Raw genomic sequence first — 288,358 nt, forward strand, 5'->3', positions numbered from 1 at the left:
CACAGCTGGTTATTCTTATTAATCCCCAGGAAATAGCTCATGTCCTAATTTATTGATTTTTACATACAAGCTGAGCAAAGTCCTTTTAAATGCGATGGTGTAAAAATTGAAATCATACTTCATGACGGATGACATTCATGAAGACGTACATACGTGGGGGGGAAAAATAATACCTTGGGTTCACCTCTGCTGTTTATTTTTAAGTGTCATGGTAAATGTAAGAGGAGAACATAAGCATCCCAGACACCCTTCTTAATGAATGCAAATGCATTTTTAGTCTGGCTGTTGTTTTTTGTCTTCACACGGGAAGAAACGTCATCACAGAAAAGCACAGAGCCATTATGACAACTGGGATTAACAGGCCAGAAGCTAGTAATGCCGTAAAGCAAGAGACTGATGCTTTATTTTAACAGATGTTCAATGCAGTTGAAGAGGGGAGCTCTAGCACTATTTCATGAAATATGTGAAGTTTCGTACAACTATCAACCCTAACAGTGAATGGTCAGCAGATTACTGCAGTTAGAGCCCATTATGGAGCCTGTGTGCTCTCTAGCCAGAGATGCCTGGGTAAAAGCTGCTTGCAGTCTCTAACTGTGCTCCTCAAGGGCATATTCTCCAGTTGTAGACTCTTTGCCTGGCTGTCTTCATTGCTGTGCAGGTCCTCTTAGTTCACATGCCCTAGGTCTTAAAACAGGTGCTAAACTATTCCAGCTTCTTTCCCTGCTGTTTGGTGGTTGGCTTTTTTTCGGACTTTGGATTACCTGAGCACTCTGATTTATCATCCTGCTGCTCCAGAACACGTCCTAGTTCAAGAAAGAAATGCATGCTTGGAAAAGGAACTTGCTAAAATCATACGCTTTTCTTATGAGCAATGTAAGACATAAGAGAACTGACCACAGGGGAACACAGTGTCACAGCCCTCACCCTACTGCCCCAGAGACTTCGGAGGGCTTGGGTCACTATGCCTGAGAAAAATGCTCTTCTCTTTCTATCTTTTGGTGGGTACTTTTTACTGCACCAACTCTTCCTTAGTGACAGCTAGGCAAGGAGTCGGGTGCTAGCAGTGTCAAGTCCCTTCGTTTCCCTGCGGCAGAGGTGTTCATCTGGTGGTCGCCAGCAATGGCCCTGTTTGACTTCACCAGATGTAATGAACAGGCTACACGTCCAGTGCTTGCTGTCAAGGGGATGCTTTAACACACAGTGATTTTTGTAATTGCGAATGATATTTCACCAGAAAAGAAAAATGAAAGGATTATTTTCTAAACAGTGTGAGACTATTTTCTTCTACGTTTTTTTGCCATAACAAGATTGAAATATGGCCTTAAGTATAAATACCTTCTGTCCTGATCTCCCCATCACTGAAGATGCTAAAATAGTTGGGCACTAGGAAGTAAAAAGGCCTGTGTGAGTTTAGTTTACATCTGCACTGTCTCCTTGCCCTTCCTAACACGATTACATAAATGAAAAATGAAATATGATTTGCATCTATAATCACAAAAAGGTCTTAATCCTCTACATTTTTCAACAACTGGGCATGTGGGCACATAAAAAGCTTAGGTTAGGAAACACTTGATCAATCAAAATTTCTCTTAGAAGTCTACTCATGTATGGAATTTAAAAATAAGGACAGGTAGTATATTTAAAAATCATATGCTGATTTTCTTTGGTACCTGCTGTAAAATATATCTTTGAATTGTTTTGAGCTAGTAAGTCTTATTTTTGCTCTCTTTAGTGTTGTAGAGCAGCACAGTAATCGGAAAATTCAGTATCCGAGCCTCATCTGTTGTAAAAGTGTGGCATCCTTCATTTTCTCTCACAAAAAGTCTAGCCTATTAATTGTTTTGATTATAGTGATTAAGGTACTATGTGACTTTTGAGAATGTTTATAGTTCTTGCATGAAGGTTTTGTTTGGGTGTAATGGCAGAAAAGTCTAGTGACTTATTTCATTCCATGCTAGCCCATCTGCGAGGGCAAAACATAGGGTGGGTGCATCTCTATTAGCATTTTCGTTTGGAGCAGGGCTGTGCTTCTGGAGCATACCTCCAGATCATCCTCTCATGCTGTCTTTTCTTCCATGTCTTGGAGTATACAGACTGGGTGACTTTCACAAGAAACTGGACTAAAAGCTGCACTCCAGGAGGGTAGTGAATGCACTCTAGCCACTGACTAGTTTTCTGCCCATGGGACCAGACCAGAACTATAGCAAAGTAAAACCGCCTTGAAATGTGTATAGCATGGACTTTGGGTCCTTAGCGCCAACAATTTGGGGCTGCACTACTTGTTAATGTAGACATAGCCAGAGGCACGTGAATATGAAATCCAAAACAGGGAAAGAGAGCATGCGTGTTATTTAATATGTCTACCTTATTCCTATTATAGTCATTTATCTTGAAAGTTTAGCAGCTGAATAGAGGATGGGTGATATATAAAACCCAGCACTGCAAAATGCTGCCCTGTCCTCTGCTTCAAAGAATATATCAAAGAACTTGTGTGAATTGTCAAACAGAGATAGCAAAACAGGGAGAGACATGTTACTAATTGTAAATTAGACATAAGTGTTCTGCTATTGTCTGGGTAGGGAACATCTGTATCTATTGTTTACTATTAAAGCATTAAGAGTGCTTGCAGCAGTTCCTGCAGTGCTAGTTCAAAGGCAGTTATTTACATTTGTAGGGGAAAATCTTGACAGTGACACCTTCCATTTGGTTCAGTAGGACCAGCACTTACAACTAATTGCTTCTATTATTATATTAACTTCTTTTTTGCATGTATGCTTTTGTCCTCTGGTTTACCTCAGAAACTATCCAACATCGGAGCTGATTTTATCACTGCTGTAAATGGAAAGAGAGTAAACTGAAGATATGTTCTGCACCCAGTTTAACTAATTTAGTATTTGAATCTCTTTTATATAATTTAAAATATTATATAAGATACACATGTGGACATACATGTATAATGTGTGTAGGTACATACACGTAAGCTCAACACCCTAGAATATCAAGTGTTGATCATTAGCCTTTTAAATACTGTTGATACAAATGGAGTAATTCATTTTTAGGTGGTGTGCCTTCAGCACACTTTAAAAATACAAGCTAAATGAGTGGGACTCACTTGGTGTTTCTGAACTGGAAAAGTCCAGATCCAATCTTCCTGTAGTTTTTGAGAGAAAACAATTACTTCAGAGAAGAAGCAGTTCAAATATCCAACCTATCATTACAGTGCTATGTTTGGAGCTGGCCAGACTTTTGCAAGCCAAGTAGTTAGTCTTCTGTAGTGAAGTTCATCTTGCAAAATTTAGTGAATCAAATGAAAAAAATCAAATGAAAATTTGATCTGTCTTTACTTCAATTTATACCGTAAAAGGATTTAGCTAGCTGTATAATAGCTAATTACCTGGTAACTGCAGATATTAGAAAGCTGCTGGGATTTTAGATTTTTGTATGGCTTTTATTTGAATTGTAGTCATATATGAGGCAGTACAGTGATTCATTAGAAGCACGGTTCTGATGTAAGTCATCCCACTTCTCAAGGATACAGAAAAACAGATGAGTTTGTCAGCCTTTTGATTTATCTTTCCCTGAGTGTAATACTAGAAAGTATGGCTACATTTCCCTCTTCAGGAAGAACAACTCCCCTTCCCTGCCATCACTAGAGCAGTTTTGTCCGTTCTCTACAAGAAAAATACGCTGGGCCAGATCTCAGTAGAGGGTATCTTTATATGCCTCTGTAAAGTTATAGCCTCTGTGAATTTAGCTGTCCTTTTCTGCTGTCGTATCTCATGGTTTCTGTAGTATCATTCACAATTCCTCTTTTCTCTTCAAAGCTAGTTAACCTTGAAATCTTGAAAAACACTAATTTTCCTCTTATTTGTCATGACAACATATTCTTGGCAAAAATCTGCATTCCTTACGTTACCGGCTGCTCCTAAAAAAATAAGTCATGAGATTGTTTGTTTTATTTTGTGGGAAACAGTTTTTGGAGTGCCTAAACTGAGGGCATCTTTACATAGTCTGACACTAACAAATACAAAAGTGCTCGTCTTGTGTTTTAAACTAGCCAGTAAAGCCCATTTCAGTTCAGATGCTTTATAGCCTTATTAACAAAGTGCCGCGATGTATGCACTGTATTTATTACTCCATACCTTCTGTCAGCATGGCCTTTTGGCTCCGGCAGAGCAGTATTCTCTGTGTCTTTGGGACAGGTGCTGGCATCCTTGGAGTGAGGTAGAGAAAGCCTTTATCCTTTTTTTTGCACTCTCCGAATGGACATACCCTGAAATAACTTGAAGAGGTGTTACTTAAAGGAGCACTGAGAGCCTATGCAGAGAAAATCAAAACCCTTCTAAAATATCTCATTGAGCACTCTGAAACAGGAGTACCTGGATCAGTAAGTAGTTTTTGAAAACCTCACACTAAGCTTAACTATTCATTTTTTGTGTCCTCAGTTTCCAGACTGGGTAATTCTACTTTATAATACTTATTAAATGATAACAATACTAATATGTGTATAATTACAAAGCCATGCTACTTCTTGTCCAAAGAAGAAAGAGGTAATAAGACAGACTTAGAAGCAGTGATATTGTAAGTCCTACAAAATTATGAAAATAGTCATAGCAAACCTTAAAAAAAGAAAAGAAGAAAAAGAAAGGGATATATATGTGTAGTTTATAGCTTTAATTCCTTGGGACATATGCATGAGCTATATATAGCAAACTGAGAAAAAGATAACACTGTGTTTTGCAGTCTTTCACAATGGTTCTGTCTATTAAACTGTACAAGGGAAATTTCTGCTTGCCTTTTATTTTTTGGAGATGGGCTTTTTGTGTTGTCCTACTGTCTGGTGTTAAAGTAAGTGCTGTGGCTTTCAGTGTTCTGATTTCCGTCAGTGTGGTTTACTCGGCAGCCGAGTTTTCTTGCAGCACTTAAAAATAACAGTACCTCAGCCACACAAAAAGTGAATTTAGCTTTCTCTCTCTAGATGGAGGAGGTATACCCCCAGTGATAAAGGAATGTGGCTGTAGATTAGGAGGGATATATTTCTGGCATACACCATCAAAACTCTCTGGAAATAAATAATATTAAACTTATTCTGTGTATCCATTCTCACAATGCAGGGCACACAGAAGTCACATGCCTGCAGTCTTCCTCTGTATTTTGTGCTGTTTACACAGCCTTGAGAAACATACCATCCTCCCTTGTCCAAAATGCTCAAGTTACATCATTTGCCTAACCTCCCTTTGGGTATCCCTTCATCTTGGCACTGGCCTTTGCAAGACTGACTTTGGCTCCTTTCAATGACCTGTCTTTATGGAATGCAGCATCTCTTCAGGGCAGAATCAGTCAGGGCACAAGAAGAGAGCATGGGATAGGTTACCAGAAAAGTCAGTGCAACATGGATACTAGGCAAGAATCTTCACCATCAACCGGCCAAGCATTTTGTTTGCATTTCATTTCATTGCTGTATTTGTCTTTTGGGAAGCAATTTCTTAATCACAGTGAATGTGTGCTATATCTCCCTAGCGTCATCACAGCCCTGATGGTTGCAGCACCCAAATATTTGGCATCTTCTGTATCTTTCAGGGAACCTTGGTTTTTGTATGGATGCTCCATTGCAATGGCAATTTCTTCCCACTGCTTTTTAGGAGGGATAGGGGGAATTGCTTGCAGTGAAGTTGTGTGTGCAATTCAGGTGCTCCACAGAGCAGACACAGACCTTTTGTGGCTTAGAGAGTCTGTCTGCCTGCAAGGTTGTTCAGGATGCAGACTAGGAGTTAAAAGGGTTGTTTGTAGACCCCTGGCTCTACAGATATCCTGGAGAGGTTGGTTTTCATAGTTATTCCAGCTCTGGGACTCTACAGTAGTCACTGCTGTTGGTCTACAGCTGGAAGAAAATTCCTTCTTTCCTGCCATTCTTGAAAGGGATTTTTTTCTTTAAAATCTGTTTCTGGAGTCCAGCATGTATGGGCATCCATGAACAAAGAATCTGGGTCCGCCTCTGTATCCTCTGATGTTGCCAGCTGTTTTTTGATAGCTGCAAGATAAACAGCGCTATGCCACTAAACTATGAAATCTACTGTATTAACGTTGATCTGAACTCAAGCATGGGAGATGAGGAGTGCACTGCAGAGAACTGTCTTTGCCTCTAATTCAGAAAATATTTTGTCCTGGATGACCTCTAAGTTTGTTGGCCGAAACACTCTAGACCTCCTTTGGTACACTACATTGTGCTTCCCAATTCAGACAACCGGGTTTAATTTTCAACACATAATTATTCTACACTTCTTTGTGCATTCCCTCTTCATCTCCCCAAAATTAGATGCGTTTTGACAGTTGCCACCAAGAGATAAAAAATGTTATACTCCGTGTTTCATTGCATGCAATATTGGAAAGACAATCATTCTTTTCCTTTGTAAGTGCTACTATAAGCTGTTGTATTGACTGTTGATTTGGAATATATAACTGTGTTTTGCCTGATCCTGTTAATCCCTAGGTATCTTACAAGTTTAGAGGCTCTGGCTAGTGCATATATTCTAACACTATTAGGTCTGGTCCACAATGAGCGGCTTAACAGCCTTAGAGCCTACTACAGGTACAGTCCTTTTTAAAACCTGCTTAACCACAATAGTTGAACCCTCTTCTGTGGCTTTCATAGATAGAGATTTAATACCCGTGAACTCTTTAATACTCTTAATATACTTGGATAATCTTTTAGCCAAAGCATACTTTATTTGTTTCAACTGTTTTTGAAATATGGGTTTGGATTTTTTTTCCCCAGATTTCTACACCTGATATTTTTTTCACCACATTCATACTGCAAGCTTGAATAAAAAGTTAATTTTGTATCAGCATCTTCTGGTACCAGTTAGGGTGAATTTATCATGTGTTGGTGAAAAAATCTTAATAGTCTTTTAATCTAAATTCAATTTGCAATGCAGGTAGGTGTTTAGGCCTATGCAGCTGTTGTTGGCTCAACATTCCGGAAGTGCTCCTTTTTAATATATTCCAATAACTAGTTTCATGAGAGATCTGTATAAGTATGTATTAATCTGCCACAACACTGGAACCAACTCATATCCTGCAATATTTTTCCCTTCTTTCCAGGTCATTTTGGAACTCTGTCTTGAGTATCTTAAGTGTAAAGAGCCAGCTCTGCCTGTTTGTATGTCAGAGCTTTTCTACTTCTATACAAGGGCACTTTCCTAAACAGCCTGGAGCTGTTTGCCTGGGGCAAAGGCCGAGGTGCTCACTTAAAGATTTAGGAGACCCGATTCATGACTCCTATTACACATGCTGAGGCACAGGTTTATCCACTGAATAAAGCTCTCAGGAGGTGATGGCAAACCTGCATCAGGAGAGAGTCTTGTCCTCTCATTGCTGCCTTGTGTTAGAGGACAATGAAATGAGCAGGAGAAAGTGAGGAGTGTGGAAAGAGGACTTATCAGGCTAGGGGAGAGAAGAATTAAGGTAGCCTGTAGAACTTTTTGCTCTGCCCTTTTTAATATCCATTAATGCTTAGAGCTTGCTACAGTACCACTCACTAGTTCCCCAACAAATTGTTTAATAGATGTAAAAATATCTTATGCAGGTGTTTAGCATATTGCAGTCTTAAAGAAATGGATGTTACTAAGCACATAGTGCTGTTAGTGAGAAATGGAATACTGTTGCAATTTGCTCAGACTATCCTATGACTTCTCCCTGCAGCCTTGAGATGTAAGTTATACCCTCAAAGCTAAAAACCTTTGAATGTCCACAGTGGTATAAACAGGCACTGATGTAAGTAAGAATGGGTTACTTTGTCTTCTCTTGGTTATATTTTTATACAGCTGATAAAGACAACTGTGTTAAAACTTTTACTTCCTGTTTAAATTTCTTAATTTATGAGTTAGATTTCCAGCCAGTTTAATTTGGTGTAATCTCAATGGTATGTCAAGTAAGCTATTCCGATCTACTGGCCCTATGTCTCTAAATACTACTTAATTATAGGGTCCAAAGTCCTGCTGAATGTTATAATTCAAATAATTTCTAAATGAAACTGAAACATTTGAAAGCAGGATACATGATTAGCCTGTACTTATGAACATATTTATAGTTGTTTGATTTTTTTTCCCCACTATGTTTGGACAGATCTATTGAACTTGATAATCTGTTATGAAATACTGTAGTCTGATTTAAAATCAGCTTCACAAATGAGAAAGCTGGTAGTAACCCCTTCTGCAAAGAAGCAAATGATTGAACAAAGCTCAAAGACCTCAGCTGGACTAAATGGCAAACTCTGCACAGTGATCAGGTTGAGAATTTGCCAGGCAGGGATTTGAAAGCATGGGAATATCTCCCTTGCTTCATCCAGGACTCAAGTTGCTCCCATTGAGGCAAAGCTGCTTCTTTTGTGTAATGTATTTGTAGATTTTAAAAACTGGGAAAGTTTGACTTACTATGAATTAAACTGTGTGCTTTATTATAGACAATAGACATCACTGCACTTTTCCTATTAATTTCTTTTGAAAATAATGCCTTCTTAGTTCTGTGCTACAGACAGTGAATGGGTTGAAAAAAAAGTGACGATTGCCTAAGATTTATATGTAAAGTTTTCTAATCCAAATCTGTTGCTTAGAATATTCATACTCCCCCCCACCCCAATTCTGAATTAGGCATTCAAGGCAACATAAATTTCCAAATAAAAGCAAACAGTGTCCTTTCATCCTCCCCCAAAGCAGCTCTTGGACAAGCTCTGAGAAAAAAATGTTAACAATGTTTAGAGCTGCACTGACCCCAAACTGAAGCTTTCCTGGGTTCACTGCTGCACAGTCTAACTTTTCTGCGGTGTTTTGTAGGAGGCAATTTCTGTGCTGGTTATGATTTGAAAGAGCTGGCCCGCAACCCAGCCTCAATCAAATTGGAACAACATGTCACCAAAGGTCCTGGTCCCATGGTATGTGCTTGAAAATAGCACTCCCCAGTGTGGAGAGGTTTCTGGTAATTCAGTGAAACTAAGTTCAATTTCCATGGTTAGCAATTGCTGCAGGAACATTTCATTGTGTTTCAGTTGTTTTGCTCACTATGTTTGTGTGTGCGGGGGGGGGGGGCGGTGAGTGCACGTGTGTGTGTGTGTGTGTGTGTGTGTGTGTGTGTGTGTGACCACTTTACTTTTAACAGTTAGGACAACTCCAGAAGTTTGATTTGTGGAGAGAAATGACAAATTTCTGTTAAATTATTGACGCAGAGGGGAAAATACTTCTCTTCTTTGAAGTTAACTAAAACCAAATGGGATTGTTTCCCCAAAGGAAAAGTAGGAGTTTAGTTATGATGCATCCCCTCCCAGAAATCTTTCAAATTATACATACTGTACCCTCTGTTTATATAAATATGAATTACATGATTGTGTGTACAGGGTCATTTGTAGTTCAGATGGAAATGCAGTGCTGCTAGGCAGAGACTATTGAGAGATAGACAGGATTATAAGATCTACCATTTAACCCTTTTCTAACATGGTCTGCTAACTGGCTTTGAGTAGATCTGAAAGAAGACTATGGCCCTGTGTCATATGGAGGCACTGTAGTTTTGCTGGCAAATCTGGATTTCCATGAGACTATGAATGGATGTAGAGAGGCTGGTCATTTCTTGTTTATGTGGTGTGCTCTGGTCGTACATTGTTGCTGATGGTGACAACCAACAGTTTATGCATTACATTAAATTTGCTTATGTGTTTTCATCCAGCTGTGAAGTTCAGTTTTTGCAAGGAATGTTTTCCCACATGCAGGATAACAAGTTTGTCAGATTGACCTAAGGGTTATTCTTTTCCAATTTGCCAGCAATTTCTTTTTTCTCTCAGCTAACTGAGTAACAGTTGCTTCAGATGTCATTAAGCCAAATAAACTGTCTTCTGATGCTTTTTTCCTTTGTTATATCTTCATGTTTCTGTATGTCAGTGGAAATACCTATCTGGGTTGGGCATCTTTCTATCTCTAAAAGCTGAGAGTGTATCAAATTTAATTTCAACATAGAACATTCAGCTATATTTTTGCTCTTATTGGCTATATCCTTGGGCTTCAGTGTCTGGTGCCTTATCTCTCCTGCAAATTCTCTGAGGAAACTTGGAAGTGATGGAGTTCTTTAACATGGTAGCTGTGTGTGCTCCAAATAAGACACATCTAAAGCAGGAATGTCACGACTATTGCCTTGTAGACCACAAGTTTTGTTCCCAATTTATTGCTCTTTTCCCACCCCCAACAATTTCATCAGAACTTTCCGCAAAGCCCTGCAAACTTTGAATAATCTGGGGCTTATTTCGTCTCGAAGAATGCCTCCTCTACACAGAAATTCCTACTTAGATGAGCTTTTCCACTACAGATGGGAGGTGATCACCAGTGGATATGTTTGGTATCCCCCAAAGGTTGTCAGGATCAGGCTGCTGTATATGTTCTGTCCCCTTGGGAGTCAGAGCTGGACTGAAGCCCCTGAAAAGCAGACCATATTGATTTGGAGATACTTCTCAGTGTGGGCAAAGAAGATGTCATGTCCATCAAGAGCTCCTGAACCAGTTCTTCAGATGACTTCTTTCTGCAGTCTCAGTGGTGAGTAGAATAGGCAGTTTGTCCGGCATGTTAAAACACAGAATTCACTTCCTTACTCTTGTGAGTTGAGTTCTTTCCACTGCATCTGCTGCAAAGTTTTTAGCAGAGCTGTCTCTGTTTCATAGGGGAATGAAGGCTGACTGTAGAGCCAAATGAATCATCCTGCTCCTAAAAATAGTGACCCATGCTTTCAGAGTTGCTGTGGCTGGCAGCTGGGTAGTGAAGGACTCCAGTTTACCAAAGAGGAATGGTACAAGTTAGCCTATTATAGGCAGGGAGTGTTGGGCAAGTGACTTTTTCCACTGTTTGTGACCTCTCCACTGTTGCATGTCCCATGAATTGTGCCCAATTCTATATAAATCATTTTACACAGTATTAAGAGAGATGTTTACATTTCCATTAGCAGTGAATTTGCCAGAGGCACAGTCATAATGGCCTGTTAATAAAAAGCAATGCTCGTGGATACAGTTTCAGAAAGCAAACAGTTGAATTAGATACACAGGTATCAGTATTGGATACGCAGGTATCAGTATCTATTGACCCAACACTATATCTCTTCTGGTCTCACCTTATGTAATGTTAGAGCCAGTAAGGTCAGTAGGCTTTTCCAGTTGAAATGGAAACAAGGCAGTTGTATCATCTGAAATTTGTAGCAGCTTCTCTCATTTGGAAATCGTTCTTAGTTTTTTGACCGACAAAGCTATGTAACTAATACAGAGAGTTCGCTTCCTGAAGGTACATTTTCCAGCAGCTTTAATCCTGTAATACTAAGAACCTTAGCCTCAGCATACAACCACTGAGCAAAATAACTGTGTTGTTTGAAGTCTTGCAGGATCATTACAAACAGCATTTCACCTCTGTTCTCCCCTCTTTTGTTAAAAGAAATAACAAATCTGCTGCAGCCTCCTAGAGCAGTTTGAGGTCATCCAGTGAAAGGTGCAGCCTGAGAGCTGTAAACTGTTTTTAAAGCCCTGTCCTGTTGAAAATATGGATTGCATTTGGTGATTCTTTACTCTCCACCTGCAGAGTCTGCAGTATCGAATGAGAAGCATCAGTACAAACTGGTCATGAACAACTTTAGGCTGGAAATAACCTTCTAAACATCAGAGCTCTGGGCTTCTGGAACAGCTTTCTGATAGGAATAACTGTGGCAAGAACAAACTGACTCTAAATACTTTAAAGATGAGTCATGATAAATTAATGAACAGGACAGTATGAAATGAGTATACAGATGTCACAGTTTGCCAGAAGTGTAGACCTCCATGGGCTGGTTGTGGGGTGTAATCACAAGGGTTATTTCTCTACTAAGTAATTACTGATGCTCAGTACTTAGCACTGTCTGTTTATGCCTAATTATTGCAGAGATATTGCAGTGTGAAACTTGAGCACAGTGGGAGAAATCAAGCCAAACTGTTAAGCAAGATGATATTCTGTCAGTTATCACTCTGGCTTTCCTTACTGTAGCAACAGGGTTATTGGGCTATGATACACAGGTAAACCATAATGAAGAAGGGAAATTGGTAATGTTAATTCAGCCAGTGGTCATATTAGTGTTGTTCGGTATTTTTAGATCACGACCCTACCATGCCCTTTATATTTTATATAAAGACTTTGAGCCCCTTCTGCACAGCACCAGTATGCAGCCCTACAGTGTTCCCTGCTCCGACCCATCCTCTCCACTTGTCCTTGCACTCAGAGATCAGCAGGAGTAGCCATGGCCATGTTCAGCTCAAATCCTCTGAAACCCAATACTTATTTCCCCTTACCATTTCCCTCACAGCTTCTCTGGTCCCCTCCAGCCCCAGCAAAGCTCACCAGACCCCAAGAACCAGCTCCACTGCTGCTCATTACCCTGCTCCCTGTAGACCCTGTGGTCCCCTCACCTCACAGCCCCACTTGCCAGCTGGGTGAGGAGCAGGAGGAAACCCAACCCTGCCTTTGGTGCTGCCCTGGCACTGCGGTACATCCTCTCCTTGTGGCTCCCCACTGCTGCTGGAAGAAGAGGAGGTAAGGGAGGCAGGCTGTGCCCAGCCTGGCGGTCCCACCACACTTGCTGGGCGCACTCATCCGACCTGCCTTGCTGGACCTGCCTGGTCCCGCTCCCCCAGCCCTGCTGTTTCACAGCAAATGTCCTTCCCACACAGCCTGGGACGACTTTTCAAGGAGGCTGATGAAGGATGGGGCAAAAATTACAAGAGTCTCTTTGTGACTAAATAAATGTCAGGAAAAAAACAGGAAAGGTAGGAAATAGGGAGGGAAAGATACAGGCTTTAAAAAGTAGTAGCTGAGCGTTTAGAAAAAAATGTTCCATTAAAGCTATAGAGTTAAATAATGAAGGAGATGACAGGGTTAAGATCCAGTGTGCTACTGTGCAAATGTGAAAATCTTTTTAATGAGCCACATCAGAAGAAGTCATTACTTTTGGCTTGGTATTTATCAATGGCGATTTCAATGTTGTTTTGTCCTTTGTCAGATTTGTACATCAACTCAAAGCTCAGTTCTGTTCTAAAGAATGTATCAATGGACAAGACAGTGAGAAGGCGTTCATGTGCATTGACTTTCTTGCTCAGTTTACAAGTAAAAAAATTTTTTTTTCTAGCTACTAGCACATAAAAATCTTAACCTGGGCTGTGAAAGTCAGACAGGTTCTCTCTGCTATCTACATGACAACCAATAACAAAGTCCCTATTGTCCAAACTATGGTTTGTGCAGCTGCCTTGTCTGAAATAGAGATTTTCAACTCATGATACTCAGATCTTAAGGGCTCCACAGAGGGCTCCTAAGTCTTTGTGAAAGATAACTAAGAAGAATAAGTCTGTCAGTAGGCTTAAATTTGCTTGCAGAGCTGCACTTTTCCTGCTGGAAAAACTTTAACAGGCAGCAAATTAAAAAAAATTGAAAATCACTTGTCTAAAGTTTATCCTATGGTCACATGGATGTTAACAACCAAAAGACTAATAGATTTTACACAGCTGTTACTGGGAAGAGATGTGGGATTGCATAGATGCACCCAAGGATGCTTGCAGTTCTACTAAGTCTTGCAGAAGTTTCTGTGTTTGGAGTTTAGAAATACATATCTGTTGACTCTTGCTTAAACCTCAGTTAAATCCTTGGTACTGGATGAATGGTTGTTGGGATTGCTTTTTCCCTAACACAGTTCTGATTAAATGGGAGTTGCTATCATTCAGTTTCATTGCGCTGATCAGATGCTTGCGCATGCATTACCCTAGAGCAGTCTCCAAGAAATCAAGCAAATTGTACTAATAAAAACATAAACAGATCAAAGCAAATCCAGGATAAGTGGGCACAGCTGAAGTCCAAAGACTGCAAACAGAACTACTTTAATGCACAAGCTTGCAAGTAGTCCAAGCCAGGCACAGGCCTGACATCTTTGACATCTTTGCATCTTCATCCTATTCAATGCACTAAAGCGTGTTCCTGCAGAATTAGTCCTTGTATACACATAGTATATAAATGTATATGTATGTATGCATTTTAAAAAAAATTTCAACAGCTTTCCTCCTAACTAAAGTTTTTCTAACCTTCGGCTGTTGTGGTAAGCAGGTATGCAGTGTCAATGGCCCTGGAGAGCTCTTTGGGGTGTTCTTGGTGCACTTTTGAGGAAATCTCTATAGAAAAGGTAAATGCTGAATATCTAAAAATGCTGTTAGATTCACTGTTTCTCTTATGTACATATCCATACACAGATTTTACATATGTAAAACCTTTATCGTGTTGCAAATTGCATTTCACTGTCTGGTTTATGTGTGCTCTTGGTTTGCAAATGTAAGGTTACAAGCCCATTACAGAATATGGCCTGATTACTTATGATTTGCCACCCTTGCTTTTTCTTTTGTCTGTTTTTTTGGTTCCCCACTTTTTAAGACAAATTTGAAAAATGAGAAATCTTACATTGACTTGAGTTACTTAAGTGGTAAGTACAACAAGGCTTAATTTGAATGGACAGTGAACATGCACTGGCAATACTAGCAAGGGAATTTGTTAATGTATAGTAATCCAAGATGATTGTAAATTACAATCAGTCAGAGCCATCAAGAGAAAAAAGAGACAATTTGCAAATGCTGTTATGCTGGGTTTGTGAAAGGATGTGAGAAAAGACCATCACTTGGTTTTACTTCTATAATTCTTCAGTGGACTGAATGAAACCATGATGCTGCTTAAAAGGCCAAATGTACTAAAAGTGAAACAAAGGATTTTTTTTTTTTGTCAGTTAAATACTCTAAGTAATTAGTTTGAATACAGTGATAAAAGTATATTTTAAAGTTAGTATTTTGTACAAACCAGTTTGCAGTGGCAATGAATAAAAGGCAAGTTTTTAAAGCTCCCTAAGTTCTTGTGGATGGAGACACACCCATAAGCATGGGTATATTTCTGAATTTCTTAGATTGCCTAATTCCAACTTAAATTGATGGGAGTAGGCCCTGACGTGTTTTTGGAAATTCCTCTAATGCCTCACAGCATGTTTGGTTCTTAAATACATTTAAAAATCTGGCCGAAATGACTGAATATTGAACTAACATTATTTCATCCACTTATTTACTGTCTCAGAAGTGTAAATCATAACATTCCTATGGATTTTATGTCTGTGGTTAATATAGATACAGACTGCAGATTACAGATATCAGGGGCTACCAGGACAGGTGTTGTGGTGAAGGAGAAGCAGTGGACTACTGGTGGCTTGGCCAAGGACCATGATGGCGAAGGGAGGTGAGTTAGGAGATGCTGCTCTCCCACGTGCAAAAGATGGGAACTTCTGGGTCCAGTTGTGAAAAGCCAGGGGAAAACGACAGGTTGCCCAAAGCAGACCAACCAGGCTTTTGGGTAAGGGTAATAGCAGGAGGAAGTGGTGGGGGCAGTTTTTAAGAGACATTTTGAGACCAGGCTGTGATTTCAGCTGTTGGTTCTATTGAACCAGATTCACAAGCACCCAATACATCTCTGGCCATAACCACACTCTTTTTTTCCTTCTCCTGTGCCTGTCCTTCCTTTTTTTCCCTCCCATTAATTGCATCTTATTGATCCACTGTAACCCTTCCCATTTTTTCCACCCTCAAAAGGATTTAAAGGCATTTGTAAATTAAATAGTTCATGAGCTATTGGTAGCTTGTGAACTTAGCTTTCAGTGATACCGTGATATGAGATGAACTACCTAATACCTGTTGGAGTAGTGAATAGCTTGTTTCCAAGCTATTGCTCATTAGTCATTTAGCAAGAAACTTTATAGATCCTACACTGTTTTGCTCTTGAAGAAATAATATTTGCTAAGAGCAAGAAGGGGAGAATGGTAGGTTGTCTCATGTCCTTTGGTGGGGAGTTAAAGGGAAATTTTGATTTGTTGTTGTTGCTACTACTTACTTAGTGTCTTACTTAGTTGAATTCTCTTTAATTCATGCCTGGCTTGAACTAAAAAAAAAAAAACGCTTATGACAGTTGTTATGCTGCAGTTGTGCTTTGCAGCCCAGAGTTGCGCACTCTGACTTAAACAGCCAAAGACTGATTGATGACATATTGTAGTAGATTCAACATACATGCCTCTTTGTAAAGGAAGTAGTTGATCAAGGACATATCTAATTTGTTAGATTTGTTAGCAGCATGGTTTATTCTAATAGTTTCTTGGATCTGGCTGCTGGTCAGATATTGAGGAAGATGACAACCGTAGAATGCATGGGAATATAAAGCACTTTCACCACACTGGCTTCAATATGTTCTTGTGTTATAATTATTGTAGTTTATTCGTTGTCATTAACCTGTTTAAATATTTGAGAACAAAGTGATGTGGTTATATAAAGCTTCGGGCGAGAAAATGCAACTTTTAAGATATCTTAAGTACTGCTGTGTCACATGCAATCATCTTTGATCCCAACTACATATCCACATAGTAGCTCTGAGGATCTGTGAACCATTTCTCCCTTTCTCCTCATTTTGAATTGTGGCTGATGCTCATTAGAACAGTTTAGAATATCTCTTTGAAGAAATGTGGTGGTGACAGTGGCTGATCAAAACCCAAATGCTCAAAACCCTGGGGAAAAAAAAAAAGCCCTTATGGCAGAATCCTGTCACAGCTTGAATCTCTTATTGGAGGAAAATTAGTCTAATGTTCAGGGCACTGGTTGGAAATCAGAAAAACAAGATTCAGCTCTCGGCTTCCCATTTAACCTTGGAAGAACTGTTTCATTCTCTCTATTCCTCAGTTCTCCAGGTGCAAATAGGTCTTTTCTTCCTCACAGAGTTTTGTGAGCATAATCTCATTAAGTGCTGTCTCATAAGCGTCTGGTAGTGGATGGTCTCTGTAGGAACTCAGATGGGCACTGTTGAGACCTAAAGTGGGGACATCTTCTGCTGTGTGAGTGCTTCACCTCCGAACAACCGCCCTTTTGGGGGACAGGGTATGGCTGAGGGCTTACTGGTTTTAACTCCTCAGAGCTTCAGTGGCCGAGTGAAGAGTGGGGTAACTTCTCAAGTCACAAAGTGGACACATGAAAGACAGCACTGATCCTAGGGACTTCTTCCCAGTAACATTGGCTCATCTCAGTGTGTAATTATAGTACAGTTCTGATCTGGAAAGTTGCTATGGGAGAGCAGACCTTACTCCATGGATTATATAGTATCCCAACAGGTCTCAGCTGTTCTTTACTTCTGACCATTTTGTAGAGCCAACAAGGTAAAGAGGGAGCGAGCTGGAAATCCTACTCCTTCTGCAGCACTGGCCCAACAGTTTACTAAATTACAGCTTCTGTACAATGCTGTTGATGGCAGCAAGTCTACACAAGCATAATTTGGAGCAATGATGATGTATTTTCAGTGATGGAAGGCTGTGAAGGAATGGGCACTGCCTGAGTTGAGAAAGCCAGGCTGCGTTCATAGTACTGACAAATAGCTGGGAAATGAGTATCAGATATCACCCATGGGAGGAAAACACAGAAGTCAGTACTGTCATTTTCAGAGTTATTTCTATAAAATGAACTGGCAACTGACACTTTACACAATTTTTCCCTCTTCAAATGTGAAACTGAAAGGCAAATACTAAAAAACCCTTCTAAAGATAGTGCTCATTTGTGTAGGGTGTTCCTGGCACTAACTGAATTCAAATGAGGAGTGGATAATATCCATATGCTTTTGTTCTTGGGAGGGATTCCTCTGATTGCCAGTGGCACTGTATGACTGCCCAAACTAAGTGATCCCATGGGAGTTTTGGATCTCAGTCCACATGGCCAGCCTGTTGGTCGTCACCTTGCCAAGCAGTGTTTCCCACAGCCAAGGTTACTGCTGAACAATCTGGGTAGGGAAATAAATGGGTCTTCATGTGAAACTTTTGATGCTACCACCTTCAGAGTTGCTTTATGAAGACTAGCATATACAAAAATATTGATCTAGATGCTAGGAATAACATGTCATTTATGTTTATGAGATCTTCAGGTTAGGAATTGAATACTTGTTTGCAGAGTCCAGCCTAGTGGGGCCCTGAATCCAAAACTGAGGCCTCTTGGCCCTTTCGTGATGCAAATAATAATTTAAAATATACATCTGGTATAGTACGAAGAGAGAACATCCAACATCTGTCACATTCCATTATCTCGCCTTGCTGCTATTAAGCTATTATTAGTATTTAAACTAAATATATCTTCCAGCAGGCTGCTAACCATAATACCTCATTCAAGTACCCATTCCTTTTATTGCAACAAACTGTTCTGAACATCACATAAATGAAACTAGAACATCATTTGATGGACTGCTATCATATTTTATTAATTTATTTTCTTTTAAAGGGAGGAAACAAAACTTGCTAAATGTTGTTGTATGGTTTGAAAAAATGGAATGGATTTCCCTATCTTTTCGGATGAGGAAAGTGAACAGAGGCTTTTCTAATGGAGATCAGGTGTAGGCACTTGATTCCACACTAGCGAGGGCCCATACACCCTCACTAGTGTATCAGTTTTGTCTTGGGGATGTAGGACTCTGGAATGACTGATTTTTTTTTTTTTTTTTGCTGTCTTTTATAATTAATTATCTGCCTCCTCTATCTCTTAAAAGCCGAGTGAAATAAAGACGTTGTAAGAGACTAGAATTACTCTAAGCAAGAAGTTAGCTTAGAAATGTTTCCCTCCTAGATTGAGCACTCTTTCCACTCACAGGGAAGATCTACTCGGCCATTACAAAAACCTGACCAAAACCTCGGGCGTCCTTTGGAAATGAGTAGTGTTTTTAATTCACACCAGCACAGATCCCAGCTCTTGCCTAAGGGAAGCAGCACCCTTTCCTAGGCTGCCGCTAAGGCTGCTCGCAAAGCAGCTCGTCCAAGTCACAGCTCTGCAGGCACTTGCCCGATGCTGTGCTAGTAATCGCAGGGTGCCTGGGCACTGGGGAGGGATCATGTGCACTGCTAAACACAGTGCTCTCAGGCAGGATTTTGGCCTGGGCCAACTCGCACCAGCTCAGATCATTGCCTAGATGGGTGGAGGCCACAGTGGCAGGGCTGGAAGACCTGGGCAGAGCATTACGCTAATGCAACTGCACAGCTTTTGGGGTTTGAACTACCTGGTTCAGAATTACTCGGAGTATCTCAAAAGTGCCTAGAAATGACCTTTTTAGTTGCTTGTTCCCGAGGCTGCTTTTTGCTGGCTGAGGCCTCTGGCCCAAACCAGAATAGGCTGTTGAAAGCTGGCTGTGAGTCAGTGCGGCAGCTAAGGGTCAGTGAGGTGCAAAGCCCTTCGTTCTGGCCCTCGCTCTGCACAGTGCAGAAAAGGGAAGGCGGCTTCAGCTGTAGCAGCTCCCCCTCTACCCAAAACTCCTCTGAGCCGAGGTGTCTTCTAAGAGCAGGTAAGTTACTCCTATGCACTGGAGGTACTGGGCCCTTGTTTTTAAGCTAGTCTTACTTTCTAGGTGACATAATTTATTTATCGTTTTACATTATTTATTATAGAATGGTGCTTGTTAAATATGAAAACAGTGACGATACAACATGTGTTACTCTCTCCACCCTGTGCAAGTTGCCTTTAGCATATGAACAAGACCCATGGGGACACACAGCAGATGGGCCTCCCGCAAGGCTCGCAGGGGATGGGGCAGGGAAGGGCAGGTGTTACCCCCTTTTCCAAGCCGCCACTGTGGGTTGGCGTGCACGGTCACACTGACCTGTTTAAGTGCGCCAGCTCAAAAGAGAGCGGGCACCCTGCAAAGCAACAGCCCCACAGCATGGAAGAGCCACATCCCCATGTATAAAATCTTTGCTAGCAGTCTCTAAACATGTCCTGTAGAAAGAAAAAAGATGACTCTCTCTTCTGAGTTACCTCATCTTGAACTGGCATGAAAACTCATTTAACACGCAATAGCAGCTGCTTACCTTAGCTGTTCTCCTGACTTGTTAACAAAATAATTATTGCGATGTGTACCTCTTAGAACTAGATTGTAAAACGGTGTTTGGGAACAACTCATGTCCTTTTTCCTGCTGTTTGAGAACTCTTTTCCCTGGAGAAACAAATCTGTAAGTCCATTAGCTACGACAATAAGTGCAGGTGTTGAAACATATCCTCTTTTTGGGGGTGAGGGGGTATTTAAATTTGTTGTTTTGATCATGAAGTATGAAAGAAAAGAGAAGGATCAGTTATAACATAGTAGGTCATTGAAACTTCCTTAAACTGCTACAGTTCATGTCCAAAAAATGTCTTTGTAGACTTGCTGTCATATCCTATGTGCATTCTGTTATCTTGTTTTTTTAAAAAAAATGCAAGTGTTTGGGTTGGCACTACAAGAGGTGTCTGTTAAAGAGAGTGTGAATGGAACTGCATTTGGTTTACTGAATGGTATGTAACCCGCAAAGAACTATAGGAAATGTGCTTCACCCATGAGAGTTCAAGTTAATCTTTTGATTATAGAGCTCGCCACAAGGCAGAGAAAACTCAGCGGTAGCTCTGTGGCACCGTGCGAGAAGAGGACACGCTTCGCCACTGCTTTGAGAAGTGCCAGAGCCGGCCGAGGAAGGGAGAAGGTGCAAAGCCGCCCTTCGTGCCCACCACGGCGGGACCCCCGGGGCAGCCGGTCGCTCACACTGGAGCGAAACAGCACCCCTGCCACCCGCACTGGCTGTCAGTGATGGGGCTGTGGGTGTAAGGCTGCATGGTGACAACCAGCCACTGAGCCTTATGCAACAGAGGATGAAGCCCCAGACACTTATTTTTGAAGGATGTCTTGGGATAGTCGTCTTTGGCATCACAGCTTTGAAGAACTGGCCCTGTGGGAGAATAGGTAGGCTACAGGCAGCTCTAACACAGCTGCCTCTGAAACGGGATGTTGCTGGGAACGGCGTATATATTTTAGAAAACTTAAATCTGGCAGTCCCTGCTGTGGCCTTATGCTGTTTGGGTCTATCCCAATTTTATTGAAAAGTGTTGTTGAACAGACGTATTTTGCACGCTGGTCAGAGCAGAGCCCGTCAGAGTGATTTTGAATAAGATTTTAGAAAGCTTTTTTTCCCCTATTTTTGGCCTCTCCAGGAAATTTTCCAGTGTCATTCTTGCAATATTTGTTAGCAATTTTAACAGATATTCTTTCCTTAATTATTATAATTGATATTGATTCTTTTTTCCCTCTGTTTCAAAGCAAAAGATAAAGACCAGGCCCCTGTTTCTCAAAAATAACTTTTTCCTTCATCGATATATAAAAGAGTCATACTGGGGGGAACTCCATCCTTATCACATTAAGATAGAAATTATTCACTAATTCTAATACAGGCCAGTGCAGATTTCTGTGCTGTCTTGCACATCTTTCTCAAGAAAATGTGAAGAGTTAAAATGAAAATCCAGGGGTGTTGGGCATATGGCTTTATAACGGATAGACCGTTTGTATTAAAATCTTCCTAAACCTGTGAAGTTGAACTCTAATTCAATAACCCACAGCACATTCTGGTGTTAGAAGTGGTATTTGAATCCATTCATGTTGTTCCAACTTTCCAGCATTTCTTTACTCACTTCCAACAGCTTTTGAGCTCACAGAGTTCCCTATCTGAAATATCCACTGGCACAAGGGCAGAAATGGCAGCTTCTACAAGCTTTGAAAGTTTTCAGTGTTTGAAAGAGGGCTCTCATATATTATCCCCTCCTGCATTTGCCAAAGTTAAAAACTGCACTGACCTAACAGAAAAGCTTTCTACTTCCATGTGGCTCTACTTAAAAAAATAAATTAATTGCTAAACAAAAACATAAGCCAGAGTTAACATTAGTAATACTTGCTCATTAATTTAAGCATTAAAACATAAGTGTAGAGCAAATAATTGAAAGTGGAGGGCCTGGTAGAGCTCTACACTCAGACTCCTCTTTACCTCTGTATCCTTTCCCAACCTTAACCTGTCATCTAGGGATTTTACATCTGTTCATTGTACTTCATATGAGCTACAGATCATGATCTACCTGCTAAACAAAGCTTCCAGTTATGAGGTACCCAAACCAATGCGTAATTTTTCCTGCTCAGTTCGCCAGATGATGTGGCTGGACGAACATCTGCTCACAGCCCTCCAGCTGACACCAGCAGAGGATTTGTGAGGGCTCCCCTTTCTCTCATCATATTTTTACAGCACCGAAGTGGTCTCAGCAAGGCTCCTTTCTAGCTTTTGTAGCCCAGAAGAAATGCAGATTTTCCTCTGACCTTCCACTCACTGACACCAAGCTCTTCACATGGGCTGGACACGGGCATGGCCCAGCCTGCAGGGGCTGCAGACGAACTGCGCCTCGTGTAGTCACATATTATGCAGCACACATGGGCACGTCTGCACAACTGGAGAAGGTGTGATTGCAACACAGGGATGCATGCAATCCAGTTTATGCACATTACAAGTGCAAAGATATGTCTTTGCTACTGCTGTTACCCATGGCAGCCATGATAATAGGGGACTATCTTTATTAAAATCATACCTTTGCTGTATACAGGTTAAAGGTGGAGTCTTACCTCATGTTGGCTAAATGCATATATCAATCCTTATAAAAATTTCAGTTACATTAATCTCAATTCCACTTATAAAGAGTAATTATTTCCTAGTTTACTAAGTCTAATTTACAGCCTGTATAGAGCAGATTTCACTGTTTTCCCTTATATAGTCAATGATACTGTCCTCTGTTTAAAACAGAAAAAAAAATACTTGTCAAAATAAAAAACAAATACCACAAAAAGAGAGAAAATATATTACATGTGTGTATATATATATATATATGTATATGTATATATATACACACATATATTTTAATTGCCAACATTTCAGGTCAATTTCCCTTAATACTTGATACTATTGCTTGAATAAACTTAAAGCTATAATTTTTAGCACATAAGTATATCCCAGATAGGGTGGAGGTGGTAGTGGATAGAGCTGGAACAGAGTTGTAATTGTTTGTGAAATGTAAGCTATGACTTACTTCACTTTTAACTGCTTGCTTTTTCAAGGATAGTGGTCCAGTTGTGTTATTGAATTAATATTTATAGCCATCTTTTTTGAAAGTATTTTGATCTGGGAAGTCGTCATTACATATTTTTAGATGAGATTTCTAGGTGAAGAAAGTAGTGGTTTGGTACGTGCAAATAAGATGATGTTACTATTTTTCAAATGCCTCTACTTGCAATGGAGAAAGTAAGTTCATCAATTGAAAGGAAAAACCTGAGCATTCATAGCAAACACTGTTTTTAGGCTGCTTCAGTCTTTGAACTAAAATTATACTAAACCACTCTTTCCCATTTCACAAGTAGACCTTGAAAATGAGCACACTAAAATTAGTAGGCATGTTTGCCTTTTCAACCTCTCCAAATGTAGCATTGCAAATACTCCATTCCAGTTACATCATTATTGTAAAGCATAAAAGCAAACGTTGTTCTTCACATTACTAATTATAGCTTTTCATGTTTTACTGAATTGTTTTTTTAAAAAAATTTCTGCCTTTCCTTGGCAATACAAGTGTGGAGTCACTCACTGCAGTCGCAATGTCCTTGATGGCCCCTTAATCAGAGAGGCCGTGGCACTGGAGTTTGTCCCAGATGCTTGGAAAGTCTGCCTCTGGCAGTTAAAAGTTTAGCTTTCTGTTTTCGGGAGATACAGAAAAAAGGGAGGAATAATCTGATCACTAGACTAGAAAATTCTACAGCATATGTGAAAGAATAATATTAGTCTTGAATAAATTAAAGGTGTATCATTTTCCTAGGGCTGTGTAATCCTTGTACCTAGGAAGTTGTACACTTAAGAGCAGTGTCAAAGATTTTCCTTATGAATAAAGATGTGATGGTATATTTAAGCTAAGGCTCTGTGCCTTAAAATAATAATGGCATAGTGATGGGACATCTTGATTTTTACAGTACTATATTTTCTGAAAACTTCCAACTTAAGATAAATAACCTCTCTTCCGTTTCAGTGCTTCGCACGCTTGCCTTTTCAGCACAGGAAGAGGGAGGAATTGCTCTCATGACTTGTGTATCAAACAACTAAGAAACCTAATTTGCTTAAATAAGATTACTGAATGATTTGCTAAATGAGGATGACTGGAACACAAATGAATCATTTTTAAACTAGAAATAGATAGCACAGCTTTAATTGCTTACAACCTAAACACTGGCATTGCCAGAAGAAATTAACTGCTGTAGTTAATCCTTGCTGGCAACGCGCCATATCTTGGAACAGGATTCCTGGGGGTAACAGGTTTGTTCTTGGCCATATTTACAATACAGTACGAACATAGCACTGAGCAGGTGCAGGTTTTCTAATGCAGACTGAAGCTTGGCTTATGGGCAGAAAATTAAAGAAACGCTTTTCTGGGGGAGGTAGGATACCTGTTTGGATTATTGGGTTTTTTTTAGAGAAAAAGAAAAAAGGTTTTATTGCTCACTTGCCTGCAAGGAAAGCTTCCAGAAATAGACACCATTTTCTGCATTTTGCCACCAGATGTCCTTCATGAGCAGGGAAATACGGTGACCTGAAAGATACCCAGAAGACTGTATCCACAACATTTTTGAAGATATGACAGTGAAAGGAAAGTTTGAGTGAAAGTAAATGTTACCACGGAGTTCTGGATGGCTTATATGCTATGAAGGCTCCTTGGAAAGTGAAAAATTCTGTCAGTGGCACTACAATATATGTTTAATTAACTCTTAAAAATGTGTGTCACAGCCTCCAGCAGTTACATAATACATAGCCTTTATATTCCTCCAGAGAATTAGGTATTCATCTCTCTTCCAAAGTCTTAAAATCCTTTGCGGAAACGTTCACTTTCAGATGGCAAGAATATCTGAAATCTGTAGCTGGAGATAACATCTGTAAGAAAACTTAATTCTTTTAGTCCTCAGTGAATTGCTGAGTGCTGCAGTGACTTTTCTAGGTCTGATATTAACTGGAATCCCAAGTAAAGCATTCACATCTACATGTGGGAGGTATTTCCAGGGATATGTAGTCTATATCTCTGGGGAGCACTGCTGAAAAAGTCAGAGATTTAAGTTAAACCAGCATAACAATAAGTGCAATGATTTATTCGGGAGGTTGGTTAGTTTCTTATCTAAACATGGAACTTACCTTAAGAATAAGGTAACTTAACAGAGAAGTACTGAGAGGTTCATTTGGTGTCCACGTCCCCAGACTGCATCAAGCTCAGATGCCCAAATGTTGCCAACTGTTATTACAGCTGCTATTTATTGCAGTACCCCATACGCAAATGGAAATGTTTCAAATATTTTTCTTTAACAGTAAAAATATATAGATGATACACATTTGCTACTGATTGTCAGAGAAGCAGAAAAGCATGACAGCTGCCCTGGAGCCTAATGCTGTCAGTTGTTAAACATATAGCTGTCAAAACAGGAAGCACAGGCTACTAAGCTTTGCTGGAGAAAGTGACACAAACTACATCTAAGCATCCTAAGAAACTGGAAGGCGAATGTCACAGAAGTGGCTAATCGCTTCCCCGACCACCTTCACAGTAAGCACCTGCCTGAGAAACCTCCTTTGGCAGCTCCGCACTGAAATCAGAGCTCCTGCATTACTTCCTCTCCAGCCTCCAAATAACCCTTCCAAAAGCTGCCGCAAAAGGCCTTCTTTGCAGGCTTGGGAGGGCCGCAAGAAGGAGCCGGGACAGCTTTCGCATGGGGCTGTCCTCCCGGGAGCATGGGTTTTCCCACCATCTTGCCCAAGAAGGCAAGCACTGCTCCCCTTTTCCCTGGGAGCCATCCCGCCTCCCCCCATTTAGTCAAACCAGCCCCATTGCTCTCAGCTGCGAAATGCAGGCAAAAAAAAATTTCCCTGGATGTTGCCTTCCCCACTCCTTACACAGACTTCTCTCACAAAGGCAACAGGGTCCAGTACAGCAAACAGAGCATGTTGGATGCACGCTGCCACATGTGCACTCACTTTTCAAAATCTGAGTATCTGCACAAACTGAAAATGGGGAGAGCTGCAGAAACAACTAGCCTTTCCCTTCCCCATTTTTCCCTCCCACCCCAGAAAGGATGGTATTTATGCACAAACCTCCTTAGAGATGCATTTTTTCCTTCCAAAACAAACTTTAAAATAACCAATATTATGGTGTTCCTTGATTGGTGTAGTTAAAATACCCATTTCCAACCTTACTTTCACTTAAGTAACTGTTTGGTGTAATCCCCACTTTTGAAAATAACATATTCTGTCTTGAATATTCTCAGCTGTGTCTCTGGGAAACTGAATATGAGCTTAATGCCAGATTCTGATTCTAATAAATTTAATGGAAATTTTGCCAGTGACTTCAAATGGTCCAGATATTATTCTCAGGGCCAATTCCTACAAAATTATCCCAGTTCAAACCCAGAGCAATTCCACTGATTTCAGTGGGGCTAGCCTGGATTTACTCATCTGACCCAAGCACGATCCATGAAGTCAGACCAGCATATGGACGAGCTGCTTCTCGGTCAACCCAACAGCCATTATTGAAGTGTTTTTTCCCTCTTTTCTGCAAGAGCTGAAATCAGAACTGATCTAAGACCTTTACTGTAAGAAATCGTATATTCTTTTATAGCAGTATAACCTTTTCATGCTGCTCATAGGCAAATTGTTACTTTGTAGATCAAGGCCAGAGAGGGGTTGCTTAGCCTGGCTGCTTACCCAATGCTCTCTGCTCAGTTTGCATGATATCCCAGGAAAAGATGTATAATGCTGTAACCCACGAGAACGAACTGTGAGGCTCTTTCAGAAGGCAGAATAATCATATTTATTTTCATAACAAGGTACATCCTATAAGAGTCTACAGCGGTCAGGAGTGCGAGAGATGTGACAGTTTTGATGGCAAAACTTTTTTTTTTTTTTTTTTTTATGAATAGAGACGTAGGGCTAATGGTGCTAACGCAGCCGCTTCACTGAGCGCTGCTCCCACGGCCGCAGCCCCCTAACCCCGCGGGGCAGGGGCTGCTTCAGCAGCTCCCCGGCGGCCCGCGGCGGGGCCAGGGAGGGCAGCGGCGCTCGCCTCGCACCTTCCCCGCCGCCGGGGCCCGACGGGCGGCCGCGGCGGCCGCGTAGCCTGCTCGGTGCGGCTCGGCGGGGCAGGCGAGGGAGCGACCCCTCTCCGCCCCCGTCCCTGTCGGCGCGGCCCCCTGCGCGGCGCGGAGGCGGGCGCGGGGCCGCGCTACCTGCGGCGGGCGGGGGCCGCGCTCCCCGCCCCGGGAGGAGCGGCCGCCCGCCCCGCCGAGAGGCGGGCGCGCTGGTGATTTGCTTTCCCTTGCCACCAGCCCCTCTCCGGCCAGCCCGCGGGGACCGGGGCTGCAGCCGCAGGAGCCGCCAGCTCCCTCGCAGGGACGGCACGCTCGGGGGAAAGTTTGGCTCTTCCTCCTCCTCCTCTTCCTCCTCCTCACCTCTCCTCACCCCCCTCACCCCACACAGGCACACGCACCCCGCCGCCCCCTCGGCGCGGCGCCCCCGGGCAGCGCCATGCCGAACTGAGCGGGCCGGGCCGGGCCGGGCCGAGCCGAGCGGGGCCAGGGCCGGGGCCGGGGCCGGGGCCGGGGCCGGGGTCGGGGCGGCCCCGCCGCACCTGAGCGCCCGGGGGCCGGCGGGCGTGCAGCGCGCTGGGGGTGCCCGGCGCCGCCCGGGCGGCCATGCGGGGCGGCGGGGGGCAGCTCTGAGCCCCTCCGGCCCCGCCGGCCCATGAAGTAGCCCGCGCGGGGGCAGGGCTGGAGGGGAGCGGACCGCCCCCGGGGACAGGGGGGACGCGGGGACCCTGCCTGCCGCCGCCCGGCCCGGCGCCATGCCGCGGCGGCTGGCCTGGCTGTGCTGCTGCTGGGCGCTGCTGAGCGGCGCCTGCCGTCCCGCGGAGCCTGCGCTGCCCGCGGAGAGCGGCAGCCGCGGGCCCGCCGCCGCCTCGGGCTTCCTGTACCGGCGGCTGAAGTCGCACGAGAAGCGGGAGATGCAGCGGGAGATCCTCTCGGTGCTGGGGCTGCCGCACCGCCCGCGGCCGCTGCCGCGGGAGCCGCCGGCCCCGCCGCCGGGGCGGCTCACGGCGGCGCCGCGCTTCATGCTGGACCTCTACCACGCCCTGGCCGAGGGCGCGGAGGGCGCCGCGGGCGCGGAGCGGCGCGGCCGCCCGCCGCCCGCCGCGCCGCCGCCGCTGCCCAGCGCCCAGGACAGCGCCTTCCTCAACGACGCCGACATGGTCATGAGCTTCGTCAACCTGGGTGAGTGGGGGCTGCGCGGGCGCGCAGCGGCGCCCGCCTTGCGCGCCCCCGCTTTGCGCGCCCCGCGCGCCGGCCGGGACGGGGGTGCTGCACGGGCGCGGCGCCGTGCGGTACCCGCGTAGGCTCCGCCGGGCTGCGCGCGGCTCGGCCGGGGAGGCAGCTCTGCGCGGCGGCGGAGCAGGTTTCCCTCCGTCCGCGCAGGTGCCAACAAGGGAGAAATTCCCCCAGGAAGAAAGAAAAAACAAACACAAAAAACCCAAAGCGGCCAAAACGGAGGGTGTATTTTCACGGTCGTGTTGCCCCGTATTACTGTGGCGGTGGTCGGAGCCCTTCATTCAGCGTTAAAACTGCTGCGCTCCGGTTTCTGCGCGGCGCACGGGAGAGCCGCCCGGCTGCCGCACGTGGCTGCGCGCTGCCTCCGCGCCGTGGCGCGGTCCAGCGCTGCGCAGCTGCGGTTGGAGCTGGAGCGAAGACTGTCCCGTGTTACTCCGTGGCGTCCCTTTTTTTTTAATATTTATTTTTTGAGGGGGTCTGAGCTAGTCCGGTGATGCCTGTCTGACTCCGTGTCAGAGACTCCTGTGGCTGAGCCCGGGAACATGATAAAAATCTGTATCGTGAGAGAATCCCGAAATAAGTTCTGTTAGATGTCAACTTGCTCTTCAAACAAATCATGTTGTCAGCTAACCGTTACTAATGGGAAGGGCTCCGAGGTGGGAATTTCAGTGGGAAAACCATTATGCTTTTTACTTCAAGGAGCCCTGAGTACTAGACTGCAATTATAAGGAAACAGTGTAATTAGATTCAGCCTAATGTGAAGAATGAAAATATTTCAGTTGGCAAATTGCAGTTCCTTTTTTAGTGAATGCTGGTGAAGTTCAAGTGTCTCAGCAAGACAGCTCCAAACTGTATCTTTTCCCAAATGGTTCTAGAGCTGCACATCAGAACTATGGTATCTGTGCTTGGAGATATAGCCTGTATTGTTAAAAAATATGAATTTTGCATTTCATGTGTTTCCTAATATAGAGCAATGATATGTCACTGCAGCCGGAAATTTGTCGGAGCTACTACCAGTACTAGTAGATGTATTCAATAACTTTGTACCAAGGTATAGGTATTTAGAACAAGTTTTGCTTTAGTACCCGGTGCTGTGTGATTTTCATATCTGACCAAAATCCTGCAATAGCTCAGAAGTGCCCCCCGCCCCTTGCACTGTGAATGTGTATTGAAGGGTTTGTCTACATTGAAATCAGGATGACTCCAATTCCTGCAGACACAGCTGAGCCCCTCGGGGTGCAGAGTATTTGCAGCAGTCCAGAGCTGCCTGGGTATATGCTCTGTATTGCCATCAAAATCTCAACCTTCTTGTTTAAAATCAGCTCGGGTGTATTTATGTGGGGCTGGCATCTCTGTGCTCTGATGCTTTAGACTGATATATCCTGAATTTGCCCGGCAATGAAGCCAGCAGTGTTTGGTTAGATCAGACCCTGAGAGATGTGGAAATATTGTATGGATTTTGTATCAAAAGCGCAGGTACTTGTTCTCCCTTTTGTTGTGCTATTCCCCTTCAGCCTCCCCAAACCCATTTTTTTGGACGAGCACAAAACTCCTGCCAGTGTCTGTCTCTTTTCTTTGCCTTGGGACCTTCAGGATGTGTACCTGGAGCACGTGAATTTAAGACGTGCTGTGTCGGCGGTAGCTTTCTGTAAGCATTCTCCATAGCAAGTTTTATTTAAAGGGTGCTGGGACAGGTGCTTGCAAGGTGCTGGGCAGTTCCCAGAGGAGCTGATTTCAGGGAGAAATTTGTGCATGTGGTGTTTTTAGAATGTGTTTGGCAGCCTGCTTTTTAAAGCACCTGGAAAGCAGTATTAGACAGTAGACCTGAAAGTATTTTTTTCCTTTTGAAAATAAAAACATTCAAAAAATTCAAATCAGTTCTAATAGTTTGGATCTAGACACTTATGTAACAACAAGGAAAATCATTCATGTAATGTAGTAAATAGCATAGTTGAAATGCTAGTTATGAGTTTCAGGAAGTATGAATCAACTTCAGAAATTTCTCATCAACTTCCAAGTTCCAAGTCATAAGCCATAATGTCATTTAACATGATTGTTTGTTACTAAACTGTTCACAGATCAACAGACTGAGACCAAACAACTGTTCCATTGCTTTCCGTAGCTTGTCTGACATGTGAGGGATTTTTCTGGGTCCTTCACATGTGTATTAGTATTTACTTTTCCACTAAACGGTAATTCATGCCAGAAAACTAGAGGAAACCTAAGGCTGTACTGCAGTATCTGAACTCAAGGCTTGATGGGTGAAAGCCAGCCTGGACTGTGCTTTAGCAAAGTGGCTTGTCATGATATCGGCTAGAGAACACACACACACACAAATTGCGGGATCACAGCAGAAAGGGAAGGCTTCCTGTTTTCAAGGACACTCACTGTTCCAATGAAGCATATGCCAAGCAACTGTTAAAACTCACAGTTGAAGTGTCCTTATGAGCAGACACTGCCAGAATTATTTTATTTGGCAATGTCTGCATGTGATCAGACCTCCTATAAATAACTTCTGTTCGGTTAGAATCGGCTTCTGAAGAGCTTTCTTTGTCCATGTGCAACCTTGGCTTTTCTTTACTGAGGTGGCAGCTATCAAAAAAATTTGAGTGATCCGTATTTTTTTCTTAAAATCAGAGGTGTACAGTGTTATTTAAGTACACCTAGTGCAGATAGCGTTGAAGATGTGTGTGGCTGTATGCATGTGGAGTAAGTATATAGATATTCTCGAATGGCTGTGTGCATGTGTTAAAAAGCTGCGAATGATAGCTGCGCACCCTTTTCTCCCTAATGAGTGGACACTGTGGGCTACCTTCCGTTTCCTCTATTACTTCTGCTGCAAGAGAGAACCAGGGAAATATTTGAGCTGACGCTTTTCTTTGTGCTTCAAAACTATCATCTAGATCAGCTTTATGGAGAAATCCTGATTTGTTCTAAATGTTTACGGATGCTGATGTTCCTTTAAAAGTGCATTTGATTTTTCCAGCCCTATAGCCTGGAAAAAGTCAGCAGCTTGTAGCTGCTGATGATTTTAAACATACAGTGCTCCAGCCCTCCCTGACCAACATACATATCCCTTCAGTCTGGGGATACAGTGGATGTGTTTTCTGCCTGGAGAAGGCTATGTTTCTGTATATGCACGGTGCTGAAGTCCTTCGTGTCAAGATCTTGCAGGCTGAGGGACTTTGGTGAGGTGAGGTCTCTAATTACGCAGGCAGTTTAGATACATTGTCCCTGTCTCAAAGATGACTTCCTAGGAGACAGTTTCTTTAAAGAAATAAAAATAAAAATGAGGGGGCATGGAGGAGTGGATATTCTCCAAACACAGGCAGTTGCCATCTTACAGAAAGGACAAGAAACATCAGTCTTCAAAGAGCAGAGTCTGGGATTTGTCTTGCCTACCTAGTGGTGTCTGCACTGCAGTATAGTCTAGCAAAGTGTAGGCAATTCCCTGAGTGGTTAATTTCAGGAGAATGTTGAGCATTCAGGATTTTTAGGAGATGTTTAGCACTTTGCTTTATAGAACACCTGGAAAGCAGTACTAGGGAGTAGAAATAAAAGTGTTTGTTCCTATTGCAAGTAAAAACATGCCTAAAATTCAAACCGGGTAATTGGATAACAAATTTCACTTGTTAAGTTAGACATCAAAAGAGAATTTGATAGCACAAACATACTATCCTAGGTAAACCCATTTTGTATTATGGACAGGTGATCATAAAAGTGTCTGTTTTAGGCATTTACATTAAGATGAGATGATTTGCAACCTAAAAGTGTTTGCTTCTTTCCATTTGCCACATAGGAAGCCTAGGTAACTAGCTCAGATATCAGCATCTGTATTTTAGATCTCTCTATTTGAGATTTCTCGGACCAGCTAGGGTGTCTGAATTGTGTGCCAAGGGAATGGCCATATGGAAAGGACTGTGGTGCTGGCATTATGGGCTAGTGTATATCCTCATGGAAACATTGAATTCTTCTTCAGGAACATCCTTGATATAAGTGTGGCATTTGTTAGCATTTTCTGTTTGACATCTGCTGTACCTCCCTTGTGGCATCAAATAGGGTTATCTCCTCTTTATCCTCTTAGAGTGACCTGGGGTTGATATGGAAATCCCTCTTTCAGGAGTGATGCTGGACTGACAACTAGACTCAAGCAAGCGTCCGTATATTTTGCTGCCAAGGCTGTTTTAGTGAGAGATGTATAAGTGCCAGCAACAAATCCCTTCTCTCTAAGTCCAGGGAAATGAGGAAAGGGGAGTTACTGCTCAAACCAAACTGCGAACTAGTCCTGGGGGCAGTGACAGATCTAAAGCTTCCGTGATTTCCGGTGAATCATCCTTGCCGATGTGAAATGAAGACACTCTCCCGTCCCTGTTTCACTAGCTGATGTCTTTAGAGCAATGTAATGCATGCTGTATGTAGTGTGGTTACAGGAAAAAGGTAGGCAGACTCTTGAAGTCTTTGCTGCTTAACCGTGGCCAGAATTATTCTTTGTATAATGAAAGATGCTGTGGAACAGTCCTGTGTCAAAACTGGGAAGAAGCTGATCTGGTCCCTTATCCATGCCTTCCTATCCAGACATCTGCACTGACCAGAAAACATGTGCTTCCCCTAAGAATAAAGCAAGCAATCCAGCGACAATCTTTGGGGATTTCTGCTATGACCCAAATCTAGGGCTATTAATGGATAACAGTGCAGGAAAAGTCTAAACTAAAGAGAAAGTCCAGGGTCAGGGATCATAAAAATGTGCTTTTGAGGTGCAGTGCCTGATTATCCACATTATTGTACCTTCTTGTGGCAGATAAACAGTCTTGATTCACTGTATCTCTATACTTTTGAATTAAAGGGTTACCCCCCTTTCTGTCAAAAGACCCATGGGTCTCTAGGGAGGATGTAAGGGAAAAGAATGAGGGAAGATCCAGAGGTCTGCCAAGCAGCCCTGAAGATCAAGCACAACTCTGAAAATCATCTGCCTGACTCGAGTTGTGACTGTGTGTAAAGCCCCTCCTATCTTAGAATCCCCAAACCCAGCAATCCTGATCCTCCTACAAGACCCCAAATATCTGCCAGAGCAAGAGTGCTCCCTTTCATTGAAAGTGAGCCACTCCGAAGTCAATATAGGGCTAACTGAACAAATGTTCTCTCCCCGCTGGCCTAAAAAGCATCAGCTTATGGATGTAGGCTCTTCATCTTTCTGGCAGCAGTCATCTACCAGATTTTCTTCTAGGAATGATTTTGCATGAATCTGTGTCAAGCACCTATGTCCAAACAACATGCCTTCACTCTGCATGGCTTTTCATAGGAAGAAAGCAATGCTACAGCACCCCCAGGTTCTTTTCTAAAGCAGAAGATTTTTTTTTAATCTAAAGCATTTGATCAGCCTACCTGTCTTTTTCTGGTATCATGCTTGGTTTCAGGAGATATGAAATTAGGCAACCAAGATGTGTCAGGGAAGATTGCCTGATTATATTGACAGGACCATACCATTCATACTGTCATCCCATCTGTTTATACTCCTGGCCACATGTTGTAAAGGTCAAGACATCTGCTCACAGAGAATAACTGGAGTGTGCGATGCTGCGTATCTGACTGTGCTGCCAGCTGGCTGCGTAAAGCCTCGCTCTCTCGGCATGCTAGCAGCATCCTCCACGTGTGTCCAGATCAGGCCAGTATTAGAAATCATGAAGCTGATGACGGGAATGACTTTACTTCTGCCAGACCTTGTATACTGTGCTACAGTGCCAGGATCAGTCCCAAATGTCCGAGAGCAGTCTTACATTTGCTGTTCAACTGATGCAGCTCACGGTCCTGGTTTATGTCATTTTCTTGAAGTAGTCATCGCTTTTTAGTCACCTGCTAATGGGCAGCTAACTGATGACATGATTAAAGAAAAGGCAAACAGTTAACCGTGGCCCTTGGATGGCTCTCTGCCTGACATTATTTTTAGAAGTCCTCAGCTCCTTTGGACTATGAATTTGAGGGAAACCATGACTACAGTTATCTTTCTGCCTTTGCACAGGAGCCCTGGAGTACATGTGGCTCCATGAGAAGCTGCTATTTGAAGTCATTTCCCTGTGTACACATGCAGCCTGACATTGCACAGGAGATGTATGCATGCGCCTATAGCAGAGTACACAAGGACTGCAGCATCTCCATAGACAACCGGTACTGTAGTGTAGATCATCATTCTTCCAGCTACTCTCCAGTGAAATTAATACATAGAAATACTTGGAAGCGGAATGTGAAATGGTTTGTCAAGTCTTAACTTTCAGTGACATTCCTCAGCTTGTATTTGTGAGCTGAAAAAGCGAATGAATTGATTCTTAAGCTCTATATCATAAATTACACAGGGTCTCCTGTGTGGAAGTGCTGTTAGTGATTATTGTTAATTTTTATACTGCACTGTCAAAATTAGTGGAGGGCAAAATTGTAAAAGCTGTATATGTAGGTGTAAGTGTCATCTGGACAATGCTATTGGAGCCAGACCATGTGGTATTAGGAGGCCCATTCTCTATCCTGTGAAAACTCTTCAGAGCTTGAAAATTTATACTGTCTTAAATTTGGATGAAATGTTCAAATTTTACTTACAGCATGTGGTGATGGTAGGTCCTTGCTGAATCTAACCCAGCACATCACAGTGGTGGCGTTCCCTCTCGTTTTAAATATAAACCTTTAAGTGGTGTTTGTGATTTTGGAGGAAGGAAGGTGGTGTTTAGACTTTCCATGCCATGGAGGCATGATTATTTTTAAGTAATCTTGCATCATTGCTAAATTGTACAAAGTTAGAGGAAGGTACAAGTTACTTACGGCATAAACAATTCCATTGTGTGTTTCTGCTGTTTCTCAACAGTTGCACAGGAACTCTCCTTTTAGGTACAATTACTACTAATAATTTAGCACTTCTGTTTTACCGTTTATATAGTGATGTGCAACAGAGAACAAATAACATCACCTGAATGGAAAACATTGTTCTCGGATGAGAGATTTGCATTCATTTTAGCAGGCATCACATCAGAGCTTGGGAGACCACGATTAAGATCCAGAAAGTCTTCCTTCGTGTGCCTGCTTCGTAGGATGGTGTCTGGTCATACCTAAGTGAACCTAAGTGCAATGCGTGGAGAAGGAATGGGTATTTCAGCCTGGGGATCACCAGGCCTGTAAAGCTGAGGGTGAGGGGAGATAGCTGAAAACTGCTCAGCAGGTTCTTCCTTTAAACCTTTTTTTTAATCACGGCCAGAAGAGGAGGAGGAGTGGTGCCTCCTTCCTCCTCCTCCATGGCTTGCATCCTTCCTCCTTGTTCCTCCTTCCTCCTCCTCCTCGGCTTGCTGCAGGTGTGGGCATCCCTGCATGCTGAGGAGGCACTCCGCTCCTGCGGGAACGCTGCGGCCATGTGCTTTGTGCCCAGTCAGTGCCCCACAGGCACCTGGGCAGTCCTGCTGGGCAGGGGGACGTGGGGCATGAGGGTCCCCAGTTTCCCATGATGGTGACTTTGGGGGGAGCCCATGGCCATAGCTGCCACCAGGGTGTTATAGGCAAAACCAGCTTAATTAAAGAAACTAGGTGCCTATGGGATTACTGGGGTGTCTAACAAATCATACTGGACTTTGGTGTCTAAGCCGTATTTCAGACTGGGGGTCTATGTTTCCTTAACTTCCTATTAGTTAGGCTCCCAGGCTGAGAGACAGCTATGTAGGGCTGGGTGTTTTTTTTTTTTGTTTGGGGTTTTCTTTTCCTTTTTTTAGTGATGGCATGTGATGTTTTTGTTTTGTTTTTAAGGGCACAAAGATTTTGACAGAACTGCCTGCAGCTCTTTTTTATGTTACAGTGTTCATCATAGCACAATGACAGAATTGAATCAGTGGTAGCAACAGTGGGAGTTTTTGGCAAAAAGTATAATGTAGACAGAGCCGAAGTGTTCTGCTAACTAAAACAGTAGCTGTATTTTAAGAGAGCTAGACATGACTGTTTTGATCCAATGTGGTGTTAATCACAAGAATACATAACTGCTTTCCTATGAACTTTCCCCTTAAAAATATCCAGTGATATCACCTGATGTTTTGCACAAATACTCAGTATAACCAGAATTTAGAACAGCTGGCTCCATATAAACTTGGAATATTCATAGGTCAAATATTAGTGTATAAATAAAAACATTTTGAAAATGAAAACAGAAGCACAGTATTTGAAATATACTCAGTGTGCAGATGTACTTCATGGCTTGAATAGCTTTACAAATTGATCGAGACAGTATTAACACTTGTTCTGCAAAGTCAAATTTCCTGATTGTAAATGAGAAAGTGTTTTTCAAACAGTATTCCAAAGATGTGTTATTCCATGTATTTTAGTGGTCTTTTGCAGTAAGAAAGAAGTATGAATCAGCTATTTGAAGCCCCCTTGTAAATAAGATATATTTAATCAAACCAGAATCTTGCTACTGGCAAGGAGAGTCACAATTTCTTTTACCAAGTACAAGTTCTAAAATATGCTATGTTTAAACCACGTCTATAAAAATGTTCATCGTGTAGTGTACTACTTTATGCAAGTGCAGATGCAGTATTCTTATCTTGTCATTTACTGCATTACATTCAGGTGGCATATATGGTCAAGGTATTAGACACCGTGTTTGTATAAGGGCTAAAGGGTGACATAATGTCTATTAAAGCGTAGTCACTTAGCTCCACACCAGGCAACAAGGAGTATTTAAAAAATGAAAACAGATTAAAGCTTGTGGGCTGTGATATTCACGACCACGAGGAAAGAGGAGTTGGAGAGAAGGGTCTATAGTTTGTCTGAAACAGAGGTGCATTATTGCATCGTTGTGTCTCCTGATTTTTACTCCCTGGAGTTTCCAGACCATTTGAGAGATGAATCAGGGAGAATAAAACTGTGAGCAGTCAATCCAAGTCTTCTTGAATAGGAATAAAATCATCCAAATAATTTGGAAAAAGTGTTGAACCGTAACAAGCGTGTACAAGACACAAAATACTTGTCTGCCTCTGTCTTTGTGAACTGTGTTATAGAAGTTGTTTAGACATGAACACTTACTGTAGCTTAACTTCCGTATTTTTCAAACCTCATTAAAAGTATCTATAATAAGAACCCGTATCAGGGTGAAGCTGATGAAGCAGTGGGTACTTTAATTCCACCTGAACTTGGTTGAGGTCACTAGAATTTTGTGTCACAGATAGAGGGGCAAGTTACATTTGAATGGTTCCAAATAAACACAGATTTAAAAAGTATTCTTTAACTGACAGGTGCTTCACAGGGGAAAAGAAAGGAAGGAAAAGGAATTCTCTCTGTCAGTTTACTGTGGACTTTCCATTAATGTTTCTTCTCTTCTTATGTCCACACTGGTGGTTCAGTCCAGCTCAGGCTTGACAAACAGACTCTTTGTGCAGTAAGAGAGAGGGATGCAGCATGCAACAGTGATTGATGCCTTAGGAGCCTTTAATCTGTTTTTTCATCATGCCAAGTCCAACTTCTCAACAAGTTTGCATGCAAGCAGTGGAAGCTTTTCCACAAGCATTGTCCTGACCTTTCTTGCCTTACTAGGGTCAGAGGCGACTCTCTTTGGATCCCAGAAACAGGACATCTGCTCCTGCCACTGGGTACTGCGGGATGATGCAAGGTGTCCTAGCCTGAAGAGGAGTAGCATGCAGGCACTCTAATGCACCCAGGCCTTAGTGGCCTATGGAGAAATAGGGATGAAAATTCTGTGCCAAGCATGTCTCTAGCCAGTATCAAGGAATGCTGAGCTCTGAGATGCAAAGCCAGGCTTTTAAAATACCAATAACGGCCCTGGAAAAGCAGAAAATTTTGAATCCCAGTTATATATGTAAGTGAGAGAAGATGTGTGCTTATTTTTAAGTATCAAGTTTATAATAAACTGGCAGGATTGATTTGGTAGTGATTCTGGTCATTAAATAACCTTTTCCCTTTACAGTTAACATGAAGGTTGTGTGCAATTTTAATGCAAAATAGTAGGAGCATGATTCTAAAATTTAAGTCTGGTATGTAATTGATATTTGAATATCTATGCAAAGATTTGATCTACAAATACAGAAGGCAGGTGCTTGACTTAAACGATGAAGATCGAAAAATAAACCCTTCATTTCAGAAAAGCAGCAGTCTCTTTTGCCCAACAAACTGTCATCTGAGACTGTATTTTGAGCTTGCAGACCCTTTTACTTAATTATTGTAACATCAAAAGTCTTCAACATGAAAGGGACCAAGCAGTGGCTATACAGGATAATGACTTGTTTATAAAAATAATTTAAACAGCATATGAAAAGGATAAACATGCATGTCCTGCCAAAATTCACTCTATGTTCTGCAAGCTTTAGTGACTGTGAATCTCTTGGCTTGCCCTTTCAATTTATTTTTTTCACAAGAAAATAAAGCGAGGGAAGGGAAGGGAAGGGAAGAAAAAAAAGGGAGAAATAAAAAACGTTCTCATATTTAAGGAGGTTCCAACTTATACTATGGGAGATAACTGGAAAGAAAATATATGTTTGTTTAACACAATACAAGAGATATTTTCACTTCGAGATCTGTCTGTGTTTTGTCTCTTGCATGTGATAGTTTTTACACTTTAATGATTGTAACAGCCGTCCTGTCCAAAAATGTTCCATTCTGCAGGATATGGAATGCTCATTACTTATTAGACAATATAAAGATACTACTCTGTCTTTTATCCAGGGCCTCAAAACACTTCATAAATGTCGAGGTCTCCCAGCGTGCTCTGACTAACGTAAATCGCTATTATACTCATTTTCCAAATGGCTAAAATGAGGCTCAGAGTGCATGACTGGACCAGGGCTATGATGAGATCCTTGAAATTCTTGCTTCCAGTCCTATGATCTAACTGCTAAACCACACTCCACATTACTGTGTTGGCAGGTATCCAACTGACTTGTCGAGTCAGTGGAACAGTACAATCTTATTCAGTAAAATCAGTCTATCTTTGGGTTGCAATGTTAGTCAGTTGGAGGCTGAGAGTTCTCACTTGACTTACATTTTAGTTCCTTCCCACTTACGAGTCTTTCTCATCAGTATCGCAAAACCTGTATGTTCTGTTTCCACTCTCTGTTAGGGATACGAATCCTCAGGCATGCTTAAAAACATTAGTTTAATATCAGTAATCCCTCTGATCTTTGTGGGTACTATCCAAATACAAATATTTGCCAGAAGTCCATTTATATGTAATGTCTACTGTTTGCACAAAGTGATGGATTTTGCAAAAAAAAGCGACTATTCCTTTTAACTCTCTGAAATAATAACAATATAGGAAGACTTCAGTGCAGTGGGTAGTAGTATGAGTGTGTATGTGTATTTATGGGGGGGGGGTGCTCGGAGAACTGCGAGGGACCAGCCCTGTATTATCTACAGTACAGCGGCTACCTGTCATAACCAGGCCCTGTCAGAAGCCACCTTAGTAGCATAAAATAACAGGGGAAGCTGTGTACTTGGGGGAAACCAGAGAGTAGTGAATAGAATATTTTCCCTCAGTGTCACTTGCATTCTGATTTACAGAGTGAAGCAAATTTTTGATCAAATGTAGCAAGCGGTGGGGAGTACAGTATTTCTGAAGTGAAGGGAGAGCTGCAGTCGTTCGTGTCGGAGGTGATAGGCCAGCGGTGGACTTTCAACCTTTGTGAGCCACGGTTGGAAAATGTGCTGTTTAGCCACAAAACCAGGAGTACGTCAGTGCCCTGAAAGCAGCAACAGAGCGAGCCGGTGTTGGGGCCAGCTGTACCCTACACATCCCATAGGAGTACGTGGCACAGGGGCAGAGTCTATAAGTGTGTGGGCGTAGGGCGAGACTTGGCCTCCTAGATTCCCATGCTGGAAGGGAGGCAGTCAGTGACACCTGTCCTGAGCTCTTTCTGCTTTTGCTGCTTTTCTCAGTGGATAACAATGTCTGGGGAGCTAAAATTAAGTTCAAATATGGTTCTATTTTTAATATAAATCGAGTCAACTATAGCTTACCCCATTCTGAAAATAGTTCTGTTTTTATGCATGCATTAAGGCGCAACTCTCATATATGGGCATAAGTTGGCATGCAAGAAAAACTGAATGGGACACATGGAAGAGGTCACAGGTTAGCATATTTTTAACTGGAAACTGTTAGAGACACTAGTAAAGGTGTGATTGACTTATGGTAATATAAAAGCAGTGAAAGTGGTATGCTTAGGTAAAGCAATGTCCATGCTGAAGTGAGACAAAAGGTAGCTGTTCTTCTAAGTTAAGTTAACTGATAGTTTTGTTAAGAAACTCTGAATAAAAATATAGTGTAATGGCTGAAGTCAGTATAATGACTGCTTTATGTTTCAGGAGCTATTGGAATTGGGTCTGTCCGATACTTTTGCTATCAGTGATCTCAGTAAAAACAATTTTATGGGGTCCCAAAACATTCTGTTGCTTCTGGCAGTAGTCGAGCTGGCAGCTGTGATTCACTAAGACTTGAAGAGATAGTCCATTAATTCATGGCACTTTCCAGAATAAACATGGCAAACCTCCTCTGAAATTACACATGGTAAATCCTCGTTGTCACTCAAAATTGTGCATTTGTCTTCAGAAAGGGGTAGTGAAAGAAGCTGCCCATCTCTTAATGAGTGGGAAAATAAATAGAAGATGGATTGTGCATTGTGTTACGCTTGACATAGCAAAGCTTTGGGTAGATAACAACAGACCTTTCCTAATGTGTTATCCATGTTAAAGGAGAATGTAATCTAAATAGTGCCCACTAGGCAGATTATCGGTTGATGTAAACTGTCATAACCCTCCGGTGCAGATCCACACTGGGAGCTACAGCCTTTGCTACCCTTGCTGTGGACCTGCTCTCTTACCCCAGGCGCTTTAACTCTTTCGGAAAGATAGATTTCAGAACCTCTCCATGTTGGGTCTTTGAGGACCAGAATCTCTCCTTCTCTTTGCTGTAAGATTTCTGAAGGTTGTTGCAAGTTTGAATTGCTTGGAGTGCACAGATGTTTTGTGAAGCTTGTTATTTTCTGTGTTGGAGGTTATGAGTCAGATTACTGTTACCAAAATGTTTATGTGAAATCATTTCTGAGTCATATATTTGCATCATATACAACCTGTCTGACAATCAAAACATTCAGTACTCAGCTAATGATTATGCTAAGTTTTCCAACACTCTGCTCCAACATAACATAATTACGCAGCAAAGTGCAATGTATTACTTTGACAGGGTTCTTCATGTGTCTTGTGGTGTCAGAACATCATAATTGCTATTATTTGAAATTATCAGATAAATGTGTACTTTAGTGCGTGCAACGAAGTTAAAAATAGTGAGAGGCAGTCCCTCAGAAACAAAATGCTCTGCAACTATTCCTGGAAACTTGCTTTTTCAGTCCCCAAGTAAATATAAATTTCAAAAAGTTTCACAGTGATTTTAACCTTTTTCCATCCAGAGAGGTGTCTGATTAAGGTTTATTACTGAATTAATGGACAGTTGTGAATATTTGTGTGGAGAAATTGTTTGAATACCAGGATTCGGCAGCTGCCTAGAAGGCTGTTTGGTAGTTTCTGTATAATACAGTTTATAAGCTGGAACTGGAGTATTTTTAACAACGTGGAAGACCTAAACAGTCTGTAAACTACAACTTAATGCATGCTATGTTTATCTGTTATATAACTTCTAGCATAAAAAGGGGTCACTTACAAAAATATCCTGAATAAATAAGGCAAACATTTAAAATTGTATTTACATATGGGGTGTGAGAACTAGGAGCAGGACTGTTCGTTGCCTCACCCCAGTAAAACCAGGAACTCCTCTTTCATTGTTCTTCTAAAACAGGATGGGGGAAACACAAAGCAAAACCCCTCAACTTTGTGTTAAGAGAACAGCCAAGGAGACTAAAAATACATAGCGGCGTAGGGCTGTTCTTGTATTTGTTTTTAAATAACTTTCGCTGAAAAAGCATGTGGATATTGAAATGGAAAATGATTTTAGCGCTGACTTGTCTGAAGCTTGGTTTACATTCTCCTGGAATTGGCTTTTGGGAACTCAGTTACAAGTGTGAAGGGCACTGGCAGGTCCTTTTAAGTATAAAATATCTTCGGATTTCATCACTTTTACTAAACTGGTACAGTGCAAAGTGCAGGATGGATTATGATGACATTCTTTATGTTTGTAGTGAAAAAAAGTATGGACAATACAGTAATGGATTTCCCTGCCTGTAAGTGTCTGGACCATGCTTAGTAATTAGTGAGCCCGCATTTGGAGAGATAAAAGGCTTCCCCATGCAGTGTTAGTGAGCACCATCCTTGCTTACCCACTCTCCTTGGCCAGCGTCAATGGCAAATATATGATTGGACTATGAGGACCAATATATTGTAAAATGTAGTGGAAAATGCCAAAAAAAAATTCTGTTGGATGAAGTCCATTTGTCCTGTGCTAATTTCTAACCCTGTAAACAAACACAGCTGCTGAGTCTAGATTCAGTACTCAGAATGGTTAAAAACAGTGATGTGTTGCTAGCGAGATCACAGCAGAAAAAATATATAGCATATGAGGCTGCATTTAGGATCAAGACTATCCTCAACTCTGATTAATTGTTTCTGTTTGTATGTTTTCATCTATTTATGATGCTATAGGGTAACTTGAATGTAAAGATGGCTTTTTTAAATTGTCAGACCATTCAGCTTAGATTGTCAAGAGTATTAAGTATTGTTGAGCCAGTCATAATGAGCTTTTGTTAAAGGGTCTGAATTGGTGACCAAAGGCTTAAAATATGTATATCATATTTCTCTTTCTCATACCAGTATATCATCAGTTTGGTCATCTGAGCTTTGTTACTGTTTGTTTTTTTATATATATATGTGTGTGTGTATATATATATATATATATGTAGGTAGGTAGGTAGGTAGGTAGGTAGGTATATGTATTTAAAGATCTGTGCAGGGAGATTTATCTGTCATTTCACCTTTACTAAAATGTTTTTAGAAGTCCTGAATTTCTTAACAACAGGCCTGAAGCTTCAAACATAAGAAACCTTGAGGCCAAGCCTGCTAGGTCATTGGCAAATGCTGCAGCACTTACACTGTAATTTGTCTTGTGGCCTAGTTATGTGTTTTGACATTCCTGAGCTGACTAATTGCTCTGGGGAAAAAAAAGAAGTAAAGAATGATCTTGGTTACTGTAGTGGAAAAGTTTCCAACCCCCTGTCTGTCACATCAATTATTTAATCACCATTGTACATTCATCCCAAGACCTAGCACAGTAGGGCTCCTATCGCTTGCCACAATACAATTAAATAATGCATTTGATGTCATATTATGCATCACCTATCCTAACCAAGGATTAAAGAGGTTTCTTTTCCTCCATTAACTTTGAGAAAAGAGAAGGCTAAAGGAACTAGATAGTTCAGGTGGAAAGTAATGGAGAGAAGATATGACAGAATATAAATCACTGAGTACAGTTCAGGCTGGAACCTGAGGAGAAGTTATTTGGGAACTCTCCAGTGCAACCCACACGCGTATGTACGTTCCCTATTGAGGAAGGCTGGGTTATCATGGTCCAAATGTTCTCTGTGAAGGATTCACTTTTGTCAAAGTTGTGATGGTACACCTGCAGGGTTTTTTTTTTTTTTTTGTCAGGAGTCTTGCCTGGTCTTTGGCCAGCTTGCCCATGGGTGGATGGGAAGTCTTGCCTTCTCCACAGCTTGCTTTGGGCTCTGTGGTTTGCCAGGAGGCTCCTGGGACCTGCTGACTCTCCGTCGTTCCTCCCACCTGGGTGGGCTGGCCAAGCTGCCCCAAAGCCCTGAGTGGGGCAGGTTGTCTCCTGCTGCAAGCCTGGGCCTGCGTGGCGTGGAGAGAGGAGGATGCCTTGTTGGAAGGACTCCCTATAGCGAGGTGGGGCACTAGGGCTTTCTGTGCTCTTGGGTCCAGGGGATGCCACCACATGGGCTCATGCAGAGATGGGGATTTTCAGTGGAAAACTCCTAAATCTGGGGTTTCAATCCAAGCTTGGAAAAAAGCGCATGTGGTAAAATTAAAATCTTCTATGAGATAGACTTGTTTTTGTAAACAGCTCTGGTTTGAAAGTCATGGACATTTTGTAGCCATCTGGGTCTTTGCTTCAAAGTGCACTAGTTGGTCCCTTCCACACTCTGCCCCGGCATGTGGTGGCGCCACCCTATTTAGAAACTCCTTTGCCTTTAAAAATAATTGGGTGCCAGAATTTCTGTATACCCCACTGTGCTGTTGTGACTTTTGTCGTGTTTGCAGAACAGGACCGAGGCACACAAGTGGCCCCGATTCTGGAAACTCTCTTTGCTGTCATTCCTACTAAACTATATACTGGCATGGACAATTTAGTTCTCCAACTGTCAGTCTGGCACTTTCCATAAACACTAAATTGACTCGGAGTGGCGAGGTCCAGTGCTATAAAACATACTGTTCGGGTCTTATTGCCAAGAAAAAAAATTTACCTCTAAATAGCAGACTTACAGCATAGGGACTCATTTCTGTGCTTATGCTTTTTACATTTCCATTTTTGCACCAGCTTGGCAAGAAGTTAACTTAAATGTCAAAACTATTTTTATGTAAATACATTCATTATTGAATCTCTTACTCATAAAGCAAATAGTACTTTAAACCCACACAAAACAGCTGAAGCTATATATATTTTCTCACTACTGAATTTGGCTTTTAATAACTTGGAGTTGACTGTCCAAAATAAAGTTAGGAATCAAGGGCACTTTATTTTCCAGCTAGTAACATATGTGTTCTTGGCTTTGGACTATACCAATTTAAGATGGAAGAAAACGTGGTTTTGTGCTACAGGTACTCTTAGCAATTAAAAAAAGAGATATATAGAGAGAGACCATGATTAAATCAATACATTATAGCAAGGTTTTCTAGAATTCTGAAAAGCTACAGAAAAATAAGAATGAACGGTAAGATACTGTGAAGGCTTTGATATCAAGCAGTACTTTTTTTAATGTGTTTCTCCCGCTGAAAATACAGCTTAGTGCCAGATTCTGAGGCCGTAGTTATCTAGAATAACCGCCGTAGCCTGCAAGTAGTCCTGTAGATTGCATTGATGCTGTTTGAAGAGCAAGGACAGCAAAATCTGCACTTGGCAAGTACAAACAAAAACAAAATAGGGTTTAGGGGTTACGTGCCAAGCCCAGGTCATAATGACCTAAAAGGGGATGCTCGCTGTCATTCTTGTAATTCCTGGCCATTTCGCACTTTTTCTTGTCCCACTGCCCTCCTGTCTGTGGGAAGTTAGCTAAGGTCAGTATCGATTCCCAAAAATAAGGAGAGGGGTTCTCCAGGATTTCATGCAAACAAGAACTTGTTCCTAAATCCAAAAAAACACTTGCCAGGAGTCTGCCACAGTCTCCTGGTGGTATCCATCTTATTGCTATCCACAGTGCCTGCAACATGAAAGCGGTCAGAGCAGAGCTTGCTATTGACTTTTGCTTTGGCCTGTGCTGAAGGCAGGGCTCCCCTGAGTATATTTGCTGCTAGGGCATTCAGGCTGCCTGGGATCCAAAGAAACAAGGCGGGAGAAGAGGGGGGAATCCTCAGCAGAATTGCATACGATCTGTCAACTCTGATTTCAATTAAGTATTTAAATCAATTATCCAGCCATCTCAGGCAAATGAATTTTGGTCTGAATTGTTTGGAAACTACCCTCTTTGGATTGTAAAATATTTGTCTGTCACTATCTGAGGCATAAAATATGCACATGTGTATTTCTGCTCTTTCTTGTTTGGATAAACCCTAGCTGTATTCAAGGAGAAAAAAATTAGAGTGCTTTTTGAAGCAGGTGGGCTGTGAAAGCAGCCTTGGTTATGTGAGGCTGAGGTGACTGTGAAGCACAACTGGGGAAAGCCACTGCAAGAGGAAGGAAAAAACTTATAATAATGTCAGATACAATCACCAGCAAAATTTGAAATACCCCACCAGTGTCAAAGCAGATATTGCAGTCAACCAGGGGTGGTCATGTCTGGCCAGTGACTTGGGCTGGCTGCATGTGTCCGACCTCCGGGCCACAGAGAAGGAGAGGAGAAATACTGAGGGCAGGAGGAATAAAGTGAACCGAAGAGGAAGGTGAACGTGCAGGTGTTGTTGGTCTCTCCCACACAGAATGACTCCATAAGTTAGCTTTGGAGCAGGAGGAGCAGGCATGCAATTTTTGAGGAGGATGTTGTAAGAGACTTTAGTTTTCTAAAGGTAATGTTTTCAGCTGGATGAAACCATAGCTCTTGTTGGTGCTGTTTTTGAATATTTTACGTCTTCTTTCATGTTTCCTTGTTTGCATGATCCAGACCTCTGTAAGCACTAGTTATGGTGCTTTGTTGCTGTGGAAGTCTAGACTCATGGAAGAGGCAAGAGTTACAGTTTTTATTAGACCAACCAATAGAACTGAGAAAACAGGCCAGCTCTCAGCTGTAAAAGTCTTTCTGTCAGTGAAATCCTCTGAACCCTCTCCTCTGACAGGAGCAAGTTCGAGTGCGTCCCCAGGAAACCCGTAACGGGGAGAATGCCCCAGCAGTGTGGGAACGGAGCCTGGGGTGGTGTCCCTTGGGCACCTGGAGTTGTCCGGGAGGGAAGGCTGAGAGAGCTGTCCAAGAGGAAATGATGTTCATATGCTTTTCTGGTGATGTCCCGTTCTAGGAAAACCCATCATCATGTTCTTTATTCTTGCTCATTAAAGGCGGTGTGTGTTAACAGACTGTTGAGAGTAGGCTGATCTGGGCTGTCTTTAATCGCGAGCCCTAAGGAAAAACTGAAATAACAGATGAATAAAATGGTTGTGGTTTAGCTTGCACCATAAATACTGTTTTCCCTTTTAAATACGTTTTTTGAAGGTGAGGGGAAACCAATTACAATCAGGTTTAAAGCAAGCAGACTTTCCTGTATTTGACTGAGATGCGTGATTCATCTTGACTGGCTTTTTCTTCATTTTAAGTCATTCTGCTTGTGCAGCATTCATTCCATGAGCTTATTTTGTTAACTTTGCCACCTGAACAAATTAAATGCATGTCATCGTGTCGTGTTCCTTTAATTATGTACCTGCTGGTCACAGTTGGGGCATCTACGTTTTCACCTGTTTCTCTGCATAGCCAGAGGAGAATTCATCCTGCAGATTTTTTTCCAACCTTTGAAAACATTTTTTTTGGTATTGTGCAGATTATGTAAATACACTGAATACCTTTCCATTGCTTTGGTATTTCTGTGTGTGCAAAAGGCTTGGAGCACAGAGGTGGTAAGCTAAATTATAAAAAATGGCGTTTTTATTAGAAGCAGCGGTGCACACAAAAAGCTCTAATCTGGGCAAGAAAAGTAAAAGGCAGCTGGGACTAGCAAGGACCCTCTGAGCCACAGAGTCCATTCTTCCACCATTGCAGACACCTAAGTTGTAGGCAATTTGTCCAGAAAGCTCCACAGAAATTCTGCCCAGTTTTCTCCCACGTGTCACAGGTCGCAGAATACTTGCCAATTACCCTGGAAAAAAATGAAGAGAAGTAAGAAACTAAAACCTACAGCTGTAAGCTGCCAGAGGAGAGGTGCCTGGGAGCAGGAGAGATCAGTGAGGTCCTTACAGCAGTGAAACATTTGGTAGGTGACATTCCCAATGTGGGACATGGACTGTGTTCAGTATCACAAAGGGAGGTGAAAAAAACTGAACACTCCCTGTTAGTTTGATTTGAGGAAATTTTCTTTGCTGGTCTTAGACCTCGCAATTCCTATCTTTGGGTGCAAGAGCAGGACACAGTCCTGCTCAGTCCTGCTCAGTCACTGGGTCCCAGCAGGCTTTTGTGCCACGAGGAGCGCTGAGGCTCTTGCTCTAGTTGTGCTCAATCTGATGCTTCACAGGAGGATGGAAAAAGAGCCTCAGGCCGTCAGTGCCAGTCATGAAATATGGTATTAATACAGTACAACTATGGGATAAAGGAAGACAACAAAAATGATGAGCACATGTCATTTCATTCCTCTTTGGCAATACTAACAAATTCGACACCTCTGGGCTGATTTCACAAGTTTTAGGTTCTAATTCCGGGAGCTACAGGAGTAGTGGTTAAGTAGAACAAAACATATCCCAACTCCTCTCTCTGTTTTTCATGTGGATTTGTGTGTGCATGCGCTCACCCTGTCTCCCCCTCATGCACATGGTCAGCTTTCTCTTAGGAGAATCTGACATTTGCAGATAGAAGATGTTGGAAGTAGTTTCTGAGAGATGTAAAACACAAGTACTGTATACTAACCTTGTTGGAGGGACCTGCTTTTGTTGAAATTCAGCTTTTTGGTCTGACTTGTGACATCTATACTGGTATAATAATACATGAATTAATATTTGGAGAAGCACTGGCTGAAAGTCACTGTTCAGTAAATGTCCCAGATAGGAGTTTAAGTTTAGATAATGCTTGAAATGGTATCCTTACAAGCATCACTGAGAATGAACTCAAAGGAGCTCTGACTCCATGGAAATTGATTTCAAATGATATGCAGCCAATAGGTATCTTGTATCAGGGTAACTGGTTTAATTAGTATATTCTTCTAGAAAATGATACGGTTAAGTGATAATAATAGAAGAACTAGAGTTTAAATGAAGCAGCATTAACAAATTACTTGTCTGTTGGAAATGCAATCAATGAGTAGTAAGTGATCTTAAATAGATACAAAATTTAAGTGACTGTACTCTTTTAATAAAGATGCAGCTAAATAAATATTTCAGAGAAGCCAGCGAAGTCAAATTGCAATAAATTTTATTATTATATAGTGCACTTTTAAGGCCCCAAGGCAGGAATATATCTATATTCAGGAAAGCACTTAAACACATGCTTTCCTGAATAGGGACAGTCTAAGGCTTGTACTTAAGTGCTTTCCTGAACTTGGGCCAAAGTCTTCTAAGAGTTTATTTTAAAGACACTCTTTCCTTAATTAAAACACTCAGTTGAATTTAACAATTAGGTGTCAGCTTGCTTACTGTCACACAGCAACTTTCTGTAACAGCAGGAGGTAGTACTACACAATAACTGAGGTCAGGAAGTGAAAAATACTTCGTCAGTTGACACTAGAAGAGGAAACTTAATTTTATGGGCCTCCCAATAGTTCCCTCTGGTGAATGCCGGCGGTCTAAAATAAATTGAAAAACTGCCAAGAAACAGCCCAAAACTGTGGGAGCCCAATCATGCTTTTAACAGCTGCTGCTGACAATTTAGTATCCAGGTCTGGCTTTAAGTGGTGTGATGATATTAACACTAACAATGATAAAAATTAAGGTTTTCTCTGGAATGCGTGGCTAAAAAGTCCTTATTCCCTGAGGAAGTGTCATTCAGGCACCTCCTGGAATGGCAGGCAAACATAGAAGAATAAAATTTTGAGCAGCTTGGAGACAAAAGAGCAACTTTTATGGGAGGATTTCGCTAGAGAGCCCACCCAAGGTTGTGCACTTGGGCATCCGTATCCAAAAGCCATGTTGGTGAAGTGAAGTTTGTTGGAAGTGGTGTTGGACTCTTGCCTGGTAACAGTTTCAGTTGACCTAGAGCAGAGGAAATTCACTGTTGGGTTTTCATGGTGAGACAGACTTAAAATGAGGTTTATAGACTTTGAAGACCTATTGTATTTTTTTTCCTTCCTCGTAGATTTACTGGGTCTATCCTTTGCCTTGTAAACTAAGTAAATAAGTATCTTCTCTCTGTCTTGCTGCACAGAGGTGACTCCATTGTTACTGTGGTTGTCTTGTGTTCCTTATTTTCATTTTCTTTGCTCCATAATTTGAGATCTGTGGTTGTGGGATAGCCTGCAGCAGTCTAAGCCATTGTTTTTGTGTGGGTGTCTTTCTCTAAGTTTTCAGCATAGGGTTTTCCTAAGGTTAGAATAATGTTACTTTTTACATCAACGTTTGAATTCTAAAGTTGAATGATGCACTAATAGATATTAACTATGGCCAGCGTTTTCACTACAACATGCCATCTATTTTCTCCTTTTTACCCCCCAAACTGTTACATGTTCAAACCTGCTTCTGAAAGATTTTCCTATGCAAAGCTTCATATAATGTTGTTTGCTCTCTGTTCTTGCCTGCCAGTTGATTATCTCTGGTACCTGTTACATCTTGCCCTTTAGGTTATAAGCTCCTGACTGAGTGGGGGGAAGAGACATTCCCTTCTAGTGTAAATTTTATAGTGTACCAGCACAATGGGGTCCCAAGTGATATGAAGCTTTTAAATGTTATTTCTGTCATGAATTTGGAAGGACCTGAGGCTGTTCTTTGCATTGTCCAAGGCCCAGTAAATATAACTTAATGCCTATCCTGTAACTGCATAACAAATTGGCCACTGGAATATCAACGCTGTCAAACCGTTGTCGTAGAATATTCTGGGATAGGGCTGCCTGGGCAAGGAGGAGAGGAACGAAGGAGAAAATAATTTTTGTGAAAAAAGAGAGGAAGGCTGTAAGGTTTGGTGAGTGAAGGCTGCAGATTGGATCCCTGATAGGTTGAATTTTCCATTTTATGGAAAGTGTGCCAAAATACTACAATAAAATACATAATGTGTTTCCTCTGCCTTCCCATTGTAAAACTTGAGAGTCATGGCATATTAACCAAAACCAGATACATCCATCAAGTTTCCATACTCTGAAGCAGTATAGGGTGGGGTGAAGCTGGTATTAATAGGTCTATTCATCACAATAAATTTTCCTAGTAGATGTGGGTGGTTCAGATTCTGTGAAAAAATGGCTCAGAAGTGATCAGTCTCCACCCAGAAAAGCAAGAATTTGTAGCAGGGAGTGTCCCGCATGCCGGTAATAAAAAATGATGGCTAACTAAGGAGTGTTTATTCAAGGGTTTTATTTTAAATTCAGGTGAGCTGTGATTTTAGTTAGCAACAAGATTCATTTTGGTTTCACAGCTGTTTTGTGATGTAAGTTGCTAATCACTGGTCTGTGCTCCATAGGTAAATCTGCATTTGATTAAGAGCCTGCTTTAAGCTGTCATCTTCACACTTCTGTCCCAGTGCACCATAAAAAGCCCTATAAAATATGGAGGTTCTCTAGGGATTTAGCATTTGCTGTTCTCACCAACATGAAACCAGCATTTTTGTGAATTTGTGTCATTATGTAAATTGTACATTCTCTTCACAATTTTATCTATTTTTTTGTGGCTTTAATTGCTATTTCTTTTGTAGCAGTGCTTAGAGTTAGTAAAGAGAACTCCACTGAGCTGGGCATCGTACCAATACGTAACAGAGAAGACAGTTCTGCCCTTGACAACTAAGAGGACATGACAGGATGATCAGAGTAACAACAGGGGTGGAGGACAAAGTAACAAAATGGATTAATGGATAAATATGTGGCTACTCACAGTCACATTAAACTGATTCTTTGATATATAGTGTGTTATATGTCAGTTATGTTGGAACATATATTTTGCAGTATTTCATATCAGATTTGGAGATTTAAGTGTTTTTTTCTTTTTAAGGGAAAGTAAGAATCAGACAAAATTTAAGGGATATTAAGAAATGTTAAGGGATGTTTAGAACTCTTTGCTCAATGAAGAGCGGAGAGATCAATTCTGTTGTGGAATGATGTACTTCTATTTATGGTTGGTCTCAACAGACTATACCAGATCACCCCACTGTATGGAGAGCATAGATGTATAGAGACTCAGATTGCTCAACTGAATGGAAGGAAAGAGAGGACAAATCTCAATGCAAAGCCTGAACACAGACAGAAGGGAACCTTTTCCCTTAAAATTAGATTTTTAGGGATGTCAAGAGTTCCTGTGACATTTGTGGCAATGAGGAGCCCCTGGAGCACAAGCCTATCTGCCATTACCTTCCTGTGTTGCTTGCTGTGGGCATCTTCAGAGGTAGCAAGGTTGGCTCTGCATTTGGTAGTAGAGTCTGCAGGGGAATTTATGGGCACTATGCAGATGAGGAGTGCGTTCTTCCTGTGTCTGTTAGATGGACTTTGTGGCTTTCCACCCCTGAATAGTTGTTCTGACGTCAACAATTTGAAATCACTGAGACTGGGAGAGGTGAAAGACACCTAAAAGTTGTTCAAGGAGATCAAAAAGGAAAATGGACTCCCATATCTTACAGTAAAGTTGATGTTAGTCAGCTCTGAGTTTCTTTGCTGTGGGTTATATACAGCAACTGAAGAGCATCCATACCCCAGTGGAAGGACATTATCTGTTAGCTGGGACATGGCTCGTAATTTGGTAAAGTAATTTCGAGATGGTCACATTTTTGTGGACGAGCGTAGGAGGCTAAACAACAAGTCGCGCCCTTACTGTCTCATGTTTTACCGCTTAAGCCTCCCATTTGCTGATTCTGTAATTTGCTGATTTCCTTAGGTTCCTTAGGTTTCTTGCCTAGGTCTGGAGCTTCCTATTCTTCACTCCGAGGAAAACAGCCACCTCTACCGCAATCCAATCAACAGCGTTCAAGATGTGCCTTGTTAGGCTTGCTTTGCACGTCCTGTGGTTTGCACTGACTAATTGCTGGCCCTCGCGGGTTAGAGAAGGTGGGTGCCAGAGCAAATGTGTGGACAGTTATAGGCTGCTCTGAAGTATGTGCCTCTGACGTGGCAGCTGAGGAATTCAGACAGTAAATCAGGCCTGCGGTCCTCAGTGGTGAAAGGAATCTGCAGTAAGGCAGGTTGGGGTGGAGAGCGGCCAGAGGCTTGGGGCAGGCACCCATATGGTCAAGTAGGGATAGGGAAGAGGTGCCCGTGGAGGGGGAAAGCTGAGTTGGTAAAACAGACACACAGGTGAGTAGGAGACAAAAGAGTGTTTTCTGAATCAATACCTTGGTGGGCGAGTAACTGAGTGCGAGCATGAGGGAAGTGATAGAGCAACTCTCTAAGCAGGTTAAATTTCAACGCTGTGCACAAGGGTGCTGCTGCACTTCCAGCACTCGGCTACGCGCCATTGCCTCTGTCTGGTGGAAAAAAGGCTTTTACGCTTTGGGTTGCTACTGTGGGTAGTCTTTCATCATGTTCTTGGCCAGTTCTGGTGGGCTCTCCTTGCACCGTGAGTCCCATGCTCACTGCTCTGCTGTGCCATGAGTTCCATGCTCACCTGGCCTCCTCCCTTTCCAAGCACCAGAAGTGCCTGACGAGGAGGGGAACTGCCTCCCCAACAGGAGCACAAAATTATTTCAAACCTTTCTGTGGCATGCACGATGGATGGGGAAGGTTCTGCACATTCTTTCCTCTGCTCCCTCTGTACTCCTGCAAGTACTGGGAATCACTAGCTTGCATTTATTTTGGGTTTGTGTTTGCACTCAACAGAAGAAGCAAAAATGAGGAGCCTGATTTAGCCGCTCTCTTACCCTCTGGAGGAGCTTCTGTCTCTCTCCCTTAGCCTATTGAGGCAAATCTCTCTGTTATGTTAGCCTTGGTAGCTTCCCTCCCCTCTGTCTAACAGGAGTGTTTTATCTGTTTGCTCTGTTTGTTCTGAGTTATGGCTGAAGAGAGCATACAGGACATCAGCTACACATAGTGCTTGTGATGATTTTTTATCTGCTTCTTTTCTGAAATAATCACATTTTGAATTCAGATTTTTCAGACAGTTCTATAGTATTTCTGTAGTTTTCTGCCTGTAGAATGGCTCACGTTTCCTATCACAAGGAATGCAGATTGAAACATTATTTACAAAAGAAATCCTAGTGCAGTAGCTACCAACTACTGATTTGACTTGAAAATAACCCTCATAGGTGAGAAGTATCTTTCTGGTTAGTTCTGGTAAATACTGATTTTGGTTTCACAGAAATATAACTTGTTATGAATCACATGCTAGATTTCAGCATTATTGTTGGTCAAATCTGAAAAAGATTTTTTTTTAAATTAACATTCTAGTGTTTTTTTTTAACAAGAGCTAAAGTGTTATGGTTTGGGCTTTTTAAGGTCATTATTCATTTTTCTACTGAAAGGGAAATGAAAAGAAAAAGGGAAGAGGACAATGAAAAACAAGAGTGTTTTCTGCATTAAAAGAGCTTTTTTCCTCACTCCTATTGGAATATGTAGTGGATATTTGTAAAAGTTTCTCCTGTTTTCTGACAGCCCCCCAAGCAATTTTTTTCAGAGAAAATATTTTAAACGTGAAAAATCTCATTTTCCATTTATTCAGTTTTGGAAGTTATTCTGTCTATGAGCACAATTTAGCAATTGGGTCTACCTCTTGAATCCATTTTTATCAGTGGATCTCTGTGTAACAGTTGTCCTCTTCTTTTTCACAAGCGTAGGAATGTCGTGAGAGAACCATTTAAAACATACAGAATGGGCATAGATTAAAATATGTAGCCCAGTAGAATTATGCAGAAAATATGCATCTCATGCACTGTGAGAAACACCAGGGGAAAAATATCGTCTTTTGAAGGTTACTTTGTTGAATACAAAGAAAATGAGGAGGTAACTATAGTTTGGGGTAAATTTCTTGCATCATGTTAAAAATGATTGAAAAATCAGTTCTTTTCGTACAGTCATGCATAGATATTTCTTTCACAGTGTTGTTCTTGCCATTTCATAACTTCATTTCTTGCACAGTACTTCTAAAATTCCTTTGCCATCTTTCTCAGATTTTACCTCAGTACATGTGTTTTTGCCATTAATTTCATTCTTAAGCATTCATTGTTTTACTAAGTTTTAGTTAGGTTACAGTCTGTCTGCAGGCTGTGTGCATTTTATTATCAGTCCATGTTTGTGTTCAGTTTGTATTATATGCGTAATTTTTTTTCCCCTCAGAATCCGTTTAAACTTGTGTCAACATAATTATATTATGGAATTCTTTGCCAAAGGATGTTATGGAGGCCAAAAGTATGAATGGTTCAGAAAGGGATAGAGAATACATCAGTTGGTAGCTGTTAAACATTAAGATCTGGATGCATTTCCCAGGAAGTTGCTAACTTTGCTAATGGTTGGAAGAGTCCGGCCAGGGTACAGATCTTTCTGTAACTTTTTTCCTCTTATATTCTTCCCTAAACATTTCTTATTGACCACCCTTGGAAACCAGATCCTGGGCCACATGAGCCTTTGGTCTGGTGCCTTAAGGCTGATTTTATTATCTCATTAATCTGCATGCTGACTTTGGTTAGTGTTCTCCAGTTCATGGTATGAGTAGCACGTAGCTCATCAGCAATAAGATGATGGAAACCTGTGGGAAAATGCTGTCTATCCCTTGGTTTCTCAACTGCAAGGTTCACATTTAAAAAAGTGGGAAGACAGAGGAAACCACAAAGTGAAAAGAGTTGCAGCTTTGCATCTAGTGTAGTCTACGAGATTACACCTACAAGGACATTACTTGTATATTAAATAATCAGAAGAGCCAATGCAATTTCTCCTGAATGCATTCTTGGTGCACCAAAGGGAAGAATTTAGCTGTTGTGCCTTACCTGTTTGTACAATGAACCATTTTACTGCTCAGCAGAGGTGATTAGTAGTTTGTGGTTATATATAACCTGTCATCCAAAACATTTTACAGATAGCCAGAGACTAAAAAGGCCTAATAAGGAGCTATTTGCTTTACTTGTGGCTAACCGAGGCATGGGAGTAAATAAGCATGAGCAAACGAGGTAGTATCACCTAACAGAGGCAAGGAGCTATGGAACTGAAGGGTGAATCTCAGCCCTGCTCAGCAGCCTTCAGTGACAGTGTATTTTGATTAAGAAATTGAAATAGGGCCAGATCCTAGAGCTTTTTAGCTTGCCATAGAGCAGCATGAGGAGGCATCATTGGAAATTGTCCCTTCCCTCATCTGGTGCTGGTGCTGTTTCTTGGGAGGGTTCCTGGGGGCAGTGTCTGCGAGCAGCCTGTCACCATGAAAAGAGCTTATCAGCACGCTACCATGGATAGATGAATACATTTTTTTTTGTGATTTTTTTTTTTTTGTATTCCCCCATGAACATTTTTTCACATAAAAACTGCAGAGAATGGGATTGCCAACCTTTGTTTTGTGTGTATTTGAACAGCAGAAGAGCAAACAAAGATCAACACCTCAGGTCATTGTCTTGGCTGAAAAGCACAAGATATTTGATATTTTTGTTCTTTGCTTTCTGGGTTTTGAGCCTGCAGGGTTTGATTTTTTTTCAAGCTTCCCTGTAGAAGGCTAGAAAGATACAATTATATGTATAATTTAATACAAATGCGAGTTGGCTTTAGTTCATTGGCTGACTGAGAATTTGGAATATATAAAAGCATAAATAAACATATTACAGGATTCATGAAAAAACTGCTAGGTTGGGTAATGAGACGAAGTGCAATAATGATGGTTCAACTGCATCAGCTGTGCTGTGACTGCAGGAAAACCCCTCCTGTTTATCAGCTGGACAGATTTTACCACCAGCCTATAATATACCTATATTGTACTGATGAGAAATAGGTACCAGTGACCAAAATTTCAGTTCTAGATCTGTCCATTAAGGTCCTTTCTGCCCTAGAAAGTATATCTAAATGGTAGATACAGACCTATAAAAAAAAATAAGCACACCATTAGTATTGGCTTTATGTTATGAGAACACACACAAGTGGTAACCTTTTGAGGCAAGATTGTTTGGTTTGGACATACCTACAATTAGGAAAAAAAAAGTGCAAACAGCTGTTTCAAGGTTTTGTTTTGTTTTGAATAAAAGTATCCAGTCCTAGTTCAAGCTATTTTATGCCAAGTTCTAGTTCAAGGCCGGAGGGAGATCTTACAACTGATTTAGAAAGTCCTGAAATGACTCATAAAGCAAATGCCAGCACAAACCGTAATGGCGCCCGTGGACATAGATGCGGAGCGGCCGGGGGCCAGGGTCCGCCAGGGGGTGAGCAGAGCCTCTCTGGCGGGTTTGCGGTGCTCCCCGGCCGCGCGGAGCTGTCATACCGCCTTTGCAGAGCTCAAGTCCTGTGATGGGGCTGTTTAGCCTGGCCTCAGTCCACGCACTGTGAATTGTATTTTAGAGGCAATGCTGTTGTTTTGTGTATTTGCTGGATCCTGCAAGAAGTGACTTGTTTTTTGGGAGGGTTGTTTTGGTCACATGAGTTGATAACTGGGAATCTACCTACATGAGAGGCAGATCCTGGGAGCTCATCAGCAATATGATGATGGAAAGCTGTGGGAAAATGCTGTCTGTCCCTTGGTTTCTTGAGTTCAAAGTTCACATTTTAAGAAGTGGGGAAACAGAGGAAACCATAAGGTGAAAAGAATTACAGTTTTGAATCTAGTGTAGTCTCTGACATTACGCCTAAAAAGACATAGTGGCTTGAGTTGCTGGGACCTGGATTCTAAATATTTACCTTGGAAAATGTGAATCATGTTGATGCTAGGTACTACTACTAGGAGTGCCTTTTAGTTATGTTGCCATCAATTAAGCAGAAGGACACAGAGTTGGGTGAAGGCAAAATAGTTTCACAAATATTCACTTGTTCTTGTAAAATAAATTTGTTTAACCATATTTATGCCTCCTTTTAAGTTTATTGTCCACAAATAAATAAACAAATTGGCAGGAACATTGATAGCATGGTTAAAACATGAATGAATATGGTATAGCAGAAAGAGAATTTTGAATTAGAAAGTAAGTGTCTGTTTTGGAAAACTCTTATACCAAAGCAAGGGGAAGAAACATTCCTATACAGAGGCCTGCAAAAATTTGCATATTGCTGATGCTGAGCATAAGAGTGTATGATTTTAGTAGGGTTGCGTGTGTGAGTAAAATGAAGCTGCAAATTTACTGTCCACCAAACAAGCCAGTAGGTCAGGCAGTGAACAGCTGCTGAGAGCTGTCTGTCTGCCATTGACGATCCCAGAAAATTAGGTGTCGATAATATCAGAATAGATTATTCGAATTAACAGAGCTGAGATACTCACAAACTACTCATTGGCAACCAGCAAGTGGAGACAGGCAAAAGGAAAAAGATGTTTTGGCTAGCTGAATCTTTGTAGGATTGGTCATTCTGAGAACATTCTGAGCTGAGGGCGGGGGAAGCATTTGAAGCAAAAAAAGATCATAAATTCAAGAGAATTTTTTTTTCTTTCACAAGTTAAAATTTGGAAAGGCTGACTTGTCATCGTGACTGTCAGGGGAAGTGAGTGTGATATGAATTGTTATTGCATTAATCCTAAGAGACTATTTTTAATAGTTATTCTAATGTTTCTAACAAAATTCTAGTACAAGCAAAGCATTTGTCAAGGAGGCATTTGCTGTCTCTGCATGCAGTGAGAAGAACAAACTATCAAATTTAGGTGGAACTGGCTCATTCTTACTCTCCCTCATCTACCTGGAAGTACGCATACTATGCCAAGTATGCATAGTTCCTCTGTCCTGTCCAGGCACACTGTGCTCTACAGCCAGTGGATTTCCAGGTGGCAAGATTTGTTTCTTCCATATGCTTCTTCTAGGGTGTTTCTGACAATTTATCTCAGACCTTGAATTTTATTTTGGCCATTTATTATTTCTGTGTGCTCAGAACATGTATGATACAAGTTTTACTCTGCAGTTTTAAAGTATGCTTGTTCATTTTTTGTATTATCATCAGGATGAGATTTGTCAGAGAACTCCACTGAGAGGTGGGTGTTGTGCCTGCTCTTCACCCAAAAGAAGTGTAAAAGGGAGTCAAACAGCTTTTGGATTAAGAGGTGGAAGATTGGAGCCATTGCCCAAGACATAGGCAGCATGCAAGGGCCAGGCAGTGGGTGAGCTAAGTGGATGGAGGGACTTTTCTGTAGGCTCGAAGCAAATACCAATGACTGTGCATTGCTTTTGTGAAGGAGTAGGGGGGAATGTGTATGAACTGAGGTGGAAATCACAGGGCAATGCATAGAGAGTTTTCCTTCCTGGAGAAGGAAAAAGAGATGCTCCTTGTGATAGCACTGAACGAAGGGAGAGGCACAGACTTCGGGAAACCCAATGGAGTGCTCTGTTTGTTTGGTTTCTGCTGTATTCAGAGAAATAGGACTTTGCGTGTGGATATGTCCTCTGTAAATCAGTTGTATTAGATCGAGGAAATACTTGTCAGGAGCAAGTAGGAAATGCCAGTAGCTGAGCCTGAAAAGTTTTGTTTGAAATATCTTGGGCTGCTGAACTGCTACTGAATCAAGAGTCAAGGAGAAACAAGTCGGTATGCTGCCGCCCTCCCCTGTGGCAAGAGATGTGCAGAGTTTCAGGGTCCCCAGTCTGAGCAGATACAACTGAAGGATCTTAACTGTTGTCCCCAGCTGCAGAAAAAGTGCATCCAATTTAGACCAAAACCATACTTGAAAGAGATGAAGATTTCCTGACAACTGGAAATCCTGTTTTTCCACCAGCTTTATACCTGGCTCTGATTTCTTCTCCTAATGGAAACAACCTGCAAGATCCTAATTATTGGCTGATGGCTTGGGACAGAAGAGGTAACGGCACTGTTAAATGCAGGAAGCAGATTTCATCGGTGCTTTGTCAAGTGTCCTGCCCGCTCATTCACTGCAGGCAGTGACTCAGCCCTGGTTCCAGGGTCCCTGCTCCAGGACCCTGCCACGCCTGATCACTCTGCAGCACAGATTTGATCTGCATCAGCTGTGAACAGATGACATGGAATTTAATGCTACCTTGGTGCTTTTATGTTGGCTTTATGTTGCCTGTGGGAGGAATAGAATGACAGATGACTTGGCCGGGAGCCTGCCAATGTGCAGTCAAATAGGTAGAAAAGAATGGAGCAACCTTAAGCTGCCAGAGGAAATTTTTACTCTATCTTGGTTCTTTGTCACATTTTTGATTTGGTAGTAGGAGCTGTAAAGCTGGATTCACCATACCAACAAACCACAACATCGGCATGAATATTGATTTTAGATGTGGGGCAAGTTTCCCCCCTACTTTTTTTTAAATTTTTATTAGCCAGGTCATTTTGCAGATCTGATTTTGAGCTTGGCTCTGCCAGCGCTTCACTCGGCACAATGATGGGCTGATAACAGCCATTGGAGGTGGGGGAATGTCTGGAGTGGCATTCGGGAAGCAGAAAGGCAGATAGAAACCTGTAAATTGTTTCTGCTACCAAAGGATAGAGACCCTGGGCCCGCCCTCTCAGAGCCAGGACCTACCATCCTGTGCTCTCCAAGTGGCCTCAGAGGTGTTTCTTCTGTTGCTGGCTATTATTCTCTTGAACGTATGGCTTGCCTTTCCTCCTTTTTTTTCCTTTTGGTGCTTCAAAACGTCTTGCACATATTATTTCTTGCTGGAATTCTTGATATTTTATCACTAGAGTCACAATTCATGTATTTGTTTTGAAGCCAAGCCTACAGGTTCTCTCCTGTTTTAAGGAATTTGAAGATGCTGACACATACAATTTAGTAATATAATATAGAACTTTTAAGTGTTTTTTGCAGGATCATGGTTTTGCAATGTAATCATACAATAACCCCAAGGGTTCTAGATTAAATCTGAGTCCCAGAAAATGGTAGGACCTGATGTCCTCCATCCTGTCCAGAATTCCTTGTCCCTTTCCATATGTATGCACATATACACATCTACAGAAACACTTAGCTTGTGTGGTAGCCAAATTGTTACATGATTTTATCGCAGCTCCTGAAAATTATGGCCTCTCTTGCTTTCTGCATTGCCAAAAAATCTAGTTGTCTTTGTCATTTTAAGGAAAGATTAAATGTAGGTATACCTAATACACATATTGCACATATGAACACATATGAATGCATTTATATGTAAATGAAGGACTGAAGTACAGCTGGGCGGAGGGCACAGTGTTGCTTTTTGCATTGGAGGGGCTACTGCAGTACCCATTTAAAAAATAAAAAATAAAAAAACTGCAGTTTGAAGACCCTCCAGGCTTTGCTCACATCTCATCTACAGGTCTGGGTGAGAAGAGGCTCAGAGATTTGTTGTCTCTTAGCTTTTTTTAAGAGGGTTTCCTTTAAAAATCTGTTTATGGTTGGGGAGGACATGCCTGAAAAAACATTTGCACATAAAACAGCTGTTAAGTGAATCTCCACACACTGAGATCAAGAGAACGTGAAGAAATATGTACTTCCAAGGACCTCTCTGCCAACTTGGAGCCTCCTTCAGAAAATAAATACAATCTCCCTACAAGTCTCTGGTAACTTAGTTACTGAAAAATAAATCGAGCTACTTAGACCCTTGAACTTTCTTTTTTTCTTTTTTTTTTTCCTCCCTCCCTCCCACTAAGTCTGAAGCAAATGCATAAAATTGTGCTGGAATGATACATGCTGAAGCCAAATAGATTGATTTTAATGTTTCTTTGGTATGTTGTCAGCTAGTCAAGCGCAGGCAGCGGCAGAGCTCGTCCGTGTGTGAACTAACCACTTCCAGTAGTGCAGCCCTCCTTCCAGCAGCAAATTAAATGCCTTGGGAAGCCCTCTTTAAAGCGTCTCCCTATGCCGCTCGCCGAGGGCAAAAAGAGCGGCATCCGCGGGGGCCTTGTCGTTGGGTGTTTCCCGGCGTTATTGGGGGCTGCTTTCGTTTGTGGGTGAACTCCTCTTGCCTTTCCCACATGCCCGGGCAGTGGCTCACGGGGGAAGCGTGCCTGGGTGTCCCCTGCCGCGTGTTCCGCTTTGGGGCGCCCTTGGGTGCTGGGGGGCATCTCATGGGGCTCCTCTGCCAGGAGCCGGGTGCCTTTAAAATCCTTGGCGGTGGCGGCGAGCGAAGGCTGCTGGTGCACTACAGATGTTTTTACAGTTCGCTTCCAAGCAGCTGCTTTTCCCTTCTTTCGTCTGTTTTTCCTTTATTTATCACGTCCCTCAGGAAGGCGCGGAGCTCGCGGCCCTGGCAGGCGCTGGCTCAGCACGAGCCCTCGCACGCGGCCCCGTGCCGGGCTCGGAGGCAGCACCTGCTGCTGCCGCGGGCCGCATTACCCCCCGTGCAGGTCCCAGTGGCGGCACCCCCCATGCCCCCCAGCCAGCAGCCCTAGCGTTTCATAAAGCAACCCGGAAAGGAAAGGATGGAAAAGCACTCGTTCTCAAGTGGAGAAAGTGGTTAGTCAGCATAGCGGACGCTGAGGCCCCGCGGCCCTGCCCGGGGGTAGGAGCCAAGCTCTTCCTTAAGGGCACACCGCGTTAATAACTCTTATCTCACTTCTGGTACTTAAGCGAGCGCCGTCGATTAAAATGTTGAGACGTATCCTGTATCCATCATCTTGGTTGACAGCACACGCTCGCCTGCTGGCACTGTAAATCCTTGGCTGTTCTCTGCTGTACAGAGATTTGTCCAATATTGATACAAAATGTTTAGCTCCCAGGTAATAGGAAGCAAGAAGAATGAAAACAAGCCGTAAAGCCCTATTTGGCCAGCTGTCAAAAATCTGAAGGCATTTGCGACTGAATCCTTGGCTCACAAGCAGGATTTTTTCCCATTCATATTCTCTTTCAGCAGACGGATTTCTGTAGACTGTTCAAGGGAAAAAAGTCCAAAGATGAATCCTTTCTCCACATGCTCTTTAACAAAGTTGTTTGTTTTTTAGCTTGTTCACAAAATGAAAAGAGAATATTCTCCATCTGCTGCTTTTCATTTATTGTCATTCTTTGGTTTGAAAAAGTGCATTGCAACTGTATGCTCCGGGGGTGCTTTTTAATTAGCATAACTCTGTTTGGTTGTGTCATGCAAGCCCAATAAACCTGGGCTATCTTTTTTCTAAACACAGTTTCAAGTTTTATAACTCCAGGTTTCAAGTACTACCTGGATCTGAGGGTGTTAAGGGTTTTTGTTAAGGATCAGATCTGTCTCTAAAGGCCTGTCAACTATTCTGATGCCGTCACACTGTCAAGTCAGGACAGATAAGTCTTCATGACAACTTTGCAGCTCTAAGAAATAAGGTTAATTTTTCAGTGAAAATTCTAGGAGTGGCAGCTGGAAGATTGAATGCCTAACCAAAATATTTTGCTTAGCTAAGGTATCTGTACAGTGGATAAAGAAAAAACTGATAAAATGATTTTGCAGTGTGTGTGATTTGTCTGTAGAAGGACTCTAGTAGTTGAAACTCACATTGAGTTAAATTAACCATGCAGTCTTGCAAAACTGAATGCAAAATGCTGCAATTCTCTTTTAATAAACTGTCTCTGTTCTCTTGCTTTTTGCACAATATATAGAGTATTAGGCTGCACAGGGCATGAAAGAAAACAGCACTGAGAAATAGAATTAGAATAGAATAAATGTTATGTAAGTTGGCATAGAACTCTGCAACCTGGAGAGGAGTGACAGGAATCCTGAAGCGTATTATTCATTCTTAACCTATTTCTGGAGATCCTCACAGCATGCTGGGTGGATCTCGGCTTCCCGTTGGAAGAGGCAGCAGTCTGGATCGCCTGCAGCGGAGCAACAGCAGCGCGGGACGGCAACGCTCAGAGAGCGGGAAGCATCACCCCTTCCATGGGATCCTGCATTTCCTGGGCTGGGGGAAGAAATGCATGGGTTTGGTTAGTGAGGAACTACTTTGAAGACTACTGCTTTAGGGCTTTGGTAGCTCTCCTCTGCTCTGGCAAATTGTTTTGCCTGAATTTTGTGGTGAAGCCTGAAGCGAGGAGTCAGTCGTGTGGCCTTAGTGAGGAGCTGGCTGCTGCTAGCTCTTCCCCTTCTCTCAAGGGATGGAGTCACTGGCAAATCTTGAACCCAACATGAGCCTTGTGGACACTTTTGCTCTTCTAGGTTTCAGTGGTCAGCAGTGTCACTGGGACAAGTGTGTCCAGCAGCAGCTCAGACACTAATTGACATCTTTCTTTTACACAAAAATGGAGAAAGAGGACTTTGGATTTTGTTACTGGGATAGTTTGTTCTTGTGCAGTAGTGGAACAAGACAGCCGTAGGTATTACTGCATAGGGAGAGTCAAGACAGCTACATGGCATCCATCCTCTTGGTTTCCTCCGGTCCCTGCAGGTCTGGGGTCAGAGTACCCATGAAAAAGAGATGGATGTGTGGATGGTCACTGTGGAGGTATCCCTTCACCTTTCCTCCTTTCCCATAGAAGAGTGCCTTTTACTCAGTTTCCTTTAACTATTAGTGGAGATGGACATTTCCCGCTACTGCTTTGCATGTGGTTGGGAATCTCCAAGTTTTGCAATGGATGGTATTGCTAAATGTAAAAGGGAAGTTCATGGGTACCTGCAATATTGCACTAAATCTTTGGAAAACTAGCTGAAAGCAAACACTGAACTTTTGGCTGAAATATGGTTGAATTCCCATTTGAGTCGTATTTCTGCTTAGCTCTTCAAAGTGAAGCATATAAACAGACCATAATAACTAGAGATGGGCTGCCTGAAGCATCAACTTTTTTACTATCCAAATAAATAAATAAAAATAATGCTGCCATTTCAGATGCCTTGAAAATATACTAATGTCAGGTAGTGTCTACTCTCTCTGATATCTGTTCTCTGCATTTGCATTGGGTCATATGTTTGAGATACTTAGTTGATGTTTAGAGTACACAGTGTTGTGGGGTAAAATGGGAAAGGGTGATGCTTTTAGATCTTTTCTGTACTCCAGCAAGATCTGAGCAGTTCTCAAAAACCTTGCCCAGGTATACTCTAGAGCTGTGTGAGATATTTAGAAATCATTAGCTTTGTCTGACATAAGAAAGGAATCACAGATTTAAGCAGACATGACCTTCTGCTCTCAGTTTTAATTTTTCTTTGCTTCTGTGTCTTGCTTGTTGGCATTTGAGATGCTTCACTTCTGTTCTTTAAGACTCCCAGTTCTGAATTACTGTCACAGTGATTTGCATCTCCCTTGCCATATTGTGTGGGTTCAAGATGAACATGGCAAGGCTCCAATTTAATTGCCTGCTTAGTCTGGAGGGCCAAAACCAGGGATGGTCCTTGCCAGTTACCCCAGTTGTATACTTCAGGTATTTGGCAGTGGTCTTCAACTCTTCCATTTCTCTCCTCTTGTCAGGCAGAATCTAGAGCAGTGTATTTTTCATAGCTTACCTGCTGCAGAAGTCAATTTTTCAGAGTTAGCATGGTGAGAGACAATTTGGCATCAACACAGAGATTATGCAGCAAGTTTTTCCACCTGCAATTTCTTCAGTATTATGGGACTTGCAGTGTTAGCAAATGTGATATGAAAACCGTTAGAAGGCTAGGAAGGCATATTTGGGCATATTCATATTTGTAAAGCTGTTTTTTAGAACAAAACCACATGTTAAGGTTTATTGAGTAATAAGAGTATGGGTCAGGATTTTTTGACATTTAAAAGCAAGGCACCTTTATTCCTGATAAATAAGTGGTCTCATTTCTTTTTTTGATTCATGTGGGCCTACCAGTTTTGCCCAGATACTAGCTTAAATAAGGAGCTCCTCTTTCTCTTTAAAACCTACATGCTTCTGATTTAGCTTTTCGCAAAATCTAGAATTCCATAAGAGCTTAAGCTTATGGCTAAATGTAGGTGCTTGGAGGAGATGCTGTAATGTTCAGGTAGAGTTTATACAGAGTGAAAAATTGTGTGCATGAATACCATTTTGCCGGGCTGAGGCATTCATTGACTGACAAAGCAAAGATTTGAATATATGCTCTACTGAAGGAAAGCATGGTTTTGTTCTGTTTAGCTTGAGAAGGATAACCATGCATCTTTCTGAGAACCTCATTCTGCAAACCCTCCTCTTACAGAATTATGACTGACTGACTTCTGTGGGGGATCTGCACTCGTAAAGTTTGTCACCCATGATATTTGCGTTTCATGACTATAAAAAAAAATCACTGTATGTAAACTCACCCTCAGAGAAGATGATGGGAAAGCAATTAATTTACCTTCTGTTTAGCATTATTTTTGGCCAAGTTTTTGACCAAAAAGGGCTTAGTTTTAGAATACTAAATGTGAAAATCTGTACTGCATGACTTTGTTATTAACAACAGAAAAACTGTCCCATATGTTTTACTGGCAGAGAAAAAGTATTTTTACATAATAGAATTGGAGCAGAAAATATTATTCCCTCTTGGAAACATTATAGTATATTAAATATGAACTTGGAAGCTACATTTCCAAACAATCCGATTCCAAAAGCTCATTAAAATTTGATGTATGCTGTAGTATCTTTGATTTATGTTGGTTGTACGCATTCTAATTAGCTAGGAAAACATCAATTGACAGCTGTAAAATCACGACTGTGTAAATTGCCACTCCTGAGTCTTCAAGGATCTCTCAGGGAATACCTTGACTGTTTTGAGGCTTACAGTCAGAAGTGCAGAAGTTTTCCTGGCTAAGTACATGAAAAAAGTGTATATGCAAATGACCATTTACCCCCTTAAGAGCTAACTCATCTGTTCAGTTATTACTGCATACCAGTGCAAACATTTGCATTTGTGAACATACTGTTTTATTTATGTTATGGTGACACCTAGAAGCCTTGATCAGAATTGGTCCTCTCAGTGTGCAAGCTGCTCTATGTGGGGAAGAGCCATGGTCTGGGAGAGTTCACAGTCCAATTAAAACTGGATGTAATAAGTAGCTTTACTCAGCTACACCCAGATGAAGGTTGCAGTGGTAGAAAGGTGTCCTGGTCAGAGCTGGGATGAACGCAAGGCTCATGGAGACACTTCTGCTGGCGATCTGGACCTGAACCCTGCAGCCTCTCATGTCATCAGCTCAGTCCGGAAAGAAGCACAGGCAGGGCACTAATGAAAGACTCTGTGTTAGTAACACCCCTACTGGGTATCCTTGACCAGGCATTAAATACATCTTTCCCTGTTGCTATTGACCCTCCATTTCCCTTTGATAAAATGCAAGTTGCAAGTAATGGCATTGGCAGGAGTGAACCCTGCTGGAAAAATGAACATATTGCCTAGTAAAGTAGGAGAGTTGAACCACTAACTGATCCTCCTAAGCGGTCCCAGAGAGCAGGTTCAGTATGGGCAGCAGCAATACCAACTTCTCTGTGCTGCTCCCTTAGTGTCCTCTCCCCTCCACCTGGGGAGAAGGTAGCTGAATCCTGTGCTTGTTCAGGAACCTTTCTGCAGGAGTTGGCAGCACAGACTCCATCTGCGATGGTTTCCAGATGTTGACATTTCTTCTTGAACCTGGACTGAGAACAACCGCTTCCATTCCAGTCACTGTCCGCTCCCATGAATGATTACAAACATTTTAACTGGAGTTTATTCATTCAAGGCATGATGTGCCAGTAAGGAGAAATATTTGTAAAAACTGCTGGAAACCTCCCCATTTCAGTAGGCACACCTGCGTCATAGCAGACTATCTGTAGTTAAGAAATGGAAGAAACTTCTTGCACCTCTGGACATATGAACTAAATTCAGTCTTAACTTCTAAAAAGCACTTTTTAACATAGGGTATTACTGGAGACAGGGGGAGGAAAGAGCTCTTTTCTTCAGTGAGATGCCTCCAGGCAGTAATTGGAGATCAGAAAATTATTTGAAGACCAGTGTAAGCACATTTTAACAATACTAAGAGAAACCAAAGGCAAAAATCATGGTGTTTTCTTTGTAACTGCTTTTTTTTGTTGGTATGTTAAGTGGTCTTTTTTTATCATCATGACTGTCTGGTCAGAGAGCTTTTTATACACACATTCATTAGGCAGAGCAAGTTCAAGCATAACTTTTTTTCAGCCTCTGTGTTGTATAGTGTGTGGTGTGTTCATCTGTGCTTTAATGAAAGTTCAAGTCAGTATCTCAGCTTGGAATATGAACAAATTAAGATTTGATTTAAGATATTTGACATGGAACATGAACAGATTAGGACTAATAAATTCCTGTGTCATTTGGGAGCGCAGGACTTCACTGAAAGGGCTTCAGGTGCTCTTAAAAATCTCCCCAAAAATAATTCTGTAAAATGCTTCCTTGCTCCACTTATAACAGAAATCTAGAAAGTGGAGCTATTTGTCACGAGGCTGTTTCAGTTCCAAGCTGTCTGTAAATGTGGCAAATTTGGAGGCAGATGAGTACTCCTCTGCTTTTCTCTTGCACAGTGTAGCGCCTGCCCTAAAGCCAAATCAGACTGTATGCAGAGTGAGTTTAAGGGAGTTTGAATTTGAATCTTCATGGCTTGATTCGAGGTGGTGCTGAGCTCTTGTGGCTGTCGTTGGCATCAGTAGGGCTTGTGAGCAGCCACCACTTGTCAGGAAATGGCCCAGATGTTTGTAATGAAGCCCTTGCTAACTAAGGCTGTGATCAGGATCTTCTGCCACCAATGGAAATATTTCCATTCATTTTGTTGGTCTTTGGGATAGGCCCTATATTTTGCAGCTGTTACTTAATTGTGTTGGCACTAAAGAACAGTATTTTTATCCTTACCGGTCGTCCCATTACTACCCATGTTTATGGACTGGTGGCAAATGTAGTAGTTTGTAAGCTTGTTAGTCGTCTCTCTGTGCCCACGCTGTCTTCATCACCAGATCTTTCCACAACAGAAAAGGGGATTAGTCACAGGAGGAAGCAGGTGTGACAGATGTGTAGGAAAGAGCATGATTAAACATCAGTGTTTTCTACTTAGTCTTCTCCAGTGAACTGCAAGATTCCTCATCATCATTCCTTCATCCTTTGCACAACACCCACCGTGGTTCAGCTGCGAGGCTCAGGGAAATGACTGGCCCCAGACTAACACCTGATGGGCTCCCAGCTGTGTTTTTTACAGAAGCATGCTGCATTTAATTACTCCACTGGAGGTTCGCTCCTTTCTGTGTACGAGCCTTTGGAGGAGGAAAAATATGACTTCTTCAATTCACAGAAAGTATGTTTAAGTGGTATTGCTTTTCTCACCCTTTAGCTAAAGACTCTTTCAGTCTTTTCCCATGAAACTGTTATTTTTGCTTCAGTGAAGGCAAAACCTGAGTTTTGTCACCACTACCCCTGTGATGGGTGGGGATCTGGCAACTCCTGACCTACAAAAGCAGTATGAGGGGAATAAGAAGAACCTGGACTTGCTGCTATCAGGATCACCAGGAGTGTGTGGGAAGGCCTGCCCCTGCTCTCCCATAGCTGTGGCAGCAATGCCACATTTCTTCACCCCTGTCTTGGTGGAGACAGCAGCCAAACATGGGTTTCCAGAGTGATGGGGTAGTTAGTGGGGTGGTGTTTCCTTTGCCTTCCCATAGTAGGCTCTTGTTTTAGAAGCAGATCTTCTCATAGGTCAGACTGCCTGCACTTGCAGAGGGAAGGTGTGTAACTTGCAAATTTAACTCTGCAAAATAAATGAAGGTGATGAAGGCTACACCCTAGCATCCTTCTTAATTTGAATGCATCAAAATGACTGTAAATCTGTGCTTTTCAAATCTTACAGTTAGCTTACAATTGCTATGAAACAACTTGCTTTGTTTTCTTAATTCCTGGGAAGTTTTATTTCTGGCATTACCATATGTAGCTAGGCCTAGGTTTAACTCTTTGTCATTGTTTTTTGACATGTTGAAACCTGACAGAGAGATACCTGTGAGAACTGACACTGTGAAGTTAAGTTTGCCTGGTTGGATCTGAATGTTTATTAAAGGGAAACAAATCCAGACAAAGAGAAAATTGTTTCCTCTTGGTCAATGTTTTAGGAGTAAATTTCAACTTCAGATGCACCTGCACAACTACCCCTGAAGCCAAAGGAAACTACGTGCATATCTGAGGGCAGAATTTGGGCTTTGATGCTGTGATCTGCTGTGACTGAGGCAGAGTACAAATGGCTTTTGCCAAGTCATGCATTGCCTACAGATTTGTTTTTCAAAAACATTCTCAAACAATTTTAAGAAATGGTGGAAAAAGTCTAGAATGAAGACAAAATGTTTTGAGTATATTGTTATTGTTATTCTGGCAATTTAGAGTAAAATGCTACATATGTTTTGGAAGAAACAAAATAAATATTAGGACTTAGCATCTCACTTCTCTTCCATGGTTGCTTTGCATATCACCTGCAGTAATGAATGAATAAAACACATTGATTATCACCTTCATGATGTAGTTTCCAAGGTGCAAGCAAAATTCATGGAAGTAGCTTGTTCAGTAAATGATGTTTTCCATGACAGATATCACAACCAAGTTACAGAATGGTAACACGTCAATAAAAATAATCCCTATATGTTTTGACAGCAGCTTCAAAAAAAACCACCCTATCTAGTTGGAGGATTATCTTAATCTGGGTCAAGAGATACTGCTGGGAATTTGCAGGAGGCAAAAGCATTTGAGGTGGCTTTGTTTACTTCAGGCAGTGAAAGAGAGGTCATGGACAAATTCCGCAGATAGTCTAATTATGGAGAGTATCTAGAAAGAGTAAGTGCAGATCCTATGTTTGGAATATGCACTGAGTCTTCTGATATGACCAGGCATTTGCTAATATGGTGGTTTTTCTATCTGGTGGTTATCCCAGGAGCACTCTGTAATGCACCTGGGGAAAAAACTGGTAATAGAAACACAGGGGAAGTGAATCATGGGGCTCAATTAAGCTGTTTGGAGAAGGCATGGTGAGGTGACGGGCTGTGTGACCCATGGGTTGCCCCTAACTCCCATGAGCCTGAGATTGTGTTGTAAAGATGTAGCCAAAATATTAGGTCCTTGGCAAACGAAATATGATTACAAGGAGCATGAAAAGACACAAATTATGCTGCGGGGAAGTTTGAATGTAAGTGGACTTTGAAATGTTAGTGTAAATTGAAGAATTTTGTTCATAAATACAGTGGTAAAGCATAGCTGGTCAGAAAATGGGATGAATGGCATTCAAAGGCGATTCTTAAGTAGTTTTATATTCTTTCTGTCTGTAAACTTTTATTTGAGAAAGAGACTTAATCCTATGGTGAAAGGGATAGCACTGTCCTTCAAGTAAATTTATCCGCGACAAAAGATTTTCAAGTGTCAAATGAGCGCAGCGCAACTCATCAGATGCGTGAGAGGCATCTTTAATTGGTCTGAATGGATGATTTCAGTAATAGACACGGAGAGCAATGATGTTAGGCCTGGCTAGTTATAGGGTTTCTGAGTAGCAATTAACATGTCAGAAATGTAGTTACTCTTGAGGGAAATGCTGCAACTTTCCTTGCCTCCTATTAAAAAGCACAAATGGAAGTCTCCTGTAAACTAATGAAGACAATCTGGTAGTGCTTTGGAAAACATTTTGAGAGAACCTGTTTGTCCCTGATGTGGCTCAGTTGCTGCCTGTTGGGAGATGGTTGTAAAGAAAGCTGCTGGCAGCTATAGGTTCGCTCTACTGAAAACAAAGGAGATAATGCTGTGTGTCTGAGGCTAGTAAATACCCCTAGCAGGTGTAAGAATTTTCAAGACTATAAAAGCAGCTTATCTCCTGAGGAGGAGAACCTCTCCACCCCCTGCTAAAATTAGACAGATTAACTTTCTAAGACATAGAGAATTTTTCTACCCCAAACCTATGCTGCTCATTCAAGCTAATCTCTGGAGGGCTGAAAGGCCTCTTGTCTATGATTGGAATCATATGATAAAGCCTTGCTTTCTTTCTTTTTTATTGTGCCAAAAAGTTTGTGTTGGTTTTGATCTAGCTGAGAGCTAAAATGGCTTTTAATGTGTGTGTTGTATGGAGCGTTCTGAGACAGAAGATTGTGTCTTGTCTCTGGGCTTCCAACATGGGGTCTCCTTGCACCCCACGTGGTGCTCTCCTCAGACATCTGCTGTGCTTTGTCCTTCCCCTGATGGCACCTCTGAGGGGGCTTCTCCACCAATGCCGTAAGGTTTTTCAGACTCAGGGTAGAATGCTGATAGTGGGCATTTACAACCCAAACCACTAACACACCCATGTGGAGGTGAACTGCGCTGTAGCGCTGGCCCCTGCAAGTCTTTCAGACTTTGGAGTGAGCAGAGCCTTGGTCAGCTGTGCTGTGACACTAGTTTAAGAGGCTGTTATGTCCTTGTATAAAATGTAGCACTGAGTGGTGACAGCTACCTCCTTATCACTAGAGGTTGAGAAAGATTGTGTGTGTGTGTTGCAGGCCATGCAACCAAACCCCATGAGGAAAAGCATCCCTAGTGAGAGCAGTAGGATGGGTTGTAGGCTGGGATGCCATGTAGGCTTCACTGGGAAATATGATGGCCAGCAATGTTTAATGTCAGTAAATGTAGGATATTGGTTGACATAAATTCAGAAGCCAAAGGAAAGAGGCACAAAATGTCACATCCCAGTATAAAACATTAATTTGCACTTACTCAGCTATGGGTTCCTTCCAGTTTTGCAAAAAAGTGAACTGAAGAGGGAGTAAAACTGTAATCTTAATTTGTAGACTATAATCTGAAGGTTGAGGAAAAAAGAATGTTGCAAGCTAATATGGTCACATCTTCCCCTCTGCATCCTCACCCCTCATTAGGGATGGCACTGATGTTTACCTTTGCTGCTCTTCACCGCTGTATTCAGGTGTGAAATAATAAATAACTCTCTCAGGTAGCTTGACCTTTAAAAAAATACTAGTAGCAAGCACCAAAGTTTACTAGCCGCACAGTAATCAGTAGGTGTGATGGATAATCTCTGCCCTACCCTTCCCAATAATCCACTGGTCCTTGCCTGATGGACATGAGTTCCCTTCTGAAGAGGTCCAGCTTTGGCACATGCACTTTGAAGGCTATAGTGTTATTTTTCTTTTCCAAAAAAGACTTATTTCCACTTTATTAAATGCTAGTGAGTCTTTTACATCAAAAATCTCTTACAGTTTTTTTTCCAAAGAGTGAACACTCTTTCCTTCTCCCACCCCTGTAAGTTTCAAGAAAAAAAGTCTTTCCAGTATTCGATACATCAAGATTGTAAAAATACAGCCAGCCCTTAGCATAGGTAAAGTTCATGCTCCCCAGGACTAAATCCTCATTGCTGTGCAGAGCTACAGCAAATAGGCTTTGTGTGGATAGGCAATGCTGGCATTTCAGAAGGAGGAGGACTTCTTCCACTCCACATTTTCAGTGTTGATGTCTGATGCCGATGTTGAGGCATCCTCTATGTTGCTGCAGCTGTGGGTGGCGACTGTGGGAACCTGTTACCCATTTTGTCATGAGGAGCCTAGCTGGTGGGCTCATGGCAGGGGCTGTGTGTGCAAATGCTGAGCTGGTGCTGAGGGCAGTTTAGGGACATTGTGCGCCCTGCAGACTCCCTCCACAGTTGGTTATTCTGCGCTTTCCCAGGGCGCAGTAGTTTGTTTATCCCTGGCAGGGATTGAGAGTCCTGGGAAAAACTTGTCCCTGAAAGCCCTGAAGGGAGGAGCTAAAAAAGAGGAATTGCAGGGCATGTGGTTAGTTGAACACTTTAATTTGGGATCTTCAAAGCAGAATCCCAGGCTCTCTTCTGATAAGACCTCTAAACTGTGTCAAAAAACCTCCGAATTCTGATTGTAGCTCTGACCCTGGCTCCCTTTTGACCTTGAGTAAATCATGTCATCTCCCCTAAGAAACATAAGGGGCCGTGCCCTTTGAACTTGTGGTTCTTGGCTCATCCCTCCTCTGGCTTTTTTGTTAAACTCCTGGAAGCCATCCTTGTTTGTGTTCGAGTTGGGAAATGGGCTGCTCAGTCATTGGAGCGTTTCTCAGAATGGTGGGGGAAGATCCATTCATTTGTCCCAAAGATTTGTCATGTTTCTGTCACAGTGAAATTTTTGCCATTCTAATTTTTTATTTGTGTTTGTTTTGCTGGTCTAAACTCTGAGTGAGTGACAACTCAGTTAAAGCCTGTTTACTAACACTGTGTGTAGCATTAAACATTTTGGACTAAGAGGCACCTCCCGGCGCCTGGTGGAGGGAGGATTAGTATTGTTTTCCCGCACCGTGGAAAAACACATGATGATCAGCTTGGGGAGCCTGTCTCCCCCCCGCGAAGGTCCCAGAACTCCCCTCAGCACCAGGAGGGGCATGGAAGAGAGCACACAATCTACCTCACTCGCTTAATTTGAGAGAAACGGAAATACAACAGAAAACATTTAGCACACATAGCACATATACTCTGCCCCACACACCTATTTTTATCATGCAAAAGCATGATTTTTTTAATTTTTGCTTTTAAATCTTTGAATTAACTGATCAGAAATATGGTAATCAGATTCACTTACATTGGGTTTTGCTTCCTTCACTACTTCTATGAAGGTCAATGTGGATGTTACAGTGGTTACTGTAGGGGAAGCTGTCACTAAAGGGCTTCTCTTTATTTTTCTCTCTGTGATGATCGTAAAAACTTCATGTTTCTTAAAACATCTGTGGCACTTAATGCCTTATTATTTTACTGCTTTGCAAGCAGGAAGGGATAAATGTGTATTTCCCTTTACAACAAACCAACCTTTGTCAGTTGCTGAATCACTTGGCTTCATTGTGCTGAACGGCTACAAGTGAGTTCATTGTACATGTTTCTAACAATGCGTAGTTCACGCCTCAAATTTTTGGGGTTATAAAATCATATACTGATGTACAGGTATGAGAAGTGCATTGCATCCATTCAGCACAGGTGACATTGTTATCTGGGCAGGAATTAGGCTGAATGGGAGACTAGCTTTAATTGTTTCCCTATGATAGCTTTGCACAGTTGCGACATTCAGATGCTAATATTCTTTGCATTCCACAGGTTCTTTTTTTTCTAATAGCTTATCTCCATTTTAAATGGTTCAAAATAGATGGAATTTTAATTGTGTAAATGTATCAGATACTCTGGAATGAAACCAAATCTTTCCCAGTTAGGGTCCTGCTGAAGTTTTCGTGTAACAAGAATGACTATGAATCAATTACATGATACTTTATTATGACGAAAGAAAACAAACATGGCATCAATAGTGGGTTCAACAGTCTTTGTTTTCAAAAAGGAACTTGCAGAACCATTTAAGGCAAAATAAAACCCTAGAAAAGATCATCAAAGAGCTCAAATGAGAGCATAAAATACTGTACAATGAAGAATGTCACAAAGGCTTCAATGTCTTAGATATGCTAGTATGTGAAAAACTTCAGACTGAGCCTTCCCACACTATGGGAGGTCATCAAGTAAAGCAGAGTTAGCTGTTTATCTCCAGGTAAAGTGACACATGACTTCATTTGGGTTTTAGTCTGCTGAAGTGTGAAGTGTCAGGTTAAAAAGACTACACGCTTTTCACCCATAGAGATTGTTGTATTTTAATGGGTCAGGTCAGTGTTCTGGCTCAATGCTTTGCACGCGATTGATGTTTAATACATTTTAAACTTAAGTCCTTGAGAATACCAAATTAACCCTGTGGATGTCTGAGACAGGGACTTCATGGTATTCACCCTGTTTCAAGGAATACAGCGTGCCATAACTTCTGGCAATGGAGAGCTGAAACAAAACCAGAAGAACATGTTTTTCTCAGATCCTATTGTTCCTCACAGAGTAGTCCTGGCAATCTGTGCTCTTGCATCCTTGAAGATTGCCAGGGTGAATTATGTTACACAAACATGTCAGTCCTCAGGTATGAGAGGAGAGCAAGTGTCCAATCTAGGCCAAGCAAGAAAGCATTGCCCTTTTTTTCCCCCCCAAGGGTTTCCCATTTCTTGCTTTTACTTTCCACATTCCTCATATTGCACACCAAAATTTCAAACAAAACTTATCCAGAAGGGGGGAGATTTCTACTCCATATTCTTGCAATTTTTGTGGACAAAATTAGCAGACAGAATGCCCTCATAATGCCCGCAGGTTGTTAAAACATTTTTGGGGGTTTCACAACATATTGCACAAAAACCACTGGTGACTTTTAACATTTTAAGCCTAATGTTTGATGTCTAAAATGAAGAATTAAGAAATTGATCTGGTTTTGTATTCTGTCAGCAATATTACTTGCATGGTGTTTTATCATAGCGTTTTGAGTATTAATAATTCAGAAAGACTCACTGAGTAAGAAACTGCTTAAAAGTAAGATACTGCCTTTTTGGAGTGCCTTGAGGACAACTTGCCTCAGTTACAATTTTAAAGGAATGTAATTGTCTATGCAGTATAAAATCTAAGAGAGGCAAACTGTTATGGTGGTAATATTGTTCATTCAAAACTGTTTTTTAACCTAGAGTAACTGACACATTTATTTCAGAAAGGCATAGATAATGTCAGTGTTGAGTCCTCTGGGTGTAGAAAACAGTGGGATGATGAGTTAAATTAGTGTATATTGATTTGTGGCTTTTTATATGATGTAGTAAAAGGAAGCACAATTAGTTAAATGTCTTAAAGTTTAAGATTAACATTATCACAGAATCACAGAATGGCTGAGGTTGGAAGGGACCTCTGGAGATCATCTAGTCCAACCCCCCTGCTCAAGCAGGGTCACCTAGAGCACATTGCACAGGATTGCATCCAGGCGGGTTTTGAAAATCTCCAGAGAAGGAGACTCCACAACCTCTCTGGGCAACCTGTTCCAGTGATCTGTCACCCTCACAGTGAAGAAGTTTTTCCTCATGTTCAGACGGAACTGTCTGTGTTTCAGTTTGTGCCCGTTGCCTCATGTCCTGTCACTGGGCACCACTGAAAAGAGTCTGGTCCCATCCTCTTGACACCCCCGTTTAGATATTTGTATACATTAATAAGATCCCCCCTCAGCCTTCTCTTCTCCAAGCTAAACAGGCCCAGCTCTCTCAGTCTTTCCTCATAAGAGAGATGCTCCAGTCCCCGTTATTCTCTGTCTTGATCCTTTCATGGCTCTTGTCATTCATATGTTGAGTGCCAGAGAGAGTATTCCGATCAGCAAGGCCTAATGGAAGGATGTTTCTAAAATGGGATTATGAATCTCATAAATCTTTATTTCTGAGACCTTTTCAAGTGTCTTGAAGCTGAAGCCAGCATGTCACAATCTGTTACTCTGAAATAAATACAACAAATAACTCAGCTGAGATTCTGGTTTTGAAATTTTTTGGTTTGAATTGAACATTTGTTCTTAGGAAACAGAAAGGCTAAGAAACATGTTGATATTTCCCCTTCACCGCCGGCACTAGAGTTGTCTTTTTTTATTTACTTTGAGAGACAGGGAGAATTGGACAACTGACTGAACCACGGTAACCAGCGTCATCCGCTTCTCATTAATTCTGATGCTTCCTTAAACTTCTGAATTCTTGAGACTGTAAAGAAAGCTTACAGTCATTTCTTTTGAAAACCACACAGAATCTGGCAAAAATTTCAGTGCTTTCAAACAATGACAGGATATACACTGTCATCTTTGATGCATACATTGGGAAGGGCTTTGCCCCCTACCCCATCTGCAACCTCCTCCTCTTTGCAGTTTAAATTGAGCTGTCAGAAGTGGTTTCAGTGTATAACCCTTTGCAGACACAAATAGGTTGGCAACCCCACAAGCACTAATATGGCTGACAATCCCTGCCAAAATACATCCCAGCTTATCTTCCTACGATGTGAGATGAAGCCCTTTAGAGGAAGGGGGTTTAGCAGCCCTTAGGAGAAATGGAAGAGCAGCTTATGAGTTGGGAAAAGAATGCACAGCATGGATGTTGTTTTTCTTTGTGGTTGAGTGCAGGCAGAAAAGGATGAAAATGTGGTTCAGAAATCAAATGCAGACAACCGCTGTTCTCCTCTGAGGACTGTGCAGAAAACGTGTATGCAGGAGACACTGCTGACCACTGACCACATGCCACTCACCACCCATTAGGGAATTTCAGAATTCATAAGAAAGCCAATGGCAAGAGATTTTTTTTTTTTTTTCTCCTGAGGGACTATTTATTGTGAGCATGTCTTTTAAGCTTTTGCAGCTGGTGAATTGGTTTATATCTGAACAAGAAGCTTTAGCTGGGCTGGTGGGGAAAATAGGAAAAGGTTCAGTAGTCACAGAATGGGGAAAATACGAAGGGCATTTGCAAGCTGTTCCTGAGGATTTAAATTATTTGGAGACAAACTGCAGATTCAGCTGACCTTATCGAAATGGTTTTGTCTTCTCTGTCTTCACCCCCAGCCTACAGAATACAATAGCATAAAGTTTGGAAAATACTCTATTGAATATTCTGAGTCTTAAAAGGTGGTATTTTAAGGTGTAGGTGGCTATTTCTAGGCAAGTGGCTTAACCTTGTTGAACTCCAAAACATGTTGTGTGTAGGAGAGTCTAGGCTGCTTCAAACCTGCATTCAGAGTTTGAGCTCTGGCCCTCTGAAAACTGGGCTGGTGCTGAGAGCCACCATTGTGGCACTCACGGTGTGCCCTGGGGGTGCGCGAGGCCTTGGTCAAAAGCACCTGCCAATCGCCCTGTGTTTGCATGAGAGGCGGTGAGGCAGGTCAGGCTTGTGGAACCGGACTTTTCCATCAAGCCTCTCCTTTGTGCTGCCCAAATGCATAAAAGGCCAAAATTTCCATTTTCACTTCCAGAAGCTTTCCAGAGCTCCTCTGATTCTGTTCAGTCTGCTTTATAAGTAGGTTTATGTATATCCTGTAATCTTTTTTTTTTTTCCCCAGTGCAACTATTCAAAGCTAAATCTAACATGTAGAAATTGGTGCTTCCAAAGCTCTCTTCCCCTTGATGAAGCTCTGTGCTTGGTAGCAAGAAGCAGGATCATGTCACTACTCCCTGGTGCTGCAGGTGAATGTGCTGGGGGTGACCAGGGAACCACAAACTTGTTACCTTCTTAAACCTCATGGGGTGCTGCAGAGTGGCACAGCATAATCTCAGTATCTCTCCTGTGATCCCTGAGAATGCAGTATACAAGATAAGCTGATGCATGTAACAAAGAGGAGGAAGGGAAAATTTAATTTTGTGTAAATTTGATTCAGAAAAAAATTGTCTGTATCTCTTATTTGAAGAAGTAGGGGAAGTGGATGGAGTATATCTGCCATGGAGTCTGTTCTTGCTTCCTGCTGGGGATAGTATTGATTGCTTGGATTTAGTAGAGAGAGCACCATATGCATCAACTAGATACGAAGCCATTTCCCTCCCTAGAAAATAATTTGTGGTATGAAGGACCTAAGAGCTTTATGATGTGGATGCAAACTGAATATGCAAGAAAAGAGCAAGTTTGAAAGCTGCATGACACATCCATGTAGACATACCTATTACCAGATTCTCATCACCAAAATGTACAGAAGCATTTGCACCCCATATCACTATTGTTGCTGTAGTGTGTGTGTACGGGTGAGAGAGCGTGAGAGATGATGCACTTTGAAAGAAACAACTCAGTTGAAGAGTGCAAGAATCAGATGCATTAAAGGCCCATGGAGCTAAGAGTTTAAGAGCAGAAATATGAATCTCTGCTTACATGAAGGCAAACATTGTAATTGATCCTGTCTTAAAAGAAGGTAAGTGGCAAGGCAAGGATTTCCTGTTAAATGTTAAGGGCACTTTAAGCTGTGTGTTGGCAATGGTAATGGCACCAGTGTTGCTTGCAAGGAGTTAAATAAAGGGCCAACCTCATCAGTGCTCAGGGGCTGCTGAGAAAGCTCTAACTCCAGGTGGGTCATGTGAGTGAACACATTCACTTGTGTATACGGTATTTGCAGTTTTGGACCATGGCAAAGATGTAAGTAGATAGGCAGGAGAAAGAAATGTAATAGCGCAGTTGATCTGTGGTTATCCTATTGCATGTTGAAAGTGCGTAGCTAATTTGACTAACTTGCTAAACTGTTTTTCTGAGCAGAAGAATTTGTTGAGAAGTTGTTTGACTTGAGAAGGGAGCTGTGACTCTAATCATGTCCTTTCTTGATGTATTAGTAGTTTTAGCCTCTCTCTTATTAACGCACTCACACTGCTCCTTGAAGATACCATCTGCTTCTGAGCTCTGTTTGCCCATCTACTGGTTATAATACAGAGTTATGTCTACAGTAAAAATTGGGATTTGGTCTCCAACCAGATTTTTTACACTCTTAGATTTATAATGTTGATACAGTTTAGCAAGTGCATGCATGTATAGTGGATGGACAGGATGGCGAGAAGATTTTTAAGAGGCTAAATAGATTTTGGGTTAAATAGATTATGCAGTATTTGAACATGAGATGTGATTTTATTTTCTAGTCTCCCTGAATGTCCTCTAACTTGTGATCTGAATGTTATTTCCTGCAAGTGTAAAATTTTGTTAAAGTTTTCTGCTCTCTACAGGAATGCAAAATGAAATCTAAATAAGTGGAAACTTTCTATGATGCTTATTACCTACATAGGTCAAAAAGCAGATGTCAGTTTTTAGTTGTTGATGGTGAACAGCCAAATAAAGTTCAGCCAATTTTATTGGGAAATCAGGAAAATCAAGTAAAATATTTTCCAGGATTAAATTGCCTTGCTTGTCCAGCATGCTACTGGTATTTAAAATATAGATTTGTTACAGATGTCAGCAAAATATTTCATCTTACAGAGAGAAAAGTGTTGTGAGGAAGCAGCATGATTTTCCAAGGTCTTAGCATTTTTCTAATACCAAAAGCAAACAGACTTGTGTTTGTTTTTATGCCAAAAGCAAATAGCTGCAACTGGTAAAGTAGCTTGGAGAGAGGTTGCTTTGTGAAAGTGGGTTTTCATTGAACAATACTTTGATAAAAACGTACCTATTGCGGCTTTGTGAAAGTTGTTGCTATTATATCAGTTAATAAAATAACTTGTCATACAATGCTTTTAGTTGGCATGGGCGGTTTTGGATCCAGTACTTCAGATTTACTCACCCATGTCTTCCCCTGTAGTTGGTATCACTTAGGTTAGGCCTTCTTGCCCAAGCAGAAGTGGGTGTAAGACTTTCTGGTTTTCTTGTAGCTGCTGCAGTTCAGCTGGGCTCTTTGTGAGTTAATTGGAAAGTCTCATTTCAAGTGTACTAATGTTGCACTGACTGTGTGGGCTCTAGCTTATAAAACAGAAGCCTTTAGTGAAACCAGATAAGTTTCCCTGTGCTCCTGGCCTTTGCATGCACTGGCTTCTGACGGGCAGTTTCATGCAACATGATGTAGATGCTGAGATCTACCCCAATATCATGCAGTTCAAATCACTGGAGAAACCTCACCTGCTTCTCCAGAAAGTATTTTCTGAATGTATCCATAAGAGGAAATACCTGTGGTGCTTCATTCACTTCCCTATAAATGACTAATCTGTCTTAATTAATGATGGCGATGGTATTTCTATCTGTAATGATACCAGTACCTCAAAAGCACTGTGGTACCACCATGCAGCCCAATGCTGTAAAACTTCTGGACAGGGGGTCAATGCTGTTTTGGGGAAACTGTGGTGGATCTTTCATTTTTTCCCTCATGTTGCCTACTAACGCTCTGCTCCTCTACCAATCTCCTTGTGAAGATGGAACTTTTCCTGGTGGAGATGACAAACCAAGGAAGCACCCAGCACTGCAGCTTGGGTCTTAGATGGAATTGAAAGGGGGCGGGGAGCAGTTCTGGACTAAATTTTGATTTCTGTTGAAAAATAATGCAGTGTTGCTTAAAACAAATATTTCTTAGGAGCAAGCTGATCTCATTAAAAAAAATGATTAAACCTCTTCAGGTTTGGGCAGGGAATTGGGCAATTTGTATATTTTCATTTAGTGATTTCTCTTTTGTTGGAAGTTTGAATTTCTGTGTACTGTTAACACGAAACTTCCTGCTTCAGCAAAACTTATTTATTTTCAGAATTTCCATTTCACTAGTTTAATTTTGTGATATTTTGGTTCCAGACTGATTTTAAAGAGCATCCACTCAAAAATACTTGTGTTTTGGAAGTGGAAATTCCATTTTTAGGTCTATCATAGTCCTAGACTTTTTCAGATCATTAGATGTGTTGCTTTGAACTTTGCATTTAGCTTTTAATACAGAGGCACAGATGCTGAAAAGGATTTAGATGCTGTGAAAAACAGGGTGAACTAGATGCCTATATAAATTATGGACTGTAGGCCTTGTTGCCTCAGTTAGTGCTCCTAAGTATAAAATGGGTGGGAACTGCAGTTGATCAGCACTTCTGCAAACTTTGAGCATTTAAATACCAAATTAAGTGTCTCAACATCAGAAAATCTTGTTCACAATATTAAAGAGCTGTTTAGCTTCTTAAGTACGACACTGCTGAATCTACTTTACAGTTACCTCATCTAAGCCATGATAGTTTCAGTAAAATTTGTAAAGAATTGCAAATAGGAAGCAAAATAAGAAAATATTACTGAATAAGGAAGCCCTGGTTTCTAATAAAGTGGAAATCAAACAAAACCATTAAGTTTGTTAGCAAAGAAGGCTGCATTGGAAAGGGTTCTAAGAGGCGGTTTCTTGCAGTTGCTTAATGCTGGTAAGTTTGAGTGTGCAATGTGTATCTCATTGGACAAAGAATATAGTGTATGCTAAAGAGTAAAATTTACTGTATTCTGAATACGAAAAGTATCTGCCTGAGAGACATTTGATTGAGCCCATACTGGTTATTTAGGAGTGTACAGGAACCTTTTGAGAACATTCAATTTTAAAAAGAAAACGGATACACATCAGGAAATAAAATGTTAAAGTTGTGTGTAGGAGAAATAGAAGTCTTTGAGTATATGGAGGTATATAGTGAAGATATATGCCACAGCCTTATTCGAGCCATATAGAAATGCCACTTCAGCCCCTTCTTGAGTTTTGCGTGTAGAATCCCACAAATGAGGACCACAGAATGTTAACTTTAGCGTTGATTGTATGTATATATCAGCAGAGAGTAAATATTAAGGCATTGCCATACCTTAATTTTTGTCAGTTGTTTTTATTTTGCATCCATTTCACTTTGCTTCTTTTTTCTTTTTTTTTAAGGACTTCCAAGGTCCTGCTGTAATATGGATAAAGTTGCTCATAGGAAGTGGCAATCTATAAAGATGTTTTACTTTACAATAGTAATACTGTTTGTTATTTGACTGAATCAACTTGTATTTGATTCCATCCTTACATATGTATTAATTTGGGAAGTTTATCAGTGAAGACTTTGTGTTTAACAATGTAATAAAAAAAAAAGAAGCTTTAAAAATCCTGCTAAACTTTTATTTATAGATAGACCAATTCATGAAGTTTGTCTTCAGATTTTTTCTACACCTTCAATTCTGAAAGCAATATGACTTTTTAATGGATTTTAAAAGGGAGGAAAGGGCATCAAGCTTCTGATGGAGATCCCTTGCAAACTTAACTGTGAGGCTGCCACAAATGAAATATAAGAAGGAAGCAGGAAGAGATTTTTCCTTCATTTTGTTCCTTTTCACTTTACAAGGAAAAGTGTAGGGATGGGCTTTCCAGGGTGCCCAGAGATCAAAAACACATGGACTTTGGCAGATACTAAGATTTGCACAGTGTTTGCGTTGGCTGGCCCCTTTGCTGTGTCAAAGTGGTGGCAACACATAGTGGGGCAGTGCTGGGAGCTGGGACTTGCCGTTGGTGGCTGTAGAGAGCAGTGTTGGTAGCTTTGTGTTAAACACGGAAAACAAAAAGGTTGTTTAATTTACAGAGCATTCAAATAACCAGAGTGCCTGTGGAGAGGTTGTTTCTTTGGAAAGGGAGAGGTACTGAGCGACAGCAGTCCGTGTGCTGGTTTGTTTCCCATCCTGACCACGATTAAGAACAGGGAAGGGCTTAGAGGAGGGGAGCACCTGTACCAGAATTTGGACTCAAGTGCTGCTTGAAAGTTTTCCGTGGCACTTTCTTTAGTGTGCAGAGGACAGTTGGCTTTTTCTGAACTAAATAATACCATCATTTCAGATACCTGTCTAAAAGAGATGGACATTTACGCTTGGTAATCCCACGTTATCCAAGCAGGATTTAGTTGTGACACACCAAGCCAAATCAGATTTATGACTGTAGTAAATCACAGGGGATAATAACATTATCTTAAGTTGCTCAGGCTGTCAGTTCGTCAGCCCACTGCCCATGCCCAGTGCCTTTTCCATGAGATGCAACTAGTGTCGGTCCAGTGGGAAACCTGCACTGAATGCTGTGTAACTCTTCTGGCTGCTGCTGCATCACTGCTGCTCTTGCCACCACAAACGGCTGTGGAGGAGCAGTGGAAAAGTGATAGCAGAGGGAAAAAACAAAAGCCAACTTTTTCCTAAAATTGAACCAGAAACGTGAGGTTAGAATACATACACAGTAAGGTTTGTATCAGTTTTGTTGTTGTTAAGCATTGGCTTTTTTGTTTTTTACAATGTCAATTAGTCTTTGAACACAAATAATTCTTCCCACTGAAGGAATCTTTTGGTTAAACACTGTGGGTTTTTTTGTTTTCCCTAACTGAAAAAACTGAACCATCCAAAATATTAAGAGAATAATTATGAGAAAGGGATTTTTTTAATTGAAATACTTATTAGAAAATATATAGCATTTACCTGTATTTTTTTATATGTCCCACCTTATCTCAGTGCCTACAGTATGATCCGAGCGCTGCACTTCACTCAGATGCTTTCTGACAGGGCCTAAAGCAGAGTTGCTCAAGCTTTTGATTTTTTCCATATGGTAAAGGCAGAAACTTCACTTTTGTCCCATGGAAAAGGTTTCCTAACAGCGGATGGAAAGATCTGCTAACACTTTGAATGGATGCTATCCCCAATAAGATAATCTTTTATCTAGAATATTTTCCAGCTCAGACTTTCCTCTGATGAAAAGATACAAAGTGATTCTTTCCATGCATTTGGGTAACAGAGAGAGAAAAATGCTGCTGGAAACTCTTTCAGAACCTTGAAATACAAAGGTGTTACTATGAGGTTTTTTTGTTTTTTTTTTAATGTCTTAGGATGAAAAGCATGGGTCAGAAAGTGTCTAAGAGGTTATATATCAACACCTCTCTGAGACATCAAGTATGTGGAATTCTATATTGCAGTGACTACTCTTTAAAGAATGCCCTAAAGAATTCTCTTAAACTACCCATACAAGTGCACATACATCAGATATTCACAGGTCTTCAAAAAACAAACAAAAAAGTCTACCAAAAACTCCTTGGAGTTGGCCTATTTCCTGTAGTTTTCTAAATAGCATAAAGTAGTCAAAATCTGTGGTCTAGACTGGTTTGTTCTGCTGATTTTTTTTTTCTTAGGGATTTATAAACCACAGAGAGTTGGAATGGATCAGAATAAATATTTGCTCATGCACCTACTGATTAGAGTTTTCAAAGTCCCCAATCTTGTTACAGCACACATGTGAGCATTAGCATTCACATAGGTTAGGTAAATACAAGGGTTTTCCTTCCCTTCACCTCCCCCCCCCGCCTTTCTGTTTAATGGAGGCAACATTTTCAATGATGTGGTGTGTTTTCTTTTTGGTATTCTGCAGTGTTTTCTGACTGGTAATCCTCTGAGAAACTGTTATTGTACCAGAGAGCACATTTTTTAGAATCCTTTTTATCCCCCTCCCTTAATATCAAGCATATTATTACTCATCTTGGAGCACTTCATCAGTGCTGTTTCTAAGTTGGCGATTTCTCCAAGTGTGATAGCAGCTGCAGCTAATAACATCAATTATACAACATTTAGGTTTGTTTTCTCCTATTTTGACTGGAGGAAGTTCTTTACTGGGACATGAGGTGTAATTGTCTGACCCTTTTCAAAGCTTTAACCTTTCACTCTGCAAGTGAGAACTGCAATAAAAACTCTCACTCGTGCTGGCCTGAACCCCACTTGTGCGGGTAGTTTAGCGTACAGATGGAAAACTAATTTAATAAATGTGCATTAAAAATCTTTTTGCTTATCAAATCATTCCCCTGTGTATACATTTGTAAAGAGAGAGTTGATAATCTATCCCTGATCCAACCTTTCCAATAGTTGATAATTTTCTTATTAAAACAGAAACAAACCAAAAAGAACAAGGTATGGTAACTGTCTCCTTGGAGTCTCTCTGAGTGTCAGATATATAGCACTACCATGTTGCAGTAATTAAAAAAAAAAAAAAAGAAAGAAAAGGCAAAAAGGCTAAATTTTTTGTAACCAATGTGCTTGCCACTGAGTCATAAACTAAATTCTGTGTCTGGGCAATCCAGCTGTTGACAACATTAGAAACACTTCAAGCATGACAACAGATAAAAGGCATATTTTAAGACTAAAGTGGAATTGGTTGTGGGTTTTTATTTGAATGTATCTCTATATATCTATTTATGTTTACTGAAAGTTGGAAGAGTCTTAGATGTTTTTCTCCAAAGATGGCATGTGACTAATCAAGGCAAGAGAGGAGGGCATTACTAAGAGACGTGGAGCGGAAAAATAAAATCAGTGATGACAAGGCTCAATTGGGTGGGGCAGAAAAATGTTCAAATAGCCAAATAGCCGGGACATGAATCGCAAAGAGCAAAGATATAGAAGCCAAATGTCTAAAAATTAATCTGTGGGCAAGCAGCTGTGTTTGCAAATTTTAACACATTCTCTTTTGTAGTTGGAGGCAGTTGTTCATTTTTAATTCTGTCTTCAGGAACTTGATAACTTAAGGAAAATGAGCAAGATAAACCGAAAGCCAGAAACATCTACAAAATGGGTTGTTTTTTAAACCAGTGAGGTTTATTAATTTCCTATTAGTTAACCTGAAACTTTTTGAGTCAATTTGTGTGCTATTACTTGAAGACCATTTGTATGTAGCTTTCATTTTAAGTGCCTAGATCCTAAGGATTGCTTTTGCATATTTGGTGAAAGTGAGAGGGGGGAAAAATAAAAAATATATATATGAGAAAGAACTTGGCAGAGGCTGTCTGTTTTCCTGCTGGACGTTTTTCAGGTGAACTACCCAGCTATGCTACTGTATTAAAGTCAGGCCAACTATGTGGAACTGAGGATCTATTCCACAATCCTGTTTTAACAGTTTTTTAATGGTGTTTTTCCTCAGCTCTTACTTTTTCCTAGGATTTCATACCCCAGTCAGGTTTCTCTTGTCTTTCTCAAAGTGTTAAGTCTAACCCTCTCATCTAACCAAGTTGGGAATAGCAAGCTACAGCCAGGAACAGAAGCTATATATCTTTCAGGCAGAGTATCTGAAATTGGACTGTAGTGTCCAATCTCTTTATCAGATGGACAGAAACATTCCAAGTATATTTCTAGTCACTGGGGGATATGGGGATATAAAAAAAATATTAAAAAAGGAAGGCTTAGAGAAAAGCTGTTAGGCAAACTGGGGCTTTTTGTCAAGGTTTTTTTTTTTTAGGGACTTTTTTAAAGGGTGAAATTCTTTACCCCTACACAGATCACTGAAGTTGTATGATGTCATTTTCTTTTCTTTTTCAAGACATATTTTGAGAAACTGAAAGGCTGCAGGTTAGATAAAACTATTAATGACCATTTTATGACCTCTGCTCTAACCACCCACAGCGGTTGCATATTTTTTCATGTCTGACGGCTAATTGGCTCTCTGTTACATCATTATATTGGTTGACAGCAGACAAGATTTCAGAGGAAAGAAAAAGTCACCTCTCAAATGGCACACTGTTGGAATGCTCAGTGGGCAGATCAAGGATGGAAAAAAATGGATTTCAGCGGTTTGGTAGGTCAAGAGATCTCCGTTTCCCAGCCTGAGGCATGCAGTGGGTTTCCCTTTGGTTCCCCTGGCCACATCCTTCCTGTGGTTTGTCCAAAAGGGGAAAACGTGTGCATAAGAGCTTGTCTTGTGCAAACTGGAGTCCATGTCCAAAGTGTGTGCTGTGGGGCACCCCAGAGAGGTGGTTGCCTGGGGACTCGTGTAGGATCCTCACGTGGGCATTTTCTGCCTGCCGCTGGCAGTGGCTGATAAGCACTGACTTGCTCCTGTGCAAGGCTCCTGTGCACTTCAACCTCGTACGCTTTTCTGCCTGGAGGGAGAGCTCCTGCCTTTGGGATCTCAAAACCCAGGCAGCCTGGAGGACAGAGCCAGGCTCTCTGATTGAGACCCGAAAATGAGGTGCATTCACAGGCCAATGTTTTGGAGTCAGGGAGAAGCCATTGGAATAAATATAATGCATCTAGGAGAGTACTCCGGGGAAGTATCATATATGCTTGCCCTGTTGTTCCACTTTTCCATAGGCATCAGCTTTTGGCAAGCGTGAGATAGGCTGCAAGGAACTTTGATTTGACCCAGGGTGGCCCCTTCTGTGTGCTTGCATAAATACGGCCCTTTTTGAAATGTGTGAACTCGGGAGTATGTTGGATACAGAGCAAGGCCATGATCCTGCACAAGTTCAAGGGGAAAGTCAGAGGGTGTCAGGGGAAAACATGTGTGATCGGGACAACACATGACGTGGGGCAAGTGTGGGGAGAGAGCTTTGCAAGAAGTCACTGCCTTGGAAAGAGGAACAGTGACCCCACATCTGATATAATGACTGTAAAATATTCTGGGATTTCTGCCTCATGTTAAATTTTCTCCAGTTTCCATAATCACAGTTCTTGAGAGCTTCCCAGATATGTTAGGTTTGTGCAGCGAGATCCCTAAGGGGCTTCACAGCCCTTCTGTCCTTGTTGGAGGAGGCTGGGAATGGGATAAGACTTTCCTTTTCCTTCTTCTGTCCTTCCTTCCTTCCTTCCTTTCCAGTTTTTTAATTTGGCCCTGAAAAACTGTGTTGGAGAACAGGGTTATTCACACCTTGCAGTTATTCAAATTCCATGTTAGGTCTTACCTACGGGCAGCTGAGACTGTGTCTAGTACTATTACTTAGTAAGTAATTTGGCACAGTGGCGGAAGATCAGAGCAGTTGGTGCTGGGGCTCCTCACGTCTCCATAAAAGGGAGTTTACTGGGGGAGTGTCTTCCTGAGCCTTCAGGGAGGCTCCGTGGCAGAAGAAAGTTGAAAAAGGAGTAATAATTAAGAAGGGCAACAAAAGAAATGCTAGGTTTAGCAAGGTTGTCCTGGTATTTCTGTGTAGTGTGATGTCTTCCAGGTTCTTTCAGTCAGTGCTTGGGGGTTATCCTGGTGGATTGATGGCATGTCCCAAATGGCGATTCAGAGCCTGTAGTCCCAGTTAAGCGTTGAGCATTGGAGCCATTTCCTCCAAATCTGTGTGCCGAACCAGCACACAGTAAGTGGAGGCAGTGAGGGGGTTCACTTCCAAATTGCACTACTGCTTAGACAAATATAGGTGACCAGGAATAATAATCTTCAAATTATTTCACAATGCTTCAAACACTTCACATATTCTCTGTCCTCAGTCTTTAGAGCTGTGATATCTTGTTGCCTTGACTCTTGCTGAGAGCTGTTTGCTCTGTAATCGCATTAAACATTAAGAACTCCTGACATCTCTGGAGAGCGATTTTACTCTTTCTTATCTCTCCTGTCATTTTCTGCACTTCTCGAGCATGGTGTTTCCTGTCTTTCTCATATCCTCTCTTTTCTCTTGATGATACACGTTCTGCTGCCTTTCATACTCTCTTTTTCTTATAGCCATTTTTCACAGAGCACCCTGCCAATTCCCCACAGTCCATGCCCTTCTGTGTTGCATCAAGACGCTTTCTCTAACTAGACACTGTTTAATGCAGTCGTTTGAAACGGGAGTCCTGTGTATAATACTAAACACTAAATAATAATGCTAAATGACAGAACAGTGTTTGATGGAGTCCATTGGAATCACAAGTCATGTCAGTCAACTCTACAATTCTAGTTTGTGTAGACTTGGGAATGGCATAATAAATTGAGGTACACAATGGTTTTTTTTCTGTATATCTGTGTATATCTGCATATCAGGTGAACATTTTCAATAATTTATAAAACTTTAAACACTGGGCAATATTTTTACAGGGAGTGGCTGCACTATGTTCAAGAGGTATCTTTCTCAGCTGGGCTATTAAATGAAAAGCCCAAAACTGCCTGTGATGCCAAGAGATTAGTGCTCAACAAGAAGAAAACGTACGACTTAATTTGAAAAAGTTTTTGCATTGCTCACTTTGCTATTTGCTGCTGATTGATTCACAGTCTTGCTAATAAATTTTAAAGCTCCCCAGTGAACAAAGAACAGAGGGAAATGGGCATAAACTTAAAAACAGTTTCCACTTTGCACAACTTCAGTGTTGAAATCTAACTCAAACACGCAAGTGAATTCAAGCGGACTCCCTTAAATTCCTACTGAAAGGCAAACAATTTTGAGAGACGATGTGAGATAAGCCAGGAAACTGCTGCACTGTTTAAAAATTCCTGAAAATGTTTCAAAATCCAGTTGATATGACTTGGGCAGCTGTGTAATTCCAGGGAGCTGCCATTTTAATGATGCTTCCAAGAGGAAATGCAGCATGACCTGTGTCAAGCCTGAAGGATGAGAAACGCCGGGAACGGAGGGTTTTCACAGATGGCTTGAAGTGTCACGGGCAGTTACTGTGTGGACGTGGACGCAGGAGCAAACGCATGCCCCAGGGAGCACAGCGGCGCGGGTGGAATGCTGTCTGCCCTCCCCGCGTTTAGCCGCAAAACACTTCCTAACGTGCGGCACTGTCACAAGGCTGACAGTGCCTGCTCCTTCACGAAATGCTGTGTCCACGTGTATGAAACCTCACTGTGAAGCATAAATGGTTTCTGAAAAGCATAATATTATTTTAAGCATAAATAACTTTGAAACTCAGTATAGAAATAGCTCGAGATCCCTTAGTCCGGAGGAGTGGTTTTTGCAGGCAGGGTCCCTATCAACTTCTCAGTGGGAACTGCATTAATGTTGCCACAAAAATGCAAACAGTAGTGCCTTTGATAATACCAATTTGGCATCCTTAAACAGCAAGATGCTTCGTTTTCTAAGGATACAACACCGTTTTCAGTGCAGGGACCTGCCATACATGCTAGTGTATGGAAAAAGAAGGTGCTGGTTTTGTTAGTGTTTGTGGGAAGGAGGCTGCCTGTGCCGTTGCAAAGTGATGTGTGTTAGAAGGACAGCGCGGGAAGCCCGGCTGCAGATGCCTGCGGCTGAGATGTCGGAGGCCCATAGCAGCATCGCCGCTCCCGGGCAGCCCGCACAGGGATCTCCTCCTCATTTAGGATTTACTGCCCTCTTCCCCTCACGTGCTGGAGGGAAGCTGGTCCCCGGCGCTGCCTGTTTTCCCGTGCAGAGGAGAGGAGCATTGCTGGCCATACAGTAGGCATCTTTGTGGATACCGTGAAAATGTCTTTGAGTACTTTCTGGCGTCCCATGGGCGTTATATATTTGGTCAGTGCATTATTTTGATTTTAAAACTGCCTTTGGTTCAAGAATCCTGAAAGGAAGCTGTTGTGCAACTGTTTTAATCTGATTTTACAAGCTGATTCCAGCTTGATCCCAGCACAAAGAAGCAAAGAAGAGCTCAGCTGTATTTTTTTGTCCAAAAGTAAAAGGCCCTCCTCCTTTAAAGATCTGTTATAGAATGTTATGTTTGGAGAGTGATTTGCTATTGTTTAAATTTAATCTCTATAATTACATTGGGATTGGATTAATCATGGGTTATTTTTCTGAATCATTCTTTTCTGGCACTCACAGCCGCTGAGTATAAAGCCAGGTCTTCATCAGATGTAAACTGGCCTTGCTCCACTTGAGTCAGTGGAATAAATCCGCTTTATATTGTGGCAGCCCAGATGTGATATTATAGCTATTTCTAAGAAAGCACCCTTTTTGGAGTTTGCTGGCCCTGAATCTTTTTACTGTTATTTTTAAGCTGTCATTAACTTCCAATTGCATTATATTTATGGTAGCATAGCTAGCTGTTGTCTCTCAATCACCTCAACTGGACCCAGAGGGATAAAGAAAAGGTGGAAAGCCGAATTCAACTCTAAATGTCTTTGCTTTTTCTGTTTAAAAGCTGTCTGTACGGCCAAGAGCGTAAGCAGCTGTCAGTGGGAAAAGTTAATTACTTACCTCCAGAACGCTTCTATATGCTCTTATCTATCTTTGCTCAGTTTTGCATGTGGGCAAAACACCTTTTACCAGTGGTTCCTCCTGATGACTGTCGCTGTCTGGCATGAGGGCGCAGCGTCGTCACACATCTCACTGAGGGGGCTCGGAAGGAGGCGTGCTCCTCACTAATCCCAAATCTGTTTGAAGCATGGCATGAAGCTCTTTCGTGGAGACCCTGTGGAGCTGTGCAGGGCTGCTGCAGTCGTGGGAGCTACCAGAAGTAAGTTGTGGGGCTGAGAGCGAGGCCGGAGGGAAGGATCCCCCCGGCAGAGGGGCAGCGGAGGGTTTGCTTTCAGGCCTTTGATGTTAGTGTCTCTTTCAGCAGACCTGAGTTTCTTCTGGTTTAAGGGATTGTCTTGCTAGCCGCTTGTAAGTTAGGGTTGTAATAAATCTTAGTTTGAAGAACTGGAAGCTTTTGCTTTCTTTTGGGTCCTTACTGCAAGGAAAAAAATAAGGTCAGTCTAAGCTGTAGTGAATTTAGGATATCACTGCAGTGGGTTAGACTGAAAGTCTGGTTAGCCTGGTGTCCAACTGACACTTGTACTGTATTTAAGTGTAAAAGACAGATGCTGGTGATCCTTTCCCTGATGCCTTCTCGCTGCTTCAAGGAGCCACTGGCTTTACCACTGACCTGCTTTTACACCTGTGGGTGCATTCAGTAGCACTTAGCTTTAGTTAACTTGTTAAAAGGAGGAAGGAGGTGTGAAGCCTTTTGGATTTCTTTTCTTCCTGTTTTAACTAGTGCTTTGTACTCTTTGGTTCTTTTTAGACGTTTAGAAAATACTGCTTATATTAGTAACAAAAGTCAGCTTTAATCTGTAACAGTGGTGATGCTTCTGTAGTCGAGAAGGTCTGCCAATGCGGCAGGAAGACCTGGTGTATTTTGTTAGATTGACCTGGTAGATTTGGAAAATCCAGACCAGCTTTCAGGCTCATCCTGGGCATCTGTTCAGAGAGAGAAAGACCTGCTGCAGGTCCCGTACTTGTAGATGCCTGGGTCTAATGGCCTGGATAAGCACTTTTTTGATATAGGAGGGAGAATGTAAGACCCAAATGAAGGCTGAGACTTATATTGAAGTCGGATATCCTTCATCTTGGATGGATGAACTGCTTGCATGAGTGAAAGCTTGTCCTCCCTCCTTCCCATGTATCAATTAGTCTAATAAAAGTACTATTCACTTCTTTATTAATCTTGCCTTGTACTTTGATTCTTGCTGCCTTTTGCTTCTTTTTACAGCAACTGTGACCAAGGCTGGGGTTGTCTGTTCTTTTTAAGCTTATATTAGTTTTGTCCTGTGCAAACTCTTGGTGCCTATTATTGAAGAAATCCCACTGATGCAGCTGTAAGGTTGCAGAGTAGATCAGTCACATACGTGGTGGTTTTATTAGTGGGGACTGTTGAAGCTGTGGTAACGCTTAAAGTATTTGGGGCCTAAGCCACTCCAAATTTGATAAATACTATTGACTTAAAGCAGAAACTGGTAATGTAAAATGGAGAAATTACGCGGCAGTTTGTTATGTAGGTATGCTCACAAATCTCCTGTTCGTGAGTCGAGTTTTCAGGGACTTTGTCATTTTACTGGGGAGGGGATCAAGGAGGCTGAGAAGAAATGTTTAGGAATGTTTTAATCAAACATCATTTGTAATCAAACTAAATTCATGAATACATGGGCAAAACTCACTCTGCATAAGCAGATGATGAACACTGGTAACTTTTACTGGAGTGTGGTAGTGACTGTCCAACAGAACTAAGTTGTTCTTGAAGCTCTTGGGGTACAAAAAGAATCTTAAGTTTTGGACTTGCTGGGACAGGACAGATGCAGAATGTCCCATCCCAAATAGTTGCATCTCACTCATTTGCACCCCCAATCCTTCTCCTTCCCACCCTGCCCCCTCCAAGGAATGAGGTTGCCATAGAAATCATAATTATTTATATAGATAATAAAAGTTTTTTGTTTGCTTTTGGAGATCTAGGTTTTGAGTAAATGTTTAATGTTTTTTGACTTTAGCTCCAAGGGAATGAGCTCAAGACTTTCTTAAAGGCACTACTGAGATTTTTACCCTGACACCTGACAAGGCACTTCTCACATTTTTACCTGAAGACTGGAGCTGACACTTTTCTCAAGCTCTGAGAACTTGAGGAAAAGCACCAAATATCAGGACACTTAGTGCTGTTGTTCTGCATGCAGATTGCGTTTACTCCAGAAAGACTGTTGTCCTGTTACTTCTGCATAGGAGTTACCTGAGATTCAAAGTAATGCTGAAGCACAAGGAATTTGTTTCAATGACCATCATTAGAGTTAGTTTTCTTTAGTCTAAGGTGTGTGTGACACATGCAAATGGAAGTGTAATGGTATAGTTACCAAAATAGATGTATTGTGTTAATTTCTTAATTTTTTTATGCAGTGCTTTTAAAGTAAAAAGTATTGTGAGCAGTATGTTATTTTTAAACCAAGGACATTTTGTGCTGAAATTGGCTATTGCAACACTGGTTTAGAATTAGAATACACAAAATTCAAAACCACAGTAAGCCTAATTTTGACATTCTTGCCTTTTTAACTTCTCAACAATAGTGTTGTGTTTGTATAGTATTTAAAAATATTTGTTGAGAGGAATGTAAAGAGCTACTGGCAGGCTTCTCTGTTAACTGTTTGTGTGTGCTCAACCGGTTCTGCCGCTCGGAAATGAGCTGTAATGAAAAACCTGGAGGTGAGTGCTCCCAGAGTCCACAGCTCAGACCCTGCTTTGCCTGTAATGCAAAGGAGCAATGGTAGCCTGAGCCGGGCCGGGACAGAGCAGCACAGCGGCATGGCCAGTCCTGTGGCCTTTGGCTCGAGGGACGCATGCTCAGTGTGCAGTGATGGGCTAAAACCTCTGTCTGGCGATTTCTCCCTTCCCGACTTGCCTCGGTACAGGCGTGCTTGCATTGGTATTGTCTCTAAGGAGCTACTCTGGCAAGCAAGTACTAATATTCAGAATAATATAATTAGACCCTGAGGATGCATTTTATAAAGCAGTAGTTGGTGTCATGATGCTACAACACCTGTTTCTGCCTGGCTTGTCCCTGATGCCCGGCAAACGTTAGGGAGAGGTTAAGGAAGGCCAGTGGCACTCAGAGGCTGCTCACTTTCAACCTGCTGCAGCTGCTCACATGCCTTATTTTCTCTGCAATGGGTTTGCAAAGTTGGGGCCTGTGTGCGTCGATCTCCAGGAAGAAATTAGTTTTGGATTTAACATGTCACTGATCAGACCAACCTGAACGAATTCACACGGGGGAAAGAAAAATTGGAAAGCAGCTTGAGAAATGATTTCTCCTTTTTGCTGTTGCCTTGCATTTTTGGCATGCACTGTCTGCATTTTGAATAATAGGTCATCTGATGCGATGTAATGTGATAGCAATACAAACTGGGTAATCCTGGGAACCAGCAGCTCGGATCTCGCCTTTCCAAATTTTACTGTTCTAAAACTTGACTTCTTTGTTAAAAATGAACTGTTTCCAGGGGGTAAAAAGCCCCCAGAGAAGAACTGCTGGCATTTTACATTTTTAAGCTGTCTTGCTGAATGAAAACAGTTGATTATTAACTTGATGGGGTGACAATGAGTATATAGAACTTAAATATCTCACCACTCCCACGAAGGAAAAAAAACCCCACCCTCCACTGTATCATAGGAAGATACATAGCCAGAAAAACTTTCCAACTTGTTAAACTTTTATACTTGCTTCATACAAGCTTAATGTGGGCTTTTTTCCATCCGTGATGTTGTAGGGACGCTTTTGAATGTAGCTGAGAAGGACACCCTCAACTTAACAGTATTTTTTTCTGAATGCGCCTTTCTTCTATAACAGAAAAAGCTAAATTACTTAATCTGAAAGATTAAAAAAGGTTTCCTTGCTTGTGTCTTTCAGCTTGTTTGTTCTGCTGATCCTGATAACAAAATCACTTTGAACATTTCCCCTGTATTCAGTTTAGTCAGCTTCTATGACTGTGTGGGGCTTTCAGACAAGGACAAGGATAAAGGAAGAAAGTTTTTAAAAACAGGAAAATATTATTGTGAACATACTGTAAAAGCCATAAACTGTGAAAGGGTACTCGGAGTCAAATGTTGTACCTGAATCTACTTTTAATGCTCTGTGGTGAGTGCTTCGGTGGTGGGATTTTTTTGGAGAGGGATAGGGGAGAATACTTATTTAAAGGACCAGAATTTGGCTGTATCACTTATAAGCTCACATTTTGTATTGGACACGAGAAGAGGTCAGGGCACCCTTCTGACCTGAGGTCTGAAAGTAACAGCAAAAAGTGACTTTTTTGCTCATTTTGAGCCTCTTGCGCTGTGTTGCGTGTCCCTTTTGCAGGTCAGGCAGGACGGCTCTTCGATCTCCCTCACGTGCTCTGGGAGGCCGAGTCACATCTTGGTGTGGGGCTGTGACTGGCAGGAAGCGTAGAATATTCCCCATAGTATTTCTCTCCAGTGTAATTTTAGTTTTCCTGCACCCTGCCAGGTTTCCTGTTGTGATCCTTGTTCCTTATTGCCTTTTCCAGGGTCTGTTGCTTGTTCTGGTCATGTCCTTCCATTTGTTCTTCTTAGTCCTCCTTTTTGTTGTGCTTGATCGGGTTGCTGCCTGCAGTTGCTTGTGCACAGCCTGCTGTCATCTTCTGTGGCAAGCCCTGGGGAGAAGATCCCACGCGCTCTCTTCGGCCGTGGTGGTGCATCTCGCCCACAGGGTGGCTCATCTGGTCCACCAAGCAGGAGGTGGACTTCAGTTTTGACTGGATGTTGCACCCATAAACAAGGACTTTGCAAGTTCTAAATCAAGAATTATTGCTTCATACTTCTGTCTCTCCAAAATAGCTGATTTAGACATTCCCTCACCATTAATTACATCCTCTCATCTTGTAGCAGCAAGTAAAAAGGCCATTCTGGGCACATCGTTCTGCTAGAAACAGTCAAGCACGGCTTCTTATTGGTTGGACTCCTGCAAGTTTCTGAAAATACGTGGCCAGTCTGTTTTGAGAAGCACGTCCTGCTGCGCTTGCGTCAGGTTATGGAATAACCAGACAGCTCAGTCCCTTTCTCAAGAGTGTGTCCACACAAGTCAGACCAACTAGTTCAATATTTTCAGAGTCATTCCCAATTAAAACCAGAGGCAGATACTTTAACGGGAAGCGCAAGTCACTGATGAGAGATGGCCAGCACCGATTCAAAACAAAGTAGTTCCTAGGTGATATTAAATTGCATGATACCATCATTTAATGCGGTGCAATCTGTGAAGGAGATGGTGGGTGGCACAGCCCCCTTTCTGGAGGTCACAGGATCCAGTCACCCACATTTGCCAGTAATTTGACTTCTAAACTGCTCAGGCAAATACAATGAAAGAGTGCCCAAACTGGCAGCATCTTCTCACTTTGACAGCAGTTTGCAAGCTTGCCTGTGCACCCCATAGCAGTTTCAAATGCAGCATCTTTTTAGTGCCATGTACTGCAAAATGCTCCACGAGAGTCATGCAGAGGTGAAAAGATTTCCTGGCAAGCTTCAAAGAGAAGGATGTGACTAAGTGTCGTGCAGGACGCCAGGACACAGTCACAGCCAGATGAGGCAGCTCAAATGAAAGAAGTGCTCCCAGCTGCCAGGGAAAAGGGAGAGGACATGGAGGAAACTGGAACGGGAGGATAGTGATGAATAGGCAGACGGGAAAGGTAGAAGGGTACATCTCCGTGGGCTGTGTTTTGAACTGCCAGGGGACGTGTCTCCTCTCCAGGGGAGGTAACCTGTGAGTAAGGCAGTGAAATTCAGGCAAGTTGGCAGAGTTCCTGGCTCTGCCCCAAGCCTCCTGTGCCTGTCCTCAGACAAATCAGTCTCCCTGTGACTCAGTATCCCATCTGTGAAACGGGGACGGCTACTTACCTCGTAGGTTGTTGTGAGTCTAATCTCGTGGATACTTTTGCAGTTTGATGTATTAAAAAGGAGGAGAAAATAAAAAGCAACAGAAAGTGAGCACAAAGTCTAACATGAGAAGGAGTCTGTCCTTCCCTCACCTCCACCTCTGAATTTTGTCATGTCCCTAACCATAATATAATGGCTACTTATTCATTATTGAAATATACTGCTTCAGTTGCACTGGTGGGAACAATTTTTTGTTTTTAGGTTTTCTTTTTCAGGGCTCTGAAGATGTAATTATGTGTGTTTATAGAATCTATTGTGGTCTTAAGCAATTTCTAGTAGAAAATCAGAATAAATAATGAATAATAAATTCAGACTAATACAAGATGTCATCAAATAATACAAGAGGAATGGGGCAAGAAGCAGAGTTTGTGAGGGAAACCTCATACAGAGAAAATACAAATCCTAAGGCAGATACTTGCAGAAGAAGTGGTTCTGGATTGTGTCTTTCTTGCAGACCACACCCTTTAACTTACCTGAAGAGGGAGAAGGTCAGGGAGGATAACTGAAGAAAGCAAAAGAGGTCACTGCCTCTTTGCTCTCTCATTCTCAAATAAGCTTCAGCAAAAGGAAGGGGAACCCTGTATTTGGGTTTTAACTTTAACCCTTGAAATAAATGTCATGTCAATTTTATTTGGGTAACAAGCCAGCATATAACAGCTAAAGCCCAAACCCGAGAGCCAAGAGGCGGCAGCTTTTAGGACATTCTGTGAATTGACTCACCTTGCACTAACAATTTATTCTGTCCATGCCTTGATGTCCTAATGCAAACTGGAGCTCCTCATCTCTTCTGTTAGATGAGGGGTGCAAGGCTTCATGAAATGCCATAAAGAACTTGGAGATCCACAGGTGGAAAATGCTTAGGGAGGTCACAGGTTCAGAGTTACAAGATGTTTTAAACAGGATCAAAATGGTCATATTTTGCCTGTCAAAGATGACTTTTCTTTAAGAAATATGAAGATCTCAAAAGTATTAGCTAGAGAAGATGAACCTTATCTTTTCTAAATTGTATTTGAAAGGCCTGCATTAGAAAGGCTGTTGTTGCACAAGCTTTCACAGCACTTGTCAAGACCATCTTTGGAGAATAAATATGATTTTTATTTTCTTCAAGAAACAGGTGGCAGCATGTGGAAAACTTTTGTTGTTAAATTTTAGTCATGGTTCCTTTTTTTTTTTTCTTCTTTTTTTTTTTCCCCATCTGCAGTTGAATATGACAAGGAGTTCATGCCTCACCAGCGGCACCACAAGGAGTTCAAATTTAATTTGTCTCAGATTCCTGAGGGCGAGGCTGTCACGGCTGCTGAGTTTCGGATCTACAAGGACTGTGTCATGGGGAGCTTTAAAAACCAAACCTTCCTTATCAGCATCTATCAAGTGCTACAGGAACATCAGAACAGGTCGGCAAGTGGTGGTCCTTCTGCTTCACTTTCTGCTGTCCCAGGGAAGGGCGAGGATGTGGATTCATGATGGGGGTCGGCAGCTGGGAGGTCTGCTAAATAGCTACCACTTTTTTGTTCAAATTGACAGGGTGTGTTACTGCGCAGCCCTTCCCTTCTGGGAAAGGGACATGGTAGAGTGCAAAATGGACCTCAGCAAAGAAACTCTGCAATATATTAGCTCAGGGTTTCACTCGGGTGCAACGCTTTCGTTGTCTGTAAATAAACCAAAACTCTGACGTGAGGCAATAGAATTTAAAAGCAAAGATATTATATGCTAGTATTGCTCATGCATACTGAATTATGCATATCCCCTTTCACCTTAACAGTACAAGCATGAAAAACATAACCTGTTTGAAAAATACTGGTAATTCATGCAGGCTTGATCTACTTTCAACTTGTATCTTTATAAATTCAAAACATACCAACTTTACCAAACTTTTACTAGACTAAGAAAACTGAGAACTGTGATTCTTGTGCTATTTTACCATTTTATATAAAGAGAAATGGAGATACTTTAGATAGGAATGTCAGATTTTGCTTTACTAGGAAACTTATCCAGGTTATCCACCTCCATTTCCTCACTGTGGAAATCCAATGAGCTGTTGATTGTAGTGTCCTCTGACAGGTTAAACTGCTGTTTAAATCTGGTTTTGGGAGCATCAATAAGATGCACTGAAAAATGCTGCCAAAGACAGACTGATGTAAAATGCATTGAAGTATTTCTGCTAAAATTTTGGTGGGCTTTGGATCAGATACTGTCTGCATGAGGTTTTGATCAACTTTGATGCCTGTAAACAAATAAAACTAGACATGCCTTACTGTCATATGGGGAGAAGCCTGGATTTTGCTGCAGTTGGACATTGAATGACATTTGATAGCAGCACGCTGACCTTATATACAAAATACTGCTGGGCTTTCAGTGGCAATGAGATAGGCAAAAGAGAGAGAGGCTGCAATAGAAACTTTGGCATACAAATCTGAACAAGTGTAAACTGATTGGCTCATTTAAAAGGGATAACCTTTGTGACGGGGGAATCATGCAAGGCAAAATGATGGAAATATGTGGTCAATTAATATATAGTCAATTAATAGTCAAAATAATGCTGAGGTACAGAAGTGTTTCATTACTTTTGATGAAACATGTCGACACTGTAACTGTTGCACCCGCTGGAGGCAGAGAAAAAGAAATAAGAAACATCAGTTTTAAAAAAGCGACAAGTTCTTTCCTCTGTGAAGGTTTGCCTGGTGCTTTCTTTCTGGTGCTTCTTTCTCCAGCCTTCCCATTGATACTGTTTTGGGGGATCTGCCTTTGATGAATTACTGTTGTGAGTAATTCAAACTTCAAACAGCTGATAGTTGTCCTGTGGAGAGGGTGGCCTTCATGGAAATGGAGAGAAATACTGGAAATAGGGGTGTCAGTGGAGAATTATGTTATAAGAGGACAATGTTCCCTTAGCACTTTGAGTTGTGAGTTGGTGGAGTGTCTTCTAGGGGATGTGCTTGCTAGGTAGGATGTTATGTCAATGTGCATTTTCTTCAGAGCTGATAGAAATCCCATGGTCACACATTTCATAGATGTTAGCTGTATTGTTCATTTCTGGCCACATAGACTAAAACATTTGTGAGCATTGGTCTATTTTACATTTCACAAATGCAGATCCCGTCACCAGAGCTGAAGGAAAATCTTGGCAAAGTGTTGCTCAAAGCAATAAATACAGTGCTCTGTGATAATCGCCAAAGCAGGGCGTAGAGTTACGTCAGGTTTCAAGTTGTCTCTTCTAAGGAGAATTGTCAACTTTTATGTGTATGTAACATTCTTTTAGAGTAAACTGGGCAAGCAAATAGTGCATTGCAAGAAAGAGAATTAGGGACAGGATAGAGCAACTAAGATTCCCCATTCCTAACAAGTTTGCAAAATCTTTGATCCAAAAATGGCTGTTAGTTCTGTATACAGCAATGACATTGGCACCTGTATCTTTATTTCAAACACAGAAACATGCCAAAAATAGATGGCATTGCAAAGCTGGGATATGCGTCCTTAGGCACTGTGTACTTTAGCATTTATATGTGATTGACAGCTCTGTATATGCAGAGCAGAGGTGGCATCTGGGATGGGAATGGCAAGGGCACTCTTCAGAGCTGGTGAGTAGTTCGGGTCTCCCGGTTCCCTTCTTTCACTGCCAACTGTGTGTGCCAGAGGGCATCCCACCATTTCTGCTGAGGATCATAAAGCAGTTTCTTCTAGGCCAAATTGCCAGGAACACACAGTCCCTAGTGACATGGGCCAGCCTTGGACTGGTGACCCAGGTATGAGTGTCTGTCAGTCATTACTAATCTCTGACTCATCTAGTCAGCCCCAAGGTTCCTTTTTTGTTTTTTTTTTCTTCATTTATTTATTTATTTGCTAGTGGGAAGGAAGGAGACGTTCGGCTAAAGAAGCTTGCACTTTGGATGAGGTTGTGGGACTTGTGACAAGGATTCTCATCTATACAGATGTGGGCAAAATGTGGCTCGTAAAGTCTTGAAGCTGTAAAAAGAACATGCCCCCTTTTGCCCTTTTTCCTTTTAGCTTAAAGGACTGTTTTAGACATATAAAAATACACATGAAAATATGTGTGGTTGTATCTCTGTATCTATATCTGTATATAAGTATATATCTCTGTATATAAGAGTATATCTATATTAATTGTCAGCACTATATTAAAAACATACAAGTATAAAAAGACAGTTATAATGAGATATTAGAAGCTGCTTATTACTCTTCAATGTTACCTTCAATTTAAGTTCTGACGCTATAGACTGTTGTTGATTCAAATGTGCAGCCAGGTTGGTGACGTGGCTGGACTTTGGGGCTTTGAACATTCTTGAAAACACATACTAAAAAGTTGTGTTTAGCTGTTCACTAACACCTCTGCATGGAGGAAAAAACTGTCTTTTGTCTCAGAGTCTTCTGGGATGCCATATTCTTTGAGTGACTTTATTTTTTGATCATCAATTCACTTGTTTGCTTTTACTAGAAAAAAGAAGTTCTAAGTAAAGTTATAATTTTTCTTTTGTCTCAATGAATTAATTTTGAATATAATGTTTTCTTTTCCTGTTGGGAACTCCAGAAGGAACAAGCACAAAAAGCAGTATTTTTTTGAAAGAAGCTTGCTAAATATTTCTGAGGCTTCTGTTGTGTTCTAGCAGACATCTTAAAAGCCAGAAAATAACAGCTGTCTTTGACCTAAAAAAAAAAAAAAAAAAAAAAAAAAAAGTATTGTGTCATACTTCCTTTAGACTAATGGTTTGAGTAACAGCCTGATATTTCCTGGCATTTGATGACATTGTATTACATAAGGAAAAGTCCGTACAGGTTCTGAATTCTCATTAGTGACCTGGCAGGTGAAACATATGGAATTGAAGTAGCACCCTTTTTCGTCTTATTCTGTTTTCAAATATTTCTTTTGGTCTGGAAAATTCATCTCTGAAGCCCATATAAGATATCTGTTCAGTCAACACTGGCAGTCTCGAGAGAAAGCTCAGACACCAAGCTGAGCTTGGCTTTTATGAGGTTAACAGTTGTCTTGAGACAATTATCTAGTCTCTACAGTAAACCTCCTAAGTCATTTTGGTAGCTCATGAAATACTTTCAGGTGCAAATAATTCTTAATAGGATGACTGTCAAGTCTGGATTTAAACCAGCACTCCACAAGTGAAAGGCAGTGTGTGCCTTTGAGGGAAAAAAAATACAGAGGAGAAACCTGCCTAAATGATTCTGGGGCAAGGAGGCAATAAATAAGTACAGAGAAAGATTCAGTAAATACAAAGCTTCACCAAAGCTCACAGCGTGGAAGTATCCATTGGTTCTGATTAAGTGCAATGAAGTGGCTTAATTTGGTGTTACTTGAGCAGAAAATGACACCAGTAACACCCAACTGTGAGACTCCAATCCAGTTTTGAGCACTGTTTAATAGAGTCACAGGGCAGTTCTAACAATTCCCCAGGGCACAGCATGATGGCTAAAACCAAAACCAAACCCGAGCCTAAAATTTCTACCATGGCTGCCTGTTACTGAATTTATCAAACCTGTTTTTGCCCTCGTAGGCAAGGCTAAAGACGAAGATTGCATAGGCCCGTACAGAACTGTCTCCTAGACAGGGCTCTATGCAGAAAGGATGAGAATGATTGGAGATCAATGCTTATTAAAATAGCACGAAGAAACCTTCAGAGAGTTAGTTGACGCTGTTCCTGCCTAAAGCAATCAGAAATATGAAAATGATACTCGTGGAGTCTGAAGGCAATGAAGCATGCATTCAGGACAGTGTGGTCTAAGTACATTCTCTCTTAAAAAAGAAAACATTTTTAATACTGACTCACTCGTGTCAGTAATATTTTCATCTCCTCATTCCTTCCACCCTTTCATAAGGTAAAAAAAAATAGTGCCTAGAAACTAAGCTTTTGTTTTAAAACCAAACCAGGGGTAAGGACCACGTTATGTCATAACTGCAACCGCTGGAGTTGTCAGTGGAAGGCTGCAAAGAGATTAATGAAGCTTTTATGATAGGTGAAGCTTATGGCCAACTGTGTGTTGCACAGATTTCTGACTGTGTGGAGAAGAGACTTGTAAAACAGAACCGAGGTCACATTTGCTTCACTCTGCGTGGCACGGCTTCAGGCTTTGAAACAGGTGGTGGGCTAGTCCGAGGTTAGGAGGGGCAACGTGGTGATACATCCATCTGGTGCTGCTTGCTTTCAGCTTCTCACCCTCCAGAGTTTAAGAAACTGCACTGTATGAGGTCTGGGCCGGGTTATTTATTTATTTGTTTATTTATTGCAGGTGTAGAAAGTGGGAGAGTTTTGCCAAAGCAGCAGTTTAGGGACACACCTTGTGTTAGCTTTCAAGTGCTGGTCCCCCCTTCTGTGTACTTGAGGAGGCTGTGTTGTCTTGGCAGGCAGCACAGCTGGTGACGCTCCAGCCTGTCCTCTCCTGCTTTTTGTGATGCTGAGGCAGAGCTGAGGCCTGGGCAAAAACCTGTCTGGCTGGTCTCAAAGGTACAGCGCTGATTTCGTGGAAGACTGGCAAAGTGCTCTGTGATTTCTGATGCTCTTTGGGAGAGGTTTACCATGTAAGTGAGACTTTTAGAAGTGAAGGAAAGAAATGAGTTTATCTCTGGAAGCAGATCATTAATTTCTTTTTCTTCCTTGAAACTTCCTTGCTCTCACCCGGAGAGGTGTCAGGTCAGGACTAGGGAGGGCAGGCAGTTCGTGGTTGATCAAAGATGTCAGTCCTTGGTTTGGATCATTAGTATATTTTCAAGTCTAAATATCCTGTTAATACAGACCTCAGAACACTCCCACACTGTCCAAACAACTGATCTATAAAAAACCTGAAGCAGTGGCCTGTGCTAATGATCAAAGGAAGATACGGTACCTTAATGGTCAAAGTTTATTAAACAGTTTCATTTGCACCCAGAATGAAATATGAGAACTTGATGTGCCAAAAGAATCCTCCTTTATGGTAAGACATATACTGGCATAGGTGTGCCCTCCGGTCTGACCATCTAGTAAATGTGTTCCTCTGCTGAACATAGTTCTTTAACGGTTAAAGCTGTCATTGTTTTTTAGCTGCCAGTTACAGTGGTAATAAAGTCTTCCTCTTTGAAGCAGGATATTTATACAAATAGGATCTGAGCTTCTAATCTAAAGGGCAAATTGATTTGCCGGCAGTGTTTATAGACTACAAAATAAATAACTGTCCTCAACTGGATTTTGGAATGGGTTGTGTAATACAAATGACAAAGCTAGCATCAATCTGTTTCAAGTTAAGGTCAGATTTGTATATAGTGTGCATATATTTGTATATTATAGAGCTGTTTCCATGATGCTATAGACAAGTGTCTGTCAGCCTTTCAGTTCAACTCCCACTGTGCATATGTGATTTGTTGTGTTTTAGGGTGGTTGTTTTTTTTAGCGGTTTGAAAGTCAAAGTTTTTCTGGATGAAGCTTACTAGTTTGCGACTGGTTAGTCCTTCCTTCCAAAACCAAAGAATACCATGTAAACGCCATATTTCTTTTCTTAAAGGACAAAGATAAACACTATCCCCTTACCCTCTCTCCCATCTTCATGGCTCAAACTGCATTTAAATTCTGAGTTATAGTACATTACAGCCAGAATACCCCTCAGGTGATTAAATCCTAGCCAAGGAAATGAGAAATACATGTCCTGTCCCTGGGCCTTGGGAGAATTTCTTTTTTACCACAGTTCCCGTTGGTAAAATGTTCATTCCTCAGAGCTGTGAAGCTCAAGACTTTGAACTCAATGTGGGGGGAGACCTTTGCACTCAAATACCACTGTTGGCTTTGCTGGGGGTTGCTGCTGGTTTTGCAGCTTGGCTGTTCCCCCCACCGCGCCAAATCGCCAAGCCCCTGCAGAGCGTCCCACATCTCCGTTCTGTGCTTCATCCTCCTCTGGCCATCAGCCTCGCCCATTCGTGCCCAACTGCTGGTCTCCTGTTACATCTGGAAAGTAACTTCATTTGCAGGTTGACAGCTCTTAACGTTTCCTTCATAGCTTCTAAGGGAGTCTTGTAGGGCTTGCACATCTCTTTTCTTCCCCAGGCCCAGGGGTAGTATAGCTTCTTCAAGATTAGACAGTCACAGTTAAACTCAGTCTTACTTCCTTCCGTAAAATGATAGTCTCCCTTTGCTTTCCATGGAAGTTCATTCCAGGTGCTGACATTCCCTTGCCTGAGGCTCTTTGTGAGGATGAGTGCTAATTAATTAGATCTCCTGTGGTGCCTTTTAATCTTTGCAATAGTGGTAATTTAGCCATACCAGGTTGTTAAGATTTTGTATTGTACCTGTTGGCAGTACCTTGTGTTGTGTAAACTCCACAGACAGGGTGTTCTATAAATAAAAAACTTCTTTTTTTATCTGAAAGCAACTTCTAACTTCTACTGAAAGGTGGAGGATCTACAGTTTTGAAAAGCTATGGTTTCAAAATTTTTTCTGTGTGTAGCTCTATTCAACTCTGTAAGACTGTATCTGTTGTGGGCGCAGGTTTTACTCTGTTATTAGTTGATAAGAGCAAATAGTCTCAATAGTTTATTATATGCAGAATATTTTTTACAGAAGGTTGACATCAGTACAAACTAAAGACTTGGATCCTGAGGTACACAGAGGAGAAGAGTATTTTGAAAGTATGTTAATTAAAAATGTAAATCCCATACACTTCTGTTCAAAATTCCCTTTTCAAAAAGTGCTGTTAGGCAGTCTAGACTATTATGTCAACTTGTCTTTGAAGAAAAGTAAACAAAAAGGTTCAGCTGAGGAAAGTTTTAGAGACTTACTGTAATTAATGCTTTGGTAAATGGCTGTTGATGCGTAACAATCCTTTAAACACCTGGGTAATTGTGAGCTTTGAAGCTGTGCCAAAAAATGTTGTTGTGAGATCTGTAATTAAAGTAAGAGACCTTTAACTTGGTCATTTTGAAGGTGATAGTTCTGTTTATTCTCACTGCCTCCTTGGTAAAACTTCTGTCCAGTTGGGGCAAAAAGTCAAGGAGGGTGGGAAAGTAAAAAACCTAGTTCAACATATATGTCTTTAAATTTAGCTTTTTATAGCTTTGGTGTTTTTCCTGTAGCAAAGTTCCATGTTGTAATGTGTATCCAGAACAGAGAAATTATTTTAATCTGAACATTTCACTAAGTGTAGTAGCTAAGATTAACCACTTGACCTGGTTACTAATTTGACTAAATTCTAATCTAATTAGTGTTCAATTAAAGTGAATTAACACCCAGAGACATTTTGTTGAAAGGTTTACACAGAGGTTTCAGTTAACAAAATATTTATGTTACAGGAGAAAAAAGCACTGAAATTAGATGCAAACTGTTTCTCCTATAAATGCCCTGAGTACATGGTTAGGATGCCGGTGTTAAGAATAGTAGCTGCATATGATATTTATATCTGACAAATCAACTCACTCACTGAGGGCACTGGAGCTAAATCCTGCCTTCTGAATCCCACGGGTCGTATTTCTCCTGTAAACTGTGTACTTCTTTCTGTTTATTTCAGCCACTTGTGCTTGCTCTCTTGACCTTAGCTCATCGGTCCTGCTCCAAAGTCTTCTGAAGGCTTTGGAAACGCTTCCATCTATTTCTTCGGCCTTCAGCTTCATGACTCTGATCCAGAACAAAAAGCTCCTGTTTTGAGTCAGGAATCCCTAACTTGCATCTTCCCATTCCCGTCTCCTGTGTTGTCTCAGGAAAGTTGTTTCAGATCATTGCCTCAGTTTCTCCCATTCACTTGCTTCCCTTTAATAATATAAGCTTAATACATATTATGCCTGCAGCACCCTTATTATGCAAATCAGTAATTAAACTCATCCAGATTGTTAAGCACGCTGAAAATAAAGATGAGTGTCAGATATCACAATGACAATGAGATATGACAAGAGACATATAAGAAACTGGAGGCAGGTTTAGACAGAGATGATGCTAAGGAACTGTCTGTTTTGGTGATGAAATGTCTCTTCTGTACACTGAATTTGAAAGTCCTCCATACTGTTGTGCAGATGCCAGAGGTCCTGTGATATCCTTGAAATGTAGAGTTGGTTGTGCACAAAACCTGTGGTCTGACTCTTCTTTCCCTCAGTCTATGCTAAGGGCAGATACTCTTTTCTTCTTGGTTATAGGTGTTGGTTCATACATTTCTTCCAGTTTTCTTTTCCCAGTTTTTGTCATTCTTCATGTTCCCTTCCTGTTTCCCTCAGGTCCCCATCTCATCTCTCCTATTCTCATATGCCAAAGTTTTGAGATATTTTTCAATTAATTTGTCCATATACATGGATGCATACTTCATCCTGGAAGACCACTGCCTGTCTCACTGCACAGGATTGATGTGATCACTTAATGAATAGAAATTCAATACTTTGTTTCATATGACTTGCTCTGTATATGATCCATTTCTCACCTTCTTGTCCACTCCAGATTCGGCTTTGAATATGGGATTTCATCTGCTTCTGTATAGCACTCTTCAGTCTGATTATTTGACTGCTTCCCAAACCATTTCTTTTCTTGACATGGCTGTAAGGGGAAGGTGGTGGCACTATTCTGGCTGAGCAAATGAGAAGCTGATACATAGTAAGGTGAGAGTAAACTGTCTCCAGTTTCAGTTGGAATTTTCTGATGAACTTCCCCCCTCCCCAGTGTATGGCACTCTATAACATATTTTACTCAGAATAGACCTCTGTTGACCTTGGTTGCAGTTGTGGGTGCTTCTGCAAACCTGGGCCAGGCGTTTCAGTTTGGACACTCAGAAAGTGGCAAATGCACTTTTCAGCCCACACCATAAGTTTGCTCTGCGGGAAGTTCCCGAACACCAGAGGGGAACCATGTGAAATCCACCTCTCCAAGGCTGTTATCCAGCACTGTCCACTGGCTTGCAGGAGTCCCCTGTTCATTTGATCATCCAACCTTTGCAATAGGTAAGGCTGCAGAATATGGACCTGCCAAGCAAAGACTGTGCAAACACAGAGGACATAAATGGTCCCCAACTCAATTGCCCTACAGACCAGCATCAGGAGTGGCAGTAATATAAGGCTAAACAGCAACTTTAGCTCTTACTCTTCCTGTCTTTCTTTTGCATTCTTAGTGGGAGAGAAATGGAATAAATGTGATTTCCGTGGTCTTTAGAAAGCATAACTGGAAAAAAAGAAAAGCAAATTCAACCAGGAGGCTGCGATTCCCCATGAACATTATGGGCGGACTGGAACTGTGGGATTCACACCACAGACCTCTGCCACTTGTTTCTTGGCAGCAGTATCACCGCAAATGGCAGCAATAGCAGGTTGTTATCCTCTGTGAGCTGTCCCCACAGGAAGATGCCAGTTGTTTCACAAATACTTTTAGAAGCAGAGGAATGCTGAGTCAGGTTCAATGAGCTTGATTCACAGAGTACGTGGTGATCACAGAGCCTCCTCTACTCCCTTTTCTCCATAGGCCTCTCACCTTCTCTCACCTTTATCTGAGGCCTCTCTATTTAGTCCTTGTGTGTCTGTGTCCCCCACTATCGCACCAGGTTCAGCACCCTTCCCATTCTAATTAGATTTTCTTTCCCTTCTGCCTCAGGTCCAGCATGGGAGATCTCCTGGTCTCTGTGCCAGGACCAGATGTGGCGTGGCTTTTTGTCAGGAATAGGAAGGACATTTCTTTTCTGCCATGCAGCTGTAGGGCAGAGCAGACTCCCCTCAGGTGGTGCAGGGTATTTGGTTTGCCAAGGGGGAAAGGAGGAGGAAGCATGTTCTCTGCAGATGAAACATCCAGAGAATTTAGCTGCTAAGCTCTGAGTCTTTGTTGAGCTTGTATGGGCAGCAATTTTCAAGAACTTATTGGTTGGCCAAATTTGAGGTGATTTTCTTAAAGGAGGGGAAGACATACAACTCCATTCTGAAGGGGAAAAAGATGGAGTGGGGTTAAAGAATCTTGTTGAATAGATGGCATTCTTTTTTATGTGAGCAAAGTTCTATTTTTTTTCCTATTTTTGTCTTTGGAAATATGTGGTTGACTATTGTTTGAAACTTTCATGCCGAAAACATAACCAGTCAGAAATTATGTGCAGTGATGTACAACCTGGAGAGGTTCAATTTAAGCAGTTATTGTAACTTTATCGAATATTAATTGAAAGCAGAGACTTAAGCAGAAAATATTAGGATGTGTTATCTGCTAGCACTACTGCTGTGACCTATACAGTAGTATCTGTGGAGTGAAACTTTAACAGTTAGCTTTATATACCCATAAAACGGAAGAGCCAGCTGAACAGAGGAGCTGATTAAAAAACAGTACAGTATGAACCTTTTTGCAAAGAGTTAACTGGATTGGAAAAGCCAGTTGTCCATTATTCTGTGTTTTATAAAAGAATTTAAACCTGTGCAAAGTGAGTGTGAGAGGCAGGATTCTCGTTTGGTAGTATTTTACCTTGGTCAGGTAGTTTTTACATTTATGGAGGACGCCAAGATGGGAAAGGTCCACTGGAACACAAGTCTGTATTTTAAATAATCTCGATGGAGGTTCAATTGGGGGGAAAAAAAGTATGATTTGGTAGTAAGAAGTGCAAGGTATTACATTTAAGCATGGCAAGTCACCAAAGGAAATGAGTGGGTACTTTACAGTTGAGGAGCATGGATCTAAGGTTTGTAGTGAATCACAAGATGGACGTGAGTTAACAGTGTGGGTTTTAGGAAAAAGCCAAAATACTATTCTGAGATGTATAAGCAGAGGCACAGTCTGTTAAACATATGAAAATTATCCTTCCACTGTATTCAGCATCAGTGAGATCTTGGCTGGATTTGGGTCTATAGAGGGTGATGAGAATAGCCAAAGTCTGGAAAATATGACCCACAAGGAAAGATTGAAGACCTGGTGTTTCTTGAAGAAGGGGAGATGGTTGTGTCATTTCTTCCTCTTCCAGTCTTCAAGCATGTGAAAGGCTAAATAAAAAAAAGGAAAGGGAAAGGGGAAGGGATCCTTATTTATATTCACACTGAGCGCGACAAAAAGTAATGGGCTTTAAGTGAAGCAAGATTTACAGATTAGATACTCTGGGGAAAAGCAGAAAAAAAACCAAAAAACCCCAAATTCATTATGTTTGAAGTGAAGCATATTTGATTTCCTGGAGTGACTGAGTAGTTCCTGAGACTGGAAATCTTTAAGACTAAGCCAGACAAACATCTCAGGAATAACATGGATGTAGCTGATCTTGCCTGGAGTTCAAGGAGATAGACTAGATGATGCCTTGTGGTCCTTTCTGGCTTTACAGCTCTCTGATGCCCAAGTGTCTTCATAAAGTGCAAGGCAAGGGGAATTCAGCTTTGAGCCTCCCTTTTACGTTATTGTAGACCTGACTAATCCAAAGTGGTCAAATGTTCATGAAAGCTCATACAGGGTTCCCAGCAGCTTTGCAGCTGGGCCTCTTTGGTTTGTGTGGAAATAACGCTGAAGCTATTGTAATCTGGAGGCTCTAGTAGGAGGTTCTCTGCAGCAGGCGACGGGAGGGGGAAACATGGCACTTACAGGAGGGGAGGGGAGACAGGAGATCAAAAAGCAAAGTTTGGGGAGGAAGGGCAGGACAGGTGCTACAAAAACCCATTTTCAGATATAGCCCATTTCAAGCATTGCAGAGGATCAATCTGTAAGTCTTATTAAGGCATGGGAATGATCTGGCAGTTCATTCCTCTTAACCTGGAGAGGGGTCTCAGCTGCAGGTACTGTTTGCAACCTCCTTTAGGCAGCGCTTCAAATTATATACCGTGGCTGGAAAGTCCAATCTTTCAACCCGAAGGTTTCCAAAACGCAGAGCAGCTGGCCAGCCCCAGCCCCTCGCTGCTGTTGGAGGTGAAGGTCAGAGTTGTTCCTGAAGCACTCTTCCTGTTGGAAGCACAGTGGCAAAGACTTCTGTGGGAAAGGCTGCTGAGTCAACCACAGAGCATGCGGCTACCAGCAAGGCAGAGGAAAGCCTCCACATTGTAAAAATAGCCTCACTAGAAGCCCTAATATACTTAAGTGTGTATTTTTCCATGTGTGATCTCATGTAAACCAAGGTGCTGGGCAGTATGACATAGCAGTTGGCCAAAAATAAAATGTAACTCAAATATAAATTTTTTTTATTTTTAAGTTAACCTTTGATGGGTGGAAGGGACAGGTACCCTGTTTGCTCATTTCCATTAAGTTATTGTTAGAAAAATATTCCTGCGGGAGAGAGTGCTAAAGGTGGAATCAATGCCAGTTATCCATTTTGTAATGTTGATCACAGATCCAAGATAGGAATTATAGCTCTTCCACACAGGAAAATTAGTAATATAATACAGTGAGAAAATGTATGCAGGGGATTTTTCTGGGTGCTTCTCCAGTCATTTTCATTGAACTGAGTTTTAGTGGGAATGTGAGCCTGCAGAAAAGGCATAGACTTGAGAGCATTTGAAGCTGAAACCTGTAAAGGAGACCCAGCACAGGCAGCCTTGGAACAAGACTCTCTAATTCCTGTTGATATGCCTCAGCAAAATGTCTTTAGAGGCTGTATAGCAGTTCATTTTCCTTGACCATTTGATGCTTGGCCTGTTACTTGATTTTTTTTTTTCTTTTTTTTTTTGGTCAATTGTGGTAGATCCATGTTGTGGGGAAGGTGGGCTGAAACCACAAAAACTCTTTGACAAAAATCACTGAATGTCTGGAAATACTGGTAATTTCACCACTGTCCAACCAGGGCTAAAATTACATTCTTCAGGAAGAAGCATGGCTTAAGAATCATTTGCCAGTGGAGTAACACCCAAATCTAAGAACTAGAATTGCTTTCCTCAAGCAAAACAGTGAAAAACTTTTGTCATCCTGAATTTAAGGTACAAGAGCATGTGCATCACATAGTAAAACTCTGGATACAAGCAAGTAGGTTTGGGGGGTTGGTTTTCTAGCTATTAATATCACTTTTAACAATTGCAATTTCTGTTTCTCCCAGTGCTGTAACAGGGAAAGCCAGCAGAGAAAATCCCAGACAGCACAATCTTGTCATTACTATTCTTCTCTGCAGAGCTTCTGACCTGTTTCTGCTGGACACCCGGGCAGTGTGGGCCTCCGAGGAAGGTTGGCTGGAGTTTGATGTCACTGCCACCAGTAACATGTGGGTGATGAACCCTCAGCACAACATGGGGCTCCAGCTGAGCGTGGTGACCCAGGATGGTAGGTTATGAGCCAATTCACATAAATCATCTTGCGAGTCTTTTGGTTGCTGTTTGGAAGTGGTGCTAGTAGAAACCAGTGGTAGTGTGGGGAGCGTGAGCACTGTACCTTCATGGGCAGCTGTAGCCAATACCCTGAGTGAAGTATCTGAGGGCATGAGTTGAAGGCTGTTGACTTCTCATCTGTCCCTAGTCCTGTTTGTATAGGGAAGCAACTATAGATAAGCTACACTTAACCCACGAGTGAGGTCAGTTATCTCTGAACAGTACCAGGCTGAGCTAGCAGAGGTGGGTTGGGGTAGGGTCCTGGTTTCTTGGTTGGTCATGGAAGGGGGCATGGAGTTGGAAGCCCAGCTTGGGTGAGGTTTAGGTGTGACAGGAAGAAAAAGGGAAGGTATATGGGTATGCCTCCCCCTGTGCAGGCTTACGGCTTGGCTGAGAGCTGGCAGCCACCCTCAGGGCTGCTGCGGCTCCTGTCACTTCTTGTATCTGAGCAAGGCAAAGATGGGAGCCCTGCGTGGGAGAAGCGATGTGGTTGCAGGGCAGGGGTGGTCTCTCTGAAGGCTGGCTGAAACAGTAGCATTTCACAGCCCACAGAAACTTTGACAGGTGGAAAAGGGGAGGCTGCGGTGGGAGGCTGGAAAAGGAGAAAAGAGCCTGCGAAAGAGTATGATATTGAGTATCAGAGGATAAGCAGTGGGGATGGAGAAGGTCTACGTGAATGGAAGATGAAAAAGATGAAAATGGCATCCTCCCTCTGTGAGAGCCAGTCTCCAATCTTGTGTTCATGTTCTATCACTTCATCCCATTTTTTGGTACATTTGTGGGGACAAACGAGACCTGAGAACCACTATTCTTCCCGAAGAAATGTTAATGCCAGCCTCCACCTCCCCAGATGTGCTGAGAACCCATCCCCGCTCCTGACAAAAGCACCCTGTCTCTTTGTCCTCTGCATCCTAGAGGTCCCCTAACTCTGCTCTGGGTGCTTCTCAGGCAGCAGAACAAATTCCTAACGCATCTGGGCTTTGCATTTTATATATCTCTCTTACACCTTTTTAATGCCATGGAGTAGAGATGCTGTAGGGATAAAAAAGGGCCAGGCACTGTGGTGGTGCCTTTTTAAGGATGGATGGAGTGCAGTTGTAAAAATGTCAGTAGGTCATGGTGGCAGAAGGGGGATGTTCAGTGATAAAATAGCATGAGCAAGAAGTGAGGAAATCCTGCTTATGGGGATGTGGCAGTGCTGAAAAGAGCAATCCATCCTTTCCAGTTTTGCTAACAGTCGTTTTTCTGTTTTATTTGAAGGTTTCAGTGTAAATCCTAGAGAAGCAGGCCTTATAGGCCGAGATGGCCCGTATGACAAACAGCCTTTCATGGTGGCCTTTTTCAAAGTGAGCGAAGTTCATGTCCGGATGACTAGATCAGCGACGAGCAGGCGCAGGCAGCAGAGTCGAAACCGTTCCACCCAGGCACAGGATGTTTCCAGGGTGTCTAGTGTCACAGGTAAATTACTCAATGTCCATTTTGTCTGGGAGCTGGGACAACATCTTGTGATGTTTCTATTTGTTTCAGTGTGCAAAAGCAAGAAGGGGGGGCATGAGGTGGGGTGATCTTCCTTGGAGGACAGATGACAACTGCAAGGGAATGGGAGAGGAAGTCTCAGGTAATGTTTGCCTAGAATTACGCCATGTGAAATGGGATATTTAGAAGATTCCATCTCGGCGTGCATTGTGGTTTATACTATCGCACATACGCCTTTCCAGCACAGTTGTCTCTCAGTTTTCTTTGGAAAAGTCTTGGTAGAGCAGCACAAGTTCTTTTTTTTCCTTGTAGGAACAGCAGTGTAAAGAGTAAAGTGCATTTCCAAGCATGCAAGCAGGCTTGCCAGTTTTGCTGTGGAAAGGTTGCATGTTGGAGAGGTTGTATGACAACCTTATGTGTGCTGTCATATGCTGGTGTGACAGCTCTGAAATTTTGACAAAAATTGAGAAAATCTTCTCTGTTTTCCAGCACCTCTGCCCTGCATCACAGTGCTGGAAGCTCTTTATTCACTGGGTACCTTCTTTCCTCTCAAACATTTCAGCCCGTTCCAAGTTACTTGATTAATTTGCTTATGCTGCCCCCTTCTTTCCCGATAGGAGCCCTGCTTTTCCTCTATCTAGAAATGACTATACCCCAAGGAAGATACGTGGTTGTGTTTTGTTAGTGCATGTTCAGCCACTGCTCAGGGAAATAAGCCAATGCTACCAAAACTTTAGCGAGTGTGAATCCATAGGCTCTGTGTGCTCTTGGTTGCCTGGGTTGTGGCTGAGCTGTTCTGCTGGGCTGGCGGCAGCATTGGCCACCTTTGGGTCTTGTTGCTGTGGTGTATCGGTGTGGTCCATGCCTCAGTGTGACTCTGCTTCGTGTGTATTCCCTTGCCCTGTGGTGCCTGGATAACAGTGCGTGTGCCTGTGCCTGGAGGCGTGCGGATATCCAGAGCCTTGTGGTTCCCGCTCCGCTGCAAGTGCCAAACTCGGTTGGGGTAAAATGTTGCTTTGCTGATTTTAAGGGCAGAAGGAGTGACGCAATGCTCTAGGCTGCGCCCAGCCAGTGCCAGCGTGGTGGTGCCGGGAGGAGTGCCCATCCAAAGTTCGTCCTTTCTTTAAACAGAAGTGAGCGGGTGTGGGTATTGGTGACAGTGGTGACAGCAGTGCCACGGCTCTCGCTGTGTGTGGTGGGAGAAGAGGCAGGAGCTGCTAGCTGGAGGGAGATGTCCTTCTGTGCCGGAGGTTTTCCCCTGCAGTCGGCAAAGGGGCCAGGGATCCCGCAGGTGGGGAGGAGACACAAGGCGCTTTGCCGGTGCTTTGGCAGTAACAGGGCAGGGGGAGTGTTTGCTCCTGGGAGCTGCCGGTCACTCTGCCCCAGGCTCTCTGAGGCTGGTGCCTCAGGTGGCCTGGGGGATGTCCCTGGGCTGTCCACCATCGGGAGCACCGTAGCAGCGCTGGCGCAACATCAACCCTCGCTGCTGCAATTCATTGGGGTCTAGTTAATGTGCTCGCTTCGCTTTCCAAAGTGTGGGCTCGAAGGCCGTGGAAGAGCCCTCCACCAGTCCCACAGGTAAGATGGTTCATCTGTCACGTTCACTGGGACTCGTTTTTAGTTTTATCTTTCCTCAGTGGCTTCCAAACTGCATTTTTAAAGTCGGGTGTCACGGTTGTTCACAAGGTTACCCCCCCGGTGATCAATTTGCAAAGAGCATAAGGGCAGTTCATTCATGTGGACGTTACAAGCAATAAGCCCAGCTGTTAGGCACACAGCATGTAATTCTCCTATTCAGGTGGACTCAGCTGCTGCGCTCCTGCATCGTGGTGATGCGCGAGCTGATTTGTTAATGTTTTCACAGCACTTGGGGAAAATTATTTGCTGCGTTGCTGTTTTGTGGTGCTGGTAGTGGAGTCAGGATAGACTCCAACTTTCTCTCCTTAGCCCTGAAAGCTTTGCAGTGCTAAAAACAAGTTTTCACTGCTATTAAATCAGAAGATATGACTCAAAGCTCCAGAGGGAGCAGATATATTGGGCAAAAAGGGCCATTTTTACATTGCTGCTTTCCTGACTACAACCACACTTTAGATTATAAAATTATAAAATGACAAAAGGGAAAAAATAGCCAGTTGTTTTGTGGTTTCAAGTGCTTTTTTGAGCTCTTCTAGCTCAAAGCCAGCTTTAATTTAAAACCTGGAATTTGACAGTCTAGTAGTCAACAAGGTGTAGTTGAGCCTCTGTGGATTTAAAGGGTAGGGGAAAGGAGGGGAATTTAAAGTTGAGATGTATGTTTGGGTGATTTCTCTGTTTAGAAAGGAGAGACTGCATCGACTTATTTTCCTTTCGGAGTGACACTCTTAGATTCTGTTCTCCTTAAGAAGTGGTTGATTTAACAGCCTGAGAGGCGCTGATGACCCAGTGGGGATTGCTCTGCAGACCGATGTATGTTTTTAGCATTAAAGAGATCACAGTTTTTTTGGGGGTTTTTTTTGCCTTTTTTACTTCAGTGGGTTCTTAAATCCATGCCCCATGCCATCCCACTGATGTTTTGGGACTGGAGTGGGTAGGAGATAGGTGAGGCAGTTTCTGCCCTGGAGCACAAGGCAGCTGGCTCGTGTTGGCACTTGTTGGTGGACTGAGCCTTCCCTCCTCTGTGTTAGTGAAAACTCAGAGGTTTGTTCTTGCCTCTGTCCAAAAATGAACCTCTTTCTGAGAAGATGTTGGGATTGGGGGTGAGGGGTTGCGGGCTATGTTTAAAAAAGCCCAACTGACTGTATAAATAGGGACAGCATTTCGAGGTTTCCGCCCTGCGTGAAGCATGCTGCTGGATGGGTGCTGAATCTGGTGAGCCTAGGCCTTGCATGGAGGCCTGCTGTTACGTGCAGGGCTGGGGCGCCACTGTGTTTTCTTTGATGTGTAATTGTTATCCTGCAGTCAGTACCGAGTGCTTAGATGCTAAGGTTATGGCTGTGGCATAAAAGTCTAGATATAGGCTATATTTTTTTGCCAAGAATGCTCATTTCCCTGTATTTTAAACATGTAATTACAACTGGCTTATATAAAGCAGAACTGAGTAACCCCCATGGTTATAAACTGCTTTGACACAGAGTCCTGCGTCAATACATTCTTGGAGCCAAGCTCTGTACTTTTGTAGAAGGAAAACGAACAGGAAGAAAAGGCAGTATTTTTGGCTGTTGAGGCAGAAAATTGTCTATCAGCTGTAGCCCAGGACATGGAAGAGTGAGTTGGGTGGGAGGAGGGTTATCCACTGTTATCTTCAAGACTTGGAGTCCATAACTCAACGATTTCTTGCAACGTGTTCAGCTCGTGCTCTCAAACCCTTTGCTGACTCTAGTTAACCTGCAGCGGTGCGGGCTCTTTTTAGCATAACAGGTCATGATTCCAGGGCAGAAGAGCTTTGCTGCCGTACGGTCAGCTCCTCTGTGAGTTGCCTAAACGTGGTTGTGTGGTGGGCGATGGCATGGTGGGTTCTCCCCGTGCCCAAGAGCTGTGCACTCTTCTACTGAGACATAGCTGAGGCAAATCTGTTCCCTCAAGGCCTTCCTTACAGAGGTTCACAGAATCACAGAATCCCTGAGGTTGGAAGGGACCTCTGGAGATCATCTAGTCCAACCCCCCTGCTCAAGCAGGGTCACCTAGAGCACGTTGCACAGGATCACATCCAGGCGAGTTTTGAATATCTCCACAGAAGGAGACTCCACAACCTCTCTGGGCAACCTGTTCCAGTGATCTGTCACCCTCACCGTGAAGAAGTTTATTCTCACGTTCAGATGGAATTGTCTGTGCTTCAGTTTGTGCCCGTTGCCTCGCGTCCTGTCGCTGGGCACCACTGAAAAGAGTCTGGTCCCATCCTCTCGACACCCTCCCTTCAGATACTTGTACACATTGATAAGATCTCCTCTCAGCCTTCTCTTCTCGAGGCTAAACAGGCCCAGCTCTCTCAGTCTTTCCTCATAAGAGAGATGCTCCAGTCCCCTAATCATCTTTGTAGCCCTTCACTGGACTTGCTCCAGTAGTGCCACATCCCTCTTGTACTGGGGAGCCCAGAACTGGACGCAGTACTCCAGATGTGGCCTCACCAGGGCTGAGTAGAGGGGGAGAATCACCTCCCTCAACCTGCTGGCAACACTCTTCCTGATGCACCCCAGGATACCATTGGCCTTCTTGGCCACAAGGGCACACTGCTGGCTCATGCTTAACTTGGTGTCCACCAGCACTCCCAGGTCCTTCTCGGCAGAGGTGCTTTCCAGCAGGTCAACCCCCAACCTGTACTGGTGCATAGGGTTATTCCTCCCTAGGTGCAGGACCCTGCACCTGCCTTTGTTGAACTTCATGAGGTTCCTCTCCGCCCACCTCTCCAGCCTGTCCAAGTCTCTTTGAATGGCAGCACAGCCCTCTGGCGTATCAGCCACTCCTCCCAGTTTTGTATCGTCAGCAAACTTGCTGAGGGTGCACTCTGTCCCTTCATCCAGGTCATTGATGAAGAAGTTGAACAAGACTGGACCCAGTACTGACCCCTGGGGGACACTGCTAGCTACAGGCCTCCAACTAGACTCTGCGTCGCTGATCACAACTCTCTGAGCTCTGCCATTCAGCCAGTTCTCAATCCACCTACCTCACTGTCCGCTCATCTAACCCACACTTCCTGAGCTTGTCTATGAGGATGTTATGGGAGACAGTATCAAAAGCCCTGCTGAAGTCAAGGTAGACAACATCCACTGCTCTCCCCTCATCTACCCAGCCAGTCATTCCATCACAGAAAGCTATCAGATTGGTTAAGCATGATTTCCCCTTGGTGAAGCCATGCTGACTACTCCTGATCACTTTCTTGTCCTCCACATGCTTGGAGATGGCCTCCAGGATGAGCTGCTCCATCACCTTTCCAGGGATGGAGGTGAGGCTGACTGGCCTGTAGTTCCCTGGGTCCTCCTTCTTGCCCTTTTTGAAGACTGGGGTGACACTGGCTTTCTTCCAGTCTTCAGGCACCTCTCCTGTTCTCCATGACCTTTCAAAGATGATGGAGAGTGACTTAGCAAGTACATCCGCCAGCTCCCTCAGCACTCGTGAGTGCATCCTATTGGGGCCCATGGATTTGTGGGTGTCAAGTTTGCTTAAATGATCTCTAACCCGATCCTCCTCCACCAAGGGAAAGTCTTCCTTTCTCCAGACTTTCTCTCTTGCCTCCAGGGTCTGGGGTTCCTGAGGGCTGGCCTGAGCAGTAAAGACTGAAGCAAAGGCGGCATTCAGTAACTCTGCCTTCTCTGCATCCTTTGTCACCAGGGCACCCACCCCATTCAGCAAAGGGCCCACATTTTCCCTAGTCTTCCTCTTGCTACTGATGTATTTGAAGAAGCCCTTCTTGTTGTCCTTGACATCTCTTGCCAGATTTAATTCCAAACGGGCCTTAGCCTTCCTCGTCGCATCCCTGCATACTCTGACAACGTTCTTGTATTCCTCCCAAGTGGCCTGTCCCCCTTTCCACTTTCTGTATACTTCCTTCTTCTGGCTGAGTTTTGCCAGGAGCTCCTTGCTCATCCATGCAGGTCTCCTACCTCCTTTGCTTGACTTCCTACTCATAGGGATGCACCGCTCTTGAGCCTGGAGGAAGTGATGTTTGAATATTAACCAGCTCTCTTGAACGCCCCTTCCTTCTAGGGCCCTCACCCATGGGATTCCTCCGAGTAGGTCCCTGAAGAGGCCAAAGTTTGCTCTCCTCAACTCCAGAGTTGCGATCCTACTTAGTGCCCTGCCTCCTCCTCGCAGGATCCTGAACTCCACCATCTCATGGTCACTGCAGCCAAGGCAGCCCCCGACCTTCACATCTTCCACCAGTCCTTCTTTGTTTGTTAGTACAAGGTCCAGCAGCACCCCTCTCCTTGTTGGCTCCTCCACCACCTGTGCCAAGAAGTTGTCACCAATGCTCTGCAGGAACCTCCGGGACTGTTTGTGCCTAGCTGTGTTGTCTTTCCAGCAGATAGATATCGGGGTGGTTGAAGTCCCCCATGAGAACCAGGGCCTGGGATCGTGAGGCTACTTCCAGCTGCCTGTAGAAGGCCTCATCGACTTCCTCTTCCTGATCAGGTGGCCTGTAGTAAACACCCACAACAGTGTCACCCATGCTAGCCTGCCCTTTGATCCTTACCCATAAGCTCTCGACTTGCTCTTCATCCACCCCTAGGCACAGCTCAATACATTCCAGTTTCATATAAAAGTCTGTCTGTTGGCTACACTCGCTGTTCTGGATTTAAGTTGGACAGCTCCCCTTTTTGGGCTCTTCTCTTCAGTCCCAAAGGCCCTGGGTAGCTAATGTGAGGTGCTCTCTGAGAAATGGAAATCACCCTTCCAGTGCAGTGCTGCGTACATGCACAGTGCTTCACTGCGAGAGACATACCCCTGGCGCCGACAATACCGCAAAGTGCAACGCGCATGAACACCAAAGGTAAATAAGGCCAAATGCTTTCATGGTGGCAGCGGTCTTGTTAATAAACACTATTATCTCGCAGCAAAATCTTCCCTTTAGTAGAGCGTTCAAGCGCAGGCTGGAGCAAGGTGGCCAGGGTTGCTGCGTGCGCGCCTGCGTGTGCCTTCACACGCACGTCCACTTCAGCCTGACGTCTCCCCGTCTTCCCACCCAAGCAGATCACTTTCCTGGTAAGTGGGCTGTTGTTAACCGCATGATCAGTTTACACCAGCTTTATCCGGACAAATCACCAAAGTCAAACACCAAGAAAAAGGGGCTGGACTTGGAGACCTCTGTCAAAGCTATTTTGGACCATTGAAGCAATTAATTACTTTGAGAATACCCTTGCTGCTCCCAGGGTGCCAGTTTACCAGATTCCACAGACGGATTAAACTCAGTAAATATTTATATATTCTTTGCAGCACTTAACGTGGGAGAGGTTATAAGAAATCTAAGATTGGTGCATAAGTATCTGTAGGAGGAGGATCACTAGGGTCAGACTATTCTCTCTCCCCTTTAAGCAACACAAATGCCAGTGTCCAGCCTTAAGAGAAACATCTGTGCTTGCAGAAAGTCGGGTTTGTGCGCTAGTGCAACCTTGGTGAAGCCAGAGAACATCCAGTGCAAATAAGCCACAGAGACAAGCCATCGTAACTGCACTGTTTTAACTGTGCTGCCCTGGAAGCTATTTTTAAGTGCAGAACTAGGGGTTTGTTTGGTTTTTTTAAATCTCCATTTTAGGCAAACAGTTTGCAGTGTGATTAAATATAGTGTCTTGTAAGTGCCAAGCTAGTGCTACTGAATATAACAAAGAGACAATTTTGCTAAACCCCCAGAGGACCTATAGGAGCTCCCAAATAAGCTCCCTAAACTTGCCTGGATTTTGAAGGTCTCTGGCGAACAAGTTCTTGCAAATTGTATTGTAGCAGTTTAAGCTGTTCCCACTGCAGTTGTTTCCTGTGTACCTCAGCCGCAGGCTCTGCTTTCAGCCCTTGCTGCCTGCCTGCTGTAGGTTTGGCGGGGAGGAATGCATAGCGCTGCCTCTTGAGAGCTGGGTCGTGCAGTGTCAGTCACCTCAAATGGCAATGATGTGGGCTAAGGCAGTTTAGCCTGCTGGACTGGAGCAGCTGATACTGCTTTCCAGGGTTTGGAGAAAATGTGTCGTGGAGGCCAGTTTCAATAGCTCAGGGAGCTTTAGCTAACCACCTAAAACTCTCTACCAGGCAAATTCGTCTTTCCCAGACCCGTAATTGGAAGTATGTGGTTCTAGGCCATGCACCGAGCCCCAGACCATGGAGAACAGATTGTTATGATGCGTGTCTGTATTGCTGGATTTTTTTTCCCCAATTCAGAAAGTGACTGCCAAGAGTTGATTAAAGGTTTAGAACATCCTTAAAGTTGGGCTAAAGCATTAGTGCGGAGTCAAATTAAAGCACAGCTGACAAGTAACTTGCAAGCAAGGCTTGCCCAGCGTAATGCAAGTATCTTGCGTGCCAAACCTGCGAATAAGCCCAGGAGTGGTGGACCCCCAGGTCTTGTACATTCACACGGAAGACTCCCACAGTTTCGGGGTGTTCAGCGGAAGGGAAGCGTGGGCTAGCTTTCTGCAGTGCCTTGAGATGACTTGCTCCAGTTCCTCACCCCGATTCAGTCTGCTGTTACAGCATTGCAGCAGATTGAGAAACCCCTGGCTATGACAAGCTTGATGCAGCACTGTGACATTGCTAAAAGGATTTTGAAAAATCTTTCTCTAAAGTATTTGCAGGACAAGGTAGGCAAATGTATAATAAGTGGGAGGGAAGGGGAATTTGGAGTGAGGATTAAACAGAGGAAAATGCAAATCCTAGGAAAGAGGATGTTTAATATGTTGACATTTAAAAAAACAAAGACCGAGTTTGGGCAAGTGAGGAGATAGAGCTGCCTGTGTCTGCCTTGGATGGAGAGCGGGCAAGAGCAGGTTTCGGCAGGGACTTGGAGCAAGGCAATGAGAATAGCCGGCGCTCGATGCTAAGCGTAAAACAGGTGCTGTGCAGTATGCAGTTGCCTACTAGGGAGCTGGGGTGCGTTATTGGGGCCAGTTTCAAGCAGGGCGAGAGGACACATTCGTAGCACATTCTGCCCCATAGAGCTGGTGAAGCAGCTCCTCTTTTTCCCTCTGATTGCCCACAGCCTCTGCTCCCACTCCTGTTCTCTCTGCCTCCCTTGCCTTCTCCCCTTTCTCATAGCTGATTTGAGCAAACTATAGCTCTATTGAAACATATCATAGTTTTGCCTGCTTGGTCATGAATAGATAATCTCCCTCTTACCGACCACTCAAACTCCCCAGCACATACAGATGGTTTTCCTCTGAGCAAACAGCATATTTCTCATGGAAGAATAATGCAAGTCATATTTTCAGGTACTAAAATGAAAGCCTTTGACCACTAAAAAAGTATCTACTACTCACTTATTTCCTCATTATGACCTGATCGTTTAGAAACATCTCTTGCTAGAAGTTTACCCCTTGGCTAAGCCAGGGACTGAAAAGCTTAATCTAAAACAAACAAACAAACAAACAAAAAAAACCCTTATGATTTCTACTGGATATGTCTGTTTTCAAAATGGAAAGCTTGAATAGAAAAACCCACATCCATCCTTGCTGCTGAGGGCTTCTGAAATAGAGCATGTTTATGCTGCAGCAATCTGGTGCCCAGTGCTGCTAACTTGATTAAATTCACGATTGAAGTGATTCTGTTGAAATGCAATGTCTGAAATGCAATCCTTGAAGTTTAAAACCCAAACTGCTTCTAAAAACAACTCTCTAATCTTTGGTGGTTTGGAGGCTAGGTTTGTTTTGAGGTGTAGGGTTTTTTCAGACCCTCAGTGTTAACTGTACCCAACTGTAATGCTATGTTGCCCTTAATGTCAGTTGGATATGCTTTTAGTATTATAGTTTTTCTTTTGAATAAATATTTGCATTTGTAGTTCCCAAACTTAAAAAAAAAAAAAAAAAAAAAAAGGCTTATTCAAAGCCAAGGAAAAAGTCACTAAAAATATTTTTCTATCCCAGCTGCCACATTTGTGGAAAGCTGAACTGGGCCAGTGCCCTTTCAAGCAGTGCTGGGGGCACTGGGGGCTGGTTAGCTGAAACGCGCAGGGCAGCGGGTGGCATGTGCATCAGTGTGTGGCATCCGGCTGCTTACGGAAGCATGCTGAGTTGTAAATGAGGCGTACAATAGGAAAGAAGGCCCCTGTGGTTAAGACATGGGCTGAAGACACTGGCAATCTGGGTTCAGCTCCAGGCTCTGCTAGAGCCTCCCTGTGGGATGAGGACGCGCAGGAATCCGCATGTTGCCGAAGGCTGGGGACATGAGCTCCCACATCACTCCTCCAAATTTGCAGCCATCTCCCTCCCTCTCATTTCCCATTGGGCAGTGCTGTTGTCGCTTTTCCTTTGCCCTGTGATAAACAGGATAACCCCTTGGGGTGGGCGCTGGCTTTTTACCCAGGGGGAAAACATTTCCCCTGCAGTGCCCCAGCCCAGCAACGCAAGACCAGCCTGGGCGCACACAGCATGGGTTCACCTCCCATCGCCAGCCCAGGCTGCCATCACCGGCTGCTGGGGAGGTGGGTGGTTTCTGTGGCGGAGACACTGCTCCCCTGAGGTCCAGCGGCCATCGGGAGCGTGATGAGATGCAGCCACCATCTATCAAGGCTGGATTTGTGCAGCCACCTGGAAGTGAAAGGCCCCTCTGTCATGGCCTGAATCCTCCATTCTCCGCGGGGCTGCAGTTCCAGGTGTTCACATGCTGAGCCCTGTTTCTTTCTAAATATAAATGGGAAATTCCACTCGCACTCAAAAGCTGCATTTTGTAGGGCCATCTGAGCAGCCTCTGCGCTGGTGAAACATCACCATGAGTTGTGCCGTGACTAGGGGAAAGGGCTCTTGTTGGAGCTTTGCACCCCGTGCCCACATGCTTTTATATACCATAGGCAAGTTAACGTTTAGTGCTTATCAAATCCCATGTCATTTGTGATGAGAAGCACTGCCGATGATAAGCAGGTTGCGGGAGAGGTTTAGGAGGATACGGGAAGGGGCCTCTTGTTTGCCAGGGCATGGCTGAGGGGCTCCGTGAGCCGCATGTGGTGGCCAAGGATGGGCTGGGTGTTAGGCACAGAGAGGGACGGGAGAAACAGCTTGGCTGGCTATGGGACGTAGCTGTTTAAGGACCTCTGCCTCTTGGCTAACCAATACAGGGGGCACAAGGCAACGATTAACCTACCCGGAGTTAACAATTCCCGCAGTAACTGCACGCATTTTGCACACACCACCTTGGGCAGCGCGCATCGGAAACTGTCCTGCAAGAAAGCAGCAGCGAGTTCAAGTGCACAGCAGGGATACAGTCTGCGCCAGGCTGAAGGACCAGAGATTTATTTTTAAGGAATTGTTTTACTAGAGGTGTTTTACGAGCACCGCTTGTCAAGTTTTTAAGGGACACTGAAGGAATTACAACCCAGTTAGTGTTACTCGGGTGCCTCCTTTCCTGCAGGCATCTTAAAAGCTTCAGCCCAACTTTGTATGTCATGTCCCTCAACACCCTACTCCTTGTAGCTGCTGCGGGCGCTCACCATTTCTCACTCCTGAGCCTTCCGCTGTCCAGCTGTGCGCTGCAGTGATGCTCTGCCTGTTTTACTTTCTAAATTCCTGTTTTGTTTTTTTTTTCTTTTAACAGATTACAACAGCAGTGACTTAAAAACAGCTTGCAGAAAGCATGAACTTTACGTTAGCTTCCAAGACTTGGGATGGCAGGTGTGTGATGTTTCTCTCTGGGTAAACTAGACATTTTGTTATGAAATATTATCTAAACAGTGTCATGGTAATTCCACTCGAGGCTGCCATTATGCTTTAAAATGTCCCTTGTGCCTCCCCACTAAGACCAGGCACAGGGAAGGCCAAATAAATATTGATAGTTGTGACATTTGATAAAAGCCAGAGGAAGCTTGGTATTTTATGAGATTTAAATATACAGTCATTTTCTGTCACTCACAGAATCACAGCACAAGCAAGGCCTCGTATCTGTGTACCTCTGATAAGAACCCCCTACCCCCAAAGTACAGCCCACCCCAGAAACACTGTTTTTAACCAAATCAAGTTTTTTTAGCAATATCAGCCTAATTTTAACGTGATGTAAAATGTAGCCCAAAGGCATAAGTGCTGCTGAGGTAGGTGGATTGAAGATTGTTTTTTTCAGTGCAATAATGCAGGGCCTGAGGGATGTTTAGGACAAATTATTTAGGGCCAATCCATAGTGTCATCAAATGTAGTATTTCAAAGAATGCCCTCATCTCGTTATTTTTGTCATTCAGCACTTTTGTTAGGGAGGTCCCATTTCTGTCAGTTAAGGATTTTGCAGATTGGAATTCAAGACAAGATCCCTGGGCTGCCCTTGCTGCTTTTTAATACCCAGCACCTGAAGGTCCTGTCCCAGCTAATGGGACAGCAGCATTTTTTTGTAGCTGATGGTGAACTCCAGCCTTGCTGCCTCCCCACCAGCCATGATTATGGCTGTATGCTGACGCCAGACCCCATTATTTGCTCGTGCCGCTGCCTTTTGCTTATGAACGGTTGTTCCTGCTCCTCTTTCCTATTAGCTAACTTGCTCTGCTTCCAGTTAGGAAGTATATTCCAGTTCTGAAGTTCCTAATTCCAACCCAAAGACAGCGTTCACAGCCTTAAAGGCACTGCCTTCACCTTTCTAGTGGCTGTTTAGAGCAAAAAAATGTAAGATGCTGCCAAAGGCTGGTGGCGGACCCGCAAGGCTTATTGCAGGAGTTTGAGGCCAGGTATGGTGACCACTTGTGGGGTAGAGAAGGGGCCATGACAGAGGCAGGGCAGCAAACCCCTCCTGTTGTTGAGCATTGCTACCTACATCCTTCAGCATAGCAACCAACTTTTTTTATTTTATTTTTATTTTTTAATATAGCAAGCAAATGCTCACCCCTTCCTTTCAGTGTGTCCCTAATTTTCCCCATATCCTTACACCGTATTAAACCACAAATTTATTTACCTAGTCAGTAATGGCTTCCATGTCAGGAGAGCGAGTGTCCTATGAAGAGCAGCCTGGTTAAACTAGAGCAAATTATGAGTGAGCCAATACAGTAAAATGAATGAGTGGTTTTGATATGCCTAGGCATGCCCACGTTAGCACTCAAATAGCAAGCTTGGTTAGCAAAGCTGCAGTAATAGTCTCTAGCTGCTCGATCCTATTACTGTATTGTTACTAGATTTTAAACTAGCCAAATTCAAGCTAGCCCAGGTATTTGGTGTTGAGTAAAGGGGAAATATTCTAATAACTATGTGCATATGAGGTGTACCAGTACTTCTTTTTACAGTGACCATCTGAGCCTGACACTGAGGGAGGAGAAACTTCCCATGCTAATTGGTGATGTGACTTTAAAACCAGCTTTCTGGAATAATAACACAAGGGCCAAGCGTTATTTGCGATTTACCTTCGTCTCTTTTGTGTCAGCAGCAGAAAAGCTGTAATTTTTGTGTTATTTCTGGGGGTGGGGGGAGAGTGTCAGGAAAAGCTTCACCTTCCTCCGTGGCATTGCACGCAGCTTACCACCTGAGGCTTGTCACCTGCTTGCACACGCAGAGCAGGAGGGCTGTCCCCTGTTAGGCATGCGGCTGAGGTGGAGAAAGCAGTTCATTAGGCAAATTAAACTTGTTACAGTCTCTGAGGCAGACTGACATCCCTGTAAGAGTACTTAAGGTACAGTGTCCGTGAGGCACCACAGCAGTGTTTTATGTTGCCGTTCTGGAGGGGATGTGTGTGTGTGTGTGTGTGTGCACGTGTGCAGTTTGCTCCTGCAGGGAGCACCAGCTGAGGCTGCGATTCAACTTAGGAAAGGTAGTTCAGCCAGAACGCCTAACCTGCAGGAAACTTTGCCGCATAAAGGCATCCAAACCACAATTCCCACGAGGCACCAGTGCAACAGTTTTAGAAATAAATCTGTTTTAGTTCATGGCAGTTAAGCTGTGCATAGAGGTGCACCATTCTTTGGACATTAAAAATCAGCGTGTCCAGGAAAAAGTCATAGCTCACAAAAAACTTTGTTTCAGTGAAAACACATTTTCACCCTTAAGAAAAGTTAGTGGAAATTTTTCAGCTGCTCTTAATTGCATGCAGTTGTCTGTACAAGCTGGCAATTTCTTAATTTATATCACATTCTGTTTGTTTCCTAAAAAGGACTGGATAATCGCTCCAAAGGGCTATGCAGCCAACTACTGTGATGGAGAGTGCTCTTTCCCACTCAACGCACATATGAACGCAACCAATCATGCCATTGTACAAACGCTGGTAAGTCTCCAGAAAGATCTGTGGCAAAGCAAGAGGTGAGTTTGTAAACAAGTTATCATTGTATCAACTGTGTTTTCTTCTTTTTTTGGCAACAGGTTCATCTTATGAATCCTGATTATGTTCCCAAACCATGCTGTGCACCTACTAAACTAAATGCCATATCAGTTCTTTATTTTGATGATAATTCTAATGTCATTTTGAAGAAATACAGGAATATGGTAGTAAGAGCTTGTGGATGTCACTGACAAAATCTTCACATGGACTCTGTGATTCTACCATGAACTTCCCTACTACCTTCCATACTTCCACGAACTACCTGACTTTGGAAGAATAATCTTGATGAAACACCCTTCAAAACACTATTTATGTGCCTTGTGAGAGGAAGGGGTTGGGGGCCCACACTCTGTGGTGTGAGAAAACTGCTGCAGTTCTTAAAAACTGCCCCTACACCACAGCAGCCATTCAGCTCTGCAGAGCCTAGGCTTGCAAAGCAGTGGTCTGCCCACACACACTGTACCTAGCTGGGATGATCTTAATCTCACACAGCAGCTTGGCTTTATCAGTTGCTTGGACATGTACTTCAGTTCTACCAAATGGGCATCCAAGACCCAAAACCAGTGAGGTTTTTTTTTTCAGGGGTGGGGGGGGGAAAGGTGGGGAAGGGGAGAAGGGGAAGCTAGAGTAGAGAAATGTTGTTAGTACTTCAGCCTTAGAGCATGCATCTTGTGCAAGACAATCTGTAATTCTGCCTAAGGTTAGGAATTGCCTTTTGTCTAGAAGGAACAGTTACTACACCTGAAACTGTTAGTCTCCTTCTGACCTCTATGTTGATAACAAGCATCTTAAATTGTGCCAAAGCAAGTCTTGAAGTCCCCTTATTCTCCAAGCATGGTTTAAGTCTGATGCTGCAAGTGTAAGATAGCTTGGCTGCACCCTGTGTTAGAAGCACTAGGATGATCTTCTTAGTTCAGTATTTGACTGGGCAATAACTTTATACATTTGTTCTTATGCAACTTCCCTCCACTCCCCACCTGGCAGCTGCCTCATCTACTACCACTTTGCCCAGGAAGGAAGGAAGAACCTTCTATAGCTGTAAGTCAGACATTTTTTTAGGGGCCATTCATTCTCTAGCTGGACAATTTATTTACAGGAAGACAGAATGTCAATGAAGTATTCTAGTATTTGGCCAACTTTTCCCCTTCAACCCACGCAAATAACAAACTGGTTTAAAGGATACATTCACATTGTAGCCACAGTTTTGGACTTAAAATTTGTCTAGCAGAAGCTAATAGCAAACTGATTGTTTTGATCAATATTAAACTTGTATTAAATGCACTTACCTCTAATTCTTGCATTTAAAAGGCTTCTTGTAAATACAAGCTATAATTTATTGCATTTGTCACTGTATATTCATTGTGCTGTATCATTTATAGAAAGACTGCTTTTTTAAAAAGTTTTTATTTAGAAAAATCTCAGTGTAAACAATTGTACCACTTTGATTTTATACAAGAAACTCATGAGATTGTGCTTCACTAGAAAGTTGTTAAAAACGTGATAATAAAGGCTTTCTTTAAGGCAGAAGTATATACATTGATCTAATACATCTGCCAGTACAACACTTAGCTTTCACTGTGGATTTTTCACCCTTACAGTTTTAGATTGAATAGAACCAATGGTTCTTGACAAACAGTCAGTACCAGGAGAAATTTACTGATTAAAAATTTTTTTTTTTTTAAACCTACTCCATATGATGGACAAAAATCAGTATCTTGATAGATTTGTCAAATTAGCCTGTAGCTGTACTCATTCCATGAGTTTCTGTGCACATGACATGGCAGAATTCAGTCCTTGGTTTGCTATTGTCATTGCATTGTAACAGTATCTGCAGTGGAAATTCTTTGGCTTTCAATTATATCTAACATGGAACATCTTATGCACCAAAGAATAGATCCATATTATAATCCAAGGCAACACAGAATGCATGGGTCTACCATTCAAAACATATCAATAGTAATAGCTTGGAAAAAGGTTAAGGCTCAAGAAAGAATTGGGAGCTATTTTAGACTACTGTAAAACAGCTGAATGGAAAATTTAAACATTTTACTACTTGTTGTTCTCTAAGTACTGTGAATAAGGGGCAGGTCAGCCCAAAGTCTGGATTCAGGTGAGGGTAGGAAACTCATATCATCAGCTCTAACATCTAACTGATCATTTAGTATTAACGGAGCAGTTACAATAGCGCCTATTCACTTCGGCTCTATATAAATAGCCCATAGTAACTCCTCTGGAGCTGGACGGAAGCAGCCTACAAAAATCCACCTGACATATGTACGCTATGGCATCAGTAATGTTCAGGCACATGTTACAGTACCATTACTTTCGTTATGGCTAGACCTCCCATGCTGAGAGGATTAACAGGAAACAACCAGCTCATGGTGGCCTGGTATCTTCCAAAGGTGTGTGTGTTTTCAGCCTCCTGTGACTTTCCATTTCTTAACCAGCAGCTATATTAAGACAAATAGGTTATAACAACAGTCATAGAGGCAAAATTTATTTAACACAGCTGCAGCTTTTACCTTTCTAGTAATGGTGGCAGTTTGTAAGGATTACTTTTTGACCAAATCAAACCAGATGACAAAAATATTCTACTGCTTCCCCTAATGTATTTTAGTCCCAAAATAAACCATTTACACTTCACTGCAGGAACGCAGAACTGCAGTAACACTACTAATGCTTGAAAACATTCTCAATTTGCACAGTAAGTACTTGTTCGTTTCCCTTCACAAACAGGGTAGGACATGTCTTTAACACACACACACAGAGGGAAGATACCAATGTTTAATACATTCAGTTTCCCCCAAACAAAAAAATTGCCCCAATACCCCCATACACTATTTGAAAATTATCAATGATTTAAATCCCTCAACTACTGTACAAAGACAGCCAGGGATGGAGCATCCAGACTTTTATTACAATTCATCCCTTGCCTGACGCAAAACAAAGCTATGCAGTGCTTCCAGATCTCTTGTTCCATTATGTTCACTGACTTTCTTTCCACCTCGGAAAAGCAGAAGTGTAGGATAACCACGTACCTTCAAAAGACAAAAAAAAACAAAACAAAAAGAAACAAAAAAGAAACTTGTAATTAATTTCCAAACCCACTGGTATCCTTCATTTGTATTTACTTGATTCTGAAAAGCCACCAAAGCACTCTAAAAAGCCTTTTTAATTAAAAAGCAAAAAAACACAAAAAAACAGCTTTCAGTGCCAAGCTACAAATTTTGAAAATTTGTAAGTAAATAAGAAAGCACATGTTCCTCTTCCATTAGCGACTGCAAACACCAGCTCCAGTTTTGTCTCTAAATGTCTGGCTACCAGTACCAAAAGCCATCTTTTTTTCTAAGAAAAGAACTTTTCAGTGGGTGCCACAAGACTGCTTTGGTGTTTTCACAGAGGGAAGGTTCTTAAATTAGGGACTCTGTCAACTTTCTCCACTAATGAGAATGAGTGAGTCTAAATAAACAATCCAGGAAAAAAAAAAAGTGTCACCAGCTGCTGTTCTGGACTACCATTTTCTTGCTAACGGAGAACACAGCTGCACTGTCACCAGGCAGCCAGCTAGACTGCATGCTAGAGCCTCCAGCATTTGTTACAGTATCATCCAATTCATTTCAGGTCTTTCACACTTACAGAAAATCTGCTGCAGACGTTACGTTCCACAGTGCAGTCTACTTTTGCTATTTTGACATCAGTCAAACCTGGAAATTGCTCTTTGGCAAGGTTCTCCCAAGTTGGAGCCAAGTTCTTACAGTGGCCACACCTAAAAACAGAGAGAGAGATTTGTTTAGCTGATATACCTTCTAGTTTAATCTCTACTGTCTCACTGTGATATCTGTAAGTTTAACTAGCTGCCTTTCCTACCTCCTAATGATTTGGGCCTCCAACTCCTTTATGCTATTATGTCAGTAAATGAACTAAGAAAACAAGTGAGTGATTTTAAATAAGTTAAATGCTGAAGTAGTCTATGGCCTTCATTAGTCTCTTCTGGAATGGTATTCTGGATGTCAATGCATTATCATTTTACCCAAAAGAGGAATATAAAAGCAAATAAAGAAGAGCACAGAGAATATTTAAATGAAAAATAAGATTGCTTAGAAATGAACGTCTTAAATAAGCTATAGAATATAGTACAAATTAAGTTTTTCCAGTAGTGAAATAATATTAGTTTTTCAGGTAGTAGATGTTAGTTAAGTTAAAGCTACAAAGCCTAAATGTGTGGCGACACGTTTAATTATTTAAATGAGATTTTAGTTTCCTTCCTGCATTGCTTCTAGTTCCTAACTGCCTCCTTTAGCAATGCAGCATCTACTGATACTGGAAGCTCAATTATAATAGAGGCTTTTTTCAACACAGATTCTGTTTTTAAGGAACATTTCAATATTTTAATGTACTTTTTCACTGAAAGTTTAAACTTTCTGGGAAAAAACTTCACTTTCTTTGAAGTTTAACCACTAGCACTGTACTTTCAGATAGATCTGCAACTGAAAATTGTTCATTACTAAATAACCTTTACTTACAAAGAAAAAAAAAAAGTCAGGCCCTATTCTAATTTGCCTTACATATAGAATAATTCCCATTATATCATTCATAACATCAAAAATCCTATTTCCACTTTAATCCCTTATGTCCCTACAGAAATGTAAGAATGCAGTCTACAGAGTACATACACCGAAACACTAATGTCAAAAGAGAAAATAATACGGTAAAATGGCAAAAACCACAGAAAAGTATTAATTTTGTTTCTATTTCGAACTTGGCTTAACTAAGTCCATAAGACTTCAAGAAGAATTCCCAAAGCACTTTAGTCTTTAAACCTACATTACTCATTTTATTCCAAATGCAGTTGTTGCACCTTAGCTGGGTTATTAGAACAGCCCCATAATTGCCTTAAGGCTGAATCAGGCCATTCACAAAAATAATGAAAGATGCCTCTGCAAAAGTTTTAATAGAGTCTATATTTAAGCCACCTTGTTAATATACAGTGACAGTGTAAAAGAATTTTTGACCACGCACAAAAACTACTAGAACAGGATGATTTTAGGCTTACTATGCAAGTTAACATTACTATTTATCCAAAAATAACTTGAGGAGAGAAGTAGCAAGCAACATAATAGTGCTTGCTGATCCCAACATAAGTTAAGCCACTTGGAAGAGAAAAAGGTCATTTATATGCAGTGCACTGTAACTGTAAACATAGCATGATTTCCAGAGCTAAAACCAGGATGCCAGCTACACAAATATATGAAGTATTTTCCTAAATGGTGGCTTTCTGATTATTGCAGCCAGAGAGAATATACTGGTTAAGAACTTGTTTCTTTGCTACACATCCTGAACCACTGCTTCTCAGCTTGCCATCTGACCCTCTCATAGTATTTGTAAGAACCAGCAACTCTGTCAGAATCTCACAAAAGGAGGAGATGGTTAAAGTGCAGTACCGTTAAGTTAACTAGAAAGGGATCATGTGTTTATCTCAAACTTTTCCAGAAAAAGCTTCTCAGGTAATGAACTCCTACATTTGCAAACAAGACCTGGGTTCAGAAATCAAACCAGAATCTTTCTGCTTTGTGCACAGGTGTAAACTGAATTTAACAAACAATTCTACTGGGAACGCAGTAGCAGAACAGACACAGAATTCATCTTAACCCCCGATAGTGCACAGAAAGGATAAAGGGAGTGAAGAAAAACCAGTAAACAAGAAGTTGGGGTGGGGATGAACCGTACAGTGGTATTAAAGGGTGACAACACTGGAGAAAACTGCTATCATTTAGACTACGTGAAATCAGAAATATATCCATGCCTCCTGTCAAAGTTAAGCAGCAATATTTTTATACTCTTGGGCACATTTATACAGGCTGCTTTTGCCTGCGTTGCTTTGTAACGGTGACCCTTTTACAGACAAAAGATCTTTCTGTACTGTCAAAATCTTGCATTAATGGGATGGCTAGTGATGAAATCAGAGATGTGTTACCTTTCACACACAGTGAAATACAGCCTCATTTTCATCTCAGCCCCTACACTAGCCTTCTTCCTAGGGGCTAAAAGACTGGGCAATGGATGAGAAAGATAGCAAGCAAGTTTATTGAAATTCAATCCAAGTACAAGTAATATGAAATCTCTAAACCTGAGGGAGAAACTTTACACCTTCCTTTTGTTTTGGAAAGGGAATACTAAGAAAAAGGGGGAAATATTTGTTCAGTGAGTTTGTAATACTGGGGTCTTACTGGATCCCAAGCTCTGCTGGATATGCAGGTAATGGCAGATGCCAGATAGGACACTACTTTTCTTCCCCAGCACTCTCCATTGGATATCTACATCAAAGCCACCTGCATCTGTCATTTCTACCCTAGGTTGTTATAAAAACACATTACATGGAACATAATCTTAAAAACATCTGGAAATAGTCACTTGTGCAAATTAGCTTTTGTCAGTTATTTGAAGAGTAACAGCCCACTATCCATAGCTCCACAGTCTGTAACAATTCCCAGGTGATCAAATGAGGCTTCCAACAGAGTTTGGTTGTGACCCAAAGCCCAGCATGTTCTCTGTGCTCAACCAGCGCTGCCTGACAGGCTCCCCTCAGCTTTCCTTATCCAAGGCGCAGGAGCATGCTAAGCCTGCAAAGGAAGTTTCACTCACCTTGTTTCCTTACGTTACCTGGAGCTTGACACAATAAAGCTTTTCTGTCAGACAGCTTCTCCACAAAGAGGAATCCCAAGGAAGCTAATACAGATTGAGCCTTTTTGTTGTAATTCCTACCAGCTCACACATTCTCCAATTAACTCAGATTTTAGTTCCAGACAACAAATATAGTACTACGTAGAACTCAAAATGCACAAACAGCTTAGAATAGCAATAACTGTGAACAATGGGTGCAAACTGCTTACCATGGAGCATAGAATTTAATAAAAGTGACCCCTTTAGCAATAGTTTCATCAAAGTCTTTTTCAGAGAGGGAGAGCACTGAAGCCTGTTCAAAAAAAAATAAAAAAAATTATTGGTGATACCACAAGAGTAGCAGCAGCATACCTCACTTCTACCCTTCAGCTGCTTTCTTCCCTCAGAAAGATGTAGATAAATGCCTGTCAAAAGGAACATCATCACACCACACTCACATGGACATCCTGAATAATTCTTACTCCTCTTAATGTAAGGAGCAATGATATGGGAGTGAAGGGGGGACAGCATGTTGCTTACAGTCACATACATTGTATGAGAGCACAGTACAGTAACACTTCATTTTTGTGCAAGGCTGTTAAGGATGGGAAGGATTCAAATAAAAAGAAAACCCTCTTGTTTATAAACAGCTTCAGATTCAGATAGAAGGGGGAAAAAAAGAGAGCAACTGCTAATATTATCATTTATCTTTTTTTATTGACATTTATTATCATTTATTGCAGTAAGATGATTAAGAAGAGAAGCCAAAAGGAGATTCAAAATTACAGATTAGAAATACTGGTTTAAGCGTCTACAGTTAATGATTGTGAGCTAATGAAATTAAACTTTTCTATTAAGATGAAGTATTATTCCCTCTAAAAATTTATTTCAAAGTCAGAAATTACTTTCTAATTATTAAATGAAGAAATTACAAATCATTAAGTGAAGCAAAAGTGATCAGTAAATACATATTCTTCTGTTCTGAAATTCCTAAATGGGTAATCAAAACAGATGTTCTAAACATCATTTACAGTCTAAGATATCAAGTCTGAAAGCTCCATAAATAGGGTCCTCCCCATGATCCACATTAAAAAACACATTTTAAAGATCTGTAGATTACTATCAGAATAGCACTATGAACTACCTATCCTCTTTTCTTAAGAAAAGACAGTTTATGCAATCAATCTGAGCATCTGCCAGTCACTCTCCCCTAATACTTCTGAGTCATTTTTGACTAATTTCAGTGATGTTTGACAGAACAGTATAAGTCTCAGATATAAGAGTTCCTACAACTTTATTGAAAAAGATTGCCATGTACTTGGCCCTTATTAGACATGGGGGAATCCACAGAGAGGTTCATCACTGGAGACACATTTCGAGTCATTGTTTTTGCTGCCCATGGAACCAGTTGTGGACTGCTGATGGTAAATAAAGTCAGTATTTGCTGGCTACATGGGCTAGCCTCTTGTTGCAAAACTCACAAAAACCAGAACAAAGGTGTCTGAAGATAAGGAACCAAAACATGGCGGCATCCAAAGCTGGGATGTAAAGTTGCAAAGACCTACGTTTACTCCTTCACTGTATCTAATATAATTTTACAAAAATCCCCCCACGATCCTTTCCTGTTTCTGTGTGTGCTGGTGCAATCAAGGCATAAATGGGAATTTATAGCACATGTGGTTTATGCTATATCTCTAAAAACAGAAAGAACAACAACTACCCTCTGCATTGTACTAGCACAAGCATGTCTTCCAAATATGAGGTTAATTAAAAAAATTACTTTTTGAGGGGCATGAAAACTGGAAACCTAACATCACTTTTTCTAAGTCATTTTATATAAGATGAGTAACCCAACTGGAAAAGTCAAAAGGGAAAGGTAATATTCTCTTATGAGAAGCTGCATATAAACTGTATTTATGCTAATATAAGTTCATTTTACATTATGAGGGAGTATAAATCACCATCCATTATTTTCTGGGCAGAGGAAATATGTTTTCCAGACTTGATAACACTTTATGTTTAAAAACTATTCCTCAGCAATATTCAGTCCCCATAGCTCCTACAAATGTGATTAGAACAAGCCTCTAAACCTGGGGAGTGTTACTGCCACAATGCACCTTACCCTGACACATTTAAAACAGTCTACATAATTTTTGGTTGTTTGTCATTTCTGAAGATAAGTCTGTAAGTTTAGGATTTTTTTTTTTTTTACACTGGGTAATCAGGTATGTGCCATCTTCCTTGGTTTAAGTCAGAATCTTGCAAGTAACGTTCATCTCCATAGCAATGAATTACGCTGTCGTATGGATTAAGGTGACACAGTTCAGTGGACTGAAAAGGCCACATTTATGCCACTCTATCTAAACAACCAATTAAAACCATTAAACAAGAGGCAGATTTTTTCTTTTACATTTTCCAGCTCTTCAGGTCAGTAAAAAAGTATCACTAAGATTTATGATCTGATTCCACTCATTATTTGCTAAAAGTAACCAGGAAAATATTTGGTAGTTTACCTTTAGAAACTGTCGAGCTATCAAAGATGTAAACAACACATGGAAGATGGGGACAGGCTGCTGAAACAGTTTGAACACTTTAATACAGCCGCAGAGCGCAGGAACACCTACCTCAGCCTGGGTGGGTTCTGCGGGCAGCTGTGGAGCTTCAGTGGGTTTATCTGCTGGTGGCTCTGTCCGAGAGCTCTGTAGTTGGGAGTCCATATATTCCTTTAAGGAATCGAAGTCCCTCTTTCCTTTGTACTGGTCACCCTACAATGATCAAATAGTTTATGCAAGTGTGTATATATAGTTAATTTAGCAAATAATTATCAGAAAAATGTAAAATTGCCAAGTGTATACATATTCATAATAAATATGATTAACTAGTCTTTAAACCTCTCTGTGGCATTCCATTCATTCCAGCTCTTCAGGATTTGCCATAGGTTCTTCTGTACCAAAAAGCAGCAATCTAAAATTTCCTTTAAATGAAAGATACTTTAGAGGTGAGTATCTAGAAGCAAAGCATTCTCATTTTGGTCTTCACCTCTCACTTTAGGCCAAATTTTCAAGGTTCTGTTTTTGTGAACCTAAAGCTACAGCAAAGAGTAATGAATTGCTGTTTGGTGGTCTCCTGTTACCATGAGAGCTCTGTTCAGTGCTTTGACAGGGCTGAAAGACTGACATGCATGTCACCCAACTACACAATCGTTCCTCTGGTCCATACATTTGTCATATATCCTTGGAAAACCCATGTCCATACAGTAAGGCAACACTCTCTAGATGTGTAAGTTCACCTGGGAGCAACAAAGAACAAGCATTTGCTGTGGGGCAGACAACGCCAACAGGATCACTCTGTGCTGAAAGTTAAGTCACACTTCCGAACCTGCACATAAAGCCTTCAACCAACTAGATCTTTTAGAAGCCACAGTTTGCCTCAGATGCTTCCCCCTATCTCAGATATTTACATGATTCCAGAGGACAAGAAATCAGAATCCCTTTGAACAGTTTATAGTCTCAAAACCATTGCCTTCCATCTCCACACTGACTCATGCATGATTACCCTTGGCTATCTCGGTGAGAACGATCATCAATTTCTCTGTTCAAGAGAGTGATGATCTCTTTGAAGACACTAAACATCCACTTTGGATACAATTCGAATTTCAGTCCCATGAGGTGTGGGCTGCAAGATACATCCTGAAGTCTCTCAGATGAGGAACAGCTATTAAAAAAACAGCATACAAACTTCCATATATCAGAATGAAGAACAGATACACCTCTTCAGCTATTTCCTCTATCTTCAGAACTCTTTCTACAGATCTTCCTTCTTTTATTATTCATATGTTACTTATGAATATAGCCATCTTCCCCACGATGGGTCTAAATCACAGAGGAGTTAACTTAAAATCACATAAGAAGCCTGTACCTGCTTGTTTGCATCCATTTCAGCAAAGCAGGGTCAATGCCCTTCCTTTCTTCCATGGGTTTCTACTACCTCTAACTGACACAGATGGTGTGAGGCCAGGTTTCAATTATGACAACGGAGTGATGGAATTACAGACAACAATGCTGGATGGCTGAGGCGGTCCTTCTCCTCCCCTTCTTAATGAACAGTACAATAGTAGCTAGAGAGATTTCCAGGAATTTCTGGGTCAGACTACTGGAAAGTTGTTGGGTTTTTTTGTGTTTTCTTTTTTTAAATATATTGTACCAGTCCATGGAGGAACATGTGATTCTGATGGCAGTATGTCACCAAGGAATACCACACTGCCAATAAAGAAAAGCCAGTTTGATGTCAACAGAAATATACTGCTCAGACTAATGGCTGAGATTCATCCTTACCAAACACAGCAGTGGTGACTTTTTTTCTTTCACCGCATTCTTGATTCAAATAACTCAGAGCAAGTTAAACTTCAATAATTGGCAAAGGGTCCAAAAAATACTGATCTGGCTTGTCACAAAAATGCACGGCTAACTTTTCTACATCAAGATCTTACGGTTCTGGCAAAATGTGTTGCCATCTGTGGCTATCTGAAAAATCCCTCTTAGTACAGCATCTGAAGAGAGCAGCACAAAGTAGCTGAACAGGCCATTCTGGAGTACCAGAACATTTCTGTTCTTCAAATCCAATCCCTATACAGATGGAAGTTTACCTAACTGAAAATACCTCTAACTCTGGATGTGCCACCCCGTCTGACCTGAGCACTCTCTTGTAGGTTCAAGTTCTGCTTCTGACATGTGCCAGGCACAGCTGGTTAAGCAGTAACAAGGTCCCTTATCTTCTATATGAATCATGTTGGGATACAAAAGACTAGATGCTTCTTCATTAAAGTTGCCTGGGCTGCCTGATCTTACAGGTGTGCTCATACCAAACATCACACATGTTTGCATGCACTTATAGTCACTTTCTTTTTAGAAGCAGATCTGGGATAAAAAGAAGCAAACGTTTTATCTGATCTCCAAGCAGTTAGAACAGCTGCCTCAGAAGAGGGGAAACAAGCTGCAGTGCCCCAACCAACAGCCACTAAACTGGACTGAGTGGCAAACCTTAGAGGTCTTGTACTGTAGCTGTGCAAAAACAAATGCAAGATGAATGTGGCAAGAAAACAACCCCCCCTGGATCTTAGTGTGTAAGAGCTAAAAGAAGAGTCATGGGTTCTCTGCTTGCAGGACTATTTTTAAAATCCATTTACTTTAATAGATTTAAAGTATCTTAAAAATGTGAAATATATGATAAACAACACTACTATTTAGAATTTTTTTTGCTGCTGTTCATGAATGCGGTATTTTAAATATTTTACTTCCCCCAAACTCTTCTTCAGAATATTGTAATTCTTTGAATTGCTACAAGGAAAAAGGTCCGCTGGGGGCACAGTACTCTCCCAGTGTCACAGCAAATGCTCATATTTGTAATATGAACTTGCATTCTCAGACATCAGCAGATAGGCACCACTTACAGCTGTGAACCTTCAGATACACACTGTGGAACATTACATAACCTTTTATTATTTCTATTTCATATATTTTGTTTGTGTTCCATAGGAGGTAAGGTGTTCAGATAAAGTATACCCAGTATACCCAGAACTCGCTCATATGGTAGCGTACTTGAAGATACTGCTTATAGATTTATGAATACCTTATGGGTATTTGCAGACCACAAACATCAACAGGCTCTAAATTTTGTGGATAAATGTGGATCAAGGAAACCTCTTCCAGTACCAGACTGAACCTCCAATATCTTCAAACGTTCTCACAAGACTTTCATATAAGCCCACTTCATCTTTTCTCCTAGTATGCAAGTACAACCCAACTACCATCTTAATTCAGGAAAAAAATGGTCTGACCTTCTGGGGAGCTTGCAGACTCACCTTTTCACCATCCCTAAACCAGAGCAGAGTGGGATAGCCACGAACTTGGTTTTCAGAACAGACTTCGTAATGCTGGGTACAATCGACCTAAATATTGAAAAGAATTATAAATCATTTAGTGCATAAAATAAACAGACCACAAACATCATACCTTCCCTTAAGTTTAAAATCTCAGAAAAATACAGGAGCAAGCAATGCACGTCTTGTCAAAAGTCAGTATCAAGTACTGTCTTGAGAACTATTATGTCTGCCTTCCAAAGAGTGGTTTGTTGTCTAATTGGGAAGCTGTGTGTGTTTGTTTTGGGGGGTGGGAGATCACGGACATGACATGGATAGAAGGAAGTAGAAACAGTAGCAAAAAACACTGAAGACATAATTAAATACACCAATTAAAATAAGTGTTGGTATTTTCAGTGAATAAAATCACTACATGGACAATAAGACACAAAATGCTAATATGAGAGAGCTTCAAAGTGAAGATTTATTGGCTCACCCACTTTCTTTTCTTTTACAAATAAGACCACTCTTTAAAATCAGAAGACATGTCAACAGCTCTTAAGTTAACTTTACTCCAAGGAAAATTCCAAGTGCATGCAACATTCAGTTCTGATTTTCCATATACTAATCTATAAAGTCACCAGTTTATAATCTTTTTCAAAGTAAAGAAAAAAGGTAACTGAAGCAAGGGAGCCTTTGCTCAACAGAGCACTTGGATTTTGAATTTTACATTAGAAACATTTTGCTCCAGATCACTGTAGATCAATTCCAAAGATTACACGGAATCCTGCCAGTAGACAGCATTGCTATTAGGATGCTTTTCCCCCAGATTACATGAAGGTCATCATTCAACCTTCTTAGAAACAGTTGTGTTTCCTGTTTACTTACAGACTTACAATCTTAGTGAAGACATGTTTCAACTAGCTTCATAATGTATACAGTTAACAAAATTGACTAGGCATTGGGACAAATCTTAGTGGCTTTATTAAATAGCAAATATCAATAACAGTAACTGTGCAATGCTTGAACATGACAAACAACTGAATAAAACACAGATTTTGGAAATTTTTGGTTTATATTTCTCTGGATAACAGAGAATGATAGTCTCAAAGAAGATACGTAAGCTAAGCAATGATTTTATCATACAGCAAGCATTCCAGATTCTCAGAAAGTAAATCAGCACATGCAACATTTGGTACAAACAATATCAAAGGAGCAATATCCTCTGATGTGTTTTCTCTGAAAAAAGTCTAATTTTATATACACCAGGTTTCAAAATGATGCATGTTCCTCTCCAAAGTTTAACCACTCAGACCTGCTCTGTACCTCTACAGTGTATCTGAGTTAAAGGACTTTCAAAAAGCATTTCATAGAAAAAAGCAGTAAAGCTCATCACCCCCAATAACAGCTGAAAGTGCTATGAGGGCAGAGGCAGGGAAGACTGCAGCTTTTTTGTCCCTCTGCATTGCTAGCTGTTATACTGTCTTTCAGATTAGCAGAGCCAATCCGAAGGCTTAAGGATATGGAACTTGGACCCAGTAGGTTTTCCACTGTTGGCAAATACAGAGGGATTCACATCATTAGCCACCTGGACTTAGGTATGGATCAGCAAATAAAGTGAGTAACTGCAATTGCAGGACCACCTCCATACCTCTGCATAGGAGTCACTCCACGTACAAGTAACAAGCTCCCATGGTAAATACACCACAGAATCTGGTTATCATCCCTAAGGGAAATAGTAAAGCAGGACAAGATATCAGTTCTTAAGGTGGAAGACCACCTGAAACCTTTAGAAAGCTCTATGGGGGGGGGGGGGTGAAGAGAAAAAAAAAAAAAAAGAGAGAGAAATAACTCATCATTAGGCCCTATAGGTCTAAAAAGAAATCCAGTGCTGTAAACAGCAAATTAGTATAAGTCACTTTCCCACTCAAAATAAATACTGAAGTCTATCAAGTTTTGACAAAGGGGAAGCATAATAAAAGGCAAATCTCAAAATATTACTCCCATCATCCAAAGTACCTGACTTACTCCTTTACATCTCTGAAACACAGGGAGCTGTGTTCAACATTTCTGTCAAGTCCCTGCTTAAAAAAGGGGAGGTCCTGTCAGTTGTAACAAATTAGCCATCTCTTCAAAATAAAGTGAACTAAGTCTATTGGATATGCAAGAAAAAAAAAAGCCATCTGAAAGTTAAAATAGGAAGTACAAAGGTAAAATGGTTTACTAAGTGACAAACAAAACAGAATTGTTATTTGCAGAGCACAGAATGAGTAGCATGATACTTGGCTGAAACATTCATTCACACAAAACAGATTAAGGAAGAAAGCACTTCACCAACCTTGCCAATCTTGACAGCTTCCGAATTTTCAAATGCTAGAGCCAGCTGTTCCCACGTTGGGGCCAAAGCCTTGCAGTGACCACACCAAGGGGCAAAGAATTTGACAAAGTGATTACCTTAGAAGTCAGAAAAAAAAAAAAAAAGATTAGATCCAACTTATTTGGAATGAATTTGCCTACAATTAAAAGACTAGATAGTAATCACAGACTGCAATTTATTTCCTGGGTTACAGATAGGAGGACTAAAGGCAAGGAGAGAATACTTAAGCAATTACGTTTTCAATATTGTACGCAGTACCACAGTGTTCCCAATTTCCTTGAATTTCTGAACAGCTTCACAACCTCAAGCCAACAAATGAATTATTAAAACTATCATATTTTTAACCTAACCAGTTGCTAGAATTTTGAATTCTACCAAGTCAATCACTTGCACAATTACACAGTAGAAAGAACCACAAAGGACTACGAATTTATAACAGCATTAATCAATGTAAATATTAGACTTCAACTTAAACATTTCTAAGCAAACATCACTGCATCAAGTCTCTGAGCCATGCAAATAATTTTGTTTAGCTTATAGCTCTCCTCTTCTGCCCTGCTCTTTGTATTTTCATGTTAACTATTCAGAAACGGCTGTCGCTAATATGGACTCTCCTCTCTATGGAACACTACAAAAATTTACTATCTCATACTAATGCTTAGTTTAAAAGCATAAACTTAATTGAAGAATACCAGAATATGTAATTTCCTTCAGTTAAGATTACTATTAATTCAAGATGCTGCATGCTTTTGTACATATCAAGGCAATGCTCTATTAATACAATATAAAAATGAACGTAATTAAAACAAACAAAAAAATGCATTTGAAGGAAACACCAGCACTTGGGAGAAAGCTCTTTTTAAAAGCATTAGCTGCAATCCTTTGAAGACTGCTTTGGGACAGATATTACTAGAATTTCATTCTAGTTTGAGGGCTTGTTCACAGAAGAAAGTCAGAGGAAAGATGCCACAAAATAACTAGGAAATGTGAACTGCAATAGTAGTGAACTCTAACTTGCCTAATCTGCACCAGGAACACTTTCAAGCTCATTGAGTTACTTCGCTTTGGCGAAGTAAATTGCAAAATGAAATTTCCCATGAATAATGGGAACACCTAGTCAGAAGTAACTATTTTATATCACATGCTCTGGGCTCCTCCCTGACAGAAAAATAGCCCTAGAGCACCGAAAAGGTAAAGGGAAACTGATTAAGAACAAAAGTCAACAATCCAACTGGAACTGCTAAGCCTATTGCTAAATTTAAGCACTGAATTTCTTGTGACAGAAGTCAAGAGAGGACAACAGCTTTACAGATGATCATAAACCTGCTCAACCATAAAATACGACAGTAAGACCACCTCTTCCATGTACGTACAAATGCCAATGGCTACAGCTTAAGACATTCACACATGCACTAAACTTAAATTTACAGACTGGGAAAATAGTGCTTATTGTTGTTTAATGCTCAGTGTGTCCCTGAAGGCTCAGGGAAGAATTCATGAAGAATTCTGATGTAATTCAGTGTTAAGCCACATATACAGGTAAATTTTAAGTTAGCGGCACAAAATGCACTTTTACACTTAGAAATATTTCTAATTAATTGATAGTTACTTTAAGAAGTTCTAGTATCCATCTTACTCATGCTATCACATGGGCACAGACAGTTAACTTAGTCTGGCCTTTGCTGTTAAGCAAAAAGATGGAGACAGTACACCCACTTGTTATTATGGTAGCCCAAAAATTTGTACTGTAAGATCTTGCTCATTTCTTTAAAAGACCCACTGCGTGGGGGTGAAATTTCCCATGTTAGGTATCACATTTGGGCTTATTTTTTAAAGCTTCCAGACAAAGCATTTTCAGAAATGGCCAAAATGAAGCAAGGTGTTTTGCCCACATTAAATTCTGGAGGAAGGAGGCTAAACAATATCAAATAAGGATCCAGACTGGGGTGAGGTAGGAAGGGGACAGGGGGTTATATTTAGCTAGAAAAGCAGCTTGGGAGTATGAACAAGTCAAAACCTAGGAAAAGAGGAAATGGGACTTGCAAGAACGCTTGGTGTGTGGCAAGAATGCGACTGAGAGAGGAGCTCACAGAAGAGAGAGAGGTTAGTCAAGCAAGCTCACTTGCTTCTTCTTACATGTGATTAGGGGCCCTAATGCTACTATTTTCTTACTGGATTACTGTTCTTAAACTTTCTCATGGTATGCAATATGTAATGAAACTAGTGCATCTTATACAATGTGTCATTTCATCCTCTTTCAATATGCATTATTGGAGAAGAAAGTAGGAGGTACCTTTAAAACTAACATTTCTGTTGCAGACTTCTCAATACTGAATTCTCTGTAAGCAGGTCTGTCTTGCTTATGAAAAAAATAGTTACCTTCTGCTATGTGTATCTTGAAATTGTCTGCTGAGAGTTCATACAGTCCCTGCTTAGGTTCAGGTGCTTTTGGTGGTTCCACATCAGATTCTAGATCCTATTCATGAGAAAAATTAATTTATATTTGTCTCATACAGTAAATACACAATATTTGATTCCTGTATCATGCCATTCTGTGGCACTGTTGTTAACCCTATACTCTGCAATTTCAAATTCCTAAAACTGTGTCCTCCTAATTTTGCTTAATTTAGATTATCAAATATTTCCTATCAATTACTTGAATGCAAAATGTGACATGGAAAACAGCTATCACAGTCACTGAAATAATTCTCTCACCATGCTGCAATACAGTCACAATGCACAGCAACTGCTCTAACTTTCATAACATTACCATATTTTCATACACTTAGACTGCATAACAGTTTTCCTCCGCAGCTTCACGGATCAGCCACGTCTGCCATCACACCAGTTTCAGTGGTCTTTTGGCTATTTAAAAATAGATGGTGAGAAAGCTGTTTTCTGCTCCCCTAATGCAGGGAGGAGGGACCTAATGGTCCAATGAAATCAGCAACAATGGAAAAGGAGCAAACACTTTATATGTAAGTTGCAGCAAACACATTGCACTTTAGCTAAAGGGAATGGCTATTTACTCAATACTAGTTGGAAATAAACAAAAAAAAATTCAAAGTACATTTCTTAAAATAGGTTAGCATCTAATGTTTAGTTATTAAAAATAACATAACATGGAGCTTATTTAAATATAATCATGTTCTAACTGTGATTAACAATCACTTTAGCTTTGTCCTGATTAGAAAAAGCAATTTTAAATTTAATTGTAGGCAAGGCTTGGCTGACCTATTTGAGTGCTACCCCTAAACTCAATGGTTTCCCTAGTAATGATGCTAGGTAAACTTACTTGACTGATTATTTTAAACAACTTCTTTAGGCTACAAAATTATCAGCTATTAACTGAGCTAAAGATAAACTTCCTCATAACAACACAGGATGCCAAGACCCACACAAATGCAATTTATACTATATTATAACTAAATCAATTCTCTTACTCTGAAAACATTATAGCCTCCAGGTGTCAACTGAATGGACACAAAAAAATTCTATCTTAAAACATGAAAATGCTAATACTTGATTAAAAACGGCATTATGAACCACAGTTTTAAATACAGGAAACAAAGGGCACGTCATAGGATGTCAGTTTTAATTACTATTCTGACTTATTTGGAAACTGTTCCATACTGTTACTGCCATCTGAACTTTATTCTCAGGAGCAGATTTCCTGCTGGAAAGTGAAACCTAACCTACATAAATGACAGAGCAGCAAGTCTGCAGAAAGAAATATTTCCTTTTCCTATTTCCTTTTAACTTACAGCTGGTTCTTCATTTAGTTTCTCCAACATCCAGTTTTCCAATGCCTGGAAGTCTCTAGGACCTTGGTATTTCAGAGGTTCTTGTTCTGGTTTAAGCAGTTTTAGGCTAAAATATCAAAATGTAGAAAAGAGTGAGGTAAAAATTTTCACACATGGAATATTCTCAGGAAGTTAAAACGCTTTGCTAATTCACAGCAATTCAGCTTAAACTACAGTAAGACCTCTCCAGATTATTAACATTAGCATCAGGCCTCTCTCTCAACTTTAAGGGTCATAAGGACACCTCTTTCATTCCCATATAAACTTTTAAAGGGGATTTTAAAAATAACGGACAGAAATACCACATTAAAAATCAAAATATTTTAATTATTTTGATCAGTAAGCATGCGCAAATAAAACATTGCAGATTCTATTTCTGAGGTTAATTATTCTTTATGCCTACGTATCCTATTTCGGCTGGCCAAAAACCATCAATTTTGTTTTGTTCTCCCCTCTCCACCCCCAAGGGAAAAAATCTAAAACTGGTATCCTCAGGAATTTCTTTTTCAGTTTCGTTCCAAGATTACTCTTGAAATATATGACTTTTCACATGGTATTAAACTGATTAAAAACACTCTGAAACAGGTGACTAGGACAAGGAGATAAGTATTGCTTGTAGGGATCTTAGGACTTCATGACTGTAACATTTAATAACTGCTATCAAAACTTTTCTATAAAGTACTTAAAACTTACTAAACATTTGATTAAGTTAAAACTGGAAGCATATTTGACAAAGGGACAATATCCTGATCTGGTCTTATTTTTTAAAGCAAATTAAAACTAGTTTCAATTACTATCCATACTTAGCCCTCAGTTGCCCTTGCTAAGATGTGGTTTTGCCACCACATTTTCTCCCCCCTCCTCAAATGTTTCTCTCTCTTCTTATTCCGCAAGTTGGAAAAAATGAACATATGAAAGTACTGCAAAACCACATAATGCAAATGCATTCAAAAGAGAAAGAAGTTCCTACTGTCTTTTCTATTTTATTTATTCTTAAGTACTCCTTGTGATGATCGGTCAAAATTTTTGAGAAAAAGTGCAACTTTATAGTAAGAAGGAAACAACAAAAATAAAGCAGAAAAACATCTAAAATACACCTCATGGCAATACTTTTGAAGACTAATGAGAAAAAAACAATGTATTAGCTTAAAGAGCCAGTTGTACCTTTATTTCATCCAAATCAGGATAAGTTTTCTCTAATTCAGTTGAGGGAGTATTTTACAGCACCAGATAACCCTGGGACAACTGTACTAGCAAGCGCAGGGACCAGCAGGCAGCATCCCAGCAGTTTCCTTCTCAAGAAGGCAGAAGGGGGATGCAGCCTTTCTTCGACATGTGTTTGGAAAAGCAGTGTAAGGAACAACACACCCTAGACTTGCAACAGCCCTTCTGTGACTCAGAAAGTTGTGAAATCTCCCTTACTGGAGGTTTTTAAGAACAAGTTAGACAGGCTAGTTAAACTTGTCCTGATTCAGAGAGTAAGAAAATTGAAATCATGAATTCTCCTTCATCTTATTTCTGTAACTAGCAGATGACTGCCTTATTATTTGTACTTTTCAAGTAGATGAAAATGAACGCTAGCTATCCTTAGATGTTCAAAGATCTTAGAAAGGAGAAAAAAAAATCAATTACGTGTCCATTTTTTTCTTATTCAAAATCTGTGCCACTCTCTCTATTTTACAAAGACAGCACCACAATATAAACAGTTCAAGTACACAAAGATGACTAGCGTTCACTTTTGGGGATATTTAAAGAAAGTTGTAAAATTCATTGTTTCTCAGCATTTCTAGTGGAACTAAGCCACAAACTGCCCTTAAGGACAATTTGTACTCCAGTGAGGGCTTTGTTATTTATAATTTTCAACTTCTAATCAGTTGTACTCATCTGCCTCAAAGCCGGTGTAGACAGGAGTACATGTCAAATTTAGGATGTTGCTGGGGACAGCAGTAACACTAGACAAGGTCAGCATGGGGAAGAAAAACCAAAAAATACAGGCTGTGGAAGGGCTACAGAAGACAATATTTTCCCTTTATCCCTACAAAGATGAGTTACTAGTAAAGCAGTTGAAACAATCCCATCCATTTTTGCAAGAAGCTTTAAAGACAACACAAGTGGAAAAAAATCTTTTTGCTCCTTTTAGCAGCTAGAAAGGGTGTAGGTGTATCTAACCCGAAAGTACTACCCAGCCTGATCTCTCATGGATACTCTAGATTATGTTCTTTCTCCCAGAGCTGACGTAGTAAGGCATATATCATTTATAACAAGATAGGTTTAACAAATTCAAACTCCAAATTAATTCCTGCTAGACCAATATAAGCAAAATTATGTAGAAAAGTCTGCACAACACCACCCCCACCACTATGCTAGATGGTACTATTAATTTATCATTTTATGAGCACCAAGTTCACTCAGAAGTTTAAGAGATCACCTATACATTCATTGTGAACAGTACTGTGTACCTGAACACGCAACAAATTATTTTTAAAAAGATGATTAACAGACACCAGGTCTGGCATATCAGTGCTGTATAATGCACTACTGCTTGAGAAAACAGCTCTTGGGGGGGGGGGAGGAACACTTCTGGATTTCATTTAAACACAGCCATCTTTCAAGATATAAATAAGCTTCTTAGAAAAAGAGAGAGAGAGAAAGAGAGAGAGAGAGAGAGAGAGAGAAATATATGTCATATAATACTTGGCAGTGTAGTACAAAGACTTAAAATGAACATATGAAGTCCAAAGGGCTACAAAGAAAACCATAAAAAAATATAGCTTAGAAGTTAGCTTCAACAAACTGGCAAAGGATCATGGAAAACTACAAAAAAAGTAAGAGAAGCAGACATCCTCTTACACTTACGTTGGGTATCCTCGGACGCCATATTCAGAGCACAATGGAATATCTACAGTACAATCCACTTTAACAACATAGACCTGTGGGTTTTCCATGTTGTTGTATTTATCTCCTAAATCATTCCAGGTTGGTTGCAGACGCTGACAATGTCCACACCTGCAACAGAACGAATAAAACATTTCCTGATAATTGATCATGTTTAGAGGGGAACGAATCTATGGAAAAATCACACATAGGAATGGTCAGAGATTTTGGTAAATTTCAAAATAGTTAAATCGGAAATCTTCCATACTCAAGCACTCTTACAGTAAGTAACAGGGAGTACTATTGCAGTATTGTAATTTTGTAAAACATAAATGTTGTGACACATAAAACATAAATATTGTAAAACATTGCAAATACTTTTCATATAAAAATTTTCAAGAAGTCAGAACTTGTTGCTATTGATCCTTTTACATTACAAAACCTACATTTTGTTGAGGTGCCCATGAACTTCATGAGGAAAACCTTTCTCAGTTTTCCAACTTTCTGTAGAAATCACATGGCTAGCTTTCTTTATGCTCTTACATTCCAAAATACTACATTTTTAAGCAGCAGATAAGAAGATAATGGTTTCTAGTCTCTTTATAAGGCCACTTGTGCTTAGGTGCATCACTAAAATTGGAGCTCGTGAGCCATGAAACACATCAAGCACTGAATTCTGAATAGCGTTTATCAAAATCCTCATATACTGTGCTTTGTTACAGCAGCACGCTATAAATTACAATAATATCTCTACAGAAATCTGGCCTAATATAGTCGCTATAATAGCAACTCCTCAAAAGTAGAAAATGGGTTTTATTCCAATCATCAATTTTCTAGTCATTACAGTAACATCCTATTGCTGTAACTATGATAACCTATTTCATTACTTAATATTTAACTTCAGACTGAAGTCTCTCCAGTCAACTCTTTAACAGACCTTGAATTAGCAGGAAATTTTTGGATTCTCTGGTCCCTTCCCCTAACAGGTGTGGAAATTTTAAACACTGAATGAATAGTGGTGTTAAAGATCTGAGCACGGAAATCTATGTAAGGAAATCTCCAATAACTAATCCTCTGTTTTTTAAACACAAAACACAGCTGCCTTGTCCATCTTTATCTTGGCTACACACAAAGTTCCCCATTCCCTCCCTTCTTCAGATTATACAAGCTGAAATTTAAAATACAGCAGGAAAAAAACACTCATATCTCAATCAGTAAACCCACTAATAAGTCATTCTTGGTTTTCATAAAAACTATTAATTGTTATTAATACTATTAAGACTTAATATTAATACTATTAAGACTATTAATAGCTTGCGTGAGAGATGTCATGGAAAGACTGCCAAGGCTTGTCCACACTTTGGACTATTACTCACTGCTGCTCTTCCATGTGGGCGCCAATGACACCAAGGGCAAACTGGAGACCATCAAGCAGGATTTCAGAGCTCTGGGGATGGTGGTCAAGGGTCTGGGAGTCCAGGTCATCTTCTCCTCAATCCTGCCAGTGAGGGGGATGGATGAGAGGAGGAGGAGACGGACTTTCCAAGTTAACCACTGGCTGCGCCGCTGGTGTTGGCAACAGGGTTTTGGTTTCTACGACCATGGGACCCTGTTTGAAGATCGACAACTGATGGCGAGAGATGGGATCCGCCTCACTAAGCGGGACACGCGTGTCTTTGCCAACAGGTTGGCCAACCTGGTAAGGAGGGCTTTAAACTAGGAAAGACGGGGGAAGGGGAGAGTTATAGTGACAGGGTAGTTGGCAAAAGACTGCTCAAGTCAGGACGCCTCCAGCAGATGAATGCAGCCAGGGAAGTGCGCATGGGATGTGGCTATGGAGGATCCTCTTGTTTCCCTCCTGGGAAACCTGCATACTTGATCACCTCCCTGAAATGCTTGTACACCAATGCACGCAGCTTGGGGAACAAACAGGAAGAATTAGAGATCTGTGTGCGGTCGCAGGGCCATGATCTTATTGCCATTACAGAGACATGGTGGGATAGCTCGCATGACTGGAGTGCTGTCATGGATGGCTACGTGCTTTTTAGGAAAGACAGGCCAGGAAAGCGAGGTGGTGGAGTTGCTCTTTATGTGAGAGAGCAACTGGAATGTATTGAGCTGTGCCTAGGGGTGGATGAAGAGCAAGTCGAGAGCTTATGGGTAAGGATCAAAGGGCAGGCTAGCATGGGTGACACTGTTGTGGGTGTTTACTACAGGCCACCTGATCAGGAAGAGGAAGTCGATGAGGCCTTCTACAGGCAGCTGGAAGTAGCCTCACGATCCCAGGCCCTGGTTCTCATGGGGGACTTCAACCACCCCGATATCTATCTGCTGGAAAGACAACACAGCTAGGCACAAACAGTCCCGGAGGTTCCTGCAGAGCATTGGTGACAACTTCTTGGCACAGGTGGTGGAGGAGCCAACAAGGAGAGGGGTGCTGCTGGACCTTGTACTAACAAACAAAGAAGGACTGGTGGAAGATGTGAAGGTCGGGGGCTGCCTTGGCTGCAGTGACCATGAGATGGTGGAGTTCAGGATCCTGCGAGGAGGAGGCAGGGCACTAAGTAGGATCGCAACTCTGGAGTTGAGGAGAGCAAACTTTGGCCTCTTCAGGGACCTACTCGGAGGAATCCCATGGGTGAGGGCCCTAGAAGGAAGGGGCGTTCAAGAGAGCTGGTTAATATTCAAACATCACTTCCTCCAGGCTCAAGAGCGGTGCATCCCTATGAGTAGGAAGTCAAGCAAAGGAGGTAGGAGACCTGCATGGATGAGCAAGGAGCTCCTGGCAAAACTCAGCCAGAAGAAGGAAGTATACAGAAAGTGGAAAGGGGGACAGGCCACTTGGGAGGAATACAAGAACGTTGTCAGAGTATGCAGGGATGCGACGAGGAAGGCTAAGGCCCGTTTGGAATTAAATCTGGCAAGAGATGTCAAGGACAACAAGAAGGGCTTCTTCAAATACATCAGTAGCAAGAGGAAGACTAGGGAAAATGTGGGCCCTTTGCTGAATGGGGTGGGTGCCCTGGTGACAAAGGATGCAGAGAAGGCAGAGTTACTGAATGCCGCCTTTGCTTCAGTCTTTACTGCTCAGGCCAGCCCTCAGGAACCCCAGACCCTGGAGGCAAGAGAGAAAGTCTGGAGAAAGGAAGACTTTCCCTTGGTGGAGGAGGATCGGGTTAGAGATCATTTAAGCAAACTTGACACCCACAAATCCATGGGCCCCAATAGGATGCACTCACGAGTGCTGAGGGAGCTGGCGGATGTACTTGCTAAGTCACTCTCCATCATCTTTGAAAGGTCATGGAGAACAGGAGAGGTGCCTGAAGACTGGAAGAAAGCCAGTGTCACCCCAGTCTTCAAAAAGGGCAAGAAGGAGGACCCAGGGAACTACAGGCCAGTCAGCCTCACCTCCATCCCTGGAAAGGTGATGGAGCAGCTCATCCTGGAGGCCATCTCCAAGCATGTGGAGGACAAGAAAGTGATCAGGAGTAGTCAGCATGGCTTCACCAAGGGGAAATCATGCTTAACCAATCTGATAGCTTTCTGTGATGGAATGACTGGCTGGGTAGATGAGGGGAGAGCAGTGGATGTTGTCTACCTTGACTTCAGCAGGGCTTTTGATACTGTCTCCCATAACATCCTCATAGACAAGCTCAGGAAGTGTGGGTTAGATGAGCGGACAGTGAGGTAGGTGGATTGAGAACTGGCTGAATGGCAGAGCTCAGAGAGTTGTGATCAGCGACGCAGAGTCTAGTTGGAGGCCTGTAGCTAGCAGTGTCCCCCAGGGGTCAGTACTGGGTCCAGTCTTGTTCAACTTCTTCATCAATGACCTGGATGAAGGGACAGAGTGCACCCTCAGCAAGTTTGCTGACGATACAAAACTGGGAGGAGTGGCTGATACGCCAGAGGGCTGTGCTGCCATTCAAAGAGACTTGGACAGGCTGGAGAGGTGGGCGGAGAGGAACCTCATGAAGTTCAACAAAGGCAGGTGCAGGGTCCTGCACCTAGGGAGGAATAACCCTATGCACCAGTACAGGTTGGGGGTTGACCTGCTGGAAAGCACCTCTGCCGAGAAGGACCTGGGAGTGCTGGTGGACACCAAGTTAAGCATGAGCCAGCAGTGTGCCCTTGTGGCCAAGAAGGCCAATGGTATCCTGGGGTGCATCAGGAAGAGTGTTGCCAGCAGGTCGAGGGAGGTGATTCTCCCCCTCTACTCAGCCCTGGTGAGGCCACATCTGGAGTACTGCGTCCAGTTCTGGGCTCCCCAGTACAAGAGGGATGTGGCACTACTGGAGCAAGTCCAGTGAAGGGCTACAAAGATGATTAGGGGACTGGAGCATCTCTCTTATGAGGAAAGACTGAGAGAGCTGGGCCTGTTTAGCCTCGAGAAGAGAAGGCTGAGAGGAGATCTTATCAATGTGTACAAGTATCTGAAGGGAGGGTGTCGAGAGGATGGGACCAGACTCTTTTCAGTGGTGCCCAGCGACAGGACGCGAGGCAACGGGCACAAACTGAAGCACAGACAATTCCATCTGAACGTGAGAATAAACTTCTTCACGGTGAGGGTGACAGATCACTGGAACAGGTTGCCCAGAGAGATTGTGGAGTCTCCTTCTGTGGAGATATTCAAAACTCGCCTGGATGTGATCCTGTGCAACGTGCTCTAGGTGACCCTGCTTGAGCAGGGGGGTTGGACTAGATGATCTCCAGAGGTCCCTTCCAACCTCAACCATTCTGTGATTCTGTGATTATACGAAAAAACAACCATGAATTAACTGATTAATTATGAGCCCAACCCTGCATCCATCTTTCTCTTCCACAAATCGCATCAGAGCAGCTTTCATGACATCTCAGTGGTGAATTTAACTCCAAGACCAGACAGTCTCTAAAGTACTTTTACTAGAATTCATAAAATGTAGCTGCAGGGTATATAAAAATCAGAGAAGCCAAAAATAAAGAGAGTAAGACCATCTAATGTCACAGGGCACCGTTAGCCCCATGTACCTACACAGTCTTTTGTTGCTATTGCTCCAGATTAAGTTAGTGGCACTGGAGGAGCTGCTAGTCCTAGTACTGGAGATGGCGGAGACCTGAGAGTCAGTGAGGAGTCCTGGTATTCCTTCCCTACACAGGCTAGGATGGTGCAAGCATTCAAAATCTCTGCTGACAAACACAAATCAAGATTCAAAAAGATCCACCTTTCCGAAAAATGGCCTCTTGTATACCATTAACACCAGGATGTAAGGGTGAAAAGAGGTTATTTACAGGAGTTTGGGGATAGGTAACCCATTTTAACTCTGAACAACCATGTGCCATAAGTGATCATGCCTGGAGATTATTTTGCTGTGGCAATATCTATAAAGTACCACACTGCTTTACCTCACACTGATAGATCAGTGTCCCTTTTACAACATCAGTGCCTCTCACCTGGAAAACTGGATGGTGGACTTAGTGGTTTAAGAAGAGAAGACAAGTAAACATACATATGGACTACATGTGTCAAAAATCTCCAGTTACTGATAAGCCCTCTGCAGGTAGCAGGGAATAGAGACATTCTTGGAGGCCACCAGAACAGTTTGAGTTCTGCAATCAGCTAGGGCAGCTCCGCAACAAAACCAAACCCAAAACATTACCCAAATCAAAAATGTCTGTACGCCCTGGGATAGTCAGGTGTACCAGTACGAGCAACATGGGACTGGTCTCTCTCTGGACAAAAGAATCCAGCCAAGGTAAATTCCAGTCAACAGACTCAATCCCATTCAACAGCAACAAACTCCAGAGATCAAGTTTGCTTCAGCTGAGTGAACTCCATGTTGAACAGATCTGCAGTGGTCAAAATAAAGCACCGAAACTGCTCATCTGAGGTTCCTTTCAACTAAGGACACCCCACTCCTCTGTAGACGAGCGACTGTCATGACCAAAATCTCAGAATATCTAGAGCCAATGAGAGACTAAACAGTTCATGGCCCCTCCGTAGTTGAGCACAGATACTGTACTAAGGGGAATAGGCCGACGACAAAAGAAATCTCAAGACATCTGATAAGCAAACAACCTGGAGTGCTCTGTTTTTGGAGAAGCCCACAACATTTGAAACAAATGTAGCACCTCATTTGGACTGCTGCTCTCAAAAGGGTGGGGGTGAGGTCCTCAGAGACATTTCTTTCAAGAATCCTGAGGAGAAGGGTTATGTTGACTCTGTCTAACTTAACTCTGCTAGTACTCATGATACAATGTTAGCACGATCTATAGCAATCCCAAAGAAAATCCTAAAGGAATGCTGGGTTGTTTGCTGGGCTTCTCCCTTGCAACTACAGGGAACAGTGGCAAAATGGGTGTATTAGTGAGATGCATTAGTAGGTTACCACTTTAGAATCACTTAGGAATGGGGAAGGAGATTCTAATATAAACTACTGGTGTGTCTAAGCGCCTTTCTCAAGCCCTCAGAAGCTCCCTTTCCATCTCTTCCCTTCCACCTTTCCCTTCCCTGAAACTTGAGGCTGTTGATGCCTGTCAGGAACTGGGTGTCCAGACCAAGGGCCCTGAAACTGTGGCCCAGAGATCTGGATGAGGCCTACCAAGGGCGAGAATTATGTGGAGAGAAGCAGCAACAAGTCTGGAAAATTATGCAATTCCCTCACGCTCCAGTTAGGGAGAGACCCCCAGCACTCCCAAGGGCACGAGGTGGCCCAAGTTTGTAAGGCCAGAGCTCTCTTTGATGCCAACTGAGAATGTGAAGCATAAGCTGGACTCTGCAACAGCCTATTTGGCACAGGATCTCCCATAAGCAGTGTGCCAAGGCAGAAGTTTATCTGATTTTAGAGATGACTGTGATACAGTCAGTCAAAGCTTGAGGAGACATAGACATTAACACCTGAAAACGCAACAAAGAGTAGAAGCATTCCTACTCTACATGTGAATTTCTGAAACTCTCAAAGCCCTCTCAAAGGTCCTTCACCAGAAAATCAGGCTTCCTCCACTTTTGTGATCTTCAGAGAATAAAGGATGACATCTGTTCATTTAAGCTTTTGCTTAATGTTTTTGTATCGCACTGAGAAAAATCACTAAAAAAGCTGAAGGTAATAACTTAAAAAAAGAAATAGGTTTTTCAGTTTTGAAAGGAAATAATTTTCTAGTGTTGATTTCAAAAATTATCATGACACACATGTGCCTAAATGGCACCATGTACCAACAGATTACTTAAGATGAACACATGCGTTGTGCAAAGGCATTGTTCAATTAACTTTACCTAAATGTAAGAAAACTTGGGAAAACACAAACCCTGGTAACAAAAATCCCCCAACCCCCTACTAGATATCTGTAGGTCAGAAACAGATTAAACAAAAAAAAAGAAAAGGGGGCAGGACAAGAGATGATAAAAAAAGACTATGAGCAACCTCTACAAAGATCTACAAAGATCTACTCCTGACAGATGAAATATCTAAGAAAGGTATGTTGTTGGACTCTTCTCAGCTGCTCTGATGTCAAGTGTACCCATTGAGGATGAAAGCCCAGCAGAGGTCTGGCAAATTTGATAACTCTCCAGTTCTGCGAGCCTGCTGTTGCTCCGTACAGCTACCTTCAGCCTCGGGACACGACACTGATATTTACGCTGGCTTTGCGGCGCCGCTTACCCTTAGTTTCCCAGTTGCAAAGAGAACATAACTCCAGCAAGAAAGCACTCGTGAGAGTGGGGGCCCAGAGTCAGCGAGGGACACCCAGCTATAAACGCCCTTGCGCACGTTAGGCGGTCCCGGCGGGCTGCTGCAGGCCGCGCGGGGCCGGGGCCGAGCTCGGCGCGGCGCCCCCGGCAGCGCCTTCCCCGCGGGCCCCGCGCCGCGGCGGGGTGGGCTCTGCCCCGGCCCGGCCCCCGCTGCCGCCTCGCCCGCGCCCCCCGGCCGCCTCCGCCTGCGCCGCGCCGGCCCCGCCGCCTCCCGCCGCCACGTCAACGGGGGGAAGGGGCGGGCGGCGAGGGCGCCGCGCCGCGGCCGGATACCCACCACGGGGCGAAGAACATGACGAAGTGGGGGGCGGCGGCGGCGCCATGCCGCAGCATCTCCGCGCTGTAGAGGTGCCGCCCGTGCGGGTCCGCCTCCCGCTCCGGCTCTGCGGCCGGGCCCGGCGCCGGCTCCGGCTCCGCGCGGCCCGGCGCGCTGCAGAGGACGGGGCCGAGCGCCGCCAAGGAGACGAGACGCCACCAGGCCGGGCCGCAGCGGAGCGGAGCCATTGCAGCGCCGAGAGAGCGAGCGGCGAAAGCCCCGCGCCGCTGCCGCCTCCCCCGCGCCCGGCCGCGGCTCCGCCCCCGGCCGCGGCTCCGCCCCGCCCCCCGCGCAGGGCCCCCGCCCCGCCGCCGCCTGCCCCGCACGCGGGCTCCCCGCCGCAGCACCCTCCGCACGCACCGCCCCACACCCCCCACACCCCCCACAACCACCCCAACACCCACATCACCCCTCACACACATCATCCCTACAAACACCACCCCACACCCCCATCTCCACACACACTACCCCCAACCCCCACACACACATCACCCCCCCAACACAATACCCCTACATCCCCCATGTCCCCCACACTGCCCCAACACCCCCCAGACACATCACCCCCCAAGCACACATCACACACCCCCCCACACACACCACACAGCTCTCCCCCACACCCTATCTCCTCACCCCCACACCAGCCCCCAGCCCCACGCACTGGCCCCCTAGCATGATGGGCCCACAGGGAAGTATCTCTGAAAAACCAATAAACTAAAAAAAAAAAAAAAAAAGACAGTGACGAAACTTTTTTTCAGAGTAAATCTCTATATGAATCAATGAAAAAAGGCAGATCTATAATCATGGTATCAACTCAGTTAATAACGGGAATGGAAACAGTGGGCTGTGACTCCAAAAGAAACCTGTCTGCTGACCAGGCCCTTTCCCCTTGTGCCAGGTCCAGCAGCCCTAGCTCAGGTGAAGTTACAGTCATTCAGCTTTCCTGCCTTACACTTACTTTCTGCTTCTATCATCTAGCGAGGAGGGGAAGGAGACAGGATATCACAGAAGAGAGGTTTGTATTCCTCCAATTGCTCCACTTGTAATTAACTTTAGTTTAGATTTTATATTTAACTGCAGGTCCTTGAATTTGGGCTAGTGAAGTAGGTAAAAATGAATGGCTCACCTATTGAGAAAATGCATTTTGATGAAAATGGCATGAGGATAAATACACCCCCCCCACACACACACCTGTATAGGGGCCATGCTGGGTCCTTTAAATACAAGCTCTTAAGTTCACACACCCAATTTTTCCCTTAGCTCACCCTCAAAAACTGTGTTTAAACCTGCACATATTTAACAACTGTCTATAAGCCAGCCAGCTAGCCCATCATCTAGTGTATTATCAAATATACTCCCTATAGCTACAAACTCTCAGTCTCCTTTCTCAGCACCAAAAACGCTATTTCTTTTCTCCTGGTTCAGTCTCTCCCTGCTCTTCTGCCTGCTGCCAGCGTGCTCCCTGAAGGATCCTCAGTCCCCAGGGATTGAGGAAAGCTCTTTGAAGGGAGGCTGGCCCATGCACCTCTGCGCATCCAACTGCATAAAGATCTGTGCTCACCCACCACCCAGACTTACACCCAGCAAGACGGACGTGCTCAGCCTGGTACAATTCCCCAGGAGCCAGGTCTTTCTCTGACAAGTTTCTTGGAGCCAAGTGTGTAAATGTGTTAAGACAGATAAACTTCAATTCATGTATTTTCTTCCAGACTCCCTCTTCCCCACATCATCTCTTTTCTGTACACTTTCCACTAACGTCTTTTATGCTCTCTACCAGTATCTTCCTCTTGACTAATGCTAAGGACAAGTCTGCTGTTCGGTACGCATCCATATCATGCTGTAACCCTCCCTTCCTGGCCTGTGCAGGCTTCCCTTTAGAGGAAATGCTGACTCTGGTCACTCAACTCACTTTCATACTGCAACCTCGAAAGAGCATGTTGGCAAGGGCCAGTGATAGAGTTAACAGAATCACTTACTAAAAAGGAAGTACCAATGAAAAAGAGATAATTTTTCTTTCAAAAATTTAAATTACATTTGACTACCTCCCTTAAGACCAAGGCTTACTAAAATATTTACTATGTATTCAAGTTAAAAAGTTGTAAAGGATTCAAACTACATTTACCACAAAGCTAGGAAAAAAAAAAAAGTCAAACCTGGATTGGCCAGAACATTAGCTAATACCCAGAATCAGAATTGAAGTACAAATCTAGCTTTTGACAGCAGTAGCCTTCTTTAAACAAATTTTATTTTCTTTATCTCTGTGTTCAACTAGTTAAGTTCAATGATCGACTAATCATGAATTCAAAAAGAAAAAAGAGAAGTGCAGATTATGTGTCCTCTTCAACATACGGAAAAAAACCCCCAAAACCTCAAAACCCTTAAATGACAAAAAAAAGCAGTATCAGAGGGGATGAGTAAGACTAATTCTGAGATCTGGAAAAACACACTGTCCCGATACAACCAGGTGAGTTCTCTAACCACAAAAAGTACCTTCTCTAGTTGAGTAAACTGGTTTCTTTTCAATGCAAGCATATTTCTGTTCTGTTTTTCTCTGTACATCTAACACATTTAAAATAGGCTTTTTTATTAAACTGGAATTTTAAACAATTATAATACCTTAATTAGTTTAATTAAAAGTTATTTTGAAATAATTTTTAATACATTCATAAAGCTTCCATCCAAGTGCAGTAAGACACAGATCACATAGAAAATCAAATAAGTGTTGCATTATTTTCAAACTTAGTAAAAACACAAGTATAATTGCTTAAAATTACCAGAATAAACATGTACATAGAATGGGGATGGTTAAGCTCTCTTCAGTTAACAAGAAGTACTGTCAAATTTGAACTGCCAATAAGAATGAATCTTTACGAGTACCTCTTTCCTCTCCATAAAATGCCAGTAAGATTAATATTGATTATATAAATTGTTTCCTGCCTGCTGATTGAGATCTTGATTAAAATCAAATTACCCTCTCTGCCACCTTGCTCAAGCTCCCTCTGCCTTTGGAGCTAATAAGCTTTCATTTCAGCTCTCATCCTCATTCTATTAACTATGTTGGGAATAAAGCCAAGGTGGGAGAGGAGAACAGTAGATACAACTTTGTAGTTAGTCTGCAACTGCTCTCTGTCTGTCTGTATGAGCTTATATGGAAGAACACCCACCGCAACACAAGCAGTACTGATATCTCACCATGCAAGGCAGAGAGAGTGCAGTCAGATAAAGGGGTGGTATGCAAAGGACTTCAGCTTGTCACCACCAACTCATCTCCCCCCACGCCGCTCCAGAATACTCCCCACCTCCTGGGCCTACCTTTAGCCCTCACTACTGCACTCCCATATTCTCTACCTCCCAGCTTTTTACTGCAACATCCCTATTCCCTCTCTCTCACAATAATTTTGCACTCTTATCCTTCTTCTGTACACATGCTATCTCCTAGTGCAACATGCCAACATCACCTGGCCTTCTGCTTCTCCAGCCATACATCCTCTACCTCCCATGCCACAGATGTTTTCCCAGGGGTAATCAGTCCCTGCTGATCAGCCCCACTAAGCAGGAGTTTCCTCATAGCCCCAAACTGATACCTGGGAACTGTTCTTTGCAGATTTCTATCCCAAGATAAGGACCTGAGCATCACCACACAGCAGCTGAGCAGACAGGACCGGGGGTGAACGCTCCTGAGGACAAACAGTCACCAGCAGCTGCTGTTACTGGTCAGGGACTGCCTGGCAGGGGCTGCTTATGCTAACTGTAATTGTTCCCCACTGATCAGCAGTTCACAGCAGCTGGTTCTGGATGACAACATATATCTGGGGCAAAAAGCATCAAAGCCTGTCAGACTGTGTGAGATAGCTGCTGTTTGCAACAACTGATCTACAATAACCACTTACCAAAAAAACCCTGCAAATACATAGCAATTAATCTGCAATCAGCAAGAACAGCTTATCCTTGGATGTAAACAGTTACTGCTGATTATGACTCCTAGTGAATCCTACGACTCCTCTACATGTACCCCAAACTCTGTCTCTTGAGCTCCTCCATGTTCTTGACCTCACTTCCAGAAGTTTAATCTTGCAATCTTTGCAGGCTGCCTAGTGTGCAGAGGAATGATCTTCGTACTCAAAAAACAGGCCACTGCCTCTTAACTACCCAGGCAATCAGGACTGGCTGGCTAAGAGGCACCAGCTCATTCCTGGATGCTACTTTTGCGTGCAGAAATGAAAGAGTTCAAACAAGTTATTTTATCTACATGTTGTGGCTGGCCAAAGAAAATACTTGGTGGGCCATATGTACGTGGTCAGGGAGAATGTATGTTGCATAGGCCTGATATAAATGTTTCATAGGAACAAGAGAACTTAGGACTGGAAAAGACCTCATAGGTCATGGAGTTTAGTCCTTGTTCTGCCAGATAATAGTATCATACAATCCTGTTTGTAAACTTTCTTAGCTCTATTTTAAACAAATGAGAGTTTTTTGCCTACAATACTCTAAAAGTAAGTTCCTTGCCCTAAGGATCACTTTTTTTTCTTTTTTTTTCATAGCAAGCCTACATTTATTCATGGCTAATTTATACCAGGTCATTCCTGTGCCAACATTGTCCTTTAGATTAAATACTCTTTTCCTCTCACTGACAATATTTAGAGGTAGCAATGGCATCCTTTCTCAACTTTTGTTATGCTAGACTAAACAAGCCAACAACTCCCATTCATTCACAAATACTGTCCCACAAATCTTCTGCACAAACCAGACTAGGAAATAAAAAATAAATCATGCTCTCATCCATTCACACACAGCTTAATGGCAAACGTTTTTTAATGCCTGTACATCTTAGATGCCTTATCCCCAATGCTAAATGTATCCCTTATCACGGATGTAAAAATGTGAATGGTGTTTTATCTAAGAGTTTGTCTATTTTGCTGATGTTTCCCCCTCTCATTCATGTCACAGACAACTACTTCTGGTTTGTGGCCATGACATGAAAAGAAGATTATTATGGATGCATTCATTTTGTTTTCTTCTAACATGATTTGCTTACCGGCAATCAAAGCAATCTACAGCAAATGATACAGCTCAGAAATAGGTGCTCTGCAAACCACAGTGTGAGCCACACACCACCGTTTTGTACTGTTCCTTCTATTCTGTATTACTCAAGTAGTACAGTACTATCCTAAGTAGTAAAAATTGCCCCTTAGAAGCAGTTTTGTTGCTATATTTTCTCTCCATCTCTCATTCCTCACTTATATTTTCCCCACTTTCAAGGATTTCACTAGAACCAGGCTTGTTTTCTTAAGAGCTTCCTGTTCCCGATATATATTTTACAATAGCTGCTAAAGTTGTGTCAGCAGAGGATACTAGTATCTGGAAGAAGTGAGAGAAAAGAAGGAGCTGCCTGAGACCCTCAGGGAAGTAATACCAGACGCGTCATCCAGTCTAGTTAACTGAGTCATTTGAGCAAGAAAAGCCAAGCCTCGAGGTTTACTGTTTTAAGATCTGCACTGGCCATGCTTAGCTTTGCTGCCATCTGTCACTTAGAAATGTTTCAGCTAAATCTTTTTTATCTTTTAAAAACAGTATATGCAGTGATGCACACATTTCTTCTTCTTTCTGATACTCAGTTTTAGAAGAAATAAAAATAAGCTTTCTGGAGTCACCGTGGCTCTTGCTTAAAAGTTACCCTGTTCTGTTCCATTCTTCAAATGGAAGTGTGGTACCTATCTGACTTACTCAAACCAAGATATATTTTCCAACATTTTTCCTCTGTCTTTTGATCTTGTTTGACAAAATATTCTACAACTATATGAGCCTGTCCCAAACACATTCAAAGACTGCACTGAGACTCTTGGGTTTAATGACTCGTCATAACAGTTGGCAGGTACTCAGAGCCAGTGTATGGCACTGGAGGGTATTACACTACAGCTGACTTCAAGGCATAGATGAAACCTGGAACATCAAAGAAGCTTTTACTAAACACTGTATGATGTGATAGTGTATAAAATAAAGGGAGAAGGTCAATTTTACCTTGGGCTACCAAACTCCATTGAGTTAATATAGCGCTGCCATTTGGGTTAGCCCTGAATTTGGCTGCCATGGTAACATGGCACTAGTTATTTTAGTGTGTCATTCGTATCTCAGATGTATCAGCTAACTTGCCATGTAAATGTAGTTTTCCAATTTACATTCCACTGTTAACTTTATCTATAATCCACAAATAAAAAATAGACATGCTCATATGTACAGCCCTCTAAGAGACTTCTAAAGCTCATAACAGGGCACGTTGTATTTTGACAGCTGTCCTTTGAATCCTAAACTATAACCTCTCAGGGGACTTAGCATTATGTAATTTTAGTGACAGCACAATTGTCATTCAGCTAGAAAGAAGGATATTGTGATCTCAATGGAAAAGAAAAGTGATACTGCCATCTGTAAGCTTATAGCCCTTTTTCTTTGATAATTTGTACCTCTCATGAAGGATTAGGGGTGGAAATTACTACAAGCTGTTGAATAAAATGACATCATTTTGCCAACCACAAAATGTTATGAGTTTGACAGCCCAGCAAATGGCACAGCAGTAAGGAAAGAGCAATCTCATGCTAAGTGAGCACTCTGTTTCTGGAATAAATGTAGTCTCATTGTCATGGATGACCACTATCTCCGTGGAACTCTGACCACTATGGCCACAAAATCCAGTTTCAATAGTTGCTCTCTTCACTGGCTGCAGGATAGGAATATATAATTGCTGGAACGGCTACTCTCTCCATGGTCCTCAGATTCTTATGGTTATGTCAAATGAAATAGAATTTTGCTTTCAGGCAGTTTACTTTCAATTGCAAGTTACTATGCTGCAAAATTAATAAACAGGGAAATTTTGCTATGCAATTAGAAGTTGTTAGGAAGAATAGTATAATATAGATTGAAGATTTCATGGATCATAAAGAATTTTCTGTCTATTAATTTTGCAGCTGCTTTAATGTGCTCCTCTTAATGATGGAATACTGGAGGATATTTTTTTCCATGGTTGAATTCTCTTCCATTACATTGCACACACCCTGTTAAGTAACCTGCAGCTGCTTTCATCTGCCAGTACTAATGCTGGTCCATTGTGATATCTGACACATTACAGAGCCCCTGTGATTTCTCAGCATATCCTAAATAAGCCAACTTTAAGCACAAGAAAAGGGGGCAGCATACATGAAAAGAATTTAAAAATGCCCTGAGATACCCAGAAGGTGAATGAAGATTAGAAAATAACACTTGTGTAGACAGAGTTATTCACTCACAGTTTCTGGCCAACTCTACATGCAGAATAGCAAGAAAACTGGTTTTAATTATTTTTTAATCAGCATTTTTTCCCTATTCTGCCCTGTACCCTTCTAGAGGTTCATAACCAGCATACTCCAATTTCCACTCAAAGATGTTGTTCTTTCAAAGCCAGATGCAATTTAGGGAACCAATAAGAGCAATTTTTTTCCTTCATTTTCTCTTCTGAGCTGTGGTAGCACCTCTCTCTCAAAAAGAAGACCCAAAACTATGGAGGACTATAATTCTAACTGACAGGGTTGCCACTACTTAATGTTTGTTTTACACTTTCAGCATGTCACATAATCTAATTTGGATGTTTTGGAATAGTGAAAGAACTTTTTTTCCCCCCCCAACAGCTGATGTCAAATGAAGTATTTATGGTTTCATAGAAACAAAGAGGAATGTACAGAGATTCAAGAATAAAGCAACCTTTTCAACGGGAGTTAGCTGATTAGGATTTAACAAGAAAGCCCTCCACATGCATTTCACTCACTTCAAACTTGACTCTTCTGTCCCTGCAATCTACAGTTTTGTACCTCTAGTGCAAGGACTTTTTCTTTTTAGCTCTCACCAAGTGAACAGCTTCTTTATTTAATTTACCTCTTCATCTTATTGCTTTATGTTACTTCTTTATACCCGTACTTCTTAGTATATCCCCTCTTTCACTATGGAAGTATATTAGCTGGGAAGTTTCTGTATAGCCCTACCTATTCTATGGATTGTAAAATTGATTCTCTGACTATGATGCAATATATGAAAGATGATTTTTAAAAACTAACGTTCTAATGTTCAGCTCCCCTTCTATTTCACATACATGAGAAATCCATTCATGACATACAGAAACATGGTCATGTCTCCCTTAGATTCACAAAAGGAGTAGAACTTCAGGAAGGACTTAACTGCACACCAGCTGAGGAATAGCATAATGCTGGCAGTAAGCAGCACTGAAGAAAGTTTGGAGATGGTTAGAAAAAACAATCATTTGTAAAATAGGTAAGGTGGGAGCAGCATGATGAGACAAAAAGAAGATAATCAGGTATGGTCTTCAGTAAAACACAAGAATTTCTGAGGGGAAGAGAAGAAACATTCAGGACAGAAAGGCAGGCAAAGAACGCTCATGAGGACAGACACATACTTTGGGGAAGCCAATGAGAAGAAGTTACTAAACTAATCAAGACAGAAAAAATTGAGCACCTCAGCAAAAGTTCTGACTCTGTGTCTACACATACATATGAAGGGAGAAGTAATATAAAAGTAAGCACTCAAGTGCAGCTCTGGGAGCTTGATGCAAGACCTAGAGTATATGGCAGGACAGATGGCACCTGGCCAGGTCTCTCATTCTTAATCCTTCAACTGACTGGAGGCCAAACAGTCACCAGTATTACTTAATAACATTAGAGTTGCTGTAAATTATACTGCCTGGGAGATTCCACTTGGGACTGTTGCATTAACTGTGAACTGCAGAGTACACCATGCTCCACATCTCGAAATGTTATTCACCTATAAAGAATCATTATTCTGAAGGAGCTGTTACTACTTTTACCTTTTCATCAATAGTAATACTTGTGAATAAGGCAAAGGTTGGCAGAGTGGCAAATATGATGGAGGACAGAGCAGTCATATGGAGAAATGTTGATTCTTTAATAAGCTGGACATTATATTAAAGTCAAATATAAAATTATGTGCTTAAAAACAAGGGTTCAGGCCATAACCTGCAGAATAGAGGTCTAGGAAGCAAGAGCTTTAAAAAGTGCTCAGGAAGCATTTGGCTATTTAGCAAAGAGAAGGCCAAAGACATAACATGGCAGGATTCTTCCCTAGAAACTGTGGAGAGGGAAGGGACATAATCCATGGAAAAAGAAGGCAGCAAACGAGAAAGGAAACGGGAAATAACTATGTCACAAAAAACAAGAAAAGACAAATTTTCAAACAAGATGAAGTAAGTCATCAAGGAGGCCAAAACCAGCAGAGAAACATTCCATCATTTCTCTGAACAGAAAATTGTCTAGGAACTCTTTAGAAATGAGTATAACTGTATTTCTGAACAAAGACAAAAACTAAGAAAACAGTAGATAACAGTGATTACATAGAATTAATGCAGCTAGGCAATGAGATACCAGCAAAATTAGCTTTCTCTCGCTCACCCTGAGCATTCCGTTTAACTCTTGGTAGAGAAAGACATCAGAACATCATGCATGTTAAGCCCTCATGTTCAACGAATTTGTTGCAACTGTCCTTTCATGAGATAGAAAGAGGGGTTGTGATTGGAATTGTGGAGTCTGTTTTGGACACCTATATCTAATATAGTTTCATCAGCTCTTCTATTGTTTTCTGTATGTGTCTGAATTGTTCTCAAGCAAAGACTTCTGTCTTAAGAGCAGCAACTGTATCCTTGCCATTTCAGCTTGCTCTAAATTTCATTAGCTATCAGAGATTTTGGAATCATCATTCTTTATGAGGAACAGTAAGTAACTATTTTGTAGACAGCATTTGACCTTATCTAGTGAAACATGAGTCATTATTCAGTGTTCTTGAAAAGTATTAGATACCTATAATTCTGATCTAATCTTCATGTAAATATAACCAAATCAGAGATTGTAGCTTTAGGCATTTAGCCAGTGAGAAATTAATTTTTTGGGCTGATGTTCTCAAAGAAAAACCCAAATACCTCAACCAGTTTAACAAAACTAAACATGCTAGTTTTTCTGTGAAGGCTCAGTCCACGTGATAAAAAACAAACCACCATTCCTTGATTGCCATCTTGCCAAAACATATAGACTGCACATGTGCCTACTACTAAAAAGTATTAAATCAAATATTTTTTCTTGTTATGAATAGAACTTGAACACAATTTTATAAGGCTCCAGAAACAGAAAACAGTTAAAACTTATAATTAGGCAGTTATAGTTCAACACATTTTGAATAACTTAAATTTTATGGAAACTCTAACCACACAAGGGCAGCTACTCTAAAACAACATATTTATCTTCTTTTATTCTTCCCAGACTGACTTGTGGCAAAGAATTCTTCCTCAATATATAGGGAATATTCTGAAAACAAAGAAAAGACAATCAGTTAACTGGGCATAATCTTGGAGTTGTCACTGACTTTCTGGGTAGACAGACTTCAACATGGCATCCTGCAGGAAAACAGCAGTAACTTTCAAAGAAACTGAACCAGTATCAACCACTGAAGACTCAGAACATTACACCACTGACCTTTGAACAGTTTACCCTAAATTTAATCTACTTTCTTCCTCCATATCATACAAAAGAAAATATCCTTGGTTCCACTGCTATGAAACAGTGAGGTACCAACAGTAGTCCATGGCATAACATACTACAATTCCTGTGTCTATTGAGAGCATTCTTAATCAAAAAGTATTCACCACGGGCTACTGCCAGGTCTTAATGCTGTATCGGAGGTCTTAAGATTCCTCTTCAACACACTCAGTCACCAACACACACCTCTCTGAAGCTTCATTTTTTCCCCCTAAAATTTGAGGTAAATAAAGTGCCTTCTGTCCCACAGATTCTACTTGTCTTCCTGTTTAGGAAAGGGAATAGGGAAAATCTTATTCTGTTTTTACAATATTCAAAATATAATTATCCTCACATATTGATCACAGAACTTTTGTTATTTATACTAATTTATTATTTCATGTACTCAAAACTGGCAATTGGCTGAGGGTCTGATTTTCATTTACACTAAAGTACCTTTAACCTCCACAAACAACCGAAACTGAACTATAACTACATGCCTTTTATGTGTACAAAATACCATGTGGAGTCTGTCATGGCAAACAGACCAGATTGCTAAATCAATAACGTAATGTAGGCATTTAATAGTTATTTCCACTAGCACAAGACACGAGTCAATATAAGGTAGGCATGTATTTTTACAATCTAGAAAAAAAAAAAGCGCCTTCTCTCCCATACCAGCAAAGTATGTGAGCTTAGGCATGACAATTCTACAAACAGACAACCATATACCATGCAAAGTGGATACACTTTTATCTAAATTAGAGAGAATCTTACCTCACAAAATCTGAAATTATCTGCAAGGACTCTGACTCAATTTTGAAACAGCATCTTAGGGTTTTACATTGCACTTCACAAACATTAGGACAATAATGGGAAAGGTATAAGCATGTTTTGGATGCAGTGAAAAATATAACCATTGACTAAAGGTAAGGGGGCAGTAGTTGAAGCCCCTATAACATAAAAATGAATGAATGATGGGAGCAGGGGAGAGAGGAAGCCTGGGGTTAAGATGCAGCACTTGTTAAAAATCAAATCCTGACAATTAGTTCAAATTCTTCTAATCTGCATATATTTTATTCCAATTCTAGTGTAACTTTGAAATAACTTGAGCAAAAAACAGAACTGGATCTCCTGCCTGCAGACTACTCATGTTTTAAAATATTGTGGGAAAATAACTGGTAAAAAGTGTTAAACATTCAACATTCAGCCTTATGTGTACAAGGAATATTTCTGCTTAAAGATCCAGGCGACAGCCTTTCTTTGGAAGTATGTACCTGGTTCTAAGCTCTGCAGTAGCTTTCAGCAAAATGTAATCTCAAACTTTGAATTAACTACATGAAAATGAAAAGAGAACAAAGCAACCAGTGAAATAACATTTTTCCTCATTCTGTGAATGAGATGGACTCAAATGAAGGCTGTCTGAAACACAGTTATTTAGACTGTAATATTAGCAGGCTGAAGTATGGACGGGAAGAACTGAAAAACATTTTGACTGTGCCGTAGGGAACGCATTGGCCGTCAGTCCTGCACATTTACAAGTTCTGGATCCTGTTTGATGCCTGGCAGATCCTCTTGAGCAGGTAGCACCTGTGAGCAGGTGTGTTTGTTTCTCCAACTGAGATGTGGTCCTGGCTATTGCTTATTTCTCTGTTATCTCAAAGTGGAGGCAATACAGGGCTCTCTAGATAAGGCTATGTACCTGCAGCCTGTTTAGAAACCAAGTTATTTTTGAGTGAAAGTTTCTGCTTTTAAAGTGGATCTTTTGCTGTCAGCATACCATGCTGAAACATAATGATTCTCTGTCAGGCAACTGACTTAAGCTTCTAACACTCCAAATGGACTAAAGGGACTAAAGGGACTTGCCTACACGCGAGCCTGCTTCAGTCTTCATCAGCTGAAGCATCTGAACTGAAGCCTCTAATGCTACTCCATTTAGAGAGACACAATAAACATAAAAGCTTACAAGGTCCTCTCTGATAAATCACTTTACAGTGACTAGTCTTTACCTTTGCTTCTCTGGCTCAGTTCTCTCCCTTAAGAAGTCTGTACTTAATTCACAAGAGTGATATTAGAATTAATTTTCTAATAGTTGCAAGTTATTTAGAAAAAAGCATAGTATATTACATATATACAGTAAATATGATCTACTGAGCACTCCAGCTAGCATATATAAGAACAACTTCTAGCATATAGTTAACTTTTATTTTGCTTTATCCTTCCTCTAGGTTCCTCTTCTTCGTAACATATCCACAAATACTATGATGAGGTTACAGCTACCACACAACACTATTTGGACCTTCCTGGTGTGCAGAGAAAGACCAAAACATGGATTTTTAAAAATATAATGATAAGAAATCATGCTAAAAAAAAGCCTTTTAATATCTGTTATTACTATTAATATCTGTTGTCACAATGACATCTGGTTTAAGACCTCTATTTGCTCCAGCTATCAGAATAAGGAAGTGTAGTTCCTTGATATAAATCCGTAAGTCAATAAAAGGCAATAACTTTATTGCAGTGAGTCACTACTTCAAGCTTTTGCATGCTCACCATCTGATGGTGAAAGGGGACATAGCATCACAGGTACTCTAACAATTACTACCGTTAGACAGCAATTGGAATCTGAGGCAAAAATTAGAGATGCAGATTCAAGCTTCTACAAAGTTGAAGGACATACCTAAATGAAGGGCTTTGAGTCACACCCATCTTTAGAGGTACAGCACTTCCTCCAGATGCTTACATCTTCAGCAGTTGTCTGAAATGAGACACTGAAAAGAAAGTAGGGATTTATATGCCCTGTTTTTCATACTGACATGTCTGGTGTTCCACTGAAGCAAATGGACCAGATCTTAGGGTGTAAACTATTAATTTTACATGGTAATACTGTGCAATATTATACGTTTATAATCATTCTTACAAGGCACCTCTCTGATAGAACAGATACCTTAAGACATTGCTTTTGCAGTCTCTGACACCTCCTTTAAAATATTGGGTAGAAAGGTAAAATGGAGGAACAATTCTCTGACTTTATCAAAGAAAAAGGGAGAGAGGGGAGAAAGGGATTAGTTCATAAAATGTGCTTGGCTTTTGAAAAAGCCTTTTGACAGAAAGCACTCAATGGATTACGAATGACACTAGTCAGTGACAGGGTAAGAAGAAAAATATTGTCTTGAATCAGAAACCAGAGATGAAAAAAACTCGAATACACAACTGTCTGAAGAAAGCAGTGGTAAATGGACAAAGGCGTCCTCCTTTTGTCCTGTGTATGTTCAGCACTTGGCACCAAAGTGACATGTCCCATGACTGCTGCCTTATATGCTACTACAAAATATAATGTAAAGTAACAAATAATATAAAACCAATGGTAAAACATTAATAGTTGGGATGAGTTAAGATTCCAAAACCTCAAGACCTGAATTTTAAATTAATTATCTGAAAAAAAGAAATTCTAAGAAGGCAAAATTTACAAATGACACAAATGTCCTTACATTGGTGAATACCAGAGACGGTCACATGAAAATTTGGTAGAGTTATACATGAACAAAAAATTTTCAGACAAGCACATGAATTTAAATTAACAGAGCATTTTTAATTATCAGGCTCATTTAATGGGCCTCAGTGGAACACTTCTTCAGGTTAACAGCAGAAGCGTTAATATTCAAGAGAGCAAAGATTGGTTACATAAGTTTATTTGTATAAAGGATAAAACTAAATATTACCCAGAAACGTTCCTTGGGATTATTTCTAATCTTTAATACACTTTAAAATGTTGAGTAATGAAAGCTGCTTCAAGAAGTGGGAAAATTCTTCTCTCCATTTATGCCCCAGTAAAGTGAGGTAGAGGATAACGCCAGTGTATTGAGTCCCAGGCTGAGGAAGGAGGCAGGCCAACCTAGTAAAAACTCCAGCAGACACGGTCCTTTGTGGTGGTGTCCCAGGACACCACCTGAAGGAAAATCATAGCAGTGTCTGCTCCCCTCGCAGTGCAGTTCCAGCCCACCCCTGCTAGCCAGGGTGAAATGGGCCTGTCTCCTAAGGGCATTTTCAGGAGTACTGCCTATGCGCAGTCCTGGCAGTCAGGATCTCCTTTATTCAGAGGTAAAGGAGACAGCTTGCATTTTGTAACCCCCTTCCTCGGGTGCTCATGAACTACCGAACCACAGCGACTTGCTGAAGGCCAGTATCAGAAATGCAGCCAGGGCTTTGCTCTCCTTGATTACAGTATTTCTTGGCATATTAAAATAACGGAATGAAAGGTTATTCTTCTGCTAAGCCCTGCACAGTCAATGGTAAAAACTTAACACCTTTTAATACTCTAAAACACTGTTCTTCCAATACTGAACAGTTTATGAACAAGCCATCCCACAGATCACTGTCAGTCCAGGTGCTGTGCATGCACCATGTCTGAAACTGCACTCCAGGAAACCTTCAGTGTCCTGGGCATCAAGAAAGAAACTTGCTTTTTCACAAATATATTTAACAATTAACACATTTGGGGTAGGAGAAGTTGTCCATAGACAGCTCGGAATAGCTGTATTTGTTGAAAATTTAGGGATCTGTTAGATCTCTAGATCTCTGATCTAGATCTGATCCATTAGGGGACACATCCCACCTGGCTGCTGAAGACCTGGTTTAAATTAGAGTAGGTCTCAGTTTGGCTTGTAGTTATTTGCCTTTGCCACTTTTGAATGTTATTTTGAAATAACCTCAGGTGTTCTTTTTAAACCAGCACACAGAGCACGTACAGTATTGTTGGCTCCTCGTTCTCAGAAACATATACCAGGTGCATTTGCCGAGTGTTAGCAGACTAATGTACTTGGGGGAGGAGGGGGAAACCACAAACAGCTGTATTTGTCTATATATAAGGGAAGCAAGAAGGCAGTTCTAAGTGTTATACAACTTTTGCAGTCCTTTACTTGGTAAAAAAGAAAAGCTACTGCGTGGCATAGCTACAGATACACATCTTGGGTGTGGTCTGAATTAATCTGTGATAAAACAGAGCATGGGGAAAAGCTGATTTGACTGCTTGGAGTCCTCTTCGAGCCAATGTTACTGCTGTAAATGAAGTAACCCTTCACAAAGAGTGGTGAGAAGAGCATGAGGCTATGGGTCCAAGTGGAAGATTCATTGGTGGTATCCACCCAAAGCTGAGATACTGTGATGCTGCCAATGTCAGTAATGGTAGGAAGACTCTCTCAAGCTCTTTGCGAAAACTCTGTGTTGCTGGGTGTGAGAATACAGTACAATAATCTGTTAGAGGATAAAAAAATGCTATTAGCTGCCAAATGTATCCTGAGCATATATATAGAGAGAAATTTTAGAGAGAAAATTTTTAATGATAAATTATAGTCTAATACGTCTGGTAATCATAACTGCAGTGGAAACCACTGACAGTCTTGGCAGCACACTTCAAAATCCTTTCTATCCTGAGATATAACTTCTCTTGTAAATTCCTTCCTGCTGTTGCTCAGAATTGACTGCTGCTCTCTTGGTCTTTCTAGGTCAGATAGCTATTGAAAAGCCTTTAGGAGCTCCAAGCATGCTCCTGCGTAGATACAGAGACTCACTGGACCTGAACCAGACATACATTTTGATCTGTTTATAGCAAGACATTTACGACAACGTGCCCTTCTTTTCTCATTAGAAGGTGTTTAACTCTCGTAATCTCTAGAAATCTCTTGGGAATTTAACATAGTTCAGGTTCCTTATCTATAGTATGTCACCAATAAGACAAGAAATCTAGACCACTTTAAAGAATTAGATAACATCCAGCCTTATATCTCCTTTATATCAGATGAAGGGAGAACTATGTTCCAGCTTCCTCAAATTCTTGTAAAAAGCTAGAAGCTGAATGAGAAGTGTAATTGAATCTTAGGCAAGATTAACACAGCACTACAAAAAAGAGGCTTAGGAAAATGTAAGACTGGAAGAACAGAGGCCCAGTGAAAACTCAAAAGGCAAATCCATTTCATAGCACATAATTAAAGTATTTGTTTTACTCCAAGTGCCAAACAAGTTGCAGCACTGCTAATGCTTACATGGCTGAATGCTTAGTTAGAAATACTTGTAATAAGATTATGGGTCAAAAACCCCCTTAAGGGGAACAAGCGCTAACACATTTTTAAGCCATGTTTGTGACCTGTTGATTCTGGGCTAACACTGAGGACAAACACTCAGCCATAGTTTAACATGATGATGCAAGTTGCAAGTCATGCTGATATAAGCAGCTCCTGGCCCTATTGCTGATTCTCACCTCCACTCCTCCCTTTTCTCTCATGCTGACACAGCTATTTACACGCTCACCTGGTAAAGCTGATCCAGGAAGTAATCCTGCTGAAAAACAACCACAAGGAAGGGGCACCACATGGACAAGTAGGTGAGGCTGGGGATTGCTGCCAAATATCCTGCCAGAGCCTGGAGTTTGGCAGCCTCTGGAGCCTCTGGCACCTTGCCCCAGCACCACGGCCTGCAGCAGCATGAAGATGGTGCTCACTGAAAAGCCTCCAGCTGCTCTGCTCAATTCTCGCAGCACAGCTGTCCCTGGGCATGGAGGTGCTCTCAGTGTCCTTGCATGTCATGACAGTCTCTTTAATGGGAAACAGGGGTGCTACAGCAGAGGCAAGAATTTCATTCACAGAACTCAGAATGCATTGATATCGCATAATAGGAATGGTGGCATTTTATAAAAAAAATACATATTTTTGTAAGTTTGTTATTTTGCTGTATGATCTAATGTAGCTTTTTCCTCTCCTTCCCTGGCACCACACTGGCTATTATTCATTTATAGAGCAAGAAATATGGGCTAAGCTCTTAAAAAAAAAAAAGATATGGGAAAGGTGTGGTCTCTTCCTCTAAGCACTAGCAGTCTAACTTTAGATGTGATGAGATAAAGTGGGAGTGAAAAGATAGGAGGGTAAGATGGGCTCATGGACAAAGATGACAGCATAAATACATGAAGTTTCCTGGTGAAGACATTTTAGATGCTCAAGTTTTATAATAATATTGTTGATTCACAGGAAATCATTATTTTGCCACTATAAACTCAGATAGACCTCAGAAATGAGTAACTTTCTCATCCCTTGGTACAGTGGTTCTGAAAAATTCTACTGCAAGCCATCTTTGTGTTGTTTTTTTGCCCTTCTCCTTTTTGCTGTGAAACAACAATAATGTTAATGGTTCAGTAAAACCTAATTATAGAATTCAAGATATCAGGAAATTTAAAGAAATTTTAGTAGTAAAGAAATTTTAGTAGTAAAGAAACTTAAAGTAATCTTACATGGGATACGATGCTGCACGGGAGTCATCTCTGAAATCTGAAGTGAGAAGTAGCAGGATCAAACAAATAAAAGAGGAGTTTAATTTACCATCTGTTTTTTCGGGCAAAGCATGAGTCTCTGTGACACTTGCAAAGAGAATGTTGCAAGAGCTGAAGAGCAACACAAAGTACAATAAAAGCCTGAATGAGAGATTTGACTGAAGTTATGGAAAAGACAGATCTTCAGAAAAAGAAATGGAGGGATCTCCGTAAGATATAGCTATACAGACAAGGGAGAGGAAAGAATAACAAAAAATTATCTCTAACATGGCAGACTGGAAAGATAGTTGCAATTCTGACATTGAGTCAGGTCATAAAGAAAATTTGGGTAAGACATATAAAGAAACACAGAACAAATTAACATGCTCCAATTTCTCCTTAATCTCAAGGGGTTTTAGTAGTATGAAGGCCAGCTGTAAGAGACAATCCACAACATACCGCTTATCATCCTACACCCAGTAACTTTGTCATATTCTTTTATTAAATTAAACATATTGAGTCATATTTCATTAACAGTAACAAATCGTGTGTCACGAATTCTATCTTCATTGCTTTTTAATTAGATTCAAAATACTATTTGATAAGATGACTGCTTTGTTCAAAAAGCTATGCAAATAATAGCTGTCCAGCTATAACTGCCTGAGAGACTATCCTATTTGTAAGGTATGAATTTATTTGACTAGCTGGCAGGGGAATCTGTTCTCAGAGGGAATTATGATGCAGTTAAGGGTCATTGTCAAACTTTGATATCATTTCTGAAAGCGAATTTGCCTCCTGAATCTGAAAGATAATTTGCCTCAGGCTTTCTTATTTATAGAGAGCCATCAAGTTCAAACACAGCCAACTTTTGATATGAATAGGTTCTCAATATTTTGCAGAATAAAACTCAAGAGAGCTGGCTCCCAAATGGCAAATACAAAGTGTCGTGGCCAGAATTCACATTGCCCATAATGCAGAATCTGGCAACTCTTGTGTTTAAAAATATAGCACTTCATATGAGAAGAACAGCTTAAAAAAATTAAAGGATGTATTTCCATTCTGAGACTGCAAGAACAAAACATACCCCAGGACCAAACTGTCTTAAGATTTTTCTCGGTGTAGGTTTGGCATTGAAAAAGAATCTGCTGCATTAGTCTGCTATATCGCTACTTAAAAGGGCTGGTTAGCACAGAGCTCTGTATTAACTGGTCAGTGCCTGCCTCGTCCATTCTCAACCTCTCATACCAGGTAAAGCCTGTAATGTGAGCTTGGCTCTTGGATGCATCCTGCTGTTTATCTGTGGCAGGCAAACAGCAACCCTGGGCTTTCAGAGCCTCAGAGTCTTCCAGGGCACTGGCGAAGTTACTCCCCGAGTCCCTTCTGCCAGTTGTTCTTGGCAAATGGGCCGGGGAAGACTATTGTTGTTGCTGGCTGTTATCTCTGCCTCTGACTCCACTTGGCAGAGGTGCAAATCCATATCTCTGGTGTGGAAACAAGCTGCTGGACTCTGGATGAGTCAATTCATTAATAAACAAAGAGTTACAAAGGAAATAGGAATCAGTCTTAACAAAATAAATGCATAAAAAGTTTATTGGATGCTATGATGTTTGTCCTCCCCAGCATGACACTGTTTTATCTCAGGCCCCAGCCTTCCTATCAAAAAATGGGGAAGTTAGTAGTTTATCAAATTTTAATCAGCTTAAATGTTGATGTATTACTTACATAGCACGGAATGTATTTTCTATGTTGTTGCTGGTGAAGGTGGGTTATTTTTAATTATTAATTTATATATTTTATTCTGTTTCTGTGACTTCTTTGCTTTACAGAATGTACCATTGTTAACTGAAAAATTTACCATAATCTATTGGTTATCCTATTTCTATCAAGGAGTCTGAGCCAGCTGCTCTGCAGGAAGCTCAAGACTGAAATATTAAATTCTTGTGAAATTTTCTTCTGTGTTGAAGTGGAAGTATACGATCAGATGTGGGAACACTGTACTTGGGGGGCGGGGGGGGTTGCGGGGTTGGTTTTTTTTTAGGAGAGGATTTTTGTCTTTTCTCCTTACAATAGCAGCCTCATCTGAAGCCCACTGTAGGGAAGGAAAGATTTCATTTGGAGTAGGCCTCAGGATTTGGCCAGAAGTACCATTATATTGATAACAGTGGTAAAAAGAAAGCCTAGCACTCCTCAGGTCGCTTGACTCTCCTTATGCCTATGAGAGTACTGCCGCTTTTCTTATAGCGGCACTGGGAAAATCTCACCTTTCCGTATTTGTGACAAGATGTCCATAGCCATATCTCCTTCCAGCTTCTCTTATGATCAGAAGTCAATCTCACTCTCTAAGAGATATTTCAATAGTCGGTCCCCACACAACCACCCCACAATTCCAATGATGTTAAAATAAAAGCAAGATACATTACATTTTAGAAGAAAAGCTAGAAGCAAAATCACCTATAGGTAAACACATGCTGCTGGGCTATCAAGTTCCACAAAAGCAAAGCTGGTTAGATAGAAGACCTATTTGCAGTGAACTCTTACTAAGTAGGAGCAACAAAGTATTACAAGTTTGGCACAGTCAGCAGCCACCAGCTTGTCTTTCATTTCAAGGCCCCAGAAAGTCTGTCCAATGGTGTGGATATATTTGCTAAGCAGGGAAAATGGGATTCTTTGTCACTTCCTAATAGAAGCACATCCTCTCATTGTCTCTTTCTCTCTCTCTCCCCACCCCTACCCCCTCCCCCAAGCCATCACACCATGCGTAGTTACCCCCATACCACTTTTCAAAGCCATGCAAGATCCAAAGTCACCTTACCTCCAATAGGGCATTTTTAGCAAATGACACTGTTTTGAATTGTTCTTCTTCCTGTCCAATAGTCACTGACAAGTTTAACTCTGGAACTAAATCAAAGATGACTAGCAATATTGATTCTGCTCATTAAGCATTTTGTGGAATACATCTGTATCTGTATCTGTCTGGAAAAATGACAACCTTGAATAGGATGGGGACCTCTTCTTAAAGAAAAAAAGAATGCAACAGCATACATTTTGTAAAACTTAATTAAATGCATTCCCTGAGTTATATAACTAATTATGAATTAGACAGATTGTTACATAAGCATACTATGCGAAAGATATTGTTTGCATAAATAAAACCCATACAAAGAACATACCTAAAGCTAAGTATCTAATGAAATGCCCTCATCTATGTAAGAAAGTGGTGTGTAAAGCACAGCATGCAAGTTAGGCAGGGTTATGATGATATTTGCTTAAAAAAGTCAAAGGAAAGTTTCCTAAGTGGAGTCCTTTACATTTAGTATGGGCAATTTTCCCAGAGAGTTTCACCTAAAAAGAATCAGTCAGTCAATCGCAACCTGTAGTATAGACTACAAATCAATTGTATGTTATGTAAAAAACAATTCCTTAATCAGTAAAAGAAAGATGGACAGAACCCATTTTTCTCTCTATTCTTGAATCATAAAGAAATGTGAGTAGACACATCATTACCTTCTCTGAACCATTTATTGTATTAAAGACTTTTATTCCTTCCTTTCCAAATTAAATCTCTTAAGGTCTCTTCTTATATATATGCTTTTCCAAGCTTCTATTTATTTTCATCGTTCTTTCCTAGATCTTCTCCCATCTCAGTGATATGCTTTCTGAGATGAAGTAACAAACTATATAGTATTCTATGCAAGTACACACTTTTTATATCATGATATTATATTATTTTTAGTATTGCTCTCTGTTCTTCTCTTAATACTACCTAATTTCTGACATTTGCTTTACAGCCAACACTGCACATTGAAGAGATGTTTTCTCTCAGTTCTCTGTGGCAACATGCATATCTTTTTCCTGAATGGTTTCAGTAATTTTAAAATCTAGTATATACGAATAGCCCAAACTGCTCTCTAAATCACATTACACTGCGATCACAACTCCATCAGGATGTCAGATTGCCTGCTCTTTGTTAGGTCCTTCTACTTTTCCTTCTCATCCTTTCTAAATGTGACTGAGTAATTTTTTGTCATCTGTTGATTTTACCACCCCACTGTTTGCACCTTTCTCCAAATCAAATATTAAACAGTGCCAGCATTAGTACAAACCTTGGGGGAACTCTGCTTAACCTTACTTAAACTCTATGAAAACAAGCCCATATCCACCTTTTCCATTAAAGTCTTAGACTTTCTACCATAAAGTAAAACAAGCTGACCTTTTCATATTAAAAAAAAAAAGAATTCAGCTGGCAACCTCTGATTTAGCCTTATTGAGGGAGAGCACAGTCAGGGACGAGGTGGGTAAGAGGAATGTTAGAGCTCAGAGGGCACCAGTGAGTATTACGAAGTCTAGCACAGAGCAGAAATGAAAGAAGGGGAAAAAAAGAAGTGAATGTGCCCCTCAGGAAACAGCTCCTGAGGGGAGGTCACACAACACACAAGAAGGCTGTACACCTGATGCCCATTTTCTTGACCCTACCACTGACGCACTGATGAAAGAGGGGACTGCTCATTGCTGAAAGTATACTTTGTCCTAGATGATCTCCTCTCCTGTAAGTGCAAAGGCAGCCGTTGTACCCATTGCCAAGAGTTTATGAAAGACAAAAAACAAGTCATAAAAAAGAAAAAAAAAGTGAAAAAAAGTGCCAGAACTCTCCAATCCTCCCAGGTATAATTACACAAAATAACAACAAAAATAAGGTAACTTCTGGCACTTTTGGTGTTCTGAGGCATTTACTGTTTTGAGTCTCGACTGCGGTAATGTGTAGGACGCATAAACAGTGAAGCTGGCCAACCAGATGGGGCACGCAATCTGCTAATTGGGGAAAGTCAGCTCTTGTATCCGGCCACCAGTTGACAACACCTCTGGAAAGTCAACTTTATTAAAGATTTTTTTTCTTATTATTTTAAATACTGACTGGACCACTGATCTAAAAATTAAACAAATATACATTTGTTAGGGCAAAAGAAAAACCTTTTCTGAATATATATTAGCTTTCATCACTTCTCTGTTTACAACATTCAATGGCAAGAATTACAGGAAAAGAATCTAATTGCAAATGCCATGTCTTTTCTGCATATATATATATATAGTACCACTATCCCTAGAGCTATTTGGTTTTACCCTTTTCCCAGCTTAATATAAGTTACACAGATTGGCATCCTAGGAGCAAGACATTATACTTATCACAAAACGCAGCCAATCCAATGAGATATTCAGAAAAAAAATTACTTGCATGCACAACTCAGTCACTTGATGGAAAGGAGTATCTTTTGACACCATTTCTTTTCCTTTCAGTTTTATAGAATGAATTTTGAGGCTTCATGACTAAATTATTTTGCAGTGCAATAAAAAGTGAAAATACTGTTTTCTGCAGACATTAAAATATCCTGAATGGATAATAAATCCCACTCTCAGTACACATTTTTTTAAAAAAAAGATTGCCTAAGGTTTCAGGACTGTATATCCTACGATATACTTATTTTCAAGCATGTTACAGCTTCAGTCATCTGATCCAATTTTTAGCTGTCTGTCACTGAGTTCAATTTTGTCTGATCAAAGTGCTTCGTCTTTATGATTCTGTAACACAGTAAGAGTCTGATTTTCAAGCTGGGTTTTAGTTAACCTTTTGTGCATGCATAATTACACAAGCCCATGCACACTCAGAGTATTATGTAGGTAAACGACATACTTGTTAATTGTTTCAGATACCACCTTTCTCAAAGTTACATACTGTAAAGTATTTGACTTTTCAGTTACGTCTGTTACCAGCTTAATGACCACTTGAGTTGTTTTAATAACAGAAAGAGTCTACTACTTTTTAGTCCTTTAAAATTACATTGCCACCTCAACAATGAGCTGAAAAGAAGCCAAAGAGATAGTACATTTGAAAAGTAGACCATAAAGTCCTGTTACAAGGTTGAATCCTGTCATCAGTCGTAACCATGAAGCCTTTTGAGCTCCACCAATATAACCGTGGAAACCATTAGCCTATAACCTTACTATGAGTGACAGTAGAGAACGCAAAATGAAAATAAGAACAACTTCACTTTCGTATCCCCACTCATTTTTCCAGGGCTGGCAGATAGGAAGAGGAAAGATCTGTTAAACATAAACTAAATTTAGTTTTATTATTTTTTTGTTCATATAAAAATCACTGTACACAAAGTACCACACGCAAAAATCACTACCACAAAGCTGGTGGGTCTGCAGTGCCATTTTGCAGGCTTACCATCCACACTTTACAGCCACTACCAACACAAGTTGACGTGTGTTTTTTTTTGTTTGTTTGTTTTGTTTTGTTTTGTTTTTTTTTTACAAAACATGTCACGAGCCATGAAACACACTAAAGGCATTTGTTCTCATTCCTGATGAAATACCTGGCAATTTTAAACTGTTGAAAAAACCCCCCAAGTGTTGAGTTGTGATGAACTAGCTAAAGCGTAATACAGCAAACAAGATCATACTATTAATTATTCCATAAATCAGAAATAATTAGATTAAATATAAACCTACAAGGATAGATTCATTTTTTAGGAAAATCTAAATAGTATGGGAATGAAAGTTAGTTGGTGTGAGAATAGTGATAACGTTAGTAATTTTTTTTTAACATAGTTAGAGTATCCCTACTAAAAAAGTACTATTTGTGTTTAACCTTTAAGATCATGCCTGATTCCAGAAACACAAGACAAATTCTAGCCATCCATGAAGTTACTGGCAATTTTGCTTCCGATTTCAATATCGGCCAGATTTCATCCTTCCATTTTCCCTGGCACAAACAGAATGCACTGTGGATACATGCTAATGCATCTACTGAGTCTAGGTTCTTTTGGCCAAGTGCTTACACAGCCCTTTTGAACCTGGTAGGACTACTCAGTCAAGTTCACTCAGACTAGTAACAAATGAGAAATCTGTCTCTTTGAACAGCTATATGAGATGTGCATCTTCTGATTAAATCAGGAGCCTCTCTTTTCTAAATGAGGTAAATTTAATTTATATATTTCCCATTTAAGACCACTTTCTTCAAAGTTCATCCAGAAGCAAGAATGAGAACAGGTACCATTAGGAGCTTCTGGTTCACGAATATTTGATCTTGATATGCATTGATTTGCTGTTTTCTTGCTATGATTTTGCAAACAGATGTAAGACATTAATACAATAGAACAAGGTTCTCCATGCTACCTTACCAAAATGCTTGACTTCTGATCCAAAGAAATGCTTCTTCAGAAATATTTTCAGTCTTTGTGGTTATTAAATACCAGTTATGAGCTCTTCAGAGATCAAGGGTGCCAATTCTCTTCTCAGGAGCAGCATTTCACTTTTCTGTATGTCTATAAAATGATCCAAATTTATAATCCCATCTAAGAACTACTGACACATGAATTAACTAATAAATATACTCAATAAGCACTTAAGGAACCTGCAAAAGCAGTATCTGAATGCTTCTAAGTACATTTACTCTTCTTTCCTTTACACTAACCAAAAAGAACACATAAAATGAGTAAGGATAGCAGCTGTAGCTAGTCATTTTAGACTGACAGAAATGGGATTGGGATAACGCTGCTAAAAGTAGCTTCTGTTGAGATGCAAAAGAACGAGGTAAAGATGCTTTTTCACTACTCGTTTTTTTCAAGTTAACTTCCTGTTACAGTGCAGTTCATATACTATTTTACTGGGGTTATTTCACAGAGCTAAAATGGCAAAACCCTCATCTCTATTACAGTTTCCTATCTCTAAGCAAGTTTGGTTCAAGGCACTTTGCTGTCAGATTCCTGTTTCTTCTACACATAATTCATGCGACTGCTGCTGAAAGCCCACTAAGAAAGAAACCATGCCTGTCACCAGACAAAGAAGGATGTAAAAGCACTTCATTGTTCCTGCTCTGAAGAAAAACAATTTGCCACAGCCAGACCCCACTCTCAGCAGTGCCAAGTGCACAGTAATTTATTACCTCTGGATGTCTGATTCTAAGTGAAGGAAACTGAAATGTCATACCTTCATTCATAACACCGTCTCATGGAATTATTTTTTCCGGATTCCTGGGAAGTTGAAATATTTGAGAAGAATATCAGGAACTGTTGTTTTAGCCTGTTTGGTGAGTAGATAATTGCCTTCCAACTCTATTCTTTCAGGAAATGATGTGAGTGTTGCATTGTTCCTAGATGGGGGCAGCGATGTTTTTTAACAAGACACATACATATATATTTTTAAAAGAAACAAAACACAACAAAAACATGCGGTCTAAGCCACTGCACTGAACCAGACTTTTTGAATCTGGTGTAGATAAGAGGTTGGTCCCAGACAACTTGTCCACATTTCGCATAACTAAAGCATTCTTTAGAAGGGATGTAAGCAACGCTTTGTGCTGAGGAAAAAAGAAATCTAAAACACAACCCTTTATGATGTGGGAGTTAAAAGCTCATTATGTTAAGTGATATCAAACACGACCAGAAAAGGCCCCAGGGAGAAATTAGACATTTTTATTGGATTCTGTGGGACAAACTAGCCTGGGAACTTGAAAGCACGGGGAAGGTGCACGTGGAAATCACATCATATATGAAAAATAATTTCTTACCGTGTGAAAATTATTTTGAAATAGTTTTCAGCTAAAGTTTCTCTTTATGGCAGCCATTTCAAAGGGAGCATACTGAGGCAATGACCTCCAGCAGCACTAATACAATAGCTGCTGGATAACCTCTTTGCAGAATTATGCGGTCTCAGTCCAGTTCTGTGTGGACAGGCAAAATATAATCAGCACTGAAACTCAAAACAGCAGAGGCAAAGGTTGAGCATGTGATTCTATTTTGACTGAAGATAAAGACAAAATTTCAACTCAATTTTTGAATTTCAATTTAATTTTTGATTAAAGTGGGCCTAGAAGAAGTATAAAGACAGAACTACCATTTCTTCTTTAAAAGAAGCTGCGAAGCACAAAGGGGCAGCACTCAAATGCTGCTATGACTTTTCTTTCTCCAGTTTGACCATGACACACTTCTCCATGACTTCTACCTTCTAAAAACAAAAGAACAAACAGAAAAATCTCAAAGAACAATGCAACGTTGAAGAAAGATTTCACATTTTGTGATCCCTTGGTGATGGTGACCATGGAAAATACCAGTGATCATCCTATAGCAGCCTGATTTAGGGAGCTGCTTTTCCTCCCTACTTCAACGTCTGGCTAAGAAACAAAAAGCCAACAATTAAACAGATCTCCTGTTACATAAAATTATCTGTTCATTGATATTTTAAAGGAAATTGCATTTGCTGTACCACCTGCAAGCCACAGCTGCAACAAAATTTCAAAACACCATACATCCTGGTCACCCCAGGTATATCTTTTTACGTCCAGAAATGATGCCCTGTTGAAAAGGGGGTTTGGGCCGCCTTCTCTGGATACATGCATATACAATGAGCCTTACACACACAAAATGAGCCTAACATATTGTGCTGTTTTGGATATCTGTGCACCATTTGTATCCTACATGCAAGGCATCACAGACACAATAAATTCAACACATCTGCCTAATAGAGTGCCTCTAAACTCATTTAGGACACAAATATGGAAGTCCTACCACCTCTGTGTGCTTCTTGATTACAGAAAGCTTTTCCAGTTTTGCAATATATTGCTTGCTGTTTATTCTGAACATTTTTTTGAGCCATTTTGATTTTGATACTTTAAAGGATAATTCCTCTTTGAGATGCCAAACAAATTAGTTGTTTGCAAATCAAACGGATGATTTTGCAGATCACCAATTTTATTAACAGTTTTTAATATTTTTTAGAAAAGCTATGGCTTAATGCAATGCTCGATTTTCTTTCAAATTGGTATTGAAGGGATGCACAGTATTTCCTATTTATGTAATTCAGCTTAGAAGCTTTCTAGGTGACATAGTAAATACTGGAACAGATTTAGAGCTATCTGGAGAGGGGATTTTCAGGAACCAGAATTTATTTAATGAGGGCTAAAAACATCTGAAAAGGACAAACTTGGGTCCACTAATAAAGGGCTTCCTATGACCTCAAGCAATCCGGAACTAACTTTTCAGAAGCTAAAGCTACTGAAAAATGCTGTACATAATCTAGAATGCATATTAGAAAAATAGGTATTTTTGCATATCCTAGTTTGGGAAAGCACTGGCTATGTACCACCCTACAAGCTTTGTAAAGCAAGCTTGCAAATTTATTTCATAATTAACTTGCAAATACAACTAAAAATGCTCATCCAGGTCCTGCAGTGCTTGCTGCAGCTCAAGAACAAAACATTTTTTTGACCTCCAGATTACAGAATAGGGACCATATGTCATAGAATGCCAGATAAATTTACAGATTATGTCAGTCTCAAAATGTTAGTAATGATTAGTAAGTAAAAGCCACAAATACCGCTTTGGTTCTTTCCAACTTTATTACACCCTTACATGCAATGACTGTTAAAAGACAATGGTACTTAGTTGCAGGTTTCCTTGTATCCACCCAGTGAGTTATTAGGGAATAAGACTGAGGAAATGTAAGGTTTCAATTTAAATTTCATTAATAAGCTTAAGTTTTAAAATACAGTATTATCCCACCATTTTTTAATGCAATTGTCCTGAAAGATCATATTGACAGATGACACATTGATCAGCTTTTTCTTCACTGTCTATACAATTACATGTTAGAGAAAAATCAGGACCACCCAGCTCCACATTTGGCCCTGAAAAAGCATTTAAGGAGGCAATCTGAAACTTAGGTGGATACCCATACTAGATTGTAGTTAGGAAGCACAAATCTGAGCCCTCGATTTTCAAAACCACAGCTTTAAAACCTAGCAGGACTTCCGCAAACCTTTTTCCTAGCAATACAGGCTAATGGGCCAGAGAGTCTCTTCCTATACAAGAAAGATATTCACGGAGGCTTGTACTAGTGAGTTCTGAAAATGAACCATCTTCCTATAAACAAGCAATATCTTCCAAACCTGTGCACTACCATGGCATTTCATTTCTCTGCTAGTATTTCAAATAGATTTCTCAAGCTCTTCTTCAGCAACTTTGGAGCGTTGGGACTTTGGCTTAAGTAGACAGACACAAACAGAGCATAAGATAGAAAAAGAGTATACTAAATGTAGGCTGCTCTTTCTGCTTCCCTTTCTACATATGAGGCCATCCTATCTTTATATAGTAAGGTATGTACATACTTGCCCATTTAATTCATACAAATTTACTAAAGTTTTGCATCTTCAAAAAGCAAGATGATATTTTCTAAGATGATATAAAATGTCCCTTCATACTTTCGATGGTGATGGAAAAAATATGCCCACAATCGTCTTGAATAAAGTTATCATTACTTTGCTCATCACTATACATAAAACTGCCACCTATAACACTGTAAAGGTATTGCATCTAATACCGTACACCCTTCAGAACTGAATAGAGTACTATACTTCCCAGGGTTGAAAGAAATCTTACATAAAACTTCCTTTGTTAACCATACATAAAAATTTTTAAGTGTTTTTGACCTCTCCCTTCTCTTTTAAATATCTATGTTATTTGGGAATTTCTGAATAATCTTATGACTGAATGATTTATGAAAGCTGTATTACTCATTAAAATGCTGCTACAGTAGCTGCAATCATATCTTCCTGCAGATTCTACTGTATCTTGACAAACAGAACACAAGCCAGACCAACAGCACCAAGTATACTCTATCTTTACCACTTTGAGAAGTTCATTTAATTATAAACAATAAAAATAATTGTCCTGTTTAAAAGCAAGTTTTATAACAATTTTGTTCACAAAAATTTTGTAATGTTCCCAGTTTTTATTATGGCATGATCTCTATCAATAAGCATAACACTTTGCCTCAAACCATTTCAGAAAACTTGATACCTTGAACTGGGCAGCAGTAGAAGAACACATTTTAAGGTTTTCACCTCTTACACTGAGTCTAACTTTAAAGTATAATAAACCCTAATGAGAACACACAAGCATTACAGATGACAGTATTCAGATCACCATACATTATATAAATCATACTAACAATGATCTTTTGTAAGCTTTTCTGAGGACTATTGGGGCAAAATACTGTTGATGAGTAGTGTCATTTTTTAATTTACAAGCATATCATTTGATCCACTAAATGTTTTGTACTTATACAAAATACTGAATTACAACTGAAAGCAGAAAGAATTACATTCTATACTTTGTACACAAACAGACAGGGCTTTCCAACTTTCCTTAACAGGCTTGTGCTGACACCTACTGGGGAATACTTGTAAATCTCGAAATTCACAGCCTTGACACATAGGAAGCTTTTCAACTCAGGAGTGAACTATAACCAGTCATCAACCAATTATCAACTGAATCACAGATGATAATTCCATTTATTTGCAGTCTAATTTGTCTACTGAAAAAGCATAGTATTTGAGGAAAGACTTTACAAACCATAAATGAAAATGACAGAGAACATACAATACTCTGTCTATAATTATGGAATTTTTCTAGTATTACTTAATGTTAGTGTTAAGTATTACCTAGTATCAGCATAGAAAGCAGAATAAGAACAAATAAATCAGCTTTCTCTCTCCTTCTCAAGATTAAAAAAAGCGTGAGGCCTTAAGTATAATACATCCCAAGGAGAACTAAGCAGAAGCTTTTTAATTTTTAAAGCAAGATGGCAATAGACAAAAATGTAAGTAATTCTTGAACTACTGAGTTGATTATTACTGTTAAATACAGCAGCAGCTGTTTTCATATGAAAAAATACCAGTTTATTGCTGTGTATATGTTAGAATAGAAATATTACATGAATATTCCAGTGATTACATGTCATCCAAACACACTTCCAGCTACTAACAACAGTTAAACTTACAGTTCAGTCTAATAAGCAGTGTTAAACAAAAAGTTATATGCATAATCTGGTGCAAGGAAGGATTGCAAAATTCACCTTTAGCATTAGAAATTTAATTAAATGTTGAAGACCCAGCTCCTATTAGAATCCAATGCAAACTTTTATCAAGTTTGACAGGGATTAAATCATTCCTCAAAGATTTTCAAAGGTATTATAATGTTTAATCATGTAAACATTGCAAGTATAAGCTAAAATTCTTCCATGCACAAATGCCATAAAACAACTTTGAAACTATTCTATTTCTCCCAGCTGGTAAAGATTCTTTGCTGGATAACAGAATTTGAATCTTAAAAAGACACTGTGCAACACTATTGTGTCAAGCCAGACCACACTCTCACCTTGCTAAAAAACCGCTGAAGGTAGGCACCTTTCTTCATCTGTCAGATATGTTCTGTATTGACATAAGAGATTAGACATAGCATGGTTTTTGTTTTGTTTTGTTTTAGCACTATGACAGAAAAACAGGTTTTCCTCTAAATGTTGACAAGTTTCTCCAAAGGCAATTTATGTATTTCAAAGCACCTCAAAAACTACAGCATATATATATGAAAAAAGCGAAAGTCACTGAATTCAGGATTAGATATTTTTCAGGTAGTTCCCCACTGAATGAGAGTAGGCCAATAACCAGACACAGACATTGAAGAAATGTTATTTTTAGCATAAAAATACCTGTATCATTCAAAAAGAGGAACACATTTTCATCACTAGTATTTAGAAGAAGCTTTTCAAAGAATCAGGAGCACAGGACCCAGTAGTTTTTGGAAATACTTCTTTATTTTCTAGTGGACATCCAACTTGCAAGACTTGTATCATTGCTTAAGAGCCCTCAAATTGGAGGAATACTGAATTCTACAGCTCCAGTGCACAGTTAATGAGATATATAAGTTTTAATAAAAATTATCAGTGCAAAAATAAAATGCATTCAGAATACAGTTAGATGCACTTTGTTATAAAGATATTTGGGCTTTGAGTACATATACGTTTTGTCAGAGAGAAGTCACTTTCAGTTTGTCCTCAAAACAATCAGAAACTACTCCAGACTCGACTCTAAACAAGAACTAACCTTTTCTTCATAAATGAAAGTCTGAGCTTAGTTATAACATTCATCAGTGGGTGCATAAGCTGAAAAATATTACAGAAGTCACCTCCTATTTAAATGGGAGTTGTTCTAAAAGAGGGTTTCCTCTTTTTCAAGTGTGGGATACTTTTGAGACATCTACATTTTTTCCATCCACAACAGAGAATTAACAACATTCCAGCATGCCCCAGTGTCAGCAAGTCCTCTTTTCAGTCCAGATACATGATGATGATTGATGGAGCTGTCGGGCCTACAGTAGCAGACAGAGCAGCTTGGCAGGAATTCAGTGTTATTGAAAGAAATCTCAAATACTTATTCCATCTCCTCTACTAACTTTAATCACACTATCAACATGCTGCCAGGAATGGAGCCTTGACACCAAGCCATAAACTTACACAAGTAACCATTGTTTGCATATTGCTGCTGAAATACAGGTAAAGGGTAAATTCTGTTTATTTTTACCTGTTTCCATTCTATATTGCATAGCAGTTAAAATATGGAAAGATATTTCCTGTAGTATGGGTTAGCTTGCAGCAACTTTCATTAAATTACGATGTCTCACTTTGCTTGGTTAATGAATAGATTAAGTTAACTTGTTCAGTTATATTGTTGCTAAATGCAAGTTTTAAATAAAGGAAAGCAGTGACAGGAGCTTCACGTACTCCATAACAGTTAGTAAGAAAACAGATTGGTACTACAGATGTTTTACCATTAATCTGCTCATTTGTTACATCAATAAAGAAAAAAATCTTTCCTCAATTGTTTTATAGATTAACATAGTTCTAACAAGTTAATCTGTTAAGTAAACTAACAGTAAACCACACCAAATATTTAAGATAAATACAGGACAATATGCTTCTCATGATTACCTCTGAACTTGTTTTGGCTTTGTTTAGAACAGTAATGCTTGGAAAGAGAGGTCTGAGACAGAGGGAGAGAAAAGGATGTGTTGTCCAAGATCACTTAGCCACTTTTATTAGTATGTTAGCAACAACCATTTAAATCTCAACTCTACTTCATAATACTTAAGATAAAAAAGCCAAAGTTGGGATTATAACTAGATTAAAACCACTCTGAGATCTTTCATCACTGAATTTTCAAAACCTACTGTATTCTGTAACACGAGCTGGTTTTCCTGAATTCTATGAATGGAATTTATAGTTTTCCCAGTTAATTCTCAGCTAACTATGGCTGGAACCTATTACATGTACTTTTGGAGAAAGGGCTGTGATTGCATACTGGGATACTTAACATTACATTAGGCTCTATTTTCCCTAATGATATGACACTGTCTGCACAAGGCAGGGAATTCTATTTTGCAACTCTGTGAGCTGATGTAGTCGCACAATGTAGTTTCCAGTTCCACCTTCCAACAACTAAGAAGTACTGGCACTCCACTGACCCTGAACAGAACAAGCATGGAGAGGCACTTAAGTTGAAAGCATGCAAAACTTTTCTTCCCATACCAAACTTATGGAGGAAATTCTCTTTTTTTTCTTACTTGTTTCAGCTTTCCAAAAGAATCTCAATTTGATAAGTCTGAAGCAACTGGGTATTGGCACATAAACATAATTACTAAAAAAGAAAAGTCTTAAAAAGAAACGTATTTGGCTAGTTCCTTCTCCATGTCAGCATACTGCTCTTTGAGGCGCTGCATAGCTTTTCTGTGCTCTTCGTCCACCTCTGCTCGTTTGTTCTGTTGTTCTTTCATGAATGTCTCCCAGTGGGCTATGCGGTTCTCTTCACCAGCAATTAGCTTGTCAGTCTGAAGCTGAGATGAGGAAAATGGCAAGTTTTAGCAACCATTTCCAGATTAAAACAGTGGGTTTAATGAGGCCATGAAATTACATAATGTTAACGTATCAGAGAAAATGGACTTTTACTTCAGTGGAAGGTGAAAGTAAGAAGATAGGTAATTATAGTTATATGGTATAGTAAATGCAGAAGAAATGGTAATGTTTACAATGCCTTTTACATTGTAATGTTAGCAGAAATAGCATTCTATGCCGCACTCTGGTAACCACAGAAAATTAGCTATATAAATGGAAAGTCATTTTAAAGTTACTAGTCAACTTCTGTTAGCATCTGAAGAATATACTTGTTCATTATTTGCTCCTCTGATTACTGGCAATGTTAGAAACACTCCAACACTGCAGCTGATATAAATATGGATTATCTCGCAAAATCATATTCTCTTTTAAAATGAACTTCTGATCTCAGGAACATGGTATTAAGTGCTTTTAGCCCTTGTTCTAGTTACAAAAAAAATCACTACAAACAAACAGATTTTTTTATTTTGGGGTTGGTTAGCATTGAAAGAAGCTGCGCACTGACACATGGAGGCTCAGAGAGTCCATCATTTGAGAAGCATTATCTATTTTGGGATAGCTTCTTAGTAACCAAAATAGAAATAATTTAAATAAAATGTAGCTATTTTGTTTCAAAGGGTTTTCAACTTCTCCAACTTAGAAATGTCAAAGAACTGGGAAACTGCACCTAGCATGGCAAGTGAGTGCAGTTCCACATTATGTATGAAATAGATTAAAAACACATTGGAAGCATTACCATAGGCTGATTTATGAGGAAAATATTAGGCCCACTATATTTCATATTTGTGACTGGTAGACAAAACAATATTTAAGCAAGTTATGTATGTCCATTACTTATGTATAAGTGCATCACCAGAAATTAAAGGATCCACTTCAACAGTCAAGACACAACATTTTTTTTCTTACTGCTTGCAATGTCAAATAAAAGAATACTTCTACATTTCACAACAAATGAAGATGGTTAATAAAAGCATGTATAAATCATATATGTCAGCCAACACTTCAATGTATTGCTCCTCTTTTCTCGACATTTGCTACTTTCCCCTTGAATGTCTCATTCATTGAAATGTGTTTTTACATACTAGAATAAATTTTTACAAGTAGAACACTTCCACTATACTGTGACGTGGAAGTTCAGCATAGTCAGATACAAGTCTTGATGAAAAAGCCTCTAACACAAAGAGGAAAAACTGAAATACAAAAATAACATAGATATTCAATATTTTGAATGTGGCAGTTAGTACTTATGTTTTAGCCAGCTAGCTCTCACTGCAATTTATGTCTAATAAAGTCATATATCAATCATAAGGCAGTTGTTCTTATGTTTGCTCCATCTTCCAGCAAAAGGGAGGACTCATTTTTTGATCAATGATGACTATTTTCTATGTACAGAACTGCAGAGCACGAATAAATACTATTATACAGCTTCATTCTTTTAGACCTCTGGTATTTTAGCAAATTAAATGCAATGGAAACCTATTTATGTAGTCTTTACTGCACCACATGATATAACTGTCAGTGAATCACACACACTGCTTTTGCCAGGATGACAAAGTGTCTACCTGAACCACTCAGTTCTAGACTAACCCATGTTCCTGAATGGCACCTGAATGGCTTAAAATAAACATGAAACTCATGTTGCTACTTGCGATTTGCATCTTCCACAGCACCATTTCTATTCAAGGATATAAAATGATTTAGCTGGTAAAACCATTGTAGACATTTAGGGAGCATGAGACAGCTAAGTTTAAGTTATCAAAAATACTGGACTAACTCCTTTCTCCTCCAAAAAAAATCTCTTCCCTTCCCCTTCTCAATGTCTTTAGCTTTTTCTGGCACAAGAGAAGTGACACTGAGAAATAAAGTGATGCTACAGCCAGTGATACAGCCAGGCTATGTAGGTTGCCTAATATATATGCTTAGGTATAAATTAAAAAAATTTGAGAACTGAGGAGCAATTGCTGTAACTGCTTATTCTTTAAATATATAAATGTAAGCAGCACTCTGCTGAAATAACAACTAAGTTTTATAGAGTAAGGTTTATACTGGAAATAAGGCAACTCTATAGGATTGCAGTTTGAGCCTTTAACACAGTGGAAAGTTGTAAGTATGAATAATAAACACTTTATAAATCAGAAAAATAAAATTAACATATGCTAGAGCAAACAAGCAAGAATGACAAACACCAATTAAAAGACAGCAGAGACTTTGAATACTGTTTTCACTCTCACAATCTAATAACAGTTCAGAAAACTTCAGTGTAGAAGTTCAGTGTACATCTCATGCACCAAGGCTCTCCTTCCTAGATCACAAATCCAAATCCAACTGTTAGCAGCAGCACCTCTAAACCATTTACATAGTGCTGAGTGAGTATGTTCGTGGTTTCAAGATGACCCCATCACACACGCAATATTCCTGTTCCTACCAGATTAGTAGCTGTGTGAGGAGCAGAAATAACAATTGCTAAAGGATTTCTGCTTTCAGGTACACACCTTTCAACCAAAGCATACTTTGCAGTGTAAGTCTGCTTCTAATTAGAAATTAGAGAGTCCACACAAGAGACACATGAATACTATCAGTGCAGGAAAAGCTCCAGTTGGCACTTGAATATTCTTAGATATCAGAGAACAATATGAGAGAGAAATCCTGACCAAAGACAGACTCCTCCTATGTCCAAGTCCAACTGCAAGACCCAGACTGCACCAGACACTATCCCTGAAGCTAAGGTACTCAAATGGCTTCCTTCATCCAAGCATGTCCTGTAACATCTTGCTGTCCTGTAACAAGCTGCTCTAGTGGTATAGCCTTGCCCTCAGCAGGACACTGATAGAGTCTCTTGAGGACACAAGTTCCCATGCAGGACACTGATACCCAACTCCAGCACAAAAATGGGCCACCAAAAGATTCAGTTTATCAGTACAAGTTCCACACTGTACTTCAGCAAATATCCTTAGGTTTGCCATGTTTTCTGCTTTCTTACTACAATGGTTTCCACTTCTCCCATGTCCTCTTTATATTCAGTGCTATTAACTTCTGTGTTTTATTTAATTGACCCTAATACCTAAGAGGAAAAACTAATGAAAGCAGGACACTATGCAAAACGTATACTGCCTTAACTGTAACTGTAGGCATAACAGAGCTAGAATGCACAAAGGTGTTTGGAAGATGAAATAGTCTCTCTTGTTAAATTTACTGTTGGCATACATGAAAAATCCACAAAATACAAAGCTTTTCAAGATGCATATGCATCATAGCATGGATATGTATTGGTTAAGTGAAAGTCAGTCTCAAAAAGTAAACAGTTTCCAAAAGTCAACATTATGAGGTAAACTAATGACCTGTAGATACATACTGAGGTGTTTCATACTAGCAAATTGTAATTTTCTTATTTATAGATTTGTGGAAATTAATATGAAAGTCACATCACTGATGCACAGATCAAAATTAATGTGTGTAGAACCTGATATTCACCTGGCAATTCAATTTCTAATCGATTTCATAAAGGTAAGGAAAATAATATTTTCTTTTTAAGGAAACAGAATTGCAGGTTATTTTTCATTTTGCCAATGTCCTTGTGTTACATTTCTCACTCCTCAAAGTCTGGCGAATCAAAAACTAAGAAATAACCTCAACCAATTTAAAATTTAGTAATTACTAAATTTAGTATTTAATACAAATAGGTGCTATCTTCTTAAGCTGCAGGATCCCTAGCTAAGACACACTAATTCACTGCACATTTAACTCATGATAAGTAGAAAACACCATGAAAACTTCATTGTACAGCATTTAAGAGGTGTAGTCTTTGAAATACATACTTCCTCCTCTTGCTAAATATGAACTGAAAATTAAAACAAGTTCAGGCTCTAAGTATCTCCTACAGTTCGCTGATACAAGTATGACAACAGTAAGAATGATCAATCTCTAGAGATTTGAATCACTTAGGTGATGCTGATACATACAAAGTTCCAATAATTCTTTCATGAGTTAAAACAAAAGTTATCATGAATAAAGTAATTGTTAATAATTCACATTCCAGCTTCTGCATGTTCTCAGAAACTTTGCATTCAAGAAATTTTTAACAGCATTTTGAGCAATCAGTTACTGTGTCTCAGTACTTCAGATTAAAAAAATAAAATCACTCCTTAGAGGACAAATTAGTGAATTATTGCTTCCCCCAAAATGCAACCTATATGCATGAGATAAACATACCACCTTTACAAACCACATGTAGGAAGAGAAAAAAACAGCCAATTAAGATACAATACATTATCTGAATGGCTCTTCTTTTCTGAAAAGTTCCATGAGGTATGTCATCTGCACACCCAAACACGCAAGCCTGAGTCTTCCCAGAAAAAAATGTTGTTGCTTCATGCTGTCAGCTGTAGTTGCTGTCCTAATTTTTTCCAAAGTGGTAATGTACTACCATGGTGTCAGACAACTCCCAGTTCCTTGCAGTAATTAAGAGAACAGCGGACAGAGAACCTATCCAGAGAGCACAGACCTACAAAAGGGTTTAGCTCTGTAACTGGCATTTTAGGCTCTTGAGTCCAAAACAGATTCTCTGTCTTCTGGTAGCTACCATCTAAACATGGAAATGTTTTATGTCTCCAGACATCTTAGTCCCAACACCAGTTTCCCAAATGCTTCATGCTGGCCGTATGCAGAGTAGTCCATGTTTTGAGATGTTAATATTACAGGCAAGTTATCTTTTTACTTAAAGAATCTAATTCACAAATCTCACCTCACAATAAAGTCCTGATATTACAAAGCTACAGAGTATTCCAGGATATAGATCTCAGTTTCCTTAACCAGATGTGTTCACTGGGCAAGTGGGGGAAAAAAAAACAACAAACAAAAAACCCCCACTTTTGCTTATGGCATTTACATTAATGGTGGAGATCTATTTCCAGTCCCTGCTACACTGAATAATTAAGTTCTAGACAATTTATGCTGGTAACTAGCCTGAACATTAAAGCACTTTAGTATTCTTATATGCTTTTTTTAGTCAGTTGCTACAGGAATACAGAACTATACCCTTTACCTGCTTGGTTATTGTGCAGGTTGAAGAAAATAACACAGCGGAGGTGGGTTTGTGTGTGTGTGTGTGTGTATTTTTTTTATCTGAATTCATCAAGTCAGAGAATCATGTCAAACATCTTAATTTCCAAGTCACACAATAACCCAAAGAATTTCAGTAGCTGGGCCCCATTAAGTGACATAAGACAGTAAGAGACTGAACATTTGAAATTCCCTTTGCATACTGATGTTCAGTTGGAAGGCACTTTGTTTTATCAGACAACACAAGAATATAGCAAGCATTCTGAATAAATATGTATTCATATTTTGGGGAGGTAGAAGAATGAATTTTTCTAGTTTTTCAGAAAGCACTTGCAGTGTAGCCATCTTCTGGTTTGTTAAAATGAATGATTTTCACAGTCATGAAGAAGGAAAAAATGCCTGTACATGTTTGAAAGCACAGATACAATTGGATGTGAACATAGTCCCTTTTCCTCGTATATGTATATATTAGTCCATGTTCTGAGATGTTAATATTACAGGCAAGTTACCTTGCCTGTAATATCATATATATATATATATATATATATATATATATATATATATATATGAGGAACAGTGATTCAGTGTTAATTTTTATTAGTTTTAAACTTTAACTTTGCAAAACCAATACAACTATGTAAGAGAGAACTGAAATAAATTGTGACCCATAGAGAGTCAGGAAAATACTTGAAAAGAAGATGTATGAAACTCCTGAACTGCTGAAAACTTTTAATTGCAAATTTTGGATTACTTGTGAGGATTCATAAAACAAACGGGTACTTTGATTTTTAGGGTTCAGGGCTGCAAATTGGAGAACTCTAACTTGTAAACTAATAACATTTCACAAAGAACAGCACATACAAACATGAAAATAGAGTATTTTCATGGAACAACTTTTCAGAGTATAACCTAATTTTAAATCCTACCTTTTGTCATCTCAAGTAAATACTAAAACTGAGTAATGCTGTAAAATAAGTATAATCTAAATTCATGTGTAAAAACAAATAAAGAGCACAGGCCCTTTAAGTCAGACATAATTAGAAAACACCACCTAATAAGCACAACACAGCCACCTCAGAAACTGTATAAGGTTTTACTCTTCTGCTCATCCAGCCAAGAAGTGTCTAAGAAATATTTATACAATTAGATATCAAAACAATACCTATGCTGGATAATAAGACAGAAGCTGATACTATGACAACATACTCAGGCTTCAGAAGAACAGATTATGCTGTTAGGTAAAATCTCATGGCTTTTGTAATATGGCAAAGTTGAAGTATAAATGTATGCTTGAGCCAAACCAAAGCCTTAGTCAATTTATGATATTGTACGGCACTGGCAAAGTATTTAGCCAGGAACCAGAAAAGTGTCTCAATAATTAGCTCTAAACTGCAATGTCTTATGTGTTAGATAATCCAACATTTCCTGCCATGCTGTAGATTTCTATTACTTGAATCAAAAGGCTGTTTATCTGTCAGTAATAGTAAATTATACTTTAGGCTTTTGCTATCTACTAGAGAAGAAAGTGATACTGACAAGCTACGGGAAGACGACTGGCACTTACTATCACCTACTGCATAGGAGAAACTTGTTTTGCCTCATCTGAAAAAGTTTACTAGGTAGTACAAATGGTAATTTTCCATGGCTGTAAATTTGGCAAAATTTGGAATTTTTTTTTTTTTTTTTTCGAGAAACAACTCCTTATTCCCAAACACTTTTAGAACTCCAGCTCTATTCCTCTATAAAGCTTCCTGCTCTAGACCACACAAATATAGCTTCATCCTGTCTTTGATTGCTTCCCAACAACTAAGTTGGGACATTAGCTATTTGGAAAAAAAACTTAATCTGATTATGAAATAATTTTTTCACCCAATAGTGCACATTGCTTGAACTTCAAAGATACAGTATCAGTAAAACTTTCTTGTATATTGTACTGAATCATACAACAGTTTGATTGTACTTATTTCTATTTTTGTTTTACAGTCAATGGCTATGCCAAAAATTAACATTTGTGAAAATATCCATATTTCAGTAAACCTTGCTCTTAATATTACTTGGACTATTTTTGCTGAAATTAAACAACAGCAACAAAAACCATTTAAAGTAGAGACAAGTTTTGGGAATTGTTACCGTGGTAGTTCATGTTACAAACAACTAAGAGGCGAGGCTTATCATGAGAAATGCTGGGCAAATTCCAGTATAAGCCTGGATCCTCTGTATAAAAAAAAGTATTAAACTAAAAAGAGAAAAATATATAAAATACACAAATACATGTTTACAGAATTTCTTGATGAAGTCTTCTCTAGTTTCCCCTACTTCAAGTGATACACAGCTTGAACTGCTACCTAAATATTACTGATCTAAATGGGGAAAGTAATCAACAAGGCAGGGATTCCATGAATACTTCTTTCAATTGACACTCCTGTAATCACAAATTATCTTACACCTAAAGTAAGACTGCAGGTAGAGACAATACAGCTTTTCTTTTACTACTTGGCTGATGCCAGTAGCTGAAAGGAACTGCAGAGATAATTAGTATAACAAATAATTTTCAAATTCATTTAACTCAGCAGCAATATAATTAATTTAACTGCAAAAACTAATGGCAATAATTTCATGGAGGGCTGCAAACACTGATCACTTGATACTAGATCTTACAAAAATGCTATTCTTTACAACACTCAATCAGAGAAAGAAGAATGAGGAAAAAATATTTCTCCTCAAGCTGCTGAACTACAGTGACAACTTTTATGTAGAATTCCAAAAAGTTACCTACCTGTTACTCATCACATTTGGAAAGTTTCAAGCCAAAAAGTCTTACTATACAAACTTAAAGAAACACTAAAAATCCTGAATAATAGCTATCAGTATTGCTCCAGTTCATATATATATAAAAAAAAAGCAGAAACATACAGCTAATATTCTAAAAAAGAATAGTTACAGTTCTTGTAAAATGAACAGTCATTTAATAAGTTATAAAACTTATTAAAGTTTTACTTTAAAAATATCAGCAGCAGAACTATAAGAAGAATTTCCTACTTAAGTTCTCTATCAATGTGTACACTACGGTGTTAAGACACCACAAACAAGCTTCAGGTTCAGTACTGTGCTAGTCACACAGTACCAGTATTCAACTGCAACTGAACCGGCCACCTTCATTGATTACAAAAAGGAAAGAAAAATATGACTATCAGTTAGCATAAATCAATGCACAGCCTATTTTTCATGACAGCCAAAGAAATGTCTTCAGTTTTTCTAAACCACTCCGTGATTATAACTACAATTTTGCAAGTAAAAAGATAACACTGGAATACAATCATGAAAGAGTAATGGGAAAATGTGAAACTAATTTCTCATATAATTTTCCAAATTCTAGATTCAGAGCACATGTACTTCAAATGAGCAAAGGGTAGCCAACTGAAAGGATTCCAATGATTCACATGTTCCTATAATATAGCCCTTCATTAAATAACCCATCTACAAGCGAAAAAACACTTCCTTTTCAACAAGCAATATATATAATATGCTCAATGTTTTCAGCTAACTAGGAAAGATTTACATTTCCATTCTGGTAAGTTAGTAGGTGTTTTTTGTTCCACAAAAAATAATTTTTTTTATTTGAACTTTCCCTGTATGCAACAATTACTATGCTCTGAGCAAGGAGGGGAAAGTAAAGCAAAGGAAATAAAAAGTTTCCTCACAACAGGAGATTGCAGGAAGAGCTAGGGATCCATTACACTCCTGCTCCTAAAATATACAGTAGTGTACTGCAGTATGTGTTTTATAAGTACAGAAATCACTCCATAAGATGTTTTACTAGAAGTATATAACATACAGAAAAATGTATTTCCAAGTTTTACTTTACTGAAGGGAAGTAGATTTACTGTACAAGCATTTAACAGCCTTATTTAGTTACACTATAAAAATCTATCCATCCATCCTTTACCTTCCTTTCTTCACGCTCCTTCTCTTGGAGTCTATGGATCATATCGTTGGCAGCTTGCACTAAAATGAACAAATTTCAATATATCAATCTGCTGTTCTAAATCAAAGAGAAACTCACCTGAAAGGCACTTACAGACAAGGCTTTTGCAAGCCAAATATTCTATGCAGACACTATGCTTTTTACCCATTGGAGCACTTACCTCTGCAAGAAAAAAATTTGCCAATATTTGCAGGATGTGCTTTACATTCATAATTGTTTGGAGGTTCATCACCAAATTGAACTGTTGTGCTTTCTAGAAGTCAAAAAATGAAAGGCCCCTAAGTCCTCTTGTGCCCACATTCCTTCAAGTTGCTGACAAGCTAGAGTGCACTACTCAGCACCTTAGAAGAGATCTAAAAATCTTGCAAGTCAATAAGTAAAAACAGATGGTCAAGCACTATGGTTTAGTTGCTTTCATTTCTTATTTTCTCCCACCAAATACAAAAAGTGATTTAGTAAAAACAATCTACGTGGAGAACATCTTTATGCTGAAGTCTCTTCTATCCTGAGACTACATCTAGGAAAACTTATCAGTAGAAATAGGAGCTATATTCCTATCCAGATGCTTTTTCCAAACTTATTTAGCACTTATTGTATGAACGTCACGTAGAATGAAATCAAGCAATTTCTCCAAAGCAGTCATCTCCCTCTCACTAATACAGCCTAGTTTTATGAAATACCATACTCATCTGTCATCATATTAAAGCAGTACTAATCATGATGGATCTCACAGTTGAACATTAGAAAGTCAGGGAGCAATATCACAGCTGCACTGCCATTTAGAAGGTATTAGAACATATGCCTTATTTGCACAGCTAAATTTTAAGTTTCAAGTATTTTCCTGTAACCTTTGTTATATGTGCAGCATCACCTACCTGTATTATTCTGCATATGCAAGAAGCCATATAAATAAGTTATATGAATTTAAATGTTTATACAATATACTATATATAAAATATTACAAAACCCCCAAACCCCTATATTGACTTGTTTTAACTGCATAAACTTAGCTCCAGATAAAGCTTTACAGTCACACCCCCTTGAAATACCTTTTTGAGAAGCTGTCCTGATAAAAGGATAAGAAAAAAATACAAAGATACTGACAAGATTAGAACAACAGATTATAAACTCTTTCTTTTAAAATCTGAGGAATAAAAGAAATAGCAGATGGCTATAATTATGTAACTAGGATTAGCATATAAGTATCATTACTACTACCCTGTTTGTGACTAAAGATAATAATACCTAACTCTATTATCACACTTCATATCTATACACCTGCAAAGCTTTACTTTAAATAAAGGGAATCAGTATTATGCTTTCCCACAGGTAAATTAAAAAACTTGAAGCTCACAGTGCAGCATGATTGCAACAATCCAGAAAACTGAAATTTAGTCCATGGCATGACCCAACATGCAGCACTACCTCCTGTTTGTAAGTGCACAGTAGAAAACTGACCTGAAATAGCTTCTAGTGAAGTCAACGTGAAACTTCAATGTAACCTTAGCAAGAGTTGTGCTGGCTGGACCAATAAATAGCAAAATATGTCCCCGTTGTTCCCCTTTTGAAATTTCACTGAGACGAGAACAAAGCACGTCAATGGCAGAAAATGTATCTAAAGATAGTAATTCTTCCACAAATCATATTTTGAATCCAAAATCCAAACTACATTATTCCTTAAAATGGTGCAACAAGGAAAATAAGTAGCTACTTGCTTACATCTTTTGAATGCTTCATTTAGATTGTCATGCATCGCCTGCTCACACTTCGGAAGAATGTGTTCATTTGTCTCAAAGATTGTGTTCTTCAGATTTTCAAGCACTCGTAGCTCTCGGAGGCCACGTTTTTCCTGCCAGAGGAGTTGAAAGAGAAAGGATCTTTATATCTTGCAGTTTTTATTTGCTGTTGCTATCTGTGGCCCTACTTAGAAATATTTATTTGTAGTGAGACTTTTCAACCTTTGCAACAAGACACCATTCTCAATGGCCTGCCTTAAACATATAATCTGTCTGGTTTTAATACAAGATATACAAAATAAAGTGGAAGTGACTTGATAAGTGAGTGTCAAACAAGGTATTCCACTTTCCAAAATAAGATGTTTTCCCAGTTGATAAACCAGCAGCTTTATCTCAACAGACTGCACCGTTGTCTATTAAGGTGTTGCTCTACTTCTTCAGTACAATAGATAAAATAAGTTTTATGAAAAAAGAGAGTAATGCTCCATTCTTGCCACTAAGATACAGGAATACTTTCAACAATGTTCCTGGTCCTGGTGAGATATATTAGTATTTCTTAATAGAAGAGGTGGTGTGAAAAAAATGTTTTATATAGATAATTTCTAATACAGGCCTATATATCAAAAACAAGAGAGAAACAGAGTTTAAAAGCACCTTTATAACTTGAAGCATTTTTGTAACTGACTTATTATAGAGAAATAGTATAGCAGTGATGCTACTTTCTCGATGTCTGACCTTCCAGATTTCATATTCATTCAGAGTTAAAAATAAGGCAAATAAGACTGTTTTCATTGAAACAGATCAATGAAGACTAAAAGATAACATAATTTAGCTGATTAAAGAGGTGGCCCTTCTGGCTCACCACTGATCATGATTTATTAGAAGAAGCAGCCCATGCTTTATTGCTTACACCAAAAAAAAAAAAAAATCTAGTTTTTTGAAGCCACAGCACTAATTCTACTCTGAATTTCACTGGCACTTTCCTTAATATAATAAAAAGGATTCTGGGACCTGTTCTAAACATTTTTTTTTTTTAAGTTAGTAGGTAGACTTGCAGACAAGCATTCCTGTACTGCAAGTTGCTAATCATAAAGCAATACTAAGCAATCAAACACAGTGCATCACTTAAAGCAGGCAAGTGGATCACCATATCCATTTTAAAACTTCAGAAAGAGAGGCACAGAGAAGTAAAGTAGCTTCATTAAGTAGACTCCAAACATCCTAAATACAAATCTATTTTCTCCCACTCAAAAAACCTTTACATACTAGATGCTAATCATCGAAAGAAAAAGCACGGGCCTACTACAAGCAAAAATATCTGATATCGCGAAGTTAGAGACAAGCATAATTTTTGTAAGAAATTCTAACCTGCAAAAACATAAATAATCCTTTGCTTTCCTATTTTTTCCCCAAAAGTATAAACCAGATATTAAATTTCAAGCACTGATCTAAGAAAATATGAAATCTCTGTAAGAAAGAGAATGAGATTTTGGACACAATGAGAAAACTACATGAATTTAACCAAGCTCTGAGGCTAGAGAAAAGCTTTTACATTTTTGTAATCTAAGTTTGAATTTTCCTTCCTATGAAAAGCCACGTAAGACTATGTATTGTATCCTATAATTTATTTAGGAAAAAATCAAAGAAGATACATCATTCCTTATGACTCTCAAACCCATACAATACCAATCCGATGACAGTTTAGTTCACATCCTTATTTTGCTAAACTACTGTGGCGACAAATTAGATCTGCTTGAAGTGTAGCTATAACTGGAAACAAGAATGACATTAAAATGACTTTTTTAAATCATCTCTGCACACTACATTACTACCAGTACTACATGATATATTTTCAGGACTAATTTTAAGATTTTGATTCCCATATTCTTTAATAAGTGCATATTCTTTAATAAAGGCTCTACTAAGAGCCTTTAATTGGCACAAAATTCTATTTTTCTAAACTTCTGCTGCCATCTTGTGGAAACTATTACAGTTCCAAAAGCAAAGCTGTACATAAAACACCTTTGACACTGTTAGTACTCCAACCTTATTTGCAGCCAATCAGATAACATTCATTCTGTTTTGAACGGTTTTCTTACTTTGTATAAACTGTTGCTCTTCTCTTCCAGTAATACTGCATTCTTCCACAGAACAAAAATTAAAGCAAAATTAAAGGACAGCTGTGCTAGATGAATCCAGTTAGAGCATAAAGCTGGTTTCTCACTCAGATGCAATCTTATACCTGCTAACAATATTTTCCTTGAGCAATTCAGAACTCTCTAAGTTGTTAGGACCACAGCATTCTCCTACATCAGTATTGCTCTCAGTCTTTCGCAGGAAAAAATATTTATGTGCTTTTCTATTCTTTTTAAATAAAAAGACCAAAATTACTACCTTGTTTACTAAAACTCAAGATGCAGACATGTACAGTAGATGTTTTAATCTGTACTTATTAATATATTTAATACAGATATTTAATCTATGGGCAAGAAGTGTCAAATCTTTCTGAAGTAATTTACATACATACTATATTCTCTAAAAAGATGCTAAAATCGTTCAGGTCTCAAACTATGACAGGCTATAGCTCCTGATAAGATAAAAATACTTACTTCAAACTCTTTAACAAAGTAACGTATTTCTCCCTGAATTACTGGTCTGTGATCCAGTAGTCTTGAATGAATTTCCCCAATATCTAGAAGATTAATAAAAGTCAGAATTTTAGTTTTCATCTCACTCCGTAGTAGGCTACACAACACAACGTAGCACACCACACTTAAAAGCAAGAGGCACTACTGCTGAAAAAATACATGAATTTAAAAGAAAAGCAGGATAATATCGGTTGGCTATTCTATCTATTCAGCAAACCACCAACTTAGTAAAATGCAACAAATTAATATTCTGCACACCACACTTCTCTGTGAAAGTGAGTATTCACAGAATTATAGAACAGTTGAGGTTGGGAGGGACCTCGGGAGATCATCCTCTCCAGTCCCTGGACAGGGATCCAGGTAACCCCGCAATCAAGCAGGGTTACCTAGAGCAGGTTGCCCAGGACCCTGCCAAGTCAGATTTTGAACATCTCCAAGGACGGATACTACAGAACCTCTCTAGACAACCTGTTCTAGTGTTCAACCACCCTCAAAGTAAAGGAAAAAAAAAAAAGAGAGCGAGAAAGAGCGAGCACGCGAGAAAGAAAAGAATTTGGCTCCATCTTCTTCACTCTCTCCCATCAGTTATTTATACACATGGATAAGAACCCCCTGAATCTTCTCTTCTCCAGGTTGAACAGTCCCAGCTCTCTCAGTCTCTCCTCAAATGACAGATGCTCCAATCCCTTAGTCATCTTTGTGGCCCTTCGCTAGACTCGCTTTGGTAAGTCCATGCCTCTCTGGTACTGGGGAGCCCAGAACTGGACACAGCACTCCAGATCTGGGCTCACCAGGGCTGAGCAGAGGGGAAGGATCACCTCCCTCCACTTGCTGGCAATGTCCTTCCCACAAGGCGGCTGGCCTTCTTTGCCACAAGAGAACACTGCTGGCTCATGGTCAACTTGCTGTCCACCAGGACCCCCAGCTCCTTCTCTGCAAAACTGCTCTCCAGCTGGTTGGCCCCCAATCTGTCCTGGTGCAGGGGGTTATTCCTCCCCAGGGGCAGGACTTGACACTTCCCTTTGTTGACCTTCATGAGGTTCCTCCCTGTCCATTTCTCCAGCTTCTCAAGGTCCCTCTGAATGGCAGCACAACCCTCTGGTGTATCAGACACTCCTCACAGTTTTCCATCATCTGCAAACTTGCTGAGGGTGCTCTCTGTCCCATCATCCAGGTCATGAACAAAGATGTTAAACAGTATTGGCCCCAGTACTGATCCCTGGGGTACACCACCAGTGACTGACCTCCAGCGGACTTTGTGCTGCTGATCACAATGCTCCTAGCCTGGCAGTTCAGCCAGCTTTCAGTCCACATCACTGTCCACTTATCTAGCCCATACTTCATCTTTTTTTAATATGAATATGTTATGGTAGATAGTGTCGAAAGCCTTACTAAAGCCAAGATAAACAACACCCACTGCTCTCCCCTCATCCACCAAGCCAGTCATCTCATCATAGAAAGTTATCAGGTTACTTAAGCCTGATTTCCCAGTCATAAATTCATGCTTCTTGTCCTCCACGTGTTTGGAAATGGTTTCCAGGATTAGTTGCTCCATCATGTTCCCAGGAATCAAGGTGAGGCTGGCCGGCCCGTAGTTCCCTGGATCCTCTTCCTTGCCTTTCTTGAAGACTGGAGTGACATTTGCTTTCTTCCAGTCCTCAGGAAGCTCCCCTGATCACCATGACATTTCAGAGAGATTTGAGAATGGCCTCACAATGACGTCAGCCAGCTCTCTCAGCATTAGTGGGTGCATCTCCTCTGGTCCCATGGACTTGTGTGCATCCAGTTTGTTTAAACATTCCCAGCCTGATCCTGCTCCACTAACAACGAGTTTGCATTGCTACGGACTTTCCCTCTGGTCTCAGGGGCCTGGGATTGCTGAAGGCTGGACTTGCCAGTGAGGACTGAGGAAAAGAAGGCGTTGAGGACTTTGGCCTTTTCGTGACCTTTGTCAGCACATCCCCTGCCACATTCAGCAGCAGGCCTGCATTTTCCCTAGCCTTCCTTTTGCTGCTGAGGTACTTGTAGAAGCCTTTCTTGTTGCCCTTCACATCCCTTGCCAGATTCAACTCCAGGTGGGCTTCAGCTTTTCTAACCCCATCCCTGCATTCTCAGACGGTGCCTCTATGTTCTTCTTAGGTCACCTGTCCCTACTTCCACCTCTTGTGTGCTTCCTTTTTATGTTTGAATTTTGTCTGGAGCTCCTTATTCATCCCTGCAGGCCTCTTGCCACCTTTGCTCGATTTCCTGCTGGTTGGGACAGACTGTTTTTGAGCTTGGAGGAGGTGATCCTTGAATATAAACCAGCTCTCTTGGACTCCTCTTCTCTCCAGGGCTGTATCCCATGGGACTCTTCCAAGCAGGTCCCTGAAGATGCCAGAGTCTGCTCTCCTGAAGTCCAGGATTGTGATCTGCTTTCTGCCCTGCTTCCTCCTTGCAGAATCCTGAACTCCACCATCTCATGGTTACTGCAGCCAAGGCTACCCCAGACCTACACATCCCTTATTTGTAAGTATTATGTACAGCACAGTGCCTCTCCTCGTCGGCTCCTCGATCACCTGTGTTAAGAAGTTGTCATCAATGCGCTCCAGAAACCTTGTGGATTGCTTATGTCCTGCTGTGCTGTCCCTCCAGCAGATACCAGAGTGGTTAAAGTCCTCCATGAGGATCAGGGCCTGCAAACATGAGGCTTCTTCCAGCTATCTGAAGAAGGCCTCACCTACTTCTTTTTCCTAATCAGGCAATCTATAGCAGATATCCACTACAACATCATCTGTATTTGTCTGCCTACTAATCCTGACCCATAAGATCTCAGCTGGCCCCTCACCCATCCCTAGGCAGAGCTCCACACAATCCTGCTGCTCTCTCTCACATAAAGGGTAACTCCCCCTCCTTCCTGTCCTGGCCTGTCCTTCCTAAAGTGCCTGTATCCATCCATCGCAGTACTCCAGTGACGTGAGCTATCCCACCATGTCGCCATCATCCCAGTGGGATCATAGCCCTGTAACTGCACAAAGACCTCCGATTCCTCCTGTTTGTTCCCCATGCTGCGTTCATTAGAATACAGGCACTTCAGAGAGGCACCGAAGCATCCTGATTTCCCAGAAGGGGTATGAGAGCTTTCCCCATACTGTTGTCCCATAGGCACTTCCTTATTTATGTGCATAAATTTGGGCTGACTCCACTTCAGCCCTTTTGTTGATTATGAGGTCCTTTCTGTTCCTTCCACCCCAGACTCTTTGCCTGCCATCGTGGTCCATCACTTCCTCGCTTGACTGTTGGTCATTCTCTCTCTCCATCATTCCTAGTTTAAAGCTCTCCTTACCAGGTTGGCCAGCCTGTTGGCAAAGATACTTTTGCCCCACCTAGTCAGGTGGATCCTGTCTCTTCCAAGCAGTTTTTGATCCTCAGTGTCGCATGGTCATAGAAACCATGCTGCTGACACCAGCTGTGCAAAAGATCATTGACCCACAGGATCCATCCAGTCCTCTTCCCCCCTCACCAGTAGGATCAAGGAGAACACCACCTGGGCCTCCCACCCCTTGACCATCACCCCAGTTCTCCTCTGTGTCTCAGCACCCTCTGTTTCAATCCTCCTCCTCAGTATACAGCTTTCATATCTGACTATTAATGGTGGTAAAAATTTGAGGCAGTGCTGAACTGAAGGCTGTAGTTCTATACAAATTCACAGCTTAAGATGTGGGAGTTTTCTGCAGTGAGAAATGAGCAAAGTTCACTACAAAGGAACTCTTAGTGAACTCTTAGTTAGTGAACTCTTGCTCCCTGTCTCCCAGGGCTCAAGAATTGGAGCTTAATCTTAAAAAAATATTTATGACATTATGTATATATAAAAACATGTATATATACACATGCATACACACATACATATATTTATATATATATATAAACATAAGAAATAGACTTAGCTGTTATAAAGAAAAATCATGTTTAATTTACAAGAACTCTGGTAGCACATCAAACAAAGACTAGCCCAATAAAAATACAGTGTGGTTCCATAAACACTTTAAACTGACACTAAGCCAGCACCGCCATCCAAAGGAACTATCCTACTTTTTATCCTCCTGTTTGTTTCTGCCTTGCAGCTCTCTCTCTCTACTGTAGCCACATGTATCTGAATCAATAACCTGAACCCCACCCCATCCAAAAAAGTACAGAAAGATTATTTCAGATTTGGGGAATGACATATTACAATAAATAAAGCTTAGGATAAAATAGTTAAAGTTCAAATACTTCTAAGTACAGATTAACTAGCACAAAACCCAGGTGCTTAGGGGAAGCTTAGAAGCTCTTCTTAGTAGAGTGTCTATGGAGAAACTTAAGGACAGTGGCAAGGACCCCAGAACACCTGTAAATACAGCCTCCTAAAATAAAGCCACATAGCTATCCAGGACACCGAGTTTCAAACGTCAAAAGATACGTTCGTAACAGCTTTTCTGAAAATCAAACCATTTTCTTAAGTGTCTAACTTTAAGCCTCAACTTATTTAATAGAATCACAGAGGGCTGGAAAGCTACTAAGGGATTGTTAGTCCAATTCTCTGCACTGATACTCCACTACATTCATCTGACAAGCGTCTAACATTGTTAACCTGCAAGAGAGGAAATCCCCAAACAGCCAAATCCAGTATTTCACTACGAACACAGCCAAAGCGTTTCAGAACTAAACCAAAATTCTCTCTCCTGAACTTTCATGCCTATGTCTTGCCTTAGGCCAGAGCGGACTGGGAACAACAGGCCCGTCCCTCCGCCGCAGCCCCGCCCGGGCGGCTCCTGCGGCGCCAACCGCCGCCCTGCCGCCGCGCGCCCCTCCAACGGCCGGCACCCACCCCGGTGCGCGGCGCCCAAAACAGAGATCGGCGACGCGGGCTGTGACGAGCCCCGCCGCCCCTTCGCCCCGACTCCCGGGAGAGGCAGGCCGACGTCGCTCCTTACCCTTGATAATGGGGTGGAGCGGGGCCCCGGCCGCCGGCGACTCCCGCTTCCTGTCTCCGGGCAGCGGGGCCGCCCCGCTCCGGCCGGGGGACGCGGGGCCGCCCCCGCTCATCGCGCTTTGCGCCCCGCGCGCCACCGCCCTCGCGCAGCCATTCCTCGTACCGCCTGGGGGACTTCCGCCTCGTTCCGCATGCCTCGGTATGACGTTATCTCTCCGCGCCGGCCGCCGTGCCTCAAAAGCGGCGGCGGCCGTCGCTGCGGCAACCACAGTGGCCACGGAGGGGTGGAGGCGTATGGGCCCCCCGCCTCTGCTCCCGTCCCGCGCCCCCTTTTCCAAGATAATTCATAAAACCTAATTCTTCCAGCACATTTTGCTAATGGCTCTTGATGTGAGATGAGGAAAAAGACAGGGGCACGTACAGGAAAGTGGTTATTGTGCAGATGAATAAAAGCCAGGAAGAGAACCAAGACCTTCGGTACCCAGGGTTGCCATAAAAATTGGCCTTTCCCAGAAATTTCTGCTTGGAAATTTTGCTCATAGGAAGCCTAAAGATTTCTGTGTGTTTTCATGGAACAAAGCTACTGTAGCCTGGGAAGACCAATACTCTCCAGGCTGGCAGTAGCTGAGAAATCCTAGCAATTGCATCAGGAATGCTTTGAATACAAAAATCAAGTGCATCCTTCTTCTGGCCCTCTGCATATTTCTGGAATCACACAGAAAATGGGGGTGGAGGGAAGAAGGGGTTTGTTTGCTTGGGTTGGTGGAGGAGAACAGGCATGAATTCAGATAAATCTGCTTGCTTCTAGGCATGCAAATATGAATTTTGGTCCAGTCATTGGACCTATGGTTTGAGAAAATCAGGAGTAGTAGTCTACTTGGTAAATATAAAGAAAGGGTGGATGACAGCAGGAACAACTAAAAGCCCCTATGCTTTTATTATTTTAAACCATGTGAGAGTATCAGGATATTTTCAAAAAAAAAAAAAATCACTTTTCTCCCTTATGAAACAATATATTAACCAGTAACTTTCTTCTGGCTTTTTTTTTTTTTTTTTTTGGGGGGGGGGGAAGGCTGTTTTTTTGCTTTCTATGTATAGGGTACTTACTTAAATAACTTGATCCTTGTTTAGGTCTCTGTATCTGTAGACTGGGGGGGGCTCTCCCCCCTCCTTTTTCTATTACTACTTTATTAGTAGAAAACATGAGTAGTGGTATTTCTTCTTTGAAACTAGTTCTGCCCACATTCTACTCTGTGTGGTTTTTGTAAGTAGCAGCCACTGCCTGGAAGAGGAAAAGATTACGACTCCCCCCCCCCCCCCCCCCCAGTGTTAAGCTATTAAAATAGACACAAAAAAATGATCCTGTCATTAAATTGTGTGACGGAGCACAAAACTCAGAAGCATAAGAGCTGCTCACTGAAATCAATATTTTTAAGTTGACAATACATATAATTCTCTAAAGTCAGTCTCCAAAATAAGTGAACTAATTTTGTTGAAATTTTCAAATAATTGTTGTTCACTCTTTCACTGTTATATAGTCTGTAAATACTGCATGTTAAATGGACAACAATTAACAGGGATAAAAATCATTGAAATAAAAATTTGTTCCCTTTCACATAACTTTTTTCCCTGAAATAACCATCGCTTGCAACCTATACATTGGTATTTATATTTTTCACTTGCATCCAGAGTTCTTAAGTACTGGACAACCACCCATTAATCAGGTTTAGTGCTCCTACAATATCCTGTAGGATATTCCAGTTGGCTTGATGATCACTAATTATGAGGAATAGAATTGTTCAAATGTTAATTTTTTTCTTCCCCACTCTAGCTACAGTCCTTTCCAAGCATTAGTCTCTCTCTCAAACAAGTTACTTTACCCTCTAAGCCATATGCTCCAGTTATCTTTTTATTTGCTAGGGAAGAAATCCTGTAGTTAGGGGATTTATAAATACCACATTTCTAGGAAAGACTTTTTACATCATGAACAGTGTCAGGTTCTGAATTCCAGGACTGAAACAAGGGCAAATACTGTGACAGATAAGTGCACTGGTTTCCAGGACTACTGTCCTGAAATCATCTCTTCTCTTTGTATGAATATATACATATTTTAAAAAGAACATGCTTTATTGGCACATTTATGCTTTTTTTTTTTTTTTGGCCTCGCTTACTCTCACTGCCCTGTCAAGCTTATTCTCAAAACATATTTAAAAAATTAAGGAGGACTTAAAGAGGTGATGACTATAAAAAGACAATACTTGTAGAGCGCCTAACCTGTCAATTTGTAGGAAGTAGTCATCAAGTTGTAAAAATATGGAAACATCTATGGCTTGGAGCATGAAAATCAACATATGTAGCCATCCTGTATTTTTTTGGAAGATATACTAAACAAACTATGTCACTTCTGCCTTACAAAGGAACCTGCTTTCTCTTTTAGGGATCACTGTGCCATTTACTATTAGTGTTAGCAGCATTCCGAATTGCAAAATCTTCAGATTAATGTGCCCAATCCTGTCATTTTTCCCACAGGCTGTCTAGCAATGATAATCCACTAAAGAATTGTTTCATCCAAGTGGCAGTGTCCAAGTCAAATGCTGGCAACAGGCAGGGAAACCCAAACCTGTTGAGGCAGACTTCTGCTGAGATACAAGGAATTGGAGTGACAGCCCTTAAGAGAGAGAGGCGGGGGACATACTTTGCATGAGCAGAATAAGTCCATGGGCTGCATCTGTGATGGAAGACAGACTACAGTCATGATAGTTGGAAGTTTGTGGGCCATGATGTTGATCCTGGTCAAAGCAGGCCTGGGGCAGCGCTGTTTGGAGTAGTGCCTTGTCGGATTAGTTGTATGGCTACTGTATTTGATGCTCAACCTGGACAGACAGGCCTGCCAGGCAGAAACTGCTCAGGCAGATGATGCTAGGGAGGACAAAAATTATCCACCGCAAGACTAAGAAGACAGATGACACCCAGCAGGAACAGCAAGCCAAGTCTGCAGAATCCACAATACAGCTGGCTAGCCCTAGGCTACCTGCCTCTTTGAAGTGGAATAGACATCATGGACGAGCTGTCAAATTAGATCACCAGCCTGGAAACGCTGAAAGAGATTTAGATCTTCCAACAGAGAAGGGAAAGTTTAATAGATGAAAATCTTCCTGAAGGGGCCAAGGTAATGTGGGAGGGGAATCCTTAAGATGCAACAACAATGAAAAATTACTAACCTCCCTCCTGCCTGCACAGTGAAAGATGAGATTGGCTCTGTTCTGCAGCAACTGGAATTATTGTAGTCACTACCAGCACAGAAAATAAAGGCGATGCCTGCAGGAATGTGCGCAGAGCAGCAACAAGTAACCATTACTACAAAATCAAATTCTCTCCCCAATCTCTGATATCTTTATGTGTCACCCTGAAGCTGGGGTCTAAAGTACGATAAATCCAATATACAAGACATGCAGCAGTGGGATACAAAGATCCAGTGTGAATCCAAAAGCTCAGTGCAGCAAAGACATGATGGCAACTCCCCTCACATTTCTTTTGCAGTAGCATTCACACCCAAACACAAGAATGTGAGGAGAAAAACTCAGTGTCAATAAACTGAGAACAAAATCAAGATTACTGAATGTGTAAGCATGTGCCCAGGTGTATGGAGAATATGAAACATTGGTATTATGGTTAGGGACAGCAGCAGCATGATCTAATTATAAATGCAAAGAAGAAATATTGCTCTTAGGGAGAAAACATTACATGTATTAATCCATTAAACAGCTGCATCATTGCAATTATACTTTGAAGTTAAAGACCATGAAACACACCAAAGATTAAAGGAAGTGATAAAATTGAAAACCAGAAAGAAAAAAGTCAAATAGGCCTACAGATTCCTCCTAATTTCAACTATAGCAAAAAACTAACAATTTTAACTACTAGGATCTGTATAAACATACATCTATAAAACCAATTTATGGCCACACCAAGACAAATTTACTTGGAAAAAAATCATGATAATCTCTCAGTTCCCAGCTTCAGCATTCATGAATCAGACAACCACAAATCAGCTGCAGAGATAGAGGATGCTAGCAGATCAGAAGGAATGTGAACTAGACCTCTGAATGGAAGAGCTTACACTGAATTCCTTGACAATGATTCTATAGGTTTATCTATTACTCTATTTTCATCTCTCTCAGCTAATCCCTTTGTAAGTAACTTACTCAAGTCTTTTCCAAAGTCAAAGCATGGAGGAGCAGGCTTTTGACCATCTATTGCTTTTTAATCAAGAGGAGGGTGAGGATGCTCAGGTTCTAGAGCTCTCTCTGTGATATTACTTGAATGTATTTTGTTTTAGGGACAAAAACATGTTAACATTTCTAAACCATATTTTTGCAGAAAATAGCAAATACACGAGAGATCTTTGAATGCAGAAAACTCATGTTCATCTTAAATCTTTAGTTAGAGCCTCAACTGCCTGCTTATACTCAGGATCCACACTCATGCTGAAGACTCCCAGTTGCCATCTGATGACTTCCATCAGCTGTAATTATAATCTAAAATAAACTGTCTTCTCTCTCTGCAAGTGTGCGTGTGCATGCAAGAGAGAGAGAGCGAGCGAGTACGCGTCAAGATTGAAGACACATTGTATCAAGATAAGCCATGACATTTACTGGAAAATTTAAGATCTACCTTTACAAAGATATGTTCCCCATTTCGAGGCCTATGTTCTTGCAAAGTATCAAATAGTATTAAGAAATTCACTCCAGCAAGAAGGGCTACTTCTGTTTAAAAATATTCTGAAGAGGGTGGGGTAGATGACAGAGAAGGAATACAAGAAAAAATTAAAATGATATGAAAACATCACCTTTTACAGGCCAACAGCTGAGATGCTAGCTAGGATTCTTAATCCTCCAGATGTTATGCAATCTACCCAAAGAATCTCTGGCAATTTAGTAGGTGGAAACCTCTTGAAAGCAAGTATTTACTAAGAATGGGGAGTGAAAAAAGGTAACATAACTTGCTTGATTAGACTGTTTTAATTGTTAACCAGAAGTGATACGTACATAACCTGGTTTCTGTGTAGAAAACTGGGATGCTTACCTGGTACGTAAATAATTGATGACACAAAAGGAACTTGACAAAAAAGCGTGTTATACATTTAACTTAATATCAGAAAATTCTTCACAGTTTTGATGATGGAAAGCCTGCATTTTGGTTCCATCAGAATGGTCAGGTTTTCTTAGTACCTTGTTCTAAAATAGGAAGTATTTTATTTTGTTAAGTGTAACACAGATTTCCTTCTCGAGTTTCTAATTCCTACTCAGCCTCTTCTCTAATGCTTCCATATTAAATCTGGATTTTTCTATAAGTCACTGTTACCCAACTGTAAGTGTCTATGAAAGAACTGTCCCTAAAGACTTTCAAAGTCAAACTAAACTCTGACAACTCACCTGAAAATGAAGTTACATGTACAAAAACCAAAAGCATTAAAAATCATCAGCTACATCATCATACTACATTTCTAGTATATCCAATGCAATACTTGAACATCTGTTTCAGCCCAGCTTGTCTGCAAGCAGGGATCATTTTGGAATCAAGGTGAAAAAGACAAGTCAAAGTGGTTAAGTGCAAGATTTCACTGAACACTTAAAATAATATTTATTCCGCTGTTGAATTCTTCAGCTGCTGAAAGGTTGTCATGCAGTACTATCTCACCATATGGCAACAACCCTAAGTCCTAGAGGCACATACTTAAAAGACCATAACATGTCAGACCCTTTGAATAAATTAGATAGAACAATTATGCAAAATACTAATACTGCAATGATGAGATACATTAACAAATGAGAGTGTCACTGTTCATGAAATGCTGTGGAAATAAATTCCACACATCACTGTGGTCACCATCATCATCAAATTTTGAAGCAACAAAAGTAAAATAACATCACACTATTTACTGCGCCCTGCAGCAACTAAAATTTTAAGAAGTGGGTTGCAAGGGAGGAAAGTCACTTTTACTAATGTTTAATGAAAATATAATAAACTATTACAGAAACAGAAAGACAAGGAGCAGCAATTTTAAAAACAGCAGCACATTTACCCACTCATACTCTTTATACAGACCATCACTGTCAGTTTCAGAGCGCTCAAGTACAGTCATCCATAAAGAATATGAAGTTTAATCTTTAGAACTGCACCTCATGCAAGCTCAAGTAGGCCAATCTGTTTTTATCATGATTTTTCAAAAGTTGCATATTTAGTTGTCCTTAGTGTTCTAAAAGTATTAAAGGGGCAGGGTGGAGGTATAATTAATACCTAGTTTTCCAAGTCTTCTCTCTAAAGACAGTTTCAATTCACCCTTCTTTGGTCTTAACCCTCTACCCCTCTCAATTTCTCCACTCAGAAAGGAAAATTGAAATGTTCAGGTTAGCATTACAACAACTGAGAAAATGCATTTCCAGAGTATAAAGAGTTAAATTGTACTAATTCAATTCCAAACATTTCATCTTGCAGTTATCTGAAACAACTTTTTTCTTAAATTCAGCAGCAAGCAATACTTTTGTGTTCCACACCAGAGAAAAAACTGGCGCAAGAGGCTAGGGGATACTGGAGCCATGGCATATAGCCACCTTGAGAAATCCACAGATACCTGGAAACAGCAGCTGGTTGGGACAAGAAACCATTCTCTACAGCATCGCCTCTAAAAAAAATTGAGGTCTGAAAAGATGAGAACATTGTTTTCAGCAATATTTTAGCTGTACTTCCTTTTCAGTGTTCTTAGATACAAAATACAGTGGGGCACACGACAGCTGTCAGCTTTTTTAAAAGATGTCCTGGTTTCTATGGATGAAGGCTTAAACGTACCTTTTACAAAACTTTGACTATTCTTATTTGTGATAGGAGCATAAAAAAAATACCCCAAAACAACAACAAAACCCCCAAAGACTAAGATGAATGTGAAACTTCCCCAAACCCTAACCTAAGGCACTGATGATTCTGACTCACTCTCCCTTAAGAAACAGAAAATGACTTTGCACAAGAACTTTAGTTTTTTCTTTTTTTTCTTTTTTTTTTTTTTAAATCTCATTACTGTTTGCCCCCAACCAGAACAAAAAAAATCCCCCAAACCACCCCAAAACTCACTTATATACATACTAGGTAATGATTGTTTGAATGAATTGGTAATTAAGAGTGCAAGTAATGACAGTAAAATCTGAAGCACACGGGCAGTGAAATATAAGAATTTGGAGTATGAGGTTTCTAATAACTAGCTAAAAACTGTACCTTATTCTATTGTACATGTTTGCACTGAAGACCAAGTCCATTCTGCAGCTCTTGAACAGATCCTAAGACTTCAATGAGAAGTTTATAATTAAGCACATACGGCCTGCTTCTAAATGGTGAGGAACAAAAGCAACTAACAAAAACAAAGTGTAGAAGCCGAGAATCTCCTGGAAAGCAATGAAAAATTTTTAAAGCAAACAAGATTTTTAAACAAAATGAGACATTCTTAAAAGTAGTATTGTGTGCCTGAAAGTCCTCTTAAAAAAAATTGTGTGTATATATATATGACACACCTATGAGTCTGGAATTGCCCAGAGTAAGGTTACCTGTGCTATTTTCTTCTGTCCTCTTAGTATGTGTTAGGATACAGTTTAATTACCTCATCTCATTTCCTACCTACCTAACCTACTTTTTCCTCAAAACCCTGCATCATTCAAAATATAGGAAGGAGTGTTTCCTAAACAGCTGTCCACAATATCTTTGCATCTACTTCACTCAGTGGGAGGCTCTCCAAGTAGCACCAAATTAAGACAAAAGCATACGCTTCTACAGTCACTGAGCACAAGGGCCGCAGAAGTAGTTTGCTGAGCACTGTCACAGAAACCAATATATAAGTTTATCAGTTAAACTAGCTAAACATTTTTGTATTTCTTTCAGTATATTGAAAGAAACTAACTAAAATTGTGCAGAAGGTAGTTACCCAATTCAGAGGACCACCTTGGGCCATTATGTTAGCATTTTGGGGGGAAAAAAAAAAAAAAAAAAAAAGTCTGAGGGACCACATTCTACAATGAAAGAACCTGTCAAGATGTTTGATACAATAATATTTTGTCCTTATTTTTGAAATGAGCTTTTAAAAATTGAAAGTGAACTTGGCAGACTAGTTCATTATTACCTTAAGGCAAGTACTCATTTTTCCCCCAAGATCTTGGAACCTGCATTTCTATTTGCATAGAACTATCATATGAAATGAGATATACACAGAATTTTGAATAAACCTATTGTTACCTTGTTCAAAGTGCTTCTAGTGTCAAAATAAGAGTCCATATATCATAAAATGAAGTAGCAAATTAACTATGCTTTTAAACTCTGAATTTTTATACTAAAAGAAAAACTCAAAAGTATCACAGCCAATTAAGACTAGAGCTTTAAAATAATTTATTAGGTCACATAAATACTTTGTAACATTTGCACGTTCCCTTTTTCACATCCTTGGCACACAATATAGCTCTTAACTTTTATAAAACTAGTGTAAACATCCATGGAAAATAAAATGAAAACAATGAAGGACAGATGTAAAAATTCAATAAATAGTAAAAGGAGTGAATATCAAAGGAAGAGAAATAGCTCTTTCCGACATCAAAGATCATGTCATTACAATTGAATCTGATTAACTAAAAGAACATTTCATTTAAAAAAAATAGTAAATTAAAAACTGGTGCTCAGTTTCCATCTTTCCATCATTGTTGAATTTAATCAGATACATGATATAATTCTACTAGTTCAAATTCTTGACAAACAACAGCTATTCAATGCAATTTTATTATTTGAGGCATCAACAGTTTTGTTTCACATACAGAAGGTTACAAACCAGTACTTGTAAGTTAGTGGTTTTGGACAGTATAACATCTAAATTTCCAATCACTCTTTCAGTATGACATTAAAATTTTCCTTAATGAGCATTAGTATATAATCTATTCTTGATAAAGATGACATTAGACAGATGTTGTCGGACACCTGGATAATGTTGAATGTGGTTGAACCAGCGAGACACATTAAGGTATTTCTCCTTTTCTTGCACTGTAAGGTCAGCCTGTATGGTGAAGAAATAGAAAGTACCACAAATTACATCAGTGTTATAACATGTGGTAAGGTAAAATAAAAGTTGATAGCTTTTAAAGTTGATTTCAGCTAACAGAAGAAGTTGTGACTGTCCAAGTGTTCTGTGTTAATTTCATACCTTAAAATTGACTTCTTTATTTTAAAATTTATTATTTTCCAGTACAATTTGCATTAATTCAAATGAACAGAACAGGAGAGTGGAATATACATTTGTAAGATACATTTAGAGGGATAAAATGCAAGTTTAACACAACTAATCAAGGGGTTAACATACAGTATGCATATGGGGGAAATTTCACAAAATACACAATGCAGTCTTAAATTCCTCTAACCTAGCAGGTGCTCTTGCCTCACAGGCCAAGTGACTATTTTGTATTTCAAGATGGGCATTAAAAGTGTATGGATAGGGTTTTTTCCCCCAGGCACATTCAAACTGGAGAGGAAGAAAAAAAAAAAGTTGTCATCTATTTTGATTAACAGTTATAAGAAAGTTCTGTGTTATGTTGTTTAACTGTTCGGATCTGCTAACTCACATTATTAGCAATTAAGGCGGTAATGGCACGATTTAAATTACTATGGTAAGGCAGCAAACTAAAAATCTGTCCATACGTAATATACAAATATATTAAAATAGTATCATTTAGTCCCATAGTTTGAGGTCCTGTTGTTCAACAGAGATTTCAAGTCAGGATCATAGTAATTTGTTTAGTTTAACCCAGATCTGAACAGCCACAAGAGGAACAGTGAGGAAGAAGCTACCAGCTGTTACATAGCTATCACAACAGCTCCCTGCTACAGGAGTTCTGGGTGAGATTAACGAAGAACTTAAGTCTACCTTTAGTTTGTCTGATCCAGTCTTCTGACAAAAGTAATCTAGGATTATGATTACAGCAAGGAGCTTAAGCATACCTTTCAAAGTCTTCTAAATTAATGTCCTTAAACATCCTTAAAGATTTTCTATAAAATCTTTTATTACTTCAGTCTTTCAAGCCAGAAGTAGTAGAACTACCAACTACACTGCTTGTTTCTCCATTGCTTTGATCTTCTTTTAATGGGAACAATAATAGTAATAACTCTCCCTTACCATATCACCTGTATTACTTTTCCTTATTATCAATTTCTAGGTCTTCTCAGTCCCCTGCAACCAAGCTAATTTGTTAGTCTAGACAGTAATATGCTTCCTCATGTTAACCTGCTACAATTGACTTGAAAATGGGATAAGCCTCAAAATACAGACTATAAAAATTGTATCAGAAACCAAACAATCTTCTTATGAACTACCTTATCTTATCACAGAAATACTTAACTCATTCAGCATAGGATTCATCTCATTTCATTTTCAGTTAACTAAACTAGCCATTGAGCCTAAGTTAATCATCTTGACATCTCCTGCAGTCAATGGAAAGAAGTGGGCACACCTATCACTCACTCAGAAGCTAAACAGATGTCATATTCCTTATGCCTTGTTTTACAAATGCCATACTTCATGGCAAATGCAGGTTCACTACAAATTTGATTCTGGGCACAGGACAGCTGGAAACAAACATGCTCCAACAAACTTGAAATCAAAAGCAAAAAGAGATATACAAACTCATTTATTCAGCTGTAAGAGTGAAAAGTTAGTGTTCAAAATTAAGTCTCATGTTGAATTTCACTTGTGACAATCCAGCCTTTTGGATTTCAAGGGTTGGCTCTAACACTCACTGCTTCCCTTTACTGTTCTCTCACTTGAATTAGAACTGGAAAGCATTAATCATGTAGAAATAAATAGAAAATAAGGATATAATACTGGAAGCTGGAACTACACTGAGGGAAAAAAGAATTAATTGCCAAGAACTGCAGGAGGGTATTCTGAACCACTGCCACATAACATTAAAGCTGTATTAATGACAGAGTTAACAGCATCATAACAGCAGCAACGACTGAGAAGCAGGGATCTGGAAGCTGCTTCTGAAAACAAGTAGCTCTTCTTCCTAGGGAACTCACCTGCCAGAATACAAGCATACTACTGCACGTGAATTTGCACAAAACCTTTTGCAACTTTCAACTGTCAAGCAGTTTGAGCAGTATGAAAAAAGCTGTTGCACACTTTCTTGCTACTGGCAAGGAAATGTAAACACTACTCCTACAGCTGTAATATAGTCTGATAGAAGTTCACAGGCAAATCAATTAAAGCACAGCTACATTTTATTTTTGCTGAGCTAGAAACATAGGAAGGTTAATCTATATTACACAAGTAGAAAAGAACAATACTTATAAAAGGAGAAACTCAGTAATTTTTAGAGGCATTACAAACAGAAAAGTACAAGCTATTAAAATGTAACACTAAGTGCTTTTTTAAATTAAGATACTTCATAAACTGCCTGAGGTTCCTCATGTATCATATATTCAGGACACAAAAAAAAAAAGAGTGCAGCACCATTTAGGGGAAGATGCTTTTCATCACACAAAATTATCATTGATTATAATAAACTGTAAGCTGATGCTTGGTATGAAGCTTTAGAGCCATTTAAAAAGCAACAGAGAACATGCAAAGAGCAGCATATATACACCCTAAGGCCATCTGAAATTACTGAAAGTGAGAAAAGATATTTAAGTATGAGCAGGTACTAGGAATACTGTAAAATTAAGTTAATGATTGTTGTACAGTGACAGAACTATAATTAAAATATGCTTTTTCACAATTTTTTTTTAATGGATAACCACTTGATTATGAAAATGTTAAGTTACACTTTAGGTTTTGCAGCAGATACAGTATTTCCCCTCTGTAATTTTACAAAGATAATTCTCAAACATCAAGTTTCTCTCATGTAAATCAAAAATAAAGTCTAAAAAATTAGTCCTCCTTCATCCTGTTTGGTGAAAAAACATCTGAAGGGCAGAACAGACAGCTACTCTAATAAAAAATGATAATAAAAAAGCAGCCCTTTTGTACTCTGGGCACAACAAGAAGATAGTTACTTATTTACATAATGTACTCTGTCAATGAAATATATTAAAAAGCACTTTGTGGCATGCTCTACTTTTTACTCAGAACATAACTCTTAGGTTAATTGTTTAGAGATCACTTCCATGGCATTTTTACAACATTTTGTTAGATGGGTATTTTCTGTTCTTCCTCATTAAATTAGATAATTCCCCCAAGTTAAGAAAGGCTGCTGTTCTGCTATTAAAATAATTATTTGCTATTAAAGCAATTATTTTAATAGCAAAGAAGCAGACACTCAATTTGAAGATTTTTTTTTTTTAAATGATGAAAAAAACCTTAGCCTTCCATCACAAAACTCATGAAGGGTAACCAAGGTGGTCATCACAGAATGCATATAGAACACAGTTTCTAAAAGGGCTATAAATACACAAGTTTTAATTATATTTGCTTTCAGTAGCATTGGGGATGCAGGCATAAATTCCCATGCCCACATTCTGCATATGTGTGGGAAGTCTAAAAATACCTGCTTACGTCTGACATTCTTCTGCAGCAAGAGAAAGATGAAATACTAAGTATCTGATTTCTGAAGTTAGCCTTACAGACATGGAAGAAACAGTTGAATCCTGTATTTCATAAAATGCATGTACTTTCACACAGTTTTAACTCATTTTCTGCTGTTAAAGGAACATGCTAAAAAAAATCTTTTCTTTAAAATTACAAAAATGGTTTCATTTAAGAGCTACTTCCAGTGTCATTTATTAGGATAAAAGCATATTAACCCAGTACTAAGACAAGCAGTGTATTGATGAATATTAACAAAGAATTAATGTTAATCTGTTTATTACAGGAAAAGTGTTCATTATGGGGAAAAAAAATAACTGGATACTAAACTGCTAGTCCAGTCCCACTACAGTTCAAGTATTAGTAGTTTTGACCTGAGGAAAAAGAACATAGCTCTTTTTGTACTAGACTATATTTGATTAACCCCCAGACTTTGACTGAGGCTTCTTCTATTTGCAGACATAAATTCCACACACAAGATGTTTTCTAGAGTTTATTCAAGAAGTTTAACATATAAATTTGAGACTAGTTTGTTTCTGGGAAAATTTAGGAAGTATAAAAAGCCACAGATCAACCTTTGTATTATTCCTCTTATGTATTTTCAAACAGCATATTACAAGTCTAGTTCTATTTAAGAATGAGAATATAGGGAAGCTTTTTTGTAAAAAGAAATATTAGCTCTGATATGAAAACTAATTCATTACCATAGGAGGGATTTAACACTTATTGATTGCCTGAGCTATCTCCCAGCAATGCTGCCAAATTCACCTTTTCGGTTATCCATGCTTTAACCTAGCAGCACTTCATTGCTTACCATATTCATCTACCTATGTATTTAAATACTCAAAGTGTCTGAAGACAATCATATTTATATACAAGGAAACATGGAATTTCACATGACAATGTAAATCACATCATCTTGAAAAAGCTCTTTTAGACAACTAGCATGAAACATTACACTTTTGGGGTATTTACGTGACCTATATTAAGATGTAGAACCACATATATGATTTAGTTCCTGCCTCATCACTACAACTGTGTATTTCTAATTCATAGACTGAAAATGTCTCTATTATACTCTGCAAGAAGCCTGAAATGCTACTTGTGAACCTGACTCTCATTCACTAAAGTACTAATTCCTTCCTCACAGTATGAATTTTTAACCATTTATTACTATTGTGCTTATTAAGATAAGCAGAAAGGAGAGGAAGAATGAATACAAGGCATACAACTACAGAATGAGGAGTTGCTGGTGTTCAGTAGACAAACTAAATAGTAAGCTCAAATGGTCCAGTCTGGTCACTGAAAAAGCAGATCCTGGGAACCCCCCTCTAGATAATGGGAAGCGGAAAAGGGGGGAGGAGGGCAGGAAGAAATATATACAATTTGTATTCAGAAAGGAAGATGCAACAGCAGGTGAAAAAGTGTAAGCAATAATATTGGGTGGTATTAAACTTTCTAATGAAGTGTGCATCAGAAGATATTTAAAGTTTCTTTTATTAATACATGATCCATTCAGGAAGATGATGGTATGTTACTGATAGACAGTATCCTATTATTAATGTCAGTGTTAAGTTTTTAATCTCTCTGCTTTTGATGGACTAATCCTAGAAGTCATTGCCAGTAACACTTAGATTAATTTTCTAGAGACCTTGTTGGAGAATAAGAACTACTCCCCCCCCCACCACCCCCTTTTTTTAATTTCTGCCTCTGCTCCTGAAACCACAATTATAGAAAAGATTTATCGAAGATGTGCACATTGTTTAGCTGAAACAGTGGTGGATCTGACAAACTAGTTCCCAGGACTGCATCACATTGAAAGATATAGTAGCTTTTCTGCCTAAAGTTTGGGACAGAGCAGCAGCTCTAGACATACTTCCCTCCCCTTCCACACACACAAAGAATCCACAGGATTTTTTTCCTAGTTCAACATCTTACCTCTCTAATCAATAATTAGTATTAATCAATTCTGTAACCTTCAAAATATACCAATTCCTGGCTAGTACCTTCTACATTTTCCCTCTATTTAGGATAGCAACCCCATTATTTGCCCTTTACACCTTTGAGTCCAAAAATTATCTTCCATGAAATCAAACATTTCAGAAACAGCTGTTGTACTATAAACTTGTCCTGAGTAGTGTCTGGATGGTTGCAGGCACCCAGGAGCACCAAGTCATTTGTTTTTACCATCTGTTCTATTTCCCAAAGCAATAACTTGTATCTTTTTTTCCTTGATTAGGTGGTCTACTCTAGAGCAAACTCTAAATTTAAAATATGCTTGATTTTCCCCTGCCTAGTATTTTTTAAATGTCTCATTTGTACTCGTACTCCCTTACAGCATATAGTCATTTTTAAAAGTATCTATACACCCTTCTGTGCCACTATATGTGAAAGATTACCAATTCTGACATTCTAGTCAACATATCTACCTTACTACTTAAATCATTTTCTTCTAAAAAAAATATTAACATAATTAATTACAAGTGACTTACTCTAACATGTTTTCAAGAAGCTTCTGAAATCAAGCTGCTTTTCCCACTCCTCTGCTTAACACTGTCTCTTTTGAACTTTTATTCCTGGACAACCAAGAGACATATAAGTTCTCTCTTACATTTTAGTAATATCTCACTACCCTGTTTTTCTTAAAAAAAAAAAAAAAAAAAAAAACACACCACCCTCCTTAGCTTCCCTTTTGAAACATAGTATTCTTGGACTCCTCTACCAGCACTCTGCTTTTAACTGTATAAAGTAACGACCCAGTTCAGCCACACCAGCATTTCAATGAGGTATCTTTTCCAAAAATCACCCTTCCTGTTTTCTAATGTAAAACTGACTGATTCTATTTTCTTCAAAGAATTTAGCAGACCTTTTTGTACAATGCCTTTGTTTTGTTTAGTATTACCAGCTTCAGGGAAGGCCCACTCATTTACAATCACATGCCAGCTACCAAAATACCAATAACTCCTATTGATTTTCTTTTAAATTATCTCTTTGGGTTCAAAACCAAGGTGCAATGCTTTATAAGTGCTCCATAGTACACCCTGAGGCAAACATGAACTGAAGAATCTCAACATCTTCACCACTCAGTACAAACTTTTATTTTTGTTTTTTCTAAGCACCGGTTCCCCATTTTATTTTCATATTCTATGTTATCAGCTCTTATTATCAAGTCTCTAAACACAAACAGCCATTTCAGGATGCCTGACACTTTTAAAAAAAATTAAATTCCTGAATGATGAATGCAAGTGCATCTCAGCACCAGTAGCACTATTCCAATACTAACAAAGTCTGAGACTTATCTTTCACTTCTAACACATTCTTTCAGTTTCATTTATCTATCTCCTCCTGTAGTTCATAAGCAGTAATGTTTCAGACTTGAACAAATAGAGTTCTGATAGCTAAAAAAACACAGGGACAGGTGTTAACTTTATGTTACACTATATACAGAAAACTAAAGCACTCTGAATACTACAGATAATAGTAGACAGACCCATAGCCAGCTCTTAACACAAGTTAAAAACAAGCACTTAAGAGCAAGTTATATTTGAAGTTCTTAGAAGAAACTTCTCCATTTTTTATTCTGCAATTGTCACTGATCAATATAGTATGTCAATTTTTACAGCAACAAAGTGATTTTAGATAAATCCACAATTAGAATAGTTGTAAGCACAGAAGTAATGCAAATACCACTTACCATGACAGGATGCAGTCCATAGTACATCAAAATATCTGCTAAGGTAAAACTGTTTCCTGCAAGGTAAACTTTATCTTCAAGATAAGCGTTAAGATCCTAAAAAAGAAGAAGTCATTACACGGGTATAATATTGATTTCATAAGAAAAACATTAAGGCAGTTGTTAAAAATAAATAAATAAAAATTGAGAACATCCTCTGAAGACCATGCATGTGAAATAAATGGCAACTTTAATTTCTCTGAACTCAGTAAAGGAGGAAAAAAAAATCTCAGAAGAGTCAAGCTAATAACCTAAAATATCATTCTTCTTTGAAAGTGAGAATTCAACAGAATTTAAGTGTTAGTCTTTAAATAAAGAGGTAGTCAGTTCTCTGCTGGCACAATCTTTCATAATTCCCTCACTTCACCCAATTTTTTGTAAATACAGCAGTGTGATTTATTTTACATTGGTAGCGACTCCACAGAAATACTTTCAAACCTGTCTTTTGCAGGCCTCAAATTACTGCAATTCCAAAATGCTAAGCTGTGGATTTTTAATGAGCATGTATGACTCATACAAGCACCTGTGTTGTATGTACAGTATTTGGTAAATGGTAAGCACAGCCTTAGACTCAAAGGGGAGCGCACTGCTCTCCCAGCAGCAGCTTATCCTGCGCTCCAGGACTCCACACACTCAACGCAGCTGGTCAAAGTTCTGGAACTGCAAACATGCAAGATGTCAGAGAAACAAAGGGAGAACAAGGTGGGGGCCAAAAGAAATGCGTTTCAAGCTTAATGCCTGAAACTTGACATCTATGAACTGCTATCACTCAGTATCTGTTTTTATTAGTGCTGAAATCACTGCTAGCAAATCTTAATAACTATACCATCTGTTCGGTTTTTACACCAAGTCCACGTGAAAAGAGCACTGCTTCAGCATTTTAAGAGCACTTCTCTGAAAAACTTTAACAATTCCATTTAAGATGCTAAATGAGCGAGCAGCTGGAGACTTTTACTGGATTCACTGAATAAAGTCATATACAAAACATTTCAAATCTGTAGTGCTGAAGGACCCTGTCTTTCTACACCCTTTTTTATGTCACTTTGTATACAAACATTCTCTGCAGGAAAACAGGCTGACAGACTCATCAGTGCTATTAAGCATCTCAATTCTTAAAGAATAAGCACACACACACAGGTATCACTTAGCTCTACCTCTTTAGCTGTCCATAAGCAGTCTCTTCCTATCCTCCACATCTTACCTATTTACCACCCAATTCATGTACCTAACTACCCCCCTCTCTCCCTCTAAAGGAGAAAATACAAGAGTTAACAAAATCTACTTTAACTCCAATCCCAACATAAACAATCCTTAGTTTTATTATAATCCTTTAAGCAATGTAGGAGAACAGTTGCCTAGCTTTTCCTTTTATTTGGAAGCTTGCAGTTAATATTCTTCTACTGGTTAAAATTGCTATAGTAAGTGCACTCCTTTTTCCTCTTTTCTCAGAGTATTCCTGACAGTTTTCTTGTGCCATCTTTTTCTTTCTGGAAACAGAAGTAATCAGCTTCAAGACTAGCTACTTTAATATTTTTCAAAATGTCTCTAAAATAAATTATCAGTCTCAATTACAGCATGCTCCGTTTTAAGAGAACTTTTTGTTTTAAAAAGAAGTCTATTACAGGGAAAAGGGGTTAATCATTAGTGAACAAATAAAAACTAGATTTAACCTTTAGTGTATTGCAGTTTTTGTTGTTCCATCATCTTAATGCCTCAAATAGATGGAGATATCTTACAGTGCATACATGAAGTCACAGCATTTTAGTACTTTTTTATTAGACATCTGACCTTGCATTTGAATTTGGCAAATCTGACACCATTATACCACTTTATCATTTCTTTGATGACCTCTTCTTGACAAGTCTTCTACACATTTATAATAGTTAAACATCCTAATGTCTGCTTTGATTTCTTTTATTAGAGCAAATCAGGGAGGATATTAAGCCCTGCACAGTTAAAACTCTGTAAGGTCATCTGCCTCTGGCTATGTATCTCCCCCTCTCTCCCTTTAGACTGTTTATTAATTTGTTCATATTACTTAGCTCTCAGATTACTTCAAATATCAAACTACAGTTCTGTAGAATTTCATTCAGACACAACACAAAGGCAAATGCAGGGTTTAAAAACAAAACCAAAAACCCTTGCATGAAGAAAATCTATAGCTCAGTTTACTAAAAAAGTTGTATTAACTACTTAAGAAAGTACAATCAACACAGTTATTTCACTTGTCAAAATTCTGAATTCCTGCATTAAAGAAGTTACATCATGTTAAATTTTGGTTCTACACAACTTTAAGAAGTAAACTAACTCCTGTGCAGAAACACCAGTTTGCAGAGTTGTTCAGGATGGGTTAATACCATAAAAAGAATAAATTTGCTCTTTGAATACATTGCACAGGCATATTTATTATTGTACATACTCAAAATATTCACCAGTAAAGAATATCCTGAAAATTTAAAGACAAAGTAAGCTACTACAGCGTGAACTATTATTTACTCTGGCTTACCAAGTTTTATGAAGTCAGTTAACTGAGCCAACGGAATTCGACTGATGGGGTTTAGTCTTGGAGAAATTAGCGTTAATTTTAATTCTGGTTCTGAACATGCACATTCCTCTCATAAGATTTAGTAAACTGTTCTGAATACATACTGTAAAAGTCAAGTTAATTTAGAAACACTACAACACTTTTTTTTTCCATGTGCAATAGAAGCATTTAGTTAATCTTCTCTAACGGGTTAGGAGTCCCATAAAAATGGTTACGTTACTGCCTAACAGCAAACTGTGACAGTTTCCACGTTAGGAAAGCTTCACTTCTGGGAATTTTAAGTGACCGTGACATTGAACTGAAATAGTCTTCATGTCCTGAAGACATTAACGGAAACATGGATACAAAACTGTATCTGAACTACTGCTACATCAGGGAAATTCAGATCTATTAGTTGCCATTCATGGCATTGTCTTTCAAGTACTGAATGGCACTACTTAAACTGATTACATGCAACTTCCAAGATTAAATAAATCATCTAAATGCTGGAATGTATGTATGTAGCTATATTAACTTATTGTTGTAATCTCTCAGGAATGTCTTCCCCAAATTTCAGGCAAACATGTAAGGTATAATTGCAGTTTATTATAATAATATGCATTTAACAATTGTAACAATTCTAATTTCATTCTTGAGTATGAAGAGGAAAAAGCAAAGGAAAGCTGAGAAGATGCTGCATTATCTATGAACTGACTGATGGATTACCATTTGCTTGTTCTGTGGAACAGATGTCCTATTTATGGCCCATATCTAAGCTGACAGCTCAGTACATCCCACCCACAGCACACTTCTGGCTGCCCCACGCTGTTGCTTACTATCTTTTGAGGATATAGTCCAATTGCCTGTAATCCAACTAATCCATTAAAATGACTGAATTCCTTTCCAGTCACAAGCTGGGACAAGGCTATCACTACAGCTCAGATAAGTCACCACTGCTTCTTAAAAATGATTCATCAGCTTGCAATGATCTAACCACATGCTAATTGTTTTAGGGACATTTTGTCCACAAAAACACCACTGTTGTTGTACATACTTCCTTCACAAACAAACAAATCCACATTCTTTCAGTCAGTAATATTCTCAAGATCACACTCATGCCCTAGGTGCCTTTACACTGCACCAGGCAGTGACAAACAGCAGACCATGCTCAAATACTCAAGGCTCTCTGACAACACAGGATACAAGAACAGCAGAACTTCACTTTTGGGGCACGGATGTTTCTTCTGCAACAATACTTTGAAGAAGTCTAATTCAAGACTTTGCTGCATAACAGGCAAACTATGACCTAAACTTGGTCCGGAGGACTACTATATTCAGTCTGCTGTTTCTTCTCCAAAGGACAGGGAGGAAAAATAATCAACAAATGTTGCTCAAATAATCACAATGCAGCCTCCTACGCCTGTAATTGCACAATATCCTACTGCTGCTAGAGAATGGAGATGAGTGAACTCAAAGTTTAAAAAATGCTTGCTAGACAAGCCCACCAATGTGAATACACATCCCATCTGAAAGTTTGTCGACTAACAGCATACCCAAACTCTGGATTAATTATATGGATGGAATATAGGTTAGCTTGCTTCACAGGTTTGAAGAATGGCTGTTTCCAAAACAAGCACTGTAAACAGTAATTGAAGCTCTCGTTTAGATTTCTAATTGTATTTCATGATTACAGTCATAGAGAACAGGAAATGAGAAGTGTCTGAAATAATCGAACATTTTCTTTCTATGAGACACATTTGAAGTAATACACATTTTTGGTTCTAACTGTCCTTCAGAGACTAGAATTTAGATTAGAACTTTCTGCATTTCTTTGGAAGCTTTCCAGTGAATTCCAGCACATACTCAGAGTTATATTTTGAATAGAACATATGATTATTTAGAATAGACTTTTTTGCCCCCTCACCTCCCAATCAAGTTCTGAAGATCTAAAATTGATGAAGCAGAGACGTTCAAATCCCCTGGATACAACTCATTAACATCTGTGTAGTCATTTGGTGCCACAGAAAAAGTGCTTTTTTTTTTTTTTTTTTTAAAAGGTTCTCAATTTCTCTCTAGAAGCATAGCAACTCTATTAGATATCAAGCGCAACAATTTTGCAGATTTTTTTTGGTGCAACTTAAATTTCCTGTTAACCAAAAGTCACACAGTTGACCAGAGACAAAGGAAAATACTGTTGCATCCGGGGTGGGGTGTGGCAGAGAGAATGAGTAATATAATGCATCAGAAATTAAGCAATCATGCATTATTGACAATCATCATTCCTATGTGTGTGCTGCAGAACAGTCCAGAGATATTGATCCTGCTATTTTGTCCAGTATAGGAGCTCAAATCAAAACTTAGACAAAACTACACTGTCATTGACGGGTTCTGAACAGTACAGCATTTGCTATGAATAAATACAAAAATCCTGACTGGGACAGACCGACTACTTTATGATTGTTATCAGGTCAAGTAATATTTCAGTCAATGTGTCAGTAAGACCAATTTAAGAACTTTTTTTTTTCTTAAGACCTCAGAAAAAGAAAGCCTTTCCTGTTTAAAGTAACAAACTAGTTTGTTACTGAGGTTTTTCAAGACATCACTTCATTTAAGAGTTAAATAGAGGCAGCCTAGGGTTTACAGCAGAAGCAACTGAACTGTTTTTGGCACAGCTTATTATAAGTTGTGGCTCTAGGCTGCAATCGTCCCAAGACTGCCACTGTGTATTCCAGACACATTGTAAAACTACAGTCTCAGACTTGCCTATTTTATTTTTTTTTCCCCATACTCCCTTTTGGCATAGTATATTTTAATGGTAGACTGCCTCTTGTTCTGATTAATCATGGTGACAAGAGAACAAATTAAAAAAAAAAATCTTAATTGCTATACTATGGAATTATTAATGCTAGAACAACTCCACAGCAGTCCTGCGTTAAGATGAATTCTGGTCATTCAACATCTGCTAAGGAGAAAAAAAAAGCAGGAAATTTTTAAATTGTTAATATTTATTAGAATAGGTTTAAAGGCTGAGGTTCTCCCATGAGTGACACTGAATATTCCTAGTAAGGAAGTTTTGTTTTATTTGGAAACACTTCATTTATCTACACATTTGTATTTCAGCACACTCCTTTTCTATTTTTAGCCTTAGTAACACTGGCAGTTAGAAAAGACAATTAGCTTTACCATTAAACCATCATATTTCTAAGTCTGGTTTTAATACCCAATTGCAGTTTTGCACCTACTCAGATGTGTGTGCTGACAAAGAAGGTATGATCACTTAAGCCAGTCAGAGTAGATACATTTTGTTATAACAAGACAAAAAACTTGTTTTTTGCATTTATAACATAGAAGGGTAAAGAAAGGTAAGTAAAAGGCAGTTATTTATTCTTGCACCGTCTTTTCATAGTTTGTAATAGCACAAAAGACATTAGAAGTCAGTTAGAAGCCAAGATAAGACTTGCATAAAGGGATTTGTTTAAGTAAACTGCACTGAAACGAATCAGATGGGTCTGTCCTTCAGGACAGGTATCTAGCTGACTTGGAACTCTACCAGGTAGAATAACTGAAAGTCAACATGATTCTCTTTAATAAAGTAGTGCTGGGTTGGGGTTCCTCTGGCTTTCATTTATTTTTGTTATTTAGACACAAGGCAAACCTTTGCTAAGTGTTAATTCATTTGTTTGTAATGTACTTAGTAGATTATGAATTTAATAATGATCTAATAAATTATGAATTAATAATTTGCTACTAACATGATGAATAGTTCTATAACATTGGACTGTCTTCTATAAATTCAGAAAAATTTAGGTCGGAAGGAACCTCTGAAGGCCTCCTAAACAGGAAGTTCTATCCTCTGTTTAAAGCAGAGCTAACCTTGAAGTTTAACACAGTCAATGTCTTATTAGTTGAATTTAGAAGATCTTTAAGGATGGAGATTATAAGGAATTGTGATGAGTATCTGTTGAGTAACCATGACTGTAAATATTTTCAAAGCATTCACATGTAGAGAGTAAAACCAGTGATATTACAAATAAGATGAAATGTAAACACACACACGCTTAAGTGGTGGAAGATATCCTGTATATACAATGAGATCAGGATAGTTCATATCATCTGAGATATAAGTGAAAAATGGTTCTTTAGAGCTTGCCCAAAGTGCGCCTCTGTAACATTGGTCAGGCATGTTGTTCCCTGTCCTCCACATCAAGGAGGCTGTCAATTTGAAAAGCGCAATCAATTACTAATAAGGCTTTGTTTCACAGGATTTTAAGATGCCAGATTTTGCTTCACTTTAAGTTATACAGGATGTTAACTCTTCCTCTTGACTACTGCTCCAGTAAACCTTAAGGGTTTTCTGTAATAATTTCAGTTGACTCAGACTAGCCACACCTAGCAGCAGTCAGAAGACTTCTTATTTAAGACTGTGCTAACCTCAGGTATGGCCAACATTGCAGCTCACAAAGCTTTTCTAAACCCAAGCCAGTTAGTAGCACCAATAATTTTGCACTTTCTATATAAAATAGAGACCTTCGAAATTAAAAAAAAAGAGAACAAACAAGAAAACCCAGCACTTGGGTCAAGAACGGACCAAATTTCACTCTTGTATTGTACCCATTTACTAAACAGAGCCCTTAGCACTTACCAGTGTAAAACAATTTTTCTCTTCAAGCTTTGTTCCCACAAGGTTGCAAAAATACTAATTACCAGTCACAAGGAGTAAGAAGGAAAATAGAGTAAGTTTTTTCAATCTACTCCCTGCCATCTGGCTGCTCAAATAACCGGATGACCCTTGAGGTTTTCTTTTCTGCTTCCACCTGCTTCTTTTGAAAAAAGACTGAGTGTTAAGCTACAGGAAGAATTTAATACAGTTGACTAAAGTCTCCATACATATGTAGCTCAATGGGAAGGACAATTTTACAAGGGTTCCCCTATGATTTCACTTTTTAGCATTTCACATACAATTCTGTCCAATAACTCATTTTGTTATCCATACCAATGTGTCAAATACTGGCTTATATTCCATATTATCAAATCAAGAAGACTGGCTCTTAAAGTTAAGAGCACAGCTATCTTTAAATACAACACAGAACAATTTGTTTATAACTGAAATTTTATAAAGACAGGAAGAAAACTGTGTCTTACAAGGTTCATAGGAGACTAGAAAATTGAACAATCGTTAAATTATTTGGAATGTGCTAGGTAGTTTACAGCATTACATCCATAAAAGAGGGTAAGAGTTCAGCTTCTGAGAGAAGACAACTTAAATTATATGATTGTCAATAAAAGTAAAAACTCAGCAAGCACTATAAAAGCCAATACTTAAAAATACAGACAAGTCTTCAGCACCCTCTCGGTTTTATTAATCAGTTGTTCACACATACTAGGCCCTGAAGGAGATTAAGATGCTAATGTCAGTCCAAAATTCAGTGTCAAGGTAATTAAGTAATCTTTACCTTCAGAATTATTCTAGTATCTTCTTCACTAGAGCATCCATCTACTCGAGTCACTCTGTATTCCAGCCATTGCTGAACAACAGCTTTCTCTTCTGCAGTGCTTCCAAGCAGTTGCTCTTTCTTAGCCTGTTTAACAAGATGGGCAGCTACGGTAATTAATCCTATTAGACTGGGACCATTGTTTGTTTGAAGAACAGGGATCTAGAAGAGAGAGAAAAAGAAAGTGTAACTACGTATTTTAGTTATTCTCATAGAGAATAGTTACTTCCTAACTCCCCACCCCAAAAGGATCTCTGAAACAATATATGATGTCATATAATATCAGTTTGCTTTAAGAAGCTACTTCAGACAAGCACAATCAGTCTTCAGAGTATGAAAAAAGTAAATCACCAGAGACAGAAAAAAAAAAAATGACTTGAAACGTGCTGCAACAGACTAAAAGCAGTCTTTTATGACATCAAGTGATAGAAAAGTAACTTACTGAAATGTAAAACCTTTTGCTCGCTCTTCATTCCCTCCCTTCTTTTTTTAAGTGTCTGACCATGCAGAGGCACTTGTCTATGTTCAAAGTTAATTAACATAAGATGCAGGTTTAAAGCACAATATTTATTTTGCAGTTCTTCTACTCTAAGATCAGAGTGATTGCCATTCGATTTTTCCACTGACCACACAGTCAGATAAACTATGGACAGACAAGTCTAGCGAATTGATTTTTTCCCAAAGTTATGCTTTACAGTCATAGCATTAAAATACCATTTGGACTGTTAAACACTTAAAGAAGCTTGCTTACTTACTTGTGGCCAAAGAATGCATATATTGATATTCAGAACTCTAGTCATAAACAGTAAATAAAGTCAAGAAAAAGAAAACACACAAAGGCATAAGCCCAGTGCAGAACTACAGTTTCCTTATTGTCTGTTTCATACAGAACCACACAAAGGCTTCCACACATTTGCGATACCCTCAGTTCTGCATTACTTTCTTCATGCTTCAACTGTCAGGAAATAATGTCAAGACATGAAGAAGGCAGAAAATTTAAGAGCAGAAATTCTTTACTACAGACGCAGCTTTACTATCAGAAATGCATCTTTTTAACATAACGTGACTACAGCAGCACAAATACAACTGAACTGACACCAAAACGACTCAGGAAGAAAAGCACTGTGAAAACATGTACGTTTTAAACCAGCATCCCCGCAGTGAGCCATGGTAATCTTTAGCTAGACAGGCAGATAGAACAGGCTTCCAGGACCTGCAAGCGGACAGTGAGGTCCTACAGCCGCAGTTAGCGGAGGGGAAAGAGCGAAGGGGGCGGGGGGAAGAGATGAAAGAGCAAATCCCCACCAAGAGGCCGCTCAAGGAGAAGCGCTGACGGTGCCGCCCTGGGGGACGCGCAATTCAGGCTGACCCGGGACTCGCCCGCCGCGGCGGGAAGAGGGCGCCCCGCCCCTCCCCCTCAACCGCGCCACACCGCAGCGGTGGGGGTGGGGAGCGGCGTCGCGCGGGGAACAGGGAAGGGAATGGAAGGGGAGAAGGGGCGAGGTAAACAGCCGTTAGGGAAGGGGGCTGGTGGCCACGCGCGCGCCGCTGCCCGCTCCCAGCCCCTCCTCGCTCCCTTCACCTTCCGCTCCCCCTGGACGCCGTACTTGTTCCCTTTCTGCAGGCCCAGCGACTTCTCCAGCAGCGCCAGCTCCTCCGCCCCCAGCCCGGGCTGCGCCGCAGCTGCCATTCTCGCAGCAGGCCACCTGGGAAAGGAGAAGAACCCAGCACCTCGCAAGGACTGCCAGCCCGATTGGAAGGCAGCGCTGCCACGCCTCCGAAAGAACCTTCACTGCTATTGGCCCGAAGGACTGGGCCATCCAATCAGCCCCCCACGGCGCAGTGGACGCATGCGCTGATTCAGGCTCGGCTGCGAGACCCGAGAGGAGGGTGACGAAGAGCCGAGGGTCACTAAGAGCGCGTGCGCCAGAGAGGCCGACGTGAGGCAGCCCCCCCCGCCCCCACTCGCCGGTTTGCGCATGGGCGCGCGGGGGCGGGGCGAGGGCTGAGCCACGCCCCTAGGCTGCGACGTGCTCGGCGGGGCGGGGCGCGCCGTTAGTCGAGTTCGGGGAGCCGTTGAGGCCGCGTTAAATGTTTCTGAGCTTCCAGCGCCTCAGTGGGGCTTTTCACCCCAAAGCTTTTGAATCTGCTGTCCGGCTATCGCCGGATTTAGCGGAGGAGCTGAAATTTCGGGAAGAGTGACACTTCTGCAGATTTCTGAGAAATTAATTCTCAGAAATTAAGGAATTAAATAAGAAATGAATGAAGGAAGCTTATGGAGAATTCATCCAATATACCTGCTGACCAAGGGCATCAAAGGAAGGGGAAGGGCAGAATTATGGTTAATAATGGCGTGTTAATGCTAATAGTGAGGATTGCAAAACCTGAGCTGGTCACGGAACAGCCTGATTTAGCTGCACAATTACTATATTTGAGATTTGTTAAAGGCATGCTTTAATCACCTTTCTAGTACAAGACCTCTATATGTGACCATAAATGTTAGAAATGAAAACATTTTTAGATTGGCAGGTCTGTTTATCTAGAATACCAAAGTGCAATTCTCAATACAAGACTATTAAGTACCAAACTAGTGCTATGTTTTTACTAAAAACAGTGAGCCAGTCTTGACCCACTAATGAGTCTTACAAAATACAGACTCAGCTATCACTTAAGATGTTAGTCTTCTTAAATAAGATGATCCTGACAAATGTCCTGGTTCTTTATTGAAATGCATAGCTTGATACAAGGCAATGTTTAGACCTGTACCTTCTGTTTCAGGATAAAGTTTAACAGTGGCCACACAGGCTTCCTTTGAGCAGGGAGCAATTCTGAAATCAGGACTCAATTTTTCAGCTTTTGCAGAAATCTGTCATTTCTTTTATATTGAAATCTGCAAAGTGCTTCAATTTAAAAAATTGCTCTGTCTTAAAAATGGCATTGTCCTTTGCAAACTTGGTTTAATTCTCCAACTCCTTTCCTGCAGCAATATTTTTGAGATGCCACTGTTCCAATTGTGTTTCAATGTGATATCAGTGAATGCTCTGTTATATTCAAAGTTGTACAGAATGCCTTAATTTTCAGTGGGTAAAGTGATTTAAATATTTTTCCATTTTTTAAAAGCTAGTTGATTGAGATTCTTGAAATCCATAAAAGAGAAAAGATTTCACTTTCAGTAATCTGACAAATCAAACAGTAAATATGTACCTACATTTACATGTTATTTTGCATATTTCTATTTTTTAAATGCCTTGGTACCTAGAAGGTGAGACATTATGTCAGTTTGAAATATTAAGATTGAAATATCAGTAACAGTAAAAGGAAGGTTCCAGTTTCAGTCAATGCAAAGATAATGTAATAGCTATTTTTTTGGCTTTCCTTGCAAATCAAAGTTTTTAAGTCCTTGGAAGAGGGGACTTTATAAATTACTTGAAGTAGATTAACTGCTTACGTTTTTAAAGCAGTTCCCCTTTGGTAATACTGTTTAGCAGAGAGAGAGAGAGAGAGAGAGAGAGAGAGTGAGTGTGTGTGTCTCCCTCTGTTCCTTTCTTTTTCTATGCACAGTTCACTCATCATTCCATTAGGTGGAGCTTTGTGATTAAGACTGCAAAGGAAACTTGCTTCAAAGTGCAAAATAATTCACCACAGCATGGGTGGGGGAGGAGGAGAAAGAAGTGTACTTTGCTTAGAGGTATCAGTGTCCTGTGTGCAAGCTTGATACATAAAAATCTGTATCCAGACCCTCACACACAATGAAAATAACTTGAAAAATCGATTCTGTCAAATGGAACACTGCTCTAATCTGCTGTTATCATAGTCAAGTTTTAAATCTAAAATACCTTAGGTTATAAATTAAATGCCAAATATAATTAATTTGGCACTTGAAATATGAAGTGGATGACTGTCCTTTAGAGAAAGCCTGACAGCTTTATGTATGTCACATTGGTATCTGTTAAAATGAGCTTTACATGCCAGACAATCATAGCGTGAATCATATTGCTGTTGGCTGTACCAGAATTTTGTCAATGTAGTAAGTCTCTGAATAGTTCTCCTCTTAATTGTCTGAAGCTATTGCAAGACAATATAAATCAAGTATCATCTGCCTCATCTGTGCAAAATACTGGTCTTATCATACATCAAATAAGCAATTTATTCCTTATTCCTTGCTAGAGAAGATATTGTAGAATATTTACATATATGTTTTACGTATTCTATGTCATGTAATCTATGTTTTATATAAGTGGAGAATGTTCTCTTCCCTGTGCCTTGGATCCATGGCAGTTGCAGTTGGAATACAGTTTTCCTTGCACCTTAAATTCAATGGGTATCAGTGGGTTGCACTCCTTCCCTAGCCTATTGCCCCACACAGGGAGATTCTCTTTTTCACACCCTTTTCCTTTCACTTCTTGCGTTTTGTGTCCCTGCTTTGCAGGGTGGAACTACACTAGTCTTAATGCTTATATGTTCACATGTACCCATGGGGAAGTGGAGAAGTCAGCTTTGCCCAATAGACGCTTTTATACAGCTGTTGAAATAAAAATATCAATAAACCACATTATTTCCCACTAATAAGACCAGTTGGACTTTCCTAATCCAAACATCATAAAAATTCCCCAAGCAAAGATTTAATAGCAGAGTGCTGCATAAGGTTTCATTGCTGTAGTTTCACTATTAATTTTTAAATACATGTAACTAGCTGGCTAAATGTTTGTGACTGCTACCCTTCATACTGCCTAACCTACAGACTATATGAGCATTGCCAGTTGCAGAGCTATTCTTTTAGCTTAAGTGCAGAAAAGAGGCAGATGAAATTTGATTTTTTTTAAGTTCTCTTGGAAAATCAAACAAAAAGAATGATTCCTCTAACAGCCTCTCCTTCAGGTCCTCTTTTTCTCAACCCTGTGCTGTACAACAGAACCTTGAGCCCCAAATCCATGTTAAAATTTAGCCATTGTTGCATGTTTCAGACAGAAAGCAACTTAACAGTAATATTTTAAACCTAGGACGCACAATACCCTTGTCTTTTTGTCTCATTTCTACCAGATTACACAAACAAAAAGATTTCTAGTTAGAAGCCTTTTGCAGGCAATGACTCAGAGATGCTACTGTTCCAGCAGCCAGCAGTTGATTTTAGCTTAAGTATATATTGGAGGAAACAAAGAAGAGAAAGTTACCGTGATATTATGGCTGTGAGAATGCAACACCAAAAGTAGAACGAGGGAGATCTGTCATACTCCTGAGAATACTGATCTCACACACATGTATGTCTTAATTTTGCAAAGCACGTATATGTTTATATTCTCTGAAGATGGAGTGACAACAGGATTCGTCACTGACCCATAACACAAGTGACTTAATTTTTTTTGTCTTCGGCGACACTGTTTCACAGAAGATGGCTGGAGGTCATGGTGGTGCTCAGGCAGTGCAAAGCACTATAGTGTTTAAGGTCATCATCTTAGCTGCAGAGCAGTGTCAGATCCAGAGACAGAGCAGCTGCATTGCTGCAGTGCTGCACAAAAGCTAATTAGCCTAGGTAGGATGCAATTAGCTCCATACCAATGTGCCTGTTTTTCTGTGTTCCCACAGTTGACTCAGTTGTTCATAGCTTAGGGATCCCTGAACTTTGTCTGTTTTAGATGTATCTGTGTTTGGATCTCAAAAGCATTGTGACTTGGTTTTGAGAGTAAACAACTGTTGAATATGGGTGTGAGTTTGGGTTTGATAATGCCAAAATCATTTTTACTATTTTCCATGGATTTGGAGACAAATCAGCCGAGTGTGTGTGTGTGTGTGTGTGTGTGTAAAATTTCTCATTGTTCTTATGAAGCATTTTTGTCAGAAAACCCAGGCAACTTTGCTGTTCAATAAGGAGAGAGTCAACTGTTAGGCACTGATTGTCACAAATTTACTTTTCTTGAGATGAGAAAGTCTGAACTGATGTGGAAAATTCACTGTGAAATCTGGAGAGGTATATTCTACTGTCAGTTCAGGCCATGCTTCTGAAGTCAAATTTACTATCCTTTACTACTCAGTTGTCTTCTAAAATACAGGATTTCATTAAAGAAAAACAGTCTTGAAATTGATGGGTGTACAGAAATGAAGAATTATGGAAAATTGTTGATTCTTTAGCATAGAATGGAACAAACTGATGTGTGATATACTAATTTGAAAACTAGCTTTATGGGTGGCAGAGGACGATTGTTCTGTGCAATGTTTGTGCATATCTAGCACAAAGAGTTCTGTCCCATAATTAAGGCTCTTACTTGTGATCATGATACATATAAATAAGTAAAGGATATATGCCAATGAAACATTGGCAATAAACTTCAATTTAAGTAAAATCCAACCATTTTGATTAAGTATTTAAGGGTATTTGTATTTTTGCAAATAAAACTTCAAGTATATGTATATATTTTTAATTCAATGTTGTAAATATAAGTTCCAACGATTCCATGGAATTTACATCTTACAAATGACTGAGGTGATTTGATTTGACTTGACTTTGTTCTTGCTACATCATGAGAAATTGCTTGATATAGAAACCTCTGATTTTTGTGAACAGACCTGTTCGCTTAAATTTGGATGTCTCTGCTAGAAAGCTAAATAGATAAAATATAAATAAATGACTAATTTAAAAAGTAGTATACCTAGAACACAGGTCTTTAATGTAGTTTATTGTGTGTAAATATGGTACATTTGGTTGTGGAAAATGTAACCCATTTGTTCTTTTACAACTAAGTAAGTGCTTGGTTTTGTCTTCTATGTTTTAGAAAACAAACATGATTATTGTAACCAAATCACTGCTGGTGACTGTTCTTTGGGGTATGCCCTATTTGCATAATGCAGCATCCGGTGATGAAAACGCTCAGCTATTTTCAGCACACATTATCAGTAATGTGCCATGTTAGTTCAGATTAATACTGCTCTTTGTTCTTGACTATAGCTATGTTGAGCTGGAAATAAGTTGTGAACATACACTAGATGGCAGGCAGGTCAGGTGTCTGAAAACAAGGCTTGCCAATTCATCACACAGCCTTCTCTTGTGCTTCCAAAAGATCAATTGGTCTTCCTCAGGCCTACACAAAAGCACATTTGGATCACTGTACTGGATATGAGTATGCAGTCAACAGACTAGAAGACGATCTAGCCCTCTGACCACAAGATGCTAGGCCATGTTGTTTCTGACAGATTTGCTTTTGCCTTTTAGCTGACAAGGAGAAGATGCCCACTCAGTAAGAGCTGGATCAGTAGCAGCTGTTGTTGAGAATAAGGCTTGTGTTAGAGAAGTGAATGTGTTAAAGAAGCACTGTCAGCACCTGAGGCAGGCTCTGATGGCTTGTCTTCAACAGTAGACTCCTGTATTTGCCCTGCAGGAGGTGATAGCAGCTTGTCGCAAAATTTTTGTAGCACAACATCTTTCCAATGCTCTCTGTTTGCCCCAGGATGAAAAATGCCCTCAATGTTGCCCTTAAAGCAGAGATCTAGTTGCAATGCCAACATGCACAGCCTTGAATACATCAGTGCTTGTTGTAGCATCCCTTGGGAGCTTCAGTGACACAGGGTCAAATTCAGTCCTCATGTAAACTGGTGTGATGCCCACCTGACCCAAAACTCTGTCAGTGAAACAGAACGGCTGTCAGCTTTCACCTCTCTTGATGTCCTTGAGAAAGGGATGGATTTGAAAGGAGATGTCACATTACTATCAGACTATGCTAATGTCATAGGTGAGTCTCAAAGGACTCTAAGAGTAAACCACATTTTTAAAACAGTCTTTCCAATATTTTCTTTCCTTCAGGAATATTCCTAGGAATACAATGAGTGGCCATCTATTGCTTTTTTTTCCAAACAAAAAGTGTCTCAGTGTTGAGTTGCAATCAGATGGATTTAGGATTACTTCTATGGTATGCAAATTCCTGAATTGGTGCACCTTCTCTGAGTTTTACAAATTCACTTCCAGATTTTCAGGACGCAACTACTCTACAGTAAGACGTGTTAATGTAGTTATTGGCACAAATAAAACAAGTCTATACTGAGATTTTTAGGGAGTGTTCCTTATCTGTTGCAGGGTTGGTGCACCTTCACAGAAGGAAGATAGTTTCTGTTGCCAGTTCATCTAAACCTACTCAGCACATCTCTAGACAACAAATGGTGGGAAAACTGCTAGAGGCCTGTCTTTAGAGGAAACTGCTACTGCTTGTGGAACCGTATCAGTAGAGAATTACAGAGAAATGAACACTTGTGTAGCTTTGATTGCCTGAGTCAGCCAGAAAAGATAGGTGGGACTCGTGAGAGGGGGAAAATCTCACTTTGAACGAACAGACATAATTAGAAAGCAGGAAATTTAAACTTCATATTCAAATTATAAGTGCCTCTGAATACAATGTGCTTTTGCCTTCCAGACTGATTCATATTGAGGGGGGTTAAAACCACATCTGGATGCTGTGTTACTATTACACTGCACACGACTTTGAACAACTAATTGCCAATCCCAGCAACTCCCCCACCTCCTAGTTATTTATTCTGTCAGTTTGCACTGACTACACAGTTATGTGAAGTTGCTCTGAGAAGCATCTTGTTTTGGAGGCATACCTCATGAAGCAGCATCCATGAAGGCTCCTCAAGGCAGGTATTGCTTATGCTGCTGTGAATCAGATGCATTACGATTATTAATTGTTGTTGTGAAATGTTTCTGTTTCTCCCTTTATGCTTCTCTCCCAGATGAAAAGGCCTCCTGTATTGCATCTTCCGGAGCTTAGAGAACCCACTAGTTAAATCAGTAACAAAAAAGAGTAATCAGACATCACTTGTTGCTCATCTAATCATCTGACACTTTCTAGAGTATCTGTACATTTTTTCTAATATGACAGAAATGATCAAATACTGCACACCAGCAATTTTTTCTTTTGATCTCTGTACATCAATGAGGAACCACTCAATCAAACTAGGAAATGTTGCAGAACAGAAAAATGAGAAAAAAGTAATACAGACTTGAGACTGTAAATAAGCAGGTGTATCTATATAGACATGAACACTGGGAGGTGAAGAAGGGAAAAGTGCAGAGACCTCTTCACTGTGAGGCAACCAACCTTGAATGAAAGCTTTCAAAACCTTTTCTCGCACAAACTGTTTTTGAGACATATTGTATAAGGACAACTGGAGCAAATAGGAGGACACAAAACCAGACAAATGAAAATATGGAGCAAATGACTCATCACAGTTTGAGTTCTCTTTTTTATACATGTAATCACAAGGTTTGTCTGCAACAAAGCCCCTTGAAGCCAGTATTTCTAGTGAAAATTGAAGCGTTATGTTCCTGCGTTTGTTCTTTGTTTCTCTGGATCTCTTTCAACTTTAAATAGCTAGAGACATTAAGCAATAAAGTAAGCAAGCATATTCAGAATATAAAATTGTGCTTAAAGCAGTGCATTGTACTGCTATTTTTACTCATTCTTCCATTAAAGCAACTTCCTTAAAGTGGAAATCTGTTCAGAATGTATGTTATAGACCTATGCAGCTTCAGACTGTACCTATGTGAGGCTGTCTCTGTGAGAACAAATTTACATTTAGCTTTGGGCAAGTGTGTTTGTTTAACATTAGCACTTACCTCACCCAAAAGAAAATCTATTAGCATCAAGATGTCACATGATGCAGCATTACAAAGACACACCATGCTTCACTCAGGACTGCAGGAAGAATGACATACCAGGCTTATGAGTTTAAGAACTTCAGGCTATGTTTTACCACAACCCATGAGTTTGATAACGGATCCACCAGAAGAAAACAAAGCCCCAAGCGAAAAATTATCCTCTTCCCCAGCACCTCCACTAAACACCATAGCTCCTCCTTTTTCACTTTTTTTTTTTTGGTTTAGGTTTTTAAAAGGAATGCACTCCCCTTCTCATTTCCCCTGTTGCTCCCTGCAGTGATCTTCAGTCTTGCTTCCTGTCTGCCTCCAAAACTTGTCAAAATGGTACCCGGCAATGCAGCTTTTTTTATCAACTGTTTATTTGCTGCTGTGCTTCTGCAAGCATTCTGTGGAGGTGAGGAGTGAGGCTTAAGTGATGATGAGTATTTGAATTGATTACAGCAAGGAACTATAATGCATAAGAAGAAGGTTATGATTATAAGCTGCTGGGTGTTGTTTAACACATCAGTGACATTGTGAAAAATCTGGTTTAGAATTATTGAGCACACAATCTGAGGGATTGTAATTGGGTTTTAGTCCACAGGAGCTCGCAGAGGATCAGGCAATAGTTTATAAAATATACACGGAGATCAAAGTGGTTTGATATTCAGACTGATTTTCTATCTTTTTTTCAGTGTGGGAAAAATGAATAAACCCTCAAAACACTTTCATTTAAGGCCAGTTCCTGCCAGCAAGGGAAATTTAATCCACTCAAGCCACCAAATCATTGAGTACATTTATTCACTGAAGTAATCAATCAGTGGAAATAGGTTTTTCTTTTTATATATTAAATGGCAAAAATGATGAGTTCATAAAAATGTCAAGGAATTTTCATCTCTGCTATCTCTTTTCTTAGGTCAGCTGTCTTCAAATGTATTATCCCATTTGTGGGAATCTTACTTATTCTGTCCTTCTCATAGAAAGCTGAGTATTGAGTACTACACAGAGATTAAAATTGAGTAGAAACTATACAAAATGTCAAACATAGCAGAAATCATGACACCTGCTCTTTCGACTAGTTGCAAAAGCAGCAACAGTTGTTAATTTCTGATGCTAGCACTCTGGCAGTGTTACATTAATACATCAGTCACTGCAACTTTTTGTTTACATTTTTGCTAGCATCTACAAGTTTGTCAAGATCTGTTGTCTTTTTCCCTTATGCAGTTGCCTTCTTTTATTTTGACAAATGAATCCTGGCCAAGAAGTTATGTATGTTCCTTGCGCTTCATCATTTGGAAGCGGGAGACAACATTGCAATTATCATTTTTCTCTACTATTTATAATGCAGGTTGTTTCTTTGAGATCTTTTAGTGGAAAAGACTTGGTGAAGAAAAACATCAACCGTCCATTTGCCGCGGTAAATAAAATTACATGCGTTGTTTGTCTGACATACTCTACACCTAGAACTTAAGCTCCTTTTAGTTTGGGAAAGATGAAATGCCTCCCAGGTTCTTCTTTGAGCTCATGCGCATTTAAGAATGTAGGAATGTGAGGGACCAACTGTGCGTCATGACATTTGGTGGCTTACAACTGCAGGCAGTCTTGTAATACAGACTAACCACAAGTTATAAAACACCTCCTAACACCTTTCCACGAAAGATGTTACGATTGCTACAAAGACTCTAAACCTCAAAAACTGTGTCACAGGTAAGGAACAGATGATATAAATGGCATCGCCAATATTTTGGATGAAGCAAGAATTTCTTACGTGACATTCCCAGAACATCCTAGCAAGTGGACCATGCCCCAAGCTCCAGAGGAGGAAGGAGATTCCCAGCTAATTTCCTGAAGTAAAATTCCTTCCTGAAATGTGCTGTCATCAAATCACCAGTTTGTTACCATCAATTCTAGTCGTAGGTTTAACCTTGAGAGTGTGAAAAAGAAGCACTAACCAAACACCTCAGCTTTCTTGATAATGCCAGGACCTTCCACATGCCCCACCCAACCTCGCAGCTCCATGTGTGGCCAATCTTCATGGGAAACCGACTGACAGCAGCCTGAAAGTATGGACTAATTAAATATATCATAATAGGTTGCAGCAAACACAGCTCAGCCTGATCCAAAAAGTCTTGGTTTCCTAATGTCAGTGAGATTTTCTGTTTATCTTTTTAATATGGTCAGGGTCCAGGTGTAGTTTTTGTAAATAACAGGGGCATCTGATGCAAATTCTTCCTCCTTACTCCTCACAGTTTCAAAGTTGACTAGCAACTACCTGTGAAGTGAGCAGACTCTAAAGGACAGCCAAATGCCTGTTTATATGTGGATATTAGTGTGTGGTAAGGTATGGTAAGGTAAAACTGATGGTACAGTAGCTGTCTGCACTTATTCTTCCTGGGGACAGTGGTAAGCACTCAGGGCTTTCTCAGGTGGCCTCTGCTAGGGCTTGTGGAGGCAGTTTAAGGGGTCACTGTCCCCCGATATCTGTATTGCCCTTTTGCCAGAGATTACAGCCCCTCTTACAAAGGTGACAGAAAGGATCACATGCCCACACCTCAGCTGTCCCCCTTTACAGTCTGGCATATTCACTGAAAATACTAATGAGGGCTGATTTGTGCTAACAAGGTGAGCTGCTATCAATGGAGGCTGAGGAGCAGAACCACGTGCTGGTTTGCTGCCCCAGCTACGAGAAGGGGCAGGTGTCACAGATGGGGTAACTTCTCAAAATGTGTTAAAGTCTTAATAATGCATCTTTGTGAGTGGAGTGGAAAAAGCTATCATATGCTTAATGATTAAAAACATTCATATGGAGAATCAGGGCAGAATAGCTAGTGGCTTGCATATTTACAGTTTACATATTTGCATACATACAGTCTTGCACTAACTTCTTGGGTACTTCAGCAGAAAAAACTTTGCAAGGATCAATTATTCAAAAACATAGTAAAACTTCCTTTTGGACAGAGCAACAGTATTAGTTAGTGAGAACTCAACAGTGCTCATATTCTTGATGGCATTAAAGAGAGCATGACTTAGTCTGAATAAAGGTGGGCTGCTACAACATAGTTGTTGTTGACTTATCTCCATAAATGGTATTGCAAAAACCATTTCAGATCCTACTGAGCATTTTCTTAAATGCCTAGCACATACAATGCAAGAACCTCTTTTTTTCTTGAGATTTTCATGTGGGTCTAGCTGTTTTAATGCATAGCCCTTTGAGGCCTTAGGAGTGTGCTGCACCATCTTTCCACAAAGATGTAGTGCTTAGGTAAAGAGAACAAAGAGGCTTAGACATCTCAAAGATTATTTATGTGACTCTGAGACCATGTTGTCAGTGTATAAAATGTGTAATAATTCATTGAACATTCAACAGAGAACTAACAGAGTATCTTCAAATGCTTTGCATCATCGAAGAAAATCAGGCATCTTAAGAGTATCCAGAAGACATAGTTAAGTTTCAAGCTTGTGTAGGCTGGGCTAACAGCCTTCTCATCATCATAGCTCACATGCTCAAAATGACTAATTTTTACTATTTATCAGGACTCTTTCCAGATAAAAAATAATTAACAATAATGTGAATACCACTTCATACTTCCAAACTGAGCTCATGTTCTGGTCATTGGCAAAACCAGTTTTGGAATAAATTGGGCGTACTCAGACAAGGTTGCTATGTGTCTGACTGTTACAAGTTCATCTCTCTTCTGTGAATACAAATCTTGGACTACGTATAAGAGAATATACACAACAGTAGGAACAATTCAGGAGGCTGAATTCAAGATAACATACTGTACAACAAATACTGAGGTTCTGCGCTGTAGTAACCTCACTGGTATTGAAACTCTCCTGACAATGTTTCATCTGCACTTGATTAGACCTAGTCAAGGTGGATTTCAGAACTCCAGGCAGATCTTTTGCAACCAGTTTGCTTGTGTCAAAAAAATACCTTTCTCTAATACAAATTGTTTTATGAACACCATGAATTTCTCCCCTTAGCACTGCTCAGGTAAGTATTAATAACAAAAAGGAGAAACCTAAAGACCAGTCAGTTTTGAAGCTATGGCAGCTTTTGGGGTGAAGCACACAGCCGAAGAGGAAGCCAGAGAGAGGGGGGAGATGGGAGTTGAAGAGAATCAACTACAACCTTCTCATATGAATTTGTTCAAAGAAAATGCTTTATCACATGGAAGAAACATGCCCATTGTTGACTGTGACAGAAATGGACACATACAGACAGTTTAGATCACGCAATTCAATTCAGGGTAAATTCCTTCATGTTCAGGGTTCATGTCCTCCATGCTCAACTTCTGCAGCTTCTTTCATGTTCTCTCACAGCTCATTGCTGGTGTTGAAGAGCTGCTGCTTGGCATTCAGCACATGCAGCACCACACTGCAGTGGAGGCACTCAGCTCTTCTGGCTTTTTTGGGCAGAGCTGTTTTACACCCTCTGCTCATGCTGATGCCAAACATTTGGTTCCAATGCACTAGGTTGCACTAGGTTTGTCTGATGTGCAACTACATGAAAAAGTGCTTATAGAAGAAAGTAACTGTGAATCTTCAGAATATTTTGCCTACTTTTATTCCACAGATTGCCCTGCTTCTGCTGAATTGGGTAACATCTGGGCTCTGTATGGGCAACAGAGTGTATGTTGGTCCTGTCCTATGCTTTCTGCCCTGGAGCAACAACAGGTGCTGCTGGCCAAAAGAATCTTATTTTGTAGGCCTACCAAAGAAGGACTATAAGTGGAAAACATGTGGAAGAAAATCACCAATTCTGTAGGGAAACACTCCTTTCCTATTTTAATACTTGGAATTGAGTTTTCTTCTTAAAATTACCACATCAACTGGAAGTATTTAATGACTCACACAGAACTGCACAGAACAAGATAGCCTAAGAAAATGCACCATTACAGGCTCAAGCCTACTTCTGTTCTAGACATAGAGAATTTTGCCACTAATTCAAATGAGAACTCTTGTGGCATTATTCAGAGCCTTTTGAAATCGCTGTTTCTTTTCTTCTTTTAAGACTTATGTGATAACAAAATCATGCTAAAACAGAAGAGAGTAAGTACTTCGAACTGTTTGAGGAAACACAGGGCAGGTCCTTGCATAATTAAATCAGCATAGTTCCACGGTAAGCAATGATATATACTGTAACCATTGAAGCTATGCCAACTTATTCTAGCCAAAGCTCAGGCTAACAGTGTTTAAGCCCATCACCGTTCCACTGGCTGCTGCTTTATCTGTTTGTCTGTGTGAAACAGAAATCAGAGGCCAAATACAGTCCTGGGGTGACTTTGAGTGTTACAGATGATTATGTTGCATTTTGTCTTAAAAAGGTAAATGGCTTTGAGAGGGAATTTAGTTCATTTTTCATCACTTCATTTTACAGAGATGAGTAACTGCAGTTGAGAACTCACTGTACTAGCTGCCATGGACAGCCATGGTGAGGGACCAGTCCCTTGAAGGGCTTGCGAGCTTGGGTGACAAGGCAAGAGAAAGGTCTCTGAGGCTAGACTTACGACATGCTGGCTTTCATCCGCCTACTTAACCTCACTGTTGACAGTAGAAACTTTTCATCTGATCTGATACCTCACATAAATACAAATACGCACTTGCTTTTATAGACTGCAAATCATTTACACATTTAAAACCAAACAAAATAAATGCAACCATAATATTAGGATGTATGATGTGAAGCATGCAAGCATGTCAGAGATAAAGTCTGGTATCCAGAGGCTTCTAACGTTTGCCTCATGCCGTAGGGAGAGGCGCCACTTTCCGTAATGCACGGAGCCAATTATACCAGTGTCTTGATAGAGGGGAGGGGGGAGAAATCTTACTGCTGATCCTGACAGCCAGCAAACTTGAACTCTGAAGCTTGATGTCTCATTAGTCCTATGATTGTTTTAGTTTGGGTGTCTGTAAAGTAATAAAGTGGTTTCTTCCTAACACTAATAGTATTTCGTTTACCAACCTATTATTTGGTGAGTTGTTCTTAGGCCTGTCCAACATCAACTTAAATTTGAATCTGTACCTCCTGAAGATGGGGAATTGTAAACTGACAGGCCCAGTTAGTGGGAACTAAAGAGGCTTGAATCAGTAATAACTCCAGGGATTGAGGGGACAGGGTATTTATAGGCAGTCTAATGTTTAGAGTACTTTTCATTTAAAATCTGGCAATTTGGTACTAATGTAAAAAGCATTAAATACTAAATTTCTAGTAGGCCATGTTTACATAATATGTTTAGCCCACCAGCCACACAAAGAAAAAAGTTAAGCCTTTGATTTCATTCTGAACTTTCTGCCTTTGATAAATTTAAGATTATTGTTGTATTAGTGCCATTTTTATGTCCTTAGTGGGAGTTAAGGTACTCAGCACTTGCAGGATTGGGTCTGAAGTAAGGATGGGAGCAGTCTAATGTGACAACTCTTGAAACATGCTGTATAACATCTGAGAAGGATCAGGAAGACAATCCTTAGCCCTGAGCATTATATACAAATGAAATAGGGGTTATCTGGGGGCAGCATAATTCATTAAATGTTCCTTCTAAATGTAAAACACCAAATTCCCTTGACACAGTCAGCCTTCGGATCTGCAGTCTAGTTGTGACATAAAAAAGATATTACAATAAGAATAAACTTAAATTCAGAAAAGCTAGGAAGTTCAGAGTTAAAGCTGATGCTATTTTCGTATTTCATCTTGGAATGATCTGACAGATAAAATATTACAGATGTCATAGCCTTTTAAAAAAGCACTTTAAGAAGTGTCTGATTTTAGGAGATGTGACTAGATTCTCAGCTGGTGTCAATCAGAAGATTTACATTAACAGTAGTGCAATTACCCTGTAACTCCATCAGTTGAGAATCTAATCCAGGAGCTGTAACAGTCAGTTAAAAATATGTGCATGTACAGTTTCATCTTCCCTTTGTACATCTTTCTCTCTTCTTTCAGATCAACACTGGGAAGATATCAAACAAATATCACAGTCAGCTTTTAGTGAAGACTGGATAAAACTACACTGTGGCTGAAAAACAGTTTATTTCGAGGGAGGGTGTAAGGTGATCAGAACATGAGAAATGAAGGGTGCTATATAAAGGCAATGTTTATTGATTTTAAATAGATTATTTGTTGCTGGGCTGTTAAAAGGAGGCCAGTCCAATGAGCAGGATGGCTCAGAGACGCTCCCACCTGCTCAGCCAGCACTGCCCTGTGCCCTGCTCATATTTAGAGTCGGTGAGACAGCGGCAGTCAAGTAGTAGTGCTGCTCCCTGTCCGTCGTACAGCTGCGTCTGGCCACAAAGCCGGGACCAAGTTGCAGAGTCTGAATGAAGGCTCCTGTTCCTCTTGACCTCTGCGGATGTTCATCTATGCTGAATAACACTCTCCTTCCTTATAAATGGCCAAAAAAAGGTGGAGGAAAATTAGACAAGTTAGTGCTAAGGTCTTGCATAAAGACTTTGTAGAAATCCTCCCAAATGAGAATTTAAAAATATTTGTGGAGAAAAGGGAAAGGAAATATCTCAGTAAGAGAAGAGCAGTTATGTGTCTTTTTTTCCTCATTTAAAAAAAAATTTCCTCATAGAAATGCTTCTGATATGCATTTTTGAAAAATACACTGCCTGCCTGTTCAGTCTCTCCCAGACAGGGTCGGTCCTGATTCTGCTCCACTGAAGTAAACAGTTGTACTTGCTTGCGTTGGTCTCAAGTTTAACCTGGAGATTTTGAAACAATAACAGAAATACACATCTAGGATCCCTCCAAAACTCAGATTATGTTTTAACTACACACCTGGTTGCAGTCCCTTAAAATCTAGTCTATACTAACAATGTTACAAGTGGTTACTGGAAAGATCCAGTTCCTTTTCAATGCTCCTATGACTGTGCAGCATTGTAAAGAGGCCAGGGGAAGAAACAGGTGAATCTGGCCACTTACTGGCTTCTTATTACCTTAATATAGTAAGATAAAGAATGGAACAGCATGCCCACTTCTGAGTGATTCCTTTCCTATTCAAATGTATGACGGCTTAGCTTGAAATCAAAAATATACAATGCTCTCTAGTTTAGCAAGCTGTGCGATTTATTAAACCAAGAGTGACCATTTCCTCCTGTCAGCTATTATATGTGATCAGTTACTGTAAGTGCCTATCACTTGCTATGTATTTATTTATCGGAGGTTAGAGTCACTCTTTTAGAAAACTTTCACATGTGGGCACAATGCCCGAGAGCTGCCTTTCAGCTGGCCAGTGAAATGAACCTTTCAGGCCCTGTTCTCAGTTGATGTAAATCATGTAGCCTGGTGCTTTTCTGATTTACCTCAGCTCTGAAAATCTGGCCTATTATCAGAGACCCTGTACCTGACCATTTTTGGTGCAGGTCTGCTCCGGCACAGGGTAGTGAAGCTGAGACATTTTCCCAGAAAAATACAAAATGTTATACACCATCTCATGTCAGGTATTCTGTACCTCAAATTGGTGGAACAAAGCATGTTATTTCCACTTAGTGGGAAGGAAACCAACATTGTTATTTCCACTGCTCTAGTGTCAGGGCTTTTTATTTCCACTGCAATGATTGTACAGGCTCTCATAACCAATAACCCAACATCCAGCCCCTGAAAACAACAACAAAGAAAACTTGGCTAGTCTGAAACACATTAGAGCGCACAAAATAAAACTGACTCTGGGCTGCAGCCAGAATGGAAATGTCTATTCTCCCAATAGCAGTGGGTAGGATTTGACTAAAAAATGACATTTTTCTGACACATCAGCAACCTCTGGTTTCTTTCCAGTTCTCCAGATGATGTTAGTAGAAAAAAACCCCCAACACACTGAGGGTCTATATAGATTCCACATTAACTTCAAAGCGGAAGAAGAAAACATGTACTATTTGCTTACAGTTGTGTAAAATAAATGTGGTTCAGGTTTAGAGCTTGTAGTGTAGACACAAATGGTCAGATACACGGCATCAGACAAAAAGCAAAAGTGATCCCTCTCTACACCAGCCTGTCACCCTAAGGTTTAAGAGCATTTCCTCTGAAAAAGGAACACAGCATCACTCCTCAAAACCTCCTGCAATGAGAAGCAGCTCGAAGCTGATGTTAGGGCTCCATAGAAGCTCCTCTGTCACAGAGCAGACACCAATCAATGTGCTGTGGACACCGGCTGTGCCCTGTTCCCAGCCAGCTCTTCCCACTTGTTAACCTGAACTGCTCTTGGTCACCAGCCCGCTCAGGGACCTTCTCTTACAGCGTCGCTCCTCCAGCTGCCAACAACAGGATTTCTGTTTCAGGGCACTGAACATGGGCCAGCATGAGATGGGTTACATTTTATGAGGATTGCTGATTACTGAGACATTCCCCTTGAACATACAGAAAGTTGGACTTACAGTTAGGTGTAAATCTACATCATTTCATGGATGTGAATGGAACAAAACTCATTTTTGTCAGCTGAGTGTACAATCCACAGCTTTTGGGGTTATACAGGATTTATTTGCTGTGGTGGGGAATAAGAGATCTTGTTTTTATTGCTCATCAGCTGAAAAAATAGGTGTCTATTATCTATGAAACTGAGACTCACTCATCCACTCATGTTTACATGGCTTTATTAACAGCTGATGTCCTTTTAAAATGAGGGAAGCTTAAGATGCTGTTTTCTGGTGAAAATGACAATTCTGTTATTTGTGAATGTAAAGATCTCCTCCTCCAGTTGACAAACTAGCAGAAAATGTGGGCAGAAGTATGAAAATGAGCTTGTTGACAGTGATTATAGCTTTTCACTTTGGAATACATACATATATTTACACTCATCACAGCATTGTTTTGTCATGAGGCTATACTTACTCCAAACTGTAACTTGAGAATCCACAACATAAGAAAATGATGCACAATGTTTTTGATAATTTTTATAAAATTAATTTATTTCATATGGGAATTTACTGAAAATTATTTATTTCAAGCCATCACACCCCTTTCCAATATGTGGGCGTCAACAGCATAACATGTATATTGCTTTTATTGCTAAATGTTGGGAACACCATTTCAAACAGTCTTCTACAAGTGCCTGTAAAAACACCTAACTTTAACATTAATCTGGAATAAATCCTTCTCATCCATACCAGCTAATATCTGCCCAATTACTCTGATACATCCTTACCCAGTGGCAATGGCAATGCGGCCATCCTAAACCCCATTTCTCAGATGGGTCAGAAGTAGGGGATTGGAGAAGATCTTGGTCCGTTATGGGTTATGGCATCTAGTCTGCGGGGAAGCAGTACCATGGCTCAGTGCAGTGGGTTGCATGCTGAGCACCCTCATGCTGGGAGCTGGGGATAGTTAATGCCTTCAACCTGTCAGGAGTGCCCAGAAAATGCTCGCAGAAGTCTAACGTGGGTGGCCAGCCACCATCCGCATGCACCCTGAAAATCAGAACAAGCACTCTTACTCACTTTATCCAAATCTCTTCAAGGCAGAAATGTGGATGTGGTCCTTGGCACACTCTGGTGAAGGGTTTCATCCTTTCCTGGCCTGATGCTGTCTCACCGGTGGCCGGCTGAGGTCACTGTGGCTCTGCGCTGCCTGAAACTTCTGCCAGCGATTGCTTTGGAAAAGCAGCACGTTACTGCTGGAAGAAAGGAAATGGCAACATATTTTTTTCCAGCATGCATAGTTTATAAAAATGGGGACTAACTGATGGTTGTAATTTTGATGGAGATTTACCTGTAGGCAAGACGGCAATCAAACCCACACTATTAACGGAAGGCTGACTGAGTTAATGAATATAATTGTCAACTCTACAAACTGATTCAGTCTGTCTAATAATCTATCAGTTTGTCTTTCTTCTTGCAGTTTTTCCCCATTTATACCTTCCTGCATGGTGACTGTAGGTGAATAGCTAAAATCCCTATAAATACAAAGTTGTTTGAGGGAGGACTGATGAATGCTTGGGAAAGAAGAGGGTGTTTGATATACAGTGTAACTTAATTTATCACTGTTCAATTAAAAGCAGTAAATTTAGGCTAGGCAACTGAACTAGTAGGTAACACTAGCTTTTGTCCTTATAGTACAGGTGGTCCAAACTCAGGTCTTTTACTCATTGGAAATGACACATCCTTAACTTAACTGATTTCCAGTCTGATGGATGAGACAGAGTACAGGGAGTGTTGTATATGGCCACTGGGGATTGATGCTGCAAAATAACAATAATTTCTTCTGGGAGACTGGGAGAGAGAAGGGTTTGGGAGAAAACATTCAGAATGCCTCTGAAATGAAGAGTGGGTCAGAACTGTAGGACACAGACTGCTTGGTAAGCCTGCTACACTAACATTGCAAAGCCCAGCACCTGATCTGCAGGAGATTTCCTGCCCGATGGGAATCCTGAGGACCTGTAGGAAAAGGCTTTCATTGTCCTCATCAGTCAGGCTGATTCAGAGAGAAAGAACTGAGACACTAGAAGGTGAGAACTAAATTACTGGAGAGTCAGAAAAGCCTAATTCAAAGCTTAGTCCATGGCCAAATCAAATTCAGAAGGGCCCTACCGAGGTCAGACAGCCCTTCCAGGAGAAGCCACTCTAAATGATCTTTTCAGATGTAGCAGGAAAAGTTTACATTCAACTTTTGAAAGGGGCTTGTGTATTCTTCCTTCTTGCCAGAGCTTGACACCAGTAGTCAGAGTTGCCATCCATGCAGAGGGGAGGGAAAGCACAGAGAGTTATTTGCCTTTCCCCTGGGGCCACACACAAGCAGGAAAACAAAAATGACACCACAGTGTATAGTTATAAATAATGTTGTAAAGAAGTGTTACAGCATGAGACAATACAACATACCTTTTAAGGGGGAGCTGGAAAGTCACTTGTGAATGCTACGAGTGAGGGTAAAAGAAAGGAGCAAGAGTGGGATAAGAATTACACAGCATGGAGACAAGCTTTGGAGATCTGCTTTTCTGATGCAAAAGAACAGACATGCCTCACCTCCTCCAAGGGAAAGAGCAGGTGGAAATGCCCGAGGAATTGCTTTTGCCATTGTTGTATTTTAGCTGTCTACAGATGAGGCTTTTAGGACACCAACAGAACAGGAGAAAGGCAAGCGTAGGTGGTACAGAGCCACATTTTAATAGAAGGCACTAGGCTGAAGTGTGGGCCTCCTCTAGCTGATCTCATGGAACGAAATACATTATAGCTGCAATACGATTAGACTATAGATGCATTGTAAGTAATGTATTATCTCATTGTGAGCAAGGGTGCACATACTCATATAATAAAAAAGGAGGTGTCAGTAGGAGACTTATGTATGTCTGCTAATAAAAGAAGCGACCAAAACTTTTGAAATCCAGTCTCATTTGGCTGAATGTAGGTAATGCTATGTTTTGCCATCTTCCTTTTATCTACATCTCTTTTTTAACTCATACATGATAGCACAATATTTAGCTATGTTCTGACATGAATCTGCATTCTTAAAGCCTTGCATGTAAGGGATGGAGAAAGATTTACATCCCATTTGCTCATATTTCAGCTATTCCTTAACTAGTTCTTACATATCACTCATTTTATTTAATAGGAGGATATTTTGCTTGTCTTGTAATACAATGTTACAAGCCTGTTTCCAGTGCAAAGAATCCTCCCTCTCCCAAATTTTCTTATGCTGTGTCACTGTGCACGTGCCACAGCTAATAACTGATTAATGCACACTGTGAGTTTATCCTCATGTTAGTTGGTTTAGACATGGGATTCCAGAGTCTACAATGCCATAGAATACACTTACTTCAAATTTAACATGAAGTTTAATCAATAAAAATATCAGCAATAAATTTGTCTCAGTCTGCTTTTTTATGCTGTAGAAATGCCTGAGTATAAATGCTTTTCAGCTGTTCCTGAAGAGAAGTCTTTGTCATTTATTGAGCACTTTGTACTTCACAACAATTCCCATTACAATGTCACAACTTAAATTTGCCTTGACCCAATGCCCAACCACCAGATGGTAAAGAAAATATGATTTGGTGCTTGCATGTAGATATTATTTAAATAAGCAGAGTCTATAATTTATTTGCATATGCAAACATTAAAAAACCTTAAAGCCCCTAAAAATACAATTTAAAAAAAGTGAAAAACCTCTACCCCCCAAAATTGAGTAGCACTATTTGTTAGAAACTTTAATGAATGAGTCAATATCCCTTGCTCAAAAATGAAACGTTAGCTAAAAGTTGAATTAACTGGGTAAGCCAACTAATTGAAGTCTTAATCATGACCCGTAAAACTAATAGGATTGTTTGCTTTTTCATTTTTTATGGTGTATAAAGAGTGTCTGACAGGCATTTTTAAAAGGAGGTGAGAGGAAAGCAAGGGTTTTATGTTCACTGTTCAAGTTCTATCTTGCCTATCTATGAGAACTGAAAAAACTATTTAAATTATAACATCAAGAGAGTCAAGAGCAGAAATGTTAAGTGTTTGGGAGAGAAAGGGTTTTTAGTCAAACTGGTTTGAATTTTTTGAGTTTGTTTAATTTCAGTGACTAAACAGCATTTGGAAAGAGGATGTTTTTATTTAAGGTTCAATATACATATTTCTTTTATTATGGTGTGAAAGCTGCACTAGATGAGTGATATCTTGGCAGATCTCCCAGGGGCTTAAGTGGGGCAGGATTTTACCCATTATTTTTCAAAGCAAACAAGTATGGGAAAAAGAAAACAAACAAAAGAAAAGGATTCACATTTTTCATCATAATAAAGAAATAAAAAGAGCACCAGCTCTGCTTTTAAAAAAATCTTTGGCAGATCAGTCTTTAACAGGACATTGGGTCAGAATTATTATCTAGAAATATCTGCTTTAAATATAACTTAGAAATAAAAGCCAAATTTTTTTTGGGGGGGAGAGTGTTTTTTGGCTCAGTAATTTGATAGAGACTTGGCCTTTCATTTTACCTTAAAGCTCATACTAAAATTCACAACTTGACATGGTAACTCAAATGCAGACACATACATAGCACCATGGCAGGCTGTCTCTCATTGGAAATGGCAAAAAACTTTCCTCTTCCTTTTAATACTTATTTGGTGATTTTTATGGAACACCAGTAACACTATTATCTCAGCACTCAGAGAATAACTATAAACTCTAAATTTTATTCTTTGAAACATTTAAACCCTTCCTGGATAAAATGCTAGCAAATGTGATACTAGTTAAGAAATAATCCAACACAATAATAAAAGATGTTAGATCTTTATGAGTAAAAAGAGTTTCTCCATTTTTAATATTTTTAAATCTGTGGTAGGCATAAGATAATGTTCTTAATTTATTTATTTTTTAGTAGAAGATTAAAACACATTATAAATTAACCTTAATTTATTTGAACAATATTTTTCTCTTCACATATTTTACGGTTGGGTTCTTTTGAAATCATCAGTAACCTTGGGTTGTGTTTATAAAATAATATACACTCCTTTTATGGCCCAAAATAATATAAATGAATTCCATGGATGTTAACATAAGTTTAAATATCTTAAGTCTTAATATCTAGTGTAAAATGATCAACTTAACTTTTCAAAAGTGCTCAGACACTATGATGATAGGCGAAGCATGACATCCAAACTGGGGAGGTCGGATTAGAGAGAACACTGTTCAGCACAAGGATGGCTGCTTTAATTTATATTTGCCCGCTCACAGCAGCTCTGGGATGAGCAGCATGCGGAAGAGCTCACCCTTCTCCACCCTGCCAAAGCATGTACTCAGGGAGCTGTATATTCACATCCTGATTGCATGCTCCCCGCAGTTGCGCTTATTGATTACTCACATACATAATCATATGCTTAATTTTAACAGTTTGTTAAACTGGGGCCTAACTCACTTGTGGCAAGCCTCAGTCTTGGGCAATACAGACAGACATTAAAGTAAAAAAGAGAAAAAGAAACAGAGCAAAAAAAAGAAAGAGTATGAGCTTAAAACAGGCATTAGGCAAATTTGAAGCATTCAAGTCCACAGTTGAATCCAGCCCATAATGTTTCTTCATTGCTTCTTCTACAGCTTTGAGTTAAAACTGCTTTTCTTCTAAAACATGGGCAAAAACATTAATCATTGAAGGCAGCAGTGATAGTGGTACTATATGACCGTTATATGACTATATATAAAGTTGTATCTTTAGAACAGCTAATAAGTAGGTTATAGAATGACTTCTGATCCATATCATGCCATTATCTCTCAGATTTTTTAAAGATAATTTGGCTGGCCAAAGATAAATGTCATCATACTATTCCTGCACATCTATTTTTTAAAAGTGTGGCATTTCACAGGCTGACAACATGTGAAATCAGCTAATGCTGTTTACAGAAGTATTTCAATCCAGTAATAAAGAGAAAAAAGTACCCATTAAAAAAACCAGAAAATTTAGCAGATGAACCAAACTGCAAATGTTATTTCAATTTTTGGCTAATTAATTCCAGAGGCAGAAGATTCTCTGAGTACTGGTATTTACAAATGCTACTGATGAGCTGCATGCCCCAGAATACAGTACAGAATGGGTTCCCTTGGACTAGATACCCCTGGAGGGTGGCTAGATTAGCAGTTTATTTCTCTAGAAGTTGTTTTCTGAATAAAAATAAAGCTCCCTGTTTTTTGGAGACAGTTTGCCTCCAACCAACCTTTAAAACCTAGCAGTTCTCCCCTCTTGCATCTCTCATCTCTTTTTTATTATTATTTTTTTCTTTGCAAACATTCATTCTCTCCTAGAAGGATTTGCTTATATCCTGCAGTGGGACAGTAAGCCTCCAAGAGATATGGGTTTACAAGAACCTGTTACGTCCCATTTTCCAGCTGCAGGAAACTGATTCTCAGGGAAGGGGAAATGACTTGTCTAAAATCACACAGTGAGATTAATGGTAGATCCAAGCATTGAACATTTAGGCTGTGGTCAGATGATCACTAAGACTGGGTTTATGCATTACTGGATCACCTGGCAATACAAATTTGGTGCAGACAGGCATGCATTCCTGTTGAATTATTCACAGCACAAAAGATAGTGCTTATATCAGCTGGTGCCATGAAATAACCCAGAGTACAATGAATCCCATCTGCCAATCACTCTCATCTCTCCAGTGCTGCTTGGGATGATGGCCTCTTGCACTGTGGTAGCTCCCAGGGGAAGGTTCGCTCCTGCTTCTAAGGCTCTTGTTACCACAGGGAAAGCTGCAGAAAATGCACCATGTCACCAGTAAGATGCCGTTTGCATGTTAACAAGTGCCAGGGCATCGCAATTTCCAGGATACAGAGGATGGCAACATGGACCCGTTGCTGGCAATGCTACTGAAGGTGGCCTGTTTCCTGCTAGAGGCTGGTGGCAGAGACATGCAGATGTCATGGCCAGGGAATGGTGTTTCTCAGCCATCCTGGGCTGCATGAGCAGGGAAGGAGAAACAGGAGGCAGAACTGATTGTTTTGCCAAGCCTTTTTTTGAATGCCGATGACACCAGGTACAGTAATACCAAGGAGTTGCTGGCTCCCATTCCATGATGCATCTGGGTCTGTGAGAAGAGCTTTGAGTACAAGCAGAAGGATCTACTACACATATGGCAAGATCAGCAGTATGGGGAGAACTTGGGAAGACAGATGTTCCCCAAAACCTGCTTGCAGCTGTTTCTCAGGAAGGCGCCCACCTAACCCGTAATGCTCACTGAACACCGAGGAGAAAGGGGCTTTACTTATTTGGGGGGTGGCAGCTCTTGACTCTTAACATTCAGATCCCAATCAGTTCAGGGCTGAAAAGTCAGAAAGACAGTGCTGAAGTTCAAAATGCTGTTTGGAAGGAAAAGCTCATGATGTGAGTGTGACATGCAGGAAGTCAAAGCAAGCATTGGTAGCATGAGTTTTCCTAACCAAGTTAAGGCCCTCCACAGAATATGTTTTGCCTCCATCTGTCCTGTGGCCTCTCCTGATTGTTTAGCAACATCTTGGGTCACTGTAACAGTGTGCTGGGGTCATCTTCAGGTGGTCTTGTAGACTTTATGAAACTTGTGTTCTCCATAACTCTCAATTGATAGATGCCCTGCAGACAGGACAGTCTACTGGGCCTGTTGTGGTCAATCACTCCTGTCATTTGGTGTTTCCAAAAATATCCCATGCTACACATGCTTCTCCCCAGAATCTTAGTGCACTGCTCGCATCAAGTTTGGGTTGTCTTTCCAGGATCTGTCCGCTGCTATATGATCTACTGGGCCAGGCTCTGCCTTGGAGACAGTTCATGGGAGAGACAGCAAGATACAGTCATCGGCATTAATGAGTCCAACTGTTTGACCCTGAGGCACAAGCAAGATGATGAGGCTTATAGAAAAGAAGAGTTTCATCTGTGGAATGTCCTAACAGCATATGTGAGGTCACAGATTGGGGGTGAGGTCATGGTGATGGCTGGTCTGGTGGTGGAAAAAAATGACACTGGTAAGGAAAGGATCAAGCTCAGTTAACTTCCCAACAGGTGGGAGAGGATAGGGGTTCAGTCTGATAATCACATCAAAAAACTGTCACTTCAGAGCTCAGGGAGCAGTAAGTGTGCAAAAAGGGACTGGTGAAAATCTCTAAAGCATATAGCAGGGATCTGCTAATAGAGTGGAATAGTCACTAATACTCAGTTAAGCCATGTATTCTGATAAGTTAAAGTTCCACAATATTTTTTAAATAAATGTCAGTGATTTGCACTTCTGGTCATCTAGTTTCTGATCTGGGTTTAGCTGCTCTAAAACTGAAGTAACCACAGTGTCTAACCATCTCTTTTGGCTTCTCTACATAACTAGGTCATACACACTCTCCCAAACTCAGCCAAACTGAGATCATTGTAACACATTCACAGATGGCATGATGTGATTGTACTGTATAACCTTCCTCATCATAACCTGAGTGGTTGAGTAGATGGGCAAAGTTTAAGTTACCTATCTCAATCTATAAAAGCATTCTTTACTCAGCAAAACATTAGTCAGATAACGTTTCTGTGTACCTATGTTAATGAGTACATATAGTTAATTTCTAGGATGCTGTTGTGGCTGAAACATAAAAATTACATTGCTACCAGTGCTGTAGAAGAGTATGGTCTCCCAGAATGAGCCTGCCATCACATGAGAGGCAGTGGTGTTCAGGAAATAAGGGTGTAGTCAGATCTCCTACTGCAAAGGTACCTGGAAAAATTTAAGAAGCTACCTCTCCCAGCTCTTCATGACCACTTAATTTTATGACAGCTGCCAGCATGATCCTGTTTCAGTCATCCAGCTTAACCTAAACCAGAGATGAAGGTGATTTGAGAAAACCTGGCTGACTAAGCATTGAATCTATTAGGATTTACATAATCTGTTCCTGTGGCTCAACTGTGGGTTGGTAACCACCAGCTGAAAGATGGTAAATGACAACTAAGGATGTAATGAATAGTTAGAGGTTGTAATATCTTGAAGGCTCAGACTACTACCATAGCCACTCTGCGACTATGCCTGAAGATACAGTGTAGGAGTGACTTGACTTTGCCAGTGACTAAGCAATTAGCCCCAAAGGCAACATGGCACATTTCTCTGTGCCTCCGTTTCCCATCTGCAGAAGGAGAATAGTGCTGCACATTCACTTTCCCTTAGTACATTCTGCATTGACACTAAGGATAAGGATTCAACATTAAACAGGAATTTCTCAGAGGCATCAAGAGGAAACTAAGCACCTACTGAAACATAACTAAAACAGTAGTTAGAAATTACTGGAGTTGCACCTATGTCCTTGCAATAACAACAGTTACACTTCATCTCTTTCATATTCTCTTTTTCATACAGAGATATCAGAAAGACCTTATTTTCCCATATTAAGATCATATGGCAAGGCTTTTCTTGGAGCAAAATGCCTGCTAAAACATTTTGGTTTATGTAAAGGCACAAAGTGGTATTACCTATGGGACTTCGGGCTGCAGGGGCCTCCAGGCAAAATACTCTACATGCTGAAGAGGAAATGCAGTTACTGAAGTCAAGTTTATGTTTTTTAACCTATTTTTCTTGAGATAACTTTGTCAGATTGTCAAACAAACTCTCCAAAGGGATTTGAGTCACAACCACATTAAACTGGAATCCAATCTCGTTATGCTGGCCTCAGCTAGTGGATATTCCCTCTGAGCAAGCCTGCACTGTATTAAGCTGCCTTCTGTTTCTTCAACCTAAACTGTGAATGTATAATTATATTTCCTTTTGAAAATGACTTGTTTTTCTTCATTACAGAAACAGGATTGATTTTCCTACAGAGTGTTACACTTGTCAAAGCAGCTATAATCAAATTTCAGTATAATGTCCCTACACAAGTAATTCCCACAATTAAAACTGTAACCATTCTGAATACCTGTTGGGTTGGATTGTAATCTCTCTATATATCTGGAATTGGTCCACTGAGAACATGGGCCAAATCCACAGCTTGTACAAATCAAAGTCACTGGAACCCCATCTATGGATACCAACTGCGGGTATAATGACTCTCTTTCCATGAAATAAACAGAGTCGCTCATTAATACCAGTGTGACAAAAGGAAAAATTTGGCTCATAAATCAAAATAAAGTCCCTTCCACATCAGTGAATGAAAGAGGCTACATCTTTTTTAAAAATTTTACAGTATCCCAAATATTCTCTCATCTAACCCTGAATAAACTTAAGCGGAGGTGGATACAAGCATAGTAATGTTTTGGTTCAGTTAGCTCAGGAAAGGCTTCAGTGGCCTGAGAAGTCCCATGCTAAGCCATAGTAACAGAGCACTAGCTCAACAGGCTGAATTTGGGGTGAACAGCCATGCAGCTTAATGAAGACATTTTGGTCAGCCTTGCAGAAACAAGGCTAACACTGCATCCCCTTATATTTATGTCTCTCAACTGCTGCCTTTGCTGCCCCCTCAGCAAGTCTCTGACTTCTTTCTGGACTACTGTGATTAAGCTGCCATGTCTACTTATATGGTTTGTGGAGCACATGACCAACACAAAATTCATTTCTGAATAAAAGTTTCTAAATTCCTTTTCCAGTATTTCAATTTTCCTGAGACCCTCGCCCTCTCCCTTTCTCCTCAATATCTTTTCTCCACTGTGATTTTCACCTTTGGAGTCTTTTCTTTTGTCTTTCTCCACAAGAAAAGCCCCAAATCAGCTGAATGGACTTTAGTTGGAAGAAGCATATTCAGCATTGCCTAAAAAGTCCCTCTTAACTGACCTGCCCTTGAATATCTGCAAAAGAGAAATTAAAATCAAATCCAGCAAAGAGGTGGGGACCAGTTTGTGATCAAATATTACAAAAATGATTCTGCAAGTCATTCACAAGGCCTCAGCTTATCATTTATAGACCGATAAAGGTCGTGTCAATTTGTTCAAATTCAAGTTTCTTGGGTAAAACTTCTGAGAGAAGGCAAATACGGCTAGCTTCCCAAACACATCCTGCCTCTCCCATGGACCAGTCACCTGCTAGGCAGCCACAACTCTCCTTTAATTGACTGACATTCACTCACACGCTTTGAGGCTCCCTCCTTTCTCTCATATATGCACACACACACACACGCACATGCACATGCACACACCCATATACTCCTGCAAATTGCAGAAAACCTAACCTAAGCAAATCATTAAGACTAAACACATTTTAACAATAAAGCTCTATCACAGCCCCACTGCTTGGCAGCAGTTAGGTGATATAAGCATGATAGAAGACCAACTGTAAACTTGCCCTAAAGGACAGCTCTGGATTTCCCCCATTACAGGGGAATGAATGTTCAAGCAGTGCAAATAACTGTGCTGCTGAATTTGCAGCTCCACATATTTTCTGAAGGTCACATAGCCTGACCTCTTTACGGAGACTCAGACACCCACAGATATACACACAGAAATAAGTAAAAATAAACAAAGTATTTTCCAGCATGCCTTTCACTTACATCCACTTAATATTATCTGTTGTACTCATTCCATTGGAGAACATCATGTTATTAAGGGAGACCAGCTCTGCCAAGTGTTTGTCCCCCAGAGGGGACTCACCCATGTGTTAAACATTTTAGCTCTCATAACAGAAGGCTTTGCTCTATATTTCAATGACAATTCACTTAGTGTTTACAGATGAAATACTGGGGAGTGCATCCCAGCAAGCACAGTGTTTGCTTTTGATGCTGAGAGAGTGGGCAGTAAAACCATGTGGTGCATACAAGCAGATGTGTCTTGTGGCAGCCAGCAAACCACATATTCAAGTTCATCTCAGGCACTTAATGGGTGCATCAGCCTTGCCCAGTTACGGAGAGCCCTAAACACACTTTAATTCCACAGGCGGAAAGTAGCTGGGAGAGTAGAATGGCTGGAGAGTTTCAGAAATGTTATGTTCCCTTTACAATCAGGTAAACAAACAGCTTCTTTTTACTCATGGTCATTCTGTAAGCATCTTGTAATAGAAAAGATGGAAATATCTCAGGCTGCTTAATTTGCTTTAGAAGGGAGAACAGATTTCGTGCCACTTTGCTGCTATATGTGGAGAGCATGTAAACAGGAAGACAGAAAAGAGCAGGGAAGCGTGGAGGGAGCTATAGGCTCCTCATGGAGTGTTTCACCCAATACTCTTCTAAAACAGTCTGGCATCCAGAGAGGCATGTGCAGTTTGGAGGACTGTTCCAGTTTCAGTTTCCTTTAAGTAGATTTGACTTTGTCTCATTTAAAGTGAATGTGTTGCTTTGTTGACATGAGAAGTTTTGATGACACACCACCCTAATTGTTCGCTGCTCTAGAGAAGCGCAAACCTGCAGCCGATTCTCTATGACATGTTTTTGCGCTTCTCATTGTTATAGTTTTCCACCAACTGACCATCACAGCAAGTCAACCTGCAAATAAGTACTCCTGAGCACTTTAATGAGGCCCTTATCTGTGGCCAACTTGGGAATACTCATTGGACTCTCTCCCCTATTGAACAGCAGCAACTCCAAATAACCCTCCCATTAAAATGAATGCGCTGCTGTCAAAGATGTCAGGTTGAAGGGGCGGCAGGCTTCTGAAGGCAGTTATTGCATCATTCTTCTGCTGGCCCAAGGTACAATGCCTACCGCAGTGATTAGAGCAATTACTCAGCACTGTTTGTCACAGTCAATCAGATGTGACCCGCATGAATGCAGCCGTGAGCTAGACCTGCTTTTCCAGCAAAGCATTATTATTGGTTGTCATCTTTCTCTTCGGTAGCGCTATGCATGCACCAAAGTTGGAAACACACTAAGAAAACTTCCTAGCAATTATTTCTCTTTGATTTCTCTCCTCGATAGGTCTCTCCAATCATCTGGGGCATGCTTTCTTTTCTGTTTTTTTTTAGTTTTGTTTTTGTGTGTGTGCATTCCTGCTGATATATGCTGTGACCTTCTGCCAATAAAGTAGCAGAAACCACTTGGGAGTCACAAACATCACCCCTTTTATTACTTTAGCATAAGCCAGCAAACGCTGCTCATTGAAAGCCAATGGAAGATATGAGAGAAATCCCAGTTTTAGTAAGTCTAGATCTCTGTACATCTCCTTTACAGCATTTTCTATAAGAATCATTATCTTATATAAATACAACCTAGTATGAATATTTCATAGTAGACTGCTTATTATGATTTAAAAAATGCAGATAAAAAATGTTATTCAAGTCCAAGTAGAGAAAGTTCTGTGATTTCTTTTCGTATGTCTGTGATTAGGATATTTAACAAACTCATTCTTGAACCCTCTGACTCAAATTACATGGGTTACCCTTATCCATGGGTACTGGTTCTCATTCTTGCTCTTTTTTTCATGTTAAGCACTGCTTGAGATCTACAGAAAAGGAAGAACAAGCAAATCTCCACTCTCCACTTTTGCTTTCCCTACGTGGACAAAAACATTCAAGTGTGCTGCACCTCCGAACTGACACCTTCTCTCCCTATCTTTGGGTTTTCCTGTGCAACATACTTTAATAGTAGTATTGAAGTAAGAGCAAAAACACCATAGAGACGTGTTTTGGGAGGCTGAGGTGCCACAGTGAGGCAACTTGAGACAGATGAAGGGATGATGAAACTTGAGGCTGCCTGGTACTATTCAAGAGCATACTGATACAAATATCCTGCATACAGATGTGTAATAGAGACTATAAGTCATAATTCTGTGCCAGCCACATCAGTAGAGGTTCTTACATTGGTATGATCAACTGTTAGTGAGGAAAATAAAAAGTCATGACAAGAATGTGTGTGTGAACAACAAGACTTCAAAACTCAGTAAGGGAGAGATCTTAAGTGTGCATTATTATGATTATTGTTACAAGAAAAATGCCTACATTGTCACTTAGAGTTATTAGTAATAATGAAGGAAAATAAAGGACCCTCTGATCACAAAAAATCCCACCAGCTACTTTGTAACAGTAGTAATTAGTACAGTAATTGAAGTATTGCTTTTAAAACAGTTGTACAAAGCTATCCGTTAGCAATACAGTATTAAACACAGAATGCATTAATGTAATTATCTTTCTGGAAAGTATGTACATATTACATACTTTATAGTGTACACATACTGCATGAGTGTCTGAGGACCTGGAAGGTTTAGACAGTTTCCTAATATTTTGTTAAAGTCAGGAAATGTATCTACCTAATACTGGCCACTGGAGGTGCTTCTTTCACACAGCCCCTTGAATGATCATTTCTCAGATTGGCCCAGAAGTTTAGCACTCTTTGGATACCGTGGATAAAGCTATTGAAAAGCTAGGGACAACAAAGAGTATTTCAGCTCTCCGACTTCGGGGATGAGAAACTGAGATGCTTTGTGGTTTGTCGGATTACTTAAATCCTTAGACAAGGTTTAAGGATAAAAACCTTTGGTTAGCTAGAAAAGAATACACATTTGCAATAGAGAACAAAATTGCAAACAGATAAAGTTAGAAAATTTATTACTAAGATTATACTTAATGAAAAGGATATTTCCTAGCTGATTTAGCATCTCAGCTGCCTGTCAGGCCAGCTGATTAGCCTTTACAACATACCCCAGGGCTGATATACCCTGGCAAAATCTTAAAGGTATATCTTTTTTCTCCCTAGTGAAGATGGCTGCCAGAGCCATCCAGTGCAACTGCTGTGCACAATCTGTTTCTTCTGTAACTCAAAAAAGGGTAATTGTCTCTTCTTGTTTACTTTCCTTTATTGACAGTAAGGAGGGATCATTTCTTTTAGCTCTTCTTTAAGGATACCAATTGCTTAACTTAATTAGCACATTCCTGGTTTCAGCTTTAATCTGTTTATTCTTGCCATTTAGAGTACAATAACAGAGCTTTATAAATCTTAGAGCAATTATTAGTAGATGCACCTTACTAAATATAACTGAAATCAGCCCTTTAACAGTAACCTGTGGGTTCTAATTCAAAATGAAGGATGAAACCCTGGTTTGGCATGCTTTGATTTGGTAACATCCCCATACTTGCTGTTATTTAAGGGAGCTTACTAGGGTCCTCTAACACTTAGCTTAGAAGACAAAGCTAGATATTTTGAAGGCAATCAAAACCACTCCAAAACTCTTTAATCTAACTCAATCTCATGCTGACTATCCACACTGATCATTGTGACTTTTTTTTATTCTGAGGCAGGAAAAAAGAGAATGTGGGTACACACATACTTAAATGTTCTTATAATTTATTACTAGGAAATGGATGGTCATGAAGGTAATGTGGCATACAAGCAATGACTAAAGAAATTTAAAGGCACAAAGGCTCAAATGTATGTATTCCTGAATATAAGGACTGAGTGTAATTACATGGCTGCATAATGGGTTTTAATCAATCAATTTATTTTCTGCTGTGCAGCTCACAGCTTGCTGTAGGGACAGTGCCGCTTCTGCTACAACTCTTCCCCTGGTAACTTAACCAATTTCCCTCTGTCCTTGCAAGAAGTTGTGTGAAGGTGTGTGCTAATATACACACAGAACCCACTGAATTTGGTGATTCTCCACGGGGGTGGATCTCCTGCAGGACCAAAGCCTTAATGGAGCTTACGAGACTGGCAAATGCTCTTTCTCACCTCTCATCTACCCTCAGGTTTGGAGCTTGCATGTGCTTCTGTTGTTGATAAAAGGCTTCCTGGCATTGATCTGACTAGACCCTATTTGTGAAACGTCAAGAGAACAGTAGAGGACACTGAAGTAAATGGAAATGTAAGTATACAAGGACAGCACAGCCAGGCCACCAACTTGGTAGACTTTCAAAGTCTTAAACTCCACAAGTTTCACCTATCCTTATAAAGCAGTAACCAGACAGTAATTGCTTGTGTGTCCTACTATTTTCCTAAAATGTTCTAGGGTCTTATGTTAAATTGCCTCCCATACTGGCAGTTGCCCCACTGCGAGATGGCTATTAAGTTCAATGCAAGATGGGTGTTTATAAATAAAAATTCCTAATAAAACAAGCTTAATACCTCTTAAACAAAACAATTTTCCTAGTGCAATAGCTTCACCACTTGACTGAACTAATGACATAGCCCTACTCTCAAATTAATTGTTAGCAAAACCATGACTGATTGAATCTTTGACAACACTGATCTAAAGGAAGAATAGCAGACCTTGGTGATTCTGAAAAGTTTTGCAATTGCTGAGAAAAAGACAAAGATAAAGAAAAGTCAAGTTGTTAGATCTGATTCCACTGCAGCTGATAGTATCTGGCAGTCCATCTCCATCTGAGTTGGTAGCTGTCTGGGTGCAGTACAAGGCTGCATCTTTTTGCATCTGTTAAGCCTGAATGGATTTAATAAACTCAAATATCAACTTTCTTTTTCCAACTTTACTGACTTCTCGCTGGTAGGGATTTCTTCCGCGTAGCTGAATCATTATTATTACCTGTTATTTTTAATCATAGACAATGTGCCCAGTGTTGTACAAGGCAAAAATAAATTCTTTGGGGAAAACATTCTATAATCTAAAATACAGAAGTTCTGACTACATCACAGTCACTGTTGAGATAAGGAAGGCACTCAGTTATCTGGAGGAAGGAATTAATTACCAGTAAAGATAACTAGCAAATAACTAACTTTTTCTTAGCCTTGCAGAAGGTTTATATTCTTCTACTAGTGCTTTTGTAACATCAGAGAATATTAGCACTACAGACAAGCGCATGGGGTTACCCAAGCTAGTTTCAAACAATCTAACAGGCTAGCTGCAGCAGCCTGAGCCCCACCTGAGTTAGTTACTCTGCTGAGAAGCTGAAACTTAAAGCTATTATGGAAATGGATTGCAGTTACACAAAGCAGTGCTCAAGCTGATTAGCAGCATCTCAAGCATCTGATCTCTCTCAGCCCAGTACAAAGCCCACACAAAATGAAGCTGGCATAACACTTGTGTCATGTACGTTAACTAATTCAACAGAAATGCAGTTGTGTATATGTGTGTATCTAGATCGAATCTGCACCGCTCTGTGCTCCAGTAAGGCACAGATCAGGCAAGAGGAGTGCAGAACTGCAGCCTTATGTTTGGTGCGTGGAGTAAATGTGAAGAAATATTTCTCTTTGGCCCAAAACCAGCATTATGAATTCTTGCCCTGGTCTAAGCTGTCAAGCTTGGGACTACATATAATAATAATAATCATATGTTAATAGTCTGTTCCCATGGTATTGGGAAGTTGATTCCCTGTCACGTCTGCTGCTGCCAGGTCCTGATTCCCCAAATTCATCTGCGATAACTTAACTGTAGCCAGTCTAGGTCTATGAACTCTGCTCCCATTATTCCCCTTGCTATTAAGTTCAGCTTCAAAAAGCACGTGTATATTAAGTGAAGATTATATGTGAAGGAAAAAAACAAATCTGTGAGAAATATAAAGCTTTGGTTTGTTAGTCAAACCAGGGAAATAATTTTGGTTTGGCCTGAAATAATTTTTTCTTCAACTGTTTGTTGGAGGGGAAAAGATTTCCCCTCTTTGGTGCCCCATAAACTGCTTTGGATGGAGGAAGACATTTGGTTTTGTCTTCTGTTTATCCAGGTGGTTGCTTTTAAATTAAATAAGAATAAAATTAGCTTTGACATATGGTTGCAGAATGAAAAATGAAAAATCTTGTTTGAAAACATCAAAATGAAATGTTTCTTACATGCTTGCTTTGACTATTTGGTGAGATTCTGCTTTCTCTGATGCTTTTCTCAGTTTATTCTTTCACAGTTACACTTGCATATACTAGAAGAATTTAGTATTTGATGAAAGAGACCTTTCTAATCATTTGATATCTCTTAATATCATTTTGGGAAGAGAAGAAAAATTGTCAAACAGTATAACAAAAGATAATATGGAACTGGATGAAAGTTAGTTATAATATGCAAACCAAGATTTCCACATCAAGCATTTACTTTTTCTCCTATACCTTTTCTCTTTAAACTTTCTAGATTAAGGATTTAAACTTCTCTCATACATGCAAAACCTGACAAAGTTATTGCTAGATATAAGAAAGTTGTTGTTTCAGTCTTCATGGACTCGGTTATTATGTTGTAAAGATTCCCTTTGCCTTCGCATCATATTTCCAGCACATAGTTCTGCTATTTCCCTATCACAGAAATTGAAGCCTTGACTCTGCTTCAGGTCTTCCAGACAGGTGCTATTTCCCTAGTAGCTTAATTACACTCTTCCCTGGAGTGCGTACATAGTAGGCACTCTGCCTTTATAATTTAACCCTTCAAAGACATGTAATAGTGAATGACATGACACAGAGACACTTTGCACAAGATCTTAAAATGAATTATTTTGTTTCTGTATAGCATGAAGAATTCAGATCTGGACAAAACCATAAACTCCATACACATCTCATGCCTCAGTTTTTATGTCACTCCTCAAAGATCTTTTGATTCAGAGCAGTCCCGAATCTCCTGTTTAACACAGCTTTTCCTTGGGACCACTGAGTCTCTGTCTTAATCTCTCTGTTCCCAGTTAACTTGCTCTGCACCTAGTTGGTCCCCAACTTAAAAAGTCTTTCCCTTCTACAAACATATATTCCTCCCATCCTCTTGCTTATCCCATGTTTCCAGTTTTGTTATATGAGACCTTCAAGTTTTCATGCCCAGTACTTTTGTCTCCTATGAGGGATTCTGCATCTCCTCCTCTCTGAGAGAAAGTGGATGAATTACTTTCCTGACTTCAACCCATCATTGCTGCATAGTGTCTGCATTTCAGCAGGACATCCCTAATGTTCAGAGGGTCGTATTGTTTCAAGGCTGGTCGATATATGACGCACATGGTAGATCCTACTTACACTTATGCATTTAATACTGTAATTTCACAGTAAAATTAGAATTCACACAAACAGATTCTCCCAGTTGGCACAATGCAGTTTTACCAAAGACTTACTCATACGAGGTAGTGCTAGTGGATTCCAATACATTTAAATCACCTCAGTAATGAAGCTAAACATGAATTTGAATTAATATTTTGCAGATGGCTAAAATGAGGGGAAAGGGCTTATGCAGCTTGCCTGAAGTCACTGAGGCAGAATGCAGAAAAAACAGAACACAATAGTCTTCTGAGTCCCATTCTTCTGTTTTAGCTATCTGGCTTACTTACCTGCTACTCTGTAATTTAGCAAATTGAGGTCAGACTCTTATTTCTGCAAAACATAGCTGCTAATCAGTGGAATTTATGTGTAGTTCCAGCTCATATTTTAATAAAACTTCTGTTAGGAACATGCAGCTGGGTGGGTGGCTACTGGAGCAGTGGATGAGACTGGGTGATTATTTTTTTTATTCAAGAAAGGCATAATAAAAATATGGTACAGGTCTTTTGCAAGAGCAAGATATATGCAGAAAGTATTTGCATGTATCACTGTATCAATAAAAGACTAAAAAACTCTAATGATGAGTAATAGGCTTTTCAGAAAATGACAAGGGAAGGAATGTGCTGAAGTAAATACACAAAAAAATACCCCTTAAAAATGACTCCATCATTACAATTCACCTGTTCACTTGATATGCAGGACCTGAAGGGCACTTGCTTTAGGAACTTAAATAGCTTTTAAAGTATCTTCTATGTTGTTTTACCAGGGGCTGTTCACAAAAGTTAGGTGTTTTTGATTAAAATTTTCTTTCAGCTCCTTCTAAAATAAAGGAGGGGAAGGTGAGACCACTGAATGTTCAAGTCCTTGATAATGGTTTAGAACTTTCACTTCAGCTGGTGATTACTTGCTTTTAAGCCCAGCCGGTTCTGCAGCAAAGTATAACAGCCATTTTCCTAGACAAAATATGTTGCTTTCTAATATATTTATATTTACATCTGGGTGATTCAGTGCTCCTTGCTAATGCAAAACATTCAGTTGGGGCTTAACATCAAGCATTTCTTCTCGACAATTTCTTCAAGAAATTATTGATATAATTTTTACCAGCGTTCAATCTCCCCTTGCTTTGTGATAATATAAGTCACATCCGTAGTGTTTTTATCATCCATGCAGGATGAGGACTTGTGGCCGGGCAGTACGGAGTTCAAATGCTGATGCAGACTTCCCTCTCCTCCTGCCTGGCTTCCAGGCATTTTTCCAAACTATTTCCAGACTGGGAAATAGTTTGCTCCAGAGCAAAGCTTGAGTGTGAGGTAGCATGTATGCAGTGCACTCAGCTGGGGGATCAGGACCCTGGCGTGAAACACAGAGCACAGTGTGGTGTCTTTATAGTGACAGTACAGTGTCTTTATAATAGACACCTTTGGTTTTAAATGCATGGTGGCCTGGACGGATGGGGATGGAGAATTCTCCAATTCCGCTTAAGACATATCTAATTAAAATACTGGCATTTTTTTGGCTGATACTGTTGACTATGAGTAATGCACATGGATTTCTTCCTGACGAAAAAGCCTTTCCTGTTTTGACCATGTTGTTGCTGTTATATTCATTACCGTCATTAGGTGTCTGCTTTTGAAATGATGCCACATGGACTAACAGATCATTCAGAACTAAGTTAGATAAGCCTTGTCTATGTGGTAATGCCTTCTATAATTGAAATAAGCAATGGAGTTGCTTCTCTGAAGCTGACAGTGTTTTCCATGCCAGTGCAGAGTCAGCTAAACTATTCCCAATATTGTTGCTGTGCTGTTAGCACCGGTGCAACTGCAATGTTATTAAGGGTCAGTACAGCCATACATGTAGCCTCTGAATCAAAAAACAGCACTGTCTCTAGAAAAACTTTTCCTGAGATAAATTTAAACCAGGCTTCCACAGGAGCTTCACTGCCCATTTTAAAATCAAAAGTCAAGAGACACTAAGAAACTCAGTGAACAAAGTCTCACAGCATTCTCCTGAGGAAGCTGCTCCAAGATGGGAGCCAGAAAATGCCTACACCTGCACATGGCATACGTAATCGTTTTACAGAAGGACAGTTCTGGGTTCACAGCATTTGCTGAGGCTCCTGTGGTGACACAGGAAGACGGCAGCGGGGGTGCCAGCAGAGTCCACAGCTCCAGTTTTCAGTCTGTATTTTATCTGTCGGGAGATACCCTCACTTCTGTACAGCAACCTTCATTGGCAGCCTTTTGAAAACATGAATTCCTGTGATTGTTGTTGTCCTGTTTTGACCACAAAAACTACCATGACACTGGCTGTGAATAACCCCATAATAGGTTTCTTTTAGTATTTTCTACCAAGTAGAGGAGGACAATCTAGTCTCCTAGAGGAGACTACCTTTACTTTGTAAAGGTAGAGTGCAAATATTGGCCTTGATTAGTTTGGTGCTTGCTGCTCATTTCCCAGCCTTGGTATTAGTGGGAGTCAGTGTCGATGCATTACAAAGCTGTAGTCACACAGTAAGAGCCGCAGCAGTACTGGGCTAGGCATTAATTGTAGATGGCATATACAACCAGTACTGTCCTCAGAAGGTTAGAGAGTATGTGGTAATAACTTAAGTTAGAGGATGACTGAACCCTGGAAATAACTTATTCATCAGTTCGATGCTGCAGTTTGTAATCAGAATATTCAGAATATATATGACATGCTTGAATGGAGTATATAATTAGATGACCTGTATCTCATGAATATATGCTTGCATGATGCACTTCCATAAAACAAGCCACAGCATTTTAGGGGTCATACCCTGATGGGAAAAGCTATAGATAGGTATTTATTTTAAAATAAATAAGTAAGGTCTCCTGTATATTAGTGTGGCTTATTTAGTTCAGCACTTCAACTGGTTGTTTGCCATGTCACACTGATCTAGGACTGTTCTCTTATCAATTCTAAAGCTTTTGACATCCTGTATTCAAGATCACTTCAGATTAGTAGGGATTCTAGACCCTAAACTTTTGACTACTTATGACACCTTTGTTCATTTGGTCCACAAGCACGTACCAATGGATCATTTTCTTTAAATTAAAAAAATCACTCCTCCATCATCTTTAGATTTATTTTTCATCCACCATCCCCATGCTAGAAATATACTCATAGGCACATGTGTAGCCAGTAAGACTTACAGACACACATCCACAGTAACACGATTCAATATCGCTAACTGTAACAGGAGCAGAACAGTAACATTCAGGTCCCTAAGTAGATGTGGCAGTGTTTAAGCCTCAGGCATACAAATTAAAGCACCTACTAGCTGCCGTAATTTGCTTGGTCAAATATCAAGACATCTTCCACTAGCTCCATCCTAAGAAAAAAACAAACTTTAAAAACAGCCTCTGCTTTCTTCTCTTCTGTGTATCCTGAAACAGATTTGAAGACTGCAGAGCACTTGCTGGTATCGGAAACAAAATGGAAAATAAAGAAAGCAAAACTCTAGCAAGGCACAGGGGCCATGACAGAGACTTCAAGCATGAGGCCTTCTCCTTCATTGTTTGGAAAAAAACATTCCTGGGAAAAAAGGAAAAAAAACATGCCAAGTAAATTTGGTCAAAGGTAACTTGACATAAAAAATTGCTGAAGGCCCTTTAAAAAGCAGCTTCCTTACTGCAGCACAATTAGATAACTAGCACTGCAGTTGAAATTCAATGAGATTTGGTACCTAACTCCCTTAACTTGGCTTTTTCTCGAGCATCTGCTATTCCCACTACCTAGGAATTACAGTATCTCTAATCACAAACTTAATATATCACAGCATCATAATTCAGGTTTCCCCTTCAGTTAATTTGACTGACTGCAAAACATGGATCTATTTCTGACCAAAACTCTCCATCAGTGAAACACAAGCATTTATTTATGTTGTTTTATACATTTGCTACTTGGCTATATTGTTTATTCTCTCAGCTATACACAGAAATGGTGACTGACATGGATCTGCAAAAATAGGTGGATTGGTTAAATATCAGGATCCCATCTTTGTTAGTTCTTACTTCTAATTCCTGTCAATATTATCAGTATTAGACTTCACAGGCAAAAGTCATACAATCAGTTGTACAACTGCATTTCTCATTTGAAGTGATACATACACTCATGTACAGTCAATTAGATCCAGTTCTCAATTGTAGGCCCCTTTAAGCATCTCTTTATAATGTCTGATAAAATATGCATTTTCCATGACCAGATACAGGTTGGCAGGACATTCAGGCAAAACACCAGCTTTATGGTTGTTTCTCAAAGAGAAGTGTACTATAATAAAATTGGACTGAATCCTAAGGTGCTTATTTAGTTTCTCCTATGTGTTTTTTCAGTTAAATTCGGACTGAACTCAATAGGTTTGTAAAGACCAAAGGCCAGACTTTCAAATGTGTTGAACAGCCGAAATAAAATTCAGTTGGGCTCCAGGTGCACAGGGTATAAAATAATCTAGAAAATTTAAGGAAAAGCTGATAAAAGAACTCAGCACTTGTACCATTGTTGACACTGTCCTTTTTCATCATTTTTGCCTTTATACAAACCAGGATCTTCTGGTAGCTTTGTTCTCATACACATTTCTTACAATGAGACCAGAGCTGAGCCACTGAGATACTTTGGAAAACTTTCTTACAGTTTTATTGCAGTATTTTCTTCATCAGAAGATGAGGAGACTTTTTGAGAAGGCTGTTTCATTGCATTTAAAATTTTATTCTATTCCATGTAACATATATCACTATGATGCTGGAGCTGATAGCACAGCCTGCTGAACAGAATAGGTAACTTTAAAAAAAATCCCTGTGTCATGCAAATAGCTGAAACTATATATCCTGCATGAGCTTCAGCTTCAGGATTATAATTATTCCTCATCCTCAACATGCTGCTTCATTTCAGAGCTCTGTGGTTCTGGCTTCCTCCACAATCCAGGTGATCCCAATAATCTGAAACGTCCTTTTCTAAATATCTCTGTCAACTATTTCCAATCCTGACCAGCGGTAAAAATTATTTTACAGTGATAATTACAATCGAATGGCAATGGAATTCTAAAATTCTTCCTGTGTCTCAGGCCAGTAAAATGAAAATTTCGTTGTGCCAGTGCAAATACAAGGTCTGCTGCTAGGAAGAGCTTAGAGCCTAATGGGCAAGATGGAAACACAGGCAGAGAAAGGTGAGGGGATGTGCTTGGGGTCACATGGCAGAGCAGGAGCGCAGCAAGGGACTGTGCTCCTGGTCTCTGACCATGTCCACCAGCGAGCTTACAGCAAAGAGCGCAGGGCTGGAATAAGGAGGCGGTGGTTTCACAAGGGACCTGAGTGATGCGAGACCAGATGTTTAGCAACAGCTCTCAAATCTAGTGGCCCCGTGCCTCCTGAAACGGCCTCACAGTGCGCTTGGCGAAGGTCTGCTCTCCAGCCCTGCTGGTTTTCTGCAGCAATGAAGCGCTGCTGCCTCTCAGCTGCTCTCGTCTCTGACCTCTCCCACACAGACGTTAGCAAAGCGCCCTGCTGTGGGACATTTATCAGTGTCCACTGGGAAACTGTGAAGAACTGAAGAAATTCATTTCAAATATGCTAAACTAGACTGAACATGAATTCAGATCAGCTTTCACCTCCTGTCTCTTCACAGATTATCATATACACGCACACACACACACACACAAAAAGATGACAACGTGTGTGTCATCCTAAACCCACTTTGTTATGAACTGGCTATATAATTAACTGGAAAAAAGGCATATTGCTTTTGTCTGCTTACAGTAAGAATTTGACAGGCTGATTGAAGAATATTTGCTATCTTTTGGCAGTATGTCTCAGTTTCTCTCTCCCGTTTTATTTGATGCGGCGGAGCAGTTTGGCATATTGTTTATGGGAGCAACATTACACAAAGGGAGATTGTGTTCTCTTGTTTCTGTACACACAGTTATTTTTGAAAATAAGGGCAGTTATTTCAGTGCCTAAGTATGAGTATGTCACGGAATCTGATTTCAGGTTCCTAATCTTGAAATCTTAAACTTATTTTTCAAAATGAATTTTAGAGATGCATGTCACACACAGTTGTAAGCCAAGCAGAGCAGCTTTTCACAGAAAGAATTGTCTTTATTTTTTTAGGATATCTAGAAGCTTTGAGTCACAGAGGGAGCACCATCCTATATCTCAATATTATATTCAAATTTAGCAAAAATGGTTGTATTGTGAAGTTGCTCTTTGTGAAAGTAGGGAATTTATGTTCAAAATACAAATTTATAATATTTGTACAACAAAAAACCTAAGCAATTCATGGAACAGAATTAAGAAAAATTGCATTTAAGAAAAACAGAATATGATAAAATCTGTTTTCCCCAATTGAGTAACAAGACATTTTTTCCCTAATTCCAATATGTGATTTATCCTATTGTTTTATTGTTACTATTTCTCTTCTATATGGCCATAAGGGTCATAATCCAGGGCTCCCTATGCTGTACAAAAGCAGAGCATAATCACGGCTCAAGATGCAAGTGATTCTGGAGCCATACCATCAAGGCTAAGAGAGACTGAACACATCTTTAAAACTTCACTGTCCCACTTTAAACACTTTAAAGTGTTAAGTGCTGTTATTTAGCAGCCCCATCAATCTGTCTGTTTGGTTCATAAATTGTGTATCTTCTAAAAGGTAAATCATAATCTACAGGAGCAGAGACTGTGTTCTTTTCCTCTTCTTTATAGCAGCACTAGCACAATGGACCTTGAGTCCTTACTAGACATATGGAAGTTTTGCTAATATGAAAAACACTATTAACATTAAAATATGCAATATATTGACAGTAACCGTTTCAACTAAACAACAGCATTCAGTCCTGAAGCAGAAAAAAGCCCACAGACAATGCAACCCAAAACAGCTCACTCCCAATTTTTCATAAAATTCAGAAATATCTGAGACACATACTGAAGCCTGAGTCATCTCTCTCTATAACCAACTTGGGGTTTATTTTTTATATCTTTCCTGTTTTTTTAAACTTGACTAGTGGTTTATAAACATATGGCTTACAAAACATAATAGATAGATTATACATTGGATAAATTAATCAATATTTAATTTAATTCTATTCTACTGGGCTTATCTTCATTAAAGTAATATCTGTTTTTATGTGTGGTCAGGGAACTCTTTGCATAAAAGCCTATTTGATAATTCAGGCTTTCCCAATCAAACCCCAACTGAATTCACCTTTCTTCCTGAAACCACAGTTTGCTCCTTGGCATGAAATCTAAGACTGAAATGCTGATAAAGATTCCCAGTGAAATCTTCCAAACATTCTTCATAATATCATGTATGATATAGTGACACGCTATATGTTTCCCTGGCACTGAGATTGAAAATGGAAATGTTAAGTATAAATCTTTGTGGAAGTTTCAGTAATTTTTAATAATTTGTTCTTTTGTGGCATTCATATGTGAATGATATATTTGTCCTAGAGCAATGCGAATTCATTTCCCCACATCTATAATATCTGCAGTAAGCTAAATTAAAAATACATTTGTACTTGTACAGTTAAATGATCATATTTAATGAAATGTCGGAGATGAATCTTAGCAAATAGTCAGGAAATTATTTCAGAAAGAGCAGCATTTCAGTGCGGGCAGTCAGGGAAAAGCAAAGAGATTAAACAAATGGTTTACTACTCCAAGACACCGGAGGAGGCGGGGGAGGCGCTGTGCGGGCAGGGGGGTAGGAATATCGGCCCTCAGCGGGGATTTTCACCTAAGAGCGAGGAAGCATTTGTACAGCATGAGGCTGGCGTGATTAACACCTGACCACAAGAAAGAGCTGTTGATACCCGGCGCTCCTCGAGGGGCCGGCGGTGTCGCACGGATGCTGCGTCTGGCCACGGGCAGGCACGAAGCCCGCGCGCTGCTCGGCGCTGCGCAGCAGGCGCCGGTGCAGGGGAGCCGCTCGGGAGCGGCGCCGGGCGCGCGGGGCGGCCTCGGCGCGAGCGGAAGGCTGCCGAAGTGGCTCTGGCAAGGGCCGGGAGAGCGCGGAGCGGCGCGAGACCGCTCGGGGCGGAGGGCGACGAAGCAAGCTGTTTTCGCTGTAAACCTTCGGGCAGTAGGAAATAGCTGAAAGCTGTAACGCGGGGCCAGATTTTTAAAGCCAGTGAGCTGTTTTATTTCCATGAGAATTAGGACTCTACTGGAAAACTCCCTGGGGAGCTATCAACATCTTTCCCCAACCTTTAAAAAAATCTGGCCTCCAGCCCCTCGAGGAAGCCTATCTAGTTGGGGGCGCAGTTGCCCCTGGCTCCCTGTTTAATAGATGGAGAGGGAGAGACACTTACAGGAGAGATTCACATCTCAGGAGCACCGACGCGGCCTCTGCAGGGGCTGGTTTCTGAAAAAAGAGCCCAAATTGGTGAGGTACCTAACTTAGCTGTGCTGCAGCTAGTCGTGCAGTGAATCCAGCCCTCTGTCCCTCTGCTCGTGGTCGTAAAATAGGAACATTTCTAGTGCTTCTCTCCCGCTCTGCTTCTCTTTTAATTATTTAAATTACAAGATCTTCAGGCTACAGACCATCACAGACTAAATCAGGTATGTGAAGAGGATCTGGCCCGACAAATCTCTCTGTGCTGCTGCAGAACTATTGCTACTAGCACATGAAACAAAATAAATCAACATCTATCAATAGGATCAACATTTTAACTGATTAATTTTCCCTAGTTCTGTAAGAAATCCTCTGGGAGCACTGAACTGAATATCAAAATCATCTGAATATCAAAATTAAATTTTAAACTAAAGGTACAAATTTAATAAAAGATGTAGAAATGACAGAAAACATGCTGATTTTCTGGATTCTGGAGACAATAAAAATGAAAGAAGATACAGGCATGAAAACTCTTTCCTGGCAAAAATTCCACATCATAAGAAAAACAGGCTGATGCTCTCAAAGGGAATGCAGGAGTTCTGATCTTTGTGTGATATAAAAATGCTTGCATGGTATTTCAAAGATATTATCAGCTCCTGATAATTTTTCAGTGACATGAAATAAATGAAATATCTGAACTGCAGCATTTAATTATTAACGGGGAGTAATATACTCTCACACTCACACATATATGTACATACAGGAGACAGTGTAATGGTGACAAGGCTGTGAAGACATGAGCAAATTCTAGTCTCACCCACCTAGGCATGCATGCATGCATATAGGCATCCATTTTTTCCTCCTTGCTGAATTTTATCCTGTCTAGGGAACTCAAGCAAAATTATAAAGGAGAGATAGATGAGCCTCCTCTACCTCGTTCTCACTTTGTTTTTCTTTTGTTTATTTTTATAGCAATAGCAAATTAAGAAAGCAGATAATATAAGTTAAAATTTAGCTTGTACATCTGCACCCATATTACATTTAAAATACGCATTTGAGTGCAGCAACACACATAGAGGAATTTATTTGAAATTCTGATTCACAAAGTGAAAAAGAAAATCTTGCAGGATTAGTAATGCAATTCACTAATTAGTTATAATAAGTTAGGCAATTAACAGGTGTATCAAGTCATCTGAATTCTCTGAGCAACACACTGTAGGAGAACTTGGATCATGCATATGAAATTGTATCACCGAGAGATGACTGAGGCACATGAAGTTTGCATGAGGAGAGTGTCAATGACTTCTATTTGTCAAGGTCCTTCCTGAAATGAGTCACCAACTTTAAGCAGGGAAAAAGGGTCTGTGTAAAATCAGCTTAATTCTCGTGTGTGCCCTCATGATCTTCAGGGAAGTATATACAGACTTGCCACATATTTCTGAAAAGGTTCTTATTCTGGTAATCATCTCTCCTTTCTTGCTTAGGTTTTTTGTTGGTGTTTTTGTTGTTGTTGCTCTTTGGGGACCAGTTGTGGGCAGGCAAATGCTGTGCTGTTCTCAGTGGCCCATCTTGCTAAGTGCCCACGACGCCACAGGGAAGGCTGAGCAAAGAGGGAGGGAGGAGGATTGGAAAAAGGTTCATAACACGGCTGCAAAATTTGGGGTTACCACCGCTCAATGCCTGTTACCATTTGGTATCACAGAGCCTGAGGTAGGAGAGGTTTTTGTGGCTGGAGACAAGAAAGGGCTTTCTACAACAAAAGCTGTTAATACTCTTTTGCTCCTTATGATCTGGGGCTGGAAACTTACTGAGTAGGCTCTTGAGAAAAACATATGTGCCATAGACTCAGCTGCTCTAAAACAAAGAAAATCTTTAAAGAAAAGACTTTAAAAGAACTTCACTGACTTACACCAAATGAAAACTTGTATTACACTGGCAGCATGTTGTACTGCAGTAGTCTGACAGACAGAAACCACACTGGTCAGATTATGTCTGTGGGATCAGACTAGTTATTTCAATTTTCTTTAGTAATTTCAATTGCTAGTTCTTGCAAGATATGAATAGAAAATGTTGCTCAAACAATTTTCCTTTGGAAAATGCTGTTTTGTTCGAGCTGCTTTTTACTTTATCTCACTTTATTTAGTATTTTGCACAGTTTCTTTTAGGAAAAAAAATCTTTTAAAATACTGAAACATCCTGCCTGAAAGTTTTGCAGCAAAGAGTCTTGCTTTTTTAAACTTCTCTTCATTTAAAAAAAAATTATTTTAATATGATAGCAAAATATATAAAGAGACTTAGATTTTACCACAGCAAAATATGCTTTAGGATGGAAAGTGGGGGTTTTCTGGATGAGAAAACATAAATTCATAATTTACCCAAAAGATGAATTCCAAAGCCTTGTTTTCCGACAGACAAAAATCCATGTTCTGATCATATTTTTTCTTGTTGTATTTTTTTCCCCTGTGATTCTGCACTGTTCGATAATGTTGCTATGCATGGGCAAAGGCTCTGGATAGGTGTTGGATTCTGCCTCAGTGAAACCTACACTTCAGTTATGAGAGAAGAATTTTTATATGTAAGAGCCATTCCTGCAAGCTGCCACATTCAAGTGTATCCTAAACCCAACTGGAATCCCGCGGAGCCCCCCAGCAGCTCTCTCACCTGCAAAACCTACCAGGATCATGGCCAGCATCTGAATAGCCCCGGTGGTACAGACTGGAAGAGCTGGAGGAATCCAGCTGGCAAAAGGATACCCCAAGGATGTCACAACCTTATAAAATGGATTCAGATCTCCACCTTTCCTCTCTGTCTAGAATTGGGTTCAAACTTCAGGAAATGACAGCTTCGTCAAAAAATTACTTTTTTTTGATGGTCTTTGAAAAAAAGTTAAATTCTTGCCATTTGATTTCATATGGAGACAGATGTTACAGATGATGTGACAACAGTTGGTGACAAGAGTTTTCTCAAAAAGAAAGTGGATACAGTGGGCATTTGGTGAAATGAAAGGAACTTTGCACCTTCAGTAATGTTTTTCCTGTGCCCTTAACTAACTCACTACATTTTTTTTTCTTGTTTTAAAACATGTATGTAATAAACCAGTAGGCTTCAGCATTCTGATTTCCCTAGGATGGGTCCTTCCTCCTCAATGTTTAATTTTGCTTGTCTTTGTCAGAATTGCCTTCTGTGTCCTGTTCTTTTATAGGAAGATTTTTTTCTCCCAATACCTACAAAATAGATATTTACCCACAAATCACTGCAATGCAGAATGATGCTACTAAAACAAAAGCTATCAAACTGTTGCCTTTCATGTCCACTGAATTCAGTTTGGAAAAAGGTGTGCTTCACATCTATTTTACATTTATAGTTTAAACAGGATAGAATATGCAACAGAACTTTGCACAGAAACACAATTTGTTTTCTTTGGTATCAAGTTAAAAAATGAGTTTATGCAAAATAAAACCAAATACCTGCCTCAATTCTTAGAAATCCTGAAAGACTTCTAAATATTCACAGTCTAAATTTTCCAAATGAAAACAAAATTAGAGATTTGGGAAACATGCATTTTCTTAAATTGCAAATTTGTTTGCTGGCTCTCAGATTTAACAATGCTCAGCAGAACAGCTGAGGTGTGCAATGAAGTTTTAGGCTCCAAGCTCTGATTCAACAAATCACTTAATCATTTGTGTAAGTTTAACTACATATACTTAAATGCTTTACTGAACTGACCCTTTAATGCTGCTTATATTTCTCTCTCTCCCATCTACTGTCCAGTCCCTACTAATCCTCTACTTTATCAAGTATTCACTTTCCCTTAGTGTTAGTTTGTTCAGACTTCTCAATCATACAAATGCCCATAGACCACAGGTACCAGGCACAACCTTCTACATCCTCCACAGCAGCTACTCAGAAAACCTATGACAGGAACAAACCTTTCTCAAAATGTGTTATTTTAGGAGCACTGCAAAGAGCGATGAGGAAAGGCTACTCAGGACAGGCAAGTTCAGCAGCAGCAGCAGCAGCCGGAGTTGTGCTTCCCTAGGAGAAAAATGAGCTTGTGCATTGGATAAACCACAACATCTTAAGATTTCATCCCAGCTGCACCAGAACAGTGGGAATCAAAATACTTGTTAATGTTGTAATGTGTTTGCTTTCAACCAGACAACAGAAGAATTCATTCCATTTGCTCAGTGCTTTGCCCTCATGAACTCCATCCCCAAAATAGCTTTGCAAGCACATCTGAGCAATTCCACAGTGGGTTGTACATCCATGGTAAGTCATATCTGCTGTGCCTATATGCAGGACTTGTGTTTTACAGAGGCTGCAATGAATGATTCTTCCCCAAATTTGATTCTGTAAAAAGCTACTTGACTGCTCCAAGTAATCTTTTTCATTCTTCATCTTAGTTTACTCTTAAGGGGTTTTTGTTTCATCTTTTTCTGCTGTCCTAATGTACACAAATCACTTTTAGAGATAGTGTCATGCGTATGAAGGGAGCAATTTATCAATACAGACACCTCTTTGATGAAGGATGGTTTGTCTTTACAAGGCTGGACAGCCCCAACTGAATTTCAATTTGCTATGGCATGCAAGAGATTTAGGGGATTAAGGTTGGTGAGAGGCTTTAAGCATCAACCAGCTTATTATTGCTGAAGGAATATATGATTTGAAAACCTTTCTTGTCTTGATTTTTTTCTTAGTATGTGGGGGTGAGGTGGAGAGGGATGAGTGAGAAAAGCAATAACCTGCTTGATGATTTAACAGTGATTACTTTTCTTCTCCTCTTCAGTCACGCACTGCCTATTTTTGAGTGGGACAAGCAGAGCTTACAGGTCCAAATCCAGTTGACACCAGCTAAAAATCTGGCTGATAGTGTTTTACTACTAATAACAGATATAAAAACTTGTAATAAAAATATAGCTGTAGGGGAGGGAGAGAATGGAGAAAGCAAGAAATATAAATCATAAGTATTTATGTAAATGAAGAGGTGGTGAACTGCTACAAATAAATATCGTTCTGAACATGGTGTATAATCTGCTGCTTAATACAAGCAAATTGCTAAGGAATAATATTTCCTGATGAAACAATGTATTAAATATCTCATTCACCTGTTCTTTGTTGGAATGGCAGAATGGAAGGAAACCCAAAGGAATCTAGTGGCTTAAAGCTATGTTAGTTACTTTGTATGCCATGATATTAATTACTGATAAATAAAAAAATACTGTGAATCAGTCATCATGAAGTCTAACATTAAAGCAAGCAGTACTATTTTTTGTTGAATTTTGATTCTTGTAAGTAGCTAAAACAGTACAGGACTGATTTCTGTGTTATGCTAACATAAGACCATTGTGATTGGTGTCACACTATGAATCTGATGCAATGGAGAATTACAGCCATGAGTCCCTTTTCATGGAAAAATTTTGAATTACGCCCAGTATCCTGTTCTGAGGAGCTGATCTAGCTCCCACCAAAAATGTTATCTCTTTTCTTCAGCAGGATTTGGGATAGAGCCATACTTGGAGGGAGAACAAAAGAAATTTAAATGTGTAGTAGCTTTTCCCTTCCTTCCCCTTCCCTCCTCTCCTCAGATTCTGTGCTGACAGACCTGGAGACTAAAGTCTTGCCTCAGTCCTCGGAGCAGAGCAACAGCACTGCAAATAGGACATGGACTATTCTGTATTTTTGATTTTTTGGCAATCAATTCTGTCTCTCAGGAGAGTTCCCTGGTGGGCAACTAACGGGTCATTCTCACACTCTCCCTGATGTGCTCTAATGAGAATTTAAGCATTGCACAAGATACGGAAGAGTTTCAGCAGGAGATGAGGCCTCCTCAGAACAATCCCACTTCGGAGCCTTCCTGGGAGAGAGGAGTTTTGAACTAGGATCTTTTCCAGTCCAGGCACTGCTTGTCTCTATGGTACAGAAGGGAAGAAATATCACATTGTCTCAATTTTGTGAATCTATGACAATATGTGAATTCTATGCTTAGAAAAAAGTCTTTAATTTGAAATAAGATACTTCCCTTCCCCTTCCAACATTTTAAGTCAACTTAAAAATAGAAATTTTTTTGGTTTGACCATTGACTAAAATCCTGTCTATCCATACGGTGCGGAATGCAGGCTTCTCCATGTCTCCTTCTTGCCTTACTGCTCCTTCCCTCTACAGCATGGACCATAAAAAGGGAGGAGAAAACACATCTCAAGGCTGTTCCGCTGTGATCTCTTTGCTAAGGTTGCTGAAAGGAGTGCCTATTAACTACCTTTAATCTGGTATCTTTTGTGATGTGTATGCTTGTTGCCTCTGATTTTACTAACGATTTTGGGTCCAATTTTGTTTTTCTGTAGTTCCCTTGGGTCTTTCTGGTTTGGATACTTTTTTTTTTTTTTTTTAACCAGAACCTCTTCAAAGCTTGGCATAGGTTTTATGTGGAATAGTACACTTCCTAGAAATCCCAGCATGTTGTTTGCACCCAGTGCAATACTAGAAAGAGGTATAAAATGAGGATGCAAGCCTGTTAGGAGAAGCTAAGCAACTCATGGCAGCTTGAGCCATGCAGGGTAGATTTGTCTGGATACAACAGAGGAAAATCTTTATGCCAGCAGGGCTAATCCAAATGTACTCAAGATCCAAGTCTTTCTGCATCATAAATGAAATGCCTTCCTGCTACCCTGTGTTTTAGTGTCTAACCCACGTAAGACTTCGGTCCTCCACCAACCAGCCCATGCAAGTGCACGAAGCCTGGTGCTTTCTGGAGGCTGCACAGGGAAAGACCCATCCTGCTCCTGTGCTGCCCCAAGAGAAGAAGTAGCAGGAGAAGCTTAATCAAGACCTTTTAGTCCAGTTCTCAGTGCACTGTGGGGCCAGTGGCTCCCTGGGGCTGGTATAGCTGGGAGGTTCCAGTGGTGGCAGGGCCCAGCATTGCCACTGGGGCCCATCCCACCACCCTGAGGGAGCAGGGCACTGGGGGCAGTCAGGGCAGCCCCAGCGCTGGGGGATGTCGGGCATTGCCGTGGGGATGGGGACAGGCTGAGGCTGGGCCGGGATGACAGGTCAGGATCAGGTCTGGTGAGGGTAAGCAAGGTTGGGACACAATCCAGTGACTGCCAGACAAGTCCGTAATGACAGGGAAGGTCCAAGGTCAAGCCCTGACCTGGGCTGAAATGGGGGCCTGGGCCTGGGCAGGGTGGGGGAGGTCCCGGGGGGCTGGCAGGGACAGGCAGGGCTGGGGGTGCCGTAATGTCAATAACCCGTCCTGCACAATGACCTATTCAATGACCTATTCAATGACCTATTATGTGAGCAACCAAGAATCTGTAAACATTTAAATCCTCTTGCATCTTATCTCAGAAAAAGGTTTTAAGCCTCTCCCTCTACTCAGGTTCATAGAAATGACCTACTAGGGTTTTTGAAATGCTCATGATCTGAGAATCTAAAAAAACTTGATGAGATGATTCAAAGCCTGAAAGCTTGTCCTCTTTCTAACTTTATCAGTTGGCTTAATACCAGATAGGACCTCTTCCCACAGTAGTTGTTTCCCCTAGAGTGGAAAGGCATTGCATATTGCATTGTTAATCATCTAAGCCATCCACAAATTCCCTTCTTATTTACTGGAATGGTTTATTGCAATACATACATTGATTGTAGCCTCCATACTGTGATGTCCTTTAATATTCCATACTTTTGCATGGGTTATGATGCATGTCATGCTCTTCCTTTCCCTCATCTGGACTCTCAGGTATGCCTGTGTGGGGAGTTCAGTATAGATCTTTTTTTTCAAACATGTCAGTTGGTAAATCATCACTGCAACATCCCATGATCAATACAACAGCTTGGGGAAAATACATACAGTTACATATCTAGCAGCATAAATGAAATCTGTACCTTCTATTTCAGGCCAGGCAACAGGAG

General features: G+C 40.4%; 4 protein-coding genes and 1 long non-coding RNA gene across 7 annotated transcripts; 1 reads left to right on the forward strand and 4 right to left on the reverse strand.

Annotated features, from left to right (window-relative positions):
• Nucleotides 1-27,766: 27,766 nt before the first annotated feature.
• BMP6 (bone morphogenetic protein 6) lies at nucleotides 27,767-129,872 on the forward strand. The gene is made up of 7 exons (XM_067290836.1): nucleotides 27,767-28,244; nucleotides 98,963-99,155; nucleotides 112,759-112,907; nucleotides 114,212-114,409; nucleotides 125,624-125,700; nucleotides 128,144-128,254; nucleotides 128,350-129,872. Exons 1-7 carry the CDS (start codon nucleotides 27,818-27,820, stop codon nucleotides 128,497-128,499), a joined length of 1,305 nt encoding a protein of 434 aa, XP_067146937.1. The 5' UTR covers nucleotides 27,767-27,817; the 3' UTR covers nucleotides 128,500-129,872.
• A 165-nt stretch (nucleotides 129,873-130,037) lies between these two features.
• On the reverse strand, nucleotides 130,038-158,159 carry TXNDC5 (thioredoxin domain containing 5). The gene is made up of 10 exons (XM_067290838.1): nucleotides 157,877-158,159; nucleotides 149,862-150,011; nucleotides 146,967-147,072; nucleotides 145,582-145,678; nucleotides 143,164-143,279; nucleotides 140,829-140,915; nucleotides 137,593-137,733; nucleotides 135,199-135,281; nucleotides 131,945-132,074; nucleotides 130,038-131,346 (listed from the first exon to the last, which is right to left on the reverse strand). Exons 1-10 carry the CDS (start codon nucleotides 158,101-158,103, stop codon nucleotides 131,224-131,226), a joined length of 1,260 nt encoding a protein of 419 aa, XP_067146939.1. The 5' UTR covers nucleotides 158,104-158,159; the 3' UTR covers nucleotides 130,038-131,223.
• Nucleotides 158,160-182,066: 23,907 nt separating this feature from the next.
• LOC136991267 (uncharacterized) lies at nucleotides 182,067-184,706 on the reverse strand. Its single transcript, XR_010883338.1, has 3 exons — nucleotides 184,338-184,706; nucleotides 183,758-183,920; nucleotides 182,067-183,093 (listed from the first exon to the last, which is right to left on the reverse strand). It is a non-coding gene; the product is annotated as an uncharacterized lncRNA (long non-coding RNA).
• Nucleotides 184,707-187,489: 2,783 nt separating this feature from the next.
• Nucleotides 187,490-210,104, reverse strand: BLOC1S5 (biogenesis of lysosomal organelles complex 1 subunit 5). The gene is made up of 5 exons (XM_067290839.1): nucleotides 209,931-210,104; nucleotides 204,940-205,022; nucleotides 202,314-202,443; nucleotides 200,556-200,614; nucleotides 187,490-191,493 (listed from the first exon to the last, which is right to left on the reverse strand). The coding sequence occupies exons 1-5, from the start codon at nucleotides 210,040-210,042 to the stop codon at nucleotides 191,314-191,316; spliced, it is 564 nt and encodes a 187-aa protein (XP_067146940.1). The 5' UTR covers nucleotides 210,043-210,104; the 3' UTR covers nucleotides 187,490-191,313.
• An 8,235-nt stretch (nucleotides 210,105-218,339) lies between these two features.
• On the reverse strand, nucleotides 218,340-236,039 carry EEF1E1 (eukaryotic translation elongation factor 1 epsilon 1). Of its 3 annotated transcripts, XM_013941725.2 has the most exons (5): nucleotides 235,862-236,039; nucleotides 234,241-234,441; nucleotides 226,225-226,320; nucleotides 219,373-219,473; nucleotides 218,340-219,011 (listed from the first exon to the last, which is right to left on the reverse strand). In XM_013941725.2, the coding sequence occupies exons 1-5, from the start codon at nucleotides 235,967-235,969 to the stop codon at nucleotides 218,840-218,842; spliced, it is 678 nt and encodes a 225-aa protein (XP_013797179.1). In that variant the 5' UTR covers nucleotides 235,970-236,039; the 3' UTR covers nucleotides 218,340-218,839. The 3 variants fall into 3 exon arrangements, with proteins under 3 accessions (XP_013797179.1, XP_013797186.1, XP_067146941.1); XM_013941732.2 differs by lacking the exon at nucleotides 219,373-219,473 and having other exon boundaries at nucleotides 235,862-236,037; XM_067290840.1 differs by lacking the exons at nucleotides 219,373-219,473; nucleotides 226,225-226,320.
• Nucleotides 236,040-288,358: the final 52,319 nt, after the last annotated feature.

This window comes from Apteryx mantelli, chromosome 2, assembly GCF_036417845.1.
Source record: "Apteryx mantelli isolate bAptMan1 chromosome 2, bAptMan1.hap1, whole genome shotgun sequence".
Taxonomy (NCBI): domain Eukaryota; kingdom Metazoa; phylum Chordata; class Aves; order Apterygiformes; family Apterygidae; genus Apteryx; species Apteryx mantelli.

Bases quoted from the DNA above. Each gene is read 5' to 3' on its own strand.
- EEF1E1 (XM_013941725.2), bottom strand. From the start codon at position 235,969: ATGGCAGCTGCGGCGCAGCCCGGGCTGGGGGCGGAGGAGCTGGCGCTG. The intron at 226,321-234,240 runs GTAAAGATTACT...CTTCTTTTTTAG, and splicing joins ATACTAGAATAATTCTGAAG to GATCTTAACGCTTATCTTGA. The intron at 219,474-226,224 runs GTAAGTGGTATT...CTTCCTCTCCAG, and splicing joins ATGGACTGCATCCTGTCATG to TTTGAATGTGCCTGGGGGAA.
- TXNDC5 (XM_067290838.1), bottom strand. From the start codon at position 158,103: ATGGCTCCGCTCCGCTGCGGCCCGGCCTGGTGGCGTCTCGTCTCCTTG. The intron at 145,679-146,966 runs GTAAGTTAAAAG...TCTCATGAATAG, and splicing joins AACTAAATGAAGAACCAGCT to GATCTAGAATCTGATGTGGA. The intron at 132,075-135,198 runs GTAAGCAGTTTG...CTCTGTTTTTAG, and splicing joins ATTAAATTCTATGCTCCATG to GTGTGGCCACTGTAAGAACT.
- BMP6 (XM_067290836.1), top strand. From the start codon at position 27,818: ATGCCGCGGCGGCTGGCCTGGCTGTGCTGCTGCTGGGCGCTGCTGAGC. The intron at 112,908-114,211 runs GTAGGTTATGAG...TTTTATTTGAAG, and splicing joins GAGCGTGGTGACCCAGGATG to GTTTCAGTGTAAATCCTAGA. The intron at 114,410-125,623 runs GTAAATTACTCA...TTCTTTTAACAG, and splicing joins CAGGGTGTCTAGTGTCACAG to ATTACAACAGCAGTGACTTA.
- BLOC1S5 (XM_067290839.1), bottom strand. From the start codon at position 210,042: ATGAGCGGGGGCGGCCCCGCGTCCCCCGGCCGGAGCGGGGCGGCCCCG. The intron at 202,444-204,939 runs GTAAGTATTTTT...CTCCTCTGGCAG, and splicing joins ACTTTGTTAAAGAGTTTGAA to GAAAAACGTGGCCTCCGAGA. The intron at 191,494-200,555 runs GTAAAGGATGGA...TCCTCATCTCAG, and splicing joins AGGAGCGTGAAGAAAGGAAG to CTTCAGACTGACAAGCTAAT.